The 269,568-nt window shown below is 31.3% G+C and overlaps 5 protein-coding genes across 21 annotated transcripts; 2 read left to right on the plus strand and 3 right to left on the minus strand.

Annotated features, from left to right (window-relative positions):
- Positions 1-39,532: 39,532 nt before the first annotated feature.
- Positions 39,533-209,208, minus strand: LOC131841918 (dachshund homolog 1). Of its 15 annotated transcripts, none has more exons than XM_059190297.1 (14): positions 208,603-209,208; positions 178,332-178,358; positions 149,853-149,864; positions 143,219-143,352; positions 126,705-126,894; positions 125,276-125,335; positions 105,491-105,561; positions 105,298-105,369; positions 104,340-104,606; positions 99,283-99,504; positions 84,158-84,241; positions 49,378-49,524; positions 48,107-48,316; positions 39,533-41,459 (listed from the first exon to the last, which is right to left on the minus strand). In XM_059190297.1, exons 1-14 carry the CDS (start codon positions 209,166-209,168, stop codon positions 41,329-41,331), a joined length of 2,193 nt encoding a protein of 730 aa, XP_059046280.1. In that variant the 5' UTR covers positions 209,169-209,208; the 3' UTR covers positions 39,533-41,328. The 15 variants fall into 15 exon arrangements, with proteins under 15 accessions (XP_059046280.1, XP_059046279.1, XP_059046278.1 ...); XM_059190296.1 differs by having other exon boundaries at positions 99,283-99,498; positions 143,219-143,358; XM_059190295.1 differs by having other exon boundaries at positions 143,219-143,358.
- A 21,491-nt stretch (positions 209,209-230,699) lies between these two features.
- Positions 230,700-234,385, plus strand: LOC131841935 (kelch domain-containing protein 3). Its single transcript, XM_059190334.1, has 5 exons — positions 230,700-231,067; positions 231,703-232,171; positions 232,609-232,804; positions 233,738-233,914; positions 234,120-234,385. The coding sequence occupies exons 1-5, from the start codon at positions 230,825-230,827 to the stop codon at positions 234,181-234,183; spliced, it is 1,149 nt and encodes a 382-aa protein (XP_059046317.1). The 5' UTR covers positions 230,700-230,824; the 3' UTR covers positions 234,184-234,385.
- Positions 234,386-236,757: 2,372 nt separating this feature from the next.
- LOC131841970 (DDB1- and CUL4-associated factor 13) lies at positions 236,758-240,008 on the minus strand. The gene is made up of 5 exons (XM_059190392.1): positions 239,741-240,008; positions 238,373-238,917; positions 237,852-238,018; positions 237,406-237,706; positions 236,758-237,188 (listed from the first exon to the last, which is right to left on the minus strand). The coding sequence occupies exons 1-5, from the start codon at positions 239,817-239,819 to the stop codon at positions 236,937-236,939; spliced, it is 1,344 nt and encodes a 447-aa protein (XP_059046375.1). The 5' UTR covers positions 239,820-240,008; the 3' UTR covers positions 236,758-236,936.
- A 627-nt stretch (positions 240,009-240,635) lies between these two features.
- On the plus strand, positions 240,636-258,720 carry LOC131841966 (prolyl 4-hydroxylase subunit alpha-2-like). 3 transcript variants are annotated; one of them, XM_059190385.1, is made up of 13 exons: positions 240,636-240,911; positions 250,260-250,459; positions 251,137-251,282; positions 251,562-251,718; positions 252,171-252,352; positions 253,037-253,176; positions 253,488-253,618; positions 253,729-253,882; positions 254,871-255,041; positions 256,422-256,475; positions 256,980-257,039; positions 257,625-257,790; positions 258,452-258,720. In XM_059190385.1, exons 2-13 carry the CDS (start codon positions 250,269-250,271, stop codon positions 258,568-258,570), a joined length of 1,671 nt encoding a protein of 556 aa, XP_059046368.1. In that variant the 5' UTR covers positions 240,636-240,911; positions 250,260-250,268; the 3' UTR covers positions 258,571-258,720. The 3 variants fall into 3 exon arrangements, with proteins under 3 accessions (XP_059046368.1, XP_059046366.1, XP_059046367.1); XM_059190383.1 differs by lacking the exon at positions 240,636-240,911 and adding an exon at positions 247,627-247,888; XM_059190384.1 differs by lacking the exon at positions 240,636-240,911 and adding an exon at positions 247,627-247,888 and having other exon boundaries at positions 256,983-257,039.
- An 8,031-nt stretch (positions 258,721-266,751) lies between these two features.
- On the minus strand, positions 266,752-268,356 carry LOC131841988 (J domain-containing protein). Its single transcript, XM_059190415.1, has 3 exons — positions 268,204-268,356; positions 267,778-267,879; positions 266,752-267,118 (listed from the first exon to the last, which is right to left on the minus strand). The coding sequence occupies exons 1-3, from the start codon at positions 268,288-268,290 to the stop codon at positions 266,795-266,797; spliced, it is 513 nt and encodes a 170-aa protein (XP_059046398.1). The 5' UTR covers positions 268,291-268,356; the 3' UTR covers positions 266,752-266,794.
- Positions 268,357-269,568: the final 1,212 nt, after the last annotated feature.

Here is a 269,568-nt window from a genome sequence, read left to right on the forward strand (position 1 = left end):
GTACTAGATAACTAATTAGATATTTAGATATTTTTTTGTAAATATTAATACAATATTTAGTACATAGAAAACACTCAGACAGATACAAATAATCATATTCATGAATATAAATGTTTATACCGTGCGAGGAATAGAACCAGCGACCATTAGAAGTATTCAAGAGCCGTCATAAATGTTATTGTTATTAAGAAGATTATTTACAGTAGTTATCACAACAGTACAGATACAATTAAATATCAAGAATGAGTATGTTAATCCATTGTAAGTTTTTCTACGTATTTTTGTTGTTGGTGTCAAGATAAGTAAATTAATTGTTTATTTGAAAACAGTTGCTGTATTTACTTATAGTCATTCTGAAGGCGTCCAACCACGAGGTGGGTAATGTTATCATTCCATTAATTACAACAACCACCCCCTGCTTTTTAAAAGTAAATTAATCCGATTAAGGGGGGAATCGAAGAACCCGCTCCGTCCGAGTTTATTCAGGCAACTTTCTTTCGAATAATTATTTTTTGTAATTAAATCCATCAACACGATTTTTTCCTAATGATTCTCCCGCGGGAGTTGGGTGGGCGGGTGACCAGGACGAGGGTACTTTTATTTTCTTATTTCATAAAGGTGCTGCAAGGTGGTGCGTTTCAATGCCACGAGTATAGATTGCTTTAAAAATAAAATGTTAGGTTTAATATGTAACGATAGTTTTAATAATAAATGCTTAAATAAGCTCGAAGAACCTTTCTGAATTGTTGTATATGTACATATTATGAATTCGTATAAAAAATGACTTGTATTTTCGAAGAATCCATCTTATACGTCTAAGTTGAATAAAACAAAAACAACTGAAAGACGAAAATTGACGAAATTTTAAAAGAATAATCTTATCTGTATTCTTTGAAAAAGAGTTTAACTCAAAAATACTCATCATGAAGGTTTTATATCTATTCAAAGTATCCATTACGGCAATTTCATACATTAACCCCTATTATTAAGTAGTAGTACAAGTTTTGTTAAATAATCCATATTCAGTTAAATTACAGTTATTTATTAAAAGATCATTTAAACATTTAAATCAGTGAGTAAATTGAATAGCAGCTGAATATAGAATTTTAATATTTTTTATTTTATTTTTTACGACATCCACGTTATTAGTACGGCGACCCACCCCGGCCGCTGCCACCCCCTCCACAGCCGCAGTGTTAATGATATCTCGCTTTTAAAGGGCACATCATTTACTTATTTCAACGAAAATTAATTGAAATGAGTTTTGACGATGAAAAGATGTCTTCACAAAAGCGAGTGGTGCCCGGTAGGTGCGGCTGCGAGATAACTTGTTCGTCTTTAATTACTTATTTTGTGGCAAAGAATTTGTTTTCATATTTCTATAGGTACTCATATTGAAATCAGAACGTTGAGGACGATCAAAAATAAATTGGACCTCTTTTATGTGCCATCCTCGTTTAGACCAATAAATAAATATTATAATTAAAAGCCAAATCAAGTTTGTCTTTTTTATGTTTTCGACAAAATTTCGACAAAATAGAGTAACTCGGCTTTTATTATTACATACATAATAAAAAAGTGATAATGCGACTTGAACTTTAGCCCTTAATTATATCTAAATACTGTAAAACAATAATTCTCGTATTATTTTTCATTCCATGAAATGAAACTTCCATTTAAATACTATTCTGTATACATGTACCTATTTGTATGTTATTTATAAAACAATTCAAAAGTTTACGTGTACGTGTATATCTATTATATATAACTCTCAATAAGTGATATATGATGTTCATTGAAGTGCTTGTTATGACTTTTTATAGAATGTAACTAAAGGTAATAAATTTGAAAACTGCAATCGGTGGTTTTCTTTGTAGTTATCTTAAACAAAAAGTACTTCTCTAATTACAAAACATATTAATAAAAGATCAAGTTTGGTACTGTCTAGACTTTGATCACGTGTTCTTTTTCTAATGTCGGACGATACGTACATTTAACTATTTATATACATCCGTGTTCTACATAATATATATATATATATTACATGTAAATTGATAAAATCTGAAAATTAATTTCATTTGTTAAACTTTTGTAAATTGAATTTATCTCAGGTCACATCTGCGTGTGAAGCCGGAGTAGTATGTAGGCCACTTGCGATATCGACACGAGGAGGTTTAGGATTGATGAGGTCTGCTCGCCTCGCCTCGCCGCCCGGCGCGTGTCCGCCCGCCCACTGTCCGCTCCCGTGGGCCCTCGTTCTATTGCAATAGATTGAGCCTGTTTTGTTTCCTATCCTTTACATTATACATTAATACACGAGAAAAAAATTGGGAGATATATTGCTAGTGATTTTTTTCCTTTTTGAATGTTTAATGGCTCAGCAAGTTGGTATCTCAAAGATAATTTTGAGTAAAAAAGTTTTTTATTAATAAAGAATATTTGTGGCTATGCAATATGGTCAGTATAGATATAAAATAAAGATTTGAATTTCGAATTACATTAAGGTCAATGACATCATATTTTTTCATTAATAATTAAGATTTTATTTCTAATTGGTTAAGATCTAAGATGCGAGTTTAATACTTTAATATCATCTAATTCATGTTACCCAGACCAGATATGGTTTAAGTAACAAGAATTGCATCGTATATTCTTTGTAATAAATGTATAAATATTTTCAGGAAAACCAACTGATTTGTAGTGTTTTTTATTTTTTTTTTGTCTTAATACAATATTTATAAATATGTCATATTATACATACGTTGATGTGACGAAAAATATTAGTGTACTGGCGACATATACTTTGATTGTTAAAAAGGTATATTTAAAAAAATTTTGAATACTCTTTTTTTTCGAAAATCGAATGAGTGATATTGCTCAATATAAAGATGCAACTAAAAACTATACTATAGAAGAAGTATTTTATGATATATTGCGATAGTTTAGTATGTATCTGTGTGGGTAAATTGCGTATATTATTAAAAACCGCTGCGTGATACTTTGTTTTGTGTTATTGCTAACCCTACGGGGGTGAATGAGGTATAATGTTATGCTTCCGATTTTCTTTTCTACTTGCACCGCGCATGGGGAAGTGTGAAATGATGTTTTCGTTTCTTGTTATTGTACCGTTGGGTAATAAAAATGCGCATTGTACAAACTCGAAGGAAACCAATAGCCAATGTATCTTATTTTTTTCCTACGATGGTAGTGAGATAAGTATTATAATTATGATTTACTTATTGATCTATTTGTGGGTATATAAAAAGCATATGGGTTAATTAGCTGGTTATTGTAGAATTTTAGTAAATTGACAACATTTTTTTAAATAGCAATATAAAAATTTTGCGTTATAAAATATGTAATACATTATGTTATCTGTGGTAATACGTTAATTGAAATGAGTATTATCAGAACAATCATACTTTATTAAATGAATAGAAAATATTATTAATTCTAAAAAATGTGATACATGCTGATTTATATATCTACCAATTTTTGGCCCACATGGTGGGAACAAGAAAGATGTCTACTAGTCATTAGATTCAACCTATCATGATTTATTACTAAACCTACGTTTTTACTTCTGCGTTATAATGGTTCTATCATAATTTGAAGTTCTATCGGATTTGTAATTGTTTTGTATAATGTATAATTTTTTTTAACTATTAAAAATGAGAACAGGGTATAATATTTCTTAAGAGTCGGGTTAGAGCACACCATCCTTGTTGTTTCAGACGTCCGTTAACCATCAGATAAACTGTATGTTTATTTGCTATGACATTCTGGTATAAAAAAAATATAAATGAAATAACATAAATATTTACAATAATTCTAATAAAGATGTAGTAAGTAAAAAAAAGATCTCTTTTGTGTGTCCGCTATCTCAAGTTATTCCAATAAATACTACGTATTACGTAATAATGGTATATTCCGATGAAGCACGGCTAAGTTGATATATCTATCTTCTATCTGCAGGTATATAGTCACTTCACGCAGTCCCTTATGGGTTAGTTGTGCAGATAAATCATATACTTTAAGAGATCTAAGGAAATGCGCAGCAAAGATGGGATCGTTTGAGAAAGCGTTGTTAGGTCAGAGGTCGCCACGCAGCCGATACATTTCCTACTGTTTCCGCAAAATTGGCGTGGTTTGGTAAACGTTTCTATTACAATGTGTATTATAAAAATGAATGTAATTGTATGATATTCTATGGTGGATAGATATACATCCTATTCAACTTATGGATTTCGCGGAAATATGTCCGTTTAGAGTAATATAAATAATAATTCACACATTAATTTAAAGAAACAGCACTTATAAATACTCATTATGAATACATCACTGCAGACGCACATGTAAAAAGCCGATTGTACCTATGTAATGATATTACCATTACATAGATACAAGTATACATATAAATACCTTATATAGGTACTACCTATAATAACTAAAGTTTATTTACATATATTTTTCTTTATCACACTTAATAGCTTAAATGTTTGGCACATATATGAAAAACATACTAAACGAGCCGTTATGATTTCCCGAGATGTTTTCCTTTTCATTTATAGGTAACGTAGGAGGAAATCCATCATTGAGATCCACTCATCTCAGCTATTGGCTACCGACCAAAAACCTTTACGGTATTCCTTCCCCCCTCTCAATGTCGGGGTTATGACATCGCTGTCGTATTTCTCAGCGACTCTACCAGGCATAGCTTTTACGCTAAATTTACATAGAATACTTTTACTTCAATGTATAGGCGGAGTTGCGGGATCGAACTAGTCTATTAATTCGATTAATATACTGATATACCAATACTGGCAATATATAATAAAGGTACTAAATTTAAATACATTGTATCCTTCTTTAGTGTCAAAGAAAAATAAATATTCGTTCGATTTTTAAATATATAAAATTTTTTAAGAGTAAATTTTCAGTCTCGGGTACATTTATTATTTTAGTAACTGTACAGTACATTGGTTTAGATATTCCAAGTATTAAGATATATCTTAATACTGAGTGTGCGTTTATGATGTCGCTGTGACGTAAGATACTTGCTCGGTTAACACTAAGCGGCTCTTACGACCGCTAATTCTTGTATCAAGTTAGATAAGCTCATTCGACACTGAACTAGACAGTGTTACTCGAGTTCTTGCTCTCTGCTATGTAGATAATAGACGACTAAAATTCATTTTCATTTTAATCTCGCTAATATTTACATGTTGTATTTATAAATTTCTGAAGGTTTAGAAATGTATAATCTGCATTAATGTAAAGTAATGTGTAAAGTTGAGGAAATATGAAGAATCAAATTTATTTTCTAAAGACTAAAAATAACTCCAAGTTGGTATTGTGCAATATAGGAAATTATATTTTATTTATTGTTAAAATTTGATTATAGTTTGTGTAATTAGTATAGTATATTAGATCTAATACAATACGTAAATGCCACAATAATGCGTCGAAATTTCATCTAACCTCCTATTTAGTAATAAATGACGTTAAATTGCATGGCTGCAGAGATTTGGATGTAAATAATCAACCGGAATACTATTTTTTTCTCTTTATTTATTCTAAATAAGCTTAGGCTCATAATACTAAATATGTTACTTCGGCTTAGCTTCTAAATTAATTACATACTTACTTATTTTGTAATTATATTATTACTTATATTGGAACTACTGTAGACACAAATATTACTGAAACTTTTATCCACAGATATATAGATTAATACGTTAAATACTTTGAAAAATTTGTGTTAGTAGATATACAAATACAATAAACTTTATTCGATAATTTAAAAATGAGTTAAAATTATATTCATTGTCTATAGAAAAACAAGTTACAAATTAAAATATATAAAAAAACATTGTATTGACAAACAATCTACATCGCTTGTTATTTTGAAACTTATTTGTTAGTATATACGAAATTTTACCTTCCCTCAGGTACCTTACAATATATTTGTTCAAAACTGCACCAGCGAGAAAGCGAATATTATGATGCAATTATTATGCAAAATCATTAACATCTTAACTAGAGGAAGTGCTCGAACCCTCGATGTAAACGCATTTAGTCGAAAGCAGATCGATATAGAATTACACCCCCGTTATTGGAGTTCGGAGTTCGAAACTTGACTGAGACCACCGCGGGCTTATATTTTATTTAAGAGTATTCGTAAATTAATAATTTAAATAAATATACCCACTTTTTATACTTCAGATCATTGTTCTTTCTATTTTTAGGTAGAGTCAACAGATGCAATTTGGCAATTTACCTACGTATTCATAGTTTAATTTTATTTTATTTTAAAGCTTTCGAAGGTGTTTTCTTTCACGGATTAGTTATCATACAGTTCCTGATTCTAAATTATATACAATATTAATAATACATAACATTAACCGTTTTTAATCATTAAAAGAAATATAATCGGTTTGGAAAGAAATGTATAGATTTATAAACTCTCGAGTCTCGAAGACAGGAGACAGTTGCTTGACGGTGCATTCTTCCATAAAATTATAAATGGTGTCCTTGATTGCCCTGCATTGCTAGAACAAATCACTATAAACGCACCCTATAAATTACCTCGCAGTAAAAAGTACTCCTTATTTGCAAAAAAGCAATTCAGAAGCAATTTGGGACACTTCTTCACCATTAATAGACTAGAAAATAACTATAATATTGTAGCGAAGAGTTCGGATATTGACGTGTTTTCTGGTTTCTCCAAGTTCAAGTCAACCATTCAAGAACACATATTGAGACAAAAGTCAAACCCGTTTCATTAACACAGTTAAAATTAAAACTTTAATATTTATACACATATAAATATAATATATATTAAAAAAAAAAATGTATACATATATATATATAAACTTCTGTAAACAATATCGCATGCCGTGGCAACCAGTAATTAAGTCAACACTATATACCTGAACTCTTTGCAAGTTATAATAATTGTAACCTCATAGTGTATGTCTTGTTGGTCGCTCAAATAAATAAATAAATAAACTCAAATACAATGAATTTTTTATTCCAATATTAGTTAGATCGATAAATTGTTTATTTAATCTTTACCAATCATACATAATAATCTCTTAAAAATATGACCATACAAGATAACATTTCAGTCGCGTATTATTTACATAGATACGTTCTGTTCGAATCTTGTAGTTTTATTATACACATAGATTGTATAAATCAACATTATAATTAATACATGAGATAACAACAAATCAAAGTTAGTATCCCATAAACGACCGTTGAAATTCCATACCATAAGGGTTCCATCCTAAGTATTGGCAATATATCAATAACACAAGGAGTATTGATTGATTTGCTTTAACAACACGAGGCCTATTTTAATCTGACATGGTGATCTATTCCATTATGTATGTACTTAAAGTGTGCAAGGTACGTAAACGATGGCCGTGTGTGTGTGTGCGCTCGTTAATCATAATTTCAGACGTTTGTTCATGTGTATGTTGGTTCATATTATTATGTTTTGGGGATAAGAAATTAGTTAGTGGACATTAAACTTCCTTAGAGTAGGACTCAGCATTCTTGATCCTTATAAAATTGTTTTTATTAAGTCTATAAATAGAAAATAAATTTTCGTGTCTATGTTTGTCATGACTGTTTGTTTGTGTCGTACAAAAAATATGACTAAAATAAATTATATTACCACTGCTAAAATTTGGTGTAACTGAAAAGGAGTTCCTTTAAAGAAAGTACAAATTGGTAATGTAATAGAAATATACATGTTACATAATTCTTGTTGTCACATAAAAATATACTTTTATACATATATACATCGAGCTTGCAAATAAAAAAAGCAATTCAGTTTTATTAGTTATTAGTTTTATTGTACTACTTAGTCGTAACTCTAAACTTGCTACGATTCCAGAACATACACAACTGCTGAATATGTATTCCGTATTATTGAATTAATTGAATAACTTCTAAGCTACAGTTTTTAAATTGACTAACTTTGGAAATTGTGAAAATTGTCACATTATATTCATAGATAGAATAGGTAATTTTCCTTCTGCACCTTTATATCAATTTATTACAAATCCTTTTATTTCTTAGGAGAGAATACCTCTTAATGTGGAATACCTATTGTCATGGAATGTAAGACAATAATAATGAACAAGAAAAGATCTAAAGAAGAAGTTTTCGCGCTGTATGATACGTAACGTATTCACATAAGTATATAAAGATAATTTCATACGATGTCTATGTCTATGTGTCGCGTCGTTACATTACAATAAATAACCATCGTACAAGTATCAAGACCAATTAAACGCTGTATACCAAACTTGGCAAGAAACATTAAGGGCTCGCACATCGCAGGGACTGACCCGTCATGAAATTTAAATCTAGATCAATAACCGCGCTTATATCATTGTCTTCATTAGAGATAATTGGGTTCGCTCCCCGTCGGCCAACTTTGTTTGCTAGCCGATAACTTGAGACGAATTACTTGGACGTTAGAGGTACCCGTGTCATGTACCTACCTACCCTGTTGTATGAAGTCCTTGTGGTTAGTAAGACTATGTATATATATCAATATAATAATGATTAAAAATTATTGCATATCAAGCACTCAAAGTACAAAAATGTAATTTGTTGGAACTGTCGAGAATTCTGATAGGAATCGTTAGAATAGGTATTCATCGCTATGGAATACTAAGAGGTAATACACTATTGAGTTAATTTTTTTAGATTATTATTAGCTGTTAAGCGACTTTATATGCTTTTTCTAAGATAAAATATAGCCCGTGTTCGTCTTCGGGTAAACTTTTTAAACTTAATTTTCTTATTCGAACAGAATATCCAGCAGGAAATAGGTAACGTACGAGACTTATTGTCTGTGTTGTATTTTTTTTATTTTAAAGTTATAATAGAATTTATTTTATGTGTAACATTCTGTTCGATAGAAAGGCAGTGATGAGACTGAACATGGTTTTTCAGTTGAAAGTGGAATATAAAAATGTGTATCATCGCCGTAAAGTTCGCAAGCGAGCTATTAGATATTCTCCAAGTTTATTCGAGCAGGTAGGTAATGCCGTCATTTACGCGGAGGTATGTTTACATGCGGCGTGCAAACACGATTACCTGAAATTAGGTTAGTACGTTTTATGTTATTTACACTAGCGACACTCTCGACGTGACGCTTAATTAATAATTACATTTTAAATCTCTCGCAAAGTGAGAATAATTTATTTTAATTCCTGTTTCATAAATTATATATACATTACTAAATGTTACGAGTACATATAATAATCAATAAGCCCATACGCCTGTTGATTCAAACAATAATTAATTTACACTAACAATATTATAGTTGATGTTTTAGCTATATGTTTATACATTTTCTTGTAAACTTTCATGCCGGTCAAATTTTCTTGAACTGCATAAGTGATAGATTGTAGTATATTTATTAGGCATGTACGTTGTAAAAGATCAGAAAGAAAAATCCAATCACTTTAGTTGTGTTGTATAATTTCTAAATAAAGAAAATTATTTTATATGGTTTAAAATACAAATAAAAGAGAACTCTTCGACACAAACAAATTTTCGGATAAAACATAACACCGACAAATATTTTATAGTCTTATATTTTAATTTACTAATTTAATCCAATTAAGTACTATTTTAAAACACATCTGTATTGATTGTAGCCCTAAAAATTGATTGTAGCCACGAAAAAAGAAATTGTAAGTGAAAGTGAATAGATGTCTGAAGGATGACAGAAAAATTGGCATTTAGGAGACTGCATGAGAAATATTTTAAAATATTTAGAAGTCGTTCAAAATGCTTGTATCTATACAAACTGTGTTTGCATTTTCCCGAATCGATTTCGACTCGATCGCTTTCTAATCCCCATTTTCGCGGCGCCATTACGATTTTTTGAGCGTTCACCTCACTCCATATTTCCGTGCATATCTCGGCGATTCGCAGATCCATTATTTTTTACGGCCCGAAAACACGATGCTTAGTGGATGTATCGCCCCCCTCCTGCGAGTGTTAACGTCTTGGTGCTCAACCGATGGGGGTGACAATGTCACTTTTTGCAAAAAAATGAGTTCAGGTATAATACCTAACACGTAATCAGTCAATATTGTTCTTTAGTCACTTGAGCAATTTTTTTACAATCCTCTTCAAGTAAATTAATTTTTATTGTAATAAACAATTTTAGTCTTCTCCAGAAACTGTTCCTGAGTGAAATCTATAGTTCCTATATTTCCTTCAAATGGACTAGACGTATGAAACGTAGGTGGGCAAGTGCTGACTAACTGTATTCGGTTGTCAAAGAAATTATGATACTGAGGGTATTAAAAAAACAAATAGAGATTACCAACATTATTTATGGTGTAAAAAATCACGATGTTTCCTCATGTCCATTGTTCTACTATTTAAAGTTAGTACAAGTTTTACAACTGTAAAGTATCTTTCACAACTGTTATAATCTGACTACACCCACGTGTCGAGTTTTATTAATTTATTTCTCGGGTAGCACAAGTAGGTTCATTTCTCACCCTCGCATCTCGTGGCATCCGAGTCAGCCGCTCCACTCAATACATTTTATCGACAAACGTCAGTGACGCTGCGTGACACTTATGTAAATATTTAAATACGATCCAGTACAAGCTATGAATATTTTAAACTCTAAGTAAACCACTCGCTCTGTGCTCCTGCAAGGATGTTCGCACATCAATAAAACAAAATTATATTATTGTAGCGAACGTATTACGGTTCAGTATTGCCCGATACGACTGTTCCGTTCACTTTGGTTTTCAAGATTATATCTATGCATAAAGCGATTTGATAAGTGTTCGCAAATTGGGGATCGATATTAAAGTGACGAGTTATGCTGATTGGATTTTTTCGAGTGGTTTCGAGGGGACGGTGAATAATTGAGAGTGATTATTTTTATATGCTGAGCAAAATTTTCTATAAACAATGCAATGGAGTAATATAATTGAAGCGTTTTAATGGGTAATATTTTAAGTTTAGTTTCTAAATTAATAATGTAATAATACGAAATAATTAATTAATAATTTAATTTCAATTAAAACAACCAATTTAATAGCTTTGTAGTCTAAAAATAAAATTAACATAAAGTCATAACTATGAAATAACTAACTAAATAATGTAGAAATCACATACCTTTGTGACGTGTTGTGCGCCTACTTTTAACGTTAACACCGTTTGCTAGTAACTTTTTGTCAGGCGTCAATAAGCTAAAAGTCTGAAATGTTATTACTTGTTTATGTCTAATAAATTATTGATTGATTGTTATTACATTTTCATTATATTCATTCTTAATATTTAGCACATATCATATTAGTACATATTTCTACAACTCTATTCGCTAAATATAATACTTATTCCTAACAGATATTCATACATATAGAGAATTCTGAATTCCTGAAGAACTTAAAAAAGTCGTAATAAGCGATATTAAAAGTGTTGTTAGCCATATCAATTGATCACGCAGATGAAGCTCTCGATTTAGATGGCACTCTACATTTCATACTTCAACCAGCGATCTGTAAGGCATCTCTTATAGTAGCGAGCCCTCACCTATCTTTCCGGTTTCCATTCTTTTGTTTCCCCACTCCTCGACTGTCGACACTTGATATCTGAGGATGGCTTTGTTATACTGTATCTTTGATAAGGAAAACGGATGAATACGTATTATACGAATACTATTTATATGAATATATAACACCTACATATGTACATTGAAATCGACACATCATTTATAAACGTTATCCTACCAAGAGAAGATTTTAAAAGTCGACTTTATTTTCGCATATATAGTATAAAATAAAATATACACTCGATATTTCCTATTTCTTATTAATACTTTATTTAATCTGCTGTCCTTACTCCTGTATTGGTTTCTTACAAAATTAATTTCGATTAAAGTAGTTTTATGTGTAACAAATGGCAATTTTTTTTACTTTACCTACATTGTATTTTGTTGAAATAACGCTGCTACATTGTTGAAGTGCTTAATTAATTTTCTTCCAACAATGTAATGGTAATTTCCACCGCAAATGACAATAGACATTTAAGTTTATTATTTTTCAAATGAAATTCTAAGTTAAAATTAGTAACACTCTGTAAAGGTCTCTAACCCTAAAGGTTTGTTGTAATGAATGTTTGGTATTGATTTTAATCTAATAGTTCTTCATTTAATTAATTGTGTAATTTTATCGGGTGATCGATTGTAGGGTGTATTTAAATGTTTACAAAAATATCTTAAATTAACAATAGATAATCCAGTCACACAGTAAGTCAACGACATAGCTTATATGTATTTCTTTCTCTTTCTTTTATATTAATGTTTGTTTTAAATTTGCTAACGACGTAACTAACATGTTGGGTATATGGTTACACTGGTCTAGTGATTTACATTAAGCTTGATTTGTAGTAACTTTCTACCTTTCTCATTTTACATACAAAATATTTTAAATATATTCATAAAATTAAATACATACAGCTAATGTTTTCAGGTTGGTGTTATTTTTTACAATGTAACATTTGCGGTTTAGAAGTAAAACGTATTTTGGTGTAAAAGCCACCGTCCCAGGTGGCGACTTCGAGAATACAAAGTGAGCGAGGTGAATCGTTGTTGCTGTATTACATGTCGGTCAGTTTCCATCTATCTTCACACAAAATCCATTGTAAAATGCGCAGACTGATCCAGAAAGTGGCAAAGGATTCTATTACTACATACCTGTGTACATTTCGGATTTTAAAGATTTTGAAAGAATTTGTAGGTACTACGTACAACTACGTATGTATTTAATAAAACTTTATTACATTTTAAAAATTTGGATAATTATTGTTATTTTTAAATAAATCTGATATTTTGTAAATTTTTTATTACTTTATGAAGCATTAATTTATACAGTTAAAATAGATCAAGACTGTGAACTTGTTTTAATTTTTTTAACTAAAACACCTAATCACTCATTTACTTACATAAAATATCGTCTGATTCTCTTATTTTTATTCTTTGTCGATAATATGTATTGTTTGTAATTTATAAGAACATACCAAATTTATTCCTTTATTGCTTAATATTTAAGTTTAATTTTTTAATTGTAATCAGTATTTAAAAAAATATTGTGTATTTATTTCCATCGAGACACGCAATAAGCGATGTTGGCTGGCGAATAGCATTGATCATAATATCGATGGAGGCTTACGAGGGTGATAAATGGTCGGCCGCAACGTCACTGCCGGGATGACACCGGCGCCATATTTAAATCGGGCCTGTCACATCCGCACGCCAAACGATATCTATAGAATTATAAGGCTCGTAAAGCGTACAACATTGTTTGTTTAAGGAATAGTCTTTTTTGCGTTTATTAACAAACTAGCAGAGCTAGTTACTTTGTATAATATGAATATCTTTTTTATTTGTACACCGATTAGAATAATTTATAACCATAATAAACTAGTGAAACATACCCAAATCGTTGGCCGCCGCCGTTTCTGAGTTTCATAAACGCACAGATAAACAAACAAAAATTATAATATAATCATTGTTGCATATACATTTGTAATATCCAAGTTTCGTTACATTTTTATTATGATTCTAAGTATTTACACGCATAAATGTGAAATAATTTAATTTTAATTGTTATTATTCTTTTACTTGAGAACTTGGCAATTAAATTATTATTTACACTTGTTTATAAGGTAGGTACTTAAGTACCTACGGTATGTACTTGCTACAAAATATGAAGAAAAAAATTACAGAGTCATTTTCATTTTGTCTCTATGTATTAATATAGAGAGACAAAACGAGATGACACATATTGCAGTGTAACAACGGGTTTATACTGATTTTAATACTGTTGTACAATAGGTTATGTTACAGTGGAGAATTCGTTAACATGTGAAGCATCTGTATCCATGCCTACTCTCTACATTTTACATGAGAACTATCACACTTCGGCTACTTGTTAGTTATGAGCTAAAACTACCTACATAGTTTTAAAATTCGTTAACTGTCATTCCAAATATTTTTAATTTTTATGAGTAGTATAAAAACAAATAATACATTTAATATAAAGTTGAAAGAAAATTAAAATTAAATTTACTTATCTCAAATTTATTTATTAAAATAAATTTTCATTAAAATAAATTGTACAGAATTTCTATAGAGTTTATGAATACAATAAGATAAAATTAAATTAGGTTATTTACACAAAAGCAAAATAAGATGTACTTGTCGCGTTTCATTTCACGAATCGCGGCGCGAGGCGGCACCGGGCGCACCACACCGCTCGGAATCAACGAACCAAATAGGAAATTAAAATCATCAATCAAACTAAAAAATACAAAGGCCCCGTTTCCCATTGTCGCCGATATGTTTGCGCAAAAACGACTTTGTCGCATCACAGTCAAAGTAATAAAAAATCACTTCACGGATCGTACAATTTACTGGATGTGATCTGTATGTCAGAAATAGTGCATGCAATGTGCAGTTGGAGTAGTACTGACGCCGGCAGTAGTATGTAAACTTTTGTTTTAGAGTTGTCAATATTATCACTGCGCAAAGGTACCTTACCCATTTTTTACATATCATTAGTAGGTATATTGTATATGCAATATCATTATGTTTATATGTCTAGGAAAGTAATTAAATAGATATTCCCCGTGATCATCATAATTTATTTATGGACGAAACTAAGAATATATTGGTGAAGCTTTGAATTATGATTTTACTTATTTATCTACTCTAGTAATTGGTGATCAAATATACCTAATAGGCCATCTAAATAAACCACCTAGCTATAGATTTAATAGTAGGCTAATATAAGTTTCGTTTGGGAAAGGAATGAGTCTCGCCTACCAATAGACGTTTACAGGGTACCTTAGTGATAATAAAGTAATAAAAACTATAAAAAAAGATAATTTTTATCATCCGTTATACCACGTACACCTAAATAATTGTAAGTAAAAAAGGTAATAATATAGGTATCGATAACATATTTAAAATGAACGAATAAATAACATTTTGATTAATATTTTTTGCGAATATTTCGAAAATTTAATATTTCGTAGTAAATTGAAAAGAATCTTATTTACGTTTTATTGTATATCTGTCGTTTCCAGCGTGTCTACGAGGGTGATAAAAAGCTCGGAGCTTTGTGATAGGACACGTAATACGCTCACAATTGGTTATTGCGATGCAATGACTGTGCGGTTTGCGGAGGTCGGATGATGGCTCGCTAGGAGACTGCTGAAGGATCTTGACATTTTTCACATTTTAATAATACGAGTATCTTTTGTTATTACGATAAGTTTATTTAAAAAAAATCATTCTAGACAGGGTCAAGATACCGTATATACATATTATCGAACTTTATCCATAATGAAAACAGAAAATTAAAAGTTTTAAAGAGACAGGATTTGTTTACTACAAAATTTTATTGTTATTTTTATTACAAATTTTATATATATTAATGAAGTATCATTTCGTCGCCCTGAATTAAATAATTAGAAATAGACTGAGTTTGTAGTAGGATAATATACATATGCATTTTTTTTATTAATAATGGGATTGCAATAAATATGTTTATTTTTATTATTACGGCATTGTCAGTTGGGTAAGTATATCTTTAATTATTCAGTCCACCTATATATTTATTATTTATTTTATTTCATTTAGAATACACTTTAGCACTTTAGCTAGGTAGATCCAGGTTAGAATTCGTATTAAGTTTATATTTACAAGTTTCCAAGTGTTAGTGTGTTTACAAGTGTTATAGGTATTTATACCTTAGCTTTACTTTGCTATAATGTGGAGATGAAAATGAGTGGTGGCAAAGTGTATTTTTACTTCGTCCTTCAAAACTGTACACATTTTAGTCCTAAGAGACCTACTGCTCTCTAATAATAGATAATTTGAGTGATATATAAAATATGCTTCATTATATTAATTACGCTATTACGCCTTTCAGCTATGCCAATAAATAATCTTTTGATTCTTTACTAGGTTTAGAATTTTTAAAACCATCAGTAGATAGGTACTTCTCTTGAGTTGAATTAGAGTTATTTGTATCAAATTTCTTAATGTATTTTATTTCGTTCAATGTACTTAGAATTTGTGGTTTTATTTTAAGTTTGATTAATAGTAAATAAGAACGCGAGATCCAAGTCGCGATGTCGAGTCATCGCCCAACCGAATTCTTAAAGACATTAAACTGATGCTAAACGCGCGAGTCATACTGTTCACAATATAAGCACAAGAAGGCTCACAATTACTTTTTTTTTAAATAAATAATAAAATACTCTAAAGTAATAAATTATAAAGGACATTTATTTAAAGAAAAAGTAAAATAAAGAAGAGTATATGGTGAATCATATAAATATCTACTTATCTCATTAAACTTATTGTTCATACAAACTTATATATTTCTATGTATAATAAAAAATATTAAATATTTGTTTTCACGCAAGGCACAACTTATTTATAGGCAAAAGATTTATCTATAAACAAAATTTATAATTTTTCTAGTTTCAATATACCCTAACAGTATAAACGCGTCGTTCGCGATACTGCGTCGCGTTCTTTCAGTAGGCAAGGGTTCGCAATCCTCAATGATTCAACAGTTTCCATTGAAAACTTTATTCGAAGATTACTCCGTTGTATAAATGTAATAAGCTTCGCAGTGACGAGATTAGAGCCCGAATTTCACTCAGGCATTAATGACATTTTCAGTTGGAGCGGGGGACTCCGTTGTTTATGGTGAAACAATGATTTTGAAAGTCATTTTGACGAAAAATGTTACGGATAAACATTGGTTTTCGTGTATTTTCATTACGTGGATGTAATATGCTTATTAGGGGTGTGTTTTATTAGAGATTCCAATAAATTGCTTGGTAAAAATTAATTGCTGTACGAGTAGTATTAGTGTTTAGTATGTATTTAATATATATATCTACTTAATAACTTTTTTATTTATGTATTTTTATATAGGTTTTATTAAAATAGTAAGTACCTACTCTAATTAGAGAAAATTCTATATAACTATATATAATTATAAAGAAAAACTAGATTATATAAATAATGAAAATACTTCGGAACACGTACATTCGAGTAATTTTTAAAGCTTTGTTTTATAAATTTTATTCTCTTCTATAAATTATATAAATACGAAAAAAGATATTTCAGAGATATATAGAACTCATTCGTGTTGTACATTGGGCGTGCACGAAATTTACATGGAATTTCGAGTTTGTAATAAAGAATGATGAATTGGCGGCATTGAAATAGATGCAACAGTGAGCGAGCGCGCAATATTTTTTACATTAATTTTAACAAGTTCAAAATGTATATAAATGTGTATATAGATATTTCAGAGATATATATCAACTTCATTCGTGTTTTAATGTTTTATACGATTTGAATATTAATACAATGGAATTTCGAATTTGTAATAAAACACATGAATTAAATGCCCGCATTAATTTGGCCAAAGTGAAGAGCGCGCCAATATTAAATTGCGCAATTCAATAATTTTATGACATTCACTTAAAGTTTAAACTGTGTATATAGTCTTTTTGTGCTAGCGATAACATATCAACTTAACAATGTGCAGGTTTTAATGTTTTATACGATTTGAATATTAATGAAGACAGATCAAAGATGAAGACATAAACGCTAGTAAATATTGTATATAAAACACATCAAATTAAATCAAGTCAAAATATTTTTATTCCTATACATTTATTACACTTTCATAAGTCTAATCAACATAATTACCATTAGCTATAACTAATCGCAGCAAAATTTGTAATACTAAAGTAACATTACTTTTAAGTAATGTTACTTTTATGTAAATGTTAAAATAGTACTCTTAGAACTGAAAATACTGAGGTACATCTACCGGTATTATTTTACCCGATTTTTTAAATATATTTTAACAATAAATACCTCTTCTACACAGCAGTTTAATTTATTGGACTGCAATAAAGCTTTGTTTATTTATTACTCGCATTTAAGGGACTGTCATAGGTAATTAATAAAAAAAATATATGTAATAATATTTTATCTGTGGTACCTTACAGAAAGTGATGCATATTTTGTGCTTGATAGGGACATGTGTTTGAAACTTTCTGTAATTCTACAATTTATTGCTGCAGCAATGCATTCATTATGAGTTACATTATGTACTCCTAGTAACTATATAAAATTTATATGCATTTCAGAAGGATTACTTACCCTTTCTATATTTAGGTGGAAGCATCTAGGTACTAATTTGGACCATTTGATACTATTCTTCGTAGTTTTCAGGTAAAAGGCGCGAAGATTTACCTGACAGAATGCCTTGTTGACAGTGGGAGAACTGTTTCTTATTAGTAACAATCTTCTCCCCCTGCAATATTCAATCATGTGTTCAGCTATTTAGTATCAAGTGTATGTATGAAAATACATATATAGTACACATTAAATTCGATTCGAATATGGTATATACATATTATGATTACCATAGATTTTCTTTATACATTAAATGAAAGGTAATAATATGTTATAATATTTATTTATTTATTTATTTTTAAGGATTACCAACATAAGATACAGCAATAAAAAAATTGTCATGATTCTATACAATTCTAATGGTCTTAAACTAAATGTTCTCATAATTATAGGTAACCAATATAATAATATGTATCAATAATATAATCAAGCAATAGACACATCAATAAAATATTTGATGAAACGGATTCTATTCTTTTCCTAAATATCTACGCCTGTTTAAGATATAGAATATAGCGAATGTAGTTTACAAAGCATTTACAAGCATTATATCCACAAATAGGAACGATACGGTCTGATATGACCGTATGGGTGTATTGTATAGGAAACTAATGGTTTTTTGTGTTCGTAATTGGATTTCATTCGCGCGTTGATTTACTAGAGGTCGCTTGAGGCATGGATGTTTGTCACGACACAATTTGCCGACACGATTCTGCCTAGTAGAAGGGGTTCACTTCTCTTTTATTTTAGTTTTTGACAGGCATTTTATTATTTTATAAAATGGGATATTTGTTATAAGTAATTTGAATGACAATTGAATTATTTATATTATTTTGACAAACCATTGTGTAGTACTAGGGATGTGTTTCTTGTAAATCAAGAATTACGTGTAATCTATATCTTATAGTTAGGTATTACGTGTGTTTAGGTTGAGTTATTGAAACAAAGTGTATTAATATTATATTTTTTATGGAACATTAAGTTTTTGAATAACATTGAGTACACAATTTATTTACGATACATATATTAACAGATTTAGATCCAGAACCAAAATGGCTCTATGACAACCCGTCTTGCGAAACCTCGTTAGAAAGGGTATCCCGATGCATGTTTTAAAATAATCAGTTTCCGTGTTAATTCTTAATTTACTGCTTGGATGGTAGTAGGATAATTCGATTGAGCGGAGCCGAGGGGCAAAAACTCACTGGACGGTGTGCCTGTGTAATAACGTAGTAATTAGGCATGTATGTTTATCTTTATGTCATGTATGTATCAAGGTAAGACAGCACAGTTATTAAATGTGTCTGCATTTGTAATTTGCACCTTTATTGCAAGATTTAAAATATTCAACTTTTACATACGTCACAAAACAAAATTATCTATTATTTAGATAGTTAGATTAAACATGTAGTTCATTCTGCGCCAATATATATATATATATATGTATATCCTATCTCTTGCTACGCGAGTTTCATGTTTGAGACTGCAGCGGAATCATTTCTAACTAGTAGAATACTTATGAAATATTTATAACAGATATTTTTTTAAAAAATAATTTACACAAATTAATAAGAATTTATAAGCTTTTGGTGGGTTACAAAGCAAATCTTCAGATTTTTTAAAAATGCATTCAGTTACATTATTGTATATTTGTGTTTTAGAAAGGATCCCGTTATTAGAATAGAATAGATTAGCGCTATCTATAAAGGCTCTGTTTAAGAAATAAATACTTAACCTGCAAATTCTATACACAATATACTTTATTCAGATATGTCGTGTTGAAGGTACTTATTATCGGCAGGGGTTATAGACTTACGGTAGCTTCTCAGTAGTTTTTGCAGACTTGATGAATTTATACTTGCTGCCTATTAAATGTGTTGTTTGAGATTATCGGAGCGGACCTAATGCAATAATGTTTTTTTATGCAACCATTGTACTTACGTGTGAATATATAATATTCTCTACTATGGAAATGTTGGCACCTTTAAAAATCGATCAATTATTCAATACAAGACATTGTTACGAAGGTGCATGGTGTAGAATGTATATGTATATGTCTTGGGCGGTAACACGATTATTTGCTTTAACTGAATATTTTTTCTTCTCTTCCGCTTTTATAAGCTTCGATGAATTAATTCGGTACATTGATGTTAATATTCATTCTTATAGTATGGCATCTTACGTAAATACTACGATAGTGTTCATTGTGCGCTGGTATTAAATATTCTATCTCTAATAATAATTTCTTAATACAAAGTATTATTATTTCCTTCCTTTAAAAGTGGACTTTCCGATTTATTTATACCAAACTCTGTCACGATATTATTTACGCGTACAGTAAAATATTATATTCAATTATTTCTTGTATTTAAATTTGAAAAAAAAAAAACATCAACTAGAAAACTCGAACTTATCCGGATGTCGCTAGTGCGTAAGTGTCTAGTTTAAATGTTACTAACATACATTTATATGCGACTTGGATTTTAATGTAATGCATGTGTGCAAACACTTGCACACATGCATTACATTGCATGCAAGTGTTTAGAAAAATACAAAATATTGCGATATCTTCAGTCATTCCAAAAATCCGAATTTGGTATGAATTAATAGCTCACCGGTTGATTTCAATCTATATACAGTCTTTAACTGATTTCCAGAAGTTCAGAAAACAGTATTACCTAATCAGAACGAAAATGGAGTCAATATGTAATAAAATCTATTGTACATTAGTATGTCTATAGACAATAATCTCTGTATTTCAATAATCTATGTACCGACAGAATAGCTACCGAAAGGGTTTAATGAAAACGAACCGATAGTAATAGTGCTTCCTGAAGATATGGATCTTTAATATAGTATGAGTGGGTGAAACATTAAAATGAGAAGCGAAACGGAAGTGACCGCGCCTGCCAAAGGGTTGAACTCGCTACATGGAGAAAATTAAAAAAATAACATTTTATGCCCTGTAAGAATCTAATTTTAACTAATAGTACTAGTAATATAATTAATAATTGTGTATAATTTATTGTTTAATAACTATCGAGTCCATTATAATAGTATTATTTTATTAATAGCCGCTACGAGGGTTTGAGGAATAGTTGATGATTTAATATATTTTTTTGTAAATAAAAAAATAAGATATTTTGTTAATCTGTTATGTGTCGTGTTAATTGAATTTTGTTCTTCTTTTATTATGTTTTACACCATGACAATTCACATACTTGTTGGCTGCCAGTTATAGCTTTATTTTATATAGAATTGTATACCAATGTTGAAACACGTAATTGATTTAATTCAACTAATTTTATTGTTTGTTAATTTTTTACTTTTTTCCTGTTTCTTAAACGTTGACTTGAAAAGATTGCTTTCAGCACTGCCAAATGCCGCGTTGTTGTATTATAACTATACATCATTATGTTTTTTTTACTGTATGTTACAAACACAGTTTTAAGTTCTTAGAGTTTTTATGTAGTATTATTACTAGTAAAAATTCTAATTAAGGGATTGTTTTGGGGTAAAAGAGCCCCATTAGCATTATTATTTTGCTAGTTCCTTAATTCAACGTCATTTACAAAAAAGTAATGTGTGAAGGATGTGGTATTCGAAGATTTTACATACAAACGATGAATAGAGCTCACCGAAAAAGTTACTCAGTACACTTATGTATGTATAGTAGATGAGTTGATTACTAAACAGACAGTTACTAAAAAAGTTAATTCACATATCAATTAAAATAATACCAATATATATATATTTTAATTTATTTCGATATTTTTAGCGATCCTTTGAGTGAATTGGCATTTAGGGTCAGACCCTATGGGCAGCCTCAGAATGTAGAAACAGATAGCTACAAAGGTCCGTAAAAGGCATTTGTGGTGACCAAAACTATGTGTTGGTATAAGATTTTACCAACTAGCATTACGGACGGTATTTTTGTCATAGACATTTACAGGAATGTCAGTAATTATAACTAAGTGTAACGGAACGAACACAGAATCCTTAGAGGTGAAAAAACAACCAAATAACTGAAGTACGGTAATATGGGGTTGTTATGTACCTTATATAATATTTAATGGATGTTAGTCTCACAAAATTTGAAACTTTTTACATAAATAAACAAAAAATTTACATAATACAAACATATTTTCTATGCTTATATGTTGTACCAATTAGAATATTTGTATACCAAAACTTTAGCGAAGATAAGAAAATAAGAACAATTACTATGTTAATTTTACTTTTAATTATATGTTTGAGCAAAATATTAAACAAACTATATAATATATACAATATTGTTAAATTTCTACTCCTATATGAAATAGATTTAAAAAAAATCTCTAAGTACATGGCAATGTCGATCGATAATCGATTTTCTGGTCATCTCATGAACAATAGAACAATTAGTTAAAAAAACGATTACACTTTATTCGTACTCCCAATGGAATATTAACTTATTAGAATAGTAGTGATTGATATAGCAAGGATGTTATATGGCAAAACAATAACACAACCCAAGGGGTTCGGACCGGAACGAGTTACCCTAATCCCTTTTAAGTGAAACTTGAAATTTGTTATGACTGATCTTAGTTAATAATTCTAGAAACATCTTTAAACAGGATGTGGTGGATCCTCTGCATGGTTTCGTTATAGATTCATAGTTCATATTGAACTAACTAGTGAATAAACTCAATACAGAAAACCCAATGGAAACCCTCAGAGATATTTTAAATTCATTGTTTTGTATATTATTAATAATAATAATTCAATAGAATAATACAAATGAAATACCTTTATGTAATTATGTCACTATGAATTAATTTTTATATATTTATATTATAGAATATATAGGAAAATAACGTTAATATAGTTTATTTTATTATTAACTTAAGAATAAAGTGCCAGCAATTTTTATTTTCTTCCCGTGCTTTGACCTCCAAATAAAGACCTTATAATATATTGGATAAGGTTACTACCTCTCAAATTGCTCATTATAAAATAAATAATTGTAACCACATCCTTACTTGTCAAAATGAAATATCATTTATCTTTCAAGTATTAGTATTTTAAAACGTAATAAGTTGATAACATAAAATCGTACGTGCATGTCTTCTACAAGCAGAATATTAACGAACAAAGTTGTATTGGCGTGCATAGTATTTTAAGGCGATTAAGTTAGATACGTAATGCGCTCCGCAGCACAAGTTGTGATTGCATCCTCCACAACTTTGCTGTGCTTGCACTCGATACCTTTTGTGTTTGCGGAGCTGCCTTTGTGTCGGCAACTAGTGCGTTTACCCTACACTCTCTGCTGTGCACCAGCCATGTTATATTTTAATGAAAATTGCCTGTTTTCTTATAGCTATGGGTTGTGGGTGTTCTCTATTTTAGGTTTACGTCCATTTTAGTATCCGAACCTGTAAAAATATTATATTGTGCTAATTTTAATATGAATACCGTTACAATTTTTTTCAAAGTTGAACAATATATAACCTATTTATATATCCATTTTGCATTGATTCTTTTATTATCAATACAATTTTACTTTGCATTGAGTATTTCGGATGTCAGACTAACAACTATATGAAGTGTAACCAATATTTGATTACTTGATCAATAAGCACGGTCAGTGATCAAAATGAATAATATGTAAAATTCTTAAGAGTTTATTTATATAGACATATATTCTAAAGTTCTAAAATACATTATTTAATACAAATAATAAAACTGAAAAACTTGTTTCTTTTTACCTCAGTATATGTGTATTACATATATGAGACAATTAATCAAATATAAAATATCTATGTTTGAAAAATATTAATGTTTTGATATGTTTATTTATATGCAGTCAGTTTGTCCTTGGTTTTTGAGCAGTTGAAATACAATTTTATATTTTACAATATATGTACTGTAAAAGTTATTCGCATTGCATCGCCCGAATGAAACTTGTGCTCTGTATGAATAATTTTACCGGCTGAATAAAGCTACATAAAGTAAATTCATGTTATAATGCTTTGCGTACTTACTGCTGCACACATAAAGGTACCCTTATCGTATCAGAGATACTAAACTGAGGACGAAATGCGCCGCTAAAGGCAAAAGCGATAATCTCTCTCGTCTCAGAGCTGAGTTAGACACCTTCGTGAGACTAACGAAGTTCTTATAATCCCTCCTCTGGCGCCCCCCACGACCTCCCTGTAATCGAGTTATAGCCGTGCATCTCATGTCTTCCGCATCACCTCCCATAAAGGTGTCGTTAGAATTTTAACTAATGTTAAATGGAAATGTTATGATAATTTGTATGATTAGTAACACGTCAGGGACGGAGATATTTTTTTAAAGAAAGGACAGTTACAGAAAGTATTTTTGATAGTCTCTGGATGTTTTTCGATGTAGGTATACTATATATGTATTTACAAAAAAGCGTATTAAGTATTTTTATTAGTTATATACATATATTATACGTTCTGCTTAGATTGAAATAAATAAATAGCAGTTGTCAATTTACACGGTGGTAAATTGACAAGTGCTATATATTTATTTAATTGTTTGTATTAATTTTATAGAATTAGATCTTTTAGTATCTACCTACACAAAATAGGCATCAGTTACGTAACATTGTTCATCATGTGGACCTTTCGCGGCGTATTTAGTAATGGGCTATTATTTTACATTGACAATGTATATATACATATATATTTTGACGGCCTCGGCGGTCTAGCGGTTTAGCACACCGCTTTACATCCAAGGGTGCAAAATATTTGTATTAATGATTATGATTCTTTGTATTTGGGTGTTTTGTATGTATATCTGATACGTGTGTATTTACAAAAAAAATCGTTCTTAAATATTTTTATTAGTTATCCATTACTGCTCTTCTTAGCTTGACGTGAATTGTCTTGGGTTATTATTCCAGTTACCTACTAGTATATACCTACGTGAAAAACAATAAATAACCTATATGAAAGCATATTTAAGCATATATCAGGGGACAGACATAATTGCAAGTTACAAAATACAATATTAACAATTGTAGTAAATTAGTAATTGAATTCGCTTCAAGTAATTGTCAATAAATAATGTGAAGGTAGGTTATTAACGTGTTATTTATGTGATATATACCGGGAACTCACCGGTGGCGAACGTAATTGTGGAGAAATTGCGACCGAGTCGAGTCTGGACCGTCAACGATACAACATTGCAGGAAGAAAGTAATAAGTTTACATTCAACCCTCACATAAGTTCATTATCATAACCATTAGTTTGCAAGAGTACATTACTACTACTAAATAGAATAATGTGAGTTTTCATATGTATTTTTTTACAATAGAAAATTAGTATTAACTCTCTTTGTGATCTCAAAGATATTTTTTATTCGACCCGCCACCTGATGGTATTTGGGTACCGTCTCTAAATACAATAAAGATATTTTTTTATTAAGGGGTTTGGGTTATTGTTAAGTGCTAGGACCTGAAGTACTGCGACCTAAATATGTAGATCTATTGTGCTCACTCTTTTTCAGATTACGTTAACTAGACCCGTCAGGGACAAGAATTGAAGGATATTCTTAGGAGCTATGGTTTTTATCTCCTCAGGATAGAGTGAAAACTTTCCAAAGGAGATATTACGTTTATGCATGAGTAGGCTACAACCACATGGAATATTTAGTGGCATTTCCTCTTCAGTTTGTAAAAATCTGCAGATTTTTATCATACAGGAGCTTTACAATATGTTGTTGTTATTATTATGTGACGTATGTGGTATCCTCATAAGTTGCCATTCCAGGGAGATATCTTAGACTTCTGGAATGACAACGAATAACGTTTTTATATATTACTGGAGTAGTTGATATGTTGACAGCCTGTAATTTTACTGCAATACTTCATTCTTCAACTATTTTATTAACATTATTTTGTTATAAATGCTTACAATTCAATAAATGTATGCTGCATTGGGATTATTAATTTCATGTAAAAATATTACAAAATCTTGGCAAAACAATAAATCATTACCAAAATAACTAAGAACGTATTATGATTTCTAATCATATACATCTTACAATTATTTAATAGCCATTTTATACAAGTCGTCCTATCTTATGGGTTATGGGAAATAGTCTATGTGTAATATCCGTGATGTTAGTAATGTAGACACGTATGTACGTATCGACATTACTAACATCACGGAGAAGTTTAAGCACATAGACTATTTCCCATAACCCATAAGATAGGGCGACTTGTATAAATACAACGTAGCACGCAGATTACATAATCTGCGTGCTACGTTGCTCATTTATCTATATACTCCGTTACTAAAGATTCATATGTTAGATACGAGATGTATCTACTGTGACATAGAACTTGTACAGCTTAATTTACTTTTCAAATGATGCTAATTAAGAATGAAGCAACAAATCCTTTCAGCCTGTATGAAGTTTAAGTTAACCTATGTTCCACCTCCATGATGATGATGATGATGATGATAAAAAACTATCTTCATATAAAATTTCATTAATATTCACCGGTTTTGTTCTAAAAATGTGACAATCAGACAGAGATATACATTTTCGCATTTATAATATTAGTATAGGTATAACTTAGTAAAAGTAGTCCGTAATATATACATACAATATGGTAGAAACAGGGTCGTAATAATAATAATCATTACATATAATAAATAGGTTTTGAGATAAGACGACGACGTGTCGCCACTACGGACTGGCCGTTGCCGTTGTTTATTACGTATTGTTTTTCTATTGTCTATTGCTATTCAATTATATTAATATAGTTTATCAGAGACACCGGCATGGACAAACGACACTATACAAAGAAGAAATTCTTATTCTATTTGACATATGCCATATAACTTTAATTCACACTATATAAAAAGTAATAGTGCATTTAGCGAACATAACACGGAGTTATCTACCAGTACCGGTGGATATAATAAATAAAAAATTGGTTTAAAATATAATTAAAACGTAAAATGTGTAAAAATATCATATATCTTATTTTGTAGATTGAAAACGTTAATTAGTTATTATTTAGTAAAATTATAAAATTATGGTTTTACTTCATATAAATAGCACAATGCTTCGTATTCTTATACATAGGTATATCAAATTACTGTAAAAATAGTGAGTCTCATTGTGATTAAGTTCATATGCTTCTCTGTTCGCAATTTGGTTTAACTCAGATTTTTTTTTGTAAAAAAACTTTCAAATTACTTATGCAAGTGGAGTATAATACTATATGTGTTCTATGACATAAATGAAATTAGAACTTACCGTTTTTATATAAGAACAACAGGGTTCTTATATAAAAACGGTAAGTTCTAATTATTAATGTTAGTGAGTTTATAATAAGACTCAAAGCAATAGCCAATGGAATATCCAACATGTAATCATTCGATTTTTCTGGCAAACAGCCCAGAAGGGCGGGCTAATGGTATACTGCACGCGACTCGCACTCAGAGCCACAAAATGCAATTGGCTATCCAGAGCCTCGCTTCTTTTGTTTTTATTTTATTTTTTTATTCACTTAAATGTCATGGCGGCTATTAAGTCTATTGTAATTTTAATATAAATAATTTTATAACGCCGGAGTCAAAAGAAGAGAAAAAAAATATCAGTCAAGTATCTTATTTATACTAATATTTAAAAGATAATGATCTAGACAGACTGACTCAGTGTCACTGAGCCTAAGAGTGAAAATACTTAAGAACTAAAAACAAAATTTGCATAGTATGTTTATTTGTACGTATATGACATGTAGATGATAGATAAAATACTATCTACTTTAGGAACTGGAACTTAGAATAAATGTTGTATGATTATATAAAATTCCGTCAATTTTGAAATTGCTAAATTCAAAATTTGTATTTAGAGTCTCCAAGAACTGAAGGAATATGTATATTGACTGTTCTTAAAATAAAGATGAGACATATATTTCAGAATATTTGAGAATGCATATCTTCAGACACGTAAATTTATGGAGAAATTTTTCGATAAGGTAACTGAACTCTTGACTTTTTGTTTTTAAAATTTTCTATATTTAATAGAAAATTCGAGAAAGGGTATAAATAGATGGTTAATGTTAAAATTATTTAAGCAGTTACGCGGTGGACGCAATTGTTTGTCTAATCAGTAATTCAATTATATACCAAAATTCACAGTTATAAATAAATGACAACATTCTAAACATTATGGCTAGTAGACTTTGCGGTCGACCGACGTATTGCTCTTTCATTGCGCTTCAAAATTCAGTTATAATTCCGCATTTCAGCGGTGCACCGTAGTACAACAAACAGAAGGGACAAACAAACCGGCATTGTAACAGGAGTGCACAGCACACTAACATATACCTAAAGTTGGTAGAAAGGTTTAGAATTCGCAACTTAATGTATCAGAAATTTATACATTCATAAAGTCTCAGTAAGAAAGGTATTACAAACCTTAAACCTTTGCGATAGCGATTTATTCTCATCAAAATATACACTAATTATAAATCATATTTCTAATTAGCAGAAACATATATATGTCCTTATTAAAATAAATTTACGGAAAAATTTTCTAAAATAAATTTTATTGTCAAAGCAAATAAATGTGTACCTACATGTTTGTACGTATAAGTACTTTAGCAGCAATTTGTGATCTATCTGGAATATTTCATTATTATGATTAAAAAGTTGGGAATATTGATTGTGTAAATTTGCTATTATTATTATAAGATATTAAATAGGTATGACGAGATTTAGTTTTTATTTCAAACTGCATAGCATTAGTATAAAATTTAATTTTTCATTACATAAGTTATCGTAAGAATAATACAGAGCTATTGATTGAGAATTGATTCTCTTGGATATCACTATCGTCGAGTCCAGTCGCTTCTATTTTGGCTTGTCGGAATCTCTAAAACAAAAAGTTGTAATTTCTCAAACTATATTGCGATATTCACAATATAAACAGTCTGTGCAGACTTTTAAATTCTGTTAATAAAAAACTCTATTCAAAGAATAAGTTGGATGTAAGTAGTACCTAACTGCCGTGAAATATTTGTGTTAATTAAATTAGTAGGAAATATAACGTATTTCCTACTAATTTAATTAACACAAATATTAAGTAATCTATTTTTATTTAATTATGTATTCAAGCAATAACAAAATTTATATTATTATACAATTTGTTAAATCAAAGTGGTCAAGTTTTAGCACAATTAAAAACCCATATCAGTAATTTGAGAACATTTTGTATTGTTTATTTGTAACAAATTTCATACTTTCTGATATGGTCGTTGGATCTCAACCGTGGTCCTTTATTTTGGGATCAAAATTTTGACGTTTACGACGGCAATCAATCATTTTATTTGTGGCGCCTAATTATTGTTATAAGGGCATAGGTGGGTCAGGTTGTTGACTTTAAACAGCCCTGTTTTTATGCCAAACACATATATTTTCCTATTGGCTAATAATTTGGAACTGTTTAGTATTAAAATTTATATTTTTTTATAATAGTATCCACAGACACCTATTACAATATCAAATCGAAACGACTACAATATATGTTTATTTTTATAGAATAAAATCACTAATAAGATATTTTTTCTATCTGTGTCTGTTAATTACGATATAGAATATTGGTCAACGCATTTCTATGGATAAGGACAGCATTAGCATAATTTTAAAAATATTTAGGTTTAATATAATAATATGTTCATTGGCCTGTATGTGCTAAGCTTTATATAATTTGTATAAAGTTACATAGAGGTCATGGGTAATTAGATTGGACTCATATTAACTTAACTGAGTAATACATATTTAAAATATCCGCTGGGTTTAGAAATATGAAATTTTATAAAAAAGGTAAAGAAAGGGCGAAGAAAAAAATGTCATCGGAATTATACATTACGATTAAAATTTAATGTTAAATGAAATTCAGTGGAAAAATATTGTTTTGTCTATAATATGTATTTATATTCTTAATTGTTATTATTAGAAGTGGATTCTTGGATTATATATTTACGTTTAGATATTGTGGTATTAAATTATATAAATTATATCATCATTTATTTGATTCTTATAGCAAAATTAAGAATGAAATACTTTGTTTAATATAACGTATATATATATATATATACCAAAATAAGAATTTCGTTTAGGTGAAAAGTGTTCAAATTAATACCCAGATCGCAGGAATAATATGCGTTCACGGCAAATCGTTTACGGGCATAATAATCATTAAAACGTATTTTCATTTTATTCTGGCCCTAACTCGGACCTCTCCGATTATGATCTCTATACTTTTTGGGGTTCCTTTGAAAGAAGGAGTAGGATTGGATATAAATACGAATAAATTTTACAATTTGTATGTTTATATGTGTATATGTAAGTTTGCTTTGAATAAATTAGGTGATGGTTTCCTTCTCAGGTGGATCATTCAGCAGCAGTTTTCTATGTAATAACAAGAAAATGACAAAAGTTTTCAAATTTATTGGCCAAAATAATAGGTATGTATTAGTTGGTTGAATTCTGATAATAATAACTAGAAGTTTAACAAACAGGCAATGGATGTAAATATGTGGTACTATTATAAAAATATACTTAGTTCCAGTACATATAGATCTTAAAATTGAAGTATGCATATTTCGAAATGATATCATATATACCAAATTATATGTAAAATAACAATGATCATGAGCTTAATAATATAAAAAATGTAGTTATAGATTTATATTGTACTGAATCCACAGACTGTGGAAATTATTTCATATTTGATACGGCATATTGTCTTTTTATATTAAGAATCATATTCGAACATGGGAGAATAAAAATAAAACAAGTAAATGTTTGGTAACGTGTAATTTTGGAAAATAACTATTCGATACGTATCAAATCATTTCGTGAACAAAACACGGTTATATTGTAATAAATTATAAGTATTATGTGTTTCAATAGTTACCTATTTCTTCATTTTAATCGAAGGCAGATTTTTTATTGTAATATTAATGGTAAATAAGTTAAGGACCCTCTTGATGGTAAATGGTAAAAACAAATATATACATGAACAGCATCATGACTATCTCGTGAAGCCCGTAGTCGACATTCCTATATCATGGACAGTACCTTGTGATTTACACTACCATATCTCACCATTTAACCCAAACATAGTTTAGTAAACGAGCAATTTAGCCTCAGACAAGTGAGACAGAGAGGGACTTTGAACTCATATGCATAATACCGAGATACACTTTATATAAAGTGTAACTCGGTATAATATCATCACAGTTTCAGTTTTTAATATTGTTTAATATAGTAATAATAACAATGTGAATATAATTGAGTACTTCGTGAACAAACGATGATTACAGTGGTTCATCCATCATTCTTATTTAAGTGAAATATAATTTATTGCAACAAAGTATTAACTTAAATCTACTGTTCTTATTTTAGTACTTTAATATATTAAATTTTACATATTGGGGATGACAATAAAATATAGTCGATTAATCTATCGTGTATGTATTTTCGATGGTAAACATCATTGACAGATTGAAGCGAGAGTAGACAATGGTCGCTTGGCTCGCCCCTGGCCTGCTGCCCTGTTTAATTTGTTTGCATAATTTAATTTTATAGTTGTAAATTGAAGAAATTACATCCAAAGATGTGACATAGTTATGTTTTCTAAGAATTTTATATCTAATTATATAGTTGACCGTATTTAATAATAGATGGAGTAAAAACAATAATTTAACCCCCCACATGATACTATATAGTAGTTTTTTTTTATAAGTGGCGTTACAAAATACCTTTAACAAACATTAGTTTTGTTCTTGAACACGCCTCAATTACTTCGGCGTTTCGAATCTTTTAATTGTCATCGTAACGTATTCCAATTAATAACTTTTTCATTGCGTTCTAAAGTTTACAAACGGGCACACATATGTCGATTGCTTGCAACATGAACGTAAAAACTGCATGCACGTGAGTGTAGTATGGTGTGTGGGGGCAGCAGGCCACTCCCACGTCGACGCCTGCTCATTTTAAATTGTAATTACAATTTATTATTGTGTCTCTGTGCCGCCTTCATCGCCCCGACGCCATTTTATCGATCACTACATTTATATTTGAACGTCTACGGACCATTGAAACCTTGGCGTAGTCTTTAGTCGCGGGAACTGCATCTTCAGCGTTGTTTGCAAAAAAACATGTTATACAAACGTTCATGTGTTGTATATCATGCCGTTTTGGTGTTTTTTAATTAATTGAGGTTGAACAACAATCTCTCCAATGTATTTACTGCATTGTCCTTAGATATCTATTTTTAAAGTATATTTTTATATACACTTCTATCTCGAAAAACATGAAAACCTGAAAGGATTCCTTTAGTATTATGCCACATATTACAGATTCAAAAAATATCTATATTCATGTATTACAGACTCTTATAATATGTCAAATCTACCGTCAGATCGGAATGTTTTCGAGATGAGAAGAACTTCCACCTCGTATCCTTTTCAAATATGGTTTTACATGTTCTACAGGCTGTGGCATTTGTTTAAAATTCAATCAGTACATCGTATCACAAGGCGATATGAAGAATAAATATGTAGTATAAATGAGTTGGTATATTGTTCCATTATAAGAAAAAAAATTACAGGGTACATTAAATATACCTAATAAAAGTGTAGCAAAAACAACACATTAACAAATATCGTCTTCCATTCCAACGTCTGTCAAATTTGATGAGGATTATTTAAGCTGGCTTGAAAGTTTAATAAACAAACAAACCCATTTTGTGTTTAAAGTAGAGTATTAGATTAAATCGAATGTGCGAAACCGAGTAATACGTGATGATGTAGTAGGTGTACATATTATAAGTTACAGTAAGTTTTCAAATGTGTAAAAATTTTCTGTTTTTAGAATATAGCTATAACTAGTAAGAAAATATATACAAATGTATATAAGATGTTATGTTTTGATCTCAATATATCTTATCCCGTAGTTAAATCCAATTGGATTTATAACAAGACTCTGGGGCTTAAAAGCGAAGTAAGTTGTAGACGCCTTCTTGATGCGAATTTGTGCGGCTGCTGTCACAGTTCATTACCACCGACGATATTCCGTTTAATAGTTTCCCCTTCAACTTTGAACAATGTTTATACAATTCCATTATAGCAGCTATACTTACTCATCTGATACGAAGACCGTAAATATACGACAATTTATTATTATATCTAATGTGTCACGTGTATAACAAATTAGTTGCTTGAACTTATCAATGCATAAATGACATTCTGAAAAATCTAGAAAATAATTAGTAGGACAAAAAGAGACTCTTTAATATTAAAAAATATGTATATTACAGTCGATTTAGAATTGGGAAACGTTAACTTTAACGGTATACATAAAAACCCGTCTATTTAGAATATCTTCTTTTAGTTCTAGTCTAAGTAATGACCTTATTTTAATTAAAATATGCGAGAGACGAAAAAAAATTATATAATTCAATTGACTACTATTGGTTATAATAAGTAACATGTAACATTCTTGATCTATTATATACTTATACTTAGCATGAGTATGCATGTTAAATTATTTTCTCTTAAGAGTGTAAGAATTGAAGTATTTCAAATTAAGATATAAGTATTCAATGCAAATGACCAAGATGGCGTTCTGAGTAAAAAGGGTTAAGATGTTTTTACAACAGAGTGACAGACTTTTGTTCGTAATCGCCTTTCTCTTCCATTAATTGTAACGTATAAAAGCACTGTAAACCATTGTTTTATAAGGGGCTCACTAGAAATAAGTACCCTTCGAAATAATATTGAAGGATTTCAAGTTGCCAAACAAACACCAGAGAACATGGTGGGCCTATTAGAAGACGTTTGTGAATACTAACTTGGTATTAAATTTGTTTTAGTTTAATATGAAGTCGTTAATTTTAGCAATGAACTTCGTAATATTGCTAGACAGTCCATCTTCCTACCTAGTTTAATATATGACTCTATCGAGAATACCTATTTAAAGCACCATGTTACTTGGATAACGTAGTAATTAAAAATATTATCAATAGACCTCACTATAGGATATGCAAATTGCATGATTATTATCATACAAATGGACTTAAGTTACGTATGTACATTTGAAAAGAATTCGTTTATCGCCAAATTCAATCGACACGAATGGGCAAGAGTCCTAATTCTTACATGACTTCCTATGTATACTTAGTATCAAATAGCACAAAATATGAAATATACGTGCGTTTAGTAAAAAATAACAATGAAATTAGTCATAGTAAAAAGGTATAGGTACCTACTTGTGTGATCTGTACCATGATCTCTTTACGTTTAAGACAGGATGAACTAGTTATTGCATTTTTTTGCATGCATTGCATTGCATTGGTGTTGCATTCAATTATTTTTTAAACAAAAAGCCCAGATTTAATGAACATTTGATATAAACCTTCATTCTATAAATATTCCAATAAATATGTATATTATTTAGTAACGCATATGCTTTAGTAAGTGGTTGCGTAGAAATTTTAATAAAACATTTACATTTTCATTAAGTGAATTGGCAGAGACTGTAACTATGTATGCAGTACACACCCTTTCAGGTTAATTGTACAGCAATAAGTGTAGAGTAGGGGCAATAAAATAAAGCCCGTTACACACCCCGGTGCGCATACGAGACGAGACAATAAACACGGCCATACATCACGTGAGAACATAGCTCAAAGTTATTTAATTATCGTAAGGAAAAACTAATCCGCGGCACGGCGGGCGAAAATTACGCGCTGTCCTTGCGACAGTCGACAGGTGCGTATTCCTGCGTACGTGATTCACAGGCTGCTCTGTTTTGTTTACAATGTAATGGTTTAAAATAACAATATATATATATGTATTATTTATATGTTAATGTTCCCATTTTTGCTTGTTATAACAAGAAATTCTGTATCGTCTATTTTTACCAACAAATGGCTGTGCCTTCAGAACGCAATGTCTGCTCATGCAGAAAAGACATGAGAAAACTCAACTGAAGCGCATTCTTAATGTTAGTAAATAAGTATACAGTCCATCTGATGTTAATGTTGTTACCGGTTGCTTTGGTGTTGGCCTATAGACGACTGTAACAACATGTGTTTCACATGTCCCTATGTTGCCGTCTTTTATCTAACGTCTAAAGAAGAAGCCTTTACATTTTTTAAAGTTTTATTTTTCAATAATTTATATATAATATATTCACCTAATGTACTACTAATTATGATTTATATTTAAGTATAGTAATATACTGTTTTAAATTTAAATTAAATATCGGGAACTGAATAAACATAAAATGAGGTAGATCCCATGATTTTTACTAATTATACGTATAAGTATAGTAATGGCTCATATATATTTAATATATAATTTATAATGATTGTTATCAAACAACCACAACCTATATATTGTGCCATACTTCAATAGAGTGTACGGGCGGCGTGGAGCTGTCGTGTGCGACAATATTTATGCGCGCAATATTAAGTTGGTACCAGTATTAACTATACAATGTCAGCTAACTAACACACCACATACGTATAATAGGGTTCTTTATATATTTACTATAATTAATATGCCAACCACTTGTAAAGAAGACCGATGCCTATCTCTCTGATGATCTTGCTAAGTTGCTAACGGTTTCGGTATTGTTTGACATTTGAAGAAGTTATTAAAGTAATTATTTTAATTATTCGCAGGTGTTGATAACTAGGAATCTATTAATGTTGATAAATAGAGCTTTTTTTCTTATATCTCGTAATATTTAACTCTCTATATAGGTACCAGCATAACTTAGAGTTTGAAATTTGCTTATTTTTAACATGTTCTTCATTTAAATCAAATTCACATATTAACATTGTAAATGCGCAACTTACCTTTTCATAACTAAAGTACTGAACGAACCTTAATTAAATTTAATGTGAAGATATTAGATAATGAAATGTGAAGAGCAAAAAACGGTTAAGCTATTTTATCACAAAAAAAAGTTGTTGATGTCGTGGATAATAGTTAGTAGAAGTATTAATACAATACGGATATATTAGGCCGATTGAGATGTTGTTTAAAGTAGCCTGAGCGGATATACCTGTCTCACCTCTCTCTACCACCAAACTACTATAAATTGCTGTTTCATTTTGAATGAAGGATAGTGAAATTACATGATATGGAGTTATGATAGCTATTGTATAATTGTTATATTGATATTTTTATAAAGTCGTATTTATTAATCATCGAGCTGTTGATTGACATTGTAGAAAAACACGTACCTGTGTCACTATTAACGTGACGTATTAAATGACTAATTATTGGATTTTCACATAATACCTTCATTCTCAGGAGTGTCAACGAGTAAGGAGTACATGGCCCTCACAAATTTATTTTTGAATTATTTCCCTTACTGCTTGAATCTGAATATGCTTCATCACAAACAAAGAAACTTTAATTGTACCTATCAATAGCCCTGTACACAACATTCAACTTGCATACACCAAGCGGATGGAGAGTTTAAAAAATTGTAGTATACTGTGTAGTAATTTTTCCCACCCAAACCTAAACCCAAAATCGTTACATATTTTCATGAAGATTATCAGTGCTTTGTTCTTCAGGTTGCTTTCCAAATTAGTTCTATAACTGTACCAATATTATAGATTGGGTTGATGATTTGGTTACAACTTACAATTATTATATACTCGTCGTAGAATAAAAATATACTGTACCCATATTTTTATGTTTAAAGGAGACAGATCTGTTTTAGTATTTTACATTACATTTAAACCAACCATAGAAGTCTATCAGAAAAGTATATGAGGAATAGATATACGAGAGAAGGGTCAATGATTGCATGATGTCCGAAATCAGAAAGGGACGTCACCGCGCGGGTGAACGTACGCCCTTAGGGCAAATACAAAAATCATTCATATGGACAAAATAAAATTGCATCCCAAATAACTCGGTGCTCATCGGCCGAAAATCTATTAGCAATAAATATGAAGTTTTCCGATTTCACAGGATTTAAAACGGCGATCGAGCGCAAGGGAACTCCAATATAAAACCGGGAAGTTCTTATGATCTTTCTGGTTTATGGCATTGTAGTTTTATTACTTTTGTCGATTAATTGTCTGACGATGTTAGGAGTTAGAAAAAAAATAATGGCAGAAACAAATAAAAATTTTATAAAGTGATAACTGCGTTACAACTCGAATTAAATGGTAATTACCTATTGTGTTATACAGTAGTTAAATTAACAATTATTGCATCTTTGTTGAGGTAATAAGTATAGTAAAAATACATATGTTGAAGCTAGTAAATACTTTTTAATAGATGACTAAAGAATTGTGTACTTGTCTAGGCTTCTTGTACAGGCTGGCGAGAAAAAAAATGATGATATGCTATGAAGGAGTCAGGAAGGGTGGCCCATAGTAGTGGTTCCGATGGTTGGTTCACTTACGACGGTTTCCGGGGGTATTCTTGTAAAGGTACATTGCTAGCAATGAGGCCGTATGTTGGCCATTGCTAATGATTCCAGGGTCGCCCTAGCTAATAAGTATATACTTGAATTAATAAGCAATTCTTTGAAGCGATAATCTTAGCTGGGACACCAGCCACTTGAGTACTATTTTAGAATTGACTATTTCTATTGACCTTATAAAATAAGTCAATGAACGAACAGTAAATAATATATATATATATATATCAGAACAGAAGTAGTGTTAATAATTTGTTTAAAAATAGAGTATATACTTACTTCTGATTGTCCGGTCTCTGGATTTCAGTACAAGATTAAAGAGGAATATTAGATTCCTAATTTACATAAAAGTCAATTTACCGGCAAAAACAATTGAAATCTTTTTAGTACATGTGACTGTACAGTACAAATAGTGCTCTCTTTGAGTATCCAGTATTTAAATTTAGGGCATCGTATTTTGCTACTATTACTCACCATTATTTCCAAATTCCAATACACATGGTACATTAATTATATATATTTTTGCGAATTTTACTATTGAAATTGATATTCGTAAAATTATAGCACGTCACATCAGTCCATTAAAAGATTTACTACATATTTTTTAAACTAAGACAACTTTATTTGCCAAAACAACTTTAGGTCCTAGGTAGCTAGGTAATAGTTTATTGGGTTATGTCAAATCTAGGAATTGTCGTATTATATAAACCCTTGTAGAACAGCGCAAACGAGGGGTGAGTTCTGGTCTCAGGAGACGAGGCCTCGTACTTAGTTCAGTTCCCAGATTCATAGAATCACAAATTGCTTATATTATATAGATAATTTAAAAACCTGTACCTATATAGTGGTAGTTTATTAAAAAATATATTATTATAGAATATTGAATTACTTCTAATTTGAATTTTTCACGCTTTAGCCTTTTGGAAATAGCCTGCCAGTTTTTTTTATTCATTTGACTCATTAGGAAATTAGAAATTATTATGTAAATTAAAAATAGAAAAATTACTATTGCTTGGAGTTCATATATTTTCAGAAATCATAGAATTTATCCAATTCTGTATTTGTGCAACATGCTATGTCGCAGTGAAAAGAAGCTGAAGGAAAAATATATTGTGTCTGGCCTTTGAACTTCCCAAATATGACTAAAGCCAGACTTTTTATTCAATGTAAAATACTCAATCAAACCACAGTTTCTATAGTGGTACAGACCTCCCATTGTCGACGTTGAAAGTATCGTGTCTACTATTGTTCTCATAGATATGTATAAAGTCTGTACTGTAAATAGTCAGTGCTATGAACAGCTGACTTAGCTCTTATTACATTTTCTGATAATAACGACAGTCTAGACCCAGTGCTTTTACTGCAGAACTCACTCCAAATGCATTGGGAATGCAAAAGCATAGGATTTGAATATAATAGAGACCACACTGTGTAGAAACTGTCTATAGAAAGTACATACATCGAAGATTGAGTTTTTAAGAGTTCTCCATTCATATTAACCTATATGTCTATTTTAATATTAAAAATGTGAATATGTATCTCTTTTTCTTTCTGTTTATTTGCCTGTTACTTTTTTACGCCTAACTGGTTGAAAGTATCCTAATGAAATTTGATGCGATAGATATTACGAGGACAGACGAATGATATTTATACCTCAAAATTAATTAAAAATAATTTTTTAGGCTTACTTACGGTTTGGTCAAATAGAAACACAAAATGATAATTTTCACTTTTAATCTCAATATTTTCATCTACGATACAAGGCACACACACAATTTTAAGTAAATTAATAGTAATTATAATAAAAATAATAAATAATAATACTTGCATTCAAGATTGCGAACTATAATCAAATTATAATAAATATAGATACAATAAGAAGCCTCGGCTGATAAACGTAATTATATCTACTATAGACGACACTGAGTTTGATGGTCATGATAATAAATTGTGGATGTCAAACGCCCAGTTGTGAATATTGTCAAAGGATATTGCAGGAAAAAATGTAAATGATACAAAAGTACCACATTCACTCTCTTTACACAACCACACATGTTCAGCTAAACATTTATATTAACAACTAAATTTAATCATTACGTCACATTATTCGTTAGAAGTAATGTGATTTTGATTGTATAAAGCGAACGTTACGATCGGCGCTAGACTATTACGCACTTCGTTTCTTACATGGCCTCAATTGACTTTAAGATCGTTCGACGATAGCATACTTAACACATTTGTAATGAATCCAAGATATTTATGGGCAAAAAATGTGTCTGCATTACTTGCAATAGTTTAATAGCCAAGCGCCAATATTACGCCAAATACAATTTCTAAATCTTATATTAACTATTTTAGACATTCAAAGTCGTTCAGTAAACTAAGCATCAATATAAATAACACTATTTTATACTTTATTATGTATATATTTAAAACTAATGCACTTATAGTAAGGACACTACCCATACACATCGACTATGCGTTATGGATACGAAGTACGCGGTTAATAATTATTTACACAGCATCTACGTAATGAAATGTAAAGAAAACACTTAGATTACATTGTACATTGCAAAACAGGATAAACAGTTGTCTGTGTTCAGTCAATAAAATGTAATTATAAAAATGTATAATTTTGAAACCACTAACTTAACTATCGTACATTCTTATTGTTTATGAGACACACTAGTTACCTTTAGTTACATCTACTCATTGCACTAATTTGAATAAATTATACGACAGTGAAAATCACCGTAGTAATATTAAACAATTCTATATACAGTTACTTGTAAAATGTAGTGTACCTACTTATTTGCAATTTAATCGACGTTTTGGAAACATTTCATGATACCGGAACATGTCGTTTATACTCTTTCTGAAATTCAGAAAAAGTTCTCGTAAAGTCTTATATCAATTCCAATATTATCCTCTATTCAAATTCGTTTAAAATGATGCTGATATGTGCGTAGGTACAAATTATGAATAATCAGGAACGCTAAAACTTTATACATTTACAAAAAGTAAACAATATCGATGCTTAATACATAAATATGGCATTTAATGATAAGTTTAAAGGTACTTTTATAAAATATTAAAATGTTGACATATTAAATAACTCGAATCGCCGATATAACCGTTATTGACTTATAATTAATAATTATAAGAAATATTTACAAATTTCACTATGGAAGAAGAGTCAATGAGACTTCGCCATGTACCACGAAATCTACGTTCTTACTTCTATATATCGTAACAATATTTACAAATTAATCTCAATAAAGGAAGTACAATTTCATTGAGATCCGTAACGCCAGAAAAACAGATAAACAAGATTGAACAATTTACACAAACGAGACTGAGCATTCCTCTTTAGAAGTCCGTAAGAGATCCAGGTTCCTAATGTTTGATCCGCACCGAATCTTTGGGTTTCATTTTTCCCTAAATTCAGGTTTCACGCTGATTATAGGTTTTCTCGTTTCGTCGACTTCTTTATCATATTCTTGGTTGTCGGGGAAGTCGTTCGCCCCGGTGTTTGGTAGCTAAGTAGCTGAGCTGAAGAGCACCGAGTTCTTGTAGTAGCCGGCGCGTTCGGACAGTGGACTTTTTACGTCACGCTCCATGGCTTGTTGGCGCGATTTGCGTTCCATCTCCAATTCCTGGGCCAATGACTCTGTTGACAAATAGATTAACGTTAATTAGTATTTTCTATTAAATTAATGATAAACAAATATTTTATCGTCACAGTTCATTACGTTAGTACGTCATTTATATCGAGAATCTAATTAAATATTATTTCACTAAATAACTGTAGTAATTATATTGTTCAAATTGACAGAGCTTGAGTACAAGTGTGCCGTCCCGGAAAATGTCATTAGTGTGTCGGGTAAAGGCAACTCACATCAAACGGACTTCACATCCGTATGGCACTTTCTAATTTAATATCCTATATTCCCTGTCGGTAAAAACGTACCACTCGCAATATAGCGCGAGTTTATTAAATTGCCTCGAGAAGGGTTGTTATATTCCGACTTACATTATTGTAATACAAAATAATTAAAATAAGGCATCATATACAGGTACATTGACTATTAATTTGAGAAATACAATTAGTAATGAAGCAAATATTATAATTCAAATTAATTATATTTCTTGTTTTGCAACATGTGTGTAATTTTAAAATGGTTAATTATATTTGACTAACTTTCATATATTGGTAGACTGTAACAAAATAATAAAAATGATATTTACAAATTAAGATGATGTTGCACATAAAAATAGGAATAATTCTCAAGCACAGAAGATTCTCTAATAAGATTTTAAGAAAATTGACAAAGTTCGTGAAGGGGCAAGAGTAGGTGAGGTAAGGCAATTGTCTCCCAAAACGTCGACGTTTTACGAAATATGCTTATTCAATTTCATGCAACGCTTGCCTCCTCCTGCAATTTACGAGATATAAAAGATATAAACGGAATCGCGTTTTTTTGCTTACTTTGATGGAACATTTTCTCAACGGAGAATTCAATTTCTTTTCTCAACATTCGTTTATAATTTATGCTATATGAGCGTTTAAAATTGTCGTATTCTTATACAAATTAATGAAAACTGTAAAGTCAGCAGTATGATCCTGTAGTCGTGTTGTTGCTTGTTTAAAGCCATGATTTAAAATAAAAACAATCAGATAAAAGATCCAATTATAATCCGATTTGTTTCAGTGGAGACTTGCTGCAGGGCATCACACTCACAAGTGTCGCCGTTGAGGGTTGTCCCGAAACAGAAACCTATTATCCCGGGCGAGATTATACGCCTAGGGCGTCACAATTAAATATTATACACTTAAAAGCTTCGGCCTTTGCCGTTTCACTTCAGTGCCACCCCTAAATGTCCCATTAGGTCTGTTTGAATACGTAATATTTTTGCATTTGCCGCTTCTAAAACAGAATTGCCGGTTCCTTTGAGAGCCATAATCTATTTGTTCTTTGAAATAACTATAATGGTCGGGCGCTTGGCTTAATAAAAAAAATACATTTATGTTCGTTTTATCTTCTTTCCTTTAAATAAATATTCAATTACAACGATGTTGAAATTACGAAAAGAGGTTTTATAAATTCGTTTTGATGTCAGGTGTATCTTGTTGATATCATTGCTGCTTCACTAAGATCTGAGAATTGGGATTACACAAAAACAGTAGTAAAAACTATTCCTACTTTATTTTAAATGAATGGGTTGGGTTGGCAGTGACAAAAAAGGATACTACGATGTGGACGTGAGTCGATTTATTTGAGATGAAACAAAACTAAAATGACATCTACTAAAATATCAATTACAAGCTGTGTCCGCGGCTTCGCCCACGTAGATTATAAACCTACGGGTATGTCTACATAAAGATCTTTCAAAATTACTATGTAAGAATTCAAAATCTAATGAGTAGTTTCGCAGATTATCTCTTACAGTCCAATTTATAAAACTTTATCTCTTTATAATAACCTACTCCGTGTCGACGAGGAATTAGTTATTGTCGGTAATCACTGTTTATTAGAATCAAAACAATAAGCTACCAAATTCACTCCAATCAATTCCAACATTTTTAGGCAGAATAACATTATAATAGCTCTATTTTGGTGTTTTTAAATCATACATTACAATTAAAATTTATCGATCAAAAACAAACTCGTGAACGCGTCGCATTTTTGTCTGTTTGTATTTTACTTATATATTGTAGTAACTTCCTGTAACAGTTAGTTTTTTTTTCATTCCAATCGATACACAAACAAAAAGTTATAACCTATTGTTATGCTGTAATAGTAATCGAACTAAAAATTAATGCCGAAACTATATTATATATTGTAAACTGGTTAAATACTAAAATATAAGAAAAATAAAATTTATAATAAAATATAAAATTTCCTGTTACTTAAAATAAAAAAAAAATAGATAGAATTAAGTCAGCGATCGATTAATTTGTAGAGAAACGAATCAATTTTATTATCAAATAGATTCGAAGCAAGAAATACCAATTCTCGGACACCAAGCTATTTTTAGATCGAAATAATTGTTTCTCTTGGCTATGAATTATAAAAACTTATCATGAATAGAGAAAGCATAATGACATTTTCTTGCTAGATCACATTTTTCCTTCGACAAAAAGTTATAATTCTGACATTTAATACCTCTGTCGGAATAATAGAAAGTACTGCTCATTATTTTTTAATGATTTTTGACGCAATCAACACCTCTTTGGTTGTTAACGCGAAATTAATTACGGCCGTTAAAAGTGTAGCCACAAAAAAAAAACGGGATGATTAATTTTTTGAATGGGAATTTGAGAAGGTTGTGAATATTGAGGTAGTTAAATATTGGGGTAGTGTATTAAAACCTACAAATTAAACACAGGAGATTATATAAAAATGAGTTATATTGTTTGCATTTGACGAAATGAGGCAAAAATAGTAGGTAGGAAGTTTTGAATTATATATAAACTAAACTACTGTAATTAAAGTTTTTAATTATATAATTTTCAAAAGAGAATAAAAAGCGTCCATAGTTTTGAATAATATATTTTTATTTTAATAAGTTACATATAAAACCTTCACCCATAAATAGCCAGCTAAAATTATTATTTAAGAGAGCTTATTGTGATCCTTTAAATGGAAGATCGTAATGTCAGGTAAGGTGAGGTGAGACCTCCGATTTTCTGACAATAGATCTCGAACAAACGGACAGTATAGTTGGGATAAGGTGCTACTGTTGCAACTCTATTGGACCGTGTCTGATCTTACTGATGGAATTGATTTTCTATTATAGAAATTCTTTAGAAGTTTTTTTAACAATCAATTTCTTCGTGACTCCGGTACATTTAGAACCAATGGTAGTGTTAAGTAAAATTGAGACAATAATTAAAGCGATTTTGATATTTTAATTGATTTAATTATTATTGTTTTATATGCCTATGTATGTAATTATTTTATAGGAGGCAATATAAATACTTGTTAGTCAGAAACGAACTTAATGTTATATAAAATACTCATAATTAAAACAATATTATTTTTATCTTTTAAGAAATTAATGTCGAGTTCCTTTTCGAATTTGAACTACATATAATATGGGGCAGCGAAGAGCCAATAATAATTAGAAGAAAAAAGTTCTTAATTAGTGTACATTTTAAAAATTTAGAAATAAATTTCTGTCTATATTAATACGAACAAACTGACTGTATAAGTAAAAAAACGATAGCATATCTACGATGTACAATGGTGCGCTCGCTGTATTACTTCAATATAAACAAAAAAAGTTAATATCGTCAAAGGTTTCAAGCGCACCTGTGCGGTACAATTTTATTTCCATTCATTTTACAAGCTCACCTAAAAAGTACCTTGGAGAAGTTTCCTCTTTATTAATTTTTCAACTTTATATTACTTATGTAACATCGGTTGGTTTATCCGTCTCCACGGTGCACCTTAAAATGATATAATATTGGGTAATGTATTTTTAGATATTAAGAACTCTAAACGTGAGTTTAATCTGTCACTTGTCGTATAGAGACGGTAAAGAATTTTCTGTCTCACCTATTTCGACAGCCAAGCAGTTTGATTTGTAAGCTGTTTTGATTTTGGTCTAGATGAGACTAGGCAATAAAATTATAGGATAAAAGTTGTGACATCTTTGTCCCCCGGAATAGTAACGCATGAGTGGTATCGTGGGTGTCACATGATAATGTGATGTCTATATAGTGCTGTTCATGTTTACAAGCAGCGGTTATCACTTGTTGTTACCATGTGGACCATCAGCTTGTTTGCCATTCTAATTACATACAAAAATAGTTTAATAATTAATTATACCATTTAGTTTAGTACTAAAAAGCAAAAGTGATTAAATGTAATATTAAATTTATATAATCATCGCAATGAATATTCCATGTTATCTTTTAGGTATTATATAATATTTGACTCTTTTTTGCTAAAGAAATACGAAGAAGTTTTCTAATTTACGAATAAAAATTTTTTTCTTTCAGCGTCAGCACCGAGAGAAACTTGATAAAAGGCTCCCAAGTTTTAATTTTTGTTTATCTGTTACCAACCTTGTTATGTTTACAACCCTCTTCTATGTTTCATATTTACATTTACGATAATATTTAGTACTTACTCCATATCAATATACATCTCGATCCTTTATATATTTTTTATAACTGAATAATAATAACTACAATTATTCAGTTTTGACAATACGATAATATTTCAAGTACATTTTTCTCAATTTAAGACTTTAACCGAAATTGTGAATACTAACCGTTACGACCAACTCTTACTCGCGTGCTCGCGTGCCTTTAGGTACTTGGCGTAGGGTAACGCTTAAATTAGTTCCAATTTGCAATTTCTACTTGAAATGCCAACCGTCGTCAAACGTCACTAGACTGAAAAATTATTGCATTCGTATTGTACTTTATGTTGATTTTCTCTTATTAAAAATATATAAATATGGTAAGTACAGGCTTTATTTTTTCATTACAAAGATTTCAACCGAGAATAAGCTTGTAATGTGGATACAACTGACAGATATATATAAATTCTTTCTTTTGTAAATATATACATAACAATATATATTGTTATTATTGTATTTTATATGTACATAGAAAACACCTTAACCAATATAAACAATCATACTCATCTACACAATTATTTATACAATGCGATAATCACAGCCATGGCAATCGGAAATAACGTGTTGTGCTAAACTGCTGTAATATCAAGACTGTCAAAAATAGTATCATTTTAGTTGTAACAATTTCTTCTTAAGTTTTAAATTATTAGCATTAGTTTAAATGAAACTAAGTTGATGCAAGCCCATATTAGAATGCATGTTTTTAGTCGACAAGTCAATACAAGGTAAATCAGTATACGTCATACTATACGGCACCGCATGCTCGCCAGTGTATTTTAATGAAATTACTGGGCTTTCCACAAAGCCGATATGAACAAAAAAGCGAACGGTTTCATTCGCCGACGTTCATGTGTGTTCACGTCGTCTAAAAGTTCATAAAGTGTATTTAATTCGATATTTCTGTATAGGATTTCATTGTGGTCATATTGTAAGTACAGTGTTTATAAGATAATCTTACTGATTATTAACAGATGAATCGATATTAATCTATGTATGTATGTGAATTGGCCGCGATTACATACGCGTTTACATATTTATAACTCGCCATATATTGATAATCAAACGCAAACAATTAATAAAGCATATATTGTTATTAGATATTATATTGTAGGAGTCGTATTAAAAATATTAACAATATTATTCAAAAATGTTTGCTGAAAATTTTGTCCCTCCCTCAGTTTTTACGTGAAACCTCAACACATAAAAATACAGTTTTGTTCTCGTTACAATTTTATCATATGTAATAAAATAAAGAAAGAAGATACAGTTAACAAAGGTAAATAAGATAGTTAAATCCGCGTCATCTCGCTTAACAAACATCTACCAGTAAAGGAAACCCTCCTTCAATTTATTTATGTTTATATGACGTGCATAAGTAGTCCAATGTGTGTTCGTTTTTTAATGATTTTAACTTTATCTATAAAAACTTAGTACAATTTTTCACATCTCCAACTTTATGAATGAAAATGTTTTATATAAAATACTATTCATATTGAAATGAAATATCCGTGATGTCTATTTTACTATACAATCTCATCCGTAATATTATGGCAATATATCACAGTACAAACATTGATCTGTCGAATCGTTTATTCCGACCTTTTAAATTGTACGAATTCTTCATATGAAACGGTATGCAATAAGTTGAATATAAATTTCGTACGTCAAAATTTTTCGTATGGACCGCTTTTGTACATTTTTTCAATCAAATTGAGTATTTTTTTGTAATATTTACAGAATAACATAAATATACATTGCAGTTTTGGATGTATGTTTCAGAGTGAGGGTCGTACGATTAACATAATTTACTGATACTGATTTATTTTATGTCAAATATAATAACTAACTCTTTATCTTTAAGAACAAAATAAGCCTTATGAAATAATTAATCAAAGAGACAATGTTAATGTGTGCCACGGTCAATATTAATACTGCATATTCTGCGGAAAATGTTAATGTTTATTAAACCTTTATTTTCCTTGATATTAAACATACTTTTAGTAGATAAAAGTATTCTTTCATGAACATTTTGTTGACATATACATTGTTTTATTTTATGTGGCACAACATTTTCGATTTCTTATAGTTAATTAATAATTTCTATTATTAAAGCATATAATAAGTTTATTTAATTTAGAATTTTTAGATGCACATTGTACTCACCGGAATAGTTTTGCCAGAACGCGGCACCTCCACTCATGATGTCCACGGGTGGTGGGGGGTAGTTCCATTGTGGCTTATCGGGCGTACGAGGGGGGTCTCGTTGGAACGGTGGCGAGGAGGCAGGTGGTTCCGCGCTCGGAGGTTTACTCTCCGAGCCGTTCTCGCGTTCAGAACGCGGCGTCTCTTGCGATGAGGGCGTTGTTAGGGTTTCTATAGGCAAGATTGAGGTTATTAGATTAGAATATATAATTTAGATATAAAAAAAATATTCGGGAATGTATCAATACATATCACCAAATCATAATTTTTTATCACCATTGATTTCATACTATGCACCATCTACTGCTAAAAATTTATCTCTATTCTTTGTTTAAGGGACAAAAGAATTCACCTATTTCATCTGTTTTGTACTTGTCATTTTTGTGGTCATGATAGTCTGTCTCTTTATAGGAAAACGACTGTTATTGCGTTTGCCTATGAGTTTTAAATAATATTTACGTTTGAACCTCATGGCAGTGCTATTATTATTAGTGTGATTATGCAAGAAATTGAACACGAATGCGTGTTAGTTCAGCACCCGAACCCCCGTTTCAAATGGTCTGCGAAACGATTTCCTGACACGGAGATTAGTACAAGCCTTCACCAGCGTTTATCCACCCTTCTTACATCACGCACTCCACATGAACTTAACGGCTAATAAAGTAACATATCACCCTCATCAGAAATCAAAAAGGAATTCTAAACAGATTGGTTAGAGTTGAACTTTGTATGTATCGATTACTCGTTTCGTAAGTACACTCGTGAAGTTTTCGCCAATGTACAGATAGTTTGACAGACGGCAAGTTAACATGTCAGGAGCACATACTTACAGTTTGTATTAGAACTTGTTGAATACCCTGAGAGTGATGGCATTGACGATTTTGACATGTTACAGAGATTGGAATTTCGTAAAATTAGCTATTAATTATTATTAAAGATAATCCATACCATAAATGCCAATGTGTTTCTATCTCTTTATTGTATTTTCACTACTGATTTTAATAAAATTTTACGATACTATAAATAGTACCACGAGAAAGAACATAGACTATCTTTTAGTTAAAAAGTCGCAGACACCAGCTATTTTACTTTTTATTTTTATTTTAGACCTAGCCAAGTTCAAAATGAGCGTTTAATGAAAGTAATATATTTCCTGTTTTGCTCCCTAACAAAAAATTAACTTAAATTTTTCTAAACTGTTTATATTATGACCAATAAAGCAAAATACAAACCAGTAACAATTCTGAGTAATTCTGACGGTGCTCCCGATTGCTTTAGGGCTTCTTCGATCTTCTGTCGTCTTTTCAGTTCCATCTCTAGCTGTTCTTGAACGTGTTGGCGTTGTTTTCGCTCCTTCTTTAGCCGTTTTTGGTACATCACTGCGAACAAAATTATATTATTAGCATTATTATTATTTAAGTTACATACTATAGTTATATATGTATATTCGTAAAAGTTTTAAGGTTCCCAAGAGCGATCATTAATATTTATAGAATCACAAATTTCACCTCTGTTGTACCGTATCGAAATAACAATTAGGTACTTGGAATACCGCACGCAGCCACAATAAAACTGAGTGTACGGTCGTGCACATGCCTCGTGCGCCATACTTCTCCAAATGAATGTAGGTATACGCATAAATACGTGGATATCAAACCTGAAAATTACCCACAGTCTATCTCGCTCACTCTTATGACAACTGCCTTTTCTTTATCTGAAAACAATCTTATAATACGGCCAAGGAATCTCCTTGATTCGCCTGCAGTTACCACCTTTCGTTTCGGCATTTCTTCGTCGATAATCGTCCGATAGTCCAGCACGATATTTCTCTTTCTTGCATATAGATTTATTATATTACCATCTTCTTTACTCTGAGGTTTGATTGACGAATGATTGAGTCGGTGCACGTGTTGATAGACGGGTCCTGCCTCCGACGAGGCGGGGGCGGAACGGAAATGGGATTAGGGCATAAGCTGTCGGATATTATTAAAATAGGCAATAATAATATGAAAATAATATTTTTTTATTATTATTTATGCCTTATATTAATCCTCTAACAATATTTATCACAATAAAGAATATTTTAATATGTTCATATTTATCCTAAACTAAATCATTATAGGTAGATAGATAAATTATTTATTCATAATTTACAAACATACAGCATAATTGAAGTACAGAAAAAATATAATATACAGTATTGTCTATACTACAAATGAGTAATTATTAAGGATGATTTAGGTAACCTAAACCATCTTAATAGGGATAAAAGCTTATATAACTATTTTCACATAAATAATCTTCCATGGATGTAGTATTTGTATATTTAGGAATTATCGCTGCATCGTATAACTTGAACCGTGGCGTAATACACGAGATCAGTTTTGTGATGGTATAAGATAGAATTTTGATGGAGTCCGTTCCCGATCCGATGTGGGCGAGGATAATTCATCGACTTTATGGAAAAGACAACTATAACAAGATAGACATTTTAAGATTTATTAATTTGGCAAAAGTTCTGACTTCAATTTCATAATTTTAACAGATTGAAAACGCGAGTACAGAATTGGTAAAGATGTCATAAGTAACATAAAATTAACATTAATCGACAATGTTCTTCTTCAAAGTTGTTTAAATATTGATTTTTTATGTAATTTGCAACAACGGAATGGAAAGAAAATTAACAATTGTAACAGAAATGCGAAAACGAAAAAAGAGGTTGGTTTCTCATTAATGATTTGCTAGTAATTAATGTTGTTGGTAATGAAACGGGCAAGGTTCGCTAGCGTTCGATTCTCGACTCCTACGCATCATTTGTCATGGGCACGACCTCCGACACAGACTCATAATGACGACCGGATCGAAAGTCGCGTTAATGCATAGATTTGCAAGGTTTTTTTTTATTAGCTCATTTGCTTACTACTTCTGACGTTAAACTTTGTTACATTTTATATTGGAAATTATTATTGTTTCAATAACTATATAAATTTTGATTATGTGTGATTTATATTGAATTTATATTATTTTATTACTACTTGTTGGAAAAGTGGTTAACCAGTAATATTATCAATATTTATATTTGTATATTAATATGTGTGTTATTATTATTAAACTGACTGCCTCTTCTAGTTCTGGTGTCGTAAGTATATTTTTGTTTAGAAAGTTGTGTGCATTAGATCGTTTTATTTAAAAGGTGTACAACGGTCGGTGACATTATTGAAATGTTGTACATGACCGTTCATAATTTCTTTGCTAACAAAATTAGGATGCAAAAGGTCCTTTTTCAGTTAATTTCTCGTCAATACAAAGGTCTGCGTCCAAAGGTCCGTTCAGTGGAAAATTCGTCGGACCATCGAGTTCGAACATCGATTCAGTCCAACACCTCTGGAAAACAGTTTTTCACTCGACTGAAGCTTATTTTTGGACCTTTTCATCCCACCTTTCTTGTCTAGTAACGTGTAAGCGATATTTCAATGTACGCAAATTTTAAACTTCCAGTCTATAGTTGCGTATTTCTGGTGATATGTGGTATCATAGATAAGATTTATACATTTTATTAATAGAGTACGCAACCAAACCGGTGCGTCAATCAAAGTCTGCCCACGTTACAATAGAGCGCGCGGCGGCAGGAGCTCCAGTCGGCTCTCATTGTTTCTACGAGTCAATATTTGTCGATATCTCGTCGGCGCCGCTTTGTGAGCCTTAATCCGGCCTATTGCCTCCTCACTCACAAGTTCATAAGAGACGATGAATCGTAATAAATCTCCAATCGATTATTTAATTCGATTCAATGCAGATGCTGAACAAAAAAAAAGAGTATTCTCTTTTGTTATCCTCATTAATGCCGGCAATACTCTTGATATCAAAGTACTTGAACGACTGATTTTATGTTAATCGTTGTATTGTTCCGTCTAATACTTTTTAAATTAAATAGTATATTGTAAGTGTATTTAAATATATAACATTATTATTAAAATGGAGACGTCTCTATTTGTCACATATCAAGATACCAAAGATACTAATGAGAATATATTAATAAATCCAGCCTATATAGAACTAAAGTACTTAATATTTATCCTATGACTATTCAAAAGTGCTTAAATTAAGTTTATTTGAATAAATGATTTCCTATTCTATTCTATTCTATATTCCTATGTCTAGAAGTATATACCGTTAAGAGATTATTCAACTGGATTCCCCGATACACAGTGGCAATAAAAACAATCGCATAGAAACAAGAATTAACAGAACGCAACAAAGCGTGTGATATGAAGCGAAACAATTCGATGACCGAGCGTATGAATAAAAACGAACCACCGAAATATTGAAGGAATCCGTTCAAAGGGGAAAAAATGCAATAAAAAAGCTTGGTCCGATACAGAATGAGTGTGGTTAAAAAGCAACGAACGAATATTGTTGCGAACATCCGCTGCAGACAAAAGTTGGGCTACTTGACTATGCAAATTATATTTGCGGACCGCGCGCGGCTGAGACCCGATCTCCGACGTTTCGTTTCACTTTTACGTACATAACGTGTATTCTTTCATATTTTCATCCGATTTCCTTCCCCTCGCTCATTTCGTTCCGTTTTAAAAAGTCGCGGAACAATGCCGCTTTCCGCGGGGCTTATTCGCCGCGAGCCGTTTTCTTGCACGCGGCTTCTTTTTCTTGTTATTATACCTATCTTTTTATATCTATTGAGTTTTCTTTTCTTTAATACTTTCAACTCATAAATGGCTGATACGGTCCCCTAGGGTTTGTTGCTCGAATAACATGTAAATGAGTCGGTGTACGAGTACAAATTTAAATTTCGTTCTCTATAATACAGTCAACGCGATTTGCAATTTAGATATAATTTCTTTTTACTTATTTTTTTTAGTAATTTTATTATTTTTTTATATTCATTTGTAACCACTTAATAAGCGTAGTTATAAATAGCATTAAATCGAATCTAAGTGTTCCACTTAATTTGAGTTTTACATCGAGGTAGGTATTTATATAATGATCATTTAATTTTTAATATCTTTTCCGACCAGTTTCAGACGCTCTCCGTGACAGATATAGATAAATATCCGAAGATAACTGATTAAAGATTAAAATAACTGTTTTTAGTGCTCATAATTAGATGGCTCTTGTATGTGAACGAGTTTTTGTTATAACATATCCTAATTGTCTCGAGGGGTATTATTACTATAGTGGTATTTGTTTGGGCTTCTATACGGATGATCATAACAATAATAATTTAACATGTTTTAATTATATCACATCTATGTTCTCTTCGTTCCTTATATTATTATTTGACTTACGTGTATTTATTATATATCTAATTATATACCAGCCCCTAGATTAGATGATTAAGGCGACGCATTGCAAATATTGACCTCAGATACCTTAACTTTTCTCAGCAATTACAAATCATTCGGGGCTGATATTTAGGTATTTCATTTTTCAGATCTTTGACATCATATTGACAGTTCTCGTTACATGATTGATTAACTTTTGTAGCAGAGAAAAAAATCTCAAAGATTGGTCTTATAAAATATATGTTTGATTCGTATAAGAAAACGGGACTGATTTAAGACTCGAATTTTCCAATACACACTATACTAAATACCCACATAAATAGTACAATTCAGATGTATATAATAACCAATAGTTTTTATTTTAAACAAGATAAACTGTTTTTCCGCATAAAAATCTCTTGCTCACAAGTTGTTTTGTATGAGAGTTAGAGCAAGTCAGTCAGTCCCAGGCCCCTGCCAACGTCGGACCTGTGCTTAGCGCGGATAGCTCGCCTGAGAACGCGCGCTATCAAATCGTAAATTATTTCGTCACCCGCACCATATTATAGCGTACGCTATAGTATGGTGCGGGTGACAGTTACTAATTTTACATTTAACAATTACTGTATTTAAGTTACAGTTAGTAATGATTTATTGTACATATTACGAATGTAATACTAAGTCATAATTTGTAAAGTAGTGACAATTAATTGTTAAAAATGATAAAAAAACTTTTAGTATTAATGTAAAGAAATGGTTAAGAAAATATAAACAAATTTAACATTATTTTGATTTCGTAGTTATTTATAAATAAAAATGGGGCACTCCCATTATCTATACATATAAATAAAATTGGAGTGTTTGTTGGTAATATTGAAATAACAGTTTTTTACTACATGCATACAAATATAAATACGTTACATACACCAAAATAACATTTTTTACCAATTTTGTCTGTCTGTCTGTCTGTTTGTTCCGGCTAATCTCTGAAATGGTTGCACTGATTTTGACGGGACTTTTTTTGGCATCTGGCTAAAATAAATAGTCTTGTACGCCGTTTGGTAGGCTTTTACATTATTTTATTGTAAAACTAATTTTATTTTTTATTTCTTAACTCAAGAAGTTTTGTTTTGCTTAGATGTTTTTTTTATTTCGTTAGTTGCTGAAGTAACAGGTACAGGTAAATAATACTTATTTATGCAATTACCTTTCATTAGACGTTAAGAAGAATTTTAAAATGTTGATAACTGTTTATCTAGAACAGGGGTGAGCAACCTTTTTTATCAACGGGCCAATTTAAATTTTAAATGTTTTGACGGATCGCACCTAAAGTAACACTTATTAATAATTATTAACAAAATTATTTGTAATGTAATGTAATTTATTTGTAATAAATATTTACATGATATTGAGACACAAAACCTTCAATAATGTAGGGTATCCGGCCTTTTTACCAATATGTCCCGCCAAACTGGATGGTCTGTCCGGTTATTAGGATTGGCGAAGTGACAACCCTACACCCAAAGAAAAAATCGACTGACTCATTATAACAAAGTAAAATCGTGGAGTCGTCTATGAATTTATACAAAAATTAAATATTCCTGTAATTTAATTATTTTACTATTTCAAGTAATGTAATCATTTAGTTACCCTTTTTACATTTTTTACACTATTTTATTTACTTATACGAATAAATGTTATACGTACTAATACTAATAATATATAATACTGAATCCAAAATAAAGTATTTTTTTCTCAATGTTACTACATATTTAGTGTAATCAAAAAACTTATTGATTGTCAATAATTTCACAAAAATATTATTTAATTAATCATTGTTGTCTGTCCGACTATATGTTGGAGTATCACATAAAAAATTGTGACATATTTTCAACTTTATTTTCCCCGATAAGTACTTTTTATCTGTAGTAAGAGGTAAGCACTTGTCTTTGTAGCTATGGAAAGCAAAACAAAGTAATGGTGAAATATTTGGCTTCGATTATACTATACAGGCTGTCCCAGAACTCAATTTCAAGCAGTGAGAGAATTGATTGTAACCATCATGAGAAAAATCAGAAAAAAATCTATCCCATGCAGTTTGAAAATTAGGGGCATTAAAGAAAAACTTAGAAATTTGGTCAAACTATAACCATTATTCGCTCATTGTGCTTAATTTTTATTATTTTTGTTCATTTAAACTTTGGAACCATAAAGCCAAATAACATTTCTAGAATCACAGTAAAAAATAATGACACAATTGCCCCAAGTTTTCTAGAATTAAGACTATTTGTTAAACTACATTTAAAATTTTCATAAATTGTCGAGTTTGAAAGGCCCTCTTTTAAAAAAAATGTACTAAAGTGCCTTGGCAAATGCCATTAAAAGTTCGGACATTTAATCAGGATTGTAAATGTACAATACTTGTTAGTTTCATACTAAAAAAAACGAGAAAAAAACCTCAAGTAACCCGATTTTTGCTAACCCATTTTACTCCGTTCAAATGTTTCTTATTCACACAAGCTTATAGTACTAGGTTCTTAATTGTACGGCAAAATAATGAGAGAAATGGGTAGTGGACATGTTGTCGTGAGCGAGCGAGACAGATGTGCCACCCAGTGAGACGGAGATGCGTCGTTTAAACGAGCGCGAATGAAACAGATACAGTCGCCATACCAAGCAAATGGCTACGCTACCAGTCTGACACCAGTTAGTACATTTTGCTCATTCTGTTTCAGCTTCAGCTCAGCCTACTGCGCGTCTTTCCGTATTCGCTGTTGTTGGCTTCTCTTTTCGGACTTGGATTTTTGTGAATTGAACTTGTTGATTCCATACTGACAACTTTGGGTTGTCTCTTTTGGAATTGGACTTTTGTGTTGGTATCCTTGTTATTTACTTCACAAAAAATTGCGAACAAGCACCTCATTTATGAGGAATGCAGATGCAATGCAATTGCTGCCGCTAGGCTTTATCGTGAATGATATCCAAATTTAGAGCGCTATCCAGATCACTGCTAATATGTACCGGCCGCACTCACGGAGGGCGGCCATTTCCCGAATCAAATACGGGCTGGAGGTAGAACTCGCTTTCCTTATTAGGAAGAAGTGTTTGACCAAAGTATTTTCGTTTGTACACAAACGAAAATACTTTTCTTCTTTTTTCTTTCATTTTTTTCTTTTTCCCGTTCTTTCTTATTGTAATAGCACAGCACATCGTATTTTACAAAGACCCGAAATGCATCCGTTTCACGTACAACGAGTTCAAACTTTTCTTCCTCAATATTATCCTTATTTAAATAAACCTAAACTAGGTTAAGATTTTTCTTTATTTTAATTATTTTACTTACATTTGTTGACTTTGATAAAAGTGGCGTCATATCTGTCTCGCTCACTCATGGCAAACATGTCCACTATCCTTCTCCCTTATTGTTTTGCCGTAAAATTAAGATTCCTTGGTAGGTCCAAGGAAATAAATAAATAAAAAAGTGAAATAATGAAAAGTATTATATAAATTTATTAAAACGTATGTATTAATACGTGAAGTAATAACTTTGTATCCTTTTTACGAAAAACAGCGCGGACGGATGAATCTGAAATTTCGCGTACTTATAGTTTATATAGAGAAGGTTTGCAGAATAGTCATATTTTTTTATTTAAATTATGCATAAAAATATAAATAATCATGTTCAAACCTATAATTATTCAATAATTTCATTTTTATGAAGTTAATAGATCTGTTATGTTTAGGTTGTAATTGTTCACGTCCTTTTTACATGTAATTAAAACTTAATATTTATTATAATAATTTATAAATTACTGTAAAAGTTTTACTATTTTGTCATAAAATGTATATCTTTACGTACTTTACTTACATATAATGTTAAATTACTCACGCATTTTTAAAAGTATACTTTCTAAAACATAAAGAAATAATGTCCACTACGCGTATCAAATAAATAATTAAAGTCACATACATTATTACTAAATTTAGGTTTATTGTATCAAATATATAATATATATAGATTTTTTAATTGATATACCTATCATTCACAGAAACGCAGACTTACTGTCTCTTTTATAAAGTAACTAACCTTCGTATATTTTCACATTTCATTTAACGTAAGTACGTTAATGTAGTATACATTAAAATATCTAGCTGTTTCAAAAAAATGTCGTTGGCAAATAAATAAACGTCGTAATTACCAATTACAATATATACAAAAAACACAAAGTTTATTTTTTGGTGTTTCTTTCAAAGATAGTAATAAAAGCACTAGTTTACGTTAATTATAATTACGGGAATATGTAACTCTACCTCAATATTTCTATTTAATTCTTTACTTTAAGAATCTTTATAATTAATTCGTATCGTAGTTAGTTCCACTGTATTGTAAATTCTAAAATATCAATGTGCCTTCATAAATATAAATTATATAAACAAACAGGAAGACTCCGTAATAGTTTTGTTCAATTGGGGACCGAAGCTTCGTCTACTTGATTCACGCGTTACATTGCGACACGGACGCGTGTTCGTGATATCGTGGTACGGGGAGAGCGAGCGAGCGATGGCGGTCGATGGGCGACACCTGAAACTATCGGGGTGCATGAGGTGCGCAGAGCGCGGGGCCCGATTTTGAAGTAATAGTTTATCACGGCGTCGCCTTAAATACCAAAGCAATATAATTACGTTGTACCTATCATAAATGACTTATAGTTTTCCCACTTGTGCAATAGACGTAAATAAGATTCGACTTTTATGACAGCCACTCCCCTTCCATTCGCACCCGAACGATTTAGATAAGTCTTTTTATAGTTCTTTATTGAAAATAAATTGCCTAGAATAAAATCAGACACAGTCGAAATGGCTTTCCGATATGTGTATGAAATAACGTTGGGCAGATAAGATGTGTCGGTTATCAGTATTGACGTATGCTTGGATGAAGCTAGCGACTCTGATTAGGGAATGACGGGGTCTTTCTTTGACAGGAAAGAGTACATTTATTTTTACAGTGTGGATTATTATTCGTTATTATATTATTTCAGCAAATATATGACTAAGTAGAAGACTGTAGTATGTAAAGTCATGAAAAACCACGATTACTTAGTGAAAAGTCATAATTGATAAGATATCCTTTCCTATTACATTAAAGTAAACAATTACATTTTCAATCACTATAATTATCTGTGAAATCAATAGAAATGGTATATTTACTATAGTAAACTTCGTTCATTTACTCTGGTCTATCTAGAGAACAATAACATACATACATAACAGTCAGAATCATGACCTTTATAATGACTTCAACATAGTCAAGTCAAAGAAGACATTATTCCGTCATTTGTTTATTTCAGGGACTTTATTGTAAAGAAAAGTAATTACATGATCATTTACTAAATATAAAAAGTTTATAATTGTATACATACAATATATACAATGGATTCTTCGTAATATGAGCTAATGGCATCATAGCTAGCAATGTACTATGTCAATTTGACCTCCACGCGGTACCCCCTGGAAATCATTGTGTTCAATTCCAGTTGCTACGATGGGTTAACTAACTTGACCTCATGCTCATTTTGTCATTCTATGGTGAGCACCATCACCACCAGCGTAAACCGCATCTATTAAAAATATATTTACCCAATATAAATTAACAGGCTATGTTATAGATCTGGGGAATGTGGGATAAATGGATTACAATCTACAGTTTTGTGATTATGCTTAAACCAATGAACAGTTCAACATAGTTTGTAAAAGCTACTTTTAATTCGGTAATATAAAATCGCAAACATGACCTTTTCTGTACTAATATGCATTGTTAGTAATTAAAAAAAATATACTTCCAGATACCCTTTGGAGATATTCTTGATACAGTCTATCTTTGTGTCTAATTTTATTGAGACCCATTCAGCCGTTTAGTTGTGAAAATACAACAAATAGAGAAACACACTTTCTAATTTATAATATTAATATAGATGTAGTTTTCGAAATGCCCACGAGATGCAAGATATCAAATTCTGTGTGGGTGAAGCCGCAAAATTCACACAGTGCACTATAAATTTTCTAGACAACATTATTTATCGACTATCAATATATTAAGGGTAAATATACTACTGGTTGTTTAGGTTTAGGTAAATTAAAATTATTATTATCAATTTTAACTGTAGGTCAAACAGTATGTAGGTATCAAGTAGTTCGGAAAACAAAAATTAGGGTGAACTATTATTTACACCGTTTAATCAGTACTGATATATGACTCATGTATAGCAGTCCTAAGGAAGTATTGTTGGATTAAAACTAAAAGATCAATTAAAATATTAAATATTGTTATTGTTACATAATTACACATTTTTAATAAAACTGTGTAATTATGTAAAAATAACAACATTTGAATAAATAAATAAAATATTTCCAAATAAATTCGTACAAATCAAAGTATAATATTAGTTTAAAACATCATCAGGCAAGTTTTTTATTCATTATTCTTAGATGTAATCGTATTCAGTATGGTTGGTATAATAAAAAAAATACAATTCATTAGTGCATTGTATTTTTACAATTTATTAGATTTTTATTAATTTATTACGAAATACTTCAGTTTTTAGTAGATCCAAAATTGGAAATAGAGTTCAACCAATGTTCGCAAACAAATCATAAAGCGAGAACCAATGTGCCATCCATTTGTCAAAGTGTCCACACCAATGTCCCGGTACAGTCGCTAACAACCGTTTAGCTTTTTATCTATTTCCTATGTTTTATTCGAGCGGAGTATTTATGGGGCGGGTGGCAGTCGAGATAAACATTTTCCTCAAAATTGTGGGGATTATTGTTTCTGTCGGATGACCGTGGACCTTAAGTTATGAGCTGCGAGTGACCTTCAGCGATAAAATATTACATTCTTATATAATACGTACGTACCAACTTATATAGTATCATGTGATATATATGTAATTTCTTATAAATATAAATAGCCTGGTATAGAGTAGAGTCAGATCCGTAATGTTTGTAGCAATATATGAATAAAATAATCGCTAATTAATTTGTGTATATTACAATAGTGTAAGTAATTACGATAAAATTATTTACTTATTAATTTAATACAAGGTAAATACATAAAATTGAAAAGTTTTGGCTGTTAGTAGGAAAAAGAATTTATGGACTTTATGAACTGCATATTTAAGTACTGAAATAAAACCAAGTTACAGCGTTACAATTCTTAATTTAAGTATTATTAGTATAGTATTCCATTTAAGATATATTTTTAAAAATAAAAATTGTAAAGGTACATTAAAACTTGTTTTAAATACCTAGTTACTTTTTTTCTAATTGTACCTACATTAAATATATGTGTGAGTAACAAAGAAATTTATTTTCCTACTTTTCATAATATTCCAAAGCGCATCTGAAATTTTCAAAAATAATAAATAAAAGTACACAAAGAATTTTTTTATGAAAAAATTACAGCGCTATTGCGATTTTCTGCAAGCAGTTTTATCAAACCGATCAAAGGGCCGGTCGGACATTCCGACTTCTTACGACGTTAGTAAAAAAATACAATCTCTCTTTATAGTTACCATTCCACTGGTTATTATATCCGTATCGATACGGCTGAACTTACGGACCGTGAAATGCTCCACTCCTGATATTACTCGCCCCGGGCTCTATTCACAATTTTGGGTCATTTTAACAGTTATTGTTTACATTTAAAAATATTTGTCTCAATAAATCCACGCCCAATTTATTATAGATATATATTGTAAGTAACTGTATATTTACATGTTACCTTTTTTCGATACAGTTGAATTTAAATTCGCAAGTCCTACAATACTAAATGTAGGACATTTGCAAAACAAGTAGAACCCAAATAAATATATTAAAAGATTTTTTTTATTTGTTTTTGCATTCGGGCTTGCTAAACGGCTGAATTGATTTGGGTGCGATTTTTACTATGTATCGTCGTAAGCTTTATTTAAAATGTATTGTTTATTTCGTTTACATCAATCTTCAAACAAAACAGTTATAGATGTATGACGCGGGATTATCTGGTCTTAAATAAAGAACTTAGTCGAAGAATGTCAAGTTGTGTAAGTTGACTTCCGAATGACATAAAAGAAAAACGAGACATCAATCTGTTTTTGTTAATAAAAACTATCGAATATCTACCGAAAGCAGTCGTGACTATAAAATATCGAATAGTCATGTCGGATTAACGATGATTGTGTCCGAAGTGTGGAGCGTTTTCTGCGAGTCGCCATGTTCGGACGATCACGGTTTTATTGCTTATAAAATAAAATAGCTGATTGGTCCTTTCTTCGAAGTGTGTATTTATGTTTCTTATAAAATATTGTATCCATCAAATCAGGTCAAAATATTAAAAGGTAACATAATATTGATAATCTGAGCGACAGATGAATGAAAAAGGAATCAATACTAAGTAAAAAATCGACACAGTTCGGGATCGAATGATGTATTATTTTCGTTCGAATGGCTCATCGGGCCATGCTTCCTGCGACACGAGTGTGGTCGTAACATGACACCCTTTATTAATATGCCTGAATTAATAATATTGTGGATATTCGTTGGTGAGGGTCGCATGCAAATATCTCGTGAGGCTTCAATGCATTAAATTTAGGCCTTATTTCCTATTTATCAACTTCTGTCATATGTTATAAATATCAGAGTTATCTCTAAAATAAAAAAAGGCATCAGGCTATTACCTACGTAGCAAATCACATAAGATCTTCTCTTTGATGCTCGAATGTTAAGTAGACCGTCTGTTGTAAATAATTTGAAATTTCAACTAATATTCTGTGGTCCAAGAATTTATTATTAATAATGGCTACCGTAACTAATTTATACCAATATCATAAACAGGAATGATTTGACTGTATCTTTTTTTGCATGGGTCTTAAAAAATATTTAAGCGTGGGTGTTGTCGTTTTTCATTATAGATTTAGTCTTACTTAGTACCTACTTAGCGTTATTTTATTAGGTTAGTCTAGTAGTAAAAAAAAGAAATTATTGTATTTTTATAATAATAATAACGATTATTGTTCTAAAAAATACAATAATTTATTTATTTATTTTTTATAATAACATTATAAACAATAAGTTTTTTGCTAACATAATAATATTTTTCGTACCTCTACTCTACCTCTATGGTATACATATGTAAAGTGATCTATAAAATGTAAACTATTCAATATATATCTAATATATAATGTTAACATCTTAATTATTTTCAAACAAACCATTAACAGCGTTCAGTTATAACGGAATATTTATGTCATGCTTTTGTTATTGTAACGACTCGTCTGAAATTAGATACGAGTATGTTCGATGTCGTCGGGCTCGTAATAGAAATTAACTTTATTAATATTTACGACATTGACATAACATGCACATATACATAAAAAATAATCTTGATCTTATGTCAGTCAATCACAGGTAGTAAGTGATATTATAATTTTACAAGTTTTGACAGCTTTACAGCTATATTTGCGATAATCCCAAAAACTACAGAGCGGATTTTCATATGGTTTTTACTTATAAACAAAGTAATTTCTGATGAATCTTTAGGTCAATAATTAAATATAATATTCTACTGCATGTGCAAAACCGGAGCGTGTCGCTAATACTTTACTTTATTTAATAATTACATTCTATATTAAACAATTTTTCGCTGTTCCACAACCCTATACCCCCTTTTTTGCTATATCCTATTACAATAAATAAAATTCGAGAAAACTCTAAAGATGACATCTGTCTGTACAGATGATGTATATTTAAGTAGCGATAATCTTGCAAAAGTACATAGATTTTTAATTGACTCTATTCAATTTTATACAGACTCAATTAAAGATCTATTGTACTAATCTATGTATCTATTTTAGTGTATACACCATTTTATTAATATACACAATACAACAGACTTCGCGGTGCAGGTAAAACAACAAATATTGACAATAGATGATTGCAGCCCGTCTGGCGAGAGATCCCCTTAGTAAACTGCGAATTAAAATGGGGACGGAAAAAATTAATCCTAATGCGATTTTAATGAAGCCAGAATGAACGAATGTAGTAATGAACTGTTAAGGCACAGGTTCTCTGATATAACAATAACATAAAAGTGATTACTATAGCATTGAACGATTAGTAATTACGAGTATAAGTATTATAATAAGATATATTTGGATTATTTATTTGACATAAAATAAACTTTACTTTAATTGTGAGTAAAGTTTTCATTAATTTCTAAATTAAAATCAAGATATTATTTTTAAGTATGTATCATAGATTTTTACAGATTGCATAGATTCTTTTCTTACTGTATATTACATTATATTGAAGTTAATTTTCATGTCAATTTGATAAGAAATATTGTTTTCAGAATAGTATTAGGAATTTGATAGAATCTGTTTGTCATCTGCCTTCTCTTCCATTTATACCTATTCGCAGCCTTCTCGTTATGCACTCCTTTTTCTGCTATATCAGCTTTCACACATTCCATCCATCTCTTTTTCGGTCTTCATCTGCCTTTACAATCACCCATATTCGTATATAATACTTACTTTAAAATATTCTCTTATTTCTTAAGTATTGGCAAGTAGGCATATTTAGAAATAATATTGATCGAATAACTTTGGTTACCTTTCTGCAGAATCAGAATGTATAATATATATAATTTATAGTTATTCTAAATTAATTAATATTATGTACACTATAATAAACACAATAAAGAAATGATCCATGCATTATTTTTTCTTGAACAGAATATATACCTATAATAATAATGAACGCATATTAGATACTCAAGCTTATTGCCTGGAAAATGTATCGAAGCGTAGACAAGATAAAATGTAATAATAATTAAGCTTCAGTATTGCACAAAGACGCACGCCTTAACATCGAGTATAAAGCACACAAGCGCTGAAAATGTACACCTGAAGTCTGTGCTCGCTTTTGCATTAACGAATGCGGAAGCAACGCTGTGCATACAGGACGCGTTGCACCCTCTCCCCCTCTGACAGTACCCCCCACCCACTTCGAAGACCATGCCTCTCGCTCGAACCAGGCGCCTGCAGCAGCAGAGCATGTCCCACCCGTGCGTTCATTACCTCCACGCGGCGACCCAACAATTCAAGTTTGCTTTCCGCCACACAATCTACGCTACCAGACAGACTAGACTACCCATATAGCGGCCACTCGAATAATAAAGATGCAGAAATTAGCTCGTCTACACTGAAAAAGAGGAAACTAAGTGAAGCTATCTCAGCTTGAATGGAGGTAATGCAACGTGAGCACTCGTGCAACGAATGAAAGAAACTCGTTGGTGAAATGACAAGTTTGTTGAAACAGAGGGTGTATGTCAACCACGGAATATAAACAGTCAACAGATAAATGCAAACGATAAACACATGAGCAAACTGAAAAGATGTCATGAGAAGGCGACTGTTTACTCAGCAAACGTGGATACGAAAATATTTTTCATTTCGAAACGCGACTGAATTTCATCTTCGATGAAGAAGCATCTATAACGCGAGAAATCAATAAAGCGTCCTCACTAAATTTGCTTCAGCCCATAAAATATTCAATTACGCATAAGCACACATTTGCTAAGGCCAACAACGACCACGCGGCACCCCCATTAAAGACGCCTAAGGGCCATTTAATCGGTCAGTGGATGTAAATTCACTGGCCCCAAAACAAATATCCCGAAACTAATAAGGAAACGAAATATGTAAATCGTCTGCCATATTGTTTCACAAGTGAAATCTTCCTTTAATCTTATAACAAATCCGTGTCCAAATGGCCGGTCTAGGCGAATTTGAATATAGGAGGGTCCGTTTAAGGGTCAGGTTGTACCTCGATCTTGTTGCGGTGAGGAAGGAAGCAAATGTATGCAAGACACGCACGGAGAAGATAGCGGCCGTAATGTTGTCCTATGCACATATTGCATCAAATTAGTTGTCGACTTGTAAACAAGGAGGAGGAAAGTAAGGTAGCTAAGACGTCGTCGGTGGGTAGTTTGCATGGATATGAGAGCGGCAATATGGGGGCTCGCAGCTGCTGGCTGTACTCATTAAGATGTTTTATGGTCGGCCCGCCGGACCGTGTTGCCAATTTAAGATATTTCTATGCGGGACGGCGCCACGTTAGTTTGGCTTCCGATTAGAGGGGATTAAAGTGGTCCTTAAAGGTATTAGTATAATAATTGCGGGGGCCATTACACGGATAGTATTGTTCCTGAACATAATTTAATCGAGATAACTACTTCTATTATTTGGTATGGCAATGGGAGGATCTAATATTCTATCTAGTCTTTTATCCTTTGTATATACAAATAAAAATAAAGTAGACTGGCAATAAAGCACTTGCAGCAGAGAAAGGCAATGCTCAAACAAATTTGGTTCGATCCATCGCACACCTATTCCCCGCGCTGCAAGTAAATCAAAGGGTGTTGAAACTTTACACCCACTTAAAGCCGGACACAGTAATAAAGCGTTCGAACTTCGTCGACCCTGGACATCAAATGGGCTACCCCTTCTGACATTTTGTTAGAGAGAACATTAAGAATGCGCTAATGGTGAACGTACCTTGATATTCAAGGTTGAGATATATTTAATTATATTCATGGTCTTCAAAATACTTATATCTATTATGTGAAAATTTAAATTCAGGTAATCAAAGTTTAGTGCAGCACATATATTGTTATATACGTGATCAATTTACTCAGGAATAACAGTGATGTACTTACTTGCATAGAAGTCCTACAAACTTCAGAGTTTACTGTAATATGAAGTGGGCATTCAACTTAGATATAACCCGGAACTGTGGTTCCCTGTTCATTCAGTTTACCAGTCATAGGAGCAGGATTATTAAGCATTAGTGCGTAATGTATACAATAATTTCTTATCACTTTTCTTATAGTTACTTGTACTTATTTATAGATCAAAACGGGGTAATCAAGGCTAGTATTACAGCTTTTTCTTTTTGGAGAATTTATATCTGAGTAAAAAAATATTATGTTTGTCAAAAAAAATCTTTTACAGTAGTCAAAATAAGACTTTACTTTAATAAAATATTTCACTACAAAAAATCCATGTGCCAAATTATAGATAAAAATGATATAAAAAAATATTATAAACCGATAAAAATAATTAACATAATTTCAAAACAGAAATATTTAAAATTACATATTGAACATAAGTTACCAATTAAAGCAGTTACTAAGCAAGTTCGAGTGTGGTTAGTACATGTCCAATATTGATCAAAATACGTGAAGTAATTGAAACTTTACAATAATCTGATACCGGTCACCAACGGACAAACGGGATGCATAATTACAGATTGGACTTCACAAGCTTTGAAATACAAAACCTTCGAGGAATTAAACAAATAAGTTCGTAGGATTCTGAATGTAAAGTAGTTGTTGAACCTTTGTACGAAATGTGATCAGTATGGAGTTGTAACAAGATTACGGTTTGTTGAGTGTATATTGCTATATTCTATATAGGTACTTATCATATATATGCTTTTAAAATATTCGATATATTCTCACAATTATATGAACATCAAAAATAACATTTACTAAAGATATATGACTATATCTATATATATCTTTTGAAGAATTTATCCTGAATCATGCCCCAACTATATTTACCACAACGACATCTTCCAAGTGCAAAGGTCTTAATCAGGACCGAATTAATTGTTTCTAAAGAGGTGATTCCACCGAATGTATTCCCTGATTAAGTGTACGGGTCGGAGCCAGCGTCAGTGAGGGGTTATTAAATAATTTATTGTCTAACAACTATTCGTGAGGGGCACTGTTCAAATGGTCTGCCAAGATTCTGCAGTCTTGTTATGGAATATTGCTAACGTAAACTTTGTCTATGAAACTTAAATGGCTTCGCACCGTGATTGTATCAAGTTGCGAGAATTTAAAAGACAATTATGCAGACGAGAACATTTCTAGACGTTATTCAACATTCTGTGTTAATTAAACTTCTACAATAATCTATCGGAACTATTCACAATTTTTCCAACTATGACATAATAACAAGGGATAAAAATTATGAAAGCAAATTTTACATTTATAATAAAAATATATAAGAATGACATAAGTAAGGAATGAAACTCAAATCTGACAAAAAGTTAGAACTCAAATCCCAGATGGATTTATTTTTCATGGACATATTTTTTAAAAAAAATATAGCTAGAATGCGTATACCAACGTAATTTTATAATTAAAAGATAACTATTCGTACTTGGGTATTTACTTTATGGGTAGTTGCTTTTTTTATAAAAATTAATAAGATGGATGTAGATTAGAGGTATCTAAAATAAAAAAAGTTATTTATTGATCATCATAGACACAGGCGAAATTTATTTAAAATTGGGCAATTTTTTTACATAACATTAAGCAGGTAACAAAAAAGATTGCAAAAAACATTCTTATCGGAAAAGCAGTAATATATAAAATAGTCCATATTGCATATGTATACTTATAATAAGCATCTATTTTACTTTTAGGAACAAAACAATAAAATAACAAAGCGTACCTGATTGAGTTTGGTTGGACCTTTATAGCTTTCAATGCACATTTCCTCTTGTCAGTGGCAAATTACGCAGGCTACCCATTCACGCTCCAAAATCACTCTCAATCGAGTCAAGTGGGACAAAATAAAAGGTGAATTCATCATGGGGGTGCGAATCGGCACCCCCTATTCGGAAAACCGAGCGGGAAACGTATGTCCGGTCCATTTGTAAACACTAACAGGTGCAGACAGCTTTCCGACAGTTTATTAAATTAAATGGTGCGTACGATTGTTGGTGACTTTGAATCAATTGAAGTCAAATTATATTAAATAAATAATAAATAATCTCAGGACAATTCACACAGCGCTATCTAGACCCAAATTAAGCTACCTAAAGCTTGTGTTATGGGTACTAGACAAATGATACAAATACATAGATATGTTTTTTTTCGTAAATACATAGATATTATACATAGAAAATACCGATAGAAACAATTATACTCATGAATACAAATGTTTGTACCGTGCGAGGAATCGAACCCGCGACCACCGGAAGTAAGGCTGTGTGCTAAACCGCTAGACTACTGAGGCCGTCATATGTATATTGTTTTATATTTTATGATAAATGAGTATAATCAAAATTATAGTCTATCTTCAAAATTGCACTAAAAGATCAAGAACGTGTTCGACTCCCACTATAGAGTTCTATAGCTGTTTTTATTTTTAGTCTAGATTGTTCGTGGCAAGTATACATTAAACAAAATAAAAAAGGAATAATTGCATGTACTTAAATAACACTATATTCATATAATTTAAAATTAGCTCACGCTGAAAATGTGAAAACAAAAAAAATGATAATTTGATCATAAAAACAATTGGAAATGAATGTAACGACATATACAAGAACAAAATCTAAAGAATCGGTTAATAATACGTATTATTATTTTTTATTAGGTTTTGAATATTGACATAGATTTTAGGGTTGCGAGATTTTGCTATGAATGCTCTTAATTGAATAGATAAACGAGATTTAATGTTCTACGTTGTACATTATGTAACCGACCAGAACACAAGCTACAGCTGCAGTGTATGTATAGGAAAAAGTACAGACCACTTACTTTCAGCAAATAGTAGATAGCAACCATTAAACATGGTTTATTTTAGAATTAAATTATTAGGAAACTAGGGAACAATAGCTTTATAATGAGGTATAATATAGGCATAGCTAGGTATAATAAGAGTACCTATTAAATAATACCATTAGGTCAAATTTATAAGCTTATTCTCTAGTTATATGGTAAATATGTATGTCTGTGTAAAAATGATAATTATAATAGGTTATAAAAATAGAATAAGAGAACGCAACTATAGATGTAAGTATAGATGTCCAGACTCCACTATTCCTAATATCGTTGTAAAATGATATGTTGTATTACTGAGTTTAATTAAAAAAATATCAATTACACTTTAATTTCAACTACACGCTACTCTGTGTGTACATTTTTAAACAACCAATTCATTACTAGATTGCACAGTGGTCTCGCAACAAACGGCTTGTAATCAATTTATTAACTGAATTTATTCTTTATCATAAAAGTCCATTGAATATTGAAATGGCAACAGTACCATTACCACCATACATTTTTCATTTTTGATTACATTAAACCGTTCCTCGTAAATATAGCTCTGGTAATTTAAACTTCGTATGATTTTTATTCGGGTGACAGCGAATGTATTTGAGCCCGTTATTTGATTATCTCCATCTATGTCTATAACGGACATGTACGTACATGTAGGACTTGCACCAAAAGGGAGGAACATAATTCATTTTGACAGTATATTGCTAATGTAACTGATGATACTCGAAAAATTTAATTATAACCTTGTGTCAATTCAAAGCGGTACATTTTGTTATCGATATAGAGTTTAAAAGTAGGTAAACCTATCAAATTGAAACTCAGTATATAATGATAACAATACGAAATCATTCATAATTTAATCCAAAACAGAAAATAAACTGTCGGTTTTTAATTTGTTATTTCTTGAATATATTCACATTCATTATGTAGAATTGTTTATCGTATATTTAACTATGAGCAATGATACTATCTCCTCTATCAATCTTAGTACAGAAATAATTTAGATAGACTGTTGTAGATTAACTTGCTAATTAACCGACTTCTTTACCGTCTATGTAGAATGTCTCAAAGAGACAGTCAATATTATTTATGTATTAAAACGTAAATAATATTCCACAAACACTACGGAATATGTTAAAAAAAATATAAAATGACAATTAGTTTTGAACAATATTAAGAATGTGAATTTATTTATTTATGACATTTAGTATTTTAACGGCTTAATATTAATACAAAATTTAACATACATAAAAAGATTAGACAATTTTAATATCTCTATCGCATAATAAAAGTCAGGATCAAAAACTTGAGTTACATAAAATGTATCATTAGTAGAATCGTACACGCATAAATCTTTTCAAATCCGAGCATCGTATTAATGAGGTAGTGGCATTTCAAATAAACACTCAATGCTGGTAATAAGAACTCGGTAATAACAATCCGACAGGATAAACAAGCACGAATTCACGATAAAAACCTATAAACCGGCGGGATTTAATGGATAAAGCGTATGTTTGCTACCAAATAAACGGAATCGTCTTTCACGGCCCGTCGGCTCGCCAGACGAAAACATGGCCGATGTTATTGATGATGCATCGACTGAATTAATTTTAACGTCGTCAATATGAGAGTGAATAATTAAATGTTAATTTGAATGAATGAACATTATTCGCGCAGATTGTGAAATGTCCAATACATTGTATATGATTTCAGTTCTATTAATTTTATCAGTTGTCATTGAGGTATTAACCAACTAATTGGCTGTGATAATTACAATTGATATGTGTTCACGATTATCAGTATTGAGTAGACACATGTTAAGAATTGGTTTCATATTATGTAATGCAGCAATAAAGTTCAAATAAAGCATGTTGTTATTCTTCAGTTCATAAAATAGATGTTTATATTTGGTTTCAACTATGTATGCAATATTGGCAGCAATAATACGTATCCTGCAATCAAATTTGGGTATGGCTTCACCGATGTCTGTTAGTCGTGTGTGGTCGCAGCATAGACATCAGGCTAAACAAAGATCTTAATGATTGTACACTATTACAACGTAAATAATTTATTAGTCTACAGTGGATTCTGTACAATTGACCATTGATTGTACAATATAAATAAAATATTTTAGTCAACTCGTTAATTTACAATTTTTTTTTAATAATTTTTAAATTTTATGAATTGTAAATTTGTCATAATATTCTAAACAGTACTTTCAGGTTTTCTAGAGTTAATCTCATTACAAAATATTTTTTATTAAAATTTATAATGCAGCTGTGTATTTTAATGTCGTTTAGCATTTTTAGCGATGTAAAATAATATGTAAACGGTAACAACGAATCTATATTGGCATTAGACGTTTTCAAACTTGTACAGAGTTCAGTTGACGTAACAAATGTGAATAGCTTAGTAAATATAGGATCAATAAGCGATTTCCCCGAGACACCGGATGCGGTCTACCGGGCACCAAGTTCAATTATTATTGAATTTCCTATGACCGGGGCCAAAGGGTGCCGCCCTCGGTTGATGGTTCCTTTAAACTTGTAAAATAATTTTCAGATATTTCCATTCATAACAAAGTTAGGAATTAGTAGTTTCGAAGTCTGGATATATAAAATTATTGATAAAACTAATTATTAAAATTATATTAATGATTTACTCGTCCAGAAAAGACAGGCATTTCTATTTTGTAAGTCATGAATAGAAATATAGAACATGAATTAGGCTTAATTTGTTACTTAAAAATCTAATAAAAGACTTGTTACAACAACTACAGTAATAAATGTTGACTAGAAATATTACCTACGCTATATTTTTGTAGTCAGTTATTTCAAATTAACAAAAATCATGGAAAAATATAAACTAAAACCTTATTTATTATAAATGTGAAAATAAGTTTGTTACTTCCTCATTAATAAACGGAAATAATGGAAATAAAATTCATATATTATAGGCCAGCAAAATTTAAACTCTCGTCTCATTCTAAGGGTTACAGACTCCACTAAGTCTTTAACCCCTGTTGTTGTTTGTTTCTATAATTAAAACGCGACTTAAACACTCTGCCGATAATTATAAATTTTACTTGGCGTTGCTATCCTAGAGAATCGGATTTACGATGGGGTGTTCCAGTTAATTATTTTGGAGTAGTATTGTTTAGAATTACTGATTACTTAACTTCTATTTCTGATGTCTATAATAAGACACAACTGTCATAAATTTTAATTGTTTATAATAGAGTCCACAAGGAGCTCGTTCGGTTTACCACGTTGCTAATTTCATGTAGGGTTACTTCTGATATCTATTAACATACACATTAAATATACAAACGAACTATCAACCGCCTTCTCAATAAAGGTATAGAAAACGAAATAGTAAATTGAACAACATATGTAGAAATCAAAGGTATTTAACATATGTAGGATAGACAAATCGACAACACTTCTACATCGAATGAAGCTTCATATCGCGTGCATGAATACGGAATTGCGACAAATCTTAAGGAAATGGGGTTAACCAGTGGCCGCACGAATGGTCACATTACCTACCCGCGCCCGGTGGCCGGCTGACTCATTCCGGTGTCGCCAGTTTTGTGGTGCCCATTTTGGTGCCCACTTCTAACTCCCAGCGGTCGGACAGTATAGCGCTAACACGCAACATCAGTTCATTAGTTCATATGCTTCAATGGCTAATTTAAAAAATTATAATTCGAATCTTCTGCTATTTAATTTTCAGATTCTTTGAGCTTCAGTATAATATAATAAATAAACACTTCATTAATAAAATATATGTACAATAGAAAATCGTCTTGTTTACGACAAAAACAACGTCGATAAAAATTACGTCAATAGTTATGTAGAATTAATATAAATCCATTTTTTTTATTTAAAGAATATTTATAATTGAACTAGCTGACCGGCATTTATCATTATATGTATACCGCCCAATTTACATATTATCTTTTTTAAATTATATATTAGTGTAATATTTCACAAAAATCCGTTCAGTAGTTTGGCATGAAAGAGAAACAAACATCCATCCTTTCTCACAAAATTTCGTATTTATAATATAAGTAAGTAGTTTTTGTAAGACAAATTATTTAACAGCCTAAGAGTCATATGTTTGTACAAGAAATGTTGTCGAGTTCCAAGAACTCAGATGAATAAATGCTAAATATCTACTTGTATAGAATATAAATTGTTTTATTAGAAACTATTTAGTAACTACTCTGTATTTTCTGAAATGCCGATATCAAAGTAATATATATATATAGGAAACTTCGAAACGAACGGTTCATTTACTTTTGTCTTCTAATAATTAGGTACTGTAAGCAAAATGTTACATGTTCAGTGTCAGATTACAAATGCGATACTGCTGGCATATGGCGCGTGCACTCGAATGCGGCTAAATTGATAATTCGATCGTGGTAAATTGACACGTTTGAAATATTTCTTACTATATCGGTGGTCTATTCAGTAAACATGAAATTAAATGGATGACTTATTTGAACAAATAAGTTAAATGAAAGCTCCAATTGTATAGGTAAGTAGATTTGAACAAAGTGACCGAGCGTCGCAAAATTTTTATATTTTATTTATATTAAAAAATATTATACGTAAACAACTACATTAGTTGTAAAAAAATCGTATTGCAGTTTTTTGTGCCCATCTCCAGAACAATGTATATATGTATATGTATAATTATAATAAAAATAATGTATATATGTATATGTATAATTTAAATAACGAAAAACAAATGATAAAATTAATGAACGAATTATTAATTATTACATTTATTTATCTAAATGTAATTCTTTTTTATATGTAAATATAACCTACTACTACTAATACTAATTGGTAATAAATTAACCAATTAATTTACTGATAAAGTACAGTTTATATAACCTACATACAAATTTATATGCAAGTACAATATTTGTGTTTAGACAAGCTCTGATGGAACGAGCTTTCCATGTTAATTACCAATACAATACAATACACCAGTAATTATAAAGTTCATTACGTACTTCACTGGATTCCCCTAAAACTTGGTTTTACCTCCTTCTTATTACAACGAAACATTATCTTACATTGAAACGTGTTCTAACAATTTCACATACAATCATAAATTCTAATTTAGCGCGTTCATGGATCTTGTTACCACCTCGCCTTCGGTTTTCCGGACTCATTGTATGTTACTCCCAAGACATTGTAGCCCTACAGTACGTATATACAAAATTAATTAGACGAAATCTCGTGCTCTTGTAATATTTTATTATTATTTCCGGTGTTGTGCGAGATTTTATTAGCGCGTTATATTTATTGCTTTTCTCGTATAATGAATTTGAATACTGTCTTGATTAGCATCGTCTCTATATGTGTTTTCCTTAGGTACGAGTTTATAATTATAGTAGTCGTAATTACAAGGCAGCTTGTATATCGAATCCTTCGGAGGCTTTCCGTATCGTTATCTGCCATGAATGTTGATGGCTTGTTAAATTAAGCGTCGCGTAACCATAACCACTTTCTTGATTAAACCATCTTTTTATGTTTAGTTTGCTATGTAATAATGCAATTTTTACTTTTGGAGTCGCTTATTCTATGTACATTTATTTTAAAAGGAACATAACAACGCCCTTTCGGTATCCTTTTCCAGTGCTAAAGGACGATGTACTAGCACATTATGTTTGGTCGCCGTTGTGAATCTCCACTTGAATGAAATCAAAGGTTCCGTTCCATACCATTCTAGATAAGGTAGTAATCGACTGGAATTAGTTTTCTTAAAAGGCAGTGAATTGAACGAAGGCACGTGCCAAACAGCGTATTCTACTTAGTTGTTCCTGTTGTGTAATCCTATATACAGAATTTAGTTTTAGCACTAACTTATTCTTTCTAGTATATCTACATCAATTCAAAGACCTTACAATAATTGATGAATAAAATTTAAATGTTCAAAAATAAGTTTATTTAGAATTTATATTAATTTTGCAAGAAACTTGGTGTGTGTGAATATATAATACACATGTCAATTTATTGGAAAAGGTTTGACTACAAAGCTATATCTTTTATATGTATTTAGTACATATAGGGACAGCGAACAGGCTCTGGTGAGTTGACTGAATCTAATCATTTGCATTACTCACGCACGCCCGGATCGCATACTGCGCTTCATTTCATCAGAACATTGACGAATTATCCAATTTGATTTTGATTCACTCAAATACATGTATTGAAAAATATTTACTAATAAGAGTAAAGTTCTAGACGCATCGTTAGTAAAATATATCTTTAATAGACTAATTTAAATCACAAGTATGAGCTACGTTTATTTAATTCTTTTATTTTTATTTTCTAATATAGATCCTAGAACCAAATCTTAAAGTGCCCAATTTGGTTGCAATTTTATAATCTCAAAATATAATATTTAGGGACCAGCTATTTCCTCACAATATACTATATAATTATATAAAATATGATAAATTTAAAAATATTAAGTCACTGATATTCCCTACATTTAGATGTTTAAGATATATTTTAAATAGAGGGTAATAATAATATTATTTAATGATTACATATTGTATATACTTATATAAAATTCTGTTACACATAAATTGTACAGAGTAGTTACTTTTTCTATGGACACGTAAACAGAAATAGTAAATAGTCTCTGTTTAACAAATTTTTACATACTATTATAAAAAAATCACTATTTTGATTATAGCCTCGTCAAGTCAAATGTGAACATTATATCTTAAAATCAAGCATTGACAAATCAGATATAGAAAAGTGTAAAGGTAATATTCGTATAAATATCGACAAAATACTGTTAAGTATCAAAGCTAAAGACAAGAGTACAATATCTGCGATAATGTCATGCGAAAGACGTGGTCCTCGCTCCTGCCAGATGACGTGTCTTGAATTCTAGGGTATCAACGAATCGGTAAATTTGTCACGTACTGGACACCGCAGGTTCCGTGACAAAAACTGGGCGGTATGCCGTCGAATTATAGCTGACTTATTTATATCGGCAAGTTCAGATTAAATATAAAACTGACACCTTAAATGACGCCTATTGTATATTTCAGTAACATTTTCTAAAAATGTGCAACCAACCACCTTCAGAGCCATTTTCGAAAAAATTTAACGCTAGGATATGTAAGGATATATAGCTTATACTTTCTTTCTTTGTTGACATACTAAATGTTCTGAACACAGAAATTTATTACAAATCTTCATAAACTGCGTTGGTCACCTACCATCAGTTATAAAATCAACTGACACTGAGTCAATGGTTGAAAGCTAAACCTAACCAAAGCAACCTAAATAACACCTATAATAAACACAAATTACCAAACAGTGAAACAATTTTCCATGGCCACAATCAAACCTCAGGCAAAAAAGAATGAATAAACCACTGAAGCAACGTTCAAGTGTAAATATTTACCCGACGTCGTCCACGAAAACTTCGTAGCGCCGATAACTTTGCCTGAGACCTCACATTGCAAAAAATCGCTTTAAAAGTGTAAACCGGTCTAACTTCAGCATATCGTACATAGGGTTCCGCACCTTTTTTCTCATTAATATGTTATTAAAACGTTACCTTTAATATTTTATCATGTCTAGAAAAATAGTCTATCATATGTTATAGCACTATCTAATAACATTGTAACATATTGACAGCATTTTTTAATTATTACTTTACACGCAATGTTTTTTCTTTCTACTGACTGCGATGAAGTTTATTACTAATTGTTAGTAACAGCAAAACATTTTTATGCATTTTCCCTGAGGAGGTAACAGTGCAAAATTAATTATACAATGCAAACTGTTTTGTATGGCGCAATCGGTTAATTAGCTGATTAATCACAAAGTTCGTGTCAATATTATATGTTTTCTCAATATATTATAAAAAATACAATAAAAACGTTTATAGGTGTTCGTAAGAATATAAAATAATCTCATTGCAATCTGCGATATTATGTGGGATAATAATAGCACATGTCAATCTCAACGCCACATTTCGATCAATTCAATTTATAGATAAAGTATGCGTAAGACGAATTTAGAATATATAAGTATATAATAAGAAATAAGGCCAGGAATATAATTTGCTAAGTACAGTAAGAAATTATCAAAAACAAAGACATTTAAGTATAAATAAGAAAAATAATTTTTAGGTGTACTGGATGTGAAAGAAGAGGATAAGCGAATGTCGTGGTTTTGATTTATGATGACGGAACCCTAAAATGAGATGTAACTCGCGCTGATAATTGAATTCCGTACACCGTGTACATATATCTGGGCCGGCATTCTGAGCGCAGGATCGCACGTCGCGCTGCGGTCAGGATTTCTCGTGTATAGGAAATATTTTTTGATGTCTTCCCACTGGACTCTCAAGGAATTACTGGTATTTTTATGAGTACTCCTTCATCATTTAGGGATTCCTTTGGTATATGAATTGGTTTTCTCTTAATATATATTGTTAATAACTTTTCAGTATTTTTCAACTATCGTAATATTTTAGTTTTTAATCAAGGTTCAAATTTTCCAGCTTTTTAAAGTACGCATATTACATGATATTTTCATTAATTGAGAAATGAAGTTGATGATTTTTTTTTAAGAAATGTAGGTATATTAAATCACTATAAATTCATTAAAATTAAATTTGTATAACATACAACAGTATTCTAATAAATACCGAATATACGGATTAAAACTGTTTCAAAATAAATCAACAATGAAATGTAGATTGTACACTTAATAGGTTTCCGAAGTTTCCGTCCAATGCCAATACACAATAGCAGTGGATGCATCCCGACAATGGGTAATGCATCTATTACAACAATACCATGCAACAGTGTATAGTGTAGTCCAATTCTGAATTTTGTTTCAGTAAATTGACCAGTTTGGTACTATCCTTAGATAATATGAGTATCAATTTGATATCGTTTATTTAAAACATAATTAAGTATTGATTATGTTATGCTTCAAATTATCGCTTTATAGTTTTAATTAGTTGATAACTAAATTAATAAAAACAATAATTAAATTTTGACAAATTTGTTCAGGAGCAAGATAATTTATTAAGAATCAATAAATCATATGAATTTACGACTTCATCCATGTTGTCTGTAATATTCTTACAATAATTTTTAGGATGAGTTTTAATGGATAAATATATCTGCAACCCAGTGAACGTTCTACAACTTGAAACAACTTGCCTTAAAGTACATCGTACATAATCAACATATGAAAATATTTTGAAGCATATTTAAAAACCGCACGATATGGTACCGTATGGATCTACATCGGTATATGTAGAGATATAGTAAAGTAATAACAGGGGTGTCTCCTAGGCACCATCGGATGTGTACTGTACTGACGGATGTTGATACGATTGTACGCCTGTTAAACGATTTCATTTCAATTTGACCACTGGACTGTTTGACATGTGATAGTGTTAGCATAATGGCAAGGGCTAGAACATATCTATTCCTGAAATAAATTATATAGGTATGTAATTGTGAATTCCAGGCATATTATAGTATATATAAGTTTGGTTTTTATATAATACGTCATTCATATTACTAATTAAAAGTATATTATAACATACACATATTTTATATACTACTAAATACTTACTAATATGTAATTCCAAAATTAAGGGTAACTTGACTTTTTGCTATATATTTATTTCAAAGGTTTAAGGAAGGCATCAAAGCAATAGATCTGATCTGATCATTGAGGATTGTAGACAATGACGGAATCTTACAGTAGGACAATATGTAAATATTTACACAGTTGGCCGAAAATCTTATCTAGTGTGATGGTCTCATGTGATGCACCTTAGTAATAAGAATACAAGAAAGAAGGTCTATTTCATAAGTTGTGGTAACAAACAAATAAGTATTGTTATAAACTAACGTATTATACTAAATTGAGATTGGTTAAATACAGCAAGTGCCAACATATTTTTCTATAATGGTACATACATATCTATATATATTGTTGTTGTATTTCGAATTACACGTGGTTCTTTTGCTCTTTTATTTTCCTCTCATTAATAAAAATTGTTAAGCGTTAAATTACCTGATGAGACTGAAAATATCACTCCAATAAATATAATTATCGTAAAAAATTAATTGCCTGTCGTCACTGTCAAAGTATGGAATAACATAAAAAGAAATAATACGTGTATATTGTGTAGTTGAATAATTAATAAGTGTAAATGTAATTACAATGCGTATATATGTACGGGACTGAATTACATTAGTGTAACCCTTAATTACATGTATAGAAATATGTATAAATATAAATTACATTCTCCATACAAAGGTACATCAAAACAGGCATCGATAACCCTCCATTCCGAACATAATGTTCGCATAATTGGCGTAACATTCCCATTGCGAACCCTTTCAAGACGCCCGTAATGTTACGGCCTACATGTTATTTAATTACGCAATCTTGAGTACAATGAGAATTATACCTTCAATATCTAACGAATGCCAGATAGGAAGTGTAAGATGTGAGGGCGGTCTCGCTCGGAATAATTCATAACTAAATATCTAGTTTGGAAACTCAATTAAACTTGAATTTATTGCCAAATGGACAAAATTGGAGGCCTGTTTCTTATACCTGTTATTGCTAATGACAAACAGGATGACAAATTCATTAAATTTTCTTATATACAGGTATTTTTTTCATTCCTTTTTTATGACTATCCATATAATCTTGTTTGGCAGTTCTTCTCAATTATAATCATAGGGTTACCTTAGTTAAGAAGAACTGACTGGACACTCAAAAGATACTTTTTTCAAAATCATCCCTTAAATTTAGTTACTAAATAATGAATGATGCTATTATATTTTATAATATCTGTAGGCCTTAGATGATTTCCCTTTCCTTTATATAGACATTAGCAATAACAAAAGCAGTCATACATTTTTTTTCCTTAATGTAACTAATTAATAGCGAAACTATTTACTTAAAGTACATCAAGACTTTTCTGAATTATGAATACAAATTATTGAGTAGTGTTGATAACAAAACATAAATATATACATTTTAAAAATACATAATCATAATGAATAGAAGAGACAACCAAACCTACATTAACCTTTCTATTTGTGACTACAAATGTTTGTAGTATGTGAAAATTAAAGCGATTGTTGTTGAGGTGTTAAACTGCTAGATATGTTGACCTCATCCATTTTTAATTAGTTCTAGTAAAAATATTAATCTAAATTGTATAGTGTGAAGTAACTGTTGGAAAGATTAATCGAAAAAGTTTCCAATAAACGCATCATGGAAAAGGAAACAAAAAAATAACGAAAACTACTGTGTAGTAAAACCTAAGCGAACAATCTTCTCGTTGAACATTAATTGCACGTTAATTACAGTTTATATAGAGTAGAGTTTGTACTCATTACATTACATGAGAGCTTGATGATACGATACCGTACTATTCAATACAACTATTATGAATGCTGCTACGTGAACGTTGATTAAGTCCGAGAATACTCCAATTTCCATGGCGGAGCGCCTTCCCTGATTGATGGCAGGCCCAATATGGAGCCTATTTTAATTGATAAGCTTACTGATAACTAGCGATTCGTACAGGCTTCGCTCAAGTGCATGAAATGCACAAGTATGCAGCTACACTAGAAGTTGTTTTACGCTTGTTACGCTTTAACATTATTATTGTCAGGAAAACTTCTGAATGAAAAACAAAATCACAATGAGTCATATTAGCGTTTACTATCACGATATACATAAATTGCATTTGTCTGTTCTTACATTTAATACCTACCAATGCTATTCACTTTATATTTGCGCTTGTATTAAGACAGTTTCATGTATTACACGGTAAAGTATAATTTCGAGATTTTTTTTTTAAGATTTGAAATGGCAAAGAAGTAATTTTATATACCAAAACATAGTAATCTCCATAAGTTAATTATTTATTTTTACTTAATACTGTCATTTTGGTCGAAGGCGGTATTTTTCAGTCCACTATTGCTGTTACTGAATTTTATTTTATTGCTGAATTTTAATGGCTTTCAATGAAGTCAGTATAAGAAGATATTATATTATTAGAGAATAGGCTTAATTTATAGGGACAGGTGGAATTAATCCGTATACGTAATATATCTAGTATTATTATCTCTATTGGGATCGTTGTGTGGTTGTGTGGGCCACAACTACACAACGATCCCAATAGAGATATAGACTTCAAAATCTTGTGAGTTCAATTCTGGCAGGCACAATAAAACTATGTATGTCAGTTGTTGGTAAGAAGCCAAATCTAATCCGAGATATGCCGTAGGCATCCTTCACCATATTCGATCTAAATATCTTCAGCGAATTGTGGATATTATTGCGTCCACGAAGTCAGTACAGTTGACAATATCTTTGTACGCCATCCGAAATAACAACCGTGAAGATATATTAGTAAACGAGTACATTTATTTATATTGTCTTTTCCTTTAGCCTCTCTCTATAGTCTCTTGTAATTTATTGCAAGTGTTCTGCCTAGATAAATATTTTGACACTTCGATTTTTGTCTGATAATATATTTGTTGGTAGCAGCACTAGGGCTTTGTAACTAAAGGTGTATTTCACAGTGTGGACGCATGCAACGCTATCTGATGATTGGTTTTTGGCAATTACCAGTATTGCTCACAACGCAATCGGGTTCATTCACCGTGTGAAATATGTATGGAACTTCCATTTCCCTCTTTGTTACCGCATACCGCAAACCCATCTAGCGACAGCAAACATTTATAGCAAAGATTAATGGTAGGTGCTCTAATATAACATTTATTATTCACCTAATATCTGTTACAATCATTAATATTAATGAAAATCATTTACTTAAAAGGGATTAAAAAATAAAATAAAATGTTGCTAAATTTACAGCCTATTATTACAATATACCTATTAGATAAAAAACAAATATTTCTTTTAATGCATTTTTTTATGTATAACATGAACACAAAGTAAGGATTATGATATGTCTCAAATTTACTTCTACCTATAGATATTCGGATATACTTTTCTATAAAATTTAAAATTTGTCTATGATAAAATTTTAGAGTTAAATCCTCTAGTTATTAATTTCCTGCTAAGAAATTATTAGCAGCTATTATAGAAAAATAATAGCTTAATGCGAAAGTTGAGAGACTAAAAAGGTGGTTAAATTGGTAGCACTGATAACTTGTCAGAAAGCTTTTAAAATGTATCGGATACCAAATAGTCTAGAAAATCCATTATCTATGGTCGCATTGGTGTTATAAAACGGACCGGCTATAATTCACTTACCGTGCTCTAGAACTATAGTTTTATGTTCAACTTAAATCGCTACTTCAATGTTGCTTGTGTTATTATAACACGTGTTTTAGTAGTAACAATTATTTTCAATATAAATAGCGACAACCTTCCTGCGATTTGTCGTCCCTTTATTATCTAACATTACATTAACACAAGATAAATACCCGTATTAACCTCGATAAATAAATATCTACAGTGCCTTTATATCATCTGTGACATGAAAATTCTAGATAATAAGCAAACATAATTCAACGTTATTGTTTCATATTTAGAGTTGAAATTAGCCCACCATTAATATTTTCAATAGAATTAAACCCTTTGTCTCAAGGCGTTATTACTTCACCGTTGCGATGTCGGTTGACATTTGTATAAAGGTTACCTCCATTCTGTCGGTTTCTTTTCACTTGCTGACACAATGTCGTATTCCTAAAGAAAGGGTGTTATTGTATTAGGTGCGATGCGAATTAACCTTTACAATTGCAAGGGCGTGAGTCAGGTGTTTTATTATTGAACTATTTCATTTCCGTGACAGCATTCATTAAATTAATATACTGTAAACGTAATGTTATTATCGTTCTGATATGCAACACTGCAGTGTTTATAATAGCTTAATACTAGCATTAGCTATGACAATATGAATACAACAAAGACGTATACTATGGGCTCCACTGGAGCGCAGTAAAATTGTCTTAAATAAATAGCATAATTATGGTGATTACATAGACGTCAAAAGCAACTCATAAAACTATCAATGAACCTATAAATTGAAGAAAACGTTAGATCACGCGAGCAACAAGCTTGGGAAAGTGGAGAAACAAATAGATAGATACCATTAACAGTAAGAACAAACTGGAGGTACTAACGTGTGAATATACACATAAAATGGTTATAATTCAGCGCCAACAACGCATTGAGGTACACAATTACTGAAGGCGACGATGAGTCGGTGGCATGAAAAGGAAATTGGCAACATAAGGTACCAGAATGGCGTAATATGAGAATATAATAGTTTTAATGTAGCAAATAAATAACCGGACGAAGAAGAAGACAATGGTCCCGTAACAAGATATCCTGTTAATTGTGGTGAATGCGGACTGAGAGCCAATGATCGGAGATTTATGAAGGCATTGAAATAACACCCTATTTGTTCTTTTCTTGGCACTCCGATTGTTGTTGTTAAATCCAATATCGGGTAATTTGAAAAACGTGAGTTACTGAGAATAGTATAGTTACATTATTGTATTCTATATAGTAAGATTATCGCTTCCTTGTATTGTATATTACTATGGTAAATTATAATAAGCATAGGTTATTAAACTTTTATTGCTTTTGTCATGCTGTTACCTTTTTAGTAAGTTTGTAGTAACAAAACTGTTTTCTTACCTATAGATGAGAGGTCAGATTCGATTTTCGGTTGCTAATTTTTAAACAAATTTATTGTAATTTGATCTATGCTCAAGATTAGCACTCTGATTTGAAAACAAGACTTGGTATGATTATCTGACATTAGTTATCCTTATTATTTAGCAGAATTTTATGTATGCGGAGTCAAGCAAGTAGCCTTCCTTAATCAACTTACAATATATTTAGAAACTTTTATCGCAATCCAATAATATTTAACTCACGTAAGTCAAGCTTACAATTATAAAAGCAGCTTAAGTCAAGAATTAATTAATTTAAGTAGACATCATTTTATAATTAACATTATGTATATTTTGCTTACCTCTCATTTTCTGTTCGTCAAGTAGTTGTCTCTCCAAGTTGTCTTTCACCTCTCGCTCTCTCAGTACATCCATCTTTAGTTCGGCTAAAACAAAAACAAATTGTTTCATTAATTAAATGTTATTACTATTTATTGGTATCATAAATATCAATAACTATTCCAATGAGGGTAAATGTATACATAAATAACATTTTAAGTTAAATGAATGTTTTGTAGTACACAAAAGGTATTGTATAAATTTAACTGTGAGCTAAAACCGGTAACAAGACCGTCAGCAAGGGGCCGATTAGGAATATAAACACGGATTAACTCATTCGGAATCCCGGTACTATTGTGAAGGAGTCGAATTGAGAGATTTGCATAACTTTCAATTAAATGTAAACTGACGGAAATAATTGAGGGAGCTACTTCCGATTTCGGTAAATGTAATCAAGAATATCAATTCACAATATAATATAAATATAAATGTATAGATATTTATTAATATTACACATTAGTATTCTCATTTATTCATTCATTCATTCCTGGCCGATCGGAAAATAAAAGAGCGTGAAATAATCGAGTAATTGGCGAGAAAATACAGTAAACAGTCTATGACACGAATAATGAAAACTAGACTGTCTGGTTGTCTGACAAACACGCAACAACTCAACCACAGGCGATTTAACGGATCCACTCTTACGCAAACGTTCATTAGCTCTTTTTTATTGAATTCTTATAACAATTACATCCAGTTCTTTATATTTTGTATATTACTTATTACGTTCATGGATGGATAGCAATATAATCCTAAATTTAATCTTATTTAAGATATAATCTCGTGAGCTTGTTTAGTCAACACATAAACAAGGTAAACCCTTATTTTCAATCAAGTCTTAATCTTAGTTACCGAATTCCAAAGTACCAATGAGGACGTATGTATGGGCAAAGGCATCAGGCCGCAGTCAAATTTGAATAGAAAGAGGTTATGCCCGTTTAATTTGGACCCTTATTCAATTAGGTACCTAAGTCGCGTCTATCTAATGGATGTCGTAAGGGGATCAAGCTGATTAACTTGCGTTGTTAGCACCTACGGTTACTGGCAGTGAAGCGTTCTTTAGGAATGAATAAATTTACTTACATTGTTTTGGTATATGTATAGTAGATACTGTGTAAGAATGCGTAAATTTAGAAATTCCTTACATTATTATAATTTATTACGTCGACTTGTTATAGCAATTTTTATACATTACTAGTAGTTTAATTGGTTTCATTTACACAAAATTGTTAGATTTAGCCATTCACGCTGTACGTTGAAATCTATGTGTGTGAATATATGTATCCTGCAGTCAAAAGTGTAGTAAAATTCAAGTACTCTAATGACAGAAAGTCTCTCAATTTGTTTTGTCTTGCTATTGCAATATAATAGATTTATTTGAAAATAAATATATTCGCCTATGCAGTCTGAGAATAAAAAAAAATGAACTAAATTATTTTTATGAGTTGTTGTCATCCAAGTACACATAGTATTAATATATTATTATAATAAACAATTCAGCTACTTAATAAGTTAGTACTCGCCTTAATTATCAAGTGAAGACATAAAGATAAACGTACAATTGTTTAATAACGTTATCTACGATATTTTTTTTTCTCCACAGACATATTGTCTGTGCGCTTATTAGTTTGTTTCTTTATATTGTTGTTAGGCGTTTTAAATTCAAATTAACTTAACATTTGGCCAGGCCTCGTATAACATTAACCATTTTATGGACTGTAATATCTAATCCTTTGATTTGTTTAAAGCTAAGGTCAGAGTAATTCTATTCCCGATGTTATAATCAATACCTATTATAATATCCAGACCACCTAGTCCTCATAACATTGCCAGCCCCGCAACAACCTTGTTCAAGACAACGAGAATTGTTCCGTTTAATTCCGTTAGCGATTTAATTACTTCCAACAGGTTCAATATACGGTAACAATCTATTAACATGGAATACACCTACACATTCATACTATTAGTAGTATAAATAGTAGTAGTACACAATGAATAGTCTAGAATAAACAAGTTGACGCGTTATTTAATTCATTAATAGAATAAAGTATATTCAACATATAATATATTCTTTACATATAATAAAATGGTAAAACCGTGACGAGGAGAATATCGTCTGTTTATTTGTGTGTTTTGCTTTCCCGTAACGACAACTGAAATAATTTAAATGAAATTATTCATAAACACAATTTTTAACAGAATATCTTTGTAAATCTGGGTCTATATAAATATAAGAAGAAATAAAATTAATAAATAAAAGATTACTAAATTAAAGCGGTTAAATCGACATTTGTATTCATGAGTATAATTGTTTGTCTAGATGTTTACTATATATACGAGGCCGTCAATACATATGAAAAAAAAAATTAAGCATTGGTATCACTTGTCTAGCTATACAAGACCTATAATACAAACTCTGCTTAGTTTGGAACTAGATGGCGTTGTATAAAAAGTCTAGCGTTATTATTAATATTATTAATTATGTAATTAAATGAATGATAAACTGTGTATTACTTTCGTATTTCTTTAATTAATAATTTTATTAATTACTACGTACCTAATGAATTTATCTAATTTATCTACATATTGCATAAACAATGTATATATACTTCATACAATGTTGAAACCGTTAGTGGAATTATGAAAAGATAATGTGAAAACATGTTTGACTTGTTTAAATAAAATAATTACAAATAAAGACATTGAGTGACACAATTAAACTTAGTGCGTTACGAGGTATTACTTGATTGACGTTGATATTAGATAAAGAAATATAATAAAGAGCGTACAAAACATTTGAGGGCTCAGACAGAAACCAATTAGCATTGCATCTGAAGGCGTCAATGTAATTTGAGATGAATCTATAACGATACGAGACTGAAAGAAGTAGCTTGGTAGCTGGCCATGTTCCATATCGACATACGAAAATCTTAGCGATAAGCACAAGTTAACTTGTTCCCCGCGTGCTTATAATAAGGCTCCGGAATAAAGGTATGAATATCGTACAAGAGATATCTCCAATGGAGATCTTGTAAATTGAAACGTTGACTGCCTCACCCTTTGTTGTTTCCAATCGTATTTCATCGAAACGAACCATACTATGCTTGTTTGTAGTAATACCATACATTTGTTTTAATGATGTAGTATTATTAGATTTTATATATAGTTATATCGATATATTTATTATAGATATAGAGTTTATGTTTTAGTATACAATAATAACAATATATGTAATGTAGAGAAAATGAAATGTATTATATTATACATTTCATCATATAAAAAGGAAGTCTAAATAAGCGTTTGCCCTTAGATTTTTGGTAATTCTGTTGCAATCGTAAGTTATGTTATACCTATTTAGAAATTACGACTAATTTTAGTGAGTAACAAAGTTGTTCAATATATTACTCGATAAAAATTGTTTAGTGTGCACTTGAGTACACACTCAGCAAGTCCTAATGCGCTTAGAAGATCATTGTTCTGCAACAATATTATTACTATCATAAACACGATAATGTGTTATAATTATATTGATTAGTTTCTCAGATGGGTATTAAGTTTAAAATCAGAATTTCATTACAATATTTTTGTAACAAAAAGAGTCAATCTTAGAGCGTTGGTTGCGAGATTAATTTCGAATCAATCCCGATGTATACTGTAATTTAGAAGGCTTTTAGTTAAGGAGTGGTTTCGCACATGAGACGTAAATTACCTCTGCCGAGGGATGGCCATTAAGGGCCCGCGTCGGTATGCGGCGTATCTCAACATCTCTCGATTTGCGAGTAGAGGCGCCTTAACAAAAGATGCTCCCGGTGGTCTCTGCGTACTTAGTAACGATCTAAGAATCATGTATTGTTTATGTTCATTACACAAATATAAACATATGGTTTCTACTTGGTGGATATTAACATATATTTTTAAATTTGTAAAATATATATTTATTTTATTTTCGTTTAGTTTAACAAATGTGTAATTGATGTTTATTACATGATGAGAAATACCGAATCTTTATATCAAAGCATTATTCTAATTATATTCCACGATATTATGTCCGTAATATTATTAAGAGTCCAATCAATATTAGAGAACCATAAATCTTGGGGAACCAGTCAATAAGTAGACAGAAAATAAAATCGATCCAATGAGAACGTTTATCGACAAAAACAAGAGAAAACCAAAACATTGAAGCGGAACAGGCGATTATTATTAAATCGATCTTTATATCGGATCAATCAAATTCAAAACCTGATCGAGTTGCGTCCGACGAAAAAATTATTACTTTATAAATAAAATAACAATAAAAACGATGCGCCGGTTCAAGGGAATATATAATTATGGACAATTATTATGATACCGCAGCTCAATGGCCGATAGATGATTGAAAGGATCGAAACCATTAACAAAAGGATCGATTTTGGTTACGCAATTTAATAACTTATAGTAATTAGCTAATATTATGAACAACATGAAAATATAGTATCTAAAATGCGAATCTAAAATGTCTCTGAATCGCTATTTTCCTATTACGTTTTTTTTATTTAGAAGTCAAATATGATTCGGCCCTCACGAAGGGTAGGCAACGGAGAAAATTCTATTTCTCTTCAATTTCGTGCACTCAGTAAAAACAACAATAATATTTAAATTTCGACTGTGACGCCCTTGGAGAGTTGTCCAAAGAGATCGAGTGTTCCCTGTTATTTAAATTTGATATGACGACTCTTCAGAGAATTGGTCGTGGGAATATACTCGCAAAATAAAAAATGAAGATACGAAACGGTGAACCGGGCAAAAAAACAATTACAATTCTCTAATTGGACAACGTGAAAAGTTTTTAGGCAAGAGTGATAATTTATTTAGTATAAGATTACAAAGAAGCGCAACAGTTTAATTTCAACGAAACATAAGTCATAGGGTGAGCGAATTAAGACATATTTTCATAGCCCCCGCGCGTAGACTAAGTTGAGCTTGCAGTTAAAATAACAATTAAAGTCTTCCTAAAATTTACGACTCAAAACTGGCAAAATAATTTAAACGAGCGTTACGGTGAAAGCGACCGAAATGGGCCTTTCAAAAGGGAAACAAAGGTAAGTATTCAGTTCTCCCTCTGAATTGCGTTTGGACGTTTTGAACACAAATAGATTCGAGGAAGTCTTAAGGTGAAATTTTAATAGTAATAGCACAAGGAAATATTATTAAGGAATACTGCTGATTTAAGCACTTTTAGAGGTTTAATGGGGATGAGTAATATGATTTATCAGATGCTTTTGTTCAGATTAAGTAAATTACAAATTTACATCGTTAATATACATATATAATGTAGAGATGATGTCACGTAATTACAATTTGTATTATTTATAATAGTATTCCAAGTTATATAAGTATAACCAGGTAGATATGTAAACTTAATTCACGGTGCTCCTAAAAGGTAAATTCAAAGTAACGATAATGGTTGTCATGGCGCGGAAAACGAATTTTCTTCCCTATTCTTTTTAAATTTACAAACCGGCAGCAATTTTGTTTTATTGTTATTAGATTTTTCCGGCTTATGTCACACGGCGACGTCACTGCCGAGGATTATTCCCGCAGTCTCCACTCTAATAATCATAAGAATTGCTTCCCTTTATTATGTGTGAAATTTAGAACATAAAATCTTTGTACTTGAAGCTTTATTTGTGTATTTTAGATTCTCGTGCAATGTAATAAGGATACATTTACGAAAACAAGAACAAGTGTGCCTTTCATAAAAAATATACTTCATCTAGTCACCTACAACTTTATTTGACGGGTAGATTTTGTCATACATGTGTAACGCATAATTTTATGAATATATTATAAGGTATTTGCATTTCGAATGTACGTGAAGACTCTATTTGACGTAGATAAATAAACATAAACTTTACTGATATACGTCTGCATACATTTTTATTAGAGTAGATATAGTTAGTATTTAATGAAGATGTCGTTGCAAAATGGATTAAAAAGTATTAGCGTATCGAGCGTGCACCGACGGAATAACTTGTGGAGTTATCGGCGCACGCGCACCCAATCTTCGATCGAAACACACTGGATAAGATTATCCAGTAGCCCTGTATTATTTTAATGAGACTACACGACTCCACCAGATGCGATACGATACGAATAAGCTTAGGTAACGAAGAGAATAAAAATATGCAGGTCAAAAGAGATCTCAAGCGACTACGGCAAGATGACGGGCCAGCCACATGAAAACAATCTTGCGACGGAGATTTTTAAATTAGCTATTGTACACGATAACTTCTGTATATCTACATACCAGCTGACGGTAGATCGACCGATACCATTATGTCTCTGGTAAGGCACCGATTAAAAATATCCACATTATAGGCGGACAACAGCTGGTGGCATTTAAATAAGATATAAACGCAAGAATGTTTTGTTTCGTGGCTACATATTTCGCTCCCCGGTGGATGCTCCCCTCGCCGGATATATTGGTATTAAAAATGTAAGGGAGATTTATGCGAATGGCTCTAAGCTTTCATTAGTTGTTTCTTACGCGGTGTTTCTGCGGTCGCCGCTCCCTGACCGGTAATTTTTCATTTTTCTGCAAACTTCCGGATGTTTTCGGCGCGTACCCAAATTTAACTGCATATAAAGAATATTAATGCTCCCCTAGAGTTAAAAGCAGGTGCATGCTATGACTTGATATTATTTCAAGTCCTTTTTTCTAAAGTATTTAATAACCTCGGGTTACACCAAGATAACAATATCTTTTAATTAATTATTTAATTCAGAATTAAAAAAAATATTGTCAAAGACAATTCCGCTTCATTGCTTTAATACTTGTGCTAAAATTAAGTAAATTATAGTCAACAAATTTTTGTTGACTATAATATAATATAAATAATTATTCATCGTCTATCATTTCGTATGTAAATTACTACTATTTTTAGGGATCCTCATGATCCCCTAAAAGCAACATAATAAATTTTATTCTAGAAATTAACCTTATTTATTCTTTATTAATTATATGTACATTTAATATCTAGATTATTTTATAATTGAAATAAAATATTTACATATTCTTGTGACAAAAATTTGATTTCCTATTTAAAATTCCTTTTAAATCATTAGATACGATTTGAAATTATAGTGTTAATGTGAATATTATAATTTATTTTATTATGTAATTATTGCAATATTTTTGCAATGATTATTCTAATAAAGTTTTTAGTACGAAGCTCTTAAATATGCCCTACATATTTCGGAATGTATGCCGTTTAATATTTTGATTAATTATACCTAAAAATAAATCTTATTTACAAATTAAGTAATTTCATGTATAAGAATTACATTGAGATCTACACTATTCAGCTGCAAAATCAATGTAAGTTTATTACTTACAGTATTCTTATAGACATACAACATTTTACTGTTGCACTTTCCGGGTTGTAGATATTTACAAGAGACTGAAAATTGTCATTTCAGTTCTATCATGCTATTAACCTCTGAAATCAATTATTACTGAAACTTGGAACATTCGCAAAATAGATTACAATGTGTGAAACTATCGGTTCGGTACTGTATAATAATACAGTTGCTTCATTTATTAATTTCTCATATTCATAAACATGTTTACAATAATAATAAAATCACATCACAATAATGTATTCAAGGGTTTAAAGTTAAGCACGCAATATGACGTACGTAGCCGTGATGAAGCCATGATACACGCACACATACGTGAACAATTGGGCGTGCGTCACATTAAATTATTTCAGCTAAGTAATTCCGAGCGGTTAATTATTGTGCACAACCTGGGAGGAGAGTTGAGAATGTAATTATTATTAAACTTTACGATTGTCTCACTTTACCCCTTTACTTTGAAATCTCGAAGCGAAACGCCATAAGCGACTGCACCCGTCATTGGACTTGAAACAAACCACCGCTCACAGTAAGATTGGAATTAGATATTCAAATTTATAATATACGACTACTGTATATACGCCTGTACAGTTCGGTTACATTAGATCCTTAGATCCTAAGGGAGTTTCTTGCCTTGTTGCGGTACAGGACTCATATTCGACGGGTGGATATGGAAAACTTCCAATGTAAACCGAAATATAACACGAATTTAAATCGATTTAATCAAGTTAGATTTACATACATATTTTATTAAGACAGAAAATAAATAATGATATGAAAAGATTTATATAACTCTATGTGATATGTAGTATGTGTATATATAGTTATATATTAATATACAAGCAACGAAAAGTTTTCATCCGCCATATTTTTGGTCATTTTATAACTGTATATTTTTTGATGTCGACTGTACATTGAAATTAGAAATATGTAGCATAGTGGTATGAGTATATAAAACAAAACAAAAACAGATTAAAAAGTTTCCAGATGAGTGACTTAATTATACAATAGTTCTGATGCCTGGGGCGAGTACCGCTCAACTCAACATAACACAACCCTTCGCTTCTTGCGAAAATACCATTAACATTCAGTAGTACAATTATAGACACATTAATAGTTTGGATTTATGGCATACGAACTGTGGATAGACAGTGCGATGATCTGTTCAAAATTATTGGAAACGATGATATACATGGAGTAGATATAAGTTAGTTGTAGTTTAGAACTTAATGTGCTATGGTCGTCGTCGATCTCTTATTGTATTATTTTACTGGCTATAATAGAATAGCAGAGAGGGTGGCCTCACTGACTCCACTGAGTTGTAAACCGTTTTGTCTCCTACATTAGTTTTAAATTTTATTATTGTATGGGCAACAATTGTATTAGTTTTTGTTTGAGACAAATAAAGATTGTTATTATTATAAAAACGTATAAATTGAAGTAATCCCGGTACTTGTTGCTGTAAGCAGATGATGATCAAATCAAATCAAATCAATAATCATTTATTCATGTAAGTTACGCAATAATTGAAAAGAACTGGCAAGAAAGTCACGTCAAATTGTTTTTTAAAAGCCAGTTAATTACATTGTTTACTTCTATAGGTTACATATGTAGGTCTATGTCTAATATGATATGAAAATCTCTTGCATGGACCACTATTGCTATCCACGTTTGTTCTTTACGCAATCTATTATATATTTATATTAATAATAGCAAATTGCACTTTTGTATTCAATACAGTAGTACAATAGTATACAATAAAACAAAAATGTATATGTTAGAAAATGAATATTCCAATTAGAAAATCACGCAACAAAATTGTATGTAGAACAGAAATTTAATATTTCCATTGTTAAATATTTGAGCATTACACGCCTCGGGAGTAACACGCGCGCAAAGTTTTCCCCCAAGAAAATAAGGATAATTATTTATCCTTACACAGACACGAAACAAGCATTTACTGTTTCAATAACAATAATTGACTTATGTTTTATACATATTCAATTTGATATTTTATTATGAAAGTATAAGTCAAAGTAAAAGTAAGATCCATTAAAAAAGTTTAAATAACGATATGACATAAAAATCCGATTTTAGTTCAGTGTTTTTCTACTATCAATTTATAAGCTCATTTTATTAAATTAAAACATAACTTTAGATTGAGTCATACTGTAATTACTATCAGTTATCGAATACTTTAATGTAAGTTTGTACCAACTGTCACTTTGAATTACAATCTAACCGCTTTCAATATTCCACTTTACCACCGCTAGATGGCGCGCGTGTGGTCAAGTCGCGTGCGCAATGTAACCAGAGCGACACGCGCAAGTAATTCAATATGGCCGCCCGATGGCCCGCGTATCGGTACTTACCTTGTAGGAATGGCACTTTAATATCCAGTCGTTAATGTCACTTAGGTATTGTTGACTTAGCTCAATGAGTGAACATTAAGAAAACCACAAGTCTGCATGATTAAACCTTACAAATGTATCGTAGTACGTTGTTAAAAGAATCTTAGAACATTTTCTTATCAATAAAGTTGTATGCATGTAGGTAATCTCTAGTGTTAATTTGTTTACGTCATTAAAGTGTGGTGTTTAAATTCTTAAATGCCTCGTATATCATCACATATCAAGAGTTAAATGAAAAAAGGTTTTAATATACCACGCCTAAGGACAAGTTTTTGTATCAGAAATTGCATCAATAATCAGACAAAAATCTTTAACTTTTTTGTGTTTTTCCATTTCAATGAAGCAGTAATTCATAGCACTGTTTACAAAGTACTTAAAAATGGTAATACGTTCCCGAGAAAGCCATACAAAACTGTACCAAGAGTAAAATGCAACTTTGTGAATATATTTCATAAAGGAATGTAATAAAAGTGTAACATTGTAACCGAATCGACGTAGAGTTAAACCACTACGCGATAACCTCACAAATCCTTTAATAAAGATCCCATAATTCAACTGGACAGTGAAGTAAACAAACAAGATTGAAGTTGCCGATTTTTGTGGCACACCTCGATGTTGCACAATGGTGCGAAAGCTGGCGCGGGGCGGCAACAATGCGTCGTTGGTGTATCTGCGCGGGCGCATCTCGCGGTGGCTCGTTAGGCGCTGGGGGCGGTTGTTTGCACTGTGGGAGCTAGCTCTCGCCAGTTACAGGCTTCGTGATGGACGGTACAAATCCTATTCATAAATGATATTGCTTAAAGATATATTGCAGGTTTTAATGGACAGAATTTATTGAACTATTTAGAATTAGCTTCATTAACAAAAATTTGTCATTAAAATCCCCATAATATGCTGATATTATGTGGATTTTACTCAAGGCAGTGTTGACGCCATTCGAACGTGTACCAAAGTTGCAACAATTTGAATACGAACATCCAAAATGTTGCACTGACTACGACTATACAAAGATATTGGAATAAATATGTAGCTTATAATTATGATTTCAGTAAACTTTACACTTTACTAGTTTGGTATAGTAGTCTTTAAATTATTCTCTACATAATACGGACAACCCGTGCCTTAAAATGGGACTTTGTCGTATAGTATATCGACAAATAGGTATATTATTAAAACGATGGTGATACAGAGGCACAGTTTTGTCGGCGTGCTGACATAAAGAGGTAACTACATTGCCGTATCTATAAATCGACCGTCATCCAACAAAATCCTATTAATCACTCATCCACATAATCAGACTAAACGGATTTTATCTTTATTCATTGATTTAGCATATGCGAAACAGTGTAATTTAGTTTCAGCTCGATAATGTTCACATCGTCAGCATTGTAAAAGCTTTCATATCAATTGAATCCATTAGCTGAGTACACATGTCCTGTGTATTTGTTGTCAGTTTTTATCATTGGCCAGTATGTTTGTCCGATCGGTCATTTCCACATTATTGATGGTATGTTTCCAATACGGGAGCTTGTCGTTTTCCAGGTTTTCACGAAACTGAATTTTATGTCTGTGATAATAGAGCTCTGCATATTTGAAGAGGACAATGTAATTATGTTTGCTAGTACTTCAATAGGTAGGCCTTTTTGGGCATTTTTATGTCTATATTGTTTGAATTAGAATTTATGTTGATAAGACATAATACTGATGTTAGAATGCAATCTATTTACTTAGATTGTACATTATTGGGAACATGAGTATTAATAATAAATTTTAGAAATATTATTAATTTATAATGTTAAGATTGTTATAATATTTCAAAAATAACGCTATTATACATATAGTTACTAGATGATTTAATTTTTTCTGCATCAATATCGCAAGTTCTTTACAATGCAAAGCCATAAAAAACTCTTAGTGTATCTACCCCCATGCCATTTGTCCATTGACCAGCACTTAGCTTAACAAAAACTGATAGTTGTAAGACAAAAGAGCAACAAAACCGCGGTAACAAGAGCGGGCCATTTCGTTCGTAAATAAACTAAGCGGTAAGAATTAACAGGATAAAAGCTTAAAAGAGTAGCCGAAGCAGATTTATGTCGCGATGATCGCAATCGACCCGATTCTCCGTGTAACAAGCCTTTTATTTTTTTGATTGATAAAGGAATTCCTCGATGTGTTGTGTCGAACACTATACCTTGAGTTTTAAGTTGATTTATCTAATTCACATTTGGATATGAATTCGAAATCATCATTTGGATATGGTTTGAAATCATCATTTGCATATGGTAGTGCAGAAATTGTAACGCGTTTCTTGTAAATGAATAAGATAGAAGGTTATTAGTTTTAATATCTGGAGATTAGCTAATAAGCAGGTTAGTGTGTAAATATAGCCCTAATTTATTTACAAAGTAGAAACATTGCACTACGGAACGAAAAAGAAAGAACTGAATGCCGGACGTTGTTATCTCATTTCATGCTATGCATGTAGTAGCGATCGATTCGTTATCAATATATTCTATTGCCACATTTTTGGGGGTTTGCAAATAACTACTTAATTTATTAATTTAAAAATACATTACAATACCCAGTTTATATTAAAAGTATACAGTGCGTTAAGAATAGTATAAAGACAAAATTATCCTGCTTATTTTTTCCTCTCAAGGCTGAATTATTATATTTAGTCAGGTGTTCGGGCTTAATAATTCTCATCTCCGGGAGTGAACAAATAAAATCTAAAGAATACGTAAAGTACGTAAGATATGACTAGCTACAATATCAGATCATTTCCTATTCATTGCCACTACTACTTATATTCACACGTACAAATCGACAGCGTGTTATGGCAAGGCTTTCAGTGAACCCTTCCCGTGGTTATCTGATAACGCAGTGAATGCAGGACACATTTGTCTGTACGTCACCCACTCTATAGTAGTGTAAAAATTGTCAGCGAATGTGCCTAGATAGTAATCTGCTATTTTGTCACCCACAGAGGGGACGGGTTCAATGTTTACATAAACATCTAGAGATATATTACTGCGTAAAATACCTCAGTCAGAGACAACTATTGTTAAAAATGCACGTATATTATATTTTAATGCTTTTAAAACGATGTCACTCGTCGAGTATTATATGTTAATTTTCGAAACCAATAACCAATTTTCAACAAATATTCACATTTAATATTTAAAAACATGGGTCATATAGAAATATATTAACCTTAAAATAAGTTCTTGTAAAATGTAATATTAGAGAAACTTATTAATAAAAAATCGTAATGATGAACTATTATAGCATTACAAAATCGAAACTCTAAATAGAATAGAATCTAAATCTAAGGAGAATGCCTAATGGGTTAAAGGTTAAGAACATACCTATTCTTAGCTTTCCATAAACAGATACATAATTATTATTCCAGTTTCATAAATATGTATTTATATTTTAAAAAATAGTATAATATAATATTCAGAATAACAACTTTGTACTAGTTACAGGGTAACTAGTACAAAATTTGAAGTTTTCACAAAAACAACACAAGCAACAAATATAAAAGTTCTAAATGTGGATATATAAATATGTAAAATTAAAAATACCTCATAAATTGTTTATAATGCTCTTTTATATATAAATTTATTTATACATGAGCGAATCGGATCAAAGAAATAAAATACAACACATGCACTGTAACACCTATCAATTGAGCCGAGGCGAATCCAGCGAGTGATTGCTGTAATTTCTATAAAAAAATCAACGGTAATGTTCACCAGACACATCGATTCGAAAAAATGTTTCATCAACAATAATTTTATTATCGTAATAACAAAATTACGGGTTTCATTTATAAATGAATTTCATTCTTAATGCGTTCTATTTAGAGAGCTTTTCCCCTGGCGTTTGCTTACATGTTGGGGGGGAGATGGAACCTTTTGTTAGCCTATAGCATTATTATTTCTCATTTTGTTTTGTTTATTAATACAATTGGCTGGAGGCGCAATATTGATATTCAAGTCTGATGATGACTCGGGACTTGAGTTTTCTTTTCGATCTATGTTTTTTTATGAGTTTTATAACATTTACATTTCTTTTCTTTTGTTTAAGTAAGGGGAGGGAAGATTATATTATGTGTTCTATGAAATTTATATTATCTGAAAGTGGTTGATAAATACAATGAGTTATAGAATGAGTACGTGTTATTATTGCATTTGTACAAGTCAACGTTTCCGAGTCGCTGAGAACATGGCATCCATAGTGCACCAAGATATTTCTCATGGGTAAAATGAAATGACGTGAATAAATAACTCGCAGAAATATCAATTAAACAATTATGCTGTCCGAATGGAATCGTGTGTAATGATAGTGGGTTGGGCTATAACTCAGGCGCATCTGTTCTACGGCTATTTGCAAAGGCACGACGCACGGCGAACTCGCACTGTATTGCCTGTCTCCGGAGCCCTAGCTTTGACGTTGGCTTATGACTAGGTAGTAATCTATTACTAGGGTCTCAATATTTGGTATTTACTTTCCGTACTTAAAGCTCAAATACTACGAATATGGTATTGACTATAAATATAGCAAGTAACCACGCATTTAATAGATACGTTTATATGAGTACCTAATAGCTAATATTTTAAGCAATTTGTATAAACTATGAATATTGACAGTACTGCTTCAAGCGTTTATTCACATACTAAGATTGACCATAAAGAATTATTACATCAAAACTGCTATTTACCGACTAATTCTAATTTTAATAATTTTGCGTAATAACGCAATAAACGTAATGTGATGCAAATGAAACTAGTGTCGTTATAAATATACTGGATACGGGAACATACAATATACCTATATAAGTATATGATCTTAAATGCTGAGAGTAGCTAATCAATGTTACCTATACGTCCGAGTACGCAGAATCGATTCATGCAAGTTCTTGACTAATATCGATTATAACATTTACATTGACAAGGCTTCCAGCATACAGTGTCTCCATATCCATAATCTGTGATAATTTCACATGTTAATTCAGTAACGGCATCCACATGTTTCTGAGAAAGTGGACGTAATTTTTCTGGTTCCGTGTAATTTTATGATTAAATTATAAAATAGCATTTTCTAGACATCGCCATCATTATTTCTAAATTGACTCTACAACTTCAAATGGTATCAAGTAAAATTTGGCTTTTGCGTTATTATTTTTACATGAAAGGGTAACAATTTATCTATATCCCTTTATAAATTTTTGCTATTATCTTAAAAGTAGGAGTTGCAAAAATAATTCTTACCTTTTTCATAACTAATCTGTCTCTCCTGCTGTCTTGCATTGTCAGCCGCGACCTTAAGGAGTCCTTGTATATTTCTAAGCAAGGTTTCAGTCGAGGAAACCAGCGTGTCCGCACTAGGGTCGACCTGTACAGCTGGTGGGGTTCCTGTGGTTGCAGCATAACTGACTGGCGCTGGAGAGTTAGCTGAGGGTAGCTCGCGTTCACCATCGCTGAGATCTGCACCTGGAAAAATTTCACCCTAATTAACTAATACCCGAAAAAACGCTAACCACATTTAATATAATAAAAAATATATACCTACTTATTTCTGATCATTTCCACTATTAGTGGTGTTAACATATAATCTTAAATTTTAATAAATAAAACATACATACATATAACAATCTAATTCAGTATATACTCGTAGAAAAAACACGATAATATTTGATACAAACTAACGTAAAAAACATAAACATGATCAAAAAAACAAAAAAAAATTGATCTTTTTGTTGCTACATTAATCAGATATGTTAAATAAGTAGAGTATTTTTTTTAAATACTTATACTTAAAGATATTATTAATAGCGTAATATAAAGCGTTTCGACTACCTGACAGAAAATGAGTAACCGTAAGATATAGACGTCATTAAATATGGATATTAGGAAATATACGTATGCATTGATCTCCTTAAGAACTACTAAGGTATCATGCCTGCGTACCCTGAAATTCACTTCTTTACTCGTCACACGGAAACATCTGCTTGACGACAGAAATAGAAATAGGAAGTTGGACAAAATGTCAATACAGCCTATTTATAAGTTAGTAGAATAGCTTTGAAGTATTAATTTCAGGTATTATTGTCATTAAACTTTAAGGACATATTCCGGAAAATGATGACGCAAGTTTTAATATTATTAAATATTCATATAAGGCATGCTTGTTACAATAAATCATTAGTGGCAATAACTGCTTCATAAGAAGCCCTAAATGGAATGTGTGTATAAAACCAAAAAGCATGCGACACCGACAAACATCGATATTCGAGAATCGCGTGCGTGTATCATTCGTATCGCAATTATTGTAGCGATGAACATCGATATCGCGTGGTGATCATCGGCGTAGTGCTTTGATGGAGTTCATCGAATACGGCTGCCTATTCCAGATATTCACCATTATAATAGAAACGTTAACAACATTTCAAAAATTTAATATATTACGTATTAAATCATTAATTAAATAAAACATTTAAATAAAGCTTTTGATTTCACCATATTATTTATTGTCAAAAATAATATGTAATGCATGTAATATATAATCTGTAACTAATATATAATAAGAATGTTTAACTGTATTCCCAAAACAAATTGCATTTCTAAAATGATTGTTTAGAAATATCTTCTAATACCAATTGTTAAATTGGTAAATAATAGTAATGCTGACCCTACAACAGTTTTTTTTTTACAATATAATAAGATTATATGCATAGTTATTGAAATAATTGGCTAGTATGTCATATTATATTCCCAAAACAAATTGCATTTCTAAAATGATTGTTTAGAAATATCTTCTAATACCCATTGTTAAATTGGTAAATAATAGTAATGCTGACCCTACAACAGTTTTTTTACAATAGAATAAGATTATATGCATAGTTATTGAAATAATTGGCGAGTATATCATATTATATTATATGTAATATATATTGTTTGCGCGTAAAAAATTATAATTTTGTTCGAAACCTATAACGTTAGAAGGAATTTGAATAATCACAAATATTTCACGAACAGACACTTCGCCGTCATAGTAAAAGGAAAATTGACAGTACTCAGATTAGACATAAATAATTGTGGATCAAGTGGAATTTATAATTATTTATATTCACTTTAGTCATGTTTACATTCGTCTTTCCGCAATGTAACGTCATAACGAATAAAGATTTTTAGCGAGTCTGTAACTATACGAGCAAATCCAAATACGAGTATGAGAGTAGATCTTATATACATTATTATGGCTATTATAACATATCACGATAATTATAATACTAATTACAATTTGTATAAGTAGATAGCAATTACATTTTGCTTATTTGTGTTCGTGCATTATTATTTTTGGGTCTACTTTTTTATTTTAGATGCAATAATTATTACCATAAACTACGTTTTTAATCATACGAAGTATGTCATTCAGCAGAATAAGGACATAAGGCAGTCGACATCGAATGGGCTGTCTCTAACCGATTTATATGCCTCGCTGCACTATCGAACAAGTCGCTCCTTTTGCGAAACCACAACTGGGACTGAACTGCGACTCCAATGTTTCACATCGATTATTTATAATTACCTAGATGACATTAAAGAAGAGTATTCGTCCGGAAAAATACACATAAATAAATTATACTGCAGCACTTTAATATAATGACCAATAAATATTAACTGTTAATTTAATGACTTTGATGAAACTTAAAAGTACATTTTATTATTTCACAATTTGACGTGATAATTACAATAATGTACCAACACGTTATGTCAAAAACAGACCTCACACATAAAAAAGAAAGTGTTTCGATTGACGTCTCTCACGGTCTAAAATAATCTATCGATACATTTAATTTAACTGACAAGATAGTGAACGCTCATCAAATAATGAAGACAACATCGTTTCGTCATTGTCGATGCGCACGATAGCACTCTTGGGTTGTCACAACACCATCTTTCTAATAAGGCCAATTAACAGGATCCTATAATGTGGTCACAGTCAAAATTAAACTCTCTTCCACATACCAAGGACAGAGATTTGATTGTTTCCCTCAATACAATTGAAGACTTTACGGATTAGTAATAATTTCAGACTATACATGATTGAAAGAAATAGGCAATGCCAGACTGACAAAGATCAAAGTTGAATGACATTATAAACAAAAAGTATTTTATAGTTGAATGGACTGATCGTGATGAGCGTGATTGGCCGAATTAATCGTGTATATAATACGTATTTAAAAACATAAATGTAATTTTGAAGCTAAAAAGTCATTTATGATTGTTCTGATATTTCAAGTAAATTTATCCGATTACTCGATTCGTCATAACGTGTGCTCATCCCACAAATTCGTGGTTAAGAGAACATTTTCTATAAAATTGTTGGCAAGTATACGTTCCCACGCTCTAGGAGCATTATGTATATACTGAACCAGCATTAACTACAGTACACAATCCTTATTGTTTCGCTTAATTTAGCTATTGTACGCTACGATTATTTACATTTCTGGTTGCTTGTTTTGAGTAGCGTCGTCGTCTCTATCGCGAACTATCATTAATGACTTTCTAATCACTTCAGAACATCTTTTGCTAAACACTCGAAAAGTTAATAAACTGTATTCTAGTTATTATAAAATCGACTCTATGCTTTTTGATATACCTTTCCTACAATTTCAATTATATTTATTCGTAAGCATTAAATATGAATGACTATTTGTAAACATTCATTTGATATATCATTGTAACCGGATATTATTAAAGCCTAATCAGTGTCTCACTACTTGGCAAACGGCATGTTAATAATAAATAAGTTTAAATGGAAGCTATCTAATAATAACATTTAATTTTATATAGTAAGGTAATTTAGTGATGTAACAATATGCGTCTACCAATCTTTTATTTGATTTACGAAATTAAATAGATTAAAATATTGTATACAATAATAGATCTAATGAACAAATAGCTGTGGATATTTGGAGTATAATTGTGACCGGGTAAATTGTCATGCCATCCATTATGATGGATATGGCTTATTTAATAGAGTTAATAGTTAGAACTTTCCTCTAGCTAATAAAAAGTTATAGTTATTTATTATAGAAAAGAGAGAAGTTTCTTAACTATAAATTAATAATATGAAACTTTCATATGAACTAAAAGCAATAGAGGCGACATAATAATGTTTTATTACATGGAACATTACAAGTAAACGTGTTGTGTCTCGGGATCAAGTTAGAAAATCTATGGAAATTACAAACACGGTCGTGTGATCATTTGCTAATCGTTTTTCGAATAGTGTGCTATGGCTATTTATCATATATCATTAATTTCTAAGTTGGCAATAAGCAAGAGTAAGCAGGAAATACATTTATTTGTTTACAACCTAATATATTAATTCATTCGAGTGTAATGTTCCGTTGTAAAGTAATTAACGTCGAATGTCCACTTACAATGTATTGAGTGGTAGCCATTTTACACTTATTATAATAATAAGTGTTTCCAGTTTCTAGAATAAAAGGAACGCGGTTTTATGGCTGATAATTTTCGAACTATGAATGCTGAAGGTTCCAGAGCTATTACTGGGTAATTTTGCCGTGCATTACATGCCGAGTATATTGAACGGGTGATACCACTAGCTGTGTTAATCCTGCACGGACACTTTGCTGTCATGCCTAGCTGTGATTACATCGGAAAGAGAGAAAATTACTCATTAATATCGAGTCGACATTTATGCGAAACTGAATTAAACTTCGCGGTGCACGCCGTTAATAATTGGTTCCGGTGGGCGAAGCGCTCACGTGACCTTATATAATATTTTAGCTTGTAATTGAGCTTTTAGGATTTGTAAGATACATTAGGTTTTTATATATTTTTCGTAAGTTTATAATAAATATTTTGAAATATTTGTATTTATAATGGACCTAATAAGTAGGTGTGTGACTATATATAGTATTTTTTTATTATACATATAGGTACTGCATTAGAATTATTTAAATATTAGTAATTCACTTGCTGGAAAATAATAATGGATATATAGAAAGTTCAGCGGTATGGTTGCTGACTTGCTAACATAATAAAAATTATGTTTGAGTTACTATTATGTTATAGGTAGATTTTGTATGTTATCCTACACAGTTTATACTGTTTCGGATGGATAAATAAATATATAGTGTCTTAGTACCTTTTGTTATTCACTAGTCCAGATAGAAATCTATTACAAAAGGTTATACTCAAGCTTTTAACAATAGAACTACAAGTGCCAAACGGGATTATAGTTACAAATCTCTATAATTATTTCATAATAAGTATACTTTTAAAGAACCTACCGTCATCTTCATCTTTAACATTGTGGTCTTCTTGATCAGAGAGCGCCGCGTCGCTCTCATCAGTATGTGATCTCGGCGAAGCGGCTGCCGTGGCAGCTGACGGAAGCCTGGGAGGTTGAGGGGTACGCCGGGATGCGGCAGAGCTTCGACCGCTGGCAGAACCTTCGCCTCGGTCGCCGCGATCCCGGTCACCCCGATCAGACCGGTCACGATCGCCAGACCCCGACTTCGATAAATTGAGCACAGGACTGTGACCAGGGGATGAACCTGGAAATAAAAACTTAAATTAATAGAGTTTTAGACAGATTATAAAAAAAATCTTTAAGTATTTTTATCGTTTAGTTCCCACAGTGAAACACTCTGCTTAGTTTGGTACTAGATGGTGCGTGTGAATTGTCCTGAGTTATTTATTATAATAGACTCAAAAAAGTAATTTAAACCGGCCTTTTCTAGTCTACATTTTCATAATTCACGTTACATGTATATATGTGTGTGTGTATATATATGTGCTAATATATATAACTCATTCCTATTTCAATACATAACATTACAACTGGCTTTAAATAAGTATTATAAATGTGATGACTTTCAGGATTTATAATCAACATCTGTATATTAACAATTTGTAAAAGAAAGTCAAAATCAATCAGATTCTACGTAGTAAAGTTAATTTGGCCATCTTCTAGTAGCCCAAAATAGATTGCAAATTACGAAACAAGAACTTGTAAAGAGTAGTCTATAGTATTTTGTGAGGAACATTTTAATTTGGTATTAGAATTTAAAATTATTTGTTTACCACAACAGCTATATATTTCATCACTTCAAAAGGCAGCTAATATATCAAAAATAATGATTTAGTACAGTATATACCTATTCTCTCATTTGAGCTGTTGTGAGCTACGTTATTAAATTAATAAAAAATACATAAGACATTAGAATATAGTGCAATGTTACCCACCTATTCTGCCAGCGCATATGAAATTGAAATTGTGTCCCCAGGTATAATTTTCACTGTCCTTGATGTTACGATCTATAAGAAAAATCTGATTGTACAATACTAGTTAACTAAATTATAACAAGTCTATTTATTTATAAATTACATGACCTTGTGGTAATATAATATAGAAAGTGTAAGTAATTTAATCTCTTACCATTATGTGATCCCTCGCGAGCTTTATCCATTGCCATCACTCGTTCCATATCTCCTCTTTCATCGCGCAGTCTAAAACAAAAATAGGCTCCGATTAATCAAAACTAACAATAACGTACAAACTGTCAATATCTTGTTAACATCAAAAATAAGAATGCATCGGTCACGCACTACCAAATGAATCCGAACAAAGTAACTGACAAACAGTTTTATCATTTGAAACCATAAAGCATATATCCCACTGCGTGCTGGCGCTACCACAAAGGCAGAAGTATAATATTGTGGAACCCCGCTGGGCTTCTTTGTGAGCGGATGAAGACGCTGTATGCAATCATTTTGTATACCGATCTCCCGTTCCGCTACCCTAATTCCGTAACTCCTTTTGATTGTGAATTATTAGACTTCTGATGCTTCCGTTTGTATTCGTTTTTATTAATATTTACTTATTAACTTTTTTCGATTTAATATAGATGGACTTTAACGAGAGATCTTCAATTCGTTACACCTTTAACATTCAGGTTACTTAACTTTGATTCGATTCGATATTAATTAAAACTTTTATTTAATATATGGGCAAGTATACTCATATGTATAAATACCATAGCTAGATATAAAAAAATCTAGATATAAATAAAAAAAATATTACAACGCTTGAAACCAATTTCAAAGAAGTTAATGTTACCATTTTTGCACAGTAATGCCTTTTGAGCATTTGAATATAAATGACGTCTGAAAGTGAAATGTAACATACATAATAAGTGGCTGTTTTAAGCCGTCGCGGAACCCTTTTGTGGATTACAGAGCAATGCGGAAATAAAATGTACAAGAAAGTACCTATTTTTTGTGTTAATAATGTAGAAGCACAAGCTTATATTACATATATCTCATATATGCGGCTTATATTCATATAGCTTTTGAATATCAAAACATAAATCAGAGAGCGTAAATAATCTATTAAATCAAATTTATTATCTCCAAATTATCTTTTAAGGGCATTACGTACAAGTAGTCACTTACGCTATTATAACTGACCATTGACATTATTTCTTTCAGCTAGTGTAGTGCAGATACATGGACCACTTTCAATATTGAGTAATTGCTTTTTTTTAAAATACTAGCGAAACTATTGTTTTGTTACTACAATTACTTATATTTATACATAATTTAATTTAGTTAGTTTTATAATATGTGAGCAAAATAACAAGAGTGTTTTTATTGAATCCATTTAAAGATATGGAGGTATGAATGCAGTCTCTGTATTCTAGGCTACTCTGCGCTGGAACCCTCGAAATGTAGTCGTTTGGTACTTTACTGACGAGTCACGGAACTCCGTTTGAATTTAATATATTTTTCATTTCCGCCACCATTAATATGTAAATAATTCTTTGTACCTTTAGGAATCTTTTGATCGTGCGAATCCAGGTTTAGCAGTTTAATAGACTTGATATTCTTTTTAAATAACTTTAATAATTGTATTTATATTTTTACGGTATATAATAATAGAATTAAAAGGAATAATAAAAAAATATAAAGGTATAATGTAACGTTAAAGTTATCCATACTAATATTATAAAATCTACAGCGTATAGACCTGCTTGTCATATTATTACCTTTAACGGCAGTATTTTAATTAAATTTGATGGTCTTTTTCTCAAAACAGTCAAAGACGCGGGTAACAGCTAGTAAGTTATAATTATTTACTACAATAATTGTCAAACTCGTTATAGTATTCACGGCGATGGATGGGCCGTTTATTTTTTGTTAATAATCATATTAACAAGTCACATCCTCTACGACTCCAATAATGATGGAATCACCAACACCCGATCGGACAAAAGATAACAGACAAATCAATGAAATAATAAATTATCACTACTTCCTCTGTTCTCTTTTATCTCGAAAAAGTGTTGTTGTGATTGATGATGCACCAAAACTCTTAACAACAGAAAAAAACAATTCCTGATCAATGAATATTGTATTTGGTATAACAAAAATAATCATTGTCCGCATCTAATATCTAAAGTATATTATTAATGAGCATAGTCCTTAGACTTAGATGCTCATTAATAAAATACTTTTTTGTAGATTTTTGTTATTCTGAAATAATATTGCATTTAAAGTATACAGAGAAATTATTATTGTATTATATAATAATACTTTCATTTTTTTCATGATTCTTGTCTTATTAGAAAAACATGTCCCTGCATATAGTTGTTATTAAATACACAATACACATACTAATAGGTCTGCTCATCACCTTTTCACGACTAATCGCCTGAAGTTTACATTTTACCCTAATGCACAGTAGTTCCATATTCAATAATTGTGTTACAAAAAGTTATCAATGACATATGACTATTCATAAATAAAATAGATATTAAAAGAAAACGCTAACCAACGTGTTACACTTAATACCGCCCCAAAAACCTGTCAACATCAACCAACACAGACTGAAGTCAGAAGCAAATAATATTATTCATTCGCTTGTCAAAAAGAAAATTGACGACGAATCTCCACAGAGGGCCGAGTGCAAAAATAAAAACAAAATTTGAGGGATGACTTGTAAATTTGTAATTATTTATCAAAGAGAAAATTAAATAAGTACGACTATAGATAGATATAAAGCCTATAGATATAAATACAATTTTTAGTGGATCGTCACAGAATAATGAACAGTACAATATCTTCACAGAGTATGTCAGGTACAGTCAGTACAGAAAACATTAAAGACGAGTTTAAAGTCACTCTACATTCTTATTAGAAAAAAGATATTGGAAGAAATCTCATAACAAGATATAATATAAGTAAATAGTGACTTACAGAGACGTTAAACAAGCAAACACCGTATATTACTTCACCAGCACGTTACCGGTGGCTATATAGACTTACATATTATAATATAATTCTTTTATGAGAGAGAGACAGAGAGTGTGCGTTGTCATGTTATCATTGTACTGATGAGATCAATATATTATTTGATGCCAAATGCTTAAACAAAAAAACTAATTTCAATTAATATGAACCCATTATGGGAGTAAACTCTACTATTATATCACACAAAAAAATGCAATCGAATCAAGAACTTTTGGTAGATACGCTAATCGCAAACAATATTGATGTATAAATATACGGAATTTGACATCTACGCCGTAGCGTTAACGTATACTCACTATAAGTTAACGTTGATCATTGCCATTACAGAATGGCCACTGGCCTAAACAGATATTCCGGGGCCACGAGCGCGGACAATGCGTTCCAATATACTACCAAAGCCAATGTACGCTGATTAGTTAATACTGAACCGTTCACATAACCTAATGCCGCAGTGGCGAACGTTCCGAACCGTTCTTGTATGCATAATCTGATTACCGTAAGTATTAAACAAAGCTCATGGTAATAGTATAGTCAATTTACGTAAGCGTGGTGCCCTAAAACTACTGTGTTAATTCCAGCTTCTAATTTACAGTGCATCTTTAATAATTTCATAGATTATAATTTATAAACATGTAATAATTATATTTCATTAGTCTAAATAGGTTTTTTTACCCCGTCACATATTCCTATTAGTTTTCAAAAGGTTAGGCCTGGAAGAAATGCCTAACAGATATAATTCCACCAGTATAAGTTAGTTTTCAATTCTTATTTGTATCATAACAAAATTTGTATAGAATACGTATAGGAGATATATTTTTTAAAATAATAAAAGTACCTACTCATAATCAGTATTGCATAAGATATAAAATCCATAAAAACTACAGTTTATCTGAAGATACCATCTCCATTTTTGAAATCGGTGAATAACGAACTAGAAACTAATTCCCAGATTTGCATTCAAGAATCGATTAAGAAAATCAAATCCTGGCGGAGCGTCACTGCGTAAAACATTTGCTTGACACCCAAATCAAAAATCGTTTTAGCTCACCCTCGGGAGGGAGTCGGGGAAGCGTCGACGCCTCAACATTTATTATTTCAGACATATCACTCACATGCAAAACAAACTCCGTCCGATCCATCAAAAAGTTTCCTCTCATCTCCACCCCCGCGCCCCTGTACGACACAAATCGAGTGTGTAAGTATCGTGGTTTGAGGAAAGAGGGTCGCGCGACTATGGTTTTACTAAGAATTCGAATTTAATCAGCTACTGTTTGTTTCCACGAGTGTGTTGGTGGGCACATTAATTATGTACTGCACGTCATTAATCTTCATTGGTGAGAAGTACAATTTTTGAACAACTCCAAATCACGTACCATCTGGTGGTCTATGCCGTCAATTAAGTGGACAAAACACAAATTTCACATACTTACCTAAAACTAATTAATAGAAACTTATGCCTCATATACCTATGTATTATATATAAAATAATAATTGTCGTGGACCCCTTAGCTTCTAGAATAAATTTATGAGTACATATATTCCATATGTATTTTCAGTTGCTTATTTTAATAACCTACCATGATATTATATTATCCTTATTGTTTATGTGTCCTTGGTTGAAATAACACTCTGTCTATTATTATATTACTTACTCTCGAGACTTAATCTATCTGGTATAATATCTTCCATTATCTACAGGAATGCATGTACTAGTCCAATAAACGTATCTACTTAGTGATGGATATTATGTTTGTGTTCAACACAATATAATATTTATTTTAATAGTTGATGTTCTACATCAACAATTGAAATAAATATTATAATTACTAAGTTATATTAAAATTTCTCATTCAATTTTTAACATATATTGAATAATAGCTCTATTACTACTAATATATCCACTAAATCTAGGTCACAAATACGTGCGAATGAAAAATGGTAAAGTTGTTATAACATAGTCATCAAATACATTTCCATATAGAGTGAGAGTGTATAGGTATATGTAACGCGAACAAAACAATTTCTAAATGTATATATCAAAATTTCTTAATGTTAAAAGCATAAATAAATAAGCCTACTCATCCAGTGGAAATGAACATTGTAACCCCCGAAAACAGTCAACAAAGCTTCGAAGAAAATCGAGCGAAAAAAGGCTAAAAACACCTTAGGGGTTTACTAATCGAATAAAAAATATCAGCGACCGATGCCAATGTGTAGGGGAGAAATGGAATAAATTATGAAGAAAATACAAGTAGCAAAGGGGCGCTTGTTATGAGTAAAAAGTTCCAAACATATGCAGATAACGTGATGTTTTGCCTTTGAAATGATCTCAAGGCAATATCATCATGAAATATCTCTTTGAATCATTCTTGTGTTTATATAAAGAACGGTAGTAGCATTTGTGACATTACAGTCCAAATTGTATTTCAATAACTAATGACATAATTTAATTTCACGTTCTGTTTGTAGGGCCCTAAATTACATTTTTTTATTTAAATTTTAAATGATAAAATTAAACTCAAATATTTCAATAGATTAATGTTTACATCCTCGTGTCATGATAGTATTGTATTTTGTTCAGTACAGGAGAAGCTATGACTTCACCTATGCCGATAATATTATTCTAATTATATATATATATCTCATGATGTAAAATACTACTATAATTAGTGTTAGAAATATAATATTTTTTCTTTCTTTGCAATTTCACGTCATTTATATATCTCTGATAATGTTCTAAAATAACACAAATACATTTTTAATAGACTTATATTAAAATGGTCTAATACTTAAAATTATCATTATCAACTAAGACTGCGAAGTAAGTATGTATATTATAACGTGCAATATTTAAATACCTAACATTCAAAATAGTTTTAATAGTAATTGTGTATTAAACGAGTATTTGTGCCTATAATAATAAAATTGAACAGATTGTAGGACAAAATACTTGGGGACGTAAAGGGATAAAGTGGCATGGTGAAATAATAGGAAAGAAGTAACATGATGAGTTGTCGTCGCGGGCGGTAGGTGCCCCGATTCCCGGCACCCTCCTTATAAACGTCACGATGTCATTTGTAAAAATTGCGGCCTCTAAGTTCAAATAATTCTAGAACATAAAATGAAAGGAACGCCTTCGTTTAACAACATTCATTTTTATAGCAAATGATTTTATAATTTATCTTAATATTTTGTTATGTCTATTAACTACTTTATATTTATAATTATTAATAAATTTAGAATTTTTATTATAAATACAAATTATTAATAAAGTTCCAATACATTCTCATAAAATTGGACAAATATGATTTCTATTAATTTATTAAAGTCATGATGATCATGGTTTTATTTTCAACAAAATGATTACGAATTATTATGACTACTTAACTATATTTTAATCATAGAAAATTTGCAATAGTACTCCACAGATTTCATATTCTATAGCGGAAATGTCTAACCAAAATAACCAAATTTGAGGGCGACAAAAAGAAATGGGTAGACAGTAGGACCTCCGCGGGGGAAACCGGAGACAGTTATTTAAATTTGAATAATATAATATGAAAAAAATTACATCACTTAATACCGTAATAAAAGTGCACTAAGCGACTAGGGCATTACGCTTCCCAATGCAAAGGGACATGCAAATTTCGCTTATGAAACGTGAAATGAAATATAAAATGTGTTTGAAGGAAAATAAAATATGTCTCCGGGAGCTTAGGAGCTCATTACGATATTACAAGAACGTGAGAAGATTTAAGTTGTCTTCGAGGAGGCTTCGAAGATGGACGGTTTTCGTAATGGTAATTTTGGTATTACGTGCAGTTTGTAAATGACAAGCAGTGAAAACTTGACATTTTATGTACAGTTCTATATGCCATAGTGTTTGATTAATTAGTGTTACAGTTCAATTTATTTTCAACAAGTTTTACTTATAGTATATCTAGTAGAATATATATGTAAGTACAAGGTTGAGATGCCAGATTTATTTGGTCGATAGAAGACAGACATTTCAATAAATACTGTTTATTTAAAGACTTAAAACGTATAATTGATTGAAGTATAAAAATTATTTACTTTGACGATGTTCGTCCGCATATTCACATTATTTTTGTAATAATAATGTAAAGAATATGAGAAAACCTAAATGCAATACCTAAATGTACATGAGCTATATTGTATTATAATTCGCATTTCTTTACTTGTTAACGAAAGAATTTTCTCTTTCTTAATTATAATCCGCATTACTTTACGTTAAACATTAAATTGAAATAACAAGTGCATATAGTGTCGAAACATCCTATTTGTTGAAAACAGATTACAGTGTCGTAACGAGATTCCGATCGACTTGGAGCAATGTTATTAGGATTTAAGCGACAGCGCGTCGCTGTCTCCCGCCCAATGCTGGATAATTATGCAAAATTGCTACTACCATTCGTAGACCCCGACTTTTTAGGGCATTACCATTATCTGTAATGGCAATGCGTTTTGATAATGCTGAATTTCATTGCAAGATTATTAGGGAAAAGGCGATCAAAATTGCCCATTAAATTAGTCTGTTTTTTGTCGATTTACAATTTCATTGCATTCATTTTAGCCGTTTTAAATTGCTTTTTTTATTTCATATTGTAACCTGAGCTCCATATTTCAATGGCCAGCTATTGCTTAAATATGGCTTCAATGCATGCATATGGAGTAACCGCAGAAAATCGCATTCATCGTCACATTTCAAATGCAATTCTTTGGATATAATGTATCGTGACAAACCCTTCCTGATCTTGAAGCTGCTTGATAGCAAACCTGTTGTATTACTCGAATAGACGGTAGGCATACTACATCGTTTGAAGCGACTGAGCGATCACGCAGCGTCATGATAATGATTGCCATCGAAATGATCGCTCGTGTTGACCGCAACATGTTACCAACGAGACGATAATGGTTTATCCATGTACGTCTTTATTTTCTGTGATAAAATATAATTTTATAAATTCAATGTGATTACTTAACAGTTGTATTATATATAATATATATATAATGCAATTATTTTTAAAATTGACACCCACTAACTAAGTATAATAATTGTATTAGATTTGTGGTAACATTTATAATTAACCAAAGTTAATTATATATGGGGACAATATTTAGATATTTTGACATATAAACGGCTGTCTTTTACGGCTCACTATCTCTCATACAAACTCCATGATATCTGTATCGATTTATCTTACATCAGAGTCGAACCGCGTGCCACATCAATCATAGTTTTGTTCGCTTTATTGATAAAGATTCAACTTATAAGAGATAAACTATGAATGAGTAAACATTGAAAATGTCCTATAACATCAATGTTTTTTTTTAATGATTAATAAAGGATGTATATAGAATCTCAAACCTCTTTACATGTAATTATGATAAAGATGCTGATATAAATTGAAATCTGTTTATTTTATTTCTAGCTGTCCGCCCACTGTTTGCATGGGTGTACAAATTACTGAAATCATACCCTCAACAATAATATTTAAATATTAATATATGTATTGAAATTCCAGGAGACATTCTCTAACTTAGAGTGAAAATTTGAGTCAAATCTTATCATGGTTTAGAAGAAGAAAGTAGGAGCAACTTGTCTTTATACAAAGTTATAGATAATAGTTTTTGTGAAACTATACAAAATGCTAAAGTACCTAACTCTTTTTATTGTTATCATTATAATGTGCATATTATAATATTATTATTATTTTATTGTTGTAAGTTTATCGCATTCTTTTAAAACTTTAAAATTTTAGTTCAGTCCAGGGAGCTCACTATGTACATACCTAATTAAAAAAAAACTTTTCAACTTACAAAGCAATGTGCTTGTCACCTCAAAAAGGTAAGAAGAAAAGTATGCAGACGATTTTTTACAAAGTCTACTTCGGTAATTAATTGGTTCAATGAAAATGAATTTTTATGTGGGTGATAGAATATAATAATAATTATGCTCGTTATGAATTAGTATGGAGACTGTTAAGCAATTTGTTTAACATACACAACGGTTATACACCACTAGTGACAGTTTGATTATAGAGGCAACCATGAAGTTATCATGTTAATTAATTTTGATGTGTGTAAGTGCCTGTTAAGAGTAGGTACATTACAGTTGACAACTAAACCGGCTTCTTAAAAAGCCCATGAAATTATTCTAATTTTTAATCCATACTATAAACACAAATATTTTTATTTAATTTAATTTGGCAGTCCATATGATCTAACGGTTTAACACACCACTTTACTTCCGATGGTCGCGGATTCGATTCAAACAATTGCATTTATGACTATGATTGTTTGTATTAATCTGGGTATTTTCTGTGTATATTGTATATGTATATTGAGCTTATTGTTATTATTATTTAATATTATAAATTTGAAAGAGCTTCCGTCTGTTTGTAACATTTTCACTACTAAAGGGCTGATCCGAATTTTGTAAAATATAACACGATGATAAATTGTATCACGAGAGCAAACATAGACTGTTTTAAAAAATCTGAAAAGCAGTTAAATTGGGAATGAAAGCTTGCACAAATGATGTCGTGGGAAACTGCTAGTATATTATAAATTTTAACGGTGTCTGTCCGTCTGTTTATTATCTTTTAACTAGCAAACGGCTGAATGAATCTTAATGTATTGTGAAGGTAAATTGTATCACAAAGATGGAGTTAAGCAATCTTTTACTTAATAGAAAGCAGACAAAATCGCGAGTAGTTATTAGTGTTAAGTAATTTTGATATGTGTAAGTATATGTTAAGAGTAGGTACAGTAAAGTAGACAACGAAACCGTCATCTTAAAATAATTCATGGAATGATTGTAATTCGTAATATTTCGTAATAGAAATAAATCAAGCAACATTACTCACTCAATTTGAATAACACATAAAAGGAAATACTATAAATAAAATAACTTCAAATTATAATTAGATTCGGCCACTAGTACAACACATAATAAATTACATTAAAAATAGCAATTGAAATTGTATTTTCCCTAGACGCAATATTAATACCTAAACCAATATTTTAGTGAAGACGATCCATACTATAAATGCGGAAGTGTTTGTCTGTTTGTGTATTTAAGACATTGTCAACTAAACGGTTTAATTGGTAATGAAGTTTGAACGTAGATAGTATGACAAGGATGGACGTAGATTTTCTTATTTTTGACGTGAAAGTAGATAGTACCACAAGGCTAATAATAAAATATATTTTATGTAAAAAAGCAGACAAAGTCGAAGGTAACAGCTAGTATTATAAATGCGAAGGTATGTATATCTCTATCAGTCTGTATGTTATCTTTACAATTATTTTACATCATTTACAATTGTCAATACGAACATTTCAACGGATGTAAGTTAAAAAGTAATTTCTATCAAAAATGGATACATAATACCTAAAAAAAGCAGGCGAATTCGCGGGTATCAGCTAGTTATGCTACAAATGTGATAATTAATGTAATATGTAGAAATAAACAATGATGTAACAGACGCGGTTATATACGTCACATATCGAAACGAGGAATTTGGCAGAAAATAAACAGAAATTATAATTTAGAAGCAATTTACCGCAAATATATCCGCAATCAAATTGTCTCATTAATAATTTGTATTTTTTATCTAAACAAGGCAAACGAAGTCGTAGGTAAGGAAGAAGAAAGAAAGAAAAACATTTATTGTGTATGTAACATATTATTAGTGGTAAGGGCCAGTATTATAAACGCGATAGTATACCTGTTTGTTTTTTTACTTAATGGCTGAACGGAGCATAATGAAAGTATATTTTTGTATATTATAACTGAGAACGTATGTTCTTACTTACTCTTATATTTTTTAAATACAACATGTCAAAACTATTTATGACATATTGTATTATAAAAATGAGAGAAACTGAGAGAAACACATGACGGCAGACAAAGTCATGGGTAACAGCTAGTTGTACGACAATTGTGATAATTAATGTAATAGAAGCAAACAACGGTGTACATACGTCACATATCGAAACGGGGAGTTTGGCAGAAAGTAAACAGAAAATATAATTTAGAAGCAATTTGCCGCGGATATGTCCGCAATCAAATTGTCTCGTTAATACCACGGTGCTATCAAAACATTTGATTTGTGGCCGCGTAGGGTTGAGCGGTTATTTAGCTGGCCGATCGTTGACTATGTTTGATGACCCCTCTATACATTCTACTGCATACAGTTTACGGCAGATGTTGTAATCTAAATTGAATTGTTTATCTAGGAAATATGAGATATTATACTATAATACACAACGCAATAAATATATAACTTTCAATCACTCCCAATAGCACACAACATAACAATAGACTGTTCATACGTCTGCGTTTAAAACTAGGAACATGTAAATAAATTGTTTCTTAATTTCCTTGTTCACAATATTTTAGCTAAATGGAAATACAAAACAAACTTAATCACGACTATCCCAATGTGATAGTCAGAGACATTGTCCCTATGATATTTTTATTTATATATTTGGTTTGTTTTCGGTGTTTGTTTCGCCGGAGAGTCAGTCAGAAATATTATCATAAATTTTGTATTTTTTTAACTCACGACCTCTTGGGCATAATTTAGTAAACCTTCTAGTTCAGGCTTCGACACTCTAAACAATAAAATACTCCTAATAGGTACAAATACACAATGACCCAGACAATCATAAATATATAGGTATTTACGTAATAACGTTAGTATTGGTTTTACAAATGGTTACTTCATTTGATTATTCTCTTCATTACAAAACCTCTGATAATCTTAATTTATATAATTTATCTACGTACCTTATTATCTATCTACCTTAAAACTATCATTGTGACTGGAGTGAGATGTCAATATAATTTTAAAAAAGTACAATTATACATATACGATATAAAAGAAATAGAAATAAAAATAAAAAATATCAAAAAGAAATATATAAAAAAGGAGAATCAAAATAATATATAAAATTATAGAAAGAACGAAGCACAAACTGTCAGCAACAATAATTGTTTTCTTTATTAAATAATAATACTAAATTATAATAAAATATATTATTGGCTATCTCTAGAAATGTCCTTCCTGTTAATTAAATGTATTGTATTGTAAGCTGTTGGTTTTCTAATAAATAAATAAATTTGTAAGTAAACCTAATGTTTACAATGAAATAACACGGTTTTGGTCGATTTATGCGCACTCACACTCGGCTCGCACTCTACGCACAGTCAGCAAGTAAACAGTAAAATACTTTTTATTCGCGTTGTATAATTCCCCCGGGAGTGGGATTTGCATAACAAAACGGGAAAAGGTCAGGAAGCGAACGGAATGGCAAGTGTCCGGTTTGATGCCTACTCAGCATTGCTTCGTGACGCGAGGTACATTCACTTGTGCTAGTTTACTAGAAACATGGTACCTTTCAAGTATGGGTATTTTATACTGACTAATATAATACATTCCTTTTTTTGTGTTAATCAGTTGTTGCGGGCTTTACTTTAAATAATCACTATCTTAACCGACGACAAGCAAACCGTATCTCTACTAGAAATGTTACATGACATTTTATTCAATTTAATAAACCCATACTCGTATTAATAATATTGATAATGATCAATGGTGAGTGAGTGAGTTATTTAAAAAATATCAAGATCTATCTGTTGTTTAATAAAAGTTATAAAATTTACATAAAACCTAATTATGTAAAAGAAAATTAAATCTAAACAAATAATAAAATATATTGAAATATTTACATGACAAAAGTAGGTCAGCCAATGAACAAGCAAGTGTTGTAAACGCAGCATGGGATGTTCAAACTCAGGCGCTTTGGGATGCATATTCATGGTTACCCTGCGCTACATGCAAATTGTGATTTACACACTGTAATGAATTCTTTTGATCTGTGGATTCACATATTTGATTTACCCCATCGATGTCGGGAATTAACTTGACACGTTAATTTCATATTCATAGTTTTTACAGCAGACCAATTTTATTAAATGTGTTAATTAGACATATAAAAAGAGCATGCAAAAAAGACAAAAAAATAAACAACAATATATTATGCATTTTAAATGCAAATAAATAACAATTAAAACCAATAAAATATATAGTTTTCAAATAATAAGATTCTAAATGTATATACAGATTATTCCATTAGGTCATGATTGGTAAATCGACAATGCAGAATCCATAGATCAATATAATGAGAAAAAGGCAAAATGGAAAAGAAATCGTAAAAACTTATATAATTACTTTAGCAATTCAACTGTTCGAAAGAAATGCAGAAATGACAAGACGATGACAAATGAGCACCGCTCGCATCCAACAGTCGGGTGGCGGACCTCATCAAATTATTCCTCACTTAAAAAATCTCCGTAAACAAAAACGGACTAAGGGGAAAAAACACTCGAGTCGCGAGGTAAAAAATAGGTATTGGCAACATTGATTGATGTGTACTAATAGGGCGCGAAGAAATGGGGCCACCGCATAATTAAAGGAAAAGTGACATCTTCTGTCAATGGCAGTATAGATGGCTATACTAGAAATAGAATGGTCACGCCTTTTGGAGAGGAAGTGATTAGTGTTGCAAACTTATTAAAAATTATTGAGTGATGGCGACTAATTGAGCGGTCGATCTGTCGCCTCATCACACTTCGTCAGCTACTGTGGTTATAAGCTATCAGTCAACATCAAAAAGATTGAAGTCCTCAATTTTACCGTAAATTTTGTATATACCTACGATTGACGAAATCTTTGCTAGTTCCGAATGTATTTTGATTATTCTATAAAAGGTAAAATAATATGACTGTTTTAATATAATCAACTAGTCATATACGAACTGGTAATGATCATCAAAATCAGTCTAGTTTAAACGAATATAACACCTAATAAAAATGCACTTCAATTAAAACATTCTTATTTTATAAAGTAAGTTAAAAACAAAACACAATATACAAATAGTCACGAAGTTAATTCGTAAAAAAAATGCGGAGGATGAACGCAATATATATTTTTTTACTCTCCTTGAAAATGACACCCGAATGAAGGAGTAATGAATGTACCATCTCAACCACGGCGCAGCTTCATCCTACTGGCATGCACTCCACTTGGCACGCGTTATTGCATACAATGCCTGTGCCTGCAATTAACGTGTTGCAGCTGTTTTAAAAACAAAAGGCAGTTGTAATATACGTACAACAGATAAGTACAATGATTATAAATTTTTGTACATTCCTTGCTTAACAAATTAAAGTGATTTCCAAAATATGAAATTAATGACCATCTCTGACGATGTCCTGATGCCTTTATCATTATTATATGTACTATTAACATAATACATACTGTAAAACGAACATATTGTAAAATGAAATTTTTTGTGTCGTATTTCTGTCAAACAGTGAAAGAATTTCTTAAATCAGTACAGGGATTCTGAAGTTTACTTTCTCACAATCGGATCCGTTGTTGCTTCATAATATTAATATAGATTAGTGACTCAATCAGACCCGACGTCTCAAAGAAAAATAAATAAAATATTGTAAAGATATATTTCTTCTAAATAGTACTTTACAAGTGAACGACTTGTTAGAAAGTTAAGTATTTATTGAACTTGGGCCTTACAAACAAAAGAAATTAAACTTCGTTTATTTAATGTATATAGACACATTGAGCATATATGTATCATAGTTAAAAATGATCCATAGAGAGTACTGACAAAATCGAAACTCAGTGTCAACTTTTTATACTATTGTATACATTATACAAACGGGATATTTACCATGATATACTATCATGGTTATTTTAGTCATCAAGCAAAACATTTTGTAAAGTATGCTTCAGTAACAACAGCACCAACAGCTTCAGTAATAGAAGGCAGTGAAATTATATCGGCGATGGTTACTATTTATCGTCTAGAGAGCCGTCAGCACGTTTGCCATTCCAATTAGGTATAGAATATAATGACTTAGAATATTCTTTATTCAAATAAACGTCCATTTAATTTTTTTTTAATAGTTTTACTTATTTTTTTATCTACCACTCATTCGAAAAGCTGTCTCATCACGAGAAGAATGAGCAAGAAAGTTGTGTTGCTCTTTTAAATTATTGCTGTTACTTTAAATTTTTAAGTTGAAATATGTGAATACTTACGACCAAATACATTAATTCATTAGAGTATATAAATAAAATATTATTAAGACAAAATTATTCTTTGCGTTTATTCATTACGAATATAAAATATGCTCTTTTTATAAAATTTGAAAGTATATATACACCTAATGTATGAAATATAATAATAGATAAGATATTTACATCATCAAGTTACTCAACACCTAGCAATCGAGGGTGGTGACTCTGTGAAAATTTCCTCTGCAAACTTCCCTTGACGTCATACTAGGATATCATTAGTAATGCAAAATAATGGGATACAGACACCTCGTGCCGTTTGCCAGCAAATGATTAATGTTGTTCGCCATTAATTCTTATTTTTGATGAGAAATTTGGCTTACGCTGTCAGATGTCGGGGCCAGATTAATACGGGCTGACAGTGCAACTTGTAATATGAACACGACTAGAACGACATGCTGGCAACCGTCGCTAGCAGTACATGAACAGCACCAAGAACAAATCGTATGATGTGATGTGGTAACTTTATGCATTGCTATTCTGCAGGTCTGTGGTGTTATGTCTCTATAGTCTATAAAGGCATATATTACATATACATATATTACATATCTCACCCTATATACGTAACAGCCTACATAATCAGCTACTTGTCGACAGCAAAAGGTGCGATAGGTGTTACAGAAAATACTACATAAATAGTTTCGGTATTAGCAGAATTTAAATAAATTGTAAAATATATTGCAATATACTTTACGATTTAGTTAAAGTTGTAAAATATACAACGCTAGTAATTATCTCACTTAGAAAACTGTTACATGCCTTAATGACAAATATTTAAAGATGAGAATTGTATTCTACATAACCGATTCTATACATAAATAATTATTTCTCGTCTTCGTGTATGTAATTTTTTAATGTTTTCGAACGTAACCTAAATAAAATAAATTGTAGACTTGTATGTATATACATACAAGTAATAAATTGAATATTGCGATTAGTTTGTGCAGGCATACTCACTTTATTATATTTCCTAGTAATGTATTAAATTACAATCATTTCCTGTACACACACAACGAACTGTATATATAAATATAACTGGAAAACATCAAAGCTGTAATGCATAGTTTATTCAGCAACAGAACTAACAGAATAGTTTGCTCCATAAAAGGTCCCGCTACAAAGAGCTAGATAAAATTCCTGTACAACCGCATCGGTGACAAACTCGGGTGGCATCCAAAGGGCTGACTGTGTCACCGTGACTATGCACCCTACAAACAACGCCCCATGCATATTTAGCCTACTGAAAATCAAAACTCGTTATTATTAATGATTCCACGCCATGACAATCTAAATATCTGACGGAGCCCGAAAGTTATGCACTAATCGCGCAAAATTACTCCCAGCTAATTCTGGAGCTCCGAAATAAATGTACACAGTCACCAGATGCGATCGTCGGAATCATCTTTCAAAATAGGAAGCGAAGAAAAATCACTTAACATTCAAAGCATTCAGCATCTTTATCTTTCGGATACAAGAGTTCATTTTATGACCATTAATTTTGCCTTTTCCTCGGGTGTTTTATCACAACGGCTGCGAGGCTCTGTCGCGCGTCTCATTAATCAAAAGCATTTGTTTACAACGAAGGGAATTTGATTTGATTAAAATAATTCGCAATATCCTTGATAAATATCACCCTCGGTCTCCGTTTGATCTCGCTGAAATTAATGGTGGAGGATTCAATCACGCAAATGCTGCCGCCGCGATTCTTGCCGTTTCTCGTTGGATGGTGATGATAAAATATCACTGTGATGACTATCGTTTATTCCAACTTTTAATTTATATAAATCAAGAAACAATATTATCCGTCAAGATTCAGTGAAATTGACGATCTTACATATTTCTATACTAAATAGCATCAAAACGATTTGCAACTTCCATTTAAGCCTGAAGATTAGAAAATTATTGTCAATTAAATCTGTTTCATCTTAACATATTATATATTAATCAAAAGAACTGACAAATATTAGAAAAAATCTAATACAATACTAAAAAACAATAGGTATGTATGTGGACCATCGAAATGGAAGAGTATTGAGGGCTAGTAAACAATGCTATCTTTCGGTAACAAGGGGTATAGGATGAATAACGATCGACGTCACACCGATGTGTGCCGGTTCGACTGGCATACAGTGCGAGTGCTGGCGTATGCCGAGCGGATACAACTACGCCCCGAGACTATGGCTTAACCCGCCGCGCGCCGATTAATCGCAGCTAATTCGAACCGAAACGGAATTAAACGGACGAATAAATTGATCCCGACGTTTTGTCTCATGTTTATTGATGATTTTTGGTATTATTGTCATTAGATATATTTACTAAAGTCTACCTTTTTCCGGTATTTATGTAATGTATACGATTATATTGTTGTCTAATGTTTAAGAAAGTATGTTTTTATAAACAGCCCAAATCAAATAATGTCGTCACGAAAATAAATTGTAGATTAAAATAGTTAGTTTAAGTAGTAAAAGCAAGAATTGCTTCTATAAAATGAGTGATATTAAACATAAGTAGTAAAAATAGCAAAACAATAAATGGATGTTTTTGAAATATTAATATAAATTTTCCAAGAATGCAATAATTAAATTCCAATTTCACTGTTAATGGAACGTAAATGAGAGCTTATAACAAGAGAAAGCAAAACAAACAGTACAAATTATATTAAATCGGAGATAATCCTGTCAATTAATTGGAGTTAGCATTGAGAACCGGTCGGTCGCCGGCGCATGCGTAAATTAAACGAGCCGAGATAATGCGAGAGCAAGGAAGCTTCCACTCAGACGAAGACAATTAATATGATTTAACTGAGTTGCCTGACATATTGATGACGCCAATTCTATATAATAATATTATTATTCAAAATAATTGAAACAATTTACTGAACAGATAATGATTAATAACCGATAAAAAAGAAAAATTAGACATTATTAAGAAATTAGTCTACTTGGAAATATTTTTAATACCAATATTATGAAGCTGAAATTTTAAGTGCTGCTAAGTGCTTGAAAAGATATTTAACTACGACTTTATTCACCTAAAAGTTTAGGCGTGTTATAAATTCTCAATCTAAAAGAACACTAATTGAAAAAAATCGCCTAATATATAAAGATAATTTAAAATTCTCATGTTTTTGTTTGTCTTCGATATATTTCAGTATTGTTAGCTAGGTTCGATTGCTTACTAGTGGATCGGTTTGTATCGTGATTACAACGTAATAAAGTATTAGCTGTTGTTGTCTCTCATTCGGGTATGTACAATATGGGGCCATTTCTTTAAAAACAGCTCTAATCCCAGTGTAGCGCGGGGCGATCGTCGGCTGACAGTGACACATCGGTACACGGCCCGCTGTCCGACTGTAATTCTACCCCGCACTCGCTCCACCATAACACCCCCCCCCCCCTCCACTCCCCCCACCTACCGTCCTTTGGCTCACACGCTTTTATTTTCCAATCTACAGAATTAATTAGGAGGATTAGCCGAAGTTACTACAAGGTACAGTTATATAAAATAAATAATAAACAAAAATTGAGGACCCGTCATCATAGTCTGAGCAGTGTCCGTTTGGTACAGACGTACGTCTTTACTTCGGTGTGTTTTGTTCATCTAGACAATTTTTATAATTGGGATAAAAAATGGTGGCGATAGAATTAGGCTTACCCCGTTACCGTAAGGGACGAATAAAGCTAAATCAATCGATATAACACTAATGTTAAAAAAATGTGACAAATAGTTTTATTATTAATCAAAATTACCAATTATTATTTCAATATCAATTGAACTATATATTTTGAGTCCAAAACCTGGAATCTGTATCACTTAGATAGAATAAACACCTAAATATTTAGTATCTTTTCAATATACTGCCATATATAAAAGTACACATATGCAACGGAAATTGAAAAATATGATGCTCGTAGAGTCGTGTTAGGAATAAATAAGTATATTTACGTCACAGTCACTACAACAACACAAAATTGCTTTATGTAAAATGTTGATAGAAAACCTTGTTTTATTTACATACTTTTATAGTAATATTTATTCACATACTACATAAAAATTTATTCGAGATAGGTTTAAAATATAAAAGTATATGTGGTGTTTCATCATTGGCATACATTACTGTCCCCCCGAGGACGCAGTCAATCAAAGTGGTTCAAAACATTCAATCGGAGCACTTGAAAATGAAGTCAAAACCGCGAGTATCGTTCAAAGCGAACCCACCGATCAATCACCATCCATTAAACAAGAAAAGAAAAGCGCTTTCCCCCAACGATTGGCTCTCGAATCGGGCCAATTTACATGAGAGCCGCTTTTTCCTCGCATCGAGATTAGCCCTTGAATGAGTTTGATGAATTGTTCACACCCCGCAGACCGGCCCGGCGAACGGTCATTTGTTAAAAATACACCCGATCCATGGATCTAATTGTCTCCTCTAATTTCACACTCCCTCCATGATATCTACAAGCGATTAAATGAACAGGCTTTTTTTTAATTGCAGCATTGTTTTAACTATGTTTTCTGCGATTATTTATTGTTCCTTTCATTGCAATTCCAAGTATGTCAATAGAATAAACAGGAGTAAAGAGTCGGATTCCGTAAAACATAAAAGAACTTAGGAGTAATTGAAAATAAACAACGATATTCTGGTGGAGATCTGTTTACCATTCTGGTCGTCAACAGTTTTCTAATTAGAATGAAGTGAAGGAGGTAAGTAAAGTTCTTACCTTTCAAGATGTTTTACGATGTCCTCGTATGCTGCTCTACAGTTCTCCCATATACCAGATCTGTCAACAAATAAAATAAAATAAATAAATATACTCAAGTAAGAAAAGCAAAATAAATAAAAGATGTAAATGTCGATAAGATGAGTCTTTTTGAAATGTTAGAAAAAAATATTTTTAATAGAAAGTATCTTCGAAGTCCACCAAACGGACAGAAATATTAACTAATTGTTCTTGATTGTTTTAAAGAAAAAGTTCTTAAATTAAAAAGGGTTTGAATTTAAAAGGAATAATTATGAGCACTCAATATTAAATGTTCCGTTAGGTTGAACGAGGGGTCGAAGAAATTAATTATGTTTTAAAAACAATCGCTTATATTTGTGCCGTAACAACTCATGCGTGATCGATGAAATTGTTTCTCGATTACTTTACTCTTTATTTATTAATTAAGCTTTTCTTCGGCATTTGTAATAACAATTATAATATGGCGCTGCATTCACGAATCGTTTAACCCTTACTAATTTTGCCGTGTAAACTAGTTTTGTTTTATAATAGTAGGTAGGTCATGTAATAACAAGTTGTAGAATGCAACGAAGCTCACACCAATTATTCTAATTATTTAATTGTTGGTCAGTCAATATAATAAACGATGCATTGTTGATGCTATAAGTAAATCGATTATCAAACAAACGTATAGGGTGGGTGCAGAGCACCTGTTCAGTATTACAGTGGCAGTAAGACAGTAGGGTAAGTGAATTGTGGGTCTTCCTACGGAAATTACGGCATTCAGTGTTTGTACTTTTCTAACTGGATTAGCTGGCGACTTAGACATTTAACCTGTATCACTTTGACCTGCTTTAGAGGTTTCTTTTCGTGAACTTAGTAATGTTAAGACTCTTGAAGTGTTTACTTAAGTACCGTAAATAATTATACAGTCAGAAAGTAATAGACCTTATTGTTATTTATTTTTCTTTTAAGATTAAAATATACAATAAGTATAGGGCCTAAAAATAATCGGTATAACAAAATTTTAGGACATGACATGGTTTTGATAATATATTTTTCCAATGAATGGCTATAATATACAAAAAAAAAAACAAACAAAACACTCAAATAGTAGCATGTCCATACTAATCTATACTTATATTTTAATGTGAAAGTGTATGCTTTTGTCACCTTCACTCCAAACAGCTGAGCAGATCTTAATGAAATTTAACATGAAGGTATACTGCATGAGGAGAAACAAAGGTGATTTTTATTTCATAAAATTAATTGAGAGGGCGAAATAGGGTATGAAAGTCCGTGTAGACAAAATTACAGATAATAGCTAGTTGTACAATAAGTATATTCTATCTATACATAGTTACTATAAATCTATATATAACTACGCATATAAATGTTATCTCGAACACTGTTGAAAGGTTAAACTAACCTTGCGAGCGCTTCCATGTTATGCATAGGCTGTCCTTTGATGATGGACCCGTCGGGCCGAGGCACCCCAGGATGGGGCATTCCAGGTGACATCAGTGCATGCTGGTGCATAAAACCCATTGGTCCTAAGTGTGTAGGGGGCGCGTTGTAACCATTCGCGAGAAGAGGGGACTTCTCCATTCGAGCCATTTCTGAAACAATAATAATTGCGTTGCATGACTAATTTCATTATGATTATTATTATCTATAATTAGTATATTATATTCGTAAATATAAAACCTAAATTTGCATGAAAAATCAACTACAGCTAGGTACATAGTTAGAGTATACAGTGAAGTTTTTTTTATTATTTCATAATAATGTGTATAAACATCTATTTTTTAGATACTTGAATACTTGAATCCGACAATAAAAAGGGAAAACTGCTTCGTTGCCTGATTCATACAAAATCATATATTGTAATAACGGTAAGACAACAATATTCCACCACACTTTCAAAAGCTATAGATGTGACAACTTTAAGAAACAAAGGTAAGCGTTTATTACCTATAATTATTATATATTCATAGCGGAAAGACAAAATTATTTCCAATTATTCCATTCGCTGAAACTCTAATAAATAGGCACTCAAAAGTAGCGCCCAGGTAAAATCCAATTAATGCCCAGTATTATCATTTAATTACACGTTCCAATAATCGAATCGCTCGTAAAACGGTGTACAAACAATAATAAAATGAGCAATGAATTTCGAGACTATTGTTTTCTGGGTACCACAAACAACCCAAGTAAACATTGAGGGGTGTTGGGCAAATATTCTTAAAATGACCCCCTTAGAGGGTGTTTTGGAGGTACAGGGTGGTCTTCCAATGTCCATGACCTCACCCCTGGGCTTGTGAGGTCACCAAACGGAATGGGGCGTCGGAAACAATTAACAAGGTGTCGAATTAAACACGAATTAACGTTTGGACCGTTAAAGGAGTACCTATACCCTTTTCCATTGTGGCGGCGTGTACTGATTCAGGAATTTCAGAATATCAAATATTTCTGTTGTGTTGTAGAATTAAAGGATCTCATGTGACGTCAAATTAAAAATAGCATACATGTATAGCATTTAAGGTTATAATTAATCCACGTACAGAAGTAGATTGAGAATGGTAAGGAGATTAAAATTATTTTATAAATCCGAATATTGCGTAGGCAATTTACAATAGAATATATTTAGATTTTTAATAACAACGTATACAATGTCACACAATCTATGGAATATAGTATATAAAGTATATTACAATTTAAGGAGTGTAATATAAATAAATAACGTCGATTTAGATAGATATGTAACTTAAAACTGAGGATAGCTTTTATAAATTTTTGGGTAAACCCAATATTCTTTTATATAATTTATTAATAAATAGAATAATTTATTAAGGTTTAGGCAATCTAATATAAAATATAATCAATAATCAATGGCTTAAAAAAATATATAATATTTGATAATAGTTAAACCTCATAAATAAATATTTAAACTGCTACTACTGAAATCTACTGACTACATTTTTTTTATTTTCTTTAACGATTTTCCAATTTTTCATTCACGATAATAAATACCTATGCTTCTTATCCATTTATCCATAACGGTTAAGAATCATAGGTTAAGTAAGATTATAAATTTAGTGTGTTGTGTGGTAAATTTATTTATGCATATATAATAATTTATTAGTAGAACAAAAACATTTCGTATAAATTGCAAGCGATAGATACTCGCCAAGTTACAGACAAACAAACATTATGACCAATGAACCCTGAATTAATTGCTCGGGTCTATTGACTTAGTTACCGCTTCGGTTATCTTTTGAGCCACACAACGTAACTTCGTATTTATTGTAATTAATTACTTGAAATACATACATTGAATTTTGGTCAACTAATGCTAAACAGGTTATCCCTCAGTGGGTATACAAAACAAAAATAAGTGTATAAAACTTTAAATTTATTAACACTCAACAATAACAGACCTATTATATACTAAAACAAATTACGAGAATGTATGTAAATATAATATGTATATCGATTAATTAAATAATGATTAGTTTTCTTAACAGTATATTATGTTTTACTTTATACCACAGCCAGTAGAATATAATACAGACAATGTTACAGTTCCTTTTGAAAGTAGGCTTGCTCTTCCAATTTAATTACAGTAGTAGAAATGTGCAGAATACATCAACTAACTACTGTTAAGACTGTATTTCAACTTAGACATGGTCAATAGACTTTGTCCATAAAAACTAATTGTGAAACCTCTACAGAATGTGATTAGCACATCGAAGTGACCAAAACAATACAATAACAAAAGCATATAAAATCAAGGGGGATACTTCAGAAACCACAATCAGGTCACTAAACCGAAAAGCATATATTTACAAATCCCAAAGGCACAAAGTAATACCCTAACACCGCATTGGTCAACCGCACTTACTAATTAACTAAATACGTGTTAAATCTCGTAATAACCTGCGGTTAAAACAACCCTTTTCCGACTTCTCTTTCTAAACAGGCCGTATTAGTTAATATACCATCTCTTTCTATAAAAGTTAGTGGTCAACAACTTGTTGTTTTAAGTAATTCAATTGTACAGGTGCTATTATAATTTTTAAACGAATTATCAAAATTATTCCGAGCTCCTTCGACATGGAAATGTCTTTATTTTTATAATAGAGACTCATCTTTAAGGATCAAGCATTTTAATTAGTGTATCATTTTAATAAACAAATCAGTTTAATAAACAAAAAAAATGCGATGTTATTTTTGTTTGTTTGTTTCATTATATTACTGTTATATATGTATAATACAAAGTGCCAAATAATTAGTGGTAAAATATTGTAAGTAAAGTAGAGTGTTATATACATTTGACGGCTTCAATGGTGTAGCTGTTTACCACACTTCCTTACTACCGATGGTCGCTGGTTCGATTCCTCGCACAGTACAAATATTTGTATTTATGAGTATGATTGTTTGTATCGGTCTGGGTGTTTTCTATATATTATGTATATATTTACAAAAAAGTAACTATTTATTTATATCAGTTATCTACTCATAACATAAATTCTCCTTAGCTTGTACAGAATGGTTGTGTGAATTATCATAAAATATTATATTATTATATGAAATACTTAAACAGAATAGACCGCAAGAAATCATTTATACCTAATCAAGGTATAAATGATTTTTTGCGGTCATATTCTAAGCTCAAATCTTAAAAAAAAGAAGCTTCAAACCATACCACAATAAAAAAATTAACTGCTACAATAAATGTAGCTTGATAATCGATAAAAATGTTCATCGTTTACCATTATGTCTATTATTAGGCGAATCCGTTGATCAGGCATTTAAAGAAATGAAACGTCGATTCCACCCCGCCATTATATCGATTTTCATCGATTTATTGATCGAATATCGACTGTCCTCGACAAATGATCGTACAAAATTACTGGCCATTATTTCGAATTAGAATCGATAGAATCGGAACCTCAATTATATCACTTATGTGTTTAAAGGAGGTTGGGATAAAAGCCATCATAACCGGCAAGTTTAAGGACCAATAACTTTTTTTAGCGAAGACAAAAAACATTTGATATCCCTTGTCGAATTAGCTGTTTTTTATAACACCAGAAGCATGAAGCGAGGGAAAACAATAGTCCAAATTAATTGAGGTTCTTCTGAAATTGTAACAAAGAACCTCTGCATTCGCAAGTCCGCGGATAATGGGACAGACATAATAACCATTGAATTTTATTACGGTGAGATTACAAAATGACCAAACGAGCAATGCATAAATGATTGGCTATAAAGTTGAAGGAACGGGCGCTGCGACTGACATTGTATCTTTCCTTGTCGCTAACAACCACTCTCTATGTAAAAAAAGTGCAAGTACTATTTGCTCGCTGAGAGTTCCGTACACCACGTGAAATTAAAAACCCAAAATAGTGTAAATTAATTCAAATTTTTCTCTTTTCCATTAGTTCTACGTAATATTTTTTTCTGTTGTAGTAAAAAAGGTAAATTTATTGTATAATACAGTTATTTTAACCTCAATTGACAAGGAATGTTAAACAGAGTTACCTAGGATTTAATCGGACGTCATTCACGGCATCTGTTACTGTCTATTTAATTGATTATTCATAACTTTAAGTTTGCCTTAGTTATTTCTTTTTTACTATACTAGAGTAAGGATATTAGATACATCTTAGTGATAACAGAGTTTGAATAAAAATGTTATGGTAGTTAATTAAATAGGCATCTTATAAACTAATGTTATTAGAGTACCATTTTTATATTTTCAGTAGTATATAATCTAGTATCTTATAGTATTTAAATGATACTAATTATATACTTGTTTATTATTTTAAATACAAGATATTGTCAATATCTATTATTAAATGTTTTTGTAGTACTTTGATTGCAAGCTTAATTTAAACAATATGATTCGTCCTTCGATTATTGCAAGAAAAGATCTCACAGCATATCATACCAGTAGCAGATATAATGTATTATGAATAAAATCCTATAAAAATAAATTAAAGTTATGTAATATGTTTATTCTTAAATAATATAAAACTGAGAAAAAAATTATACGTCACAACTATTTTTACATTATAATTTAACTTTATATCAATAAGTTCACACTGCATTCTAAAACTTAAGCATCTTTAACTTAGCAAGACCATAAATGTCGAGTATGGTACCCTCGAGCTGCGAACAAACAAACACACGGAGGAGGCATTCCATTATTATTGTAAATAAAATAAAAGGCATGTTTTATTAAAGTTGTTGCTGTCGTAAAATAGGAAATATCTATCGTAAACGCAGCCTCCTAGACTTTATAACTCGGTGGTTTTAACTGGAAACCCTAACATAACCGTAATGGCCTGTAAATCACGGGAAAGGAATAAATTATTCGACATATTAAGTCCCAGAGTATAAATACGGGGATAATAAATGCAATACAATGTAGTATTAAGTAATTATATCCAAGATCAATCTGTAATACTGTTTTTCGATATCTAATAGTAAAAGTAAGTTGGTACTTTATATTTTTTTGAATGATTCTATATTTACTACTTTCTTATTTTTGTAACCTTAACATCAGTCATGTCATGTCATGTCATCTTAATAATGTTTAGAGTACCTACGCTACCTACGAGAAGTACCTATGCTAACCTAATTTAATACGTGGATAAGACTGTAACCACGTATAATAGCGTAGAACCAATGGGTAAGCAAACATTCACCAGTCGACAATTATTAGCTTAGACAATAATAATGTCATTTTTCAGCTATCGTATCCATTTTACCGAAATTGCAATAAAATGCAACATATCTCAACGACGAGCAAAAGAAAGAAACTCGAAAATGATACGAAAGAGGTCGAATTAAAAGCAAATTACAGTCGGCCGGCAATCGTAGCGTTTACAATAAATACATAATTGTACGGTCAGTATACCAATGGCATATACGATTGGGCAAAATAACGGTCCGCCGTTCCAACGATATATCGCTTTGAACTTGTCCTACCTATAGGAATGAGTTTCCACGTTCCAAGAGGCAACCATGTATTGCTGTCGCTGATAATAAATATATTCCACGAACCATTTTTGAATTCGAATATTTTTTGTATTTAACCTCTGTTAAATAAAAAACTACGTAATGCTAATGATATGAAATTTCGAATAATAAAAAGAAAAAATTGTGATACGTTTACCTTCTTACTCTCTTGTAAGAAGATCTCTCGAAATGAGGGCAGGAAGTTAGTCCTATTGAGTTAAATGGGATATACGTTCTAATAAACTCTTGAATGTGTTATATTCTATATTTTATGAGTTATGTTGAACAATTAAAAAAAAAACATATCAAATGTTCCTGTAAGTAAAAGTTTTAAACATTTACAATTAATAAAAACCTGCATAAAACGTTATAACGTGTCGTTTCTTGTAATGTATATTCGGCAAATAAAATGAAATGTAATAAAGTGGCTAGTTACATATTTTACTATAATTAAATAACCTCCATAAACAAATACTTCTTTTCTATATAATATAGGCATATTAGATCTAAACTGCATTAAAATATATATTTTTAATTGTTTACTTCATACTTATAAAAACGTTATCATATGTACAAAGAAAGTAAAAACCTTGTTTAGGTTTTTATACATTATGTGTTTACACAATTTATCCAGAATGTTCAGAATGTCGGTCTGTCTCGCACACTCATAGTTTATTGGTTTTTATCTTACTATCAGAAAATCCGCTGTTTTTAATCTTCAAATCAGTATTATGTAGATAGTCCACTATTAAGATGATACAGAACAAAATTTTCACCCATGACATTGCTCTTAAACGTTCCTCTATATTTGTATTACTGATTCTGATATGTTGTAATAGACCGAACAGTGTCCATCAGAAGAGTAAAGAGAAATACAATCGCGAACACGAGTCACGTGCTATCTACAATCAATAACAGTAATACACAATCGCCAACAAAACGCGGACGCCCAATAACTTGAGTCAACAATACGAAGCAAAAGTGTTACCAGTTATGAAAAGAATATTTTACCATTTGTCAATAAAAACATCTTTAACGAAAACCAATATCTTAAGTATAAGCGAGAATTATGCAGTATAACCATATACTTACTTGTACGAGTGTAATATTCAGATGAGCATTCTATCTGAAAACTACATTATATGGTTACATGAATTCATGTCGAAGTATCTACATATTACCTACTTTAATTGCTAATTTAATTACATACATATATATGTAATTTTGTATATTAATTAGCTTACCTAGTATACTACATTTTATTCTTACATTTAAAAAAAACCATAAAAATGTATACAGAATATTTAGCATCAATATAATTCATTCAATCTCATTAGCGTCTATTTTAATCCTAAATACCTAAATTGATTGCAAATATTCATAACCTCATGTAAGTTAGATGTATATGTATCTATACAAATAATTTTATTTACATCTAATGTATGTCGACTTTTAAATAAGGCAGTCGTTCAGTATTTTTCTTACGACATTTATGATTTTGTGTAAAAAGTATGACCGTCAACATAGTGGCAACACCGACAGACTTACGTCTCAGCCATAAACTCTTTCATTTGGCTCGGACGAGCCTTATGAACAATAAAACGTTGAGGGCTGGAGATTTGGACTGTAATAAAATATTTGCCCTAGCACACGCTAATCCACGTCCCTTACTTACGGGCGCAATTTGAGAAGTTATAGTCTGTCTGGTAAAGATGCGGCGCAGTACCTACTGCTGTAACAAGTATACGAGGTTTACAATTACATTTTTCTTTATTTAATTAATATAGAGGTATTACTTTGTCTAATATAAAGCATATCAGCTGGATTAATTAATTTATAAAGTTATTGATGTATAGTATAAATTCAAGATCTATGTAGTGACAAAATATTTCATATCCCACATATGTCATCATTAGTTAGGACTAAAGCGGCATACACAAGACAGTAAATTGAAGGGGTCAAAATCAGAGCAGTAACGAGGAGCACTCTGAATCAATTCATAGATCGCCTCGTGTGTAGCTTATTTAAATTTAGACATACAGATAAAGTCGCGGACTCTGTCAATATAAGTAAGTATAAAAAATAATTAAATAGAATATGACGCTGCCATAAACCCAAAATAACCAACATTAATTACACAAACGGTTATAAATAAGCGATACATTCACACGGAGCTGACACATTAATCAAGATCCTGGAAAGCGGGAAAATCTTTACGCATCCAATGGTATAGGAGTTTAGCAGTTTAGCGTGGATCCCGGACCATTCCGAGCCAAATAAAAGTTCACCCTCAGAGCGAAAGAGGGTCAGGCTTAATTACTCGTAAATTGACCGGGATACGGTTTATCCCGGATAAATATATGTGTGAGGATAACGACGTGTCATACGCGATATTATGTCTTTTCTTATTGACTTGAGTATTTATATATGTTAATATAATTATATGTATTTAATGATTATGCAATTTATTATTTTTTTAGCATTATATATTTATTTATTTTTAGTACCATCTCGTAGACGACTTATAATATTATTGTATTTAAGAACGAGATAGAACATTTAGAAAAATAGAGACCATACCTAATTATGGTATGTAGGTAGAATTAGACGTCCATATTTATAATATAGAAAGATAGCTTGTTTAATTTGTTAGTCATCGTAAACATTTTCTAGACTTTTTAACAATAAATGACATGTATTGTATAATACTATTTTAAAAAAACATTATAATTTTTTTAAATACCTAGTATTATACAATATATTAAGTCAAATGTAGGAGTACAACGTCTCTAAATACAACAACATATGTACATACAACAACATCAAGTATCTATATGAAATTTCACTTCGGGCAAAATCGTTGTCGATTTAAAGCACGTTACATCAAAAATCAAGTCATCCATGAACACTCACAAAGGAATAGTTGCCATTGTTAAATAATAAGTATCAACGGTACAGAAATATGGAAGCATATTTTTATTAATAACATACACAAAAGAGAGATTATCTGTCGGTGGTTTTTAGAGCAGCTGTCTCTATAGAGAACCGTGGCCGATACATTGTTGCACTGCAATATCAATCACAAATATAAGTTTAGAATATTTAAGAATACTCTTATACATATGTTATAAAATATGAAGATCAATTTAGTACCTCCTTACTTTGAAATGCTTAGAAATAGCACCAATTCCCATCGAGTTATGAAATAAGATATACAAGGAATACGCATAGAAGTCCTTAGTATTCAGTTGTATTATCTAATTTAGACAAAACTATTCAGATACTTTCTGGACTTGTATCCAGGGTAAATTCATTAAAAGAACCACCAATTATATCCAATAAAAGTAATCTTGAACTCACAAACTCGTTTTAGAATTTATAACAACACTTAATAAGCCGCAACTAGGGAAGTTTATATTTTTTTTAGTTGCATACCATCATACTTACAATTGTCAATGAGCACCATACAGACATTAATAATTCTCTTGAATAATTTATTTGAAAATGTTCATCGTTATTTTACAATTCCGCAAAGGTGTTATAATTGTAACATTATAACGGAAATAAAATGGCGCTAATCAATCGTACATCAGCATAGATCGGATTATTTATTCGTATTGTAGCATTGCAACTTTGTAATCGTAGCAACGTTGGTAATTTGTTGTAGTAATAATTAATTGCGAGTGAAAAAAATCGCCATGTGTCGGCAGTCAACAAGAAAAATATTACGAATACACGCCAGTGAAATCGGTTACGTTGCAATGTAAATTGTATACGATGGTAATAAAGAATAAATTGATGTCGTTAATTGACAAATTAATCTTAGCAGTCGGTTGTGACACGTGGTTTAGCTTGACGGGGTAATGGTGTGTTATTACTTGTCGTCAGTTCGATAACAAACGAAGTCGGTTACGGAAGAAAGTAACGTGTAATTTCGTATCGACGATCCAACAAAATTCAATATGATGACGCCCCGAGGGATGTCATGACGATCATCGATTATTCGGTAACTATTTTATATGGATTGCAGCTGTTCTATCAATCAACAGGTTCATATATTCTATCAGAGAAAATGGATATTATTAAAAGATAAAATAACAGGTACAAGTAAATAATACTTTATTTTTACTATACTTTTTTACTTACTTTTACTACTTTATATATAAATACATACATAAGTATATAAGCTATACCCATACATTTCTTAAATGTATATTTACAGTAGATATTTTCTATACTAAATAGTAACATTTAGCTAGGTAGTATAAGGTTAATAAATATATATCTACTAACACCAAGCTAATAATTTAGAATTCTGTAAATTTATGTAAAACTATAGACAACGTGCTTTTAAAAAATAATTATATACTGCGTAGAAAAAAACTATTCAAGGCATTACACGTTAATTAATTATTCATCTGTGTATAGACACCAAAAAGAACAATTTTTAATTTGCTGACCTTTATGTAAACAATAGACGCACCGGAATCAGCTACATCCATTAATTACATTACATTGTAAAGATAAAGTACTGTTACTATTTTAAGGGCTACATGATTAAAAATGTGAAATATGTTGGCAGACATGTTCTTAATTAAAAGACAAACTGCCTCATAGTATCGCTAAAAAGATAATGAATCGATTGTGTTGATGACACTGCATATGTTGATAGCTATCTACTGTAATTTCATATTGAAATTTAAATAATCTGACCCTCTGACTGAATTAATTTAAAACTCTCTGAATATTGTTTGTTTCATTTAAATAACGAAAACCTTATTCAAAAATTATGAACATAAGACCAACAAATTTAGATAAGTAAGAAATATTTTTAAAGTAACTAAAACGACAATTATGCTAGTGGCCGTTGAGTATTTTATATGAAAACCACGAATATCAAGTCATCATGCCTTAGGGCTAAGGTATCACGCCTTCGTAACTAGTAATTTCACTGGCATATACCTTTAACTGCATTATAATTACATATATTTGTCTACATTAATATCTGATACTATGACCATTTCAGTACAAAATTTGAAGTCGATGGTATGACATAGGTAATATTGGGGGAACAATAAATTCGTACCACAATACACTACATAATTGAATTATCAATTAGTTAATACTTGCAAAACATTAGCTTAAGTGAAAATCAATAATCGCTTATCGGTTGGCAATAAGCGATTGTCATGCGACGAGCATTGATGACGTCTGCAGGTGAACGGAGTTTTACATAATTGGATACAAGTACTAGGGTTCCTTTGATATAAATATTGAAATTTAAAAACCTCAGACTATTCCTGTAAATGATTCATTTTTTTATACCTATATATAATGTAAGAATATCACAGGACATTTCACATTTCTAAGCTCGCTATATTGTTCTGGATACGAGGCAACAGATACAAATGCATAAATACACTTTTTTTATAATTTTGTATATATTATATATAAAAAATACCCAAGCCAATTTAAGCAACCATACCCATGAATACGTATTGTGTCGTGTGGGAAATCGAACCCACCATAATCGGAAGTAAGGGGTTGTGTTAAACCGCTCGACCACTGAGGCCATATAGATATCCAAAACAAATAGCTGAGTTTAGACTTGAAGTGAAGCCTTACTTACTCTAATTTCTTCCAAAAGTTTTGAATGTAATATATATATTTATATCTCGTTGTATAAATATATGCAATACACATATAGTTATATGACCACCGTGACATATACTGTACTCGTACACCAGTAAAAAGAAGACGTAGGTACCTGTTAAAATAAAGTTGACTAACCTTCATAGAGAACATAACTTCTATATAAATGACTCTTTCAGCGCAACATATGTTGTACTGAAAATAAATTTGAATGTAGTGGTAATATGCATTTTTAATAAAAGTTTTAAAGAGTTTTTACACTATAATACACTAGTCAATATTTTAAGGAGAGTGTTTATTTTAATTAATAAAATTACCAAATCAATTATGACGGCACACACAAGTTCAAATTCATATTAGTCTGACTATTTTAAGCGTATATTTAAAAAATAAATAGTATTTATATCAATTTTGTATCTCTAAAACAAATAACAGCTCTTCTTAGCTAAAGACTAGATGGCGCTGTGTGGATTGCCAGGTTATTAATATTATCAATAAAATATGTACGGAACTAGACTTGAATTCAAAATACGTTTCAAGTTCTGCAGATCCCCAACGAATGAAACTATGCTCCTTCAATTAAAAACAGGTGAACTAAAAGTGTATTTGTAACAGAGTTAACAGTTAATTTATTACGTTGATTGATATTGTATAAAGGTCGTCAATAAATATAAGTGTAATGTCATTTTAGAATTGTTGATTCCATAATTAACACTTACATCATAATTACTTCAATTACATTATGGGCTATTAAATCCATCGACGAACTTGACACAAAAAGAACGATATTATACATTTCATTCATACACATTACATAATATTTATGTACTATATATATGTACATGTGTCCTTTATTTGTGTATATTTTATTATAATCAGTTTAAATTATTATAATCATTATAATAAAATACATCTCATTTTACTCATTTTTACCTATTTGTCGCTGGAAGAAAATAGCATCTATGATACAGGCTCGGCCTAGTATAGATGCTACTGGTAAATTCGATGTACCATATAATGCGTATTTAACAAAAATATAATAGTTTATAAGAAGAATAACTAACTGTAACTACTTAAATTGGTGTCAATAAAAATATATTATATTAAATTTAAAACATTATTTAATTTGTTGAATCTTTAATTAATGGACATTTCAACATTATATTGTTAGATGCACTAGTGGTACCCACTCATTACCAGCCATGCCACAGTTAGGTTGACAGGTAGAGATCTCTTTTAGAGATAAGTACACCTTTGCTCACTTTGTATATAATGAAGTTTACTACTGTATTTCAAATTGCAATAAAGAATATATATTATTATAGTATAATACACAATCCTTTATTTATTGACGTCGTAAAGATACGTAGTCATATATGTATGTGTGTATATAGTATGCTTATTTATGTGGATACATTACAGCTGACAGCAGCACTATTACTGATTTCACGCCAGGATATAGGTCAGGATAGCCACTCTACATCAGGTACGGTGATAAGTTTTTTGCCAATGATATAAAAAGACCGCATAAGGGAGAGGCAGACTACAGACTACCAAAAATATCTATCATCTTACTTCACCCATTTGTAAAACTCATCTCCTGCTTTCATGCCGGATTCCATGATTCTGAATCTGTTGGCTTATGAGAATGAGTAGGAATAAAAATTGCAATAAAATTATAGACGCATTTATGTTATGTTAATTTATATTTTTAGCTGCTTAATTAAATTGCTTTTGCCTCAAACTTTAGTAATATTATAATAAATAAATATATAACCTTAGATAATTAACACAACGCCATCTAGTCCTACAGTAAACAGAACTTGTGTTGATGGTACTGCATACATAATATACATAGAAAACACCCAGACCGTTACAAACAATCATACCCATTTATACAAATATTTGCACTGTGCGAGGAATCCAACCTGCGACCATCGGAAGTAAAGCAGTGTGCAAAACTACCAGACCACCGAGGCTGTAATAATAGTAAGCTGAGTAGGTAAATACTTGAAATTGGAAGTTGTTAACATGCGTATTATAAATTATAATTTTGTATGAGAATCAATAAATAGTGGTGGTATTCTATAAAATTAGCAACAATCAAAATACAGTTGGTTAGAATTCGCAATAATGTATTTTAATCCGTTACGCATCGCCACTGTGTTTAATTTGTTGCCACCGCGATTTGTATTGCGTTTCCTTATAAGTCGCAATGCGAGTAATTTGTTTCACTAAGTATAACTACTACATACGTCGTTGATGTTCCACCATTTCAATTATAAACGCAATGCCAATAAGAAAGAGCTATGAATGCAGTTCTGTGTTCTTACGTATGTAAAGTAAGAAAAAAATCACTTTGAAATCACTGTGCCATAGGTTTTTGCGACACGATAAATGTGTAATAGCCACATTTTATGTAAAAAGCCACCTGAGATAATGACGTTAGTTGTTGAGCTTTTACTGATAATTACGTGATTATGGAAGTAAAAACGAATAAGTACTTGTTTATTAAACATGATGTAGGAAACATAACGTTCTGAATTATGTAACGGTGATAATAATAAACAGTTTGTAAAGTGGAAACATTTCATTATATATCACTGACCTATACGAATAGATAAAGACTAAAACAATACTGATGAAAATACAACCGCTAACTAACATAGTTGTAAATTAAAATAATATATTTCATAACAGCAATTTGCTTACTTAAACAGAAAAGTAACTAAAAATATTTGTGGCCATAATAACAGTATAAAGTGAACGCTTTGTTACAGTCATAATTACACATTACAATCATGTTAACAACATAAGAACAAAGGCGAGAATAGAACACAGATTTGCAAATTGACTGATCCATCACATCCCTCGCCCTTAACATAAACAGGCAAATCCTTACTTAATTTCAGTCGCAGAATTCAATCAGAATGTAAAGGTTTATACCCCAGCGAGTAATGTTATAATGCCTTGCATTATCCCCCCGTTATAACATCCGAGCAGCGACAGTACCACGGAACCTTTAATTATTATCAACACATCATTTTCATACCAGTTCACGAAATTTAGGGTTGTCTCTAACTCATAAAACGGCCATATATTTTTTTACATTAATTGTAAATGTTACTTATAGCTTGTGCATTCATGGAAAATAATGAATTTAAAAAAAACTATTGTAATAATAATGTATATTTATCTTTAATTATTACATACTTATCTGAAACAGTTTTCGATTATTCTAATCGCATCAATTAAATTAATACCACATCAAAAAGCATTTATAAAACCTTAACATTTTAATTATAGCCTTTTACGCCTAAAATAAGGTTGATGACACATTTGAAACAAAAAATGAATTACTTTCTGTCAAAGATCATACAGCAAACGTAAGGCTCAACACGAAATGAACAATGATTTTGATTTACCTTCTAAAGATAAACATCGGTAACCCTTTCAACGAGCACGTGGGCCGACATCCCTTTCACGCATTTCATATTCCTATTTCCATTCCGTTCAACCTTCGTAGGAGGATTATATTCTGCCTCCGATGTTTTCGTATCCTATTATTTCACGGGGTGAAAATGGGCCACCCGCCTCCTTGTTCACTCAAACAGAGGAACCTCTGTCACGTATGTGTGACGTATATAGATTAGATTTGTGTGAGATTACCTTCCAGAACTGCGATGTTTGTGTGTGCGTTTGTTTCATCAACTGTAAACCACTGTCAACGACTCGTCAAAATAATATTGGCTTAACTCTGAAGCCCGTATAGACACGGAGCGTAGCAACTTGATACGTGCACGAATTTAATTAAAATGGCTTTAAAATTGGCGATGATAAATAATATGTGACGTTATTATATATTTTAATAGAGGTGCTTATTCATTAAAGACATATAGAAGATATACTTAATAAGTAAATAATGTCTACTTCTAATAATGGATACTTAATTTATCTAATTTATTAAATATACTTCCATCATAAAATTTCTTGTTAGTGTAGACCTGCCATTAAGAAGATTTCTTTTATCAAAAATATATAATATGTCCAAATTTGAACAAGTACCAAATCGGTTAAGCCATGGTTAAAGATTGATCGTAAGTTTCAAATCTCAAAACGATCCCCTTACGAGACTCATCCATCTTCCGTCTAATTGTAAAATAATTAAAACCAACTGAGCATAGACGTGTTTCTAATACAATAATAAGTAATGCTCACTCAAGGAAGACAGGTAATGACAAGAGCTTTAAAAGGTTATGAATATCAATTTTAAGGACAATAATTATATAAGATGAGACTTTATTTATTATTTTGTTTTTAAAAATAAGTTCATACAATAACAAAACAAAGCGACAATTTTTCTGTCACAAGCGTTTCGAATTGCAAATTTAGGGGAAAAAAGCAACACTACACTCAAAGTCAAATGCGGCAGTACGCGATAAGCAAGTGCCGCTTATGCAAGATCACGAATGTAATTGCTCCCTTGTCTGGCACGACACTTTAGGCCAGAATGAGACGAGTATGCAAAACACAGTGGAGTAAAAGAGATGAGGGATATCTAAATCAACAAAGCCGTAAGCGACAAAAATGATTGATTGCTAGCCGTCTTGCGCTGAGCTCTATTTAATCACTTTATTCCCTTTTCTCCGTTTGTGTTGAGATAATTTTGTATTTGTGTAATTTGTATATGAAATGAGCAGGCATACCTCCCGAGACGGGATTCATATCCGGGGTCTATCCGGAGCTTACAGAGTACAATTTTGATGTTATCGCGTGTCATGATATTGCTTATTTTAATTTACATCATATTAATCCCCGTAAACGTTTCTTTAATAAACAATGACGTCATTTGTGGTATGAGATTTGTTTTAAAAGACATTTCTGATTAATGTTTAGTACAAATTTAAAAGCGAGCTTAGTGGGACCGATGTGGACTTTGTATAGTAGTCTACTTACTCATTCCTGTGCTATAAACATACATATTTTACATATTTTTGGCTGCAAATATCGAAAATGTGTTTCGATTGAAATCAGTGACGGTAAGTGAGTGTAACATTGATTTCCTAAAATATGGAGCTATGAGAGGTACCATGGTAAATCTGAACGATGTCTGAGGTGCTGATAACAAGTCTTGATTTTCATTAAGTGGATTCTCAGCTTGTATGCTTTCAATAACATAAAAATTATTTATCATCCCAAGTCATAAAAATGATTAAACATAAGTACAGTGCAATTTTTCTAATCATTTATTAAACAACTCACCGCTCATATGTCCATTTTCATACGGCGAGTAGTCCCCATTCTCGAGTCGGTGCTTCTTGAAAGGGTGTCCGGGGAACTGCGTAGCGGCTAGTGAGAGGCCCACCCCGGACGCGCGCTTCGGTGGTCGGCCCGGTCTGGAGCTGTGGACATAGTAGCACGTTACTGCCGTTTAAGACGATACACTTACCTTATAAACGGCTAACACATCCTATAGCACGCCAGTTTTAAAAAGTCCGTTTTGACAATAGAAATAAATTATAAATTCATACTATGAATATAATATAATAATACTATGAATGAAGTTCAACACAATTGTACAACAATTTAATATCTGTCAAAACGAACTTTTTAACCCGACCATTAGTATAAATAGGTCTTGAAAATAGATTTCATAAAACGCATGTTCATATTGACAAAACGTAAAAAACAAAAGTCTAAGAGTCAGTAATTATGTCATGCGGCTAATCATAGTAAACTACATGGGCGTTCCGTCTACAATGATTGGATATTTATTTTCAATTTATTTGGCTACTATAATTATTACCTTAAAAATTCTGAATGTAATTTCGTGTAGAGATGAACTGTATCGTAGATTAAAAATCGGATATTAATTAATTATTGTATCTTAACTCACACTGATTACTCGGACAAGAAGAAACAGGCAATATGAAAATATATACTGTAATGTATGTAAAATATCCATTAATGAGAAGTGTTTAACGAGAAGTTATTATTGTTATAAACTAGAAAAAGTATTAAAGTTCATCTCCTAAGGAAAACTATATTACTTAGAAATTAATTAATTAATATAAGAAATTACTGAATAAAAAAGCTCTTTAAGTGTGTAGATAAATGTAAAATATTCTGAATGAATGAATTAATGACAATTGAAAGAGTCAATAAAGGAAAATCAATACAATTATTTTATACGGATTTCATTGTATCCATGACGTGAATGAACGAAAAAAGTATTGAAATATTGAAATAGTATTAAAGAGATTCCATAGATAAGTTTGAAGGCATAAATTTATTAACTACAAACTAACAAATCAGAGCATTTACTAAATTATAATATATGTAGGCAACGTTAAATACTTCTGCTATCTCTAACCATTTAATTCTGATTGTCATAAGCACTTTAAAAAAGGAAATATATCAGCTACTGTTTAATTTTTTATATTCATAAATAGCGAAAAATTATATAAAAACAACATTTAATATCAAAAAGTTTCAAACGCATGTATAATTAATAATTTAAAATATATTAAAAAAGAATTACGGCATCTACAAAGTTATATTGGTGACAGTCAGCATTTAAACTGTCATAGCTGTGACATATACACAGACAGCGTAATGCGGCAAAATGATAACAGTTTTATTTTGCCCATTGGCAACAGACCGCAAAACGGTGTAAGCAGGTGCTCAAGCAACTTATTAGGCTTTTTATAGGTAAGCTGCGCAAGCAAGATATGGCAAGTACAATAAGTTATTAATAAATAAAAATAAAAGATAACTGTGTCTTAAGGCCAGCAACTGATGTGAACTAGCTACTGTGACCAATTATGATGAACAGGGGATCTAAATTTCTACTTTAATCATTCATAATAGGATTATGTAAATTTACTTGTTATATTTATAGATGTTAATTTTCCATGTAATCAAAAATAAATAACTGCTATATGCTTAAATAAAAGTTGCTAAAGATTTCAAATATCATGAACTTAATTCCATGACATAATTATAACTATAACTAACATTAACGTGACGTATTTGATAGAAGTATCCATCATAAGTATCTCAGATAGAAGATTCATTTTCAACAAAACTAGTCAAGCAAATCAGAACGCACGGAACGAAAACTATAAATAATGTAAAAAAAAATACTGTCAAATAAAATCTGGCAAACAGCATTTTAGATCAGTTGCTCTTGTTTTCTGTCATTAATAATTAAAATCAATTAGCCAAGCAAAATGTTCCAAATAGCATTTTCTATGTAACACTTATCAAATAAATCAAGTTCTCGCGTGAGGGTTGCCGCAGATTTATTTTTATTTATTTCACTCCCCCAAGATTTAATACCGAAGACGTCGGCCGCAGTTTCCACAATTTCACGCTTATTGTTTTCCCATCCGTGATTTATGTTCCCGTAATAGACAACAGTATATTCTTGGACGCAATAAAGTTTGTCACCTAAATCTTTGCGGTTAAGCCTATGTCGTGTTACTGCACCTAAAACTTTAGGGCATTATTGTATTACACCGCGTATCATAAAATTATAAACATAGTAATTAAAGTATACTAACTGTATATAGAGATTGAATAGAAGATATACTAACCCTATAGGATTGCCAACTGTATATTTATTTGGAGTCAAGTAAATCAAATACATATATAACACTAGTAGACAACTGATAAAGATACCTTCCTAATAGTAACCCCGATTGAATACTCTTTTTGTAAATTAAAAACAACTACGGAATCGAAACTGCCTATGAGAAGGTAAGAGTGTGCTAAATAAATTAATGGATTGACTTAATTAAACTATGTTACTCAAAGATTTACTACTAAAAGAAAAGGAAAACTGATGACGATATTCCGATTTAAGGAATACTTACTAGCTGACTGTGATTCATCTAAGTCGATAATACTTTGTCAGAATAAAATAAAACTAACTGCGCATCTTAGCGCAATACCACTATCAGAGCTTCTAATTGGCGTCTCTGAGTAAGATCAATTACATTGGTACCATAATCCGCACTACATTGGTAGGTACGAGTGCGTCAGGCTTCCACAAGTTTGGCAATTATCGGGGGAGCGATGCTGTTATCATAGTATCGGCTTACGCAGAAACTGACTCTCGCCTATTTATTTTTATGTCAGCAACCGTCATTATGAGACACTCCATTAGCTTGGATTGCGGTGAGTCCCGTTTTCGGTTACGCTTTTGGGGTGCGATTGTTATGTTCTTACTATTTTTTTCTCGGTTGTGACGTTATGATAAAAGGGTTTGGAGAGGTTCATTGCGTATTTCCTAAAATATGTTTGCTCGTGACCTAGAAATTAGATATTGATCCAGTAATCTTAATTACAATCAAGTACAACTTGTTCAACACCTAAATTAAGTGTTAATCTGGATAAAATGTATATAAGTAGTACGAATGGGGAATAAATCATATCAAGTGTAAAAAGGATTAGGTATCAATTATGGAAAACACATTACGTATGCTTGCACACAGATACATAACAATTTATTTTATTTTAATATAATTATAGCTTTTATCTAATTTAGATGGAACTTCGTACAAATATATTACTTACTGATGGATTGGATGAAGTAATTAGGCAGTTAATTATGTCACATTAACTTAAAAAAATGATTTTACTACATTTTACCAAACTCTATTCTTAGTATGCAAGTCCTCGGACCCTATAGACATTGCCTCTCTAATTTCCAATTAAGAGCCTTGTAAGATATGAGGACACAAAAAGTAAATAATAAATTCATCGACTATAGGTATTGTAACTAATTGTTAGCGTCACTAAACTTGAAATAGCTACAAAAATCATATTTTATTTTTGGTACGCGCGAGTACAGGCGGTGTAAAAAAAAAGTTAAACAAAACCGCGCCCGCGACGAAATCGAATATTGAAAGTGTCGAGAGACATAGATAAGGAGCGCACGTGCCGCTCCCTTGCCGCCACTTAGGCCATACCCGTAATCTGAATACCGCAAAGCTCACCGCGATAAACTGCCATTAAAAAGCATTCGATTTATTACTGAACGATTTCCGAACGATTTATGCCAGTTGTTCGAGTATTGAAGAGTATTAAAGCAACAGAAGGGCGATATCTTCGAATGACATATATAAGTGACTTCAGAATCTCCGCTATAAAGATACTTTTACTTTTAGCTTTAAATTGGCAACGTGGTGTCAAGTTTGTATAATAAATGTTTGGATGCAGATTAGCTAAAAGTTTGCCGTACCTAATAAGATTTCACTGCAGGAAATAGGGTCCTTATTTTAGCTTATGGCATGAAGATTTACGAAAGTAAATACACTAAACTGTCCTTAATATGGATTGCGTAATTAATAAATGTGTCCTAATAATTATTGTTAGTTTTTCACATACAAGAAAATGAAAAATATCATGTTGGATATTTCAAACATTTATACATCAAAGAACATTCCTTTCTGTGCCGCGCAATCTTTCGACGGACCAACCCTAGTGAAACTAACACCGCGGATAGTTTTGCTTTTTGTTATATTTGCGTGGCAATATTCATCACTCACCGCCCGAGTCACTGATCAAATACCATCCACAAAGGAGTCCCCAGATATTTCTGACAGATATACCCCTGATAGATAGTTTGACAAACACACAAAGTTAATCCTGATCGAAACCTACATGTAGGTATATATACCCAGTAGTAGATATTGAATTTTTGAAAACGTATATAAATCTTATATGTAGTATTAGAAATTATTTATTTATATACAGCATTTTTGCCGCACGGCTTTTTTACAAGTCATTCTTTACATACATTTATTTCCTATCATTTATTTATGAAAGCTATCTCAGGCAAGTCGGTCTGTCAAGAAATACACCTGAAAACTTACCTTTTAGCTAATTGAAATGGTAAAAAGCGAATGGCCCATCTAATGGTAAGTGATAACCATCATGGGCATCACGTGATCACGTGATGTATTTGTCATTATCATTGTAATTAAAATAATATTTTTTTACTTATTAGGTAGGTACATATCTAAAATGTTTAAAAAAAATAATATTGAGAACCTTGGGCATAATCAACTAACGACGTGCACTTTTATCTTATAAGTAAGTTTAGAGAGTAATAGACTTTTCTCAGTAAATGTCTTAACAATAGATGTCTTCACTAAAGTCATTTTATATAATAGCATTACTTAACATTATTGATCGTTTTTATGATTAGTATTTTACAGTAAAAAACAATATCGGAGTCAAAATATATTACCAATATAAAAAGCAGTTCAATAAACTGAACTTCATAAAAAAACTAGAGTAGATAGCTTAAGACAACGTACAACTATTAACAACACAAACAGTAACAGTATCAACATTACCTACGAACTATGAATAGAATTCCGAGTCTTTGTTATTATATTTGTATCCTTGACTAGGGATGTGACATTCTGATTAAAAAATCGATTATAAATTATTCGATTAAATATACTATTAAATGAAAATAATTCTTATAATGAATAATAATTGATGATTCTATAAGCGATTATTTTTCTACAACCCAATTTCTTTGACTTCTTGACGTGGGTTTGTTTTTATGAGATCACATAGATCTTGTTCTTTAGACAATATAATATTATAATATAATAATAAAAATTGTCTAGGTAAAATATGGATTATTAATTAATCATTTTTTAAGAATGTTAACATCAGACGTTTTTGTTTTCGATAATCGATAATTTTTCACATCCCTATCTTCGACTCTTAGTGGACGTGTTCACACTCACTACCAATTACTGACACTAAATCATAACGTTCACGTGATGTAAACATCCTTTCCCGACTACAAGGCATTTTTAAAAAGTAAAAAGACCAAAAGCTACTCGCTGACAGCCTATTATAGTAAGCTAATAGTCATTTTTTGTTATTGTTTCTCGAACGTCCAATTATTTACACGTTACACTACTACCCGTATGGGAATGTTTACATATTAAATTAAACTCTTTTTTACCGATTCATCCAAAAATATCTTGTTGTAATCATCACTTATAAGTATATCCTAAAACAGACGCAAAAGGTTACAGTATTGTTTCAATCTGGATAACTTCAATTAAAAATTTAGACAAGCAACTCAAATAAAAGGTATTTTGATGACATGTTAAGAGTTACCTTCGCCAAAACTGTTAGATATGCAATACTATCAACAAGGTTTTCTTTCTTTTAAGACTTTTTCTCATGCTAACAAGGAGATTTTTTAGGATTGAGAGTTAGTTTTTAGTGTACAATATTCTTCTTCAACCTTGTTTATTTATATATACCATTAATAGAAAAAATAAAGGTACCATAAGTTGGTAGCAAGTAGTTATTAAGTAAAGAACTGAAATAGTTCATAAATTAAAATAACTTTCTTAGTAATTTTACACTTTTATTTAATAATGTTTAATTTATGAAAATTGAATATTCTATTTGTATATTTATATAAAAAGACAAATTTGTAAGGGTTTGTCTGTTTATTTCCTATTTTTTATAACTAAACATCTACTGTATTACGAAGACGTATATGCTACATTTTATCTTAAAAAGCAGGTGTTGTCGCGGGTAACTGTTAGTGTTTAAATATATCAAATTAAACCAGTCTACTTCCTTTTAAGCACTATACATATCGGAATCAACTTATCTAGCAACTAACACTAAACAATGAAGCTCTGTCTTAAACAATTCAAGAATCGCTAAACAAGGAGACATCTAATCTTATCTAGGGTAAACTCAAAAGCAGTAGCAGTTTGTCTGGGTTCAGTACAAACATGATAAATGATTTCGGTCACAAAAAGTGTTTGTCTGTTTTTTTCTAAACGAGTGTCGGTTGGAGCGAGATGGGTTCTTTCCTTGGATAGACATAATACCTATTCACCTTGAGAAGTACCTGAGGAAGAAGAGAGATCAACATTATTGACTTTATTCGAATAATGAAACTATTAACTATTTCTACTAAATTAAAATTACAATAAGCAATCGAAAGTATAAGAAGATCCTCATTAAAAAAATAGTAATCTAAAAACTTTCCAACATTAAAAACAATGTTTTAATAAAACAACAGAAGAAAAATATAATTGAAGCCAAAAATTAGAGGGCACATGGACATTAACAATAAAAAGTGAAAGCAAAGCCGAGTTTAATCGTGTCGTAAAAATAAAAATTAAATAAAAAATGTTTGGGGTGGAAAGTTTAGCGTCCGTAATTCCACCTTACAATTATTTCATGTTGAAGAAGCTAACGTTCATTCTCCGGATGTTACGAGTATAAAAAAATCCCAAGGGTGTCAACTTGTACTTTATGTTTGTTTATTTTAATACGGTTATACTGTATTTCCAACAGTTTACATGTATAGTAATAGATTACTTTAGATAATATATACCTATATATTTAATTTGGTTTAATATTTTCTAATTACAGGATAGCTCTTTTTTCTGTAATTTAAATAGACCAACCACAATGTAAGTAGTAATTGTGGCCTATATACCTGAATAATAATATGGATATCACTTTATCATGTGATACTCGTGTTGCCATTCTAGAGCACAAAGAGTTCAGGCCTGATATCCTGTAATATCAAAATGTTACATATCTGATATAATAAATACGATACGATAATATTATTCTACCTTATAAGATATTATTACTATTATTATTATTATTTTACGCACTTTCAATATATAATTGAATAGAATTTCTACTAATGTTATAAACGCAAAAGTTTGTGCTGATGGATAAACGTTTGCTATTTTATTACGCAAAACTACTACATTCATTGGAATAAAATTTGGTATACAAATAGATCACATGCTGGATTACTATATAGAATTGCTCTTTGCACGAATTCACGCGAGCAGCACCGCGGATTACAGCTAGCATTATAATAAAAATGTGACGCTACTAGTACTGGACGATACTCGTACCAGATAACAGTAATGTAGCAAGTCACCTCACCTCAACGGTCAGGTAGCTGCGCCGTTTCAATTTCTCCGAGGCATTTTATTTACAAAACTAATTACGTTTGTCTGATAGGGTATTAAACAGCTCCCGGTGCTTCTCTTGATTCGATGACAGTTAATAAAGACATTCCGAACGTATTTAAGATCTGATCCTATTCCATCTGCGATTTGATCGTTTCATAATGAAGCTATTATAGCCTGCGGTATACTTTTACTTTTTTCCGCGTGTGACTGTACTTTTGTTTTGTTAATCATCTACAATAATAAATCGTTATTACCTATGGAATGAGATACATAAAATCTTCATTAGATCGAACTTTGTTAGATGCAACGATATTTTATATCGTATTTTTTTTAAATTTTTTATTGCTGTTGGCACGAACATCATTGTTGGCACGCCACGTGGTCCGGATAATTGAAACGTCCAAACATTAAATTTATGTTTTTGCTACTTTTCATTTTTAGGGTACCGCAGGAGAGTTTTAATAGCACCTAGCATGGGATTTATTGTTTATACTTTATATACTCATGAATGTCGTATGTATAGTTCTTATTATATTACTATACCTACTTACTATACTTACTTTATATCTAGTATTAAATTACTTATATTGTTCGATAATAATAATAATTGTAATATGCAAAATATTTCATAAAATTCAACTGATAATTTTATATAAATCACAGTAGACTTGGTTTAATAAAATAAGAGTTATATTTTTTTCATAAATTTCATTACAAACGAAATTTTGTATAACTGGGCGAACGGTAACATTAAAATCTTAAATATTAATTGTAACAGGAGCCGTTTCGTCCCCGACATCCCTTTCTGCGAATGCTGGGGCAACATAATCAGCCCCCAAGGGACAACCTCTTGTAATTAGCGGCTGTTCATTTCTTAATTTCAATATTTAATTACAAAGGAAACTCGATGACTGCCACGAATAGAAAGAGACGTCATCTTCAGAAAGAGCCGCGAATCCGTTTTGTTTCTAATTCGTTAAGTACGCCGTTTGATACTGCACGTACTGGCTTCTCTATTATTTCTTTGTGTACTTTATCAAAGGATATTTCATTTATCTTATTCAATTACCGCTCAAGTTAAATAATACCTATTATTTTTAGTCTGCCATTATTTCTTATATTGGGAATGTAAAAGATAAATTTTATCAATGCATTTATATGTCTCGCAAACAATTTAGTTAGGTAAAAGTGAACAGCAAACCATCAATGTAACTTTATCGTGTTCGCCGGGAAGCCATCTTACAATTTCCCTTTGTCGTACCCATTGTCAGACGGAATATTATGGCCCCAGACATATTATCGTTTTATTCCATTTCTCTCGACCCGCTATGAAATTCCCTTTTTAACTATTACCTGTCGAAAGATTTCATTAAGGAAAATACGGCTTTGTGAATTTTGCATAAGCCCTCTCGTACGTGTATCAGAGTTATATGAACCAGGGAATATCTTTGTTATGAGTCCTTTGTCGTTTATCTCGTATAGAAATACAGACGTCACAATGTTAATGATTTTTCCTTTGATTGTAACACTTTTCATTTCACACTTTACAATTGATTCTATGGCGGTGTATGGATGCATGCGTTTGGCATGTTTTGTTCGAAATTGATGACGAGCGTTGGTCCGGGCATGTCCATTCACAAACTGTATTCGACAATGGTTTTGTTGCGTAAAATTATACAATTTCTGGACGGGTGACCGCTGCCTTTCAACGTCACGTCCTCGTATTACTCAATACAATAAAAATATCATTAAACTCAATAACAGTAAGAAAGCTAAATAAGTAATCACATTTTGTATTCGTTATTACTGAGGATTTAAATTTAGATTATAAAGAATAAAATCTGTGAATTCTCGAAATTGATATAATTCCAAGTCAATCATTTTTGATACTGGTAATCTAGTGATTACCAGTATCAAAAATATATAAATACTTTTTGTGATAATGATGTCAAAGCCTATAGATACATTAATACTTAATATATAATTAATAATAAATTTCAATCATCAAGAAAATTCTATGTGCAAATACTTACATATCAAGTCCTTATATAATAATACTCGTATTATACTGTTTATCTTTCACTTTACATTTATTTTATATAATAATTAGAAAATACTGAGTCGTTATTTTCTAATAAGTATCTAAATTAATTTAATAAATATGTTGTAATTATATTAACCTAAAACTACTAAAACTAAAAATGTATTATACATTTTTAATACGCGAAACTTTATATTAATATCAACTTGTGATTGGGATACGATGATTAGATAGTTTCTTTAAATTGGCATTATTTTTTGCTGCTGGCGCCAAAATATATTTTCTGAAGAAACCATGTGAAACAATTTAAATTTCGGACCCAGGCATGAGTAAAACTTTTAAAGAATACAATCCAATGAATATGTGTTTTCTTTAACCTTAATAGTATTCTATTTATATTGACACGGTTCATCAAGAATAATCAAACATTTTTGCTACCGGTTCCCGCCGTTTGTATTTTTTTTATTGAAAACGATCTTTTGTGTCGATTGAAAAAAGATCTACCTGGCAAGAAACAGATACAGTTACTTTTTAAATTAATTTCATCAAAAATTTGCTACAAATAATGTTGAGTCATACAAGTCATACATATGCCATCGGCGGCTTTTAACTACTTAGTCAAAGTTTAGGAGCAAAAAATTTAAAAGTTCGTTTTCATCGACCGCCATTAGAAGGACACTTGAAAGATAAATGTAGCAGTAATTAAAATCTATTTGTAAACATAAAAACATATTCGGCATTGTAGCGAGAATAGTTTTTAAATCAACTGGCATTTAATGTGTTTACAAAAGATATGTTTCCATTCTTTCATGATTTAATAAGTAGTATAGTATCACGTCATGTATTCATGTGTTAACTTCATTTACGTATGTTCAATGAAAAATTAAAATAATCAAAACAAACAGGCCAGAGATTTGAAACAGAATAGAGTCCCGGACGTGTGATCGTTCAGTACTGAACGAAAATAAACGTTATGATTTGTTAAACAGGTTATTAGAAAAACATCGGCGCTGTCGACGTGCAGTTAGGAAATAAACTATTAAAACTCGGCCAAGTGTGAGTCGTCTATATACCTATATATATATATAAAATGTTATTTTGACAATTTACACAAATGAAATATAATTCGGAATGCAAATGAGTGATTTTAATATTTGTAATATTCATCAAGAACAAATAGTACTAGATATAGGATTTTATTTACAATTTTCCTTCTTACACCAATATAATAATTGTTCCTCTGTATTAGTTGCCACAACAGACTATGGTTAAAAAGTATTTTATATTTCAGTAGATAATTTTTGTAATATTGCTCAGTACAGGTAATATATGGTACCTATATTGTAAATGTACACATATTACATATACATACATACATTGGTTAGAAATTCACAAATAGTATTAATACTATGGATCCGTATCGAAGGCGTATAATAGTTAAAATTTTACTTGCATATATGGTTAACGCGGACACTGAAATTGGTTATAAAACTATTATGGTGTCATCTTAAAGACCTCACATGGTCGACGATCGCTATTAACATGTATTTAAAAATAGTTTTGGACCACCATTATACACACACGGATAGGAAACAGATTGATATTTGAGGATATATTGGAATTTCATAACAGCACTGGAAATTTTAAAGTAAACAACAGTTACCCGTAAATCAAGAACGTAATAGTTACATTCTGACGGTACATGAGTACATCTGAAAAATCTTTTGTTTGATCAGACTTAAACATCTGGATGTTGAACAGAAGTTCATAATAAAATATGAAGAAAAAATATGTTAAGTCCTTTTGTATCGACCGCTTCTGTTTGTTCGTTACTAGGATTCGACAGTCTTGATACTAGTTGATTAAAATTTTTCATGTTGTTTTTAATCTTAGGTAGTTTACGATAGTAAAATATTCTTGACGTGTGTATAAGAAATATATATTATAATAATGAAATTAATTACTATTATATAATTATACTAGTTGACCCAACAAATGTTTTGCCATGTAAATTATTTCAGAAAATCATTATTAAAATGTTAACGGTAGAAGAGTGATAATTTAGAGTTATGTAATTTTAATATTGAGTCATAAAAAATATTTGTCAAAAAAATAAAAGATTTTATTGGAATGGCCCACCACACTACCACAGCTTATGGCTTAGGAGTATGAAAAATAGTTTACATTATATTCTCAAACCTACTGAATATACACACCAAATCTTATAAGAATCTATCGAACCGATTTGGATTAATTTGTGTGTGTGTAAAACACTGTGACACGAGAATTTTATATCATGACTATCAAATACAAATACATAAAATTTTTATTCTAGCTCGGTAGATTCATAAGAGTACAGTACTAATAAACAATTTAAAAAGTTATAAATGTTGAAAACGTTGATAGATGTTTTTATACAATGCATTATACTAAAAAATATAAAGGCATATAAATAAATAAAAACTTTACTTTAGACGACATACAACGGTATTATTTAACTAGATACACGGACTGAAGTAGGAACCCAATTATAATGGAACTCTAAGCTAACCGTAGGCCATTTGTGCCAATTAACTACTGTAATGCATTGCCACACAACGTTGGAGCAGACAATAATTACTTATTAAAATCAATACAGTCTCCCCTTTATTGTTATATTTCTATAAATAGTGTTATAACCTTTTTCAGATCATTGATTCTTTAATAAAAATTAAATATATATAATACGTTTGATATTTAGTACTTTAGTAATATTTAATTTTGTTATCTTACATAATTACAATATTTGTCGTGATTATAATTATTGAAAATAACTCTCACTGAACGTATTTCGAGCATTTTTATGTCGGTAAAGAAAATTAACAATATAATAATCAACAAATGCTTGCAACAATAATAACTAATACAGTATCAAATACACAGTTAATACAATTCAAATATCAAAACTATTGGGTTGCAGATTAAATGCAGCCGAAACGTATCGCAGTAGTTCATAGTAACTCGCTGGGATTTGTTTTGATAATACATCATAAAACTATTAAATATTATATCGTTGAGTGAGACTACCAGCGCAACTGTTTTCTGTGCCAGTCTCCAAGCGATAAACGATCGGCGGAATAAATAAAACCAATCTAAGCCGCAACATATTAGATACCTTAGTTTGAAAAATATATGTAATAAATCCGGATTTTGGTATTGTTCGTTTACCGCTTATGACTTATGCTGTACAATACTATTGATCATGGCGTAATCAGTTTGTTATTTCAGCGTTTAGACGATGTTTAAACTTTATTTTGTTTCGTTGGAGGCATGTGGGAATCATTCTATTGTATTACACATCCGGGTTATGATTGGTTCTTTTAGTTTCAATTTTAGGTTCATTAGTCGTTTAATGTTAGCACTATTTTCAACTCGGTAATGCGCTTCCGTCCATGAATGCTTAAGACTTACATGAGACAATTTAATACTCTTTATATTGCTTTATTACATCTGTTCTTGTACCACAGTTATTGTTCTACATAATAACTAGTAGAGTAAGTACTACGTATTGAACATTTTATAGGAAGAATATATTTTGAAGAATTGTACTAAAAATTGTCTTTTGATAATGTTTTATTAATTTAATTACGTTATTAAATCTTGATTTCTTGAATACAGAGTTTTATAAGTATTAACATACATATAGAAATATTATATATATATATAGGTGTTTTATAGTCAAAATATTTTAGATATTATTTTCTATATGCATTTTTTCAATCATCTCGGCGTACAACATTATCTGGAAGAGCTGTCGTGAGTTACGTGTACCGACTTCCGTTCCCAGCATCACTGTATATCTTATACAAACCTTATCTTATTAAACAAATATAACAAATTAAACTAATATTGTGTATACTCAAATACGTTTCGTAAGGTTTTAGTATAAAATCGTACATTATAACAAGTACGATGTACGATTTTAAACTAAAATCTAGAGTTAATCATATCTAAAGGCACCTTGAACATAACTACCATTTTTCTTTACATTGCAAATACATCAGTAGCAAAAATATGGATTTAAATGGGTGTTGTTGCTTCAAGTAATCTCAAAAGCATCATGCCCTAGTGGTTATTTACCCGACTTTGACTCTAAAGTTAATGAGTTCAAATTCAACAATCATTTCTTCATGTATGACATTTTAGCCCTTCATAAACCTATTTTTTTCTAGATTATAATTTTTTCCTACCATCCAGTTCAATATACAGATTCAAATAAGAATAACTGGCAAGAAACTCAATTGAATTTCTTATTATCTGTTTTTTGTAATAAATTCAGTATTAATAAAGCATACCAAAAAAACTATTTTTGGGTGTCAATTTATATTTTTGAAACTAATGAAACTGGTACTATTGACCTTCTGTTAGTGTATATGATTATGAATTTGTTTCAGCTAACAGAATATTTCTACCTTCCAATTTATATGTATGGTTACGAGTGTCGTGATGCGATAGAAGAATGCTCTCATAATATATATACAAAAAAAGGTTTATAACATTAATAAATCGTTTACTAACTATAATTCATAAATGACAAATAATAGTTTCAGCAATTAACAAAAGATTAAGTGAGTTAAAATATATTTTTTAAAACATACAAAGAATACTTTGTTGAATCTTTGCGCTATCGGTCAAGATCTCACAATTTTATAAATGAAATCATACTGCCGTTTTAATGGTCAGGACATGGAACAGTTTTAGGACAAGTTAATAGACGTAACCAATTTGCTTGGATCTGTGTATGAGTAAAAACACATTATACCGGTCAGTCACGCGAACTGAGCTGTCAAAATTCAAGCTCTTTATCAGGTTACTCGCTGTTAACAATTTTCAAATAAACAGATAACGAATGAGTATTAAATATACATGTATCTACTCCGTGAAATAGAGAACTGATTGTACTTATGTTTTATTATGATTTTTTAACCGTCTTAATAAGATAATGGAATGAATTCTAATGAATTTTTAGATTAGATATTATAAATGTTATATAGACAGACAGACAGTATTAACTGCACAATCACTTAATAATAACACAATAATCCCGAAATCCACACAGAACCATCTGGTCCCAAGATATAAGCATAGATTATGTTTTGGATACTAGAGAACTGACAGAAATATTTAAATACATTTTGTTTAAATACATCCTTATTATACATAGAAAATTGCCAGATCGAGGAATCCAGTGCGAAAAATCAAACCTGATACAGACGGAAGTAAGCCGGTGTGCTAAACCGCTAGGACACAAAGGCTGTCTGATAATAAATAGTACTTATTACAATGTCTGATAGCGCTATGTAGTTACAACAATTCATAGATATATTTGCAGGTACTTTACAGATGTTTGTAGGTACAGGTGTCGAATGCGCGCTTATCAAACGGTAAGTTAGTATTTTGAACCGCAAAAATATCAAATATTACAAACAATTCTAAGATTACTCAAATTAGACTTTAAAATGCAAATTTTCTTTTGATTGATTCTATTTTCATTTTTAATTGAGAGAAGTCGTTTGAACACTTCATTTTCGTGACGATCTGTTTACTGCGTGAATGCAAGTAATAATTTTATAAATAGATTTATTCTTCATCTTGTATGCATTAAAATCTATATCTTCGACAAATAACAAATAATCGTGAGCAATAGTCTGCTTTAAATCAAGAACGCAGAGTTTATTGTAGGATGTAATTAAAAATCATCTAGACGAGTTCTTGACTCGAACAGTTCATTTTGCGTTAGAGATGTGCAATCTGCATCTTTTATGTAAACAAGACAACCAAGACTATAAATGACAGTAATTTTATTGCATCATAAATTATACCCACTATAAATTGGTTTATTTAACAAAATTATAATATCAAGGTCATACATGTAAGAATATTAATTATATCTAATTAATATTCTTTTATATTAATTTATTTCTGGACATATGGATGATTTATTTATTGTTAATATATAGATATATAAGATAACGTACTGTTTGTCAGCCTCAAGTGACGCGTGCCGTGGTCTGCGGTTACCCTTTTTATGCAGGTATGTTTCTAAATATGAGTACCTACAGTACATATTACTCAATTCATTGACCTTAGTAGTATACATACATATACACAGTGCTTAGAAGTTATGTATATATGAATGTTTAACATTTTAATCATCTCTATATTGTTGTTAATATCTTAGTACCATCACGCCAGATCTCCCTAGTTGTAGGTAGAGAGACACATAGACTAATATTCGTCTATCCAATCTTCAATGCAATGCAGAATACAACTCTATTTCTACATAAATAAACTTTTTTTAAGTAGTATATCTATGTGACAAAAATATCATATAAGATACACAGCAAATACGAAATATCCTTAGTTTAGACTTTTTACAATCAAATTATGGAACTCTGTTTCATATTGCTAGCTACAAATCAATACTCACCCCTTTAATTAAACTGGCACTAAGTCAACTTTAACTATAGCCAAAACTAGTTAGATAAACATATGTATAATTTACTACTGTAATTGTCCACAGTTTGTTGGGTTGTATGCAAATAAATAATGTAGGTACATAGGGTTTCCAAAGAGGGACTAGTTTTTATACGAATAATTAAATTAGTAGATTAATAACATTTTATATGTTAGATTTTGTAACCGTGTGCGTCGCTCCAATTTAATAAGGTACTGAATTAATTTACTTTAGGTATATATAACATATTTCTATCTTATAAATTATATGATTTATAAAATCAAACACTATCCTAAATGAAAAAAATCCAGAGGTAATGTAGATTACGTAATACTAATAAAACCTGAGCATACTTGCCTGACTTGCCATCTTGATATTTTTCTTTCTATTGATCTTTTATTTGATCCATTTTTATAATGAACGTTAGGAATATAAGTATAATAATAATAATAATGGCCTATGCGTCTGTTATAGACGTAAATATAAGTATAGAATCATATTAATTACGATACAACATTTACATTTTAGTACCTTTTAACAGAGACAATATTGACAACTAAAAATATTTTTCATTTTACCAATAAATTGTGTTCATTACAAGGTCCAAAAAGATATCCTCAAGTTTTATAATGACTACTAACTTTATCAACATTTTTTTAAGAGAATATTCGCCAAATGCTTAATCGTCACTGTGCTAGCGACCTGTACGCATCGAATGAAATAATAATCGAAGCAACGCAACGTACATTCAATTATCCCTGAAAATTGATGCTCATTAAAATAATAAAACAGCCGGCGGCCGAATCAAATTGAATGATAACAAAAGCTTGTGTTAATTCGAGGCGACAGAGCGTTTGCGTTTTGCATCTCATGGATAAGAGGTACTCTATTTTAAGTTCTAGATTATTGAATTCATTGTATGAACTTAACTGAAAATAAATCGAAATAAAATTTATATATATTATAAGGTTATGTACTACAAATAAAAAATCGGATTCCAATGGAAATTAGCAGATGTAACAACGATCAACAAATGTGTAGGAGTATATAAATAGTAACCTCGTAATAGAAGACGGTTGATTAGCAAAATCTAGATGTAGGTAGGTATATTAGATGCAGAAAAGATTTAAACTAAACAGCAATATCAAGAAACGTTAGCCATTAAATCAGCAATTGAAATGTCTGTACAGAGAACCCTTGCTACAATATCGATATATCTAAATATGGATATCTAATCATATCAGTAGTTCCCACCGGCGTGCAATATAAAGCTCGACGTACACAAGCGGATGCCCCTGTTTATACAATAATAACGTCGCGTCGATGTAGCAACTCCTCAATGCAACCCCAAATGCAATTGTGTACATTCGTGCGGATTGAGTTACTGTGAATGCGATAGGAGCGTTTGCATCTATGCCATAATAGTTTGCTACGCAGTTAATTATGGAGAGGACCATATTGCTGGAAATGTTACTTATTTTAGAAAAAACTATAATTAAAAATTTATTTCTTAAACGACCAAAATTTGTAATTAAGATATCTATTATTTATTTAGTTATACTAAGCATATTTTTATTACTGCTCTATGTGGGTCAACAAAGTCATATTATGTATAGTGTAATAATGTATTCATAAGTTCAACATATTGTTAGTCGTAAAAATGATTAAAATGATATGTTGAACTAAAATGTATACTTGGTTGCAATTATATAGACTAATATAAGGTATTTTATATCGATCATAACAATTAACTTTATTAAGTACTGAATAAATTTATTCGTTCATTGACAATTGCCAGCAATGGAGCCTGCCCTCCAACTATAAATGAGCATTGAGTACTCCCCTATTTGGTGACCACTTGGCGGCCATCCCGCAAATTGCTCTTTCCGAACGAAATTGTCAATAAAACTCATCTGATTCGCAGTTAAACAAGCGAGCAACATTATTAATTTATGCGTTGTAATATGGCGCAAACGTTGGCGTTATCCCGTGTAAATTATTAATAGTGCTGGGGTAAAAATTAAGCTTAAATCGAATGGGTAGTTTCGGGCATAACGTTCGTTTTATGTTTCTGTGTGACGATTAATTAGCTGGAACGCATATGACAATACTACGATTCTCTTTTATGATAACAAAAATGTTGTAAAAATGCCGGCTTTGTACAACCAATATCGATCTAATGTATTAATTGGTTTGAAAAAGTTGAGATATTTTAAATTTATTTTCTAGGTAGTTGTGGTACTTACAACTTAGAATATTGGATTTTTATTTTTGGTTGGTTATCGATTCGATCGATCTTGACCGGAACATTACTTTAATCTATTTAAGCATTAAATGCATTATTGTGAAACATTTAAAAGGGAATAGCTCCCCTGAGATACACGTCGGATGTTGTCTTAAGAGAAAACGATTACACAAATCTGAAGAAGCTATTAATCCGGCTCGCTGCCCCCGAATGGCATCATGGTTTGTTTAATAAAATCGCGAATTTACATATCAAAACCTACAAAGGGGCATAATTGGACCCGATGACTTAGAAAACGTAGTGGGTGAGGCGGGCACGCCACCCCCAAGAACAAACAAAGGAATTATACCCGCCTCAAGAAACTTTTAGCAATGGAAAGCGCCTTAACAAACAAACGCGTGTGTATCTAATGAAATTCCTATGGTTGCATAACATACCCGTGTGAGCGCTGAGCGTTATTAGCGGAATTATTTCTCGGGGTAAAATCTTTGAAGGCACTTGCTCTTTCGGAAAAGTTGTTAAGAAAATGGGTTGAAGATCTTTTCGGGATTTCATTAGTTTGTAACTATGCGGTATGCTACGTGAGGCATCTAATTTATTAGGTAGGCGTAGCCGAGGGAACGAATGGGCAGCGAGCATTTGGAAATGGAACGAAATTGTCGAATCACGCCGCTTTGAGTCGAAGCCGACGCGACACGATTCGTTAGGAGACAAATGTTTGAATTCAATTCCAACAGTTTTTTACTTGATAATTAGTAACGGTATATTTAATACGCATTTGGTCTGCTGTAGCGAGTTTTCGTAATCAAGTTTTAGTAAATACCATTTTAATCGAACGTTTAATTTGGGTGCTTTTAATTCGTCACGATTGGAATAGCAATCAACTTACCTATTTACAGCAATATTAACATTTTGTTTCAATGTCCACACAGGAAATTTCCTTTTATTGATGTACTTTGCCTTCAAATGGTTTGTTTGATATCAGGTATTATTAAATGCTTAAAAAGTGCCATGCTTGTGCATGTAATATTAAAGCTATATTATTACTATAATTTTTACATCGTACAGAGGGTACCAGCAATAACACATAGAACGATAACCTCGACAACACTGTCAATTTAAAGTCTAAAGCTTTTTTAAGAGTCGTTTGTCGGCGTTTTCGCGAGTGCTTCGCCCTTTAATAGCTCGGACAATTGAATAAAAAATCAATTTCTATTTTTATAAAGACGCGGCGTCAGTGAACCGCTCATTGGAATGTGACCACAGCGAACTGAATGAAACGGGCATTTCTTACAAAAACGTGCTCGGGAGTTTACGATTCAGAGGCGCAACTGATCGTTTAGTGACACAACTCAAATTAAGTACTTATAGGAACTATTACGATGGGAAAGGGACGCGGAAAGCTACAGTATTCTAAATATATTTTTAATCAATTTAAGAAATCGGTAAGCTTCTTTTTTATTTATGTTTCGAGATATTTGCATATATTCTGAACAGATACTGACAAATCGGTAGTTTTTACTGGCATGTGAGTCCTATATTAGAAAATTCATTAAATGTTTTTTTTAAAGAAGAAAATAATTTATGTTATTTTTAGGTAAAATACAACAATTGTAAAACCAAATACTGATCAAAATTCATTTTAAAATGCTTATGACTTATTATAAAATAACTTATTTGTTAAATAATTATTTAAATTAATTGTTAAATTTCTTGTTGTTATTAAAAAATACTGTAACAATAATATTTTATTTAGGATTTTACATTTGACAATAATTAAATAATTATGTAAGAAATGTGAAAATTATATTTTAGGAAATATCATAGTTTTCATATTTAAAAAAATAAATAATGATCTTAATAACTACGCAAAGATATACCTATATTATACAATGCAATAATTCGGCCGTTAGACAATACATGAGGACTGAACAATAAGGCAATCGACAAATAAAATGTAGATGCTATTGTTGTTTCACAGTGCCATCAATCGACTTCGTAGTGATTTCGACGCGCGTCGCGATGAATTATCGAATCTATTAACTCGCGAGATTACTGAATTCCATGGCTCGATCGAGACCACAGTAACGATTAGACACGATTTCAAATTTCAGAGAATAATACTGATTAAAATGTACTGCCAAATGTTTTCGTAAATTATATTGGATTGCGAGTTTTTAGGCGAACTATAGTAGCCATATTTTATATCTCATATTCATTTATGCAATGATTATTATATATAATTAATAATTATTAGTTATGGCTATATAATAAAACAAACTATTCTATTATTATTTTATATAACTATACAACTTATGGGCAAGCACGTATTGTTAAAAGATTTATATTACATATGTAAATACATATATTATAAAATATATTCAATATTATCAATTGAAATATTTAATTTTTCTAAAGTCTACTATTTTTTATGACTTGTCTAATAATTTATAGGTCTACCCGCGACGACGCGTAGCGAACGATTTATACTAATTATAACGGGCGAACGCGGAGGTACGATTAGCTTTCCATCCGAATCTCAGTAAGGGTAGCACTGCCAACACGAACCGCACCAACTATTGATAAATGTGTTCAGAATCCATTCTTTCACGTGCCAAACATTTTTTATCAATTTACTTATTATCTACCAATAAAATAAATTTATTAGTGTAATATGTAGAAACTGTTTATTATCTTTTCACGACTAAACTGCTAAACGGATCTAAGTGACAATTGTAGTGAAAATAGATTGTCACGAAATGTAAACATAGATGAACAACTAGTGCAGTATAACTTTTAAATCATGAGAAATTATATGGAAATATTTTTCTGCGATTTAAAATTCTAGCCAGTATTAATTTACTTACAAATAATATACTGACAATGGTGTTATTATAAAATAAACCATAGGAGTACGAGTAATTCATTGCCGACACTATACGTGCGGCCGTGCACACGTGCATTGTAACTTAACACTTCCTAGAACAAAAGCTGGCGACAGACAAGTGTCAATATCCTAAGAGAGTATAAGATGCCCCTATGTGTAGCCTACATGCACTTCATTCATGGCAAATAATGGTACTTAACTCGTGTGGGAATATATGCACAGCATTTTTATATTGTATCAGACCAAGTAAACCATTTTGTTATTTAAATACCTTAAAAGAAAAATAAAAGTAATTAAAAACGACATAATTTAATTGCCATATCATTACGAAATTTTTGGAAAAGAATACCTCTTAACATATCTTCGCTGTGTAAATACATAGAGAAATGAAGCATTTGGTAAATACAGCCATAAGAAACCTTTCATAACTTATTAACGTCGATATTCCGACCCTCTAAAGAGTTGGAAACACAAAATGGAATTATGCATTCCCCTAAAAGTCGCCATTAGAATTAGAGGTACAATTTATTCCGCACCGGGGCCCAATATTTCCGTATTTCCTGTATCGGGGCTCACTGCACTTAGGAGTTTCCGAAACGATCAATTTGTGAATAATAAACATTTAGTCAATTCCTTAATTTACGAAAAGCTTTTATTAAAGATAAATAAAGCCTACAATTTAGTTCGCAAATAATATTTACATATTATTTGCAAGGAATTTGTCGGTCAACATATATAGACATGGATATTATACTTTTTAAATGTTCATGTATAGATTCATTAAAGACGACGAAGGTATATTTTATTTAGAAATATTATTTTTTTGACTTAATCAATAACTAAAAATTTATTGCTAAACTACAAAGTGAAGTATAAATTACAAACAAAGAAAACTCACGATTTAAAAGTAATTAAAATGAAAAGTAACAAATTGACGATTCAATCATAACTTGAAAGTGCTTAAAGTCGCCGAAAGTTGTAAAATGATCTTAAACGGCGGCGTAGACGTACAAACACATTAATTTATAGGCACCAAAACAAACTTTTTAAGTCTGTAACCGTCTCGACCAACTTTTACATTAAGGCCCGGATCGGAAAAGCAATTACGGTCACATCTATTACGTTCTGTTTGTACAATTACTTCCTGTCTATTTCCGATACATTTGGTTTGTGTAAAGCAAAGTGCAGCTACTTTTTTGTGTAGCTATAAGAAACAAAAAATAAAGCAATTAACCAACAAAGCAGACATATTAAATCGGAATCTCAATCTGCAATCTGCCATAACATATGATTCAGTGGTTAATTTGTGCAACAATGTAATTATGGGCTCCAATAAACATTTCAACAAAACAAGCACGCTGTCAAATAAATCCAGCAAATATTTTAATGGCTCCATGCATCGGCCCTCTTTATTGGCCGTATAAAATCGTCCGCGTAAAACGTGAACCAACCCTTACAGCCGTACAGGACAAAGTCTCTAGCCGAACTATAAAATAAATCTAGCAAGTTATCGTCCACAATAAACAGTCGCCGCGGAAGGCTATCGCCAATTCCCACGCAAAGTTGCTGTTAATAAAAACAACAAAATTATATATTCAAGAGTTAGGAGGTGGTGGTATGGCTGTTAGGGCCTTCTACGTGGTCAGAGTTACAATGCAAATTGCCGTGGAGGGGTGCGCCGATGCCCTCTAACTGTGCGACTCGCAAAGATGGCCGCCGTAATGGCGAAATGAAATTATTAAGCATTGTCTTGTGAAATCGGCCGCAGTCGACACCTGAGCCACGGTCCCGGTTCTCTTTATGTGGATATTCCCGGTTCCACCAAAACAGGATCACCCTAGTAAGAACCTGCTAAATATCTACCAAATGATTATGATAAACGAAAACTTCTATTATTGCATTCATAGAAAATAGGTAAATCTTACCATGATTAATTTATAAATACATAATATAGTATTATCCAAAACTTAGTTGGCAGTGATGATTCACTCACCTACTGTGCTCCAGTTCTCGAGGATGTTAAATAATACCTAACTATCAAGTCTTATAGAATATACGTAACATACATACACTTTGAAGTATAGATTAGGTTAAAATTTCTAAATAATTAAATACCACCAGATTAAAAGGTTCGAAGTACATTTAAATAAAAGAATAAAAAGTAAGAGAGCTCCACTCTTTTCTAACGCCAAGACATTACTTGCAACCCTCTACTGAAAGCTTCGTATTAAAATTTAAATCTACTTTGCAAAGTGTATTTTATACACGTGCTCTTGCAATTTTGATCGTTCATAAACCTCCAAATAGGTGCTATTATTACGTTTTACCTCTGCGGTATTGGGTGTTACACATTTCTCCCTTACCATTCCTGTTAACATTTGTATCAAGACTCCCATAAATTTAGTATGCATAATGTTAATATATTATAGATGCTTTAATTACTCGTTTGCGGTACACTTGAGGTTTCACTGTTGATGTACAGTTCTGTTCATTTTGAATTAACACATACATATAAATATGGTTACATTAACAACTAAATTATATCTTGATTTAAGTACATAATAGCCGAGGTGAGTGTAACCATTAATTTTCGTGATAGCTACGTTATATGGTTAACTATATATTTCATCACTGCTACCGATTACTACGCTTCCGGTAACTGAGAAACACTATTCACAGCCTGAATTATTTTTAGTATAAAGATTATAATGAGTATAAGAACTTCATATTATATTAATTGCAGATAATATATACTTGTAAATATAGAAAAGTTTTTCCAGAAAATGATACTAATGTTTTAATGCTGACTAATAATTTTAGTGAAATAATGTCAAGCATCATTATATCATCATTATTAATTAACATAGTATAAAATAAAGTCGCTGTCGTTGTCAGTCCCTATTTATGCTTAAATCTTTAAAACTACGCAACGAATTCTGAAGGGGTTTTTTTAATAGATAGAGTGATTCTAGAGGAAGGTTTTAGCTAGAGATAGGTGATATATATAATACATGTACACCCGGGCGAAGCCGGGGCGAGTAGCTAGTAATATCATAAAAGAGGGTTATATCAACGTTTACAAGTCATAACAATCAATGATGAATTTAATCTTTATATAAAAGGTAACATATTAAAATGCATTGACCCATTTTACAAAACTCAATGCAGATGCCATTATTAAACGAGACCTACACATTTCTTACATAAATATAACTGACGGATATAAATCGGTAATATTTTTTATAACATTTCCTTAAATGTCTGTTGTCAAACAAAAATACTAAGTCGGTACATTATTAAGTACTAAGCAACTAGTCAATTGCACACGGGCGATCACGAGTTAAGACAAGTTATGCAACAAATGGCTGGATTTCCTGATCTTTATCGATTATCCATTCCAATGTACTGGCGACATTTGAATGTCGTAATGACATATCAATCATTACGCTATATTGATCAGTCGGAATTCGAACCAGAAATGCTATAATTGTTTCTTTGATACTAAACATACGACCACATACGTCATAGACTTCGTGTCTTCCAATTCCACTTCTACAAATATTATAAACGTAAATTTGTGAGGATAGATGGTTGTATGTTTATTACTCTTTCTGGATAAATACTACCAAACGGATTCAAATTGCATTCGGTACATATATCTGTTGTGTGTAAATATTTCACGTAAACGGCTGGTGTAGTTAGGATATTTTTTTTACAAAATATGATGTTAAACGTGGGTTAGCATATGACTAAAGAAGTGTTAAAGAAATAGCTTTCAAAGTGGTAAATTTCTACCTTATACTTATACATTGTTGTTAATTAATATTAATAAATTAATAGATGGCGTTGTTTAAAAGCGTTATTTATTTTTATCGTAATTAATATTATCTACAATTATACACGCGAACTGAGTAGTAAGCACCACTAATATAAATAATAACAGAAATTCACTGGAAACAGTATGTTAAAATCCCTATAGCTTTTTGTAATTCCTCCTTAATCCATCGCATGCCCAATTTTATATAAAAAACTGCTTCGACTCGGTGATCAATCAAAACTCCCGTTCCTTTTTTTCTATACTTCATTGCAATACACTTTCGTCTCTGTGTAACCGCTATAAATGCTTAATATTGTTTGCAAAAAGGAAATGGATACGTTTTGAATTAAATTAATTTGATGGATTTTGTTCGTACTGCTTGGTAATTACCGACTGAGTTTATTAATAAAATTTAAAATTTAGTGCTCACTTGATAAGTTATTTATAATATTAATAATTATAATTTTAGTAAGTAATAATATACGCATTCGCAGAATGTACAAAGCAAGCAATTTATAGGCCGGACAATAGGTACTGAATAAAATTACATTAGATATTTATGTATTTAATGGTTTAATTATATATTTAGAATAGTTTTTAATTTTAAATTAGTTTTACTCTATTAGTCGCCTGATATAATATTTATACTTCCAATATTCCGTTTACGTAAAGATTTCAACTGTTGCACGTCACTAGTTAACTGTAACTGAACAAAACCGAATATGAAAATTATATTTCCAAAATATAGAAAAAGGTAATGATCTGGTCATAGGGAAATTAACATTTAAAACATCGATAAAATAATATAGAGCAACCTAACTAACTAACCTAAGTTTTTTGGCAAAAATATTTTAATTACATAGAGCATACTAAAGTATCATTATCAACAAATTACATATACGTAAGTACTATTGATTAATTTTGTATATAATATTACTAATAGTAATATAGTATTTTAAAATATGACACAATCTTGATATAAGACATAAATTAAATTGCGATAAGGATACTTTGGCTTTCTGAAATAATTATTGCATTTATAATAAAAATTTTATTGACTCATAGGTACATACAAAAACGCAAACATATGGAACACAATCTTTGTATCTTTCGACGACTCCAATTTTTGCCCTTCAAATCCTTTTAAACTACGAAATACCACGTGGCCGTGTGATAGCATTAGAAACAACTTTCGGCGACAAACCTTTTTTCCCTCTGAAAAGATAAGATTATGTAATCTCGAGCCGACACCGACAATCTGCACTAAATCCTATTTTAAAAACACGCAACGGTGGCTTTTAAAGGACACTCTTGAAATCTCGAGACAGTCTCACACTTAAATAAAAGTTTTACACGACGATGCCTTTACTTTTTTATCTTTTGTGCAACGTCGTCCTCAATGATACTAATGCAAAAAGGTTTTATCCCCTAATCTGCTTGTAATTGAATTTTTAGTTGAAAAACTGAAAAGATCTCTTCTATGAACAGCTAATAAAACGATATCTTTTGTATTTTTAATATATTTTTGCGTCCTGCGTGTAGGTAATATCTACCTACCTACGTAGTACAAAGTTGTTCACTAAATCTTTATAGGTAGGTGTATAAACAGTATTTAAACCATACATATATAACATAAATAATCTTACTGACATTGGAGGAGTATCAATAAATAATAAATTGATATTAATTTAATAATAATAGTTAATATCTTTAATTATTTTGTAATATCCAACGGATACCAGTCAAAAAAGTTTTACTCTACTAATCAGTGGAGGAGGAGAGTACAGGAAAATACGTTACCTACATTTTATGTTATACGTATATTACATTGACATTCGCTTCATATAAATCCGCCGATGATACAGTAATAAGTACTTTAATATTGTGGCAAGAGCATAAAATTCCTATCAAACTTGGCCGGATAAAATAAATTAATCATAATAAATACAGCTACGATTCGTTTATGGAAAGCTAACCCCTGTGGCGTATAAGACTATTTAACAGTCTTCAATTCTATCTCTTCTAAAGATTCAACTTTATTGAATATCATAATTAAATACGATATATAAATATGTAGGTACTTTGTAATTTCAAATTCTCAAATTTTCTATCTACATAGGTAAGACACAAAAAATTTTGGTAGTCATTTGGGACCCCAGTCATTTTTTAAACCGGTAGAAATGTAACAAATTGAATTTAAAATTATTAACTAGTAGTTAATTTCGCGGTCACTTATCTCGATGGTCCGTCTCGATCAGCTAGCTTTTGACAAAATTCGGAAGCAACCGTAACACGTATTGTACAAACAAAGAAACACATTACAAAGCCATAAACCAAGCAACAAAGGGACCGACGAATACGTGTTGAAACTGATCCATCATGTCTCCTTTTAAAATAACAAAAAACTCATACGATGCACACAACAGATGTTTTCGTAAAAAAACCGACCCTACCGACCCCTATATATAAAACGTCGACTATAATTTCTATTAAAATAACTGTAATTTCCTAAATTATCTCTCTATCGTAGACGTTTAAATGCAAATTTGACTTTCTGATGTATTAATGCGGTCATAGTTTTGACAAATTGGACAGTTCACGTGTTATAGATAAAGAATTAATTTTGGTGGAAAGCCCATCGCAGAATTGATAGTTGTTTACATAATTTTAATCAACAAGTACAATTTATAAATCGAGAAAGTGAACAATAACTGACCAAAAACGTAGTTAATGGCGGACATTAGTTATCGTCTATTTAGATTGATTTTTTCTGATTCTAATAAAACCCAATCTTGGTTTTTTCAGCGTACATCCTGGCCAACTATTATTTATTTGAGAATATTGTTATAATTATACGAATACTATAGGAAAAATAATTTGAAAAATTTGTAGTTCACGAATAGCCATACTTATCTTTATTATTTTTATTTCTTATAGAATAAAATATTCCATCTGAAATAAGTATTACAATTAATGTCATTATATAGCAAAACAATGAAAGTATTGTTAAATACGTTATGATAACTCAAATCGATACGAAATACGACCATCAATATCAAAAAGTCAACATAATATCGACTAATAAAGAGTCAGCATATCTACATGCGAAATTCCAATTAGATTCCAAACATATGAATGTGATAAACGATCCGTTATTGAAGTTGCTTATCTGTGTAATTAGAAAGGAACTAAGCTGTAACCATTTGTGTTTATAATGGGAACGTTTGAGTGCTCCACTATGATAACGGACAAATGCAGTCATATTAGTGAGTAGGTACGATAGAAATAATTCAATATTGTTACGGATTAGAGATGCTTACATTTTAATATGTTACATAAATACACCCAAGTTTAGTAGCTACTAAATGAAACTGTTAAACGTCAACTCAGATATAAGTACATATATGTCAAATCTCTATAAATAATTAATTACTTTAAATTTTCACTCATCTAATAAACATAAAACATGTATGTATGTAATATTGACATAATGTTACACCATTATAATATTGTGTTTATGACATGTCTATAATTAATATTATAATATGAGTGCGATGTAATTGAAACCATATAATATGAAAAACTGTTACGTAAACTGTTGAAGTATAAATTAATATTCTCAAGTGAAGTAGATTAAGAAAATAGAGTAGGGTAATGGTGGTAGTCCATAACAGAAACGTTCAAAAAATCATCATCCCAGGCATAAGTAATTTGCTCTCTCCATTCTCAGCCCGCAGCCCATAGCGGAGTCGTCATAAGGGAATGCGACATCAAATATTCAATTTTAAAACAACCGCTAAAAGCGAAATGTCATCGTCTACATAAACGCAGCTGGGACTTGACGATTTAGAAATTTAGCTGCAGATGGGACACGCACTTCGGCTCACAGAATGAGATAAGGAATTGCATTAGCAAAAGTGAAATATAAATGAACACGACGAAAAATTGTCTCAGATGTCGTGAGTTTACCATAAACATTTACAGTGTGTTGGTGACATCACTAAATTATTCATACCCCCTGAAAATTATTCTGTCAAGAACAAGAAAATGGCACGCAGAGTAGGAAAAATTTCATTAGCGCCAATCAAAATGACGAGGTCTAAAATGAAGCTCGCAAAGAGAGTCGTAATCACGGAGTTCAGTAGGCACCCCCTCAACGTGAGGTCTTATTAAAGGAATAATATTTACAAAACGAGACGCCTCAGAAATCCCCAAATTAAGATCTCGCCGAAACCCGCCCAACTTCCACAAAGTGGAATCATTAAATTAAAAATGTAAACTTTTCTCTTAGCAAGGTAATGGGCATCCCGATGTAGATAAATAGATGGAATAGCTGCAAAAAGGAGCATTTTCCTGTTCATTAAATTTTCCTTCGCTTTTTTATTTCGACCCCTGGTGCTAATTTTGTTGGAATTCACGCCCCTTAGCTCCACCCGCTGGGGCTCAATCACAGAAATTTTATATCCGGAATTAAATAAGTACCCAACAGTATTAAGGGCAAAATTTAATATGAGCTTATTTTTAGCGGAGTATCTTTCCTAATTAATCTGATACTAGCTGATGTTTATTGGATTTGAGTGTAAGACTCAAAAATACTTCGACTGTGTAGCGCCATTGTTGTTACGTTATAATAAAAGTTGCCAAGAAGTCTATTAACAAGCGAAATATTTTCATCAAAGTACTGGTGTCTAATTCCAGAGGGTGATCTCTGTTGGTAACTCGATTGTCTATAGATATGCTGTAGGAAACATCAGCGAGCTTCGTAGTAAATGCAATTATATCAACTAATATACCGTCTGCAACCGCGTGGCGCCGCGTCTGCGTTCGCTGCACTGCTTCAAGCCATGTTACCCTTAAATATTTTGAGGGGATCACTCGGGAATAAGTTATTGTACTATGGTAACAGAATTTATTTTTTTAATAAAAAAAATGTGTACCGCATACGACGTAGTATGTGTTTCCATTAATACTTGTGATTAATTTTGGTTAAAAAATATGGCAAGAAATGATATCAACAAATATTACATAAACCTACCATATTCAAATATCAGTGCTGCATATCGCGTTTCTTTATAAGATATTGATTGGTGCAAATAAGGAAATCGAATTATTCAATGTCCGCCCCTCATTTGTTTCCGCTCCCCCACAACAGAGATGAAGAAATTCTTTCTGAGTTTTCGATTACTTGTCCAATTAATTTTATAGATTCATTTGTCTTAGTTTGAAATATTCTCTCTTTTGTAGAAAAGCTATTTAAGATCTCATTAACATATTCTTACACAGACACTAGCATATGCTTTTGGTATATTATTATACAATATTGTGACGACCTATATTAACATCATTATTTCATAGACTAAACTATCAAGAATATTTCAATGACGTCTTATACAATTCTTAACTGACGATTAATTTTATAAGGACAGTTCATGTGTGTTTATTGAATTAATGGAATCTTTTTTTAGGATGCTATACTGCGATGCAGACCGCGTGATATACTGCTCCGCAGATTCCACAAGCAGCGGTTAGGGCATTGTGATGAGAGGGAAAGTTCACGTTCCGTTTCTCATCACGCCTCTACGCGCATATGGGTGAGTGCGGTTAGTAGCTAGAGCAACGCACCGGCCATTCATGATGGAATTGGCAATAGGGCTCATTAAACACAAGAATATTCACGCATGCACTCGTTACCACAGTATTATTTGATGACACACCTCCGCGGCGTGACTCACATAGATAAACCTTATATTATCTATATAATACGATGATTTCAGCTGTTTCCTTGAATTATCGACTTATTTCAGCAAATTATAAGTCATTTTAATATGACTAAAAACAACGGAAGCAGTATTATGGCGAAGAAAAATATTCATAGATTATCATAACAAAGAAAATAGTTTTTAATTGAAATAGCACGCTTATATTTTATTATCCTATCGTAATCTGGAAACATAAATTAATTACAAAAATAGCCTTCAATTATTTCCAATAGCGAGAACACAATAAACCTGCCGACTGCCGGACGAACCAATCACATTTCAATCCTACGACTGTGTCAGATTATTCTATTCAAATTGAATTTACAAGGACAATAAAAAATACATGCAAATCTAACTCTTATTGCGCAAGTAATAGATAAAACCTTCTCATTGTATGATTACATGAATAGTCATTCTAAATTTACTATGGTTGATAATAGTTGCTTTTAAAAAAAATAGACTTTATGTCTGTTGTAATACATGCTATAGTGTTACTGCGCATAAGTTGGTAGGATGATTTGAACATTAAGCGATCATACGTATTAAAAGAATACCTATTGTTTAAGTCAGCGTGAGGACTGCCGCGGGGGCGACTCTGGCGGCTGCGCAGCGGTGAGATCAAAGCCCATTGACATCCTAATAATTGTGACCACAGTTTTATAAAAAAAAACAAAAGTTGTTGAGGATGTTCTTGTATCTTATTGTAGTAGGATATGAGTGAAAGCGAACATTTTAACACCTCTTATAGTAAAATAACCATATTTAAATACATTTTTGTAGTCTCCATTGTATTCATCAAATAGTCAATTTTTTTTTCTATAGCTAAATTTTGTAAATGACTAACGTTTTAGTGACTATGTCGCCGTAAATAAGATACCTAATATAAAACAAATACCTGACAATGTGATTCAGAGAAAAGAATCAAAAGACCATAACTTTTAAATAAGTAGAAGATTGCTACTCAGTATATAACAACTCGCTTCGGTCACAAAGGGAAATCTCCCCTGAAGCTCAAATCAAAGTGTACAAATGAACACCTCCTGTGATTTCAGGCAAGGTACAGATGAGTATTATGAAACGTTCGAAAATACCATTCGATAGATATGTTCTTTATTAATAGGTCGTTATAGCCATTTTCCGTGGTATATGTATACAAATAACAAATTGGATTTTAAGAAGGTCTGTAAATTATATTTTTATCGATGTTTTAATTATTGATATTGACATTATTAAATATTGCAGTTGTTGTTGCCAATTGCCCACTGATGAAGATAATCTATATACAACGAATAACTTGGAATATAAATTGTTTACCTGGGTCAGAAGCAATATAATGGTTAATTATTGAAAGTAGTACTAAATAATTAAATAAATAAGTAGGAAATATACAAGAAATGTTACCATTGCTTTACCTGTTTGTCTTAAAGAAGAAATCAATTCAATTCTGAAACTTCTGTAGATAAAAGTTAACATTTTCCGCGACCGTCTTCTACAGAAAGAAAGTAAACTTACCGTCATGCCTATTAACTGTTGATGTTATGGTAAACGTATATGAACATATTTTTTCTAATAAATTAATAAGTCTGTTTTTTGCAGATTATCCATCCAGTCAATGATGTTCTTCATGTAAGTATAGGAGGGATAAATGATACTATTCTAACTGCATAAAACAATCAAATAAATCTGTTTAGATCATATATGTAGCTAGATTAGTTTACGAATAAGTACAGCATAGAAACCACGGGTGTCGGGGTGTCAGACTGGGGACCCTTTTACAAAATCATTTCTATTGCGTTTTCCGAAGTGAAAATTGCCCACCGACGCGACGGTCAAAGGGTTAACGATTTAGTGTTTATTTGAATTCCGCCTTTGTTAGTTTAAAAGGCGTTAGAATGTAAACGGATCCTTTGTTGTGATTGCCGTGCGTTTCGCTCAAAGTATTTTATGTTTCGGAGCTCTATTGTTTATTTAGTAAGGTATTACTGCGTTTAGCAGACGGAATTTGGAATTTGTGATAAATATGTCATTTGCATAACATAATGAAAACAAATAGATATTGAATTGTTTTTGTTTATCGACTTGCATATTATTAGTTTATATACTAGAAAGACGATTCTAGATGTGTTAGTAATAATCTAAAACATAGTCTATGACATAGAGTAAAAAAATAGGAGGGGTGGAGTAGAGGGCAAAAAATATTGGCATGTCAATATTTTAGGTATCAATAAATCTGATTTTACATTATTTGATCAATAAATGTATTTAAGCAACCATATTAATTTATTTATATATACATTTTTTGGATCCTACTCTTTATTGTATTCAAATGTGTGTACATTTTTATAAAAAAAACAGGACTCACACTCGTATTATTTGATCAAAAGATAGTCAAAGAATTTTCCGTTGAAACCTGACTTACTCTATAGTTTACGCGGGTTGTCATGAACACTGATCCAATGAATAAAGGCAAAATTACACACTAAATAACTATATTAAAAAACGTTTTTATTTTAATACAAAGATATTTAAACAATTTTAAAATGAGATAAAGTATACTAAATTGTAGGTTAGTCATAGATATAATGGTTTACAGCAAATATGTGATTACAGCAAATTTTTTAATGACTTAATCTCATAAAGAATAAAAAAGTATGTTTAACTACTGGAACATTTAAACAAATTAAATCTCAACTTCAATCCATATTATTTCAACGCCTTGATGACCACAGTAGTTAAGTAAAGGCCCGGGATTAATTAGCAATTTTTAAAGTTATGATAACCAGTGAACTAGACATAATTATATATTCAAGTCTATCCAATTGTTAAACAGAAGTTGGAACATTGTAATTCAAAATGATTTTACAAAAATTCTTATCAAATTGACTCAAAAAAATGGAGACTTCAGATTAAAAAAAACTATGCATATGTTTTAATTATATTTTATAAAATAAATTGTAATAAATTTTATAATTAAATTTAACCAATATCCGCACAAAAACATATTTCTATCATAACACTTTTTATAACTATTACTTCAATAGTAATAAAATACAATATATTTCACAACATATGCAAAGAACATAGAATCGAATGCAAAATTAACAAGGACACTCGAGGTATCAACGGTTCGACCAAAACGGGAGAGTGTAACATTCAGCCTTTGTAGTACATTTAAGAGCACCTCAGCATGGCACCGTTCCTCAATGAGCTCGCTCAGTAGGGAGCCCACGGTAGCTACACACTCTCTTTTTGTGCGACCAACGTTTTATCAAACATTTTAATGGCCGGCTTTATGACGCCAACAAAAGAAGCGTGCTAACAGAAGCGTTAAATCCTTTACGATTTGATGATGATCACGCGTTGTCATTGGATCGCTTTTGGGTCTAGTTATCGGTCATGCATGATTACAGTTGAGACAGATGTGGTAACTTATACTTATAATATTATCCAGTTGTCATACAGGCTATGTGAATATCGTGATAATATTTAATTGAACATCAAGTTCAAATGAACTTACCTGAATCCGGCGTGACGAGTATGAATAAAAAAAAATTAAACAACCATGCTTATAAAACTAAACATAAATATCTAAATCATTCAACATGTCTACTATACGAGAATTGATTTGTAAATTTATCTGTGATTTGGTTGGGATTTAATTAAGTAGCTAGGGTGTAACCTGGAACCAAAACAACGACAACTAACAATTCACCCACAGTAATACAGTAAAATAATCACACCACTTAACAAATGCAATCGACTTGTAAAGATTGAATCACGTTTGAATCAAGCAATTAAAGAAAATGATCGAGTGATAACCTAAATCGAAAATTCGATGGTAGATGACATGAACCTACCTTAGGAATCAAAGATGAAATTTTGGCAAAACGAAATAAAATAGTATAAAATAATAGAACAAAACACACCAATAAGCGATTTTGTTGGAAAAACAATACTATGCTTATATATCCTGCGTAGCGGGTGTGTTGTGTGGTCTTCCAGGCTACCCCCTTAGCCTGCGAGCAACCGGCTGAGTGGCCGAGCCCGCCCGAACGTTTCCGAACGTAACCGAACCCGGCCGAACGAAACCGAACGCGCGGCGTGACTTGTGATCGACATAGCGACATACCTGTCTGGCGCTTTCATTGACAGGCACCTGAAATGAAGAAAAAAATCGATCCAATTCGTTGAATATTTTAAATTTTCAAAATTTTGTCTACTTATATTCACACAGATAAATTTACATGCAAATTCAGTATAAACATACTAAGAGTATAAAATTGCCACCGCATCAGCTAAAAATTGTATCCATAGAATATCATCTCAATCTAAACAAGTAAAAACCTTATAAGTAATCGATCAATGATATTAAAAATATGTTGTATGTTTAGAGAGTAAACACAAAATAAAAAGGTGAAATAAAAATTAAAAGTAAACAGCAAAAAGAACAAACAATAACGTGGCAAATGCAGTAAAAACAACATTGCAAGATGTATTAGGACAGTTGTTAAAATACGGGGTAACGTGGAACGGCTTGGCTCCAATGATATTGTATGCGCGCACGCGATCTCTCTCGTGTTTGCATGTGTACACTACATACAGTAGTATCACACACTATTATACATGTGTGAACACTGCATCGTCCAACGGTTTACCAATAGGTACTTCTGAAGAAGTATAAATATTACCGACTGAATATCCGTTTGAGACTACAATTTTTACGACAAACTATGTACAAAGATTTCAGTTGACGACCTCAGTGGTCTATCAGTTCAGCAAATCGCTTTTCTTGTAATGTTCGCAGATTCCATTCCTCGTAGGGTGAAAACATTTTTATCATGAGTAGATATGCCTGTTTATATTAGTCTGGTTGTTTTCTATGTAAATTATGTATGTATTTACAAAAAAAGTATTTAAGGATTTATATCAGTTGTCTAGTAACCATAATACAAGCTGTGCTTGTCTTGGGACTTGGCGCTGTGTGAATTATCGATAGTAATCATTATTATAGACAAAATATAGTCATTTATTATTACCATGCATGTTTAAAAATGAAGTCGAGTTGGCCAATAAAACTGATTAATATTGAGTTATTACAATACGGTCCCCTTCCCAATGGACGAATTTATTAGATTATTGCTGGACGAGATCACGCAAACGGAATCGTAAAATTAACGGAAATCAATTCCGTCAAATTGAATCCAATTCCCTTAACATCATTTCGTAATAACAAGGGTAGAAATAATAATCCTTATAAACCATAAGTATGTACAGTAAATAAAAAGCACCTACTCCAAAAAACCGTTTCCATAAATAATTCTTTCGTACCTAATTATGATGGAAATGTCAAAAAGCCAGAAACGATTTATTAAAGTTGAACGTAAGTGGCATTAAAAGGTATGCAATAAATGAAGTAGTTGGCTGTAGCGGTTCAGACAATACATTTCACTTCGCGTGTGAACGACTATCAGATGACTATCGTTTTGTGCTATTTTGATACAAATACGTTTCTAGCAGATATTATAACCGCCACCACTTACCCTGTCTACCGGCGCAACCACGCAACGAAATCAAAAGTCAGCTACTCGAAAAACCAATCTATCAATATTAGAACACAAAAAATATGCAAGTCAGTTAATAATCCCGAATCGGCAATCGACAATGGAAATAAAGTCACAGTCACTTTTTTAATAATGGCAACTCGGTTTTTTCTTTTTTATTGCCACCCTAGGTTCGTTTGACATTTGAACCGGCTGATGACTTAGACGCCATGATTGATCGTTGCGACCCAGTAAATGAGTGCAATTTAGCGTTTATTTTCCTTTCTATCTAATATTGTTATTGTTAAACTTATGCATTCGACAATGTTTGAACATGTTTCCCTTCTCAGCTGGTTACTTTTTTTATACTCATAAATAGAATACACTTTTATTTAGATCTAAAATAATGATAATTTTAATAGATACAAGAAAAAAGGCAAATTAATTTCGAGTAAAAAATATAATATTTACATACAAATGAACTGTTGAACTGTGACTGGTAATCATTTGTCAATCGGTTGTGTCATTCGGAATCCCACAACCGGACAGTAAATTAACTTTACAGCAAAATGCACTTATGGCTGATTACTATAAAGTTCAAATTACAATTTCCAGTTGTACTACATTTGTAAACATCTAAGAAGTTTATCAAACTGCGATTTAATTCTTTAATACACAGAGTTACGTTTCAATATTATTTGGTTGCTCTCTCTTGAGAAAATGAATGACTGCATATAATTTATCATCGGACCAAGTATCCGCCCAAACCGAAACGAATCACAGGTAAATAAATTGACTACAAATATTTCGAATCATTTCTTCAGCTATAGCATCCAAGAATAAAGTTCATATTTACAAAAGTGACTGTTTCTAATGTATTTGCAAGTTTAGTAAATTGAACATACTGTTGGTACACAAGTAGATACCACGTAATACAGAACATGTAAGTACTTCGTACTTAATACACTCAATCTATAAGTATCTGTGTATCTATTAGAATTTATTATTTTTTATAATAAAAGAAAGTACATAAAAAATTGTTATACATCTATGCGTATGATTGAATGATATAATATTCACGGTAATCACGGCTACGAGGACTCTATAAATTACATTTGACAGGTTCTGGAATTAGATTGATACGTTCTAGGCTAAACATTCAATTGGTTGTGACATGGCGGGATGTGGGGGTCTACCAGCCTATTTGTGCCATCAGAAGACACAATATACGTACGCTGATAATACATTATTTTTTTTTAATTTACTTTATAATACATTGTTCTTTTTTATTAAGAGTTATTACTGTATTTCGATACTATAATTTAAGGATAACTTAATTTTCATTAAACTATTGAAATGAATAGCGTTTTCAAGTTTCCCTCATATGAGTTTGAAAGTACATTTTATCAACAACAATAGCTTGTAGATCCTAAAATATATTGAAACAAAGAATTATTGAAAATACAAGAGGAAATTAAATAGGAAATCAACATGAGGACGATAAAAAAATCTGGGAAAGGAAAATATGTACCGTTAGCATTTTGACTATGACAAATAACTTTTAAATCTGATATTATTACAATTATTGGCATTAAAGATACCAAGTTACTTTAATGACTGGAGTGATCGTATCTAAAATATACTTTTGTCATATTTTACCTTCATAAATATACTTGTTTCAACGAATGTATGTACTACTACTATATGTAGGTACTTGAAGTGTGATATCATATCTCATTATTATTGTAAACTATCCCATACGAGTAAATTTACATTTTACTTTATCGCAGTGATAACGGAAAAGAAACACAGATTGCAAAGCCTATTATTACAGCCAAAGAGAAAGTAAACAAAGCAAATACTCGGTAACTCTCCACTCGACAGTGATCTACTCAAGGGCCTAGAAATTTCATAGCTCTCAATTAAAACGTAGAAATAATTAATTATTTGAAAACATCCGCCCCACTTGTAAATTAATTTGATAATGTAAACGAGCCGCTGTCTCTACGACTTGGATGCTAATCACTGAAGCATCTTCATTAGTCATTTCTAAATAATAATAATACGCAATCGCAGAAAATATATATTGAAGTTTATGGAAAAGGTTATGGATTGAAAATGAAATTAAACGCATTCCACACTTAATGTGAACCCTTAAATATTTATACTTATATATATCATTTTAACAAGTGTTTTACCACCTCCATTATAAAGTAATGCAGAGTATAGTCTACTGGTAAAGATTTAGGAGGTTAAGTATTCTGGTCAAAGTTTCTTAAGTAACACAATTTTTGTTATCAATCTTAAATTAAAACAATGTATAAAGTCCGTAGTCGACCGAGGAGCAGCGCAACTGTAACCCTTCCATGCACCTGCCCTCAAAACAAACTTATAACACAAACGTTACAAGCATTATTCGGGAAAAATAATTGTATATTCATCCTCCTGGGAGCATTAATTTCCCTTCACCTGCGATTCGACCAAGAAAACAAGCCAATTAGTACATTACTTCTTACCGAAGTATCAAGTTTCAATTAGGATAAGCTCACACAAAAAGCAATTCTAAAGCAATATAATATATAAGATAGATCTCATAATAATTAGACAATAGATCAAATTAAAAATAAAAAAATCGATTAAAGTTAAGTACACAATTATGCTATTTAAATTATGATAATACAAAATCGGTTCCTGTGATGTGTGAAATTATAATATAGTGCAGATATCGTAAATTGCTATGTAATTGAATAATGTCAGCGCAAGTTATCTTGGATTTTTTAAAATAACCTTGCACTTTAGGGATATATATTTAGATATGTATATATATATAACCATGCTTCCACGTATTACCCACGTCCGCTATTATTACATGTCTAATAGCAGATTTGTTGACCCTCCGACTGACCAATGAAATGTGAAATAAATGATTCCTTATTTTTAAATTTTATTAGAATACCTGTGTGACATTGATTAATTGATTAGCAGTATCTGAACAACGATTTCAGAAAATTGCATGATTTTTCTTTTTTACATAAAGAACCTAATACAAATATTATAGCTTTCTGTACGTTACTGGTTTACTAAAAAAATCCCCTTTCTCTTGTTTCCGTACGAAAACATCCTTTATTTTCCTTATTTATAACACTCCGAAGAATTATTACTTCTGAATTGTTTAAGTCCTTGCTCACTGCTTGTAATCCCGGGAGCTGAGATTAAAATGTTCGCCCACCGCTAATTAAAAGGGTATTTTTTACGTAAATGATTAATCGAATGGTTACCTAAATCTCAGCTATATTAATGTGAGTTTTCTTTTATTTACAGACCTCAGAATAAGCGATGCATCTATTAAAATAACTAAAAAATCTGGAGGCTGAATACATTGAATAAATACCTAGCTACCTACCCCAAATATGGAAAGTCATGGTCTAGGTTAGTGACTGGGAGTTCGAATCAAATATTATAAGGTATGAGAATAAAGAGTTTTTGATTCATTTCAGAGGTAGATAGTAAATAGTTTCTGTGGCAATGAAAATATTTAAAAAAAGGCTGACACAAATTGCAATGTTTGTTTGTATCTTACAAACAAAGAATACATACAATTTTTTTTAATAACTAATAAGATTTTTATTTTGAAGTCAATGGAAACAAGTTTGCGTCCCCTGACCTTCATGTCGGGACATCTGCCAGGGACTGGTGACATTCGCCTCGCAGTGAGTGAAAATACATATTATTATGACACGACACAATAATATTCCTATTTAGGGTAGATTTTTTTTAATTTTTCATATGAATGTAATTTTATACACTAAAGTAGGGATAAAAAGCCAACAGTACCTAAACTAGAGAATCAAATTAATGCAATGTTACTTAATATACAGTAAGTACAATAACAGCTGAATCCGAAGCTGACTCTGTAGTCAGCTAATACTATCAGTACAAAGAACACTAACAGTAGTATTCCGTAAAATATACCTACCTATTTTAACAGAGCTTAAGATACAACCTCATTTTGATATACTACGAGCACATTCCAGCAGATATTCTTCTTTCCCATAACCTTGACAAATAGGAGATGTGACTTTTATTTTTAGTTATTGGAGTAAACACAAATTATTATTTGTTACATACTGTTAATATATCTATAGATAAAAGTATTTTCAAAATCAACCTGTCAAATTAATATGAAAGATTTTTTAATAGAGCTTGAGTTTATCCATCAAATACAACAATACATAGTGATATAGCGTCGATACTATCTTTAGCCTTATAGTGACTTAAAATCATATATTTGAATATAAAATTACATACTCTAATTATAGCAATTCTAAATAATATAAAACATAGATTTTGAAGACATCTCTTCAAGTTTCGTATGTGCAAAAAACGACTTATAGGCGCATGTAAACCATAAGACAGCCAAGTCAGAATAAAAGGCAACGGGAGCGATTAGCTTGAGGCACCGAGTGCGTGGTCACGATTTATTATACACACCATATTGTTAATTTACACTGGCAAAATCAAAACTGTACGTAATATGGCTTTGTCACAACGTATTAAAGTGCAAATTCGTATAGCAAATATTTCAGCGTGTGACCCTATAACTTGGTCAGACTAAGTCTCAGCACAGTAACGTCCGAACTGTTTAAGGAAGATGCTTGTCTAGAACTTCGAACCAGTTACATCAGAAAGGATTGGTAACCAACTGGTTATGGCTTGACTCACAATTGATAGGATATGAAAATATTACTTACAACATAATATTATTTGTATAGAAAATGTTAGACGAACATAGGACGAACTAAGATGTAAACATAAACAAATCCTTGATCACAATGTTGTTATAATATTATGAGCATGTTAAAATTATTACGTAATAGTTATTATTATGCGGTGAAATAGAAAATTACTTTATGAGATGTAGCAATGAGAACAAAAAGTCGTCATAGCAATTTTATAAATTAGACAGACGAATGCATGTAGAAGAATGTACCTATAATCGACTTTTTGGTAAGTATCTATCTAGACTAAATAGACGTAAGAACAAACATTGTAACACGAAACCATTATTTACCATTCGAAAACAATCAGCACGTGCCTATAAAAAAATATGACTACGAACTTCATAATACAAATATTGCTAATAAAACAATTACCAATGCAACAATGACATACGAATATAACTACTAGTTGAGTTATTGACTGTTGGTTTATACGTCCAGCACGGTCTCCTGCTTATTAGAGTAACTATCAGCTAACAATGTATCAAATTGATATAAACAAGACAAGGTAAATTTTCAAACCGTCACACATTGACTGATAGTGTCTAAACGGCCACCATAAAAGAGAATTACGTTGTTATAACAACTGGCAACAATTTTTATACACACTGGGTCGGCATCACGCGAGCCACGTCAGTCGCTGGATCGGTATTACTGCAGGATATAATTACGTCAATACGCAAATACAGATACAATTATATATTTGAATGTGTTTGCACAACGTTTAACTGGTCACACGTTTACGTGGCACTTAATCGCACGGATCGAAGTTATACGTAACGTACAATGTGCATGTTGGGAATTATTTCCATGTTGCACACAAGAAAAAACTATTTCTTCTTTATAGCAGAGCAAATACGCTGCTTTCTTTTGTCCTTTTATCAAGAGTCTTTTTAAATATATATGGTTTTAAATTAAAAATCAAAATTATTTATTTATACTCGTATATGAATAATTCGTTTAGTAATTGCATACTAATTTATTTTTATTAATTTCCCTACAGTCCAGTTCAGCTAGTTAGTTGCGAAAAACTGGTATGAAACTTCATTTCGACAATCAAGATATTTTTTTAATGAATCATTAATACATGTATAAAAAACCGATTATATATGAAAGGAAATTAAATGTAAGTAAACATGTTAAAGAAATTATATTTGCTTATTTTTAATAACAAATAAAATAGAATTCTAATTTTTTCATAATGTGTAGGCATTTTTTATTAAATTCCATCCAGTTGCTTATAATACACATAACATACACAAAAAACTTAATCTGCTGCCTGGGTAGCCAGGTAAAAAACATTTCATTGAAATATTTTACTAAAATAGATGCATCGCAATTTAAATTACTTTCAGATTTAAGGTGGAATACATTCTCTTTTTTATTTTTACTTTCTTTATAACAAATGTATAAATTATATACATTTTATATTTAATCATAAGCATCTATAAATAATGCAATTTAATCCAACAAAAACAAATTAAATAGTCTATAAGGAATGCAACTAATATATATCAAATGCATACCAATTGGATGGTATATTCAGCACTACTTCCGGAATGCATACATCATCCGACGATAATAATATCATTAAGACATCAAAACAGAGCGAGGGGAGAAGCACACCTTACTTCGTATTATTCAGGAAATCATACCTTGTGTTTTCACTAAAAGCTTTGGTTTCGTGTTACCAGACAGGCAGCTAATTTTGCTTTTGATTTCACATTTAAGATACAAAATGTATAATATATTCATGAATATATAGTGTAAGAATAAGTATTTCCAAAGAAATAATTTATACTAAATAAAAATTTATAATCAAGCCGTAAAATCTGGAATACATTAATTAAATTCCAATTCTAACTCTAACTAAACGTAAGATATCAAATGTAATAAATTAAACTCATATTACGTTTTAAACAAAGGAAATATAGAAATTGTCAATAATTAGAAAGTAGGTATTAATTAGAGACTGCAAGATGTAAAATCGTTCAATCTGTAATTACGTTAGACACAACAACTGACAGCAAAAAACTGACGATTCTCAATACACACGGTTGATTTACATCAACCATTTAAGCTGATTTATTAAAAATTAGACAACGTAATAATAATTTTAGACATACATAATTTGTAAATACTTAAACAAACATTCTAACATTGTTACAAATTAATAGGTATTTGTCGGATGTGTATGTAATATTCAAGCACTTGAATATTTAGTGTAATTGTATATTTGCATGTTTTACTTTATTTCTTACTCACCACTAACAGATGTGATTAAAAAAACTGTAACATGAAAACAAAGATTACTTTGTTAAGAATTAACATAATTACAATGGGTTGTATAAATTCTGAGTAACCAGTATGTAACAGAGTGAGTAACAACAAAACTGGAAATACAAAACTATTTTCAAGAATATCATTTAAGGACATTCAACACTGGTAAGGAGTGTCTATTACTGTTCACATGCATATCTATATAAAAATCAAATTAAATTATATAAAACTAAAAATTATACTGCAATTACATAAATGTAACTGTGACAGTTCATCGAACAGCAACATCGTGTGTAAGAAACATTATTTGCACCTGAATTGACACGAAGAGCGTTGGCTAGTTACGAAACGGCACAATAATTAAAACTGTTAACGAATGAAAAAAATACCTGAGAATTCTGATTGCCAGATAAAGCAGGCGATTGTCTCGGGTTGCATATTGAAAAAACATGCAACAGAGATAAGGCGTTACACGCTTGAGTGACTGGAAGGCATCGCGGGTGCACACTAGCTAATTGCATTTCCTACTGTTGTTACATTGGTGCATAACGAGTGCACTATTGCTGTAATTTAGCTCGTTACTTTTTGATGGATTTAAATAGCACCTTTGCGGGTTTAACCGGTCCGTTTTTTGAGTATTTATTTTGATGCAACATTATTTCAAACAATGGATATACTGCATTGTATACTCGTATAAACCAATCTAATAAAACTGAAACAAACCTTATTTATTTCAACCGCTAAGCAGCTTGTTTTGTAAGATGATTTTAGTTTTAATTGTAGGGGGAAAATGCAGTGAAATTACTAAAACTAAGAGGCATGACATCTTACTTCTCCCAAATGGCAACGCATGAGCGTGATAACGTGATATCGGTATCATTGTTCATGTATACAGATGACAATTACCACTTACCTCTAGGTGGATAACAACTATTTCTAATTTCGAAATAAAATATTTTATATATCCTATTAATCAATACAATTCAGTCAATAAGTAACAACTATTCAATACTATATATATTAATTGTCTACTATATCTATGATCTCACTAGAAAGTCACTGCAACTTTCTACTCAGAGATTTGATATAGTTCACTTCACGTTTAGGAATTTGAAACGCAATACGGTACATTTAACGAAATCCAGTTCTTTATTGTTTTAAATCAAAACAAAACGTGATCTAAGATACACTTTCGTAATTTAATTGATTTGTTAGTACCTTGATACCAAAGCAGTATCTATCTATCTATCACATCGCGAGGTAAAGGTTTAGAGCCACTAATTTCACGTCGTACAATACCTAAGCACCTTCTAACAAAACAAAATACATAAGATGTTAAATGTGTCTTGATTTTTTCAATATTTCTTTACTTAACAATAATTTCTTTATTATCTGCACTAATTAATAGAATATCTTATTTATATCTATAGGATAGGTCCACATATTTTACAAATATATTAATTTACCCGACTAACTTACAATTTACTCATAATTCGATGCATCTTCATAAAGTACATTTTTACTTTCTGCCGGTTTGGTATAAATCACATTTAATTCATCTTAGTGATATCGCCCAAGAATATGTTACCGCAGACAACTCGACTCCCTCACTATCTCCACTACGGAAGTTGACTATCGCATCAAACTATTTCTTGAATAAACAACCTTAAGGTATGTACTTACTTCACTTTGTATTATTGTATGCTTAAAGTTTTATGTTGTTAATGATAAGTAGTTAAATTACATAATTGCCCTTACGGTGGTTCCATAAATTGTAGAGTAACATCTGACAATCTAACAATTCGACTATTCGATGATCGAATTCTTATTTTTTCGCTTTTTATATCACTAAATCGGACCCGTAAGGGTAAGTCCGTAACGATTAGTTAATCATTTTTCCACCGCCACTTCCGTTTACTTTAAGTATTTCAACAATCAATTCAATTGTTTCTATTACAGTCGTATATATTTACTTCTAATTAATTTGTTGTATACGAATATTCTAACAGACATTATTCTACACTGACTGATTCTTAACGGCCATATTTTCAGAAAGCTTTTGAAATACTTTAGTACGTAAATGCATTGTTACGGTATTCATTCTATTATTTTTTACCAGAAATATATAAAAATTTACTAGTGAAGCTCCCGTTTTTATTTTAACGTCCTTACTATAATATTTGTAAAATGGTTTAAAATTATTTCATATACGAATTTTATTATTTTATTAAGAGTTTATTTATTTTTACGGTACATATACGTACTGAAGATATTACTAAACTTTAACATACTATCGTCTTGTATTTAGACACTTTAAAGACACAATGAGGTTAAACTGTACTCATGAATATTTGAGGTCATAAATTTCCAGCCGAGTCGGTGCCTTTGTATCTAACAAACAGTGATTACTGTAACAGAGATCTATTCATAAATTTCTCCCTATAAATGATAAGGATACTTGGATTAGGCCACCGGGATAGCAGGAAGTATGAGTACCAGTAATCTTGTGTGCTGACAACAAAAGGATGTGTTCGTATAACATAACTTGTGAAGCTCTTAACCAGGACAACAGGTATTTAGTGAGTTTATTATATCGTCTGTTTGCAGTGTTTTTTACATATTTTAAACCTATTTATGTTATAGTAAATTTTACAATCATAGTATTACAAAATTTTACAGAACTTTCTGAAAATAATTATTTACATCACTTTTACAAAAACATATGTCTTAAAATAAAGGTCTTTCTTTTAAGTTTGCAATATTTTAAGAGTATATCGTTCCAGTGAAAACTATACTAATGTACAATAACACACACATTATCTGTCAAATATGATTTGATACTTCGAATCGTTTGAAACACAAATTGGCTAATTGTACCGCATTAGACTCCGCATCTATGTTTACACGCAATCAATAGCTAGAATTGCAGAATAGAGTCATATAGGTATCATATACAAAACTAGCATTCAGTGGACAATGGAGATATCTGATTTGTAACAATGCATATGTATAGGAATTTTAATTGGAAATATGAGAGGCGAATGTGGCGTTGTTGTGATTTAGAATAGTTTCTATCCTGTCTGAACAGATTGTTACAAAGATATGAATGCTTTATGGACACCGATTTACATATATAACGAGGTAATTGGATAAAAATGCAAGACGCGATTTCAATAATTATTGCTTGCTGTCATTTCTAAAGACGGAACATAGTGGGAAGGTTATTGTTCGAGATGTTACGATATAATTAACTGCAGTAATCGCAGTAATATAAGTCATGGTACAGTTATAAATGAGCGATGCCTCTAAAAACATAATATTTAAAATAAACTATTTGCATTGTACTAGTTGTACTATAAATTCTCTAGACAAAGCAGTAACATCTTTTGAACTAAACACGTTTTTGTTTATTATATGTTTACCCTTTATCCAAATGTCCAGACTAATATTGTAATTGCTAAAATGTGTCTGTCTGTTTGGTGACTTTATGAAATTACACGGCTGAATAAATCTTAATGTGATTAGACATTTACATGGAATGTATTACGAAAGGTACATGATCTGTCTTTTATCTTAAAAAGAAGCAGACGGAGTCATGGATAACAGCTAGTTTATAACAACTATCTTCTTGTGAGCTCCTATAGAAGATATATCTTAATCTAAGACCTGAAATTCAAAATATAAATTATATATGTATAATTATAGAACGAGGTTGTCTATAGTAATAACAGTACAGTTGGTGAAGACTGTTTATATTCAACGGGATTTGTCTGTCGACGGAGAACGAGAGATCACAACAGAATGGTTGAGATATAACCAAAATTATTTATCCCTACAAAATAATATACAAGATTTTTCTGAGTAGAATTAAAATAAAATTAACAACAAGTCAATTACACCCTCTGAACGAAATGAGGTATGTCTGTTATAAAAAATGTACCAAGGGTTGCTGAATTTCTTTCCGGGTCCGTACATTCATTTAATTAATCACATTCTTACAATTGGGGGGCGTCCGAATGTCCGAATATTCAGAGTTCTTTTAGGACTGCCTATTGGATATAGATAGGGAAAAAGGAAATTAATTTTACGAATATTTCAAACAAGATTTATTTTTTATATTTCCTTATTGGTATAGCGGTTTAACACACCATCGTAATTCCGATGGTCGTGAGTTTGACTCCTCGCACGGTACAAACATTTTATTATGAATTCAAGAATAGAAACATTTGAATTCATGCGTATGAATGTTTGTATTGGTCTGGATGTTTATCTATGCATATTAAATATTTACAAAAAAATGTATCTGCTTATTTATATCAGTTGTCTAGTACCCAAAACACAAGCTCTGCTTAGCTTGATGGCGCTATATGAGTTGCCCTATGATATTATTAATATTATTATACTGTGATACACTTTTTAATTTATTAACATATAATAGTTTTAATATATAGGTGATACTTGGTATTGGACAATATGAAATAAAAATTATAAATTACTTTATTACTACTTGTAATAATATAGTTTAGTAAAAATAGCATCTACAATTTAATCAATCAAATAATTCTATAATAAATATAAATATAGAAATGAATTGCTTTGTTCGATAATAATAAATGCTTTATATAGACACAAATTAGAAATTGTATTTTAGAAGGGGTCATATTACGAGTCACTTCGCAACAATCTCGCCTGTAATTACGTTACTCTGACAAAAATAGGGGTGTTTGTAAATGGGTTACAAAGTTTTAGATATGACCTACACAATAAAATATATATTCTAATTATTAAAATAGTAGATAATTATTATTTAAAATTATCTATTATGAGATAGATAATTTTAAATAATAATTATCTACTATTTTAACTTTTGCCATTCATTCAAGTAGGTAGGTAGCAACAATTAAAAGAAATTGCAATTCAATTTTTCATTGTAATTATGTATGAAAACTAATACATAACGATGAGAGATATTTTTACTGCAAATATATTTTGTAATTGAAAATTCAACGCCTATAAATTGAAATTCGAAAATCGATTTTCAATATGGCCAAACTTTGAGTACGGCCAGCGCAGCGCGGTAAGCATGTCGAATTGATTCATAGCTCTGCAACTGTTAAAAACACGTACAAAAATAAATATAAAAAAGTGCAAAATCATATCGCTGTTACATCTCGAATGGTTCTTTTTTATTTCAATTTTCAAGGGTTCGCTAAACGTTGGAGCGAACTCTATTATTCGGTTCCCGTTCCAATGTGACGTAAGCACATTCGGCTCTCAACAGCCGTTTGTTATTATTGTAATAATACATATCATAACGTATTCATATCTAGAATCTCAATGGATATGCCAATAACATTATTTTTCGCTCGGAAGATTAATATCAATTACATAGTGATTTTTATATTTTAGTACATTTGTATTAGAATCTGATATAAAAAGAAAATAATGCAGTTGTTTATTGAGAATGGAGATGATTGAATCAATCAATTGTTCATTGAAGCATTTCGAATATTTATGACAAGCTTGAGTATAAACAATATTCTCCATCTGCAAAATTCTCATATATATTATATGTTATTTTGTGATTATAGAGAAATAATGAAATACTAGCAAGTTTAAATAATTATTCAATTAAATGTCCTTATTAATTCACACCTATAGTACTAAGTCATTAGTGCGTTTTTGAATAACGATTAATTAATTTATATTTTACATAAAAGCAAATATGTTCTATGAACTACTGTACCTACTATGAACATGATTTACAATATTTTATATTACAAATTTATTTTTACTATATAGATAGTAAAATAAATTTGATAGAAATTGAAGGTCGTTTCATCCATTATTTTTTCTATTTGTAATATCGTATTGCAAACAAAGTATTAAATTTCTTTCTTATTTTGTTCATTATCAGTCTCACTTTACTACAATAATTTACACTAACAATTTTGTATCAGCATCTTACAACTGCACCTCGGTCCATCGTTTTTTATCCTGGTATAGCTATCCAACTAATTAATAAATTAATTAAGTGTATAGCTAATTAATTATAGTCATGTTTAATGAAAATATTAATAGTGTTTTAGTGTCCATTCTTTTCAGGCATGTTTTATTAATGTTATCTACATTAACCTATATTGATAAAAACTAATAATACATATTTCATTATTTGTTTTACTATTATTACGTTATACTACATTTGGTTAACTATTAGACTCAAAAAAATAGTTGTATATAAAAGATGAAATCTGAAAGAAAATTATCTAGAAACTCCTTTCGGGCACGCACCAGCAACAAAATAATCTAATAAGAACCAGTAACAAAAACGATTTATTATACCTTTCTTAACATCGCATTACGTCAGTTTCTATTTACCTCAAAATGTTTCATTTGCATAATAGCTTTTTTCCCGCCATTACTATTTACGTTAATATTCTGATTCGTTTGAGCGGGGTCGCACTCGCACGCACAGAAAACATAAAGACAATCTGTGTGTGGTGGCCATTTATGTAAATAAATCCACGATACTGTGCTATTATGAAAATGGTACAAAACGGGTGCGCCGAACGTATTTACATTTTTGTTTAGGCGTGGTTTTAATCCGGGAAATAATATAATTCATTCACGGTGTAGCTACGATGTAGGGAGGGAATTAACAACTGTTACTTTGTACATACATTTTGATTCATCACTACACTGAAGTATATGAATCTACCTAACGTTTGGTAACATGCATACGTACAGGTGAACGAGTCTCGCATTTTAATTAAATTGCTTGCGTATTATAATTTACATCTGAGAAAACGAAAAGGAATACACTGGACTTAATAAAATTTTCTGTTCGTTTAATCAACAAAACATCAGAAAGCAATAAGCTCTATTAAGAGTCCGATAGAATTTCTCATTTCATTCGTCTTAAGTCGTCAGAAACAAAGTGCGGCCGTCGTCGGTGGTGTTATTAACGCGTCTAAATAATTACAGGGCACATCAATCAGGAGGCATATGCAGATAGAGCGTTTTGTGCGAGTCAGCGCGCAGTCGGCCCACTGCGCAACCCTTTCTTTGATATCTATAACGATATTTCGAATGGACTTATTATAAATTTAAAACACATTTTCGAATGCTCAGTTAGAGATGTGTCAATGCCATTGACCATTCGTCGATATTTAATATTAAACGTTATAAAGAGAAAGATTTTATTTTTTGTTAGTAATAGATAAAACAAAATAAAAATACTAAGACCTATTGAAAATTCTTTTTATTTTATTTAGCAAGTAACATAACTAATTATATAAAAAGTAATTTCTTTTGCGGGTTTCTACTCATTTATAAGTTCATTATATTTGAATGGATTTATATGCTCAACATCTACTGCATTACATATACTGGCGCTAAGAACCTTACACCCCACATTAAAAAGTAACAAATAATATTCATACAGAGTAGTACAGCCAATATGTAGATACGAAACAAAGCAAGACATCAAAATCAACGGTGTTAAATGCGTTACTGAAATCCAGTAACGTTAACACCATCAACTGCGATTTGTCCATGCCATGTCGAATGTCATCGGTGATTTTTACGAGAGCGGTAGTTGTGCTATGACCTGGACGGAAACTAGATTGGAGAGGATTGAGAAGTTTATTTTCTGAAAGGAATTCAAATAATTGATAGTGGACTAGACGCTCTAATATCGATAGCGCCCTCGATTCAAGTGAAAACTTTGAAGTAACAACCCGGCGCGGAGTCAACACACAATGATTGGCATATTTCGTCTAGAACGCCATAAATTGACCGCAATTAAAAGAACAATGACTAGTTTCAATTCCCCAAACCTAATTTCCTCCGATTCAAACGTGTAACTAACCGAAATATAACGCTTTTATAAATAAATTAACTTACACGATTAACCTGGGGTACGTACGACATACATTTTAAACGCATTTGACAGCATAACGAAATATAAAACTACTCGCTATCGTGACTATTTTATATTGCTGTCATAACTATTTTAAAAGGAAATATTTTTCTGGAGCAAATTTCTGTTTCTTAAGGATGAGACTTTTCAAGAAGATAAAACAATATAAAGATAATTAAATGGTCATTTGTTTTATTATAGTCTCATGCACACATAAATAATATTCGTTTACAACTTTGTTCTGACTATAAAACACTAGCCAACCCGGTCAACTTCGTCTGCATCACACATGCTTAACATTTATCATTATATTTCGCTGAATTTACATAATATTATTTTAAATTATAGCGTATGTGTTATTCTGATGTAGAAGCTATATTACTGTAAAGTTTTGTCAAAATCCGTTCAGTAGTTGTTGCGTAAAAGAGTAACAAACATCCATCACCTCTATGGTTCAATATCCATACTCACAAACTTTCGCCTTTATAACATTAGTAAGATTCGCAGGTTACCAGGTACATTTCAATGTAGATTACTTATACCTACCTAAGATAGGAAGATAATTTAATTATCTAAGTACGTAGATTATATGTATATATGTAGTAATAACTTTGTTGCATTTTTTTTATTATTTATAGATACATAAGTATTAAAAAATGTTAGCATGTAATAAGTATACTAAAAGAATTGAAAAATGAAATTGGAAAGTCTTTTAAAAATATATAATGGAACCATCTATATATTATGTAAGAAATTATCTAGGATACATTATTTACACATGGGTGTTGGACTTGTTAGTCATATTATACAGAATCCTATATTTCTTATTCCAATGCATACTAAATGCAATTTAGTATCATAAATCCCAGATATAATTATGTTCAAATATATGGTACCGCATAAACTGTATCTCATTGATCTCAAAAGTTATCCTCAAATTAAACGCTTCATCAATGAGTCAATATTATCTAAGGACTTTACAGTTGATCGATGCATTTAATATTACAAAACGGCTATAAGATGTTGCAACGAAAATAATAATTAGTCTGTGGCCCTGACACACTGTGGGACATTGGCCTATCGGGCACGTGTCAATATCTGTCTGACATCTTCACCCATCATCATCACATTATATAACAAACTTATGAACGCTATAGATAGAGAATGTAGTTTATACGTATTCAACTTTATACCTTTTGCAATAGCTCTCTATTTCCATTAACAAACTATAATAAAATGCATTAGCCTTTGTTTTTGAAGTTACTCATTCTTTCAAAGCAGTCTAATTAAGTTTTTTTATAACATTGAAGCATAATATTGAGTGACAGGTGGCGCCAGCGGCGTTGTTAGATGAATATATGTGTATTTGATTTGCCAAGATTATTGATTATTTTACAAATTTGTTTATTTGATGACAGATACATTTTTTAAATCCTCCCAAGAAATATCATGGATAAAAAAAAAGCCCTCAATATACAAATGAGGGCTTTTTTTTTATCCATGATATTTCTTGGGAGGATTTAAAAAATGTATCCAATAGCTATAGATATTAAATTACATTAAATAAAGCTATAAGTGGTGATTACAGAGTCAATCTTCAGTTTTATTCTGTAAGGCACAGAATAAAACAAGATAAGATAGAATAAAACAAATGCCATTGGACTCAGGACAGTGCTAGTAATACTAATCTGAATCAAATAGTAACAATTTTGTGCCTTGCTTCTTTAAATGTAACTATACCATATTTTACTTAATTAATATTACATAGATATTTTCTAATCAATGTACACTTACATATGTTATTTAATAAGTAGAAAATATATTCATAAAATAACAGTTTATAATATATGTTTTCAAATGTGATAAAAGAAGATTTTGTACCAGAATTTATTCAAAAGATTAGAAACTATGTGACAGAAACTAAACTCCATTTTCAATGACGTTACAACTGGGATAAACTTGGTAAAATCATATGGATGAGACGACTGTAATAGCAAATGATTGTGATTGACATGTGAGCGCAAACTATGTTGCTAAATAAATGTGCAATGAGTTGATTCTGGCACGCGTTGCACGCAATGCAAGTATGGTATATACTGATACGTATGTACGTACATATAATCAGTAAGCATTAATACTTAGTCGCTAGCATGACCCGCGCCGTGAGAGCAATAGGACGGGAATCATAAAGAATCCATCAACATCAGCGCAACATTACAGCGATCACGAAATCCGCCATCAATCATAAACATCAGAAAGGATTAAAATCTACGTTGCACCTTCCGAAGCTCGAGTACCCTTGTTTTTCTCTAACCCGTAAATACTGAGGGGCGTAAGTATAGCCGGGGGGCGGTAAATATTATCGAGGGGGACAGGGGAGAGCCCCCGCTCTGGAGGGGGGCACTATCCCTTATCGCGAACGTTACCCTCGCTGGCGGCCGACGCTAGACCGCCAAAATGTGGGGCAAATCGATTCCTCTGCCCCATTTTTGTGCATCTGGACCGCCATCGATTTTTCATTCGCGCTCACAGAGGGTCGATTAATTACCATAGGTGACGCGAAGTGGTCGCTCGCTAATCTAAAGTTTTACTTTTCAATGTAAATCTATGTAATGTAATATATCTTTAGAGGCTATAAAAATGCATACAAAGTATTTTAAATGCGTCGACGATGATTATTTTAAATGTGTCCGCTGTCGAAATGAAATAGTTTTATATTGGTTGTAAATTAAGTTTAATCGGAGTGAGATGGCCGGCCGGGCGGCGAATGCCTCTGATGACCTTACGATTGTGGCCATTTTATAACACCACCATGCTACTATGTTGGCAATAAAGTGCAGCTTTGAAAATAACTTAAAACACTTATGTACTTAATTAATATATTTATTTTGTTAAGGAATGTTGAAATACTGGGGACGATTTGCTCTTAGCATTACAGCTACACCATACAAAAAAAATATGTTTCGATATAGTCACACAATAGTTTTAATATGGACCTTTATACTACTGTTTTACTTATGTTACTGTTACTTTATACTGTTTATATCAAATAAAATTTAATCAAAAATTGAATAGACCTCTACAGTAACATAAATGATACCTTTTTTATTTATATTCAAAATTGATATGTACCTATCTAAATTGATACATAGGTTTATTGTTTATGATTCAATCGCAAATGATTAAAATTAATTTAGGAATAAAAAGTCTGTAATAAAGGTTGGTAGGTGTAGGTACCTAAGTGACGTTAAATTAATAACCTTGTAAGGTATTATTAATTTTTCATTCTTTGAGTTTCACTTTAAAACAAAAGTCATATATATTTTGTTATAGTAAGTGCATACAACCAAACAATGTAACATAATTTAATTAAAAATAAAGCAAATAACACTAAGGTTGTAAAACGCAATTTACTATCTTTTTAACATTCAACCTCCTGAGCACATGATACTCGCCTACTAAAGCTTTTATTGATTCCCTTTTAAATTGTTGCAAATGTTTTATTGCTTTTTATTATAAACCGTATATCAGAGTTTAACGAGGTCTACAGTCCGACCTTAAGTAGCCCTTATCTCATTTCGCTTGCTTTGTTATAAACGTTAGCATTTGTTTGTGTTGTGTTAAGTATGAACATATATACTTGAAAACAGAACTAGCTTATGTTATATTAAATAGTATATATATGACTTTTTTAATTACCTCTATACAACAAAGAATATGTCAAGCACGCTCTAAAAACAAGATTGTTTTTGTGAGCAATATTTAATCAATTAGGCGTTTTCACAGGCATTATAACATTAAATAAAGTATCTATATGTAGAAGAGATAATTATATAGTTTATCTCTGATAATTAAAATTGTTGCTTCGATTCTATACCCACGGACTCAACAACAAATATTTCGTATTTTATATATGTATCATTATTACTAGCTGTGCCCGCAGTTTCACGTGCATGAAATTTATAGCCTGTGTTATTCTGATGCATGAACTAGATTACTGTAAAGCTTCATCAAAATCGGAAGAGTAACAAACAACTATACAACCATCTATGCATCGTATGGATTAGTAAGATATAATACAATACATATTATTATCTACATTTTTATTGCTTACTGTATTTGGTTTTGTTTTCTATTGTGTGTACTGAAGATGCAATAAAACATTTATATATCTATCTATTTACCTTCACAAAACTTCTAAGGCTATAACTACATATCAGTTTCATTAAGATGTCTATTTTACACCTACATCGAAGGAATATGACGCTTGAACAGAGGACATTCTAATTTGTAATGCAAATAAAATCCATTTATTTAGTGAACTGATACCGTACCATGGGAAATGAGTGTAAAAAGTTCATTGAATGTGTATAGTTCATAAATTAGCTAATTGCGCGAGTGCATTTCTTGTAGCGTCACTCTTTGGCGGGGTTAACAACTTCATTTGTTTTCTTATTGATCTTGGAAACAGTTGATTTATTAGGTAATATTATAACAGAAAATTATAGGCTAACGCGAAACTTTTGAATGGGCTCTAGTTTATTTTTAGTTGTACCTATAGATAACAAAATGGTTTTTGCACTTTGAAAGTAATTAAATAATTATCGTTATTTTGGTTCACTGGTTATGTAAGTTTGGACAAATTAAGAGTTTCCTATTGTTATCTACGATATTAGCCTAGATTAAAAGTCGCGCAGTTTTGTGTTATATCGGCTACGGTAGCTAGCGTACCTACGGCAGGTGTATTAAATAGACCTACCTATATATGTAGGTAATATTTAATACACTACTTTTTGGAGTTTACGTATATAATGATTTAATCGTATATATCTGGAAGAACTTGTTAGTTATTTTCCTTGTTGTTGTTGTATAGTTCCTTGAGTTAGAGGCGACCACAGAATTCTATAACTTAAGAGATTATACTACTAATATTAAATTAAAAGTGTGTTACTTATGATTTCAGTATTAAAAAAACAAACACTAATGAATTTGAGTAACGTAATTGCGTTTTAGTAATAAATTAGTATTTGTAATTAATTAATTAGTGAGAACAATAACCAATAACATGGACTGCCGTGTGAGAGTGACTGGATTTTCCCTGTCCCTGTCGATTCCATCCATAGTATTCGCTTGACAAACACACGTCTAGTAGCTAATCATCACATTCTATATGAGAACTGTGTTACAATAATTTATAGTTAACATATAATCTTTACCGCCAATTAGTACCGTGTCTCATTCACACAATGGCGAGTGGAGCGAGTCGGGCAAAAACGTCATTTTCTTGCATTTCCGCCTCCCATTGTCTTTCTTGATACTAATCTACATTAGATTAATAACTATGCATATGCCATTTAGTACGGCTAGAAAAAAACATAATGCTCTAATCGAAATACGGATTAAATTGAAGTTTTATATGCAACGTGTACAAAATATTGTGAAAATATATTTTTTTCTAACGGTATTTGATTTAGTATAATTTGAGTTTGATTTACATGTTATCAGTTATGTCATATATTCGTAGTGATTGTCAATGATATGCACATAGTTTAGCATTTGCATAAAATTCGTATGAAAATTATGCATAATATTTTCGTAATGCTTTATTCAAGAAATCAATATAGGTAGTTTTAATAGAAAATAAACAGGTAGGAATAATAATAAGAACTAATGAAAAACAAGAATAAACTGTTAACCGTACTTTACTTGCATCTGGAACATACTTTAATCCATCATTTTCTCGCGGTATTTATACGTCTGTAACAGTTCATCTCATGATAAACGGCAATGACTCCTTCTTCTGACTATAATTAAACATGATTAAAGCTCAACACATGGTGAGTCGCAATTACTAGACATTACAACGGCTACCGGCGCTCTACGCTACACGCCATGCGATAGTTTCTATCAACCATTTGAGAATTAACACGGAAGCATCTATTAATTAATTAGATACGTTCGTCTTTTTATTGTCGTCTTGCAGAACTTACTCTGTGGCCAATATATCGGATAAATTAATCATTGAATATAAATGTTACGACTCTCTACTGCTACAACCAAATAAAAGCAGACTATCGCCACGCGTGCAACCTTTACCCACCCTAGCACCCAAATGTTGGCGACTTGTGGGATAGAAAACGCACGTCCCGAATCCATTCAAATCCACATTCATGAATGAACCAAATGGGAAAGAGACAACCACACCACCCAGCATGGGAGCGAGCGAGAAGCAATTTCAATAGTACGCGAAACGGAAATGTATAGCTTGAAATAATTCCGTCTAGCCGGGAGGGATTCCCTCTTGTCACTTGTGTGCGTTGCTTTCTCGAATTGTACGTAAAGATTTGTAATGTCGGCGTGAGTTTCCACTGTGTACTTCGTTTGTATTCGGGCCCTCTCCTGGCACTCGTTTCGGGTCGGGTTGTCGCCGACATTCATACTTTCCTTTCTCAACCGGTGCCGAGTTCCCCAGCTACTTGTTGATCAATCGTAATAAATTGCCTCCATGATATTCCCATTGTGGGACTGTTTGTCGCTCTACTGCCTTGGAGGAAATTGCGTTTCCCTGAGACACTTCACTTTATTTGTCACTGCGTTGAGAATGGCTGTTACAGTATTGAATGAATGCAATGAGGAGTTCACAGAGATTTTATTGATTATTGAATTAAGTATACAAACGCTTTGTATTTCTTTAATAATAGTTATTTATAGTTAAACTGCTCATTTTATTTTTCACTTTTTTCTTTAATGCAAATACTTCTAGTACTTTGTTACCAGTAAAATTGAGTAGATAGGTACTTAATCTTGACACATTTTCAAGGAATTTTAGATATTGCCATTTACCGTGACTTTGATATATTTAGCCAATTGCAACAAAGCAAAAAGGAGGATTATGATTTTGTTTCAAGTAATTGATATGTTAAAGATTTCTGTAACTGAAGAACAATTGGTTGTATTTTGACGTACCTACCTAATACCTGACGTAAAAATACCAGTACATAAATTACCAAATTATAAAAAAAGACTAGATAAGTAGAATTCTTACACAATATTATTGACATCTAACGTCATACATACGTAAGTTATTATGACGTCATAACATACCATACATGTCCTATATATAGCTTGCTCTGTTATAAAATTAGGTCACTCTATTAACTTGTCATTTTATTGTTTGCAAACAAAGCTATTTTACAAACATATAATGGTGAGCTATCTTTATTATTTTAGCTCTATTCTTTATTTCTTTCTGTATTAGTAGTAGACACGTAAAATAAATAATAGAAATAAAGTAAATATATCACATAAAATAATCACAATAAATGAATGTACCAATAGTATCTATATATTTTAGAGTATAATGTCGAATCAATATGAGACAATTTGCGACTTACGTCCGTCATATAAAAAGAGATAAAGACTTATTTCAAAATATAACATTTGGTATATTATATTCCAAAAACAATATCAGAATATATTTGTCTGTATATTTACGATAACCTCAAATACTACCGATTTTCATATGAAACATCAATTAATTGTGTAACTTTATGAGGTAGATTTAAGAGTATAATTTTTTGAGGTGTTGTGTAAAATGCTTGAATTACTCTGCAAAGGCAGTTTAACGCTAGTTACAAATAATTTAGTTTGGCCATAAAGTACCTGCACATTAATTTGGCAACATGCGTGTCTCAGACTGCAGTGTCTTGGTTTAATATTTCAATGAGAATCAGCACTTGGACCGACGCCAGTCGAAATTTGGATATCACAGATGAAATTTACTAGTACGTATCTACAGATAATAGCTACTCCGAAAATTGTGAATATAATCCACATATGTAATTATCAGCAATCAAAATATTTATATAGAAAATGTAAACATCCATATTTTTGAATAACCTTTACTTTATTAGCTTTGACTCTACACTTTTTACAGAATTAGATACAAGATATATACAGTACCTATACAAGATAGATACAGTCCGCCGGCAGTTGAGTATCTCTGTTAATCACATAAAAAAGTACCTGACATGAAAAAAAAACATTTCTTGAATGTTTTTAATATTTTTCGCAAGTAAACTTTCCTCTACAATTATTATTCATGATTATCTTTTTCTGTACAATTATGAAAGTATTATTGCTCATGTAGCTGGATAAAGTTAGTTATGTTCACTTTAGTATTTCATATCAAAAAATTAGACACTTTCATGATAAACTTAAAGTAATAGAAAGAATGTTTACTGAAATTATTAATTTATATAAGCACTTTTGAACAGTCATATATTTATTTAACCTACATTCGGAACGGAGACTCATTAAAAAAAGAGTGAGCAAGAAACTAGCGTGTTGCTCTTTCAGATAAATGTCATCATATTTCAAATTGTCAATCATATTTTTAAGAATTTTATGTCAAGCAATCATAATGGAAAAAAGATGGAAGATATATATATATATATATATACATATATACCTATACTTATTTTTTTAATCTTAGTTTGCTCAGCGATGGTATAATAAATATATAATGATTATAAATAGATGAAATATTTAGCGCAACACGATGTTTATGAGATTAGAGACTAATTAATTACTCATATTTTAGATTGCACTGTAAAAATGGTTGTTTTCCATCGACTCTTTCAAACTGTGTGTGATGTGCGAACATTTGATGTTCTTTGATGTGAAAATAATTGCATACACACAAACAGTTTTCTCTATCAACATGATAATTTCTCATCAACACCCATTCGCATGTTACAATCATAAATTATAATTACTTTATTCTTCTTGATTATAAATTAATGTATGGAATCCACAAATACCTAATGATATAATAATTCAAATAAAAACATTGAGTAACCTAAATAAAAATGTACACAAGGTGTTTGTCATGAGTTTAAATAGGTATATGTATATTTATATACATATAATATACAAGGAGGTAATGATGTCAACCAAACTAATATCTTCCGGAAATTGTAGCCGGAAAGCAATAGCGCCATTGCCAAGTCTGGTCACATTTTAAACATTTTACTCCTTTAAACTACCTACACCAAAGTTTGAAAACTACAAAAAACTTCTTCCGAAGTTCCGACACACCTACCGGCTCTACAAAGGTAATGAGGCAGTTATTTCAGTGCTTTGTTTATTTACAAAATATCACTCCGTTTGAAGGCGGACCATCAAAATGAGTCGTAAAGCTGAAAATTCCATAAAAAGTCGTGTTGATGACCTCCGTAATTGAACCTCGCTCTTTGTAGCAGAGACAATGGACGGAACCCTGTGCTTTGGACACATTGATTAGAAAAAATAAACCCATAACAGTAGTCAGTGTCAAATTGAATATTCACGCTATAACTTTTGTCTGTACTATAGCGTAATGTTATTACGGTTGCATAAACCATAAACCTATGACTTCAAAGCTTGCAACAATTGCAACTATAAAATCTACAAAATTCACTTTGAATAGGTTCAGACAAACAATCATAATTCTTTACTTTTACCTAGACTTTAGGTCGACTAATATGGCTTTTAATAAACGAAACATGAAAATGAAAATATACGTAATATAAAACTTAGAAGCTGTGTTAAATATCTATTAACTTCTTGTTATCTTAACGTAATATACTTAATTATTATTTATAATTAGGTATTTAAACATCTTCTCATGTATATGACAGATAAGAGATAATGGAATCCCATGCTAAAAGCTGTACCAAGGTTTACAATAATCCTACTAATAAAAGAGTTTAGAGTGAAGCAGGGATGCCAAATATAAAAGTTTTCTCATATTATAGTAGTCTCGTGCTAGTGCTATTTTCATTCCCTAACAAGTTTACAGTAGTTTTTGTACTACGCAATTTGTTAAACTTACGGAAATGTACGATGTTAGAGAGCTAATTAATATACGTGATTTGACTTGACTTCTTCGTACGCAGCCAAATATTTTAAGGTTGGCAACCCTGAATGAAGTCACAACACCCCATACAGTTCCGTTCTCAGCTTTGAAGGTAATCCGATCCGCACTCGTTTATCTGCTGTCGAGCAATTATTGAAGCGTGAAAAGGAGCGTCCTCTTATTATTTACACTGCGTGTTGTAATGCGGGCATTCCGTTTTTTTTTTAAATATCGCATTTCTTACTGCTTTGGAATTATAAATACGTGTCAATTCATATTAAAATATTAATGTGCCTAATAATTATTTTTAACAATTTTATTCTATTATTTATGAACGGCGCAATATATCATATTCTTCCACTGATTATAATCTGCTTTCATTTCTGAGCTTACTTTCTTTTTATATATTAATACTTTTTATTGAAATGTAACAAAAAAAATCGACAAATAAAACTTACTCCAGTTAAACTCAACTAACTGTAAAATACTTGGCTTGCCCCATGTTAGGCATCATTTGTGTTAAAATATTAATGTAAATCTTCACAAGATGTTGCTTATACAGAGTTCTCTTAAACAGAGAATAGCAAGAATACAGGAGGTACTAATATATGTTTTTCCATTAATAATACAAGTAACAAACATTGTGTATAACAAACAAGTGCATTAGTAAAGCCTGTCTCTCTGAGAGCACCCTATACAGTATGTACATGTTTAAAATTTGATACTGTCACATTCTAGTCTCTTCCTAACTTAGACAACAACTACGTTCACATTATTGCATTCCTCTATTTACACATAAGAGATTCATTACCGAAAACACAGAGCCAGTATCAGTCATCGATTAATAATATTGAAAACTAAATTGATTTAAAAAGATCATGATTATAACATAACAATTAATGTTTCGATTACAGTATGCACAGCATCATCTCAGTACCAAACTTAGTAAAGCTTGTGTTATACGAACTACATATACATTATATACGTAGAAAAAACCTAGACTAATACAAATAATCACAATCATGAATGTAAAACAAATGTAAGTATAGTGCTAAGAATCGAACCCGCAACCAGTGCAAGTAAGGTGGTACGTTGAACCGCTAGACCACCGAGAATATCAGGTAAACCGCCGTGTAATAGATGGATAAATTTATCATTGCAATTCTATAACAAACTAAATAGGAATCTAAGAAAATAGGTACTATAAATATGCGGTGATAAACAAATAAAGAGATTATCTATAAAACTTCCATTAAGCAATATCTATAAATACACAGCACTTTATTGTAACAAAAAAAAACTGTGTTATTTAATAAAAGAAACACGGTTGTGATTGTGAGTTGATGGCATTAGTGAAATCGTAATGGTGGAAACGTGTCAATATGGATTAGTTCGACATGACTTTGGTACGAAGACCGCCGCCGGAGTTGAACTTTTTTTAGTTTGCCATATTTTATTATTGTATTTCCTTTTTTTAATTTCAACATTATTTTGTATTATTATATTATTAGATATCTCAGGTATAGTTAAATTAAATTACAACTTAAATCGTAACTATATTATACTTTGGTACAAAACTCTAACAGAAATAAACCATAAAAAAATCATAAATAATCATCGAAAAACGGTCACAATTAGCGATTGTATGACATATGCACAAATTACAGTCTAAATTAAAACTCCTTGTTTTTTAAGTCCAATTATGAACTAATCTAAATATTATAAAGACGGACAAACTGTTTGTACATAGATATACGAATATACTGGAATCTGTAATATATTTTATATATTAAATGTTTTTGTAATATCACGGGAGCGATAATGAAATGATAAAATACAGGCAAAACCATACCGTTTTCTTATAATAACTACTTCCTGTAAAATAAATAACTAATCGTTACTATGCATTGCTAAAAATACTGCAATACTGCAGTTAAAGTAGAGTCAAATATTTCCGGTAGACATATATTATAATTAAATCAGTAATATGTATGTACCTACTTAATATATAAAAATAATCTAAATATTGATTATTACGCAGTTATGTAGATTTAGTTTATTTAGTTATTTTCCTATTGTTAGGGTTGCCAATCATGAAACGGAAATAGAGTCAAAACAAAAATAAAATTGTTTAACCACTTCTAATAACATTGTCTGACCACGAATGAGTATACTTAATGTTCTAATATAAATATAATTTTACTGTAGTAATTAGTAATTGTACTATAAATATTTAGGTATAATTATAATACCTAACGGGAGATGATTGTTAGTACTACTAGACTAGTAGACCAATTACTACCAGCTAACAAGTCGACTTCCACACGATCCTCCCAAATAACTACATGGTTTAATACAATAGCTTAAATCATCTGACTTTATTCTTATCCATCATAGTCTACTCTCCTTTTAGCGTACAGCATCAGTATTCATCATCATAAAAATTGTTATGAGTAGAATTGAATATCATCATTAGATATCAGTAGATAGAGTTATCAATAATTTGTATTTAAAACATTTTATGTGTATGTATATATTTTATATTTTAAGTATATATCTAGCTATATGTATTTCCATAGATATATTATCTTCACTACATCTATCTATGTACCTACCTAATAAAAAAAATCTACTCACATTACATTATACATTTATATTCGTTTCTATACCTAGGTTTTATTCCTCTAATCTACAATATGTAGTAGGTACCTGTATTTATTGTTAACCGTGTTTTAACACGATTAATTTTGCAGTAAATAATAATATTTACCTATCTCGACGTCACAAAGTGGGTACCTAGTAAATACCTATCTATTTATAGGGCAGGAAAGTATAAATATATACCTAGCAACAAAATGACTGACTCATTGATAAATAAAAAATGATTAAAATAATTAATTTAAAATGTAATAGTGTTATTTTTTATTTATTAGGAGCGTAACGCGTCGCCGCTTGCATCTGGCACCTGTTTTGCCGCGTGTCTCAAATGTTTCCGTTAGCAATAAACAAACATTAATTATTACAAACATAAAGCGTCGATATGAGCGAAAAAATTAAACTTTACGCGTCCCAGGCGCATCGTCCACGGGAACATTACATTTTTAAAATCGCATCCGACCAACTACGCCGTATAGGCCTACGCGACGACGCGCGCTCCCACAACAAAACAAGATTTTTTAATCTAACTTTAGCTTTTGTAAAAATTACTATTTAAAAATTTACGCCTCGACCGCTAATTAACAGGGATTTAACCCTTCCGTCGCCGAAGCGCACTTTAAAATTTAACCCGGTGGTAATATTTGGCGCGTATTAAAATGTGAAAAATTAATGGCACGCTAACCCTCCCGGTAGAGCACTCCCGTACGCAACTAGCCGCTTCCATAGTCCTCTCAGAGACTCCATTCATAGCCCGCTGGCATTGTCGGGTTGTTTGGAAAATATATGTGACATTCAACTATTTATAAATAGGTACTGTATATATGTATGTAGATATCTTGAAAATTTAAATAATAAAATATTCATTAGTAGAGACGTCATAAAGGCAAATTATTTATCTAACTACCTTTATTGGGAATTATGATTAAGTACTCTAAATATAAGAAATAGAACAAAAAAATGTAAGTAGGTATATTATGATGTTATGTATAGATAAAAAATTAAGAAACATATTTGTGTTGCGAATTATCGGATGTTCGAAGATATTAATATATATGCCTATACAACTAAGTATAGATAAGTAGGAACGTAGGTATAGCATGGTCGTAGTGGATAATAAAAATATTCCACAAAATAAAATTCATACAAAAATGTGAAAATAAAAGTAAAGGCGAAAGCACAAACAAAACCCAATAATAAAACACTCGTCTAGACTGATGGCAAAACAATATCCTGCAAACTATAACACCTATCTAATTATAACAAATGTAACTGGAAAACTGTCACATCCACGACAACGATTGTATGCTTTCATAAACAGAACGTACCTTGCTGTGGTGCAGTCCCTGTACAGCACGTCGAAGTCCTTGCAGGAGAGCAACTTGCACCGGTTGACGCCAGGCTGGATGGCGCCCAGCCCGCGCAGGATTCGCACCTGTTCCACATTGCACACCAGCGGCACTATGTCCAGTCTTTTTAGCTTTGTGTACACTGTGTGCAGTCCGCCGACCAAGTGTTTCAGGAAGAGTTCGAACGCTTGGGGCAGACACAGCATCGTGTCGCCCTGGATTATGAACGCGGCGACCTTCTGCCCGCGGTAATCGACCAGCTTGCACTCGTTGGCCGAGGGGTCCGATGTGGAGATGGGCGGCGGGCTGCCGTACCGCGGCGGGCCGTGATGGTGCGCCGCCGCCATCAGCTCTAGCGGCGAGTGGTGCATCATCTGCAGCGAGCCCAGCAGCCCCAGCCCCGGCGGTGGCAGAGGCAGCCTCGGCGCCAGCAGCTGCGGCGGGCTGAGCGCTCGGGCCGGCGACGCCGCCTTCACCCTCGGCGAGCCCCCGGAGGATCCGCTCACCTCGCTCGCTGTCGACGCTGAGTCCACGGCGGACTCCATTCTCGTAATATCTGACTACGCACGCATCACACGCCCGTCGCGCGCGCTGTTCCGCGCAACAATAAATAAAAAGCCGGACTGGGTGAGGGCGCGGCCGCGTGCGCGCGAACGCCCCGGCGATCGGCCGCGATTGGTCGGTCGCTGTTCAGCGGCCGATTCGATTGGGCGACGCCGCCGCCGCGGTGTCTCCGCCCTTTTTTCGTTGAGTCGGAGAACGCGCGAAGAAACGCTCCTGTTTCTTTTGGCTGTTTCATGGTGCGGTCGCCCGCCGTGCGCCGGGGGTGTATTGATAAGAATGTCACCGGCAATCAATATGAGACTGGATTCCGCCGCGGATGAACGCGTGTTGTATCGCCACGCGCTCCGCAATCTCCAATACATTAACACAATAAACTAACTACATTACTGAAATATGAAGTTGATATTAACTAATAAGCGTTTCATTTCGCATCGCCTCCTCACTGACAATGAATTTGGGTTATTTATAGAGTCTAAGCAATAAAGTTTACTTTCTGCCATTTTTGACGTGACTACGGCCACAGTATAATAATTTATTATAGCAGTATCCAAAACAAGTTTGAGATAGAAGGTGAGTAAAGTAAGTTGGGATAAAGTTAATTCAGTAAGTGGTTTGATAATAGCCGTGTTTAGTTGTTTAGAGAGTTTCGTAGTAGGTATAGGCATCTATCTAGGTATATCTACCCAACAATCAATTGGTGGAACAATATTCATTTAGTTAGCTTACATTCTTACATTCTTGTTCCTCTTATTTTTCAATCTAGGCCTACCTGTGTTATACACTATGGTTGTTTGTTTGTATATGTGGGTAGGTAGGTACTAATCCATGCTTATCTCTTAGCTTATCTCAATTAATGCCTATCTGTATTAAATAAATTTAGACCTACCGCTCTCGGTAGATACTCAAGTAAGTACTACACGATATAATGATATTTATAATGATATTGATAATGATTAAGCTATATAATGTAATGATATAGATATAATTATAATAAAATGCACCTTACCTTGGTGGTCTAGTGGTTTGGTACACAGCCTCATCGACCGATGATAGCGGGTTTGCATCCTGTACAATGAAAACATGCTTGGTAGGTATTCATGGACAGATATGTCTATACCTACTGCTATTTGCATTTTTCTAAGTATTTTTACTAGGTAGCTATAGGTATTATTTATATATTTAAGGTCAAGATTAAGATCTTAATCAACTGTCCATAGTACCTAGTTACCAATGCTCTGGAAGTTGATGACTCTATGAGAATTCTTAATCTTATTTATTTATAGGTAAATATTCAAAAATTAAAAATTCTTTATTTGAGTAACACAAGTTTTACTTAGTACCTCCCTGTAGTTGTTGAACTCCTTTTTATCATAAAAATGTCTGTGCGAAGAGTTTTCAATCTTCCATAGCTCATATATACCTAGGTAGTAAGTTTTGAACTACTAATTTATATTTACTATTTATAAGTACTTTCTAATCTATTGTATTATATTTTCTATATATATATATATATATAGAAAATATAATACAATAGATTAGATATGTGTGCGTAGGTATATTTTATTGAAGTAGATCAAGAAATTAAATCATCAACCATTCCAACATATATACATATAATAACATTATTCATGGGCGTATCGACAGGAGGGCGGCAGATGCTTAGATAACGATTTCTATGTAAGTATATTATTGTATTATTTATAATTATTGTATGTATATGTTATAAATACTTATAGTATTATTATTATTAATAATAATAATATAATAATCTCAGGACAATTAGCTGAAGCTTGTGTTATGGGTACCTACTAGATAACTGTTACAAATACATAGATATTTTTTTTTTCGTAAATACATACATATTATACATAGAAAACACCCAGACCGATACAAACAATCATATTCATGAATACAAATGTTTGTGCCGTGCGAGGATCGAACCCGCGACCATCGGATGTAAAGCGGTGTGCTAGACCGCTATACCACCGAGGTCGTCAAATTGAGCAGGTATTAATAAAATATATAGGTAGATATCTATATCAGTTTTCTAGTAGTATCTAACCATTTTATAAACTCTACTTAGCGTGGAACTAGATGTCGCTGTGTGAATTGTACTACAATACTAATAAGTAGTCCAAGATCATGTTACTATAGGTAGACTAGTAGCCAGGTACGTAGGGGTGTCACAAGAACTCTGTGGTTAATAAATACGTACATATATGGGTAGGTACCTACATTAAAACAAAAAATCACCAGATGAATGACATTAACAAGATGATATTTATTAGTACATTATTCAATTTGCCGTATTTTTTATTTTATGAAAATGTTAATTAAAATGATTACCTATGCATTTCAATATATTTATATACGTTATATGTATAATATACCTAATATTTATTTTAGGTCAGAAAAATGTGAGTGGTATATTGAATATGAGCAGATTTAGGAACCATTAACCCCATTTGGTAATAGTACTTACAATAATTAGCATTGGATGGTAAAGTGGTAAAATATCCCTTCCCTGTTTATGTAGTATTACACTACATAGAAAGGAACATTATTGCAAGTTTACTTCCGAAAGTTCTTCTAAAATCTTGCCTATGTTGTAAACACGTATTTTTTTTAAAGTTATATATCTACGAATTACCAACAATTTTAAGTCCCTTATTACGTAAGTTATAACCAACTGTTGTACTTGATTGCTCTACTAAAATTTAGTAATTTTACTATGTAACCAATTAATTAAAAAACGAATTATTTGGTGAGTGCAATATTGCTTTGTATATAATAAATCCAATGATAACGTCTTTCTACGGGTAAAATTAAAATAATAGCGAATTGACTAATAAAAATTTATTTCAAATTTAATTTGACTCAATAAATTTTACATATAGTTATGAGAGAATGTGTTGGTTCTTTAAAAGATTCCTCTTCCAACTTAATGCTGTGACATTGTTAGTATCTAATAGATAGAACTTGACAATGGTGCCGCTACCATATTATAAAGACGATATAAGTAGAATATAATCCAGACATTTACATAGCAAGTTAAAGATACCTATAGGATCTTAACCATGTTCATGATCCTTAATACTTATTTCTATAAGTAAAAACTATATCTACAACGACGGTTAGGTACTTAATAACCCCTGGACAATAAACACAGCGCCATCTAGTCCCACGTAAGCAGTGGTACGTGTACCTACTAACTAAACAACTGATGTAAATATAAGTATTTACATCAGTTGTTTAGTTAGTAGGTATGTATGTATTTATATAAAAAAAGAAAAGGTAAGCCTTTTCTTTTTTTATATAAATACATACTTAATATACATAGAAAATACCCAGACACAAACAATCGTACTCATGAATACAAATGTTTGCACCGTGCGAGGAATCGAACACATAGACGTTCGGAAATAAAGCGGTGTTCTAAACCTCTAGACCACCAAAGCCGTTAAAACTTTCTGATACTCATTACAAAGGGGTTGAAAGTGTCGAAACAATAGTAATCTCAATAGCGTTCGGAAACATCGCGCAAACCACTCAATATATTCACTTCGTATCACAATACTGCTCTGGACTCAAAAATATACTTGCCAATTTATACCCTATTACTTTAGCTTAAGACAACTTTAATAGCTATCTGAATTAACAATGTTCGTTCGAAATTCTTTGTACCGCATTTCAATAATTTTATTATTCCCTACATTAATATTCCTATAGCTGGTTCGTCTTATACTATAAAGTATTAGTAGTAGAATACACTTATTGTTTTTATGAAAACAATAGTGTCCTTAATTTACTTTATAATTTACTTGCAATATCTTTAGGCTGTAGAGCTACTCGTAAAACAAGTAGTTTTATAAGAAGGTAATAGTTTTGTTTTATGTCTCAATTACAGTGATTGTTATACACCTTAGCAATAGCCATTGCGACATAGAACTTGTGGATTACCACAATAGGCATATTATGAACAATTAAAATATAAAAATAATTTCTAATTATTTACTTGTCTTAAAATATCTATAGATAAGTAAATAAGAATAAACATTCAACTATAAAAGATTACAAGCAGTTTACCAAAATATTTTTTTATGACTTTATTAACTTTTGCACTTATATAAATTAATTTATACAATTTTCTAACTTCTTTATAGCACCCAACCCCCTTTTTGGCTGAACTACACCTCTCTCCTTTTTCATAATCTATTGTCAAAACGACATTACCTATTGAGAGTGTCCACTCTCCAGCTTCCTTTTCTCTATGTCTCATCCATTCCATTACTATGTTTATCTTACCATTCCTTATTAGTTTTTAAAAAATATTATGTTCATTTCCATTTCAAACACCTTATTATTTATTGATAATATTAGTGATAGAAGTAAACAAAGCTATCATTTGTTTACTGCTATCTATGTATTTCTTTATAACATATTAAGTCTATATATAGACCTAGTGATAAATTATATTTTAAACAAGAATTTTAAATTATTTCTAAGACTCTTTTTATAGGAAAGACGAATTATCGATTATATCTAAATAATCTGATTAGATTTAATTAAACAAGTAATCGACTATTTCACAATTGTTCATGTCATTAAACGAAAAATCGTTGAATAAATCCGAAGTTAAAGGTAATAAAAATATTTTAATTAACAGTCAAATTTCCGTGTATTTTCCATCATATTTGATTCAACAATAAACATATTTATTAGCTTTTATTCTATTATATTTCCTTTTTATAACTAGGTAAATAGCAATAGAATTATCATATACAGCCTAAACAATCGTCTCACTGTTTAGATGAAGATTCCTTAATTAGAATAGCTTATAATAATAAATATATTATTCTACATATACCTAAGTACATCGCTATTATCAATCATATTTTAGAGATAATGGCATGTCACAAGGCGTATGAAACCAAGAATAAAGGACATTCTTATCTATATTTACTGAAATACTAATTCATAATGACTCCGAAACCTCTTAAAAGTACTGAAATATGTGTATTCTATTAATATATTAAAGAGAAGAACAACGTAATATCTTAAGGCCATACTATCACGATTTAGTCTCTATACTTCGTTTTAATGAGAAACATACTAATCGGTGCTCTAATCTCGTCCTTTGGATTGTTTGGTATTAGTTTTTTCATTATCAGTCACAAATATAAATTACCACATTTTTTTATCGGTCAGATGTGATCCCACTACCACCTTGATGTACCTAAGTCAAAACAGTAACCACTAGGCCAGAACGCTCTTTTACTTGACATTTAAAGTTTAAATGATTCACCAACAAAGTTTAAATATAAAGTAACATCGCCTTAATACTATACAGTATCTATTTCAATCGCGGAATATTTTATCCGTCAGATAATCTCTAGTTCTTATTATCAACAGACAAACAAACTAGATGCTTAGCTTCTCGTTTATCACAGGTGAGATTTCAAAACACTGTTTAACATGATTTGTAAACACAGTTTACTGCGCACGATATCTTTTTATAGTAGTAATATATAACAATTAACTACATGGTACTTACGTGTGTCCTATTTGAAAACACCCGTTTATCTAAAAGTTTAAAACTAGGTAGCTCTAATTCTAAATGTTGTCTAAAAATTTTCCGAAAGTCAAACTTTAATTTATTCACATAGAACCTCCTTTCGACATCTTTTGCACGACATATTTTTACCACCAATCCTACTGTAGCAAAAATAGTGATAATGATGATTAACTTCAAAATGTTAATTAGCTATGTTATTAATAGAATAGAAATTAGAATCATTTATTACTGTCAAACGAATTACATAAACACATACAAAAAGTACTTATATGTCTATTTTAAAAATTTTAATAAACACTATTTAGGTTTAAATTCTTCAACCATTCAAAATATAGTTTTGACCAAAAATGTTGGTAGCAATTGAAAAATACATGAGTATTTTGTATTTTAAAATAAATAAAGGGATTAACTACAACACAAAATTTGGACCACAATTTCATTTCGTTGCTACATTAGCAATTAACAGAATATAAAAAATAAAACAGAATATAATTAAAGACGGTCCGGTTCAGCGTATGAAGACAGGATGCTACTGTGCGGCGCTGGTTTTCAACCGGAAGAGATAGACGTAAAATTCATCTACCCTCGTATATTGTACATATAGTGTATTGTGCAACGCATAGGTATCTATTCCGGTACCTCCGTCTCACCAAATTCAGCCGCAAAGCGTCTCGATTTGAATAATGAACCAGAGTTTCGGTTTGAATGATGATATTTTGTACCTTCGTTCTTTGGAATGGTACAGTATGTTGTGGTACTGCTCGTATGTATAGGCGATAATTATCACTTACCATCAATAATAGGTTGGGGGTAGACAGATTGTTTACTATTCCTGCTTCGTGATAAAAAAACAACAGTAGATAGGTTTACAGTTTCTACATAATATAAATGTTTTTTTACAAACAATAAATCGGGCTCAACATTTCGAAGCTGCAACAGTCTGCGCAACCTCGTTAAACTTTATTTTTATATTAAACCCGTAACTTTTGGATGCGACGCGACGCGGCCGCCCAACAACTGTAATCCCGCCATGAAAATTTACACAAAAAGAAATTAATGAAAATGTGAATGAGTATATTGGCCTCGTGGATATCATGTACCTATACCTACAAAATATTTTGTTTATTCATAATGTACATATATTCGTAATGACGTTGAATTCTGATACATATATAGAAGTAGTTAATTAAATAGTCCACCTTAATAATAGCAAAAATACTATTGTATGTGGAGCAAACTGATAGTACCTAAATGTTTATATTTAGAGACAACAACAACTTACATCTTGAAATCATAAATATTATGGTTTCAAGATGTGAGACTAATCACAGATCTACTATGACCTATCATTTTACTTTACGAGATTAACGTGGCCGAAATATCATAAAAAGAAATAACTTAATTAGTCCTCTGTTAATATGTAATATGATATTATTCCTATAAGCATAGGGGTTTCCCTATAGTATTCCCATAGGTAGTTTTACCTATGCCATTCCTTAGAAGCTAAAAGAAAAAAATATTTATTTCGCAAAATACAAAAATGCAAAACTTTATACGCCCATGTACGTGTACCATGTATGTGCCTACCACTTTTAAGTCTAGATTTAAAAAATCGGATACCAGATAGCTATCTCTGTATCTCATATTATTTGATTTATTATCTGTAGAGAATCAGTTTGAAATAGAAATTCTCTGCTTTTGAAAACTCACTGCTTTTGATTTAACCCAAATTTGAACTCAAGACCTTTTGGATCGAAATCAGATTAAGCACTAGGCCTCGACGCTCTCAAGATATTTTCGCAGATAAAATTTAATCTCTTAAGCAAATAATACTTAACAATTTCCGGAAAATTGAATAGCGAACGAAAATGAATTTCAAAATAGCGCTTACATTTTTATTTCACTGTTCGCAACTCAATGCAAATGCCACTCGAATGCATTTACCCTGTAACCGGGTGTTGTCACAACGTCTGTTTCAACTCACACTTTGAGCCTTTGAATGTTAGGTGTTGCTTTTGATGTAAAAATCATACGTCGCTCTCCCTACACAGGTCTGCTAATATTGACATTTCTTAAATGTGAAATCTAAACGGTGGAAGAGTATTCTGTACAGCCGTGTATTATAATTACTATTACACTTAAAATAAATTGAATAAAATTATAGGGTGCTGAGCTATGGCGCTTCAGGTCTAAGGAATGGTAACCTATAAGAGGGAATAACGCCATGTCAAGATGTCAAGCGACAGTTGCCCTCATCTGTCAAGTAAGCTGTCATTTTTATGTGGCATTCCAGTTTTATAAAAAAAAAACTTTTAGTAGGTACTAATTCTACCGTACTGCTACGTCATAGCCTTACAAGAAACATTGCGCCAAAGCAATTTGCTTATTATACCCCCATAGTACTACTAAAACTTATGAATAGGTTTTTTTTAATAGTAAGCCCTCAATACACCTCACATTCAGAAACTAAACAACGTTGTATTAGCTGTTGAAATATGCTACATGTTTAAGATGGCTACATACCTAACTAATATTTTGTTACCAACCTCATTGGGGCACCTGTGATAAATAAATGAATTTTCTAGGCTTTGTTCATAGAATAAACATGTGTCACAGTATGGACGTAGATTCAATAACGGTTTTTGATTATCAATAGAAAAGGTCGTAACTCTTCCAGTAAGGGTAGTCAGTTTTTCGCGCTTAATATTTGTGGTCTCATACATGCTAATTGTAGCAGAATAAAACGAAGTAATATAAAGGCCAAAAAGTAGAGAACTGTCATGAAATAATTTCTTAAATAGAACTTCTTCGACTAAGTACTGTTCAAATTATTCTAAAGCTCGATTATTTTAGGACATCTACATATATTTAAATCATATAATGCATGATAAATATTAAGTGAAATTTATTTATTACGTTTTTTAGAATAGTCATCCAGCATACTACATCAAAAGCTATCCATTTCGACTCCGCGTTCGTGTCGACGTAATGTAGTGTTGTCACATTTATTGTGTACTCTTCTCGTGGTGTTGCCCGTTTGTTTTACATTCTCTTAGTGCCGCCAGTTATACGAAACCGCTTTGAAGTCAAAGCGCTTTTGATTCTGCAAGGCGGCTTGGTCGGTGCTGACCGCACGTTATAAATGATACCTTTACACTGAATAGTCTCTGCAGTGTGCCTTTTTCGAATAGGTGAGTACAAAGAGGTATATACATTCAATATTAGACGCTTTAGATAAATGTGTAATTTCAGGGAGTAACTGCTTAATATCTGTGAAAATAGTTATTCGATTCTTTCCTACTTTTCTCGATGCCTATCTTGTAAAGTAAAATAAAAGAATAGCAAATAACATAATATATAGGTGCAGTCAGCTTCATATAGATCGCAAATATGATGAATGTTAATGAAAACTTAATCTTAAATTGATTAAGAAATATGCCTAAATAATATTTTAGCCGACTGTACCTGAAGTAAATAGGAAACAATAAATCATTAATTAACATTTAAGCTTCGTTTAACAATATATTAATTTTATTTATAACGCTCCTTTAATAACACTGTTCACTGATGGGATTGTTAGTAAAATAAAACACGGTCTTGGAAACCATCGTGACTAATTCCTGTTGATTTCGCCACGTGCTCATATTGTCATCCTTCTCTTGGTGCCCCGCCAGCACAGGCGTACCGCTAGCGCCGGCGGTTGCCCAATTCCATTATTATCCATACAAAAAAAATATCTATAGATAGGTAAATCCAATATACTGAATTGTACTGATAATAAGTACAAAATTAGAGGGGTGTGCGGGTGGTAGCTGGTGACATACTTAATGTGAATAAGTAGATGAAAAATTATTCACGGTCGCGTATTGACTTTATACATTGACAGGGGCGGCGCTCGTGATCCGAGACACCGCAGTGCTTCGCCAGGGTTACCACTAACAAACACATATAAATAAACTAGCTTTTGCCCGCGGCTTCGCTCGCGTTAATATATCCCCTTAGGGGTGGAATTTATCAAAATCCTTTCTTAGTGGATGCCTACGTCATAACATGTACCTGCATGCCAAATTTCAGCCCGATCCGTCCAGTGGTTTGGGCTGTGCGTTGGTAGATCACTATGTCAGTCACCTTTGAGTTATATATATTTAGATAAATAATCTCACAACAATTCACACAGCGCCATGTAGACCCTTTTTAAGCCAGCTAGATTGTGTTATGGGTACTACATAACTGATACAAATACAAAGATTTTTTTTTTCGTAAATATTATACGGAAAAAACACCCAGACCGATACAAACAATCATACTCATGAATACAAATGTTTGTGCTGTGCGAGAAATCGAACCCGCGTCCATCGGAAGTAAGGCGGTGTGCTAACCTGGACCACCGAGGCCATATATACCATATACAGCATATACACTAACCTACTTAAAAATACTAAAAATGCCAATTTTGTTTATATTATTTTTCTTTAGAGTGACGTTGTCGACGTGTTTGCTATAAACTCTAGAATTTACTGAAGTTAAAGATCTTAAAGAATAAATATTTAATCTATGATAAATATTCTTGGGGTCTGTTTTTTTTATTAATTATAAATATGAACGTTTCTTATTTTCTGTCTCATTGATTCCACTTAATTTATTTCTTATTTAACTCAGCTAGGTACATAAAGTAAAGTTTTAAGCGTAAAATTTATAGCATATGTGTTATTATGATGTATAAGCTATATTATTGTAAAGTTTCATTAAAATCTTTTGAGTACTTATTTCGTGAAAGGGTAACAAACATCCATCCATCCAACCACACTCACAAACTTCCGCAATTATTATATTAGTAAGATAAAGAGATAGTAAGAAAGTAAGATTTATTGAAAAAATAATGTGTTTGAGTTTAGTTCAACCCTGACATGTAACGTTTTCGGGAACGCATCGAGTCGGATGTCAAGCCGTGACGCGTTCTGAATGTATGTACGCCGCGGCTTTTCGTAATAAATAGAATATTTTTATCGGATACCCGCACTCACTGCGCACAAATATTATGCCCGCACGCTTCTCAATATAAGTCTTCTCAATAAAATCTTATTCATACACCTTTTGTGAAATTTGGGGACATATTAGAAATCGATTTAGTTAAACTTTAACATCTTATCACTTCTAATTATTTTTGAAGTAATGATAAGTTTATCGATGATTCATTAATGGCATCGTAAGATTTTATAATAAGATTACTCCACACGCGCCGTAATAGAATCCATCTTCACACAAATTTTCATTATTGTTTGAAAAGGTAACTAAAAGACAGTCATACAGACTTTCGAATTTATAACTATTAGTATGAACTTAAACAGAGTAATATTTATATACTATAGTATAATAATATGCTATTTTCTCCACTACTACCATCGTAATTATTTTTTTATAGTATCTGACTAAAAAGAGAGAGAAAAAGAATAAAAAAGTCAAGAAAAGGCATACTGATTTTACTTGCTTTCTAAAAGATTATACACAACCTACCGGTTTAGCACAACGCGTTACTTCCAACGGTCGCGGGTTCGATTTCTCGCACAATACAAACATTTGTATTCATGATTGTTTGCAACTGTCTGATTGTTTTCTAGGTATGTTTTGCATGTACTTACATATATCTAAGTATTTATATTAGTTGTCTGGTATCCATAATACAAGCCCTGCCTAGCTTGTGACTAGATAGAGCTGTGTGAATTGTTTTGAGATGTTATTATTATTTGGATATTTCGTTGAATCAATGATCGAATTAACGAAAATACTTAAATATTTTTTTCATTCATACAATTTTCAAACTAATCCTATGATTTATGTACCCAAATCGTAACCTATTATACATTCTCTGTATTCGGATAAGTAGTCTTATCATCAAATTGGCAACACACAAGACTGCAACTGATCAATTTTATTCGAAAGCATATTTGCGTAAGCGTTTTATTACAGTCCACGATCCATCAATCCGTCACCATCAAACCCTTACCAATAAGCCACACATATAATCCTCTATTACCTACATCTTTGTAGTAACAGAACAGTTAAGAAAAAATATATTAGGTATGTTCCTAAATATTACCGTCTTACTTGAAAATAAAAAACAATGTAGTATGTATGTATAACAGTAATTAATGACTCTTTTTTTTATATTATCTATCTATACTATCACTTTACAAAAATACGAATAAGAACAATAATTAACTTGTAAAAAACAAATCCGGGTAGATCTACTGCAATGCCCAATATTATAATTTTTACTGGATGTTAGCCTGTCTGTCATTTTAATGCGGTTGGTTTTCAGATAAACACGTTTCGCACCGATTTCATTTAAATTCCTTGCCATATCGCGTATTTCTATGGAAGGGAGCTTAAACCTTTGATTGATCGCATGCACTGGGTAAACGGATGATACTACATTAAACAAATAGGATGAAGCTGAATTCGAAAATTAGATGCCGACAATAAATTTGTTTACATTTTTAAGTATAAGCACATATGAAGAAATCCCAACTTAATTGGTCTAGATTGGTCATGTTTAGCATAAGCCTAAAGTAATTTAAAAGGAATCACCAAAATCGATTTAGAATTGGCAAAAGTATAGCGTAACTGAGCGTACAATATACAATATGTAACTAACACTTATTATAAAAAATTCTTTGTTTATTATAATAAACCCAATATGAAACAGTTCTTTATATTATCAACTTTCACTTGTAGAACATATCGCATCGAAATTTATAAATCTAAAAAAACCAGAACGACTGGTTTTGGCTATTTTCATGATTAATAGCGTTTTAAAATTTCGTCACTTTTGCATATCTAATTGAACCTTCTTCGTTTAGTGGTTCTGTGATTACTTTACCTATCTTTTATTAGTTTATTTTACTACTTCTATTAATTAATATCTTAACCGTGAAGATATTGTTCCAATGTACAACATACCTATACAATATCGTTTTTAAAATAACAGAAATATATATATAGTAACCCTTCGTAAATTTTAGAGAATTTGCGCGATGCCTGGCTATATTTTGCAGCATACTTAGTTACACGAGTAATCTTATTACTGCAACAATGGTAGAGTACCTAGCTAATCTGATGCGATAGTGCACCGCGCTCAGCACTGCATTAGTATTCAGCTCAAATAAATAATATCATCTAGGATAATATAGGATAACCGATTACTATCTAACTATGGATTTTAATAAAATAACAAACTAAAAAACGGTGAATTATTACTAAAATATAACTAAGAAATATGAAGTAGGCATGCATTGTGTATGAAAAAGTTACTCTGCCTTATCTTGGTCTTAATTATTTCTGCTACACAGTTCGATTTGCAAAACTGTGTTCCGGTACAGTAACGAGTTAGATTGTGAAATACTATGTATGACGGTGAGGTATCTTTATGTTTATAGTCTATAGACAATTGGAAACGTTCTTATTTTGGTCAGCCATATTTTTTTTAGCATTGCATTGTTTAAAATCCTATCAAATACATACAAGTCACTCTTGCAAACGTAACAAAACGTAACGTAAAAAAAGAAATTCATATAAGTTATAAGAATGATAACTTTATGAATACTATACGAACCTAAATAAAACTTTCCATAGAAAAGTAATGTTACCAAACAGAAAAAATACTTTAAATTCCCCAAGGAAATGGCTACTCGAGATGCGTAATTCGACATAGCGATCCCCGGTCACCGGCCAAAATGTAAAATGGCTCCCTTGCATTTTTTTTCTAAGTGCCATAAAGTATGACATTTATTACGGTCAGATCTGCCTCAACCACTATTGATAGGCAAATGAGAGAGTTTTTTAAAAGAAAAACGATGTCTGCTTTTTATGTGTTCTTTGGATAAGGATATTTTTTGATGCGAGTTGTAGCTCGTAATGGGCAACATCCAGCAGTTTTTGTGGCTACTTGGAGCACTTTTCATATTTGTGGCAGATCTGAATTACAATATTGTCGCGGATACCAATTTCGTGGCATCCTACCTAATTTTGTGTGCTTAAATAAATAGTTACCTGTTCCAAATAAATTCCTAAAGGCATTATAGGTATTTAAAGGTAATGAAGAATATTGATAACTAATTATATTTTTACCGTATTATATTTACCTATTTTATTGTAAAATTATCCAATGGACTTTCTTTTATTGTTAAGTTTTTCTCAGAATTCACAGATCCAGCGATAACGAAAGTGTTTTTTTTTACAAAAAAAATAAATTACCATATAGGTATACCCACTTATAACGCAGTCTAAGTACTTATAAAACTTTTAAAAGTAGCTATTACTAAATCACGTATAGCATCCTTGTTCTACCTTGCTGCCGGTCGTCCTAAATTATTTTAGTTGTTTCACGATTTCCACTCTATAACAAGTATGAAATTGTATTAAATTAATAATAGACAAGGTAGCCCATCTGATGGATTTTGCCTATAGGTATACCTACATATATGAATAGCTCTACGGACATCACATTATCATGTGATGCCCGTGATATTACTGATGCTTTGTTATTCCGAAGATTTCCTGCAACGAAACAGTGTTCAGAAAGCAAACTGCTTTATGACTGAAATAGACGAAACTGTCTTAACAATACAAACTTTTTAAAAAATCTGCCTCAGTTTTGGTGTTCATTTAGTAAATCTATTTCTTACTCTAAATGAAATTTACTAAAACATTATCTAATATTCATTCCGTGAATTTGTTTCTCATCGCTGTACAATAATCTAAAAATAGAGCTATCAACGGCGATAAGAGCAATAATTCAGCGAATAGGTCAAGCACAATAGTGAGTGGCACCGATAATCGTATATTAAGGCCCTTATCCCTATGAGCACCTTTGCGACAATAGAAAGGAATATAATGTCGAAAAGTGGCCACATAAAAATGACATACGGTTTTGCGATGTCGTGGTTAGCTCGCAAAAAATAGTGGATAACCGCTCAATGTAGGACCACATATCAAATAAGCTATAAGTGTAAGTAGGTACCTAAGGGAACTTTCGCCTACGTTTTACTGTTGTTTGATAATGTGATAACATTGATATTTTATAGTATCCATCCTTGATTAATATTGTACAATGGCATATTTTGTTTCTTTATTTATATTAACAGCCTTTAGTACTTATTATTTTATTTATTATAAATAATCTAATACTCTTTGACTTATTAATGAAAGAGTATTTTTGTGGTATAGAAATTGTAGTATCTATATACCTATTTGATATTTACACGATAGGTCATATGTACACGATTTTCCTTTAATGTTAGACATAGGCACCTAAATAAATAAGTAATGATAAGTTTCTTGCTAGTTCTTCCCATATCTGTAGACTGAACTTAATGCATGCGGCATGGAAACATATTAATTGGTACAATCATCTTAATTTGCATAAGTAACTAAAACATCCTACATGATTTTTTATTTCAATTTGAACAAAACAGAAAATAACATGATTATGTATTTAGGTACCTACTAAGGAATAAGTATACAACGATATTGATTAGGTATGATAATATTAAACTATTTAGTATTTTCCTTATTTATAAATATAATAACTAACTTGAATTATATTATTGCTTGCATATCATATTATTAAAAATGCTAACGCTCAACTCAAGAAGTTCGCTCAATTTACTACTTTGACTTCCTGACTAAATCTCATGTGAAAAAAACACCGATACAAACCCAAATTCAGTTCGAGAAACGGACGTTCGCTCTTTGTCACATTGGATTCAAATAATAATTACCCCATCTGGGTGAACAGCCGTGATGTATATTAGTATTATGTTATTATTATTCCATCATAAAAATATTTATTACTGCACCAATAGATGTTTAACAAGTAGAAAATGATAAAAACTCAAACATATAAACCCTCTTGACTGAGGGGTTAAAATAGCTTCTCGCATCAGGCGGCAAATGCGAAATCGTAATAAAACTATCCGTATGATATGTAAAGTAGCCATAATATTGAAAACTTCCAAAGTCCATCAATAAATGTGACGTTGTGTGGGGAACGTTACGCGGGTTCAGGTATAGTGTGGTGCATTGTCTTAAAAAGTTATCGATAGTCGTCACATATACTATCAAACCTGTTTTATACCTATTTACGTAATGTGTCTAAATACCTATTGAAATAACTTTCATTTATTATATATAATTTAAAAAAAAACAGACGACTCACCTGATGGCAGTCTATTTATTTTTGTATTCCCTAGTTCCCCTTGATTCTATTTTTAATATTTTTATGAAAACCCACGTTATATGTGAGCGTAGTATGTCATCACTCTACAACCAATAGAAAACGCAAATGTGACGCAGAGGAAGTTGCGCAGGTAGGTATTAAGAATATAAAATTACTCTTTGTTTTGAAATTACAATTATGTACCTAAATTGAATTATTATTTTCACTATTAAATTTAATGTATGTTTAAAAAATGTACGTAAATAAAAAGAATAGACAGACTACTCAACTATCTTAATTAATCTTTAGATTTTCGCTTTATAAAAATTATAGGGTTTAATAAAAATGTTCTCTAAATGAATTATAGGTACAGACAGTAAGGTACCCGTAATACAGGTTGATAAAATTTGTTTTAGAAAATATTTTATTTATTCTTTATTGCACAATTTAAAATAAATGTAAAATTGGCGCGCCTAAAAAAGAAAGTGGTTGAAGGGCAGTATGGGAATAGTAACGGATAATGGTAATGGGAAAAAAAAAATACTTTTGGTATTTACTATGCTGACATTACAATAATATGTATATACTTACTATAATAGATATAATACACATAAATGATAAATATGAAAATATCGATATGCAATATGCAACCATCACTAGGGGGCGACAAGGCGTCAAAACGCACGACCGCAACTATCAAAGAGAAATCTTTTCCGTGTATCAATAACGTCGGTCGTATCGTGGCGTCGCCGTCATCGACTAGACACATTGTGACTCTGTATGCCTGCCATATTTTATGACATTAGAATAACTAGATATTATCATAATGTTATATGTGCCATAAATAAATATTTACTCATACAACCTTCACTTGATACTTTACGCCTAGTATTGTAATGATTTTTTTTAAATATCCAACTAAAAGGAATATTTTTAATTAATTAAAAATATTAAAATGGAACTAATACGGTAATACAGTATTAAATCAACATAGCTAACACCAATAAGTATCTATAGCTAAGTATATATGACTTTAAAATGAAGAACCTTCTCTGTCTATTATTAAATTAGAAGAAAACTATATACTGTGTAAGCCTACCTGTGTGATTTCAACATATCTAAGTACTAGAATAAATAAATAAAATCGATTTACCTACGTAAAATCTCAACAAAGGGGCATCTCTTCAATGTGGCAAGGGCGTGAAATTATTTTCCTTGGCATATGCAGATTAAAGGCGAGGGTGACTGGGGTCGGGATTAGTTCCGGTTTACTTTTTATAGGATTCCGATGATAAATGTCACTGTTGGATATGCTAACGGGTGGTGCGTGTAATGTATCCAAATAAGCTACAATAAGTTGGTGTAACATTCTTCTACCAAAGTACCTACCGATCAATGATGATATACTTCGTCGACAGAGCCCGTAATGACACAAGAATTTTGTGCTCCGTTAGAAGTAAAAAGTGAATCCAAGAAAAACATTTGTTTTTTTAAGAATATTGACGATAATTTTTAGATATATATTTAAAAATAGAGTCATGTATATCGGTCTTCTACGACCTCCATGAGTTCATGGGCCCAGGCCGTACTACCCTTAAGCTCTTATATTAAAATAGCTGTAACTATTTTTCCTTGTCGTTTGACTTATAGAAATATATGAAGTATAAAACTTAGGAAATTATTTTTCAAGTGAAGCTTTTAAAACATTGCACAACAGGTTCCTTAATTACATAGATTAAATTTTAACAAGTGCAGTGTCAACTTTTAAATTAGAACGTATTGTTCGTATAGGTAGATACAATTACAGTTAGGCGTAAACTTTTATCTGTATTTTTTAAAACGATTAATTTCACATTACAGCTCGTGTCAATAATCAAGACGCAGTAGAGAACAATAAGTTCACGGGGCGCAACACATGTCGCCACCCCTTCTATCACACAGTTAACGGTTTAGGAGTCAGACAAAAAACGAGAAAAGCCAACGGGCGGACGGACGATTGCTATCCCGAAATATGATTTATAGAGCGGACGTCATCGCCAATGCGCTTTCTATACGTCACTGTACATGTCACCTCACCCACCGCCACCACGCACCACCCCCGAAAGAAAAATATATTTTCTTGTCGTAGATATCATCGAGTTCACTTTATACAATGATTTTTCATCTTATGCAGATTAGTTGTTATTTTGTAAGTCATTCTGTAAAACGTACATATCTATAACTATTTCAGTTATCTAGATGTGGTTACATTACGTTCGTATGTGGATATGCTTTATGAATACTTATTGTAATTACGAATTATCTATGTATAATCAATTGACATGCTGTAGAAAGCTTCTACCAAAGCTTCGCAAGTGTTATTTATTGAAGACAATATTGGCAATTTTAATTACTGCAGACAACATTTTGGGTTCCAATCCCACAAAGAATTATAATTATTTAAACTAAGTTCTTCTTTTACAACAGTAATAGAAAAATATTATTGGTGATATATAATTATTTTTAATAATATCTAATAGATATATTTTTATTGCAAGCAACTTAATATTGTTTTTTTTTATACCACGTAGATGGCAAACAAGCATACGGCCCATCTGATGGTAAATGGTTACAGTAGCCTATGGAGGCCTGAAACACCAGGGGTGCGTTGCCGACCCTTAAGGAACCTTAATAAACCCTTCTTGAAAAATCCCATGCTGTAGTTTATCGAGAAAACCTCGGCAGGGAGTTCATTCCACAATCTAAGTGTCTCCCGCGTACACTGAAGCTCCTCTGAAACCGCACTATCCGAGACCACTTATATGTTCCAGCATGTGGGGATGAATTCCCTGTCAATGGCGAGCGATGCGATAGTAAAAGGTACGGCTACCAGTAGGCATCATGTCAAACAATTCTTCAGAACACAGTCCGATATATATTCGGTAGGACACAAAAAGCAATACGAAGTCTCGCCTCAAGCTAAGTGGCTCGATTGGAATCATCGATAATTCGATCACGTTTCTAAACCGAGTCAAAAGAACCGAGCTGGTATTCAGATACCTACTCCTGCCCAAAGATGAGAGAAGCACTCCGTGTGTGGCCGAACCTGCGACTTATAATACTTATATAATAAACACCTATCTACCTTTAAGACTGACTTATGAATTATGAAAAATAAAATAATGTTCCAGTGATATTGTCTCTGTGATCACGACACTGTCGTGAGGACACTAACAAGACCTGTAATGTGGGGAAATCTCTATTGTAACTCCCTAACTTCAGAAGGAACGAATAAACTGAAATTTTTACTAAGAACTCATGGAACTTCACTTGTTCGTTAAGATACAGTTGGTACCGTCTCCGTATCCATTCTAGGCAGCATGGTTTAACTATGTAACATCATGTTATCTGTGATTTAACTGTCTTGAAAAATACAAAAGTAGTGAATATAAAATTCTGTTATAAGGTATTCTATAGATGGATAGACGTCCCATAAAATCTTTGCTTTCGAAGGGAACGTTTATATCAAATCGAACAATAATCGCTCATATTGTCAGTTACAATACAATTTGTTTGGAAACTCGACGCGTGAGAGAAATAATAACAAATGATTCGCGCCCTAACACCGCCTGGCGTTGAAAGATCACGCCTATTGCTTTCGTGTTGATGAAAAAAGTATAACATTACTCCACAAGATACATTAGCATTGTACTTTAGAAGCGGCAGGAAAATAGACATACAGATATCTTTAAACTTATCTATCTATAGCCACTAGTTGTATATCGTGGTTTTAGTCCAATAAATATATTGACTGTTTATCTGCCGATACCGTGTCGCGAATTCCAATTTTTTGAAAATATGTTAAGTATAATGGAGTTACATCTCACAGAGTTATCAGCTTTCGCTGGCGGGGCAGAAATGGATGTCGATAAGATGGGCATGAGGTCATGTCAGTTAGCCAATCGTTACAAATTCATCAAGAATTTATAACTATGGGGGGTGAATCGCCCCGTGAATTTATAACACGTGGAGGACAACCTGACATAGTACATTGCTAACACCATAGTTAACTAACGATTCCATATGCTAACTACCGTGATAGGTACCATTAATTAAAAATGGTAAAGTCAATAATGCTTCTTTATCTAAGACATTCAAAGTTACCTGAAACGAAACGGCAGAGGCGAGAGCCTAAATAATCTTTGTGACATTGACAAGTTGATTGATGGGTGGATTGAAATGACGTAGCCGAAGTTTTGGAGCGAAAGGTTGGAGTCTTTATTATTATCAAACAAATAAGAGATACGTAATTGTGAACATTGTAGGCATTGTTATTAGTTGGGACTGGTAGGAAACCACAAGTAGTGAAGGTGATTCTAAAAGGTTAATGCATTCTGCCTGCGAAGTTATGCAAATGGGTCGCCAGCTTTCTCGCTGATCGGAGCATCAAGATCATTGTCGATGGTGCTTGCTCCGACCCACACTCTGTTAATGCTGGTGTTCAACAAGGTTGTGTGCTGTCTCCGACTCTGTTCCTTCTGCATATCAATGACATGTTACAAATCAACAACATTCATTGCTATGCGGATGACAGTACCGGAGATGCCTTGTACAACGGCCATGCTAATATGTCGCAGGCAAAAGTTATAGAGTACCGGAACAAACTTGTGTCCGAATCCGAAACTTCACTCCATCAAGTTTCGGTTTGAGGTCAGGAAAATTGTGTTCAATTTTCCTGACCACAAGAAGACACAAGTTTTTTAAAATGCCGACAACGTACTTGCAATTCCCCTGGTGTTGCGGGTGCTCATGGGCGGCGGTAATCACTTACCATCAGGTGAGCAGCATGCTCGTTTGTCCCGTGTTATAAAAAAAAATATTCTAAAAGGGTCTTTTAAATCTACACCCATGTCAGAAGTCTCGAGCGCTACTTGGAGTTTCTCGCCCTAGCCAACCGGCATCACGCCTAAGTCGTCATCATAATTTGTGATTTTAACACAAAGTACACAATTTTTTGAGGTGTTGACTACCTAACATCTTAAGTAGGTACTACCTGTTACAAAGTATGGAATGCATTTATTATGGATACGTGCGTTCCTAAGTCAGTTATTAATCCGCAACAGTTAATTTATGATCGTCTACGATTTATAGTCGGCTACAACAACACTTTTCAGTTTGAAAATGATGACGAAGACTCCACGAAACTTCGGTTTCGGACCCATTTACCACATTGTTTTACCGAAATGTTATTTTCAATAATGAGCTAAATGTAATTAGTGCGATAGAAACAGTAGATACTTCAGTATGGAAAATAGTCGTAAATGTACATATCAATAGATACTAGTCTTAACAGGTACAAATTTGACTATCTTCTATTTTATCCTACTTTCTACATTTTCATTTCTCTAATATAATCTATATTAGAGGAATGAAAATGTGAAAATTAAACAGTGAACTCGTATAATTTATTTATAAAATACTTATCTCGATCATTACATGTATAGGTATTTTATAGTTTCTTTCATAGAAATGAAATACCTGTCAGGTTATATAATTTGGGACTTTTATGGAAAATTACTGCTTATAGGTATATATGTACTTCTTTATTTATGGGATTTTTCTTCTTAACGGAATTTGAATGGAATTTAGGGCAATAATTTTAGAAAAATATAGCAACACTGCCGCCCGCTTTCAGTTCACATCTCCATGTAATCTGTGGTTTTCATACTTTTAGTAAGTGTGTATAATCTGTGCTTTTTAGTTTTAAAACTGAAGGGATTCTATTTCTTTGTAGATTGGAAAAATTATAGACCACTTTGATAAAATAAGTACTCTGAATACATTTTATTACAAAACTCAAATCTAAAATGCGATGGACGGTGCATATCGAAGGCGGTCCAATGCGGGTAAATCATGCTGCAGTTTGTATTGAAGACAAAATTTATTCTTTTGGTGGATATTGCTCGTCTGAAGAATATAAAGATTGGGAACCAATTCCAGTTCATGTCTTGAACACTACAACTCTTAGATGGGCTCCTATTAATTATAAAAAGACCAACCTAGTACCTTTTCAAAGATATGGACATACAACAGTAGCTTATGGCCACAGAGTAAGTATTTGGTCATTTGCAAATAGTTGGAAATTTCCTATTTTTAAAATATCTTCTTAATCGTTCTCTCACTTCTGAAGATAGTAACTCTACAGTACTCTACACTCTCTTGTCGACCAGCTGAGGTATTGCGGCCCTGACATTTTTAAAATATAAGTAATATATTTTTATTGTGTGCGATAGAATGAATGGAATGTATGCCTGATAAAATCAAACAATGGATAGAAAATGGTAAATACCTATAATAAAGATACTAGTAGCAAGGCAAAAGTGACAATGAAAAATATTTGAAAATTCTATAAAGAAAAAACATTTAAAATTAATGGAAAAATATAAATCTATAAAAATATATGCAGAGTTTACAACATACATTTTGTCAAACACTCAAATTTTAATCCCTGATGTTTATTTCTTTGTTTAACTGAAATATGTTTTATATTTCAGTTCTGAATAATTACAAAACTTATTTTACAAGTAAATTATTGTTTATTATATTGTTACTTTCACATAGCAGTTTACTAGTGCTCTCACATAGCATAATTTTAAAATTACCTATTTTAAAACAAATTTCCAAGTATTTATACCTGTTATGATTAATGTAAAAGTGCATAAAATATAATCTAATTCAATTTTAGGTTTTTATGTGGGGAGGCAGAAATAATTCTGTGGCCAGTGAAATACTATCATGTTTTGATACAAAAAAATTAGAATGGAGTACACCTCCTGTATCAGGCATAGTGCCATATGCTAAAGATGGGCATTCAGCATGTGTTATAAAAAATAAAATGTACATTTTTGGAGGGTTTGAATACTCCAGTGACAGATATTCACAGGATGTACACTGTTTAGATCTGGATAATTTAAAATGGACTTTCATTGATACCCGAGGTTCTCCTCCATCATATCGTGATTTCCACACTGCTGTTGCTTATGATGATAGAATGTATGTGTTTGGAGGCAGAGGAGGTGGTGACTTCAGCCCATACAGTAACTTAGATGAGGAATACTGTCCCAAAGTATACTATTTAGATACTATAGAACATAAATGGGTAGTTGCTGAACCAGCTGGACCATGGCCTGAAGGCAGACGCAGCCATTCAGCTTGTAAGTCTAGTAATTCATATTGTCTTGTTATTTCAGCATATTTGACAATTAATGCATATCATTGTTTTTATTAAATTTAAAGAAAATTAATAAATTATAGCTATAGTGATAAGTTAAATTATTAAAATTCATAAAATATCCATTTAGTACTTTGTGAGAACTAGTAATACATTTTATACTAGAAAGTTTTTGAATGATACATTTAGTAACATTCAAAAACTTTCGTCTTTATAATAATCATTAATATAGTATAAAACAATGTCGTTGTCACTGTCTATCCCTATGTATGCTTAAATCTTTAAAACTATGCAACAGATTTTGAAGCGGTTTTTTTTAATAGATAGAGATTCAAGAGGAAGGTTTATATGTATAATACATGTATACCCATGTGAAGGTGGGGAGCTAGTAATATGATATATTGCTGTATATGTTTCCAGGGCTTTACAAAGACTTCATGTATATCTTTGGAGGTTTCAATGGAGATACTAAAACTCATTTCAATGATCTTAATAGATATTCAATAAAGGAGAACCGTTGGGAAAACATTAATGTGGGTGGTTCTGTTCCATGCAAGAGGAGACGTCAGGCAAGTTTAATCTACAGGGATAAAGTGTATCTGTTTGGTGGAACAAGGTAAGTTAAGGTTTCAAATATCATTTATTAATAATGGCATTATTAATAAATGATATATATGTTATATATTGTATATTCACACACAATTCATAATGTAATTCTGAACAGCTTTTATTTAAATGAGCAATACACAAATTTCTTGATTGTTCTTGTGATGAGTCTGTGTTCTGAATAAATAGTAAAATCAAAAAGATGACTATCAAAAGGGCTTATGTTAAGTTTATTTTAATTTTTTTATTATTTATTTCTTTTCTATCTGCAATCAGCCATTACAGCTATAATCAGATTTTGTGGTGTTTTCAACATTAGAAGATAAGGCACACTGCACTTTGAAATTACTGGATATAAATAACTATCCATCTAGACAAAAAAGTTCTCGCCTAGCTAGCATTTGGAAATATTAAATGGCCCCTCATTTAATATTTCCAAATGCTAGGAGAGAACTTTTTTGTCTAGGTTTAAGTCGATGACCATAGTTCCGTAGCAAATGTCCACATGGGTGCTCCAGATGAAGAGTTTATTTTCAATTAATGAAAATTGTTTCCCCACTAGCCAGTACATATCAATCAATTTTCTATGGACTTGATCTTTTTTCATTTTTGTTTTTTATTTTATATTAAAGTTTATTTGAATAAAGGTTATTTTTCTATTTCAAGATATTAATAAAACGCTGGTTTGTAATATACAAAATTACCCATTTCATATAATACTCCTTAGCCTAAAATTAGTTATTACTTTTGGATGGGTTCTGGAATATAGAACTGTAACAAACAAATAAACATAAATCCAAAAGAAAAAGTTAAAGTATGTTCTAATATACTTAGAGTAACTAGAATTGAGCTAATCCTAAAAAATATTTCATATTTGTAGGATTTATTTGTGCATATTTTTTTATCTATACTGACTAAATAACAATAAATAATTTGTTTGCAGTCCTTGCCCTCACACAAGCAATCGGCCTGATGTAGATGACACAGATAATAACCCAGAGAGGTTGATTGACAATAGTGATCTCCACATACTGGATTACTCTCCAACACTCAAAACTCTTAGTATACTCTCTGTGCTGGAACACCAGCTTGATCAAACAGGTCTGCCTCGGGATATTATGTAAGTGTTTTGTTTTGTTACCTGCTTATTATAACAATTTGTAAATAAATCCATGATTTATATATTTTATCCTTGTTGTTTTGTGGTGACTTGTTTGGCTTATTCATTCCAAAAAGACCATATGACAGTAATTAATTGTTTCCTTTTATTGCTATTTTTGTCATTACTTGCAATAAATAATTTAAAATCTTTAATTATATTACAGATTAGACATTCAAATGATGACTCTTCCAAATCGCATCAGCAGACCTAATAACCAAGCTGGTTGAGACTTGAGTCACTGATAGAAATGAAGAGGGGTTAATAATCTAGCTCTCTATCTATACAAGTTGAACAAATATTAATAGCGCCTTTCAGAAATTTCGTGATTTCCTACATTTTATTAATACTAACTTAATACTATAAATTTGGGAATCATGTACACAGCTTATACATCAGATTCTATAGAACCTATGTATTATCAGTATAGGATTTTTTTTAACCCAGTGTATAATGTGGGAAGGTTTCGGCGGATATTTATCAAATTGTCTGTGTGACTTTACATTATAAACAATTGTCGTTGACTGTGATTACTCCTAATATATAATACTAGATCTGTATATTATGATTTTGATAAAAACTAGATAAGTTTTCTACTTCTAACATTTTTACAGTGTATCCTTGTGCCAAACCTTATAGTCCGAGAGCTAGAGCCTTATTTTGTCCATCATTTCCTCTTACCAGTTATATTATGAAGCCTAGTGAAAGCCAGCTGCGGTTCCGAGGGTGGGTTGAGGAGCACGGCCCTCCCAAATTTAATATATTCTGATAAATATACTACTTATGCACTATAACTTTAAAGTTAATATCTGTTCTTATTTAGGAAATGTATTTTAACAGGTTGTCTACATTTCTGAGAACATTGTTTAAATTGGCTGCTCCTGGCTCACATGCCATAATATAACTATCTTTAATTCAAACTTTTCGCATGCAGTGCAGAACTCTGTGAATTAGAGAGCATTATCAACTATCTTTAATTCAAACTTTTCGCATGCAGTGCAGAACTCTGTGAATTAGAGAGCATTATCATAATCAAGAAAATTAAAGTAAAACATGTTAACATATATAATGTGTTTCATGTTGGGAGTAATCACCAGAACTGCATCAATATCAAAAGATCTGCAACAATATCGAATCGACACAGGAAAAGCTATTTTAATTCAATCGGCCTGTATAATCCTTTCTAAGATATAACGAAATTGGAAAAAAGATAAAGGCTATCATTATTCCGTTATCAATCAATTGTTAAAACAATTATACAATATTCATTATTGATTGGTTAAATTGAAAAATTAAATTATTGTTTAAAAACTTATAGCGAATAATCAAGATAATATAAACTTCAAAGGTTTCTTCACTGCCATTACAATAATTATTTATATACACTCCAGTTGTAAAATATCTGTAGCTTATTTATATAAAGCTATTGTTCAAAAAACAAATTGAAATCTACAAGTTTTGCCAATACTTATATTAGCACCATTTTCAATAATTTTATATAGATTATAAGCAACACAATTTTGCTTGTAAGTGCAAATTTGTTTAAATTCATTTTCAAATCTGTTTAAATATATCGAGCAGTTGAATTACTTTGAGAGTAAACTGTTTGGTGCACTTTATCTATTGGTTTATCCAAATACTCAATAGAGTTATTGAGAATTTGTGAATATCTATTATGTACACTAGTCACTTATATATGATATACTAACTTGATATTATAAAGTATAATCCCATATATAATATAGTACCATACTTTATCCTAGTTAAGCCATTTATCTTGAACATAGTTATTAAGTGATGTGTAACCACAGATATATAGTTAAATAAATGCCGTGAATACATATACCCTGTATCAACTTTGACCTTGTTAAGCGTTAGTACAAAGACGCAAGTGTGAAGACCAATATCAAACTAATGCCCACAAATCTTGTAGACAAAAATAGCATTGACTTTGAGCTCTTATCTTAATTCTCGCTAATAGTGTCTTATATAAAGAAACTAGGTTCTATGTCTATAACAGGGGAGTGGAAGATTTTAATAAATAATACTTCATTACGAATAGAATTACCAGGACTTTAAAACACTGTAGTCTGTAGTATATATTATATATCAAAAATCTGAAAACTTTGAAGTTACGACATCTATTTAAATCTATGTCTGTGATATAATGTGCAATGTTTATAGAATTATACGAAGTAATATAATATATTTTTGTTTCACTCAGTACTTTGCCCATAACAACGGAATCGGCAAGTCGATTTTCATCGAGAATTTGTCATTTTGACAATTTCCTGAACAAAATTTGTCAGTTTATTTCACAGAACTAGATGATAAATGGTGGCAGTAGTCTCTACCGTTCTTTCGTCAAATGCTCTACAGTACAACACGTTAAGTTAATTTTAAACGAGCTCTAGTTGTATGTTTCCTTGGTTGGCAGTACTTCGTTATTCATAAATATGAACGGGCCTATAAATAAACTGATCAAATCAGAGTTCGTTATCACTCACTGTGCGAATGTGGCTTGGGTGAAGGAACTATGGAACATATTTTCTTCAACTGCCCAAAATTTATCAGTCCAACTTTGGGATATCGTACCCCATGAACTCCATAGTCATAATACTAGCCACATTTATATTTAACAATAATCTGAAATTGTAACTCTGAACTGACTCCTCCCCTCAATTTGATATTGTATGTGTCTGTATTGTACTACTAACTAGTGTTGTTTACTTAATAATGAAAGCCCTACTAAAATTTTATTTACTGTCCCTCAGGTGTAGGTAGAGTTTAATTATAATATACCCGAACCCGAACAAAATTTTCAAATTTTACTGAGAAAATTAAAATATGCCACAGCTACAAAATAACACTCTTAAACCATAACGCCAGAATCGTCTGTCAAAACTGGTGGCAGCCATATAAAATAAAGAAGAAACAAACTGAGAATAAATCAGAACAAGTTTTTTTTAACAATTTCCACAATTTACTCATCTTCCTTAACAACATGCTTTTTACGTTCAGCAACGTGCGGCACCGCTCCACGCTTGCTGTGAGCGCGTCTGTTGGCCTCCTTCCTTTTAGCTTTTTCTCTAATCGTTCTGAGTTCTTTCTGTGAATTGTAGACATGTTTTGGTACATGTCTATGCCGTGCAATGCGCTTTATTTGTGGATGATTCGCAAATTTATCCTTTAGAGCGTCTGCGTAGTTTAATGCAGTACGTTCACGAGGTTTCAGCTGAAAATTGATAAATACGAAAACCTAAATCTCTGTGTTTACAATATAATACTTATTATGTTTAATACAATGGGCTATGGTGACTTCATCCCCTTCCTACCATGCTTACTAGTTTTTAACTTGATTAGTTATAAAACATAATAATATATGAATTATATTAATTATGTTACCCTACTATATCTGACAAATAGGAATTGACAAATATTTTGGTACTTACCACACCAAGTTTTTCTGATGCTTTGGCTTTCCATAGTCTTATGTTCATTTCATCAGATCCTGAGAGTACATATTTATTATCCAGTGACCACTTCACACATGTCAGTCTCTGCATCCTCTTGGTATGATAAACATCTCGTGAGTGTCCTTTAAGACTTTCAAATATCCTTATTGTTTTATCATAACTACCAGAAACAAATTCACGGCCTGTGGGTGAATAGTCCACATCAATTACAGCTGATGTGTGGTCCATATGTATGTTTACAGGATAATTTAGTTTCCTAACATCAAATGTGTATAAACTGAAATAGAAAGTATATAATTATGCCCCTGTATAACATGTTTTTAAAAAGCTATTATAATTACATTATCAAATATGAGCATATTTTTGATGATCTCCCATACAATCTAGCATATGTGAAGTTACAATGTAAAACTACAACTTACTTGTAATCTTCATTAGCAACAGTAAATATAAAAGCCTCCATGGGATTCCAAGAAAGTGCATTTGATCTTAATTCTAGCACCACTTTCCTTAGGGGACCTGATTCTCTACAATCATACAGAATGACACTTCTGTCACTTGCACATGAAGCCAATAGATTCTTTTCAACCTGTAATTGGAAATTATAAATAGCTTTTTACAAATACTAACAATTATTAAATTAGATTACTATTTACATATGTATACATCCAACTATGTAAATATAAATAATATGTTGAGTTGTATTATTTAATATGTATTAAATAATGCTTTAGTTAGGTAGGTATGTATGTATTTACTTTAATGCAATGTTATATCTATACTAATATGTCACATGTAACTTAGCAAAACTTGTATATTATACTTTGTTATATTTAACTGATGCGGTCACCACCTATTCCTGCACAACAGCTAAAATTTCCTGATACTGTTTTGTTTGGTTATTATATTTTCAAAAATAAGAACTACTACTATTCAAACATACCTGATTAAAAGCAACATGATGAAGGCTGTCAACACCCCATTTGAAAACTTTGATAGGTTCATTTCTTGTATTTTCCCATAGTTGGCAGTGTTCACCGCATGTAGCAAAAATTGGTTTTGATCGGTGATGTGTCACACCGCTAACAACAGACATACTGAGTAGTGTATTCACAGGTTCCTCATCATCTGATGATTGAATTTCTGATTTCCAGGTTTTTATAGTTTTGTCATCACCAACACTTGTAAATGTTTCTCCATTTGGTGTGTAACAAATAGAACGTACCCATCCCTCATGTGCCACAAAATTTCTTGTGCATTTGCGTGTAGCTAAATCCCATATTCGGATTTCTCCATCAAAAGCTCCGCTAGCTAGTACTGCAAGCCTACTGGGATGTTTGGCCATGGAAGAAACTCCATCTGTATGGCCATCAAGGTTACCAATAAATGGTTTTGCAAATACTCTTTCCAATTTAACAGCATTTAATGCTCGCACATATTCTCTTGGCGCCTCCATTGGATGTAGACTTGGATCATAATTTCTAGGCACTGAAAATTAAACAACAAAGCAACATCATTCATTTTGGGTAGTACACCAATGACCTAACTGCTTTCCTTCAAGTCATTACACATTCCTGTATTGAAATCCTCAGAATATTTTACTAAAAATATTCAGAGCGTATTTCATAAAGTAAAAATATTTAAGTATACTTAATTGAATTCATTTATATTTTATGTCCAGCAGTTTGGCACATCAGATTACTTTCAATGGTTAATTGAAATGAATTGTTGGTTTGATTCACAGTACACATTCAGCTCACAGTACAAACACTTATATTGTGTATGACTATTTATATAAGTTTTTATTAATGTATTTACAACTAGAAATATATCTGTATATCTACATCCATTGTCTAATACCCATAACACAAGCTCTACTTAGCTTTGTATTAGTATTTTATAATGGTATATATCAATGAAATAATTAAGTAATTAATAATATTCTTCCACACACAATTATCTCATTTAAAATTTAAACATCAAGTAATGATGATAATTTGGTAAAATAACTAAATAATGGAGCAGCAAATGAACAGATAATAAATATGACGAAAACTAATAATAGACGAATAATAAATTATTCCAGTTTAATCTACATGGAGAAAGTAAGATTACAATAATATTATTTAATTATTTCTAAACATAAATAACAATATAGGTAATAAAACATTTTGCACAAATTTACTTAAGAAAAACAAAATAAATAAAGCTTTTGTAGGAATTTACTTAAGAAGTTCATTGTATGCATAAACTAAATTTTATTGTACAATAAAGTATTACAAGCAAACTAAACATTGGCAGTGGTACCTACATTTCTGAATATCTTTTTTAGTAGCACGTAAATAATCGTCCGGATTGCGACTAATCACTTTTATTTTTAGTTCCGACATCGTGGTTGTTATATTTTAAGCTTCACTAGTTTCAATTACTATACGAGTCCTATTCATTAATTAATAATTCATTAAACATTTAAATGCTGCGCAAAAAAACATGTTTCAAGTAAATAAAAAGTATTTATTAAGGTTAGGTAAGTTAGAGGTTAATTAATGAATGTAGATAACAACAGTTCACATACAACAAATGACACATATGACTTAAAATGACAGTCTATCACTTTTTTTGTCAAAATAATGTTACCATTAGAATATTTTGAATTCACCTATAATTTTGCTAAAACCCTACCAAAGTTCTGAATTTGAAGAAAATATAAATAAATATAAGCATTACAGTTAATACTAACATCTTATTAATATAATAAACGCGAAAGTTTGTGAGTATGGATGGATGTTGGTAACTCTTTCACTGAACGGATTTTGAAGAAACTTTACAGTAATATAGCGTATATCAGAATAACATATAGGCTAGACTATATATTTTATGCGGGTGAAAACGCAAGCACAGCTAGTACTATATATGACGTGACCATTTCGTAATGGATTCAATTCAATTGTTGTTATTTAGCTTACTATTTTAATTTTTTTCTTATCTACACTTTAATATGCTTTCCTAACATAATATCCTTCATTATCTTAGACAATTTCCTCCATAGCTAACAAATTTCCTTATATTTGGAAATATTCCTTCATTTGGCATCAAAAATATATAAAAAAGAATAAGAAACCTTTTATCACAGAGTATTGTAAGTTATTTTACACAGATCACATAGTCTTAACTGACTGTATTTGTCATAAAAGAAATAAGTCTGTCGATCTGTTCCACAGAGTACTTTATTATATATAGGAAAATTTGTTCTTTAGTAGGTATATTTGTAGTTAATTTGTTGTATTAAATATTTATATTTGTGGTATTGAATAAAACAATTTTGATACTGAACAAATAAAAGTTTCATGGGTTTAAATTTTCATGTATATTCCATAAAAATTAAATGCACTTGGCATGTAGACAAAACAAAATAATGCATTATTCTTCTTGCAAGAACAAATTATAAGAAATATTTAATATTAAAAGGGTGACTGTAATCGGTGAGTACCTCTCGTTGAAGAGTATTATACTATTATTAATTTGTATTATGAGTACATGAACGCTGTGGCTTTGCAGATTACATATAGAATTTTTAAAAACACTGAAATACTTGTTTGTTTTATTAAATTGCCCAAATAAAAACGTGATTACAAACTTTCTTTATTAATACTAAAAACAATATGTATTTCGAGAAACTATTACTACTAGGCTGCTTTTAATGTTCAAAAACCTGAAACAATTGTTAATTTTTCCCAAGCTAATATTTCAAAACAATGCTTCATAATAACTTCAACATTTATATTACCTCCTAATGATTTATCTTTAAAAAATCTTTATTTAATCAATATAGGAAATAAGTAGACCTTTGCTTTACATGAATATATATTCCACCAAAGATACTATTGTGTGTTAATATTACTCCCTTAGAATGAGAGGCCTATTAATTTCAGCAACTTTACTTATCTTTTTTCTTTCAATATTCAATTGGACAACCACATACACTGATAAATTTTTCTACACACCAAAATCCTGTTTTGTATCTTTGCTGATTTTTAACAAATCTTGTGGAATTTATCTTGGAACAATCATATAATTTATATATTTATCACCATCAGGATTTACATATCAATTAGATATATATACCAGGTCACTCAGAAAGTATTGTGGGAAAATGTTTTTATGTATGTGAGAGTGGCCAGTTACAATTTATTTAAAAAATTTTTTTTTACTCTTTCTATTTGCAATCAGTCCCAGAACTATGAGCAGATTTTTTGGGTGTGGGATCTAAGAATGGAGTGTCCACCCCAGCGGGAGATTCTACTCCTTAAGCATACTGCAAACATTACACAATGTCACTTCTTTTTAGTCGCTTGGTGTAATGTATTTGTAGTAATTGAGCAGCCAGTTGATTTGGGTGTTTACATAGTCACTTTTTATATTTTTCTTTACAATTGAGGATCTCCTCCTTTACTGTCAGTACGCCAAGTTCCTTGTGAATTTCGTTGTTGGTGATGTACTAAGGGACACCCGATACTGTTCTCAGTATAATATTTTGGGCCCTTTGAATGATTTTGATATTTGACTTTGACGCACTTCCCCAAAGTTGTAAGCCGTATGTCCATACAGGTTTTAGAATGGACTTATAAATTAGTAGTATATTGTCAATAGACAGTTTTGTATTTCGACCCATAAGCCAGTAAAGGTTTTTAAAGCAAATCATTAAGCCTTCTCTCTTGGTTTTAATATGTTCCCTCCAATTCAAACGGCGGTCAAGGTGTAATCCAAAATACTTAACATTGTCCTTATGTAGTAGAGCATAATCTCCCAATCGTACTGGTAGACAATTTCCTAGTTTTACAGTAAAGGTGACTTAGACAGATTTTGTAATGCTGGTCTTGACTTTCCATCTTTGCAACCACCTATAGATGTGACCCAGGCCATTCTGGAGAATGGTTGAAGCCTTGTCAGGTATTTTATTACTAGCTAGCAATGCAGTGTCACCCGCAAAGGTGGCTATAGTGACTTCTTTCACTTCCGGAATGTCCGTTGTATTTATGTGGTATAACATAATAATAATAAAGCCTTTTATTTCCATAACCATCCAGAAGTTTGTACAAATAAAAAAATAAATAAAAATAAATTGTTAGTAATTTTTTTTTTTTTTATTTCTTTGTTAGTATTATAGTATTATATTATAATTATAATTATATTATTTGTGGATATTGACCCCTCTTTGGGTGAAGGCCTCCTCCATCTTTTTCCAATATTCTCTCGTCTCGTTTTTTCCTATATAGTCTACAATATCATCAGCCCACCGTCTTATTAGTCTTCCAACTTTCCTATTTCCCTTTGGTCCTTTCCATTTTGTAGCTTTAATAGTCCATCTACCATCTGTAACACGTGAGATGTGACCTGCCCATTGCCATTTGAGTTGCAGGGCATGGTTGACTGCGTCGGTTAATTTCGTTTGCAGTCTAATTTTTTCACTTCTTACTTTATGTTTCTTTCTTATTCCCAGTAAACATCTCTCCATTGCTCTTTGTGTTGTTAAAATTTTTTGTGATGTTCTTTTTGTAAAGATCCATGTTTGGCTGGCATATACTAAACAGGGCAAAAGGCATGTATCAAAAACTAATTTCTTCATGTATATGGGGTAGTTACTTTTGAAAATTTCTTTAAGTGACCAAAATTTTTTTCCATGTTATATTACATCTCCTTCCTATTACTTCGTCGTTATTTAATTTGTTAAATGATACTTGTTTACCTAAATATATATACTGGTCTACATATTCAATTTTATGTTCTTTTCCTTTGATAGGTATTTCTAGGCTATTAGTCATTATTTTAGTTTTGTTCGAATTTGTTTCGAGACCTATGCAGGAACTTTCTTGATCCAGCATATCTAGCATGGTCTGCAACTCTTTCGGTGTCTCAGCCAGTACAACTATATCGTCTGCAAATCTGAGATGACTTAGGTAAGAGTTATTTATGTTTATACCTTTACTTTGCCATTTTAATTTCCGAAATATATTTTCCAATACAGCAATAAACAATTTAGGTGACAAGGGATCGCCTTGTCTGACTCCCCTTTCGATTTTTATTATATCTCCCCTAGTCTCTAATTTTACTCTACTAGTACTATTTGCATATATATATATTTCAGAATATTTATGTATTTTTCATTAATGTCAAACGTTTTCAATGCTGCCCATATAGCGTTGTGACTAATGCTATCAAAGGCCTTATTATAGTCGATAAATGGCAAGTATAAAGGTCTATTAAATTCATTATATTTTTCTATTGTCTGTTCCAATGTTTGTATATGATCCATTGTACTAAAACCTGAACGAACACCCGGACGTGTAACAAAAGACATTGACAAATTTCAACCTATAGAACAGGCAGGTTTTTGAGGTATAACATAGGACCGAGAATTGACTCCTGTGGCACTCCAGCTTTGATCTCATAGAATGATGATGTTTCTCCAGATTCCCTTACCTGAAAGAGTCTTTGTAGCAGGTAAGATCTTAGTAGGAGGTAATAACTGTGTGACAGGTTATTCCTGATTTTATACAGTAGTCCCTCATGCCATACCCGATCGAACGCTTGCTGTATGTCAAGAAAAGCAGCCGAACAGTATTTTTTGTTTTCGAGAGTCATTCGAATTCTATCACAGACCCTGTGAACCTGTTCTACAGTTGAGTGTTGATGCCGGAAACCGAACTGGTGATCAGGAATATTTTGTTTTTGTGGAAGTTGAGGATGAATTCTTCGCAGAAGTATCTTCTCAAAAAGCTGGGACAAGATTGGAAGGAGGCTAATGGGTCTATAGGATGCGGCTTCCTGAGAAGGTTTTCCAGGTTTGTGTATCATGGTGATGGTTGAGACCTTCCATAGCTCAGGAAAGTGCTGAACTCTTATACCATTAAACAGAATGGTTAGAAAAATTACAGCTTTTTTTTGGCAATTGGCATAGCACTTCTTTGGTGAGAAGATCAAAACCAGGAGCCTTTTTATCTTTAAGATACTTTATGGTCCTCCAAAGCTCTCATACAGTTACAGGCTTTGTTGGGAGGTCTAATTGTAGATCTTGGTTTAGGACTGAGTTCTTGGTAAACGACGTTTCTCGCGAATTTTATTTTTTATTTCGAGTGGCCAGTTTGTAAATGCTTCCTGGTATTTTAGATGTGGGGTACTTCTCCAGCAAGCTTCCTGGATCATAGTTGTTATATATTTAGTAGCTTCTTCGATTTCGTTGGTAGTCTTTAATGAGATATTCAGCATTAAGTTTTTCTCTTTATGAGTCCCAGTCTGTATTTTTATTGCAGATGATTTCTGGTCTTTCCCGAACTATTATGTTAACACTAACAGTTAAGATAAGAGGGCTGTGATCAGATGAACTGTCCAGACAAGTCTCCGCAAGACAAGTCCGCAATTTTATGTGGATCAGATGGCCTGTATGTTGGTTCCCCGGTAGACATGGATGTCAAGTTATTTTTTTTATTTAATAAAATTTAAAAATAATATTACTTATAAGTAAAAATAGGTATGTTCTAAATTCAAAACTTCCCTCCACATTTTTTGAGAGCTAAGTAAAATTACTGTTTCTTTGAAAAATGGATTTACGTCGAGAACATTTTCGTGCTATTATTTTTTACGATTTTAGTGTTGCCTGTAACTGGACGAATTGTATGATAGACTTCAAATGGCATTCATGGATGAAGGTCCTTCTAAGGCAACCGTGTATCGTTGGTATAATGAATTTAAGCGTGTTATACCAATTTTGGGGGATGAAAAAAGAAGTGGTTGTCCCTTGACCGTTGTTATGGATGAAAACATGCCAGCAGTGAAAAATTTGATACAAGATAATAGATGAGTTACATACTAAGAGATTCAGCATATACTGCGGATTGGATCAGGAAGTCTTCACGAGATTCTACAGGTGCATCTATGCGTGCGGAGGATAGTTTTACGCTGGATGCCGCAAAACCTCGCCGATATTCAGAAGCAGGCAAGGGTGGCATGGTGCCATGATATAATAGATAAATTTGAAGCAGGCTCGTCTCGGCGTGTTTACGACATCGTTACAGGTGATGAATCCTGGATTTGTCAATACGATCCAGAAACACAGCGCCAGTCGACGGTTTGAGTGTTTCAAAACGAATCAACGGTCATCAAAGTAAAGCGACCTAGAAGCGGGGGGAAGATTTTAATCGCGAGCTTTTTCAATTTGACTGGCTACTTGGTGTCAATTCCTTTGCGAAACCAAAGAAAGAAGCATAACGCCGAATGGTATACTACCAAATGCAAGGTAGAAGAATTTTCTGTTGTGAGCAACAAGCGACCAAACACAGGGCTCCGCGGGCTACTGCTCCACCACGATAATGCGCCTGCCCACACCGCAATCAAAACGAGGGACTTCCTAGACAACACACCGGTCAAACTCCTGCGCCATCCTCCTTACAATCCTGAGCTAACACTGACTTCTTATTCCCAAAAATAAAAAATCAGCTCAAAGGGATACAATTTTCGCCGGTTGATGCGCTCTCAGTGTTTGAGCAAGCTGTAAACGAGGTGTCTGCGGCAGACTGGAAAAAAATTTCGAAAACTGGTTCAGATGCATGAAACTTTGTATAGAGGCTAGTGGAGAGTACTTTGAAAAGATGTAATAAAAATATATTTACCTATTGATAATTTTTTTTAGTGTTGCAACTTTCTGATGCCTGTGATTATATATCAACATTTTGATTGTGCAGACAGAATTGCTCCCATATTTGTATAGTCTTATAAAGTTTCTGGCTTTGGAGGCTGCCTGACTTTAATATAGTAACGTAATGTAATATTTTTACTGGAGTTACATAACGTGGTGCTATTTCTCTGTTACTATTAATATTGCCTCAAATCCTTAGTATATTTCTTTATGGTGACCATAATGTCCAATAAATTGAGTTCCATGATAGTAAGGGGTAACCATTGCCCTGTAAGTTTACTGCCTTATCTCATCCTTCAATCAAAAAACAACTTAAAAACCATTGTAGTTTACAGTGTCATTTCTTTCAGATCATTGTGGCTGTGTGGTTCACTCATTTGACATAAATCACATAGATCGTAAATTTATTTCTGCCCGACACGAAATGCCTTTCTGTCATATTTTAATTATAGTCTAGTTGTGTCGTGTGTTTGTGTTAAAGACGACCCCATATCTACAATTTTATATAATTTGCTCCATCATTTAGCAACCTATTCCATTCTTTGAAAGTCCCAACTCGGACACAGAATAAGTTAGATAAAAACCTTTTTTTTACTGAGCGTCCGCTTTGTCCGACTCTACGTCTTATTGTAAAGAGAGGCGTGACCTAGCGGTGGCTACATACGCCGAAAAGTCGTGAAGTTCCAATCTTGTTTACGCAAAACTGACTACAGGTCGACTACATGGCGCGTGCAGGTTGAGTTGCCTCGTGGGTAACCCGTTTATTTCGGACCATGGAATAAATGGAACAACCCCTGGGATTTGGGTTTGGCCCCCGTTTATCGCTAAGAATTATTCTTTATTTTTGCTTAGAACAAAGTTAAAACTTATATTTAACTTAGCTCTAGTAATAGTGTTGTATTTGGGGGATTTATTTGTTGATGTTTTTTTTTACTCAAAATATAGCACTTGCAATAATTACTTAAACGCCAACACCAATATAGAATCAAATTAATCCGACAGACAGTTGGTTGCCACGTTGAATTCAAATATATCCAGCGAAATGTGTAGTGTTTTCTTCAACAAAAATAATGCTTGTGACTACCCCAGTAGCCATTGACAGTCTTGAACGTATATTACTATTCAACTACAGTACAAATATCATTTGATAAGCGCAATATTTGGTAGTTATTATGCTCTCCTTTAGAGTCAACGACCAATGACCGTCAAAGACCGTTGTATTTCCATTGAATGGCCGATTTGTAAGTTAATGAACTCTGAAAAATAATCGTTGGGAACAATAGTCACTATAATGCTTAAAAATATATCCAAAACGCTCAAGTTTTTGCACGGTTTTCGCTAAATATAGATATTTATATCGCTGTCATACTAATTTATATTATGTATGCATAAATTACGGAAGCGTTAGTTATACCGCAAGGGCCAAGCTGGCGTTTGTAGATAGGTCACCGGCTTGTATTGTAACTAGCTTCCGAGCAGAGCGGATTCTGCGTCCAGCGTAGTGACTAGTGTAGTGAGTGACTTTCCAGTGTGAGATCATTGTAGTCTTTGACTCGCTTTAGCAGTGATATTTCGTGCGTCGATCATCCGGGTCGCGATACGCAGTTCCTGAATACTGTAGTGGCGCATACGTGACATAGTTTCCGAAACAAATCGCTAACCATGTGCGGGGTGTTTTCTGTATAAAATATACCTAGTAATTTTTTGTTTTCTTATTAATTTGTGAATTTTTCGGACCTTTACTATTACTTTATATAGGTACATATGGTAAGTTGGAAAATAATAACAAAAACAGAATTTTGTATCAAACTTTATTAAGTTAAAGCTTAACTAGTTAAGTTAAATTTAACTAGCTGTTAATCGCAACTTCACCGTCACTGCGAATTTTGTGAATTTCGATCGCTGTAGAAGCTTTTGTCATAAATGAAACCTAGATTTAAAATTCAAAGTTTTTGACTCCAATCGTTTGTACTTTATGCGTTATTGTAGTATACCCAGTTTTATTTTATACATAACACAAATATATTATAAAAGCTTAATAATTACATACAAGGAATACATTTTTATATATTGGTTTTCATTGGAAACAAGAGAATTCAAACGAAGTGACGAGACTTTTTTCAATTAATAGTTTTCTACAAATAGGTTACCATATATATTTAAGTCTACCGGTCATTTCAGTGTACGCTCTAAATATCACTCATTGTTTATCATTAAAAATAATTGATATTGCCACCAGTCGCAACTGTGCCGGGATGTGTACGCTTCATATGTCACGTTCACAATCTAGAATAATCTAGAGGAACACACATGTTCCGATTTCCGTAACTATTAAAAATAATCGACCTAATAAAATAATTTTTTTCAATTAATTAATCAATAAAATAATTTTATTGAAAATATTATAAAGAAATGTTTATTCTGATAACGTACGTGTTAATGTTATCGCCCCTACTAGGAAACTTCCAGAAATACAACGATCTAATTTATTTCAGTTAATAAATAAATGAAATAACTTAATTTAAATTATTATAAATAAATATTCATTCTGACGAGGTAGGTAACATGCTCTTAATGTTATCGTCGCCCACTAGAAATTTCTGGAAAAACATAAGTTACATTCCAACTGTAACTGTACAGCATAATTAATATAATAAGTAGATACGTATCGTTTGTGCAAATGTTGTAAACATTGGTAGATGGTAGATAGTATTTGTTTATTACTTTTATTCTAGAAGTTACGATTCCATGAAATTAATTGGCATAGACTTTGTAAACATTCATCTTTGTCGATACCACAGTCTCTGTATTTTAGCCACAAAGCATCTTCTTAGAAAGCAAATGCTGTGCTTCGGTTGTGGGCTATGGTAAGGAAGTGAAATTACTGAATATGAAGCCATAATATCTTGGGCCTTCCGGAATGGCAATGAATTTGTGATGTTTCGATTACGAGTGTCATTGGTTAAAATATAGGCGATTACCACCTACTTGTTGGGTAATTTGCTTTATTGTTATTATATATGTATATTCCTATTACATAAAATAAAAATGTTGGAGGATTATACAATTAATTTAATTATTTATTCACGCGGCTTATTGATTATTATTTTGGCGTTCATTATTGTCGCCTTTGAAAATATGAACGTATGGAAAGAAAAAAATATTCACATATATTCCGTGGTAATAGGTTCCGTGAGAATTTCGTAAACCCTTATGTTAATTATGCACTGAATCTGTAATTCATAAGGTTATAATAATTTGTATTGCATTATTTCAATTTTATTGCAAGGGTTATTAGGATTTCATCACGGTTTTATCTGTTCGAGGCCATTACTTAGCTCTCTATTTATTTCCTATATTTATGTTAGATATGACTGAACTAAAATAACTTTGGTATGTACCAAAAGCTTCAAAACAATTTTTTTTTCACACAACAACTTTCCTTAAGATCAAAATTAGTATGTTCCATATAAACTTTTAACCCTCTTAGCAAGTCTGTATAATATTACATATTGCATCGATAACATTGTCATATAGTTTGGAAAATAACGGTATACCGGTTTTTTCAAATCTGTAAAGAATGAATGGGAATGAACTCAACAGCTTTGTCTGTCGTTAACAAAAGAAGTGCATATGTGTATTATGTTTCCATAATGCAAAAAAAATACAATCGCAAAAAGTATGTTTAGTTACAGGGTTTTACTGTCAATTTATTTTTCCAAATATATCTGGTAATAAAAACCATCGAGAACAATCAAACTTAATTACGTTTACGTGTATTACAACGTTAATAATTAACAATGCCACTGATTATTCCACTTGAGATTATATAGTCATGAACATATTTATGTTAGTTAGTCATATTTCTTAAGATACATACAGTTATTCTATTAATTAATAGTCATTATATTAATACGTGAAACGAAAACTTTGTACCCCTTTGTACGAAAATTGCGCGGACGGAGGAGTATGAAATTTGATTAATTATGCTTAAACAATAAATTAAATTAGTAAAAACCATTATATACACGACTATGTATTGACACGCACGCATGTATCTAATTGAGAATAAATTAATTATGGTCGACCGTCGACCACTAGTAGGTATAATTAACAAAATATATATTTATTGTTTCAGTTTTACGAAATGGTTCCTAAAGTAAATAATATGTTTCCTGTAATATGTTGTATACTCTTGTCATATGTACTATTTGCGAGAGCCGAATTATTCACCGCTATATCAGAGATGGAACCGCTCCTGGAGACGCACAAAAGGATCATAGACGATTTAGATGATTATGTAGATAAGGAAGAAAAAAGACTAATAATCTTAAAGAAGTAAGTTCATGAACTGCAGTTTGCATGTATTTTGAACTGGTGTAAAAACAAGTTTGGTTAGGTTGTTTTAAGGAAAATTATAACATTTTAAAACGGTCACGTTGCTATATGTTTATATAATATGCTATATATACACCTACTTACTTCCTAAGTCTTGAAATGTGCCATGTTGGTTTTAGTATGACACATAATTTTAGACCGGAAGAAAAGATTAGAATTGTGTCAATTTAGGCGTACTGTTCATATTCAATATGCTATCATAATTCACTAAATTATGTATAGAATAATAATACTTATTTAAAAAAATTAAGAAAATTATCGCACGTAATAATAAATAACAGGCCATAATTATTATTTCTGGTATATCATTAATATTGAAAAGTAGTGGTCCATAAAATGCTGCCCTATAGAACTACAAAGTAAAATGTGTTGTTATTAAAAGATTTATTTAATTTACTTAATTGAGCTCTTACAATAAGATACCTTGAGCGGGCCTGTCGACGAATTGTATTATCTATAAGTTTAATAGTATTTTTTGATAAAGATAATCAAAAGACCTAGTCATCTAAAATAGAATAGCACATACTCTTGCTATGGGTGTATAAATATCAGAAGTTGTATATAATACGAAATGAATAAATTAATAAAAAAACTAATAATTCATTTTAATGTTACAGACATTTGATGGTCTACAAAAGAGAACATGATATGGCGATGAAAGATATCCCAAATTATTTAGGAAACCCTATTAATGCCTTTACTCTTATAAAAAGACTGACTACAGATCTAGATGATATAGAACATAGTATTAAAATAGGAACAGGTATGGCTTATAATTATATCTAATAGTATGATATTAACTGTTTAAATAATACAGAAAATTCGCTTATTTATATGAATTTAAATAATTCAAATGTAGCTACTATAATTATCAAAGTTTTACTCTTATTATGGACTTTCATAGTACCTACACGTATAACTAAAAGTATAGTTAAACCCACACAATAGTTTGTTTCCTGTATTTTGTATATCTAATGCTAGGAAAATGATAACATTGTACTGTTTTGTAATAAGTAGTTTTATGAATACGATTACTTGACAGAGTATATAAAGAACGTGACTATAAATTATGACGACGTGAAATATCCGAGTCAGGAAGACTTGTCCGGAGCTGCGCAGGCGCTGATTCGTTTACAGGACACCTACCGCCTCGATGTTAGAGAATTGTCCGAGGGATTACTGAATGGTGTTATTTACAGGTCTGTGGTCTGAAATTGATATAAAATGTATTACAACACAGTAATAATAATATATATCGAAATTTATCGAATACTAGCTTTATTTACTAGTTTCTCGATAATGTAGCTTATATTTCCACTTTATAATATTAGTATAGAGTTTAATACTAATCTTGAATTAAAATATTCTCTAATATACGGTCGGTCACATAATTTTAGTAATATATTAGTGGAGATACATTTTAAGTCTAAATTTAACATAATCAAATCACTGGTTATTTATTGAACCCATCTAAGAAAACGGTCTTAAGCAGAGTGGTTTTACAACAGGTTTTACAAAATACATATTTAATGCTACCCACGCTATCAATGTCATTTGTTTGTATATTTGATATTAACAAGTTTAACATTGGTTACTGATATTTTACTTCTACGGCCGCTGGTTTTAAGGTTCATTTTGATTTACATTTTAGTACGCCGATGACAGCAAGTGACTGTTACGAACTCGGTAGATCGCTGTATAATGACAAAGATTATAAAAACGCTCTCACATGGATGATGGAGACCCTACGGAAATATAAAGAAGAGAATGAACCATACCTCTTTGATGAGGTCGATATATTGGAGTACATTAGTTTTAGTCATTATATGATAGGTAAGACATGCATTATATTACTTTAATAACAATGAAAATTATATAATAGGAATTGATCCTGTTCCTGACGAGTTCCTAGAGGAAGTTCAGAGTTGATTCAGCAATCCTAGAGGATTGCTGAATCAACTTTGAAACATTTAATTTTGCATTACCATCTGTCTAATATTTATATTTATGGAATTTGCAAATCCTATGTTAAGCCACCGTCAATCTCTGCACTTCCCAAAGGTTGACTGGTAGAGAATGCCTATAGCATTGAGTCCGCTTTTTGTACCAATATTCTATTGGTCAATAATGTATAAATAAATAAAGGAGTCCCACATAATAGTCACAGCAATTAATAGCAGACTAATGTATTTGTATCTGTTCACAAGCATGACGGTCTGCCAGCCATCATTGCATTTAACCATGTTTTAAGGGGTTTAATAACCGACACATAACGCCTCCATCCGTCCAGATATATTTAGTGACTATCCACAACCATGTAAACCTAATTCACATGTACTCTGTATTAAATATAATAATGTATATTGTAAGCTTTATTAAAGAAAAAAAAATTAATACCTAATGTAAGATACATTAGGTATAAATTTTTTTTTTGCTTGTAATGTAATACATTGCTTGAATGTTTGTGCTTCTAAATAAATATATTATGTATATGTTTGGAATTGGTGACTGTTACAGGTGACGTTAAAACTGCACTAGATTGGACCAAAAAGTTATTGAAGCTCGATCCCAATCATACGCGCGCCAGTGGCAACATACCGCATTACATGAAAGATATAGAGGAAGAAGATGTAAAACAGAAACGAAGGCGTAGGGGGGTAAGCGAATCGCACAAAAATATAGATAATAAAATGAACTTTAAATTAGTTTAATATTAAGCCACACACCGATGTATTAATAAAGTAAATTAAATAAAATCTCCTATTCGAATATTTGTCTAAATTTACCCAATTTATCTTAATTTTCATGTTTTCGTATGATTTCTCCATCTTCGAGCCCTGACAATTACTAACCTAATAGAAAAAGAAATTACTAAATAAGTACATCCGCTCAGAATTAATTCGCTTATATATGCATATAAATATATATATATTTATTTATATAAAGATTAGTGTTATATCTTCAATAGGATATCGGAGAAGATACCAAAGAAAAAAATTCTGAGTATATGGCGGAGTTGACTGAATATCAAAAAGACAGAATGAACTACGAATCTCTATGTCGCGGTGACATGTATTTACCAAGCTACTTCACCAAAGAGTATGTTGTTTTTTTGTTACTTTTTTTTTATTACAACTATCTGTTTCGTTTAGTGGTAATAGTATATCACAGTTTATTTCTAGATGTAATAAATAGTATTTTGTTTTCAGCTTACATTGTCGCTACCTTACAGAAAACCACCCTTTTCTTAAACTAGCGCGAGTGAAAATGGAAATAATATACTTGAACCCCGACGTAGTTGTGTTCCACGAGGTAATGAGTGATGATGAGATAGAATATATAAAGTCATTGGCTAAACCGAGGGTGAGTAATAGAATATGCTATAGTTCTGAATAATATGCATATTGATTGGATTTTAAATTAGTTCCGCATAGATAAAATTAGTGTATCAAAGCAGTCAATATATAGGTAACATATGAAATATAATATGAAAAAAACTGTGAAGATATAGATGATGCGAAATAAGTCAGTTTAAATTTTGTACGATTGGCCTTTTCTAATTTATTAGACAACATATACCGACGGAGAGCTTATAGTATACCGAGATAGACTAAAGTCGTCTTGGAGGGAAATTTTGTCTTTTTGTATTGGAATGTAATGTATTGTAATTGGAATAAACTGATGGCAGAACTGATACCACTCACGCGTTGCCATTCGGCAGGACTAAAATGTTATATCTCGACTATTTCAGCAGTCAAACTGCTAGCTTTATTCACTGTATTTCTGTGGAGAGATAAGAATGAAATTAGTGGATACACAGTCATATTTTAGTGGTGCGGAATGGCACCGTTTGAGGGATACTATGGCAGTTATATGATACCATTATGTCTGTGCTGCCGTTCATATATATACCTATGTATAAGCGACGGATGCCACTCACGATTAGAGTGTGCTATGAAATGAAAGGTTTGTTTGCGAGAAATGTGGTGTGCATAATGGTTATAGAATTTGTACATATAGTTTCACACATTCCGCCGTATGTACCTAAAGACTGCGTATTTTATATTAATAATTATGCTTCTGTAAATAATTACAGAATTGTAGTTAGCATATAACATTATACAATTTAAAAATCATTATATATCATCGTTTAGTCATTGTATGTCAATATTATTCTTATTTTATGTCATTATATTAATATAATTAAATTCTTAAGGCATTTTGCCATTCATATTCTCAAATTATTTTATTGAATAAAAACCTCTCTCTTATAATCTCATTCGTAATTAAACAAAATACAAATCTCATTCTAGTTAAATATATATATACGACCTTATATATAACTCTACAGTTCAAGCGCGCTGTGGTACATGACCCTCGTACTGGTGAGCTGGTGCCAGCCAACTACAGAATAAGCAAGTCTGGTTGGCTCCGCGACGAGGAATCCGACGTCGTCTCGAAGATATCTCAGCGCGTCGCTGATATCACCGGCCTCAGTATGGACACAGCTGAGGAATTGCAGGTCAGTATTTTTATTTTCTGTATATGTTAGCCCTTAAGGTATATAGAATATGTATATATATTAACTTGCCTGAACCAAATTATATAATATATATATTTATTATTTGGTATAGTATAGGGGCCTATTAAAATGCTAAGATATTTTTTAAGAGATCCAAATTTGACAACAATCAGAACTATTTGTATTTGTATAGGTATATCCGTTTGTACCATGGCAAATTCAATTTCAAAATATCTTTATTCATGTAGGTCTATTACAGACTCGTGATATGTCAAATCTACCGTCAGTTTGAATGATTTCGAGATGAGAAGAACTTACAAAAACTCAGCTCGTATCTATTTCTGTAAATAAATGTTGTACATGGCATGGTATAATTTCTACTTATTTTAAAACCAAATAGTTTTATACAATGGGGCTCTAGGGTTATTTATTTATTTGTCTTACTATTTATTATGACTAAAGTTTATCGACACTAGTTAGAATAGAAATTGCATCTAAAATTTCCATTATGAAATTCTAAATAATATTTTTGAATGCCTACAGTCGTTTGGTCAATTTAAATTGGCATTTTAAATGTTTATCTACAGTCGTTCAACCAAACATAGAACTGCTTATAAATATTCAATTTCGATTAAATCAAATGATGGGTCATTCATCTCAATTACTATAAAAACATGGATCACATTGCTATATGAACCTTAGTTTAATTTATTGAAAGTACAATTTAGATGTTTTTTATTTTAGAGTTTATTCTATTGTTGGTACCTTATTAATTATGTAAAAAAGTGAAATCCGGTTTATGTTTTGGATTTACTTAAATAGGTATAATGCTAAGAAAAACAAGTAACACACATCCATTCTAATATTATATATGTGAAGGTATTTGACTATCTGTTGTACTGTTTCAAAATTAAACAGCTTAATGGGTATTAATGAAATTTGATATGAATATGGATTGTATCATGAGGAAAGACAGCCTGTATTTTATCTCGAAAAAGCAAATGAATTTGCAGCTAATAACTAGTTTGTTATTATTTTTAACAGTTGCCATTTTAATCATGATTTAGTTATTCTTCTTTGGTACAAATACATTAAATATTATTTATACAGGCTGATCCAAAAGTCGACGATAAACCAGAAGCGAGAGATAGCACAAGTCATTACAGCTATCAGAAAAATAAAAAAATATCTTGACCGTGTGATTGCAAAACTATAGATATTAAAGAAAACTAGAAAATTATCATAATATGGTGATGATTTTTTAATTTATTTCTATTTTACTGATAGCTGTGATGACTCGTTTTGTCTCTTGCTTCAGTTTTATCGTCAAGTTTTAGGACATATTGTATACTACAATATTATTCACCATCGTTGTTACAGGTCGTCAATTATGGAATTGGAGGCCATTACGAACCGCATTTTGATTTTGCTCGGGTAAGTATAACTCAACAATATAATTTCTAATAACTTAATATATTACGAATAAATGCGTCGTATTTAACTCAATGTTTGACGTACCTATTTTTCGTTGGGTTTGCTTGAAATCTTAGATTCATTTAATATTTTATTTTTGATTACCGTAGAGTGAGTGAGTTTTTATAAATATTTATTGGATCTAAATCCGATCCCATCCTCCAATACAAACGGAGATCGAAATTATGACGGCTTGAGCTGAAGTTCGAACCCCTAGCGGTGCCCTCAGACTGAAGTGATATCCGTAAGGCGGGTTAGGCTTAGTCTTCAGCCGCTCCATAAGTCCTTCCGCCGGTTTGGATGTCATCTGCACTCGGGGGCGCGTATCGTCCGGTGAAGCTGTAATGGCAATATGAGGACAACAGCATTCGTCTGAAAAAAAATGATAGTAGATCACGGGACCAACATAGTGTAAACTCCACTTGACATTATGCATAGATTTATAGAACCTTTCCCTTCTTTCAGAAGCAAGAAAACGCATTCAGGAAGTTTAGCGGAAACAGGATCGCAACAGTGCTGTTTTATGTTAGTATTGCACCATATAAGTAATTTAACTTAACTAAATCGTAATAGTTATATGCTGTGTAGTAGATGATTTATTAATTTAACTTATGTTGTGAATGTTCCATGAATTTGGTATAATTTGCCTTTTTGTATTTTCTTGGGTCTTATCGTTTTCTTTATATCTGATAATAAAGTGCTGTTTATGTTATCATTGTTATGTTATGGTGTATGCTGTAAAAATGTTTCATCAATTAAATTAATATACACTATAAATAATTAATATACAAATTATATACTTTAGATTCATTACATCGAATGGTTTGAATACCTTTGAGAGTAAAATATCTATAGTACGAAATAGTATACAGAGGTAAAATTACGTTGTATTTTTTTGGTATGTAATGGATAAACTCAAAATATACTTGTTCGATTATAAAAATTTATTATGTTAAGCTACGGTATCAATGTACATAACATAGGCTGTATTCCACAAGGGCAGCGCTACGTGATTCAACTAGTATAAATAAATAATAGTAATAAATTATATCTGTAAGGTTTTTATGAAGTACATGTTATTGGTGTTCATAAATGTTTTACCTAATTTAGATGTCGGAGGTGGCTCAAGGTGGCGCCACAGTGTTCACGCGGCTCGGTCTGAGTGTGTTCCCGATAAAGGGCGCGGCGCTATTCTGGATGAACCTTCATCCATCCGGCGAAGGCGATCTCTCGACGCGCCATGCCGCTTGTCCCGTCTTGCGCGGCTCTAAATGGGGTAAAAAATAAATTAATATAAATAAGTATAACACAATTGCTACAATATACGATTATATTGCTGTAGCAGTTTTAGTATAGTACTTCAAATTGTAATGACGACCATTAGAATTTGAAGTAGGCACTAAACTAAAACATATCAATTTCAATCCCCATACAATATAAAGAAGTAACTAGTTTTAATAAAAAATTATAACTCATGGTTTACTTAATTGATGACAATGGAATTTTGTACTCACTAAATAAATAAATTTTGCACTGATGCCGCACCTGTTAAAGATGATAAGATGAGCATCTGAAAATCTAGTCAATTAGCCTATCGAGATATATTCACTAGGATTACTTACCATAGTTTCCAGGGATCACGAGAAGGTTCCAGACTACCTGATACGACATATTGTTAATCACTAATGGGGTTACTATTTACTCAATGTCACAATTTGAAAAACTGAGACTTTAAAAAAATCTTAATAATCTTAAGAAAAAATTAGATATTTTTGGGTAATGGGGACTCCATTAGAAAAAAATAATTTTCTTTAAATTTTATATTTTTTGACATTTTCATACTTATAGAACTTTATGGGCCTCTAGAAGGATTGATTAAATTTTAATGTACAAATTGTGACATAAACGGAAACTGACTCATTTGTCGTAATTTCTAGTGTCAAACAAATGGATTCACCAAGGAGGTCAAGAATTATTGAAACCGTGCTCTCTCGAATACCAGGACGAGAGTTACATGCGAAAGATACCGAAACCAATACCGAAAACATCCAGATAGAATTCGTTGAAACGTTAAGAATTATTCTGATCTAGTGAAAAGAAGAAGCACGTGTGGGTAAGGTGAATTCTGTAGTACTCAATGTTACTAGTTACTTATTAATTTATCTAAATTAATATTGTAAAGAGAAAAAAATATATACCTATAATTTTCTTTATTAAATAACGGTTTACAATAATAAAATACTCACCTAATTTTTTAAATTCTTTCACATGTAGAAGGTTTGATAATGAAACGAATAACATGAATTATATTTAATATTTTACAAATTAGAGATATACTAATTTAGAATATTTTATACATGGCCAAAACAATAAATTCTAACAAATAAATAATGCATAAGAAGAATTGCATGTTTTCGTCACTCTTAAAACAATTTCATAATAAATTGCTTCTAAATGATTTTGGAAAGATATTCAAAGTTTTTCTTCATTGGTATAGTTTTTCAATGTCGAATGTCTTTATGCTGAATAAAATGTGTAGACGTAAGTAATGTCATTATTGCATTTATATTCTCAATGTTAAAGTACAATGTGTTGTAAAAAAAATAGTAAACGTAGGTATTATTGTAACGGTATTGTGGAAACTGTTTTAGTGCAAATATAATGCCATATTATAAACTAACATGATTTTTATAACTATTCATATCTAAATGTCTAGATATTAAGTAGAAAATAAAATATAGTAATTTAGTTGAAATTTTTGTATTGTATGAATTAGTTATACCAACTAGATGTAGTTCTTGCCAGCATCAAATGACAATTTATAATAGTTTAAACAAAGATTTATGCAAAATAAATTTATGAGAGGCTATATTATAGTGGCCGTGATATTTCAACCAGTGCTAATTTACGTAGATATAGGTTGAATAGCAAATAAGGATTTCGTTTACAAAGAATTTATTTTTAACCAAATAATTTTCTATTGAATTAATTATGTTTAAATATTTTGTTTTGTAATGTCCTTTTATATCGTTGTTTCTAAATAGAGACATTATATTTTACATAATAATAATAATAATTTATTATTGTGGTAATTGTAAAAATGTGTGCACAAGTCGCATGTGCCACAAATTATATTTTTAACGCTTATTCTATATGAATACTACGCAAAAATAAAATCATAAAATAACATGTTCTGTTGTACGCATACTGACTTTTTAATAAACATATCAATGTATTTATTGTCTTTTCCGTTTAACAAACAAATTCAAGCATATATACCCTTTGTGCAGTTTAAATGTTACCTAACTATTTACTAAGTACCTTATTATTAATTATTGTAAAAAATAAATAATAATTTATTTATAAACCGACAGAAATGCCTATTCAAAAACTAATAATAAAATAAACATAAAGCTTATACAGAGATATATTACTTTTTTTGGATAGGAAGCCTTTCTAAAATACTATTGGGTAACTCATAGTAGTCCATTGTACACAATAATTGTATGTACTTGTCACTTAGGAATATATGTACAAGATGGATGTTTGCGACGGAGCAGTGAGAACAGGTAGGTTACTTACTTAACACGGGGCAAGCAAGATTCTTCCTTATTCCCTTTGTATGGAAGAATCCTTTGCACTTTTCTAGGTAACTCTGAATATACATACATAATTACATTATATATCACCTTATAGTATATTATTAGTCAGTATATTATACTATACGTATTTTATAATTATAAATACATTATAGTTGCATACATACATCGTTGCATGTTGGTAAAATACTCTGTCTAGAGCGACGGTTAGTGGCGACTGGTAGAGAATACAATTAGGCACTAAATCTGTCATGTATACAATTACTAATATTTTTCATAGTTGGAACAAATTCTTGTAGAACGAACGTAGAGCGGAGAGCAATTTAAGACAACAAAAACGTTACATATAGAATTAGACGTATACTGTACATAACATTCCTGTTGTTTATACATTACCCTAAATCTTCTTGCTTCAGTATATAGATGTAGAGTCACAGTTGATGATGCTAGTTAGAATATTTCAGAACAAACAAAGTAAGTACATGCATTGTGACACTTTAGCATTGCACACTACTGTGTTTGCTACGAAACACTCTTGTAGGCTTGCAGTTGTTTCAGTTTTTATCAGCACTATTCTATAAATTGATTGTAAATTAATAGGATGTGTAATAAACTTCTTATTAACTTGTCACTGAAATTAGAATTGATTAGGTAATTCATTATAATTGGAGATTTCTGAGATAAGATATAGTTATAGATATAGTATATATACAGTTATAATATGTAGGTATATATATACGTATAACATATAGCAATAACATAAGCAGTTATATAACTGCTTATGTTATATATAGTGTTTTATTTTTATTAGAAGAATAACTTTTCTATTATAAACACGTTATGCCGTTTGTTATGTAAAATTGTAGAAGTTATCTTGTAATTTACGTATTATACATGAACACATGAATTTACGTATTATACAAACAAATTGCAAATATAAATATCATGTCTGAGACATTAAAAAAATTATCAATAATGTACTAAATTATTGTCACGTTGCATAATATTATTAATATGAGTTCGTCTCATATGCTAATAATGATGAAAGTTAATTTACCTGAACGCATTCAAAACACCAATAAAAGCTTCAGCGTTGCATTTCATTGGCAAAGAATTGCTCTTTGTTATAAGGTCAACCGCATCGTGGAATTGTGATCTCGAGTTGCAATGCATTCCACGTTCATGGAAACATTACCGTTGCTAAGTTTCGAGTTTTCAATTGTCTGTGCTTACTCTTTGTATGGAAATATGGAATCAATTAATGTTTCTGATGATCATACACTGACAATATTATGTGAATAATGATCGGTTTCTCTGACTTTAATTTTTAATTAATGAACCTCAGGTTAGCTAGGATTGGTTATTACTAGTTATTTATTTACAATTGCATAGAATATCAAATAATAAAACATTTACGTCTTTTTTGGATAAAATATAAATTCAAAAAACCAATTATTCATGTACGATATTTTAGCCGCTCAAGTTTTTTGTAATGTATACAGACTTAAATGAGAAGAACTGGCGAGAAACTCAACTGAAATTCAGTTGATATAAAAAAAGTTTTTATATCATCACAAAACAATATTTGAAATTTACTATCGTTATCTTTTTTATTAAAATCCATTCGACGTTTCGTCTTAACGTGTAAGGGCAACAAAGATGCGCACAGACACAGAATACCCTCGCATTTTTTTTTATATTAATATGGATGGTTAATAAAGCAGCGTAGGTATACATATTGTTTTTTATCTTATTGTAAAAATTATACATATTGTTGAATTTTGAATATGGAAAAGCATGTTAAGAGAAAATTTTAAAGAAATAAAATCTGTGGTGTAATATTATGCGTAGATATATGAATACTGTTAGGTATATTAGAATTATCAAACAAATATTCCCGCTTCACAATTTGTCATGTGAAGGATATTGTATAGATACTCTGATGTCTAATGCATTATATAAGTTTTTTCACAAATATTTTTTATTATTTATTTATTAATTGTACAGTTCAGTGTTACATTTATTTTATAAGATATTTGAATCTTTTTTAAGGCAAATTGAGTAAAGACTCTGGCAGTTTGTTGTAAAACCTTACGCAATTTCCATAAAATGAATTACTAACTTTCGTCTTTCGAAGAAAGATATAGACTATGCCAGTCATTCCAAATGTCTATGGTTATAGCGTCAAAAACGTTGTGGGTGAAAACTATATCACATATTCAACAAACTAGAGCTCAATAACAAACGAACTGCACTTTAATATATATTTACTATGCATTAATTTCCGCCCCTTAATAGCCATAGAACCTTGTCAATGTGACAACATTACTTCTCTATGAACTAATCTACACCATGTGTGTTGTGATATACAGTAATTATTCCATTATACACTTATCCAAGTAAATACAGAGGACCAAAATATTAATAATATTTGCTTAATTGTAACGACAAAATAATTTCGTTGTCATTCTAACACGATTTATAACTCTATCTACTGGAAATGAGTGAAGTTGAAATCATACCTATGTATTATCCAGGGCTGCCTGATACATTATTATGTAAATTAATTTAATTTTTTCCGAAATAAAAGGCAATTAAGCTCTTTTTGAATCAATAAATCTGTTTCACCTACATAATTTCGCTTACATCTAATTGATATGTTAATGACAAATAAATTTTTTTTCTGATTAATTGTCAATTCACTAATCACTAGATCACTTTCGCGTCAGGCAAGTGCTGGCAACAAACTGCTGGTCGCTGGGTCGGTTGTCGGTGGCTAACGATGTAACCGGAGGCGCAAGTGTAAACAACCACTATATGAAATGGCAGGAGCCAGCCTCGCCGAGCCGTCGCTCGCGCCACGTCCATAGTACCTACCTATCTGATAAATGGTACATTAACTATAACGATGTGACCACCCTGGTAGAGACGTCGCCTTCATTTTATATGATACATATTTGTACTTGAGTCACAGTTTAGAAATTCCATAGTAAAGTACAATAATTAATAATTGTTAAAGAGTAGAGATCTGGTCTAATTCTGATATAGTTATTGCATCAGTAAACTTAATTTTTTTTTCGTTTCTGGAGGAGGAGTCCCTGATATGGGGGCGAGGGTATTGTCAGTAATTAGGATTATCCTCCTGGAAACAATCGTGGATCATTCCTAGCGAAATCGCCACATTGACTAGTCATTGATTACTTTCCCTTCTTATCATCCTTCAGTTTTTAGCGCTGGCGAATTAATCATATTCCATACTCGCTCATAAAAAAAACACAATATCACGGAGTATATTATTACATCCTCTCTATACATGCATTTAAGTGCAGGGATTATTGTAAGAGCATTTTATCTGTATTTATCCATATAAAAATCTACAAATGACATTAGAAAAAATACACTTCGAAATATTTATCGATAATCCTGTGTATTAATAGCTTTTACTAGTGTGACATAATATGAACTAAATTATAACTATGTTTTAAAAAAACGTAAGTTATAATTTTAAAACGGAATAAATCGCTATTATTGTATACGTAATATCTACTTATACAACATTCAACTGACAACTTTTAGTTGACATCGTATTTCTTTTAAGTTTAATGGGTGCCACTATCGCCAACACGCACACAAAGAATGTGCGTGTTGGCGATAGTGGTGTCCAGAGTGAGTTACTTGAAAGTTAGACTGACTTATTTGTTCTTTGTCTTATTACTAGTCCCAAAATAAAATATAGAAAACACCCAGACCAAAGCAAATAAGCATAATCATGAATAAAATATTTGCATCTTGCGAGTAATAAAAGCTGCGAACGTTCTGAAGTAAGGTAGAGTAATTTTTTTTATATTAAATTTAATATGTAAACTAGAAAAATAATATTACTTTTGGCAATAATAGACCCATAACTCTGTTATACTATAGATATAGAGTGTTAAAATATACGGTGGTCATCGCGGTGACCGTACTGCAGTTCTTATGTGCACTGTACATATAGTGAAATCTATTCGATATCTATTGTTCTTCAGAGCAGCTCCTCAATTTCATGAATACTTGGACTAGAAAATCCTATATGCTTTCCATTTATTTCTGTATAATTTTCATTTTTAATTAAATCAACTTCTTTAAACAAATTTGTGTGAATTGCCTTATTTAAGAGATTGACATTTTGAAAGTCCGTATTTATTTCCCGTTTATAAATTATTCCGTTATTAAGATAATAAAACGTATTATTCTAATACTCACTAGGTACTATTTAAAGATCACTGCAAGAATTCACAGAAATTAACGTTCTGTTGCTGCCTCGTACATGGTCCTTCGAGCCGGATCTTCTATTTTGTAAAGGTTTTACCGAATTTACCGAAAACAACAAATAATTTTATCGATATTTATTTCATAACTTCAAGGAAATGAATATGGAAACGGTTGATCAATGTTGATAAGTAGGTGTCTATAGCACGTGCCTGAATAGTTTTTCAATGCAAGAATCCCCGGAATTATTAAACAGGACGGTGGCGATGCTTGGAAACCCTGTTGTTTCTTTTTCAAGTAGGTATAGTTTGGTAATATGTTGTTGTATATGTATTGTCACGCGACGTGTTTACATAATAAATTCTCTGTAAAAATGTCGTTCTTATCAACAAAAATTACATTAGCTGGACAATATTTTTTTATTATTATATTCATTTAATACGTCTCCTCCCTACGTTTAATACTTAAGTTATTTGTCGACTCGATCTTTTGAATATAAAATTGTAAACAGATAATATCTTTAATTATGTTTACAATTCTATATTGTACAGAAGTAAACTTTGTATAACGTCGTTTGCGTGGGTTCATACATCTTCGATACAGAACCACTTGCCAAAGGAGATATAGTATATTCTTTGGCAAGTGGTTTGACTGATTCTGAGGGATTTTTATCCACTGAAAAGGAAACTGTGTTTCGACTGGAAGTGTGAAATATAACAGTGTATTACAGGGTACGCGTTTTGAAAGTATAATGTTGGCCCTCGAAATAATACATTTTTGGAATGTGTAAGTTTGTAACTTGAATTTACTAGTGTCAAATTAATATAATTGTAATATTTTTTTATTGCATAAATTTCTATTTCCAAAAGTAGGACACTTTAGTCCTCCAGCAACTATGTTGACGTTTGAAGGTTTTTTGTGAGCTATAGGTACAGTTCTCTAGGCGTCTCGTCCATGATATTTCATCCGGATGACGAGCCGCTGATATTTGTGGGTGAATTTGTTATCTAATATGTTGTTTGCCGTCTGTTTGTAACGTATTCATATTGTGAAATATAAAAAATAATTATAAGTTTCATAGAATTCAGAGAGAAGAAGATTGTTAATCATGTACATTAATAACCCTAATTGTTAGATGCGAGTGCACCAGGAATGGTGAATGATAATAGAAATTATAATTAAAAAAACATATTCGTATGTACATCTTATGGAGTAGTGAATTATTTAGAATTTTCACTGTGACCAATGAGATTAAGGTTGTTGAATTGAAAATTTTGTTGTATTGACTTTACTACAACGTCGACAATTGACAATTGTCTATAATTAGGTACTCCTTGCTAGATGTAGTTTACCATCACCAGGTTGTATGAAAAGTTTTTATAGTATGAATGTGATATTATTATATTAGGTAAATTTCTTTAAAGATACAACAATTTCTGATATAATTGAAATTTATTGTTTTTCAAATTGATTCACATCAAAAATAACGACATCGTAAATTTTTTAATATAATCCTAGAGATTCCGATCGACATAAAACATTTAGATTGAATATTCCGCTACTTTAACATTTAAGTATATTTAAAACATCCAAAGTAAATACTGATCAAACATTTAACACAATTATCCTAATCCTATGGTAACGCGGGGAACACAACATCAACATTGGTATTGAGATTGTCATCAAAATTAAATAGTAAATGTTTAGAAAGGCGCAATAACAAACGTAAAGTAGCCCTGTCTCGCATCAATACCCTGTATACATCTCACAACAATTCTCCCATTGTTTCCTCATCCATAAAAATAATACATTACTTATGATAAATAGTCATAAAAAAGGATCAAAAATATAACTCTTTAAAATATAGAGATTCTTAAGTAGACACTAAGATATTGTTCCACAGCAGAAATGTTTATACTCAGACTCATAAGTTTTATCAGGAATGTGCATAGCTTACAGCTAAGGGTATAGCTACAAGTGTTTAATACTATTAACTTCACACTAAGGTTGGGGCGTCTAACATCAATAACCTTAATGCTACTTACAATATAATAGAGATACACTTAGTACATTAAACACTGAAAATTTAGTTAATAGAATACAGAGTTCCATTCGAGTAACGTTGTTCGAGCTGACTTGATGAATATTGTGCCAAATTCATTATAACTAATTACTTATACTTAACATTTAACACATTAATTATTTAAACATTTCAAATTAAGAAAATGGCAAGTGATATAAGTATAACAGCCTGGTGCAGGTTTTATAATAATAATCTCAATAATGTATAAATAGATATAAATAATTAATATCTTTTTTCATATATAATTTTAAGAGGTTTAGGGCACAACTAACCTCTTATATCATAAAATAAATATGCTCCGAAAACAAATAAGAGGAGCATTTAACAACCAAAGATAAAAAGTAACATGATTAAATTTCATAGTTGCGAAATTTAGAGATGACCTCAGATGGAGGCTCCTGGTTTCCACCGCCCCAGCGGCCCCAGAGTGCGGCGCCACCTTCAGAGGCGCGACGAGCTGCTGAGTTAGCTGGACCCAGGCTGGACGGTCCAGATGAACGGCCAGACTCCCCCTCCAACATGCGGTCCTTTGTGTTTGGTTTGGACCAATGCATGGATTGTTGCACATGCTCCTTCATGCCGAGCCATTGTTTATAGCCCATAGCAATGCCACTCTGCCTCCATTTATCATAAAGAGCACGCTTAGAAGGATCGCACAGGGTCTCTTTTGCTTCCTGAAAACATTAAATATTAGAACCATTGAATTACAACAAATTTATATTTTAAAATGAATACTTTGGTAATACTAGAGATGACAGATACATAAATTATCTATGTTATAATTATAAGGTGAGGAGAGACTCTATATATATATATAACATCAACATAAATTGTAAAATAGAGCTAAAAAAATTATATTCTGGTTTACTGAAGTCTTGCAATCGCTACAATTTTGTACTACTTTCAAATATTTTTGAATGTCTACAAATTATTACTTATAACATTTGGTACATACATACTAATCACTGAATATGTTGTACACAATATTTTGTTTATGAAGCTTTTTCGAATATTCCAGTTTGATACTAAAGCTTCAATAAAAATTCATTAATATATGTAATTGGAATATAATACGTCATGTTTAATGACGTATTATATTCCATTGAATTCAACGCTTATAAAAGTAAAAGTCAATGTACATACATGAACTGTAATAGTTGTACGTAACAAAAAATGTTGATAAATAACAATAATAATGAATAATGCAAGTTGAACGCAACTACCTGTTACAGACTATAATTTCATATATAAATATAATTTTCAATTTTTTGCTTAAGTGGACATTTTTTATTCTTTTTCCTTAATTACACTTAAGACTGTTTACAGTAAGTACCTTTAGTTGTTGAAACTTGGCTTCTGCCTCTTTATCGCCATCATTTTTATCGGGATGATGCTGTAAAGCGAGGATTTTATATTCAGCTGTTATTTGCTCGATCTGTAATTAATTAAAAGTATATTTATTTCATATTAATAGATAACAAACATATTAACTCGGTGACAATGTTTGGGATTCCCAGCGACTGCAATAACAATGACGCATTAAATAAAAACCCACGAATTTATCTTAAACTCTCAACTCATTTATAAAACTGTGAATGAGGTGACCTAAATTCTATGAAACCTATAATTTATTTCATAAACTAGGTCAAATCTTGGGACCTCGAGTGCTCCCTCTGAGTAAGGTCACTAGAATCAATAGTTTTTTATGATAAAATTTTCTATCATTACATCTATTAATAAAATAAATTTTAATACATACAGTTGAATTTTCATCACATCCTAGTAATGCGTAGAAATCGTCATCAGGGTTTCTACGATAATTCAATATTTCATCCACACCAGTCATCGTTACGTGCCAGCCTCATGAACCCCCAGCAAATACTAAAAGGAAATAGGTACTATTTGGTACTAGATAGAGACAGACATATTGTCTATTTTATTTTTTATGGATTTGGAATACGAGGATTGGTCAGTATATACTAGTGTTGTAGTTAGCACATACTGAATCGAGTTGTGTATGGTACAGCATTTCAATCAACAATTGGTGTTTAAATTATATGTTGAAGGATCGATTCATTAGGAATGAATCAAACAGAACTGATATACCTACATAGTTTGATATACTCACTAGACACGATGATTTTACAAAAACATTAACAATATATATATTTTAAATTCCACCCACACACAGTAAGTATTTCACATATGTATGGTTTAGTTTTTATAATTGATGCTTTGAAGTAGATTATTATGTAATGAGCAAATATATTATGATCATTAATCTAATGTTACTATATTATTACATTGTCATGGCAATGCTAATATTATCGTTTCACTTTAATGAATTTATGACTATATTTATAATTATAGGAACACCTATTACAAGCCTACCCAAATTCTGAGTATCTGTCGTTCAATAAATTCATGATCTGTTGTACCTGTACTTATGATGTTAGAGTTCAGTTCTAGTCCTGGAATTCTTAGTAATGAAATAATAACGCAATTAATTGATGATAATGGCAGTCATCTACGCTGAGCTTTGAATAACGAAGTTGACCATAGATGGCGCCACCATATTATAACGTACATAAAGAAGCACTAGTTGTTTGTACAATAATACAATTTTATTTAACTAAGAAATAATAAACTATGTTATGAGTTAAAATACTACTATATAATATAATATAAGGTCGGTGTACTTAAGAACTTGACCATGGTGCTTTCGTCGTCAAGAAATAATTCATTCTTATATTATAAATATAAAATTTAATCTGATCTTTTATCTTAAAATTTACTGACGAAGTTGCGGGAAAGACATTATAGTAGAAGTATTATAAAAGTACCTACTCTACAAAGTACAACGTGTATGTAGTCCTTCTTGATTGACATTTTTATTATAAATATCATTTTAGGGCGGCTAAGTGCTTCATGCAGAGTATGCTGGTCTTTCAGGCGTCTTTAGACTACAGTAACCATTTACCGTCAGTTGGGCAGCATATTCATTTGCCACTGGGTCCTGTGGTATATATAAATATTATTAGATATATACAGTCATTATTACATTTACCTACTACTACCTACTATACAACATTTTTCTTATTTAGAATTTTTAGAAACAGAACTA

Source organism: Achroia grisella, unplaced genomic scaffold (assembly GCF_030625045.1).
Source record: "Achroia grisella isolate CSIRO2021 unplaced genomic scaffold, CSIRO_AGI_Agris_v1 utg204, whole genome shotgun sequence".
NCBI lineage: Eukaryota > Metazoa > Arthropoda > Insecta > Lepidoptera > Pyralidae > Achroia > Achroia grisella.

Coding starts and splice junctions, on each gene's coding strand:
- LOC131841918 (XM_059190295.1), bottom strand. CDS start 209,168: ATGGAGTCCGCCGTGGACTCAGCGTCGACAGCGAGCGAGGTGAGCGGA. Junction 104,607..105,297: donor CATATGCGCTGGCAGAATAG/GTGGGTAACATT, acceptor TTTTATTTCCAG/GTTCATCCCCTGGTCACAGT. Junction 49,525..84,157: donor TGACGAACAGAAAATGAGAG/GTAAGCAAAATA, acceptor TTTTGTTCGCAG/TGATGTACCAAAAACGGCTA.
- LOC131841935 (XM_059190334.1), top strand. CDS start 230,825: ATGCGATGGACGGTGCATATCGAAGGCGGTCCAATGCGGGTAAATCAT. Junction 232,172..232,608: donor CAGACGCAGCCATTCAGCTT/GTAAGTCTAGTA, acceptor ATATGTTTCCAG/GGCTTTACAAAGACTTCATG. Junction 233,915..234,119: donor GGTCTGCCTCGGGATATTAT/GTAAGTGTTTTG, acceptor ATTATATTACAG/ATTAGACATTCAAATGATGA.
- LOC131841970 (XM_059190392.1), bottom strand. CDS start 239,819: ATGTCGGAACTAAAAATAAAAGTGATTAGTCGCAATCCGGACGATTAT. Junction 238,019..238,372: donor ATCATGTTGCTTTTAATCAG/GTATGTTTGAAT, acceptor TTCCAATTACAG/GTTGAAAAGAATCTATTGGC. Junction 237,707..237,851: donor GTTGCTAATGAAGATTACAA/GTAAGTTGTAGT, acceptor TTTCTATTTCAG/TTTATACACATTTGATGTTA.
- LOC131841966 (XM_059190383.1), top strand. Junction 251,719..252,170: donor CTGAATGGTGTTATTTACAG/GTCTGTGGTCTG, acceptor TTTACATTTTAG/TACGCCGATGACAGCAAGTG. Junction 255,042..256,421: donor ACACAGCTGAGGAATTGCAG/GTCAGTATTTTT, acceptor TCGTTGTTACAG/GTCGTCAATTATGGAATTGG.
- LOC131841988 (XM_059190415.1), bottom strand. CDS start 268,290: ATGACTGGTGTGGATGAAATATTGAATTATCGTAGAAACCCTGATGAC. Junction 267,880..268,203: donor GATGTGATGAAAATTCAACT/GTATGTATTAAA, acceptor AATTAATTACAG/ATCGAGCAAATAACAGCTGA. Junction 267,119..267,777: donor CCAAGTTTCAACAACTAAAG/GTACTTACTGTA, acceptor TAATGTTTTCAG/GAAGCAAAAGAGACCCTGTG.